We start from the raw sequence: 247,026 nt of genomic DNA, 5'->3' as shown, positions 1-247,026 counted from the left end.
TAGAGGTAAACATTTCCTATATGTTGCTATGAGAATTTGACTGTAAAGGCTTTAAATGGACTATGATTTAAGGCATACTCCTATTGCTTGTTCCTATCCAAAGAAGCCATTACATTATGTTACCTTTCAGTAATTAGTGTTGTTACTAAGCAATGCATAATGCTGTGATCTTATGCAGAGATTACAGATGACATGTTAGTGTTTCACTGATCTTTTACAACAAGGAAGCTTCCATGCTCATCCATGAGCTCTTTGGAGAGGGAGAAAGCTCCACAAACTTCCAAGACTCATGAATTGCTCTTGGACAAAACATCAACTGTTGCATTGAAAAGTGGGGTTCCTTGTGCTCAATTTTCTGGCAGATATAGTACTCTTGGATTCCAGCAGAACAGGCTGCAAGTCAAAGAATACTTGTCTGGACTTGTGCGGAGGGGTTGTAACTCCTGATTAATTCTACGTCGAGAGGGGATAAAATTAAAATTGATTTATAAGGATACGATGAGTGTATTACTATCAATTTCAGTTTAAATATTTTGGTTAGTGATTTAGACCAAATGAAGTTGATAGGCCAGTTAGCCCATCAGGCCTGATCGTGACACCCTCTCATGTATACCGTCATCCCTTGTTTTATCGAGAGATAAATATAATTATAAATTAGATTGAAGATTTTTTTTCAACAAACAACATCTAAAATTAGATTGACATAAAGCTTTTAATTGATATCTTCAATAAGATAATTAAATATTCTTGACATATTTTAAGTCTTTATATAGATATTTTAAATTATTTTATAATTTTTACTAAGATTATATATATATATAGTCAAAAGTATTAATTGTTTACTATCATCGTAGTTAGATGATCGTAAGACATCCCAACCCATCCTTCTTGATTTGATATGTTAAATTTGAATATGAAGTAATTACCTTTGAAAAGTTTGGATGACATAAATATTCATGAAAATATTAAGATTATTGCATATGAATATATATTCCTTAAATTTCTCTAAAAAATATATATTCATAAACGTTTATTCACTAGTTTAAATTAAAAACAATTATTAGACATATTTAAATTCTTTCCCTAGCCGTTAAAGTCTTCTCATCACCGTTGGTTCGCCAATTCCCCGCCAAGACCGACGGTCGAGATCGCGGTGATGGTTGGCCACCTTATTTTATATGACCAAAACGTCCCTCACGGACTTAACACATATCATATAATGGCCCATAATATTAAGGGTAATTTCATCAGAACTCCGAATCACCGTATAATCCTCGATCGAGTCGGTTTGAACGGCCATGATCGGCGCATGCGAACATGGGCTGGGCTCCTCGGAGCGCACGTGACTTCGGATCGGGCCGTGTAAGTCCCCCGGTCGTGGTCCCGCACAGGTGCCTTTACGGTCCGTCTAATCACGATGCGGGACCCACTGCGTAGGCATAACACAACCTCCACCGAAAAAGCAGGTATGTCACACGGGTGGCCCGCAGAAAAGTGGCCAAGCGTTGTTCTTCTTTTTTTATATAGAAAGAATACCACGTCCACTTCCTCTCGACTGTGTTTGACTGCTGGTCTCTGAGCACCTGCGCGAGTGCGGATAGCGTGACCGATGGCGGAAACCAAACCCTAGCGAGACCCTATCCGGCACCATGGCGGGTCGAGAACGCCGACGCTCCTCCTCCTCCGCCTTCTTTTTCTGCCTCGCGTGCCTTCTCTGCTTCCTAGGCATCGCCTTCGGGTCGGGCGACGCTGGCGATTTGGAGCTCCTGATGTCATTCAAGGCCGCGGTCGCCAACCCTCAGCTGCTCCCCAGCTGGGACCACCTCGGCGGTGGCCCCTGCTCCTTTTCCGGCGTCATCTGTAGTCCCGGCGGCCGCGTCTCAGGTGTCGTGCTGCAGGGCGTCTCACTCGGCGCCGACTTCCGCGCTGTGTCGTCCTCGATCCTCGCCCTCGGTGGCCTCGAAAGCCTCTCCCTACGTGCTGTGAACCTCACTGGGGCCCTTGACGGTGGCCGGTGCGGCGGCAGGCTCTCCGACATCGATCTCTCCGGCAACGGCCTCTGGGGTTCCCTCGCCGAGATCTCCTCTCTCGCCGCGGCTTGCCCCGGGCTGAGATCGCTCAATCTCTCTGGCAACTCCGTCGGGGTTCTGCCGACTGCTGCAGTGAAAGATGGTCATGCCGTCGTCGGGTTCGAGATCGAGACGCTCGACCTCTCCTTCAACAAGGTCTCCAGAGAGGACGAACTCCGGTGGCTCCTCTCCAACCTGGGCTCTGTCCGCCGCCTCGACCTGGCCGGGAACCGCTTTTCCGACGGGATTCCGGCCATTCCCAACTGCTCCTACCTTCAGCACCTGGACCTTTCGATGAGCGGCCTCTCCGGCGAGATCAGCGTCGGGGTCTTCAGTGGCTGTCGGAGCTTGACCTACTTGAATCTCTCCTCCAACCACTTCACCGGTACCCTCCCCTCCGACCTCTCCTCCTGCACTTCCTTGGTCTCTCTCAGTCTTTCCAACAACAACTTCTCCGGCGAGTTACCCCTTGAAACCCTCATCTCGATGCCGCATCTCAAGACCCTTGAGCTCGCCTTCAACAATCTCACCGGCAGCCTCGGCGACTTGATCACCAAGATGCCGATGCTCGAAGTGCTCGACCTCAGCTCCAACTCCTTGACGGGATCGATCCCCTCGGAGTTGTGCCCGAGCCCAATCTTCGGCTTGGAGACGCTCTACTTACAGAACAACCAGCTCACTGGCCGCATCCCAGAGTCGCTGAGCAATTGCACCAAGCTCGTCTCCCTGGATGTCAGCCTCAATTACATTGGCGGAGCCATTCCTTCCACGCTCGGCTTGCTCCCTTCGCTTTGTGATCTCATCATGTGGCAGAATTTGCTGGAGGGTGAGATCCCACCGGAACTTTCCAATATCCGAACCCTCAAGAACCTCATCCTTGACAACAATGACCTCACTGGGTCGATCCCTGCCAACCTTGTCAATTGCACTAGCTTGAATTGGCTCTCTCTGTCGAGCAACCGCCTGAGCGGATCGATCCCCTCATGGATTGGCCAGCTTCGCAATTTGGCCATTCTCAAGCTCGGCAACAACTCCTTCTCCGGTTCGATCCCTCCTGACCTCGGGGATTGCAGGAGCTTGATATGGCTGGACCTCAGCAACAACCAGCTCAATGGATCGATTCCCCCAGCCCTGGCCGACCAGTCTGGCAAGATTGCGGTGGGCTTAGTCACTGGTGAGCCTTATGTGTATCTGAAGAACGATGGCACCAGTGGATGCCGTGGAACAGGCAATCTACTCGAGTTTGGCGGGATCCGACCAGAGGACCTCGATCGATTGCCCAGCCGACAGTTTTGTAACTTCACGAGGGTCTACAAGGGGATTACCCAGTATACCTTCAATAATAATGGCTCGATGCTCTTTCTCGATCTCTCTTACAATCAGCTCAGTGGAGAGATCCCCAAAAAGTTCGGCAGCATGTACCACCTTCTGATCTTGAACTTGGGCCACAATATGCTCTCTGGTCCGATACCACCAGAATTGGGGAGCTTGCGGTATGCTGCAGGGTTGGATCTCTCTCATAATGCTCTTGAGGGGCCGATTCCACCGTCGTTCTCCGGCCTTGCAATGTTGTCCGAGATTGATCTCTCAAACAATAAGCTCAATGGGTCTATTCCTGAACTAGGTCAGCTGGCGACCTTCCCCCGGTACCGCTACGAGAACAATTCAGGCCTCTGTGGGTTTCCTCTCCCGTCTTGCAAGGACCTTGCTGGGCCTAAATCAAGCACTCAACACGGGAGGTCTCACCATGGTCAAGCCTCTCTTGCCGGGAGCATTGCAATGGGATTGCTTTTCTCCCTGTTCTGCATTTTTGGTCTAGCCATAATCATAATTGAGACAAAGAAGAGGCGAAAGGAGAAAGACAACAGTAACTGCTCAAGGGACATTTATTTTGATAGCCGATCTCCCTCAAACACCACCAGTTTGAACTGGAAGCTGACTGCCACCAAGGATGCATTGGCTATCAACCTTTCCACATTTGAGATGCCTCTCAAGAATCTCTCTTTTGTGGATCTGGTTGAGGCAACCAATGGCTTCCACAATGACTTCCTGATAGGTTCTGGTGGATTTGGTGATGTTTACAGAGCCCAGCTGAAGGATGGTACTGTTGTTGCCATCAAGAAATTGAAACATGTGAGTGGGCAAGGTGATCGAGAGTTCACAGCTGAGATGGAGACCATTGGGAAGATCAAGCACTGCAACCTGGTTTCCCTTCTGGGCTACTGCAAAGTTGCAGAAGAGCGGCTTTTGGTCTATGAGTACATGAAATATGGGAGCCTAGAAGATGTGTTGCATGAATGCAATAAGGTAAAAATCAAGCTGAATTGGGCAGCGAGGAGGATAATTGCTCTGGGGGCAGCCAGAGGTTTAGCATTCTTACACCATGACTGCATTCCTCACATAATTCACAGAGATATGAAGTCCAGCAATGTTCTTCTTGATGACAGCTTGGAAGCCCGGGTCTCAGATTTTGGCATGGCGAGACAGATGAGTGCAGTGGACACACACTTGAGTGTGTCTGCACTAGCAGGTACACCTGGCTATGTCCCACCCGAATACTATCAGAGCTTTCGATGCACCACCAATGGCGATGTTTACAGCTATGGTGTTGTCTTGCTCGAGCTGCTCACTGGAAGACGGTCGACAGGCTCCACAGACTTTGGAGACAACAATTTGGTGGGGTGGGTGAAGCAGCACTCAAAGCTCAGAATAAGTGATGTATTTGACCCAGAGCTACTGCAGGAGGACCCGCACCTGGAGCTGGAGTTATTAGAGCACCTTAAGATTGCTTGTGCCTGCCTCGATGATAGGCCGCTGAGGCGACCCACAATGCTAGAGGTGATGACAATTTTGAAGAGTATACAGGCAGGTTCAACTGTGAACACCATGTATTCAGCCCCTGCAGCCTCGAATGGGGGCTGCTGTGAGGGGGATATGACCCTGACGGACGGGAGAGAAGCAAAAGAGTAGAGAAGGGGACAAATTCAAGAGGACAGAATCTTTCTGCAGGAAGGAGCTGATTGCCTTCACAAAGGCTCCCCGGACAAATATGGTCTGTAGCAGTGGTATGAGAAAAACTTTCCCTTTAGCTTCAGTCTAGAGTACATTGTACGTATATAAAACATTGTTGTTTCTTGTTTTCTTACATTAAATGTTTTCATACATGATGGTCTCATCTTGTCACAATTCTGTACATACAAAGCAAATTTCTTCAGTTCCTGTTCCACTTTAGAAATGCTTTTGTCTTTCACCTAATTACTAAATTGTCTTGTTTGCTTTAGATGCTTCAAAGTATGACAGTGTAGTGAGTATTTTTATCTATATCTGTTTACGCCTTCCCATTCTCATTGGCTGTTTCTCAAAAGAGATACTGAGATAACTACTATGTTAGGATTGAAAAAAATAATCTGCAGACCTTAATTTATGTTATGCTTTGGAACTTATAGAATGATTCTATTCAAAAGTGTTATTTAACCCTAGAAACTTAAGTCCTCACTAATCAAAACGGCCATGTAGAAGTTTTGTAACTTTAGCCATTTCTTATCCAACCTTTATGTCGTCAAAGCTTGTTGAAAGATTTTGCCATTGTCCAAATATCTTATGGATATTAAACCATTACAAGCTACACTGAGTTATAAATAACACACGCCTGTTTGTTAAATATTATGCTATTTAAAACTGCTTGTGTCTCACCCAATACTGCAAATGGATATTGATCTACAACAGACCAAAACCCATAAAATAAGCTGATGTGAAGCAATAAAAGAAAAGGTAACGAAAACATTATTCAAAAGAGTGAAAAAAGAATCGGGAGATTTTAGTCAAGCAGAAGAAAGTTACACATGTGCATCTTGATGGAAGCAATTTGACCCTGGGCAACCTTGCTGGATCTCCTCCATGTAGTTTCTTTCCTTTGAGCTATACACCTCTTCGTCATTGGAGGCAACTTGTGTCTTCAATCCTTCTCATGGGTGCCATCAATTACCTAAGTGTCTCCCAATAATCAGTTGCGTATGTTTGGCTGATCCGAAAATATTAGTAGTTTTTTCTTTATAATATTTGCTCTAGAATGTTTTCTTTGTTACTCGGATATACTTTCACAAGTTCAGAGAGGAATAATTTCATGTATCTTCACATGTAAAGATTTGATAAACTTTGTTGCCTGCTTCTAACTCTATGCTGCATTCATGCATCCTTTCATATATCGGGTTAGAAGGCATCTGGACAAGGGTATGTTCTATAATATTTATAAAAAATGGGTTTACATGGAAAAGTGTATGTTCCCTTATTTTCTTTGGCATGTTTTTTTTATTATACAGTCACTGATTAAGATTCTGCACGGTATAGATTCAGATCTAATGCATCAGAACAAGGGGTATGAGTTTATCTCTTCTAGTCATGTGCACTGATCTGGCCAGAACACTGAATTATTTGAGTCCTGCTAATCTTCCACTTAGCATTAGACATAGATTATAGGCAGCAGACAACCAGTTCTCTAAGCTGTTAACTAGTTGCCATAGATTGAGGTTTGATATAATCGACTCCCCATAAATGCATACTAAAGAGCAAGGATTTGCAAACAGCAGCAACATAAACAATTATGAACTCAATTATCAACTGCTTTATTCCTCTGTATACAACATTGTGCATTGGCATGTATTATTGTTACTGGAATGGCATCTTAATGTTATCATCTTGGCTTTTACAGAGAGAAAAGCGGGGCGGCGGGTCGCTGGTGGCTGCTTGCTCTGCACACTTGCATGGAGGACATGGAGGAGCAGGAAGGCACAAGGACCAATGGGAGAAAGCATCAAAGCCACGCCCAAGTATGAATCATGCTTTCAAGGAGTAGATTGTGTCAGGTACCACACAAATCTCTGGCCTTCTCGCCGAGTGGGTATGCATCTCTTTCCATTTATGTTCCCTGGTGTTTGTCAAAGTTGATGTCGACTAGATATTAGATCCTATTACAGAACATTTGAACACGTATCATCCCAAGGTAATATTATCTCTTCCAAATGCATGGCTGAGGATTTTTTTTAGTTTCTCTCCGTCATTGGAGTTTAGTACTTCTATGTGTGCACACTAAGACCTGCATATGTTGGTGATGATGTGATATCGGACAACCTGTTGGATAGCTCTAAAAGAATCAAGTCTTGTCTCATGGGTTGTGCCATCGAATCTGTCCTCTCTCTTATCGATCTCTTATTGCTTATTTACGTGTCTTCCTCAGGCGCGAGGAACAGGTTCGAGCTGTGGAAGATCTTGGGTTGCTGAACATTGCAACAGGTCCAGCTTTGTAACACCACAATTTTTCTATGCATATTTCTGTGTATATTAACCATTGTTTTGATGAGCTAAATCTTCGTGTTACTACTAATGAATCAGATTCCTCGTACTCATATCGAAGTTTGAACGGTAAGTACATCGATTCAAATCAGAAATGACCCGAGCCAGACCAGCTGGTCTACGGTCAGAGTTGGAATTGTACGTTGACAGATAAGATGGGACCTCTATGACAGGCACCGTCATGGTGATGGACCCAATGATGGAGACCGGAGAATGGTTCACCGTGACGACCGAATTATTTGGTCGGAAGGTGGATACCAACCGGGCTGGTCAATTGTTTCTTTCCTAGTTTTGCCCATAAAAATAAAAAGAAAAACCCAAGGCATGAAACAGAAGAAAAAAAAACTCATCAAAGAGCCTTGATTTATTTGCAGAAGATGGCCGGAGCTAATTCCCATTTTATTCTTGGGACAAAAAACTTGCATATATTTTCCTTAAAAAACGGTGCATACTTATGTTTTTCTAATTAACCTTTGTCAGTTGAGTGTTGGCATTAATGTCTTTTTAAAATCCATCAAGAATAAGCATTTTAGATGTTTTATATTCTTTTCTTATCTCAGATTAGCTATTTTATCTGTGACTAGTATTGATTAATATAAGGATTTTTGGATGGATGTTAACAGGAGAATATATATATATATATATATATATATATATATATATATATATATATATATATATATATATATATACTTGTGTGTGTGTAAAATCTCTTTACCCAATGCTCATCATTTTGGTCAATTAAATAGCTCATTCTTACTGATAGTGACAGTCCAAGATTCCAATGAAGCATATCATGTGATGTGCCAACCAAGTAGAAAAGCTCACCACATCTCCAATGCCACTTGCTCCTCCACAAAAGAAGATACTCTCAATCCTGTCCATCACCAAGAAAGGGACAAGGCACACCAACCTGTGGACAAAGCAGTGCCCAATGGCCTCCACCTGAGCTGGTTAGTGGAAGGTTTCTTTTGTACCTCTCTTCTCAATAGTAGGTAACCATCGCCAGGTACTAGTCTTCAGTGCTGCTTCTTATATGCTATAATCTATTCAATGTTTTAATGATGAAGTCAATCAACATTAAGATTATGCTGCAGTTACATCTGGAATTTGAGTTGCATTATAATTGGATGATTTCAGTGTCTGGCAACTGATCACTGGAACCACAGAGTCATATGCCAAAGACAAGTGGGTCAGGGTAGAGAGATACTATCATATGGTGTACAGAAGAATTGATATAAAATTGTGGTGAAAAGGAGCCACCCAGTGGATCCACCAGTTGTGCAGCAGATGGCAGCCTGACAATACCAAGAGCTTCCCAAGACTTGCAACCATCACTAGCAGAAACAGAAAAATGGCAAGAAATCAAGAAAGCTTCTTGACTCACTAAGAGAGAGAGAGAGAGAGAGAGAGAGGAATGGATTGTTGAGATACTATAACTGTTCCATGTTGTGGTGAGTGATCCAGTTCTTTGAGGTAGAGTGCAACAGAAGACTTGCTTCGACTCGAAGGATTCAGAAATAGAGCAGTCTCAGCTTTATACTTGCAGGGCATTTGACATCAAACAGTGATGTCTACAGCTTCTCAGATATGCATATACATACACATGGGAAACAATGCATTGTTGGGCAAGCAAATAGAAGACCGGACATGTCTGCAAGCCGAGCCGCACAAGAACGTAGGAAAGCACAAAAAAAGGGCATCCATTTAGCCAAGGAAGAGCGAAGGATTCTTTACGTTTCCTTTCATGTAAGGGAAGATAAGGCATCCCAAGGAAAGGTTTGGAATGACCGCGACGCCATGCAAAGCCACCGCAACGAACCGAGAAAGAAGAGGTGTACTATAAATAGAGCAGCCGGCCTCCAAGCATGCTGCACACGACACCAGCAGTTCATCTTCTCTCTATCAATTTCCATGGATGGCTCGAGAGGACAGCCCAAGCAGCTGGTTTACCAGGATCTGCAGCCACCCACCGAGTGGAATGAGACCGCTCATAATCATATCCTCCGTATCCTTCTTCCAGGTAGAATGGCAATGACGAGAAGAGATTCATATGGGTTTTAGCCATCAAAAAAATTATTCATGCATTATCTCATACATCTTTCGTGCATGAAAACATAGGTTTTAAGGCGGAAGACATCAAGATCCGTGTTGACGACGACTCCAGGAAGCTGAAGGTGAAGGGCAGGAGGCGTGTGGGTCAGGCTACGGTGGAGCGTTTTGAGCGTGATTTCGACGTTCCTCAAGATGCCGACCTCGAAAGGGTCGGTGGGAGGTTCCAAGATGGCTGGCTTTCCGTCATCATGCCAAAGAAGAAGACACAAGAAACAGAATCAACTCAGGTGGGTATCTCACAGGAAGAAGATAAGAAGAAGAAAGAGGAAGAGCCCATCCTGCAAGAGAAGCCAGAGAGTGGTCAGCACAAGGCCGTCGAGAAGCCAATAGACGGTGTTGGGATCAAGGAAAGACATTTCCCCATGGGAATACCAGCAGGTGGTGACAGGAAACAGGAAGAAGAGAAGGCAAAGAGTAGAACGGAGAGTGGAGAGAAGCCCAAGAGTTGCTGCACTAACAAAGATGGCAGAAAGGAAGGTGTGAGTTGGATGAAGAGGATGAAGGGGATGGAGGAGTGGGTCGACTCTCAAGTGGTGGATAAGCTGGTGGAGAGCTTCAACAAGAACAGGAACGTCATTGCTGCTGCAGCTGTAGGCTTCTCCATTGGGTTCTACGTGTCCTTAAAGCTGAGGTCAAGCAGCAGATGAGGCCAGCAAGCATGCAGAAGCCATGCGCAGTCTCACGTACTCCACTTTAACTTCCAGTTATTGGTTTCTCATGTTCTATATAAACACTACCACACTGTTCCCATCTCCTGTATTCTTCACAATAACTAAAGAAATCAAAACAAATAGTAGATATTTGCTTTTAATTTCTCATTTCAAGCCTATGGAATCACCATCTAGTCTTAAATAACTCAATTAGGTCTCTCAAATCTTGTTTTAGTGAGGGGGGTTTTTGTTAAAATAAATTATAATGCAGAAAAATTTTTAATACGAATATTGAAAACTTTAAAGGATAGATGATATCTTGGATGTCATAGTTAGGATGTTGAAGTATCTCATCTTAGATTTGCAAATAAGAAGTTAAACTTTTTTTTTTCCTACTTTCCACAATGATCCAAATAGATAGAAAGTGGGCTGTTTTGGTTAAACTATCCACGATGATCCAAATTTTATCATGTTTTTTACTGGTTTTAGACCGACGACACAGGAGAAAATTCATATTGACCTCTTCCCATTTTCATTGGAGTATTCACAATCGATTTAAGGTATTTGCTAGTCTCTGATGTTTTTATTTTGATTTGTTAACATGTGAGACACCTTTAAATAAATTAGATGATATCTCTCTTCATTCCTAGTTACTAGTAGCGCTTTTTCAAATCCCTGTATATCTTGGTTATTCTAGGATGCATTAAGTATAAAAATGAGTGTATCTCTGTTAAAATTTCTTACTTTATATCAAATTATTTTGGTATATATAATCTACCTCAAAATTTAATTACTCCTTCGTCAACGTGAAAATCCTTTCTTTTTCTTATCTCAACCTTAGACTTCAATCGATTTTAATAATTTAATTTTTCCTAAAAGGGTTTACTATAGTGAGCAAATTTTCCAGTTAAACCTTTAAAGATAATCTCATATTTAAATTTTTACGCTTGCCCAATAGCCCTATATATATATATATATATATATATATATATATATATATATATATATATATATATATATATATATATATATATATATATATATATATATGGCAAATTTATCATAGTCAACTTATTACTATTTGACTTTTGACTTTGACTGTATGGTTAGTTGGGACCAGCAGACACATTTATGGACCTTCACTATCACATGTTGTCAAAATATAATCATTGATTGTGGAAAACAAGGTCTATGAAAATACTTACTAGGGAAGTCATCATCTCAGCATATAGTCTCATGCACTAAGCTACCCTTTTAATTTTCTTCTCATGAACTGAACTCTTAACTTTCATTTAGTCATCATATCTCTCTCTCTCTCTCTCTCTCTCTCTCTCTCTCACACACACACACACACACACATAAAAGAAAGAGAGAATCTAAGGCTCACAAATTAACTCCCTTTTTGACAGTTTAGCCATAATTATTAGCCTTTTTGCCACACACCATACATGAAATTATTGAAGATAAGATATAAAGACCAAGACAACTCTATAAAGACCAAGATTAATTCTATGGATGTAGGGAAAGATAAGGATAACCATTGCCAAGCATCAAGCATAAACTCTAAGACCCCTTAAAACAATTGCAATGTCAGATGGAATACTTTAATAGAGGCCAAGTTTAATTGTGGATATCGAATATAATTGCATAAAAGACAAGCATAGCACCAACATAAGAATCTCCACTGAAATTTTCATCATATTTCTTTTATATTTAATTGGTGGCAAGAAGTTGACCGTCTATTTTTGGTGGTATTCCAGTTGAGTTTTATCGTCTTTGTCTCCGCTGATATGTATAAGTTTTGTCTAAACTACAATGTGACAATAGTTTATACGTATCACTAGCAATAATTTTTATCTTAAGGTCAGAAAAATATCAAAGAGTTTGGTTTAGCAATGGCATGAGAAGTGTATGACATAGTTATTTTCTTGGTGGATTCATACACTGTAGCAACAAAAAAGGGATCAATTCTCCTATTTTTATCTAATATTTGGAATATCTTTGATTTTACAATTGATTACCTACTTTTTTTTATTATAATATTTTTATACTATGTATAATGTTTTCAATAACATACGAAAACATTATTTAATATTTTCATACCGTGTTACGATTTTTTTTTTATATTCTTAGAAACATTGTGACATGGTGTAAAAACATTATAATTGGACCGATTCAAATCTACGAAAAGGGGAAGAAAAGGAGCAAGTAAGTGGGAATATTTCGAGTGATTTCGTCTATAGGAAAAGAGGAAGAAAAGGAGCAAATAGGTGAGGATATTTTAAATATTAGAACAAAAAGACATTATTAGAGAATTCTAAAAATATGAGCACTTTCCCAAAAAAATATTTTTTTTTTTCTTCAAAAAAATCACAAAAAAAAAGAGTATTCTATCGCTTACAATCCAATCCAATCAGTGACTAATGTTGAGAAGAAACCATGCAGAGAACTCTGCGTTGACTTTTGAACCAAAGAGTTGCAAGAAGAACAAAGCAAGTGAGAAAAGAAGTAGTGAAGAGCTGAGATGATCCACGTTCAAACGCAGGAATTCAGAAAAAGAGGCTCAACTTAGTCAACGTTGAAATCACTTAGAATCTGTCTCCTGTTGTTGTCACAGAATGCACCATTGTCAACCTTCAACAATTCAACCTGACTGTACAATATGCAGTCTCCCAGCAAATTGGCCAACCACAGCTAATTAGTGTGTGATGTCTTCCTTCTCTTTTGACCACAATTATTCCTTCCATTCACGTTAGGGCAATCTTTTCCCTTCCGAGAGAAGTGTGGTTAGGGTTCAATCATCACAAACACAAGAACCAACAAAGAGTAGGAGGTATGTTCATGACAACATTAGGTGCAAAACACCTATCTAGAAAGTACTAGTAGTAGTAGTAATTTTCTTTACCACATTAATCGAAGTGGCTTAAAGTCAAAGTATCGCTTTAAACTCTACATATCAATTAGTAATCAGAGTCGTGCAGAAAGTCCAAAGGAGACGAAGGCTACTGCGGCTGTGAGCACTCAGCATGACGTTGAAATCCATTCTTCTTTTCCTTCTTGCAGTGCACTTCGGGCTGTTGACGTTTCTGAAGCTTGAAGAGATAAGGACCAGGGGGTAGATTTCCAAGTCCAAAACAGTAGGCTATTATTTGCCTTTATATGAGGAGGAATTGGCGAGGATATCCGGCAGCAAGGAGAGCTGCTGTGAAAGAGGAGGAAGGAGATGGAGTCTTTGCCTGTTCCGAGAGGAGTAACAACGATCAATAGGGGTGTGGCAATGGAGAAGGCGAAGGTCGAAGGTGCTGGTGACAGAAGAGATGTACAGCCTCTTCTTTCTCTGTTATTTTCTTGCACTACGTGTAAATTAGGGTTCTTTGTTTCGAGACTGAGTTCTCAATTGCAGAACTTACAGATTGATTGTTTCAAGTGAAAAGAAAAAACAGGAAAACATAGAGCTTAAAGATCTTATGTTCTTGCAGTTTGATGTCGAAGCAGAAATCTGGAACAGCAATCCATCAAAGCCAACCTCTCCCTGCAGCAGTCAGGTAATCAATCAGCTACCAAAAAATTAGATTTATCATGTCATAATATCTTTCTATTTTGTATGAACTCAACAAAAACAAAGATTTTGTGGACTTCTTCTCTGTGTGAAAGCAAGAAGAATTTAGATACATCTGCTCAAACTAGCATTGCTACAAACAAATAATAGCATGGGTTTACCTCACAACTACATATGCCCTTTGATGAACAGTTGTATGAAATGAATGAGGTTGGTGAACTTTAGATCTGCATTTAAAATGATACAATCACAATCCAAGTGAGCTTTTGTCTCTCTCTCTCTCTTCAAATGTTCTACAAGTCTCATATGACCAACAGGATGTTACAGTTGTGCTTTTTCTATTGAACATGTACAAGACAAAGTTATTAGCAATCTGGAATTTGTATTATCCATAGTTCAATGAACTAAGATCATTTCCATACTAATGATATTGTCAGAATCACTGCATAAGAGCCGATTTAGTGTTCACCTATCTAATTAAATTGATTCCAAATTAATTCAACAATATTGTCTGCCAATAATTATCTATAACTTTCATACAAATTCCATTGATTGTTGTGATTACAGGAGGATTATACTGAATTCAGTACCAAAGAGAAAATATTTCTGGAACCAAGTTCGACAAACTGCAATCGCAGCAACCAAATACATTTCTTTGGAGTAGCAAAGCAAGAACAAGTGAAGGAGACATTTGAGCTTTCTTCTCATCCTGATGCTGAGGATTCTGATCTTGTTTCTCTCAGCCTTGGAACAAGTGTAAGCTGTAGGCTCAGAGAAGAAGAGAAGGCAAAAGATTTACACAGCCACTGCTACAAGTTCTATGGTGAACTTGAAGAAGGTCTCTCTCTTGGATTGGACTGCAACTTGGAAGGAGTCAATGGCTGGCAAGCCAAACCTCCACCAGCTGTAGATCCATACAACAGCTTCGAAGAAGTGTCACCCCTACCCACCGCCAAGAGAGCTAGGGTTTCAGTGAGAGCAAGATGTGATGGCCCAACAGTAAGCAATCAAACTCCTAAAATCTCTCTCTCTCTCTCTCTCTCTCTCTCTCTCTCTCTCTCTCTCTCTCTATATATATATATATATATATATATATATATATATATATATGGGGTTCAGTGCAAGACTTAGCCTTCATCTCCAGATGATTGATGGATGCCAATGGAGGAAGTATGGGCAGAAGATAGCCAAAGGAAATCCATGTCCTCGTGCATACTATCGTTGCACTGTTTCACCAGGGTGCCCGGTGAGGAAGCAGGTCCTCTCTCACCCTTTAATCTCTTCAAAGATCTGTCCATGGATCCATATACATTTGGATTGTTGATAGTGTTTCTTCTTCTTCTTCTTTGTCAGGTGCAAAGATGCGCTGACGATATGGCCATACTGATCACCACCTACGAAGGAACCCACAACCACCCACTTCCGGCCTCCGCCACCGCCATGGCTTCGACGACGTCGGCAGCTGCAAGCATGCTCATCTCTGGTTCATCCTTCTCATCCTCTCCCACCATTAGCATGTCGCAGTTTTGCTCTCCGAATCTGCCGTTCTATTCCTCGACTTCCCGTCCTACGATCACTTTGGATCTCACTGCACCCGCGACTGCACCCCAAGTCGAGCTCTCTCCGAGCTGTTCCTTGAACTCAAGCTACTCACCATGGAGCAGTGGATGCACAAGCCATGGAACTCAGCCGAAGACGACGACTAACGCAGCTCCACCCCTCCCAAACCAACAACATCATTCACTGACACAAATGATTGCCGGGGCGATTACAACCCACCCGAGCTTCCAGTCTGCAGTAGCAGCTGCAATTGCATCATACCTAGGTGGAACTGGTGGCGACAGGGAAGGCTCAATCCACGATCTCCAACCACAAGAAAAATTAGCCGCCACAGCTGCCTCGATCATGTCAAACTCCTCGAATCCAGACCAGCAGCGACAATGAGACTCAGCTTAGGTGAAGTTTTGAGCTGATAATTCATGTACATAATCAGTTTGGCAGCTATGTTTAAAGGAACTCTTAGTAAGTGGGATTGATAAGTATTTTAAGATTTCTTGAATTACGATAATCATTATTATTAATAATATTTTAAGAAAAAAATTAAGAATTAAGATTTAATTCTTCTATAAAACGGGTGAGACTCTCCTAAATTAGAACTAAATGGATTTTCTATTAGGTAAAACTGATGAACTAGTCCGCTTAATTATATAAAGTTCTTGATGAGAAATATCTTAGATATGGAGACCACTGACCCACTAAAATAATTAAATGATGGTGAAAATTTGACCAAAGAATATTTTCCATAGGGCCCACAATTAGATGATGCAGGTAAGAAATAGGGTAACCGCGGATGAGTGGAGAAGTGATGCTCTTCTTCACTATTTGCGGTCCTCGTTATCAAGAGGCCTGACGAGAATGATGTCAACCGTCAATCTCACACTTGTGTTAAGATTGACGGTTGCGATCATTTTATTGCTTTCTCTTTGGCGCCCAGTAATTTTAGCCCTCCTCTCCCTCTCTCTCTCTCTCTCACTCTCCAAAAGAACGGAGAAAGAGAGGGATCAATCGTATTACACGGGACGGCGGAAGGCGAGGTGGGAATCGGTGGCGCGAGGCATCGAGTCGCGGATCAATCCGAGGCATGTGCGTTTCCTCTATATATATTCTTGTCGATCTGAGAGTGGCTCATGGGTCGGAGATTCCATGCCATCGTAGCAGCCGGTTCAGACGAAGGAGATGTTGTCGAAGAAATCAGTGAAGATTAAGGATACACTTGGATGTTTTCAGGTAACATTTGTTCGGAATTCTTTAGATTTGGTGCATTTTGATTTATTTTAGTGTTAACGAGTTATTCTCGAAGCCTTAAGAAACCGAGGATTGGTGTGAGCTTGCTTCAAGCTGTAGCATGACAAAGCCCTGGCTGTGACTCCTTATGTTGCTTTGCATCAGAAGTGAACCCTAGGAGGAGACTTCACACCAAAGTGACAACAAAATCAGTAGAAATTATGAGACCTTTATGTGAATGTCCATTTCAGAGGCTATAGTTATTGAAACAAGAAAAAGATAACACACAACCGATTCCATCTTCTATTGCTTGGTTTTGTGTTCTGTCCATATACCCTGTATGTGTATCTTTATTAGTTCTGTTCAAAGTTTATTGTTCTTGTTCACTGTGTCATGAGAATTTTGTGTTTGTTATTAAGATATACTTATCCCAGTCAAATTCATTAGTCAAAGGATCAAAGTAACACAAATGTTTCTGCTTGCTTCGGTTGTGCTCTTTTTTACTAGAGTCTGTGGGCGTCTGTCCATTTCAGAGGCTATAGTTATTGAAACAAGAAAAAGATAGCACATAACCGATTCCATCTTCTATTGATATCTGCTACCATGCCAATTACATTCTTCCTAGCAATCCTACTCTGCTTTCAAAAGATTGAAACCTTTTATTGGTTTGCTTTTCTTTTGCTAAAGGATAATTGTGTCTCCATTCCCCTCATTTCCTTGGAACATGTTGGAAAACATAAGTAGCTTATATCCAACTTCCTCCAGGGGCCACCTGCTTGGCATTGATTGTTTGGCAGAATAGCCTGGTGTTTATTTCAACTTTAGTGTTACTTGTACATCTATTACCCTGTGAGTCAGCTATCTACTTGATGGCATATAGCTGTTTCTTTTATTGCTTGTTAACATTAACAAAAATGAATAACAAAAACCATGATCTTTATTTGAAGCTGTAAAATTTCATGATATCTGACAAGATATCTGATATATAGTATGAAATGTTGAAAGCTGAAGCTGGAGGCATAGTTTACCTACTTTTACGACTTAGTATTATGGATAGATGGATAGTTTACCTACTGTTCATAACGCTTTTATGGTCAAATAATAGTAATGGGTTACACTTTTATTTAACTTCAGCAGATTTTATTTGGCTCAAACCAGTAGAACTTCAATTGGTGATCTGGGTTCCTTGCATACCTTAATAGCCCTTGAGAATTATCTTACCTTCGAATAACCAATTGCTTTTTCAACTTGAGGGAGATCACAGGCTCCTTGATGTTTGATACTTCAGCTTGCTCAATCGCACATTACACTATGCAATGCTGAAACAAAGAACCCCCATAGTAAAAAAAAGTATTTAACTTTTATGGATGGGTAATGTGGTCGACATCTATTGCTCAAGAAGTATCTGATGGATTTAAATGTAGCGAGTCGCTTGTAGAACGTAGAGCATAACTATCTTCCATGTGCAGTGTCAGTGCATTTGTTTTCGTAACTCCGGAGGATCATACTTTTAGTCTTATTGAAGAGTTCTTATGTGGATGATGCAGGGAACTCTCAAAGAAGGCTCAAGAGGCAAATACACTAGGTGATCAGAACCGATCCATCACTTATATTTTGATCCAAGCTGTGTTCGCGGTGGCAACCATGGCCCTTGCGGTTCCTTCATGTCCTATCAGATACATGCTATCCTCCGAATCTTCCAAGTATCCATGACCACATGGAACGATGCGAGCTTCATTCTGTTGTCATGCATTGCCAGTCTACCAGGTGGATTTTACATAACTATAGTAAAAAGGGGATGAACACATCAACCAAGAAGAAGAAATTTGAGATGAACACATCAACCAAGAACTAGATCAAGTGGTGGATCTAGTAAAAAGGGGAAGGTCCATTGCATGAGGCTCACTTGAATCTGGGGAGGGTCAATATCATCGTATTAAGTTTTACAGGCAAAAAGTGGTTTCCACAGTTTGTACTTTGTTCAGTCATGTTACTGTACTATAAGTAGTTTTGATTACCAGAACAATCTAGGAGTTGCTATCATCTATTGTCTTTTCCTCCTTTCATCTATTCCTTTCTTCAAGTGCTAGGAAACTTAAAAGAGTGTGTGATGTTTGCTTGATAACACTTCTTGCTACAAACTTTTGGTTATTAGAATATGTAATTTAACCTGTAACTAAAAGTACTACTTACATGTAGTTATTACAAAGATGTAAATGCCACAAATAGCAATTGCATGCCAGCTTAATTTATATTATAGTTGATGCTTGCAATTGAAACTAAGATAGAAGAGAGACTTAGTTGACACCAGCAACTATAAGATAAATGATGAAGACTTAATTAGTTGATATTATGAAATAGGTCAGAAAGAAGATGATGGTTATACATATTAGTATAATTCATATATGAAAGGATGAAATGGAGTTCCAAATCTAATTTTGATTAATTAATTTATTTGTAATATTTTAAATTATAAATCGATTCGTAACATGTACCGTATTAGATACATGTTTTATAAGTAATCGGACTCTTACAATTATTGAATTAATTGATACAAAATAATAATAAGTTCAATTGAATTAATTGAACTTATTAGTAGTAGCAAATAATAATAATAATAATAATAATAATAATAATAATAATAATAATAATAAACACGGCTGCTGCTGTTCCATCTGGAATTATTATTTCTCGCGAGGAACACGTGACATGGTCCAGTGCACAGGGGCGGCGCGCCCACAAGATGACAAACGGCCGGCGACACGTTGCGCTGCCACCCAACTGCGCATTCGAATTCAAACTCTTCGATTCCGTAATTCGATTCCCAGAGCGTTTCCCTCCTACCTTCCCCCAAATGTCTGCTCCCTTCACCCCCCAACTTAGCGTTATTATTGTTACTGTTAATTGCGATAACAACTCTCATCATCATCAACATTACCCGAGTTCGGACAAGAGGACGAATTAATGTGGGTTAATCCCTCATCAACTTCACCCACCCACCCCGTCTCATCGGAGACGCACGAATCTTGCAGCGGAAGAGATCCGTATCCAGCGGCTGAAGAGACCCGATCGCCTCATGATGGCACCCATGGCATTGCTTTTCCACTCATTGATTACGTACTCGTGATTCACCTGTCTTGTGATTGGTTCTTATGTGGGACGTCGTGTCCCATGTTGAGATGCTGGTTCAAAATTGGAAGCAAACCGACTTACGGAAAGTACAGTAAAGCATATACGCCTCCGCCTTAATATGGTCCGATTAACGCTGGTCCACGTTACCTTAACTTACAACCCAACCCCATCTCCCAACCATCAAACGACGAAGAAGAGGAAGGCAAAGGAAGAAGGAAACCCATCTGCGTCGCCCTAAAGGTCGTGGCAAGGAGATGGAAGAAGACAGAGATCTGTAAGCAATCTTCCATCGCCTGCCCTCCTCTTGTAGCTCCAGTTGCGGCGTAGAAGAAAGGGGGGCGATGATTGGGAAGCCCACCTTCGGCAAGGGCAAACCCGGCAGCAGCGGCGGGAGCGACCAACAGGGCAACGCTCGCTTCCTTCACGAGATCGAAGCCCTCAGCAAAGCCCTATCCGTCGACCCCAAGCAGCCCCGACACCCACGGTCTTCCTCCGACGACCGCCGGTCCATCTCCGCCGGCCGATCTCACCTCAAGGCCCCCTCCAATCCCAAGCCCTCCTCCTCCGACAAGCAGAAGGATAAGAAGAAGCCCGGGTCTTCGTCCCTTTGGGGCTGGAACCCTATCAAGAAGGCCCTCTCCCACATCGGCGGCCACCGCCGCTTCGACTGCTGCTTTTCCCTCCATGTCCATTCTATCGAGGGCCTCCCGGCGGCCCTCGCTGGTGCCTCGCTCGCTGTGTACTGGCGCCGCACCACCGACCCCGTCTCCTCCGCCGCCGCCACTCGCCCGGCCCGCGTCCTCCATGGCGCTGCTCTGTTTGGGGAAAGCCTCACCTACCGCTGCTCCGTGCACGGCGCCCGCAGCGGGCCGGGCGGCACGGCCAAGTATGAGGCGCGGCACTTCCTGATCTACCCCGCTCTCACGGTCGGCGCCCCTGGGCTGGACCTCGGGCGCCACCTGGTGGACCTCACCCGCGTGCTGCCAGCCACACTCGAGGAGCTCGAGGATGCGGAGAAGGCGTTCGGCAAGTGGAGCACGAGCTACCGGCTTTCGGGTAAGGCAAGGGGAGCATCCCTCAATGTCAGCTTTGGGTTCTCACTGGTGGGAAATAATTCTGTGGATGCACGAGAGAGGGAGGGGTCCAGAATGTTGAATTTGGAGGAAGGAGGGCTCGATAAGGTCAATTGGCAGGGCCCGATGGCTCCTGCGGGAAGCCGGCTTCAACATCATGGCCGGTGCCAGTCAGTGAAGGATGTTAAGGTACTTCATGAGGTCTTACCGAGCTCCAAGTCAGATGCCTTGGCCTTGGCTAATTTTGAGAGGCAAGCGAAGCCAGAGAAGTCCAATGACTCTAAGGAACTTCCAACTTTGGATGCTGATGCAAAGCGAGAGCTTCAGATCATTGTGGAACAGATTCAATCTACAGAGTTGAGGACTTGCTTAGTATCAGAGCTCTTGGAAGGAACTGAGGAAGAGCCTCAGCTCTTGGACGGAATTGAGGTGGAGTCGCATCTGCCGAAGCCATGTATATTGCCGGAGGCTGTCAAAGGAAGTGATGAACGGGAGTGCGATGAGCCCAAATTCATGGTGATCGAACACGGGGTAGAGATTGTATCAAAAGACCGGACTTGCAAAACCAGTGGTGACATTGAGATTGACGAGTCTGCTGGTGATGACGAAGTGGGTGAGGCCAGAAAGGAAGGACTGGATGCGAAACCAGAAGAACCAGTTGCGGAAATGGCTCAGCAGGAAAGCCATAATCTGCATGATGCTTCATTGTTGACTGGTGAGGCCAAAATGGAAGAAGGGTCAGATATGAAGATACATGAACCCGATGCGGAAGAAGCTGAGCATGACATCTATAGTCCACAAGAGGGCACATTGTTGGCTGTGGATCCACCGGTGCAAGACCTAGATTCTATCTTTGGTGAGCTCTCGGTTCTTGAATTAGGGGAATTTGAGTCTCCAGATATCCAAGGCAAACCAACCAAGCAACTGAGTCATGGGGACATTAAGTCTAACTACAAGATGGCAAATTTGCTGAGCAGGTCCCGTAGCTTAGATGCTGTCACGGAGTCTGTTGCCAGTGAATTCTTAAGCATGCTAGGTATAGAGCATAGTCCTTTCGGATTGAGTTCGGACAGTGATCCAGATTCACCAAGGGAGCGGTTGTGGAAGCAATTTGAGAAGGAATCACTAGCTTCAGGTGAAAATATCTTTGGTCTTGATGCTGGAATGGAGAAGCAGCCCTATTGGGATGAACTTTCAGATGGTCTTGATCTCTCAGTAATTATTCAAGAAGCTGAGACAGAGCTTCAGAACGCGGAACTGGCAATGAACAACATGAAATCCAGGGCTAAAATGCTGGAAGATGCAGAAACAGAAGCTTTGATGCATGCATGGGGCTTGAACGAAGAGGCCTTTCATTGCTCTCCGCCTGGGAGCGGCGGTGGATTTGGTAGTCCCATCGACCTCCCTCCGGAAGAGCCACTTGAGTTGCCACTGCTTGGTGAGGGCTTGGGTCCTATTGTTCAAACAAAAGATGGAGGTTTTTTGCGGTCCATGAACCCTTTGATGTTTAGGAACGCAAAGAACAAAGAGAACTTGATCATGCAGGTGTCCAGCCCCATTGTGGTTCCTGCAGAAATGGGTTCTGGGATCATGGAGATATTGCAGCGATTAGCTTCAGTGGGCATTGAAAAACTATCAAGGCAAGCAAGCAAGCTGATGCCGCTAGAAGATATCACTGGTAAGACAATGCAACAGATAGCCTGGGATTCTGCAACTGCTCTGGATTCTTGTGAAAGGTCTGAGAGTTTTATCATCTGTTTCTCTTCAGTTTAATTTCTTTTGTAACCCCCCCTTGTTTTAGAATCTTCTGATGCCTGTATTAAAATTTTCTCCTATGGTTTGTACAGGAATGACTTATTAGAAAATCATTATCCAGAAACAGGGTTGGCTGCTTCTCATAATGTCTCTGGGAGGAGGAAGAAAGGTAATGGCATGTCTCTAGCTTCCTCCAGCACTGGGGAAATGATATCTGAATATGTTTCACTGGAGGATCTAGCTCCAATGGCAATGGATAAGATTGAAGCCCTTTCAATTGAGGGGTTGAGAATACAGACAGGCATGTCTGATGAAGAAGCACCTTCAAATGTTAGCCCCCAGTCTATCGGAGAAATTTCAGCATTGGAAGGAAAAGGAGCCGACAATAGCTGGTCTCTAGGTCTGGAAGGCACAGCTGGATTACAGCTTTTGGACATTAAAGACAGCGGGCACGATGTAGATGGCTTAATGGGTTTGTCTATAACACTAGATGAGTGGATGAAGCTTGATTCAGGCATAATTGATGAGGAAGATCAGGACAGTGATCGAACATCGAAGATTCTGGCAGCCCATCATGCTAATTCAATGGACTTGATTTGTGGTGAGTGGAAGGAAGACAAGAGAGGTAGGAAAAAATCTGGTAGAAAGTGGGGATTGTTGGGGAATAACTTCACTGTTGCTCTGATGGTACAGCTCCGGAATCCCTTAAGGAACTATGAGCCAGTGGGCACGCCAATGCTTGCTTTAATTCAAGTTGAGCGAGTTTTTGTTCCCCCGAAACCTAAAATATACAGCACTGTTTCAGAAAAGGGAAACAGTGAACAAGAAGATGAGGTTGAGACTGAAAGCAAACCATTGACCAAGGAGGAGAAACATGAGGAAGAGGTCATTCCTCAGTACAAAATCACTGAGGTACATGTTGTGGGTCTAAAAACAGAACCTAACAAGAGAAGTCTTTGGGGTAATCCCAAGCAACAACAGTCTGGTTCTAGGTGGTTGCTTGCTACTGGAATGGGCAAGAGTAATAAGCATCCGTTTATGAAGTCGAAGACAGTTGCAAAACCTTCTCAAGACATGACGGCCAAAGTGCAGCCAGGAGATACTCTTTGGAGCATTTCTTCACGTGTTCATGGCAGTGGGGCCAAATGGAAAGAGCTAGCGGCTCTGAACCCTCACATAAGGAACCCTAATATCATCTTCCCGAATGAAACTATTAAGCTGCGTTGAGTACAGTAAGCACATGGTAAAACACTATCACATGAGCCTTTTGTACAGAGGGCAGATGGGTTGCATGGGGTGCATTGTCGTTCATCGTTTGGTTTCTGCAGCTTAATATTACGGGCACCTGTCATGCCTGGATTCCATATTGTAAGGACTAAATATGGTTGCAATTCATCGTTGAGTTTCTTGTTGCACATACTTTCGAAAACAAATCTTAATAGCCATGCAGGCAATTTATGTAACTAAGCATCTTTCTATAAATAGATCTGCATTGTTTGTGTCTATACTCTATACATCAGCATAGCACTAGGGATGAGGTCCTTCAGCACATGATTGTGTTTCCACCATGGATTTCTTTTGCTCCTTGTGAATTTCTCATTCAAGGTGTGAATCATTTTTATTTGTCGAAATAGAATAATGAAACTACTTTGCATCTTTATTAGCTTATTCAAATTGTTTAAACCTTCTTCCCTGGAAGGATGGTAAGATATCTGGATGGTACTTTCACCAAAGTAATGCTAGAGTTAGCTATCTTTTCCAAATCCATAAACTTTGCAGATATGTAAAATCCTAGTTTATATGTTAAAGGATTGGTGCCATTTCAAGTTTGCTTTTGTTGGTGCCTAAATCATGGCCATCTTTTGTTGCACTGCTGAGTAAATTTAGTGTGATCAATAAGGACAGTGTTGTCACAATGGCTTGTTGTTGTAACTGAGCCATGAATTGCTTGTGATTTCTAATATCTATTTAAATGTCATGAAAGGTTTGTAAATTTGTGAAAGCTGCTGAGTTGTTAGAGATCAAACCAATAATTAGTTAATTGCTTGACTTGGAAAGAATTGATAGCAGGTAAAAGAAGAACCTGAAGCCTGATGGGTGAAAGTTGTGCTGTTTCTTTCTGATTGCAGGCAGTGAAAGTTGCTTCAGGTTAGTGCAGAAATTTGCACACCTTTTAAGGTTATTTTCAACTATATTTCTTTTATTTTCAAGAATCAGGTTATTATTATAACTTTTGAGAAGTCATCATATTTGTGTCACACAGGATTTCATACTTAGCAAAAGCACTTATTATTCACATCATACCTTAATATCCTACGTGTCAATTGACTAAGGTACGAAGACTATATATATATATATATATATATACCTAAATTATTATTTCTGATATCGAATGGACTGCCATTTCGAATTAGAATCGTTGACATTTAAACTCACACTACTCCCAGCAGTGCTCGAGAATGAATCTAAATCCCCCGTTGTGTGGTGATTTGAACATTAAGAATACATCAGCATATGCTGGCCACCATCAGAACACAGAAAACAGAAGAAAAATAACCTACTGATGGCACTGTTTTGAGTTTAGTATCAGTCAAAGTACTTAAATATCTTATTGATCGGGAATTATAAGCACCAAATGGTATTTATCAACCTGATCAAATACCATATCATATAAAAAAATGTATAGTTTGCTAATGCTCAAAGAGGCCTCAGCCAATCCATTGGTTATTGGTATCAATGATATCAGAAACTATGCGTTTTTTTCATCAATAATATCCGAAGATATGCGTTGATACACATACAACTTGGAATTGATACCAACAACAATAGCCAATAATAAGTCATAATATCTTAGCATCGATTTGCATTCAAATCGATACTCATAAGAGTATTTATTTATTTTTTATTTATAATTTCTAATAAAATCATCCATCGAAAATAATACCCTCCGGAAAACAAAATTTTCTTGTAACCTCTCTATTACAATAGTAGTATTAAATACAGTGGGGGAAACCAAAATGTTTTGACCTATGCAAAAACTCTCGATTATAAAGGCAAAACTGCAAGTCTTTGCATCATCAGATCACTGAGAAAGAAATTTTAGGGGCAGTAAAGCAAAACCAAAAGCCCTACCCTCTGTCATAATTCAAAACCTTCGACAAAACATATACGATGGGTATCTCAAAGCACTTTAAATCAAACCAAAGCTGATTGACCATATCCTGCCCTTGCCGCCATAATTCCTTCTTTTTCTCTTTCTTCGTGATAGGATCATCACAAGCTATGCCGGTCGATGGAGCCGCAAATACATTATATCTGGCACTCAGAAAACACTGCAGCTCTTCACAAATCAAGGTATCTTGAAAATAGACTTCAGCCTCACGACGAGGCGCCACTCTTCCATTGACAGATCATCCTACAGCATAAATTGAAGTAAATTAGTAATTTTATATGGAAAAAAAAGCCACCCCATTTTTGGCATGGAAGCAGGTATTCATGAACCCAAGCACGAAACAATGCAATCAGAGTTGTAGGAACACAATAAACTCTTGTGCACCAAATGGCCACTACAAGAACAAATGGCACAACACCCTTCCAATCTAAAGGATGAAACAGGGTCATGAACTAAATGAATAATTTCATTCTTACCCTATAGTTTGTTTTCAATATGTCGATTGACCTCCTTGAGATATGACTGACAAGCTCATCATCAATATCGAAATGCCTACCGTACATCTTCTGTTGTTCTTCAGGACTGGAGGCAACTATCTGTATAAACGGGAGATGGTCGATGAGGCTCAGAAGATCTTTTCGAAGAAAGTAGGCAAAAGAAAATTCAAAATATGAAATATCATTGATACCTTTATAGCCACCTTTTGCCCCTTAGTGGCAACATCAACCTGCTTATGATTGATCTCGATCGATGCAATCTTCCCTATATCTATGAACTCTCTTGAAGGAATGCAAATAGGGGTACCAATCTGAAAATTAGGGTAAAGCTATAAGCAAACAGGATATGATACTCTTGTAGAAAAGCACTTGCAAATTATAAGGGCAAAGGTCAAATTTACTAAGTGCCCATTTGGAATAAGCTCTATTTCTTATTGGTTGTTCATGAAGATAAAACTCAAAATATCAATGATAAACACATGTTTATTAAACTTTTTTACCTCCCCAAAAGCAAAATATATTTCTTAACTTTATTTTTTTACCTCTCCAAAAGCAATACTAATTAAGCTATCCTTAAATTTTGGAAGCACAAACACTTGCAACATTTTAAAGAGAGATCGTTTGCTTTAACTGTGTGACCAGCCACTGGTCCCTGCAAGTTCCACGACAAACTGCTTCCTAGCATCCTATATGCAAAGTTATGAAAAGAAAACATGTTTTTGTCAATAAATAACAAATTGAAAATAACAGTTCTATTACTGTTTAGGAACAACCAAAAGCAAATATATTTCAAACAGAGGCCTCGGTTTCTGAGGCCAGTCAAAGACTAAGATGCAAGATTATTTCACACACAGCACTCAATTGCTCAGATAAGGACCCTTCAGAACTAAGATCCAAGCACTAGCTTTGGAAAACAAAAAAAATGCTCCCAAACAGTTCAACTTGCTATATGAGAACACCAAAACTAAATGCTATTTAGGAAAGATTTATTTCACTTTCAGCAACTAATTGCTTAGATTTGGGTCAAGGATGCTGCCCTTTGTAGAAAGGTAACAGTCTTAATGGGGAGATCCACAAACATGAACTTTCAATGGATGAAGAAAATGATTGCATATGAAATTACCTTAAGAATGCCTTCAAGAACATCCACACCCAATACAATTGGGTCCTTCTTGTTGAATATGCAGTTTGGCATAATCTTTAGAACGCAGGGGAAAACTGCCTCTTCAGCACTTTCCTTCTTCTTCTCCTCCCTTAGATTGTCAATGTAAGCTTTGAATTGATCAAAAAGATGATATATAATGTCTGCAACGAAGATTCTAACACCAGTTTCATCTGCAAGCTCTCTGGCATCAGGCATCACTTTGACATCAAATGCTAAGATGGTTGCAAACTCTTTTTTCCTCTCAAGCATGACACTAGCCTTCATGACATCCTTCTTGTGTACTGGACCTATACTGAAATCACAAAACGGAATGCTCACAGCTGGGCTCCTCAAGAACTCTGTAAGTGCTTCCAATGACCCAAGGGTTGAAGCCTGGACATATACACCTTCCCCACTCTTGTCAATCCGACTCATAACCTTTTCCACGTCCTGCATTACAGTTTTCTTCAAATCTTCCAAATCATCCTCAGGTTTTGCCACATATAGGGAAGTGCCAGCAATCGCATGCTCAAGGCCCTGTTACAGAAAGGATGTACTCAGATGAAGTTGCTGAAATAAAAAGTGCAGATCTGTGTTATAATCCAAATGTACCTGTGCAGAAATTTTTACACCTTGGGCGGCTTTAAGCTCTTTATGATGCAAGTATGAACCCTGAGAAAGACACGAGTGACATGCCAATCAATAGAAACATGAATCATCAGAGAGCAGCTAGTTTTGGGGTCAATGTAATGTAACGTAAATCATATAAAGATATAACAAACTATTGCTCTATATAACTTGTAAGTCATATAACAAATGCACGACATATTGACAATAACAATAACACTTAATAATTAGGAATAACTCATCAATTGTAACAAGAATTCCATTGATATGTATGGGTATGGAAATGGATGGTGAAGTTACAAATGAAGAACTTATGCACATTTCATTATCTCATTCCATTGCTTCTGTTTCATGTTCTTCTATCTTGGAAGAAATTACATAAGAAAGGATCGACAATCCTGCATATTAATTTTGTTTATCAGACGACAAAAGCATGATCTAAACTGGGATCACGGGCACCAATTGAAATCTTAGACCAACTTCTGCTTCTGTTTCATGTTCTATCTTAGAAGAGGGTACTGAAAGAAATATTACATCCAGGATATTGATTATATTAACAGTGAACAGATTAATACTACAAATCAGAATCACAAGTACCAATTGAAAACTTTTACCAACTTAAAACCCTAAGTCTAATTCATTTTTATACAGAAAAGGCCCTTTATATTACCTTGTATTATATTAATTATGAATCCTATGTGAATTTCATTGGTTGCAATCTTTGCTTGACTAGTCATTAAGCTAATACATAATACATACAAAACAGAGTAACACAATCCACAAGATTGACCATCATCAGATACATAAAATCATGACTAACGAATAAAACTATCTCAATCCTAGGGTAAAAACAGCTCATGCTTACTTCAAATTCTCGTACATATGGAATAATTTGATAACATCAGTAATCACCATAGATTTTCATGTTCCAGTTGACAAGCAAATAATACTTTATATTTCCTAGTGGAGAATAGACTGGAAGTAGCATCTCAAGATCAAAAAGGTAATTTGAACTCTATAGATAATTTTTACTTCAGAGAATTCCATGAGATAAAAAATTTAAAGGATATGTTGTATCTGAAAGTTTAGATATGAAAACTACACTCTGGTATTAACTTTTAATGACTGTATTTGGTTTGATATGCAAAAGTAAAATTTCCAAACAAATACATTATCGGTTAACATGTCACAGTTAACAATAAAGCAGTATAAAGCAAAGAAAGATAACATCAATTTAGCAAGTAAAACCTGCTTATCAACACTTTTTAAACACATTGTTTAACCATTAAAATAGTAAAACAAAATGTCATCAGGATGCTCAAAAGTTGTCTAAGGAGATTGAACAAGCACTTGTGAGATCCAGAATCCGTAACTACAATCTTCCAAGACCTTTTTACCAAATTAGTCAAACAAAAGCATAAGAACTACAGTCATTTAGTCATATTAACAAATATCATCATCCTAGCCTTTCCAACCAAGATTCCCTGGATCAGCTGATCCTGTTGTGGATTTTTATCCAATCTGAGTGGTCTGGAACAGGATCAGCTAGTTCCTAACCCAAGCCCTAATCATGGCTGGAAGTGGACAGAACCAAATGAAAATAGAACAAAAATCGCTAGAAATTGATTCAAATATGCTAATTCTGACCAACATGAAATGATATCTCACGTCACTACCATGACTCCAAGGCATAAAAATCTTGTGATACACTCATTCTCTATGGTTTTTCTCAGAATTACTTGTTTGACCAATCTAAATCCTGCTGAACAGATGCAACACAGCCCACCAATACTGACTCCAGATCCTTGAGTCAGACGAAAATTATGATCCAGATCCTGCAAATCTTGTTTCCAACAATATAGCTTCTATTAGGATAAAAAGCAAGAAAACCACTCAAAGATTTGACAGAACTCCACAAACAGTTAATAAACCTAGCAACCCTATAAATTTGGTGTGCAAAACCTGTCCAAGGCAAGGCAGAAGAAGATCCTTGCAACCTAAAGACTAGTCAACAAAGTTTTGCTTGAAGGAGCTGAAAGGGCATGAATGGCAAAAACATCATTCAAAACATAACCTCATAATTATTGGTAAAAACACCCAGGTTTATTTAAATGTTGAGTTTCTTTTCCGTGAAGGATGGTCACCCAATTTTCATCCCTACATAAACTAGGGATGCTTGGTATTTGATCAGAGTTTGGACCATATGAATACTAGAGCAAAATAGACCCGGTGATCATCGATCTAGCATGAATAACAAAGCATCCAACAGACCAACAATGAAAAAAGACATAAAAATCAAGGTTAATGACCAAGAACCTTTATCATGAAAATGATTGAATTGTTATTGATTCATTTATTTGATTCTATAAACAAAAGAGGCCTCTTAAATTGATTTCCTCATCTGCAACACACCATGTCTGTCTTACTTGATGATGAATTCAAACACATTAAACTAGTTAACAGTAATGAAGGAACACAAATATTTTAATTTGCATATCTTCAATAATCCATGGCAGTCGTACTCCATCATGACATTCAAGTACATCGGCCATATGACAGAAAACAAGATGCACCAGTCAAGGAGATATTAGTCCATCTCCCTTGCTACCTTGCAATCTTTTACCAAGCTGTATAAAAACACTCTCTTCTTGCCTTTACAAAAAAAAACACTTCCCTTTTCAATCCTTGACTAGATTACTAGCTAAATTTTGGTGACTTCATGTATTCTAAAAAATTTCATTTCATTCCACTTACCATGGACAAGATAAGAAGTGACATCAGATGCAGCATTACTTTAGTGATTTCTCTATTTTTTGCCTAATCATTCTTGACATCATAGTATCTATGTTGTTTCTCCTGGGGTTGCACATGATCCAATTCAATATTGGTTTTGAAGAAAATTTCAAATCAAACTGAATATGTTCAGTTTTGAGGAATATAAAGTATAAACCAGACCAAACCAACATTAATTCAGTGTGATTTCTTGTCTGGTTTTGAATGTACCTTGCATTTTTAGGGCATTACGTTATATGTAATCATAATTACAAGCCATAATCACCTAACTATTTGGAGTCGAGTGAATATAAAAATCCTTAATTAAGAAAAAGTATTTAGAACTTTATTTATAATTTCTAGTGGAATCTTCTTATGTCTCTCTTAGCACTACTTATTTTACCTCTTCTAACTCTTAACATTTGTACATTTGGATGTCTCATTCGCACATACACATACCATCTCGAATGTTTCTCTCCTCATTCTATTGGAGACTCGGAGCTACAACTAATTGTTGACAAATGAAATTTCCTAGTACCTCCGCACAAGCACCTAAAATTATCATCTAAGCGACACAAATGTTTTTGTATATATTACCTTTCAACAGCCCAACAGTCTTTAGGTTTAAATGCAAGTATCTTCTTCAAGCAAAACAAGCTCAGAAAATAATTTAAAGTTTTGCATTTTGAACTTTGCTTTAGGTTTAAGTGCAAGTATCTTCTTTAAGCAAAACAAATTGTTCAGAAGAAGTTTTGCTTGAAGGAACTCAGTACCTCACAAAAGGTTTAAGATCCTAGGTGTACCATATCAAATTTGTTGATGACAAAGATAGTTTAAAGTTTAAACTAGCTTCTAGGAATTCAATAAAAAAGGATTTCAGACATTTCCCTTACTTGTACGAGATAGTAGATTACTATAACTATTAGTTGAACTATCTGCCGTAAGATGGAGGCATCATCATATGTCAATCGCTAACGTTGTTGTGTAAAGTTTACTGAAAAAGACAAAATCCTGCTAAGAATATCACAAGTTGCAAAAAACATGGAAACATTTACACAAGGACACAAGTACCGAGGAAATATACGAAACTGAGGATATAAAGGAAAGATTGTCCTATCATATATGGAGACTGAAAAAGAAAGGAGAGAACCTACAAAGACAGGAGAGAGAGAGAGAGAGAGAGATTACACCTAGCCTTTGAAAGTATCTTGAAATTATTGATGTTATTTATAGAACCTCAACAAGACTTATAACCTACAATTTTACAAAATGATAATGGGATATCTCTCATACTTTCACATAAAATCCATTGTTCGTATAATCTTGACATCTTCCAAGATTAGATGAAATTTAACCAAGGAAAAAGGATGCAAGACACCCACAATAGAGAAACTTGCTCAGAGAATAATGCTATTCCAAGTTTCCAACCTAACTAATGGTCAATAACCATTTAAGAATAATAGATAGCGCCAGGAAACTAGTCCCAAAAAATTGAACTAAACTGTTACCTACAACAACTTACTAAATTTGGTGATAATTACTATGCATCAACAAGTAACTACCCTGTAAATAAGAGAACCCTAGTGGGTGCCTAGAAACATAGGATTTGAGACACTGACAATATAGTTTGGTCATCGTGAACCTTGATTTCCCTAACCTAGTTATAGAACATAGAGTGACTCTAAGCTAGACCTTTTAGCTACTTTAACATGTTTATAAAGCATATTTTGGTCAATCGCCCAGAATCCTACAGTCATACAACGAAAAAAAAAAAGGCCCAAATTTAAGATCCTGTTTGTATTTTTTTTTTTAACATTCATCAAGAGTTTAACAGAAAGGTGTTATATATAATGGCATATTTTCCTTGCAAATTGCAAAACCAGAGATGGCATGCTAACATTACCCCAGAAAAAGTAAATAATAAGTCCAAAGAAATTGAATTTTGTTGAACTCCTGTCATCAAATACACAGAGATATACCAAAACCAAGTGATGTACTCACCTTTACACGGAGCTCCTTCATTGGGTGGGGAGTCAGTAAAGCTCTGATATTGGTCATGATGGGCCCCTGCAATAGAAACTTAGATAAGAAATAAATATATAAAAAAAGCGGCCAAAGTGAAGACTCAACATCTATACCTGCATGCCGCAAACAACTATTTGGTCACCCTCATGAAGAGCACCATTGACCAGTACAACATCAATGGTTGTTCCTAAGCCTTCAATTACTTTAACTTCCAACACAGTACACTGAAATACATATTGAATACAAGAATAAGTTAATTAAACTTTTACTTATCTTACGTAGAGAGGTACTAAAACTATCCACCAGTAAAGACTTGTTTTTCTAGAAAATAAAGGCAAATGACTCGCATATTAAGATAAATGAAATGCACATCATATATTTATACAGCTAAAAATTATCATATTCATTACATTTTACCAGAATATAGTATTGGTTTACAGTGAAGTGAACCACTAACAAGGATATCCTAAGTCTGATCAACTTTGAGATAGTGGAGAATAAGCACTTGGAAACAAACCTGGACTTCATCGACATAGGTAAGCTTTTCTTCCATAGTTTTCTGTGCCCATTGCACCAACAATAAGAGAAGATCTGCTATTCCTTCGCCACTAATATGATATACACAAACATTAGGCAAATTTTAAGTATCATAAAATTTTGCTTTTAATAGTCCACCAAAGATGCATAAAAAACCTTTCTTCGTGCTATGTAGATATTACCTGATAGCACTTGTGGGAACAATATTAAATGTTTCTCCCATTTCTTTGTTTTTGTAGTACAGAGCTGTGTTCAAGCCCTGCTCTTTAAACTGTGTTATGATCTGTTGAAGGGAAGCAGAGAGAGATTGATTCCCAATTAGATTTTAAAACAAAGATACAAAGCAAAAGAGCTTATCAAAATTCCAAATGTATTGACCTGAGTAAGCCTCATATTAAATTCATTCTTCACATCATTAGATTGTTGTCTGAGTGCCTTCACTATTGGTGCATTCGGACAAGATTTCCAACCATAGAGTCTATCCACCTTAAAAAAATTTAATATCATATAATTAATCAATCACAAAAATATATATAGTAGTACAGAAAAAGAAATTCTAAATTGAAAAGTAATTATTACCTTATTTAAAGCAACAATGAACTCTGCATTCCGACTTTTTAACAGGTTGATAGATTCAATAGTTTGTGGCTCAAGTCCATGCATGATGTCCACAACTAGTATAGCAATATCACAAAGGCTTGAACCTCTAGACCGTAGATTAGTAAAAGACTCGTGCCCAGGGGTGTCAATGACAAGTAAACCTGGAACCTTCAGTGTTGCATCAGCTTTTAGCTCTCTTGTCCTCTCCCTTATGTTTTCAGTTGGAAAATAGGTAGCCCCAATCTGCTGAGTGATACCACCAGCTTCACCTTCCTGTACATTAGTGCGTCTAATACAATCTAGCAACTTGGTCTTTCCAGTATCTACATGACCAAGAATGCAACAAATGGGTGAGCGGAGATCAGGACCACTCTTTTTTGATTTATCCTCCACAGCAGTTGACTCTTGCTTAATAATAGCTTCTTTCCCCCTCTTAACATTTGTGGTACATTCACTTTCATGTTCATCCTCTTTGTTATTTGCATCATTCTTCTTCGAAGATGTACGAGGATCCGCCACCTTTTTGACAGCAGGCTTTGCAGGTGCTGTTGAATTTGCTTGAGACTCAACAGGAAAAGATACTACATGTTCAATAGTTCCTTTAGGTTTTGTCATGATGTCCTGATCCTCCTCAGCAAATGGATTTGTCGCGGGCAATGTCACATCAAGATCATCCCAGCTCTTAGCATCCCATTCTTCATCATCTTCATCCTCATCCACAGCTTTGACCTCTTCTGGTTCCTGATCTGCTTCAGTTTTGTCATCAGAATCTCCAACTTGAGATAGAGATTCCTCTTCAACCATAACATCTTGCATAGCTTGCTCTGTATGAGGTTCATCAACCACTTGCTCATTCTCCATGACCTTCTCTGTTTCCACAACCTTAGATTGAGTCAGTTTAGACTTCTTTGTCTCATATTTGGGCCTCTTCTTTATCACCACACCAGAATCACCTATTGGAACCTCACTCTGAGCAAGGAACTGTTTCCTCATTGCTTCCAACCTCCTCTGTTCATCCTTTTGTTTAGCCGTCAGAAGTTTGCCCTCCTGTTTCTTCTTAAGCAGCTTCTCCTTTTCTTTTTCCTTCTTTCTCCTCTTTGCCTCTTCCGCAAGCCTCTCCAGTTCCTCCAACCGCTTCCTCTCTTCCTCTTCCTTCCTTAGCCTCTCCTCCTCTTCCCTTTTCTTTCTCTCTTCAGCCTCCTTCCTTCTTGCCAGTGCCTCCTGCATCTCCCTAACATGCTTGGGCAACTTCTTGTCAGGAACCTTCCCCTTCACTTCCACTTTTTCTTCCTTAACCTCAACAACAGCTGCTGCTGCAGCAGCTGCAGCCTTCTTCTCTTTCTCCTTTTCCTTCTTCTTTTTTTTCTTCTTGGCTGCTGCTGACTCACCCTCTGCCTCTCCATCTCTATCCTCTGCCTCTGGCTGTTCTACCGGGGCTGAAGCTGATTCCTGCACAACCAGGGCAGACTGATGTGGAGGTGCAGCACTTGGCGGAGGAGGCAGCTGGCCCTCCCCAAGCTCAGCAAGAATCTTATCCAAAGCTTCCTCCTCCTGTGCAGTTCTTCCACTTTTCTTCTTCTTTTTCTTCTGCTGTTTCTTTGAGACTGCTTCCTCAGCGCCATTTACTTGCCTGTTTGATTCCAAGTCGGCATCTTTGACCTCATCTCCCTCGACTTCTTCTTCCGCCAATGTAGGAGGAGATGAAGTGGAAGCTGAAGCCAGTGGGGGGGCTTCCCCCAGCTCAGCGAGGAGTTTATCCAAGTCGTCCTCCTCCTGGGCAGTCCGCCCGCTCTTTTTCTTCTTCTTTTTATTTTGCTTCTTCAAATCAGGATCCGCTAAGCTTCCCTGGTGGCTTAATTCCACATCAAGATCCCCATTTCCATCCATCTCATCCAACACAGCAGACGGAGTCAGGGTTTGGGCCGTCGCCGGGGCTTCCCCAAGCTCGGCCAGGAGCTGATCGAAGTCTTCCTGCTGAGCGATTCGCCCGCCCTTCTTCTTCTTCTTTTTCTGTTGCTTCTTTGAATCCGTGTCCTCCAAGCTGCCCTGACGGCCCAATTCCACATCGAGACCCCTGCTTTCGTCCATCTCATCGTCCACACGATCGTCAACTTCAGATTTCACCTTCGATCTCGATTTTGAATCGGGCTCCTCGTCATCCGCGTCCTCCCCAAAGGCATTCAGAGAAGCGAACCCACTCGTAACGGCGCTACTCTTCTTAGATTTAGAGGATTTCTTCTTACCAGAGAAGACGAGGGTAACGGCATCGTCGTCATCCTCCCTCGAGGGTTCCGCGGCGCCAGCAGACGATGACTTCTCCCAATCCTCCGCCGGCTGATCATCGGCGGCTACGTCGCGCTGGTTCTTACCGCCCTTCTTGCCCTTTCTGGAGTTGGCAGCAGTGCGGATCTCAGTCCCGGTGTCCTGCGTCGGAAGCGGCTGCTGCTCCTGCTGCTGCAGGTCCTCCGGGAAGGAGTACTCGTCGTCGTCGATGGCGACCGTCTTCTTCCGACCCATCGCTCCCCGATCGACCCAAACAATTCTAGAGAAGAGGCAGAAGCAGGGATCGGTTCCAACCCTCGTGAATCATACAACAGCGGCGACGATCGAAGGCAGGAGGAGATCGACAGCGTGGAATCGGAAACCCTATAAAGCAGAGAAATCGTTATATTGGTGGGCTGAGGGGGGGGTGGAGGGGGCGGGTATTATTTACACATATATATATAAGACAAAATGAGGAACCCGCTCTGGACTTGGATCTTCGTTAATTGAGCATCGACAGTCGTGTACGTGCCTGATTGATGTCTTAAGATGCGTGCTAGGATGAATGATGGACGGTGAGATTTCCATGACAGGCAGGATGCACGAACCTTCCTTCCAAGAAAAGTAGATATTACTTTTTGGGGGTAATGTACACAATCCTCCCTTCGGAAAACAACAAAACAAATTAAGATTGCCAGGAAAATTCTCATACCGAAAGCAGTCAATCCCGTCAAATATGGTATCATTCGTTAGCCGATTCATAACCATTCTCATCCCAAAAATACCTGTGTGATGACAATATCATCAAACAACAGCTCCTAAGTAGGAATAATAATCATTGTTAGGAAGAAAAAATAAACCATCTCTCTCTCTCTCTCTCTCTCTCTCTCTCTCTCTCTCTCTCTCTCTCTCTCTCTCTGTGTGTGTAAAATCATGGTCAGAGGATCCGTCTGAATTCAATTTAATCGACTTCTCGAGAATTTTTGCTAAAAACTGAGGAAACTTTTGGCCATGGAGTCAAATGGTAGATTTAGAGTTTCTGAGGTATTTACACTTGGAGATGGGAATGACCCCAAATGCCAATTTGGAGAATGCATTTGGTTGTGCTTAGAATATCTTAAATTCTGAAATATGTTTAATTATTCACACATCTCGAGTCTTATATTTTTTTTATTAATTTAATTTAATTTTATATTTATTAAATAAGATTTTGATTGTTTGAATTAGGAAGGTGAGTTGGATCCAATCAAAATTAGTTTCAAAGATTATAGGATCGACACATGCGATTTATCGATGTGTCGATCCTATGAGATTAAGTCGTGGGTATTCTCGACAATGATGCCTCCAAGGATCAAATCAATTCCTTAAGTTAACATTCAAAGACTAGTCGAACCAATCCGACTAGTCAATGAGATCCAACACGTGAATCTCAAAAAATATGTAGATTGGGATCTTTTTTATAAGTAATTTAAGAATCATTACATCTAAAATCGTCAAGTATTAAAAGGAGACATACGATGTTTTAGCTGAGGGCATGGCATAACATTCATCACTTTTATAACCCATATCATCAAATCATACCTTTTGTGGGGTCAGATGGTCGGGCATTCGATCACGTGCTATCGGTTGAGTCTACATGTCTTCGAATCAGGTTATCACTTATCAACAATATGTGGCTAACAGATCGCTAGGATGACCAACCTATCAACCATGTTCAGGCTTACATGTTTGTCATGTCAACTTTTTCTTATCACTAGCCCCTTACTCTGGAGTTGTTAGGTCATAGAGTTGTCAATCTTTAGAGCGCATCGATCTTGGTTCTTTACTTGAATGTTGGGCTATTGGTTTTGGAGATATTTAGTTGGATAATGGTGCATAGTAGATTATGGGAGAAGCATGTTTGAGTCGGATGTCACGGTAGCATATGGCCACCGGGGATGGTGCATACTCAAAATACATATTTGGCTCATATGTCATGAGTCATCGAAATGCACACTTGACTTATAAGTTGTGTATCATTGAAATATACATTTGGCCCATAGGTAGCGTGTCGTCGAAATGCACACTTGGCCCATAAGTCATGCATGATCAAAATTCACACTTGGACTATAGTACTTGTGTTGTCAAAATACACACTTAACCATAGGTTATGCATTATCAAAACACAAGCTTGGCCCGTTGGCTATGCATCATCCAATGGTCAATCGACTAATAAATCATGGGATGCATAGTTGAGTAATTAGTCAGTCGAGTGTGCGATGCATAGTCGAACGATCAACAAGTTGTGCATAGGACACATGGTCAAGCGGTCAGCTAATTGTGTTGAGCAATGGTGCTCAAACAGTTGACCATCGGGTTGGGTGGCCCCTCCCTCAGTCATTTGGCTAGTTGGCTTAAGATTTAAAGTGGGTGTATGAAACATTGGTGAGCATGTTATCTCTCTCCTCACGGGATTACGAAATGTATGCCCATGTGCACTAATTATGCCTTGATTTCTGATGGGCACATCGTTTAGGCTACTTGACAAATCTAAATAGAGTCATTGTTTTAATTATTACATCATATACGTGGTGCTTATAGGAGAGTCCACATAAGGGTTACGTGCACTGTCAGAGATTTGAAAGATTATGATAATTTTGATCGCACCTAGCCAATGGCATAGTGCTATGTCCTTATAGCTAAAATGTTGGCTAGTTGGATAGTTAGACGAAGGGTCGCTGGAGCACTATAAATAGCCCCCCTAGCCTTGGCTTCTTTCATACCTTCAAGCTTTTTCCTAAACTTACAAACCCTCAAAGCCTTCAAACCTTTGGACAACCCACCCTTTTGAAAATCAATTGTCAAATGTCTTCTTCGTATAGCTTATCCCCAATGTTCGGTCGTGGTCGGATGGTTCTTCGATCCCATGACCACCATTAGCATCAATTTTCATTACCTCCCCCTCCAATGAAGGGGTCAAAGTCATCGTAGCAAAATAGGTTACTTCTTCGGAGATAAGTCCCTTGGGCAGTGGGGTCTCATAGGATATGATAAGGTCATATGAGTTGGACTCTTCGATCTCCAATGTTGACATGGTGCATATCAGGGAAGCATTCAATATCCATTCTGAGTTTGAGCTGACACTCGACCCTATGAGTCACATTATTTTTTATGTACCTCCTTTGATGCATGGGAAGCAGGGCTCAAACCCTCCCTCTTATCCCTTGTTTTGGTGTTATCTTGAATGTTCGAAAAATCTATCGTACCTATATGGCATCAAATTCCTAACACTACTTGGCTACCTTTATCGAGGAATGTCGAAGGCTCAATTTCTCCTCCTCGTTGTTCCTTATTGTTGGTTTACTTTATGATAAGTCTCAAAGACTTAGCTTATTTCTTTTCTAGTATGGTCCACAAAGAAGGTTCAAAATACAATTCCGAGCTTTGAAAGTATTTAGCAAAGTGGCTAGTTTGTCATGATCATGATGGTGTGAGCTTAGGAGGAGGATCCTAGCTTCCTTGTAACAATTATAAGGGCATAAATCAACTTTTCTATTTCTGAGAATAATTATTCAACATCGCTATTATAATAGATTGGCCTTCCTTATTTTGTCTCTTCATAATTAGCTTTTGACTTATTAGGTGATTTTAAAGAAGACCTAAGAAGAAACAATAACTTGAGTTAAATTTTTTATTCAAAAAGCATATTTGTGATCGCTTAGGACCATTATTACTAGTGTGAATCCAAGATTGATTTAGATGCTCGTATGGAGGGAAAGATATTACTTATCTAAGACTAATTATTATAATAAAAGTCAAGTTGGGTATGACCCCAATGGCAATTTGGAGAATGCACATACCTTGACGTTTTTATCTTGAGGTACTTTGAATATATTTAATCTTGGAAGATGTTTAATTATTCTTTTGTATTGGAACTATCTTGAGCCTTATATTTTTTATTAACTTAATTTATTATTTATTAAATTATATTTTGATTATCCAAGTTGGGGAGGTGAGTCAGATCCAACCATGACTTGTTTTAAGACTATCTGAGGTTTCATTTGAGATTTCCTGATATGTCGATCTTATAAGACTAAATCGAAGGCATTCTCGACAATGTTCCCTCCATCGATTAAGTCAATTCCTAAAGTTAACATTACAAGACTAGTCGAATTACTCAAACTAATCAGTGAGATTAAGAAAATGAATCTCTCATATGGATACCTTAGGATCTTTTTTTATAGGTAATCCAGGAACTATTACATCCGAGATCATTAAACATTAAGAGAAGATGTGATATGTTAAATGAGGGCATAGCATAATGTTCACCACTCTTATGACTCACGTCATCCAATTAGACCTTCGATAGGGTTGAATGGTTAAATGTTCAATCATGTGTGACTAGTTGAGTTTGCATATCCTTAGATCCGACTTTCACTTGCTGACAAGACATGACTGATAGGTCATCAAGATGATTGACCTATCAACCACATTTGTATTTGTCAATGTCAACTTCTTTTTATCATTTTCTATTAACTTAATTTATTACCAAATAACAGGAGAGGTGAAAACTCATGAGAAGAGCTTCATATTCAACTTCGTGTGATTTTAAATTCAAACTTGAAGAGCATATTCAAAGGTTCATTCATCAAAGCTTATAGGATAAGTAGTTGACCCATCAATATGTAAAATCCATAATACTTGAATAGAATGTGTGAACTCTAAGTCAAAGTCTACCAATATAATTAGTATCCTTATGCAATATCTCAAACGAATTATTTGAGAAGTTTTCTACCACATTACGCTTCGAAAGTACTTAGCAAGGTGGCTAATTTGTCATGACCATGATGGTGTGAGCTTAGGAGGAGGATCATTACTTCTTTGCAACAAGGGTATAAAACCAACTTTTCTATTTATGGGTAGCATTGAGACTATTATAATATATTGATCATTGAACCTTTGTCTTGAATTAACACCAAGCTAGCTACTCTATCACTACCATGTATAGGTAAAGCTCATCTAGTAGCTTTTGACTTGGGATATATATATATATCCCATATCCTTTGACCATTTCATTTTAAAGACAAAAATGCTCATCCCCCGCATTAAAGAATAAAGTTAATCGAACAAAAAATTTTATTAGACGTGATATATGAGACACAAGTATCTCTTACTTTCAAATTGAAGCGGCACAAGGGATACAAGATAACATGAATGATTCTTCTCTTTCGGACAACATTATTCATTCATTCGGCATATTCTATCTTGAAGAACTCCCAACATGTTTCAGATCGATAAATTGAATCAAATCAACTCCAATCATCCATCTATGTAGGAGGACCCAAAACGAAACGAGCACCTCACGTAATCTGGAGCGAACTCTGATCCGCTCTCCGGGCTGAATCCATAAAAGTCTTCACCTTTGTAACATATTTGCCTTTGGTAGCAATCTCACCTCCACTTTAGTACTGCTTCTCTCTGGCGAGCTCAGTCCATCTTCTATCACTGAACTCCTCTAACCAGTTCATCATATTTGTGGATATGTTCTTCGAATTGGCCCAGCAAATTTAGGCTCCCACTGGAATTGAAGTAGCTTCTCATTTCTTACCTATCTTAGCTCCTCCAACTAGATATGATCAATGCCCGAGTCCAAGCCCGTCACCGGAAAGCCCGCCAAGCAATAATTGAGAAGCAATCAGAAACAAATATATTTTCGGATGATCATGACAAACCTGAATAGCAGAACATCTGAATACTGGATGAAAGAAACATCACAATCTGTTAATTGCATGATGCAGGCAAAAATGAAAACTTCAACCGAGAAGATCTTGAGAAATTTTATCGTAGATATACCCATGAATCAAAAGATCTTGTGTTGAAACAAGAAGAACATGTGCTCTTAAGCACAATCGTCGGCGATGAAGCATCTAAATTTTACCCAAAAGATCATGGAGAACTTTCTACATGGGTTGCTAATTTATCAACAATCCTCATCGTGAAACATAGAATTTATGAGTAACTTTTGATTCTGGAGAGTCTCTTACGCTTTCGGCTCTTCCTCCTAGCGGCAGCTTTTTTTTGGACACCTCCTTTGTTAGTGCGACGAAGAGAAAGAGTACTACCACCAGTGGGTTTACCAACTGATGTCCTCTCTCTTCTACCAATCCATTTCAATGGCAATTTGTTGGTCACTTTGGCGATATCACCAGAAGTAATGAGTTCCACTAGTCTTTGAATATTGTCCTGCATTTGTGCAACCCATGCCATGGACAGATCAAGCGATAGAGAGTCGTCCATTGGTTTTCTCCAAAGATCGAGCAGGACCTCTTGAAATGATAAGTACGACAAGGAAGGCAGAAACTCCTTTTTATGTTGGCAGAGAAGATTAACCTTTATAATATGTTTGCAAAGGTTCCCCTGCATTGACCATGAACAATCACAGAGAGCAAACTCTGACCCTGGGTTCCACACCATCCGTTCTTGGCCACCATCCTTCTGGCTTAGAACCTTAGCAAAGAGATGCTCTTTATCGTCGAAAGTAACAGCATCGTCTGGAATCTGCAAAGCCCTGTGCCATGAAGTGGATAAAATGTATTCCTCTTTTACTGATGGGAAAGACCCGCTTTCATCTGCATATAGATCAAGCCAGTAACCGGAATGAAGTTCGGTTGTCAGCTTATGAACCAACCAATCCACTCGTTGGAGTGCACCAAGATGGGAGTCGTCATAAACTTTGAGCTTGAGCTTCACATGGTATCCTTCGATAGCACCACATGACTCCTGGCTTGCAAGTGGAAGACTCTTGATGGTTCCAAGCCACATCTCTAACATGAGCACAATAAGTTATGTAGACATAATATAAGCCTAAAAGAAGACATGTATATGAACACATACACAAAAAGACACGAAAAGTTGATGGCATAGATATCCCCTTACCAATTTTTGGAACCCAAAATGCCTTGAAATACTGAATGAAGGCAGTCTGGTCAATAAAATCCTGAAATAATTCTTCCATAGCATCCATAGGATCTTCTTTAGTCCATATACTGTACATTATCTTGCCCAATCGTTTGTATATTTCTCGCTGAACTTCAATGTGACCACACTTCTTGATCACATTTTTAAGCCATGATCTACGAATACGCCAGAGTGAGAAGAGGATAGGACAGCAAAATATCTCCCTGTAGAAAACTGACTGTTCTAGTGAGAACACTCTATTGAAGTAAAGCTGAAATTAAGAAATAATAAATAACCACCAACTTGCCTGATAGGGTCAATTTCTAGCGCTGGATCATCGATAATGAACCCATAGATATTCCAAACCGAGTCAACAGCACGAATCCTATCTACAAGAGCTTTCATCCATTTAGAAACATCCTGCTTAGTGATGGTTCGGGTTATAACCCAAGCAACAGGCAAAGCATGATGCCTAGAGTCAAAAGCAAGGAGCGTGTACAGTGGATACTGCAAGGAAAAAGAGTTTCACAGCATAAGTAACATGCTTAGCCAGCCAAAAAAAAAAAATACAAATGTGATTATATACACCATGTATAAGTGATGTCCAAATCTTAATGCAGTTGAACTAATCCAATCAATCTGGAATAAATTGACATGAGCTGCCAAAATATCAACAAATGCATTGAGTTGATTGGCAATTCAAGCAAATGTATGCATCATCGCACAAATATTCAACCAAGAATTATCATTTAAATACCTTCAGCTTGCTTATGCCGAAAGATGAGTCACATGCTAGAATGCTTTGATGACAGAACCGGATCATCTGCTGCAACTGCCACTCTGTTTGGATCCCTAAAATAAAAGGATCAGTCTCTGAAGAATCCTGGTAGAAGAACACGGATTTCTTATTTTTCTCAACCCACATGCGAATGCTGGCTTGGTCATCCAGATCCAGCTCATGTGTGGACCTTTTAATAATCATCCCAAGCTTCTGGACGTACTGAGAAGCAAGGCTATTCACGCTCGTGTTTGGATCACAATATCGTTGAACACCTTCAATATGTGTTTGCAAAACATTTTCTTCGGGAATGCCAAGATAAATCAGGGACATGGTCTGTTGCTGGATTTCACTGCAAATGTATGGGACTTTCTTGGCACCTGGGCCGATAGCATCACGATCAAGCGGACCATGGCATATAAAACCCGACTTGTTGACATGGCGCCTTTCGTGATATATGATAAGAGCAATCGACGGTCGTGCATATAAGCGCTTGATGGCAAAATGGCACGTGCAGCCACGCATGGATTGCGGCCGAGCAGCACGATTTCTTGTGTTGAGCCTATATCTTCGGCTAGGTAATATGCTTCCCCCCTCTCCATAATTCTCCGGACCAAATGAACACCAATATCTTCAGACAAATAGGTAGCAGAAAAAAAATAAAGAATTAGCAAACAAAAAATGAAGCAAGAAAGAACAGAACTTAAACGAAGCAGGGTAACAAAGAAAAGAAAATTTGAGAACTCACAGCCTATATAGGAGGTATTCATCACTTTTACATTCCTTCAGGCTACCCCTCTCTCTCTTCCTTCCCCTCTCGATGTGGAATCGAGTGGGATGCTCTGGGTTCGAGCATTCACCACCGATAAAGGCATCAACCCGGTCATAAGGAACAAGAGCTACATCATCGACGTGGTGCTCAGAGCTTCCGTACTTAGTCCACGTGAGGTCCGAAGCGGTGAACTCCTCTGTTGGAGGATCCTGAACCGGGAGGTCATCAATCGAGTACTTTATCTCCATTCGCCTCCCTCTACCATTCAAGAACAGAATGACCAAGAAAAAATCGGATTGACGGACAGAAAACAGGTACAGGAGATGGTTTCTTTCATCAGCTGAATGGGTTTCTAAACAATATTTCTGCAAACAATGGGGATAAACACTCAAAAATAAGTACAATAGAAATTTTTTGCCGCGAGCCGAAGAGCTAAAGAAAAGGCGACATTTTTCGTGTCTGAACTGAATTAGGACAGCAATACCTCAAAAGCAGAAAAGATAGCAAAAATAAAAACAAAGATGATTAATTTTCATTAACACGGACGAAATTTAAGCAATATGACAGCAAAACCCAGAGGAATTTTTCATTGGAGATGAATAGCTGAAGAAAAGGGCGACATTTTTAGTGTTTGGAACCGACCGAAGACTCACCAAAGAGCGGAAAGACGCAAAACCAAGCGCTAATTAGGGATGCATTCGTCGAGGAGTAGACGGCGGCAAGGAAGAGAGATCGATTCGGGCTTCAGAGAAGCGTAGTAGACCTTTCAATCGAGAGGATCCTTTGGGCGGAACGAAAAAGGGGCTTAGGGTTTTGCAGAGAGGAGCCACGAAAAAACGATAATTAATTCGCGTACCCACATTTCGACCTTTCCAGCTACCTGCCTCGTGTCTTGTGGTTCTCCATGGGCCCATCATCGTGTCGAATCAGGTATGGTTCGGGTAAATTTTGATTTTATTTTGGTCGGCCTTGTGGCTGCGATCCTAATTCGATGAGCTTGTCGAATCACACGTTATCGGGTCGGGTATAGATCCAAAATTTAAGTTTGATCCGATCAAAATTATATTGAGGAATTCTATCATAAGTATTTATATATATATATAGTGACTTTAAAAAAAAATATATATTTTATGTATTTCATATCTATCATTTTTAATAATATTTCTAATTAAAAAATTCAAACCGTCCCTCAAATTTTTTTTGCTCATTATAATGTTTTAATATGTTATAATGCTTTTGATCTGTTACAGTGCTTTAGTCATCATAATAAAAATATTGCAAAATTTATTTAAAAACACTAAAAAATAATCTGAATGGACTAAAAAACGCTAAAAATATATAATATTATAATAATATATGAGTAATGACATATGCACGATAAGATATTATTTATAATATTTTCAATAATATTTAATATATTAATAAAATATTATAAATGTTATTAAAAAATTTATAAACAAGTCAAATGAAAACAAATATTATACCATTTGAAAAATGATAAAAAAAACTAACGAAAAAATTTGATGAAAAAACTTTTAATGAATATTTTGGATATTTTAAAATTAAATATATTATTTAAAAAACATAAAAGAAGGGTATCTTTTAAAAATATCTAAAATATAAATATTTTCTAAAAAAATCGTGTGTGTGTGTGTGTGTGTATATATTGAAAGTGAGAAATAGTGCTCTTATAGAGCTCTTATTGCTCTAAAATATAAATATTTTCTGATATTATATTTTCCTTTCATATGATTTTGCAAGCTTATTTGGTTATCTTCACGTATCGTCGAAGGAGAGAGAAACGAATCTGCTGCAACCAATCACAAGCCAAAGCAATTAAGAACACCAAACCACTGGCTTGCGAGGATGATTGAGCAGCCAGATTATCGCTTACAGCGATGGTCATGACCAGCGATATCAGGCTGAGAGAAGATACTACAAACAGTTTCCGCTCTTATTCCAGCAAATCCATGCATCGGCAAGCAGCGGCGGCGAGGGCGGCGCAAGAGCCATATACTGCTACGGGTGGCAGCGGTCGCCGCAGTCCTCGTAGATGATGTCGCGGCAGTAGCATTTGGGCGGGAACGACCTGGTGCAGTGGCAGTTCTTGCAGTTGGGGTGGCAGCCTCCGATCAACTCGTCGGTGCACCGGCACTGCGGCGGGAACGACCTCGTACAGAGGCACATGTCGCAGCACGCCCATGGCTTCTCTCCCGCTAATCCCTCTCCGTTTCCTGCACACATATATATAGAGACGTAGATCAACCAGTACACTGAGAGATCGGCTCCAAGTACGTACCTTGGCTGGGGAGGAGGAGGAGGAGGTGAGGGTCTACACGGGCAGTGGAGAGGCTGACAAGAAACACCAAGGCCAGGAAGGTCACCACAAGGCCGCCGCTCCTCATCTTCTACACCGACCACTTCGCACTCAGCTGTAAGCTAGTAATGGAGGATCGGAGATGAGGGATTTGGCCAGGCATCAGGCCATTTTATAGAGAACCTCTCACAGCATTTGGAGAAAAGGGCATGCATGCGTCAAACGTGGTGGAGAAGGACGCCATCGGCTGGCCGCCACTAGACAAAATATACAGTGCACTTGGGAGTCCTAAAGACAAGAAAGCTTCTACTTTGATTTTTAGTGTGACAGACTTACAATATTCATGCTTGTCCGGGAAAATATTCTCCCCCAATTCTCTTTGCTATGAGAAAACAAGAATCTAAATAAGTTAATTTAGGTTATTTCGATCAGCTGATTAGCTTCTGTCTAACTCAAATTCAAAGATGAAATATGTGTGTCGTGCACTATTTAAGACATCTGAAGATTGTTAGTCTCATTGAAGTATCATTTACTTGTTTATCATAATGATAATTTTAGTTGAGAAAGATTTTAATAATTTAATTTATCGTAAAGTACAAATGATAATGATAAAAAACATATTTTATAAAATATTTTAAAATTAATCTATTATAAAAAAAATAATTAAGATTAATAATTATTTATTAAAATTATTTTATTTTTATTAACTATTAATTTAAGAGACAAGTGAATCACGTCGAGAACCTCATCTAACCTTAGTCTTTATATCAGTCGATCACGAGTAAATATTTAAATTTTTTTAATCATATTAAATTTTAAATTAAATTAATATAAATATTATAAATATTCATGTAATCAATTATAAAGATAAAATATTTAACAGTCTAAAGTTGTGGGGGATCAAAAATATGTGAAGAGAAATTATTTGACAGTAAGCCTTCTTGTTGTAGTGTCAGAATGAAAGAACAAACCCTAACTATATTTCTCTCTCTTCTCTCTTAATATTTCCGTGTGTTTGGTTTATCCTCTTGCATTATATTAAAAAAATATATTTACAAAATTGTTTAACCTCTGCATTGTTCAATCAATTCAGACATCAAGAAGTACTGCATAAAAAGGATTCAGATCAGTGTTGCCGTTTCCAAAGTCATGCGGTATTCCCGAGAACTATTTTCTTATGTTCAAACTCTCGAGTCTGCAGCGTCGTCCTTATCCAAATGCCAACTCCGACGAAGTAAGTCACGTTCTCAGATGGAACACTCTCGACAAACTCTTGTCGTCTTCGACCTGAGACCATTAAATCCAAGGAAGCTCCACGCGATCATGGCGGAGCAGCGTGAACAAATGTCGGATAAAAGCATCTTTTTCTGGTTTTGCAGGTTGGAGGATATGATCTTAATGACGGACAAGGAACGATCATGGTGGACCGGAGGTGCTCGTTTAGAACCAGCAATTCAAAGATAAAATATAAAGCGTATGGTTATTGTTAGTCAATCTTTACGTCATGATTGGAGAGTCAGCACGATTCAATCCGATCCCTATTATGTAAGGTTGCCCACGTGAAAACTTGGATAGTAAAAATATGCATCGCGTTGGATTGTGCTATGAGTCTTGTACCATGCTTCTTTATCGTTAACCCCTGTATACAAATCAAAATTGGGAGGAATATTTCCTACCTCAACCCTCTGAAGCTTAAGTTAGCTTCGAGTGAAATGAGAGTGAGTTGAATGTCTGAAAAGTCCTTCTCGATACTAGCCAAGTCATAGATTTTTATACCTACACCCGGAGATTGGTCATACCTAGTTTGTTAATGACCGCCGACCCCTTAAGCAATCAGCCCATATCTTCCGTGCGAATATCGGTTGGCTTGCACGGATCAACACTTTGTGACGTTGTCATAAGCTTTTCGAGGTAGCTTCGTACCCAACGGTATCGTCCCAAACTTTTCAGGAGCAACTCTGTATCGTGCGGTGCATCTTGTACGACTTTGTATAACGTGAGAGGATGGTCATTTGAGTTCAAGGCATCATGCTGACGTGGTTCGTTACATCAGCTTTAAAGCTCCACGTCGGTGTTGTCGTGGCTATGGACTATTGCCAAAGAGTATGCTATCAAATTATGTCATATCAGATATGTTATGGATGGATTGAATAAAAATACTAGAATTCTAGGGAGTCTTCGACACTATAATTTCTTATATTAGACATATTTCTAGTATTATATGATAATATCTGGATTAGTCCAATTCAATTCGAATACATAAAATATCTTATGTGATCATAAAAAAAAACTCCAATACTCGTTTGGAAGGTCGAGAGAGACTCAAATGCTTATTTTAAGCCCCACTTATATAAAAATTAAAATCAAACAGATTTTTCAATATGATTTTTTTAACACTCAAATTAGTGATAAAAATAAAAAAATAATTTTAATAAATAGTAATGGATCTCTATCATAAGTGGTTTCTTTTATAATAAATTAATTAAATAAATATTTTATAGTATAGATGGAATGGTAAAATATATATAGCCGAAGTGGCATTGATTGTTCTCTCTCCCCAAACGAAGAACGCCGCCGCCATCGAGCTCAGCACCGCGCATTCATGATCCATCCGACACCTCCATGTGATGTTGTGAAGGCTCCACGCATCCACCCCTCCTTCCATGTCTCCTCCTGCTCGCACCCCAAGTTTGCAGGACACTCATCCTCATCCTCATCCTCATCCTCATCGACTTTCAAATCCACAGTGACAGTAGAGTTTTTAAAGTCTAGCAGGAGGGACTCGACTCGTCCTGTTGTGGCCGTCTTGATGTTCAATGGTTACTGATAGCCTCCCTGGTGCCAAGGACACACTACATTCCCTCTCAGCGATGTGGTATTTTGAGTATCTGCTGTGAAGGAACAAGAGCCGCATGTAACACGTTAAAATCCAATCGATCGAGACGATCTAACCTCCTCTGTGACTCAAAGAGAATGGGCACAGCAGGCACCTTTGACTACATCTTCAAGACGCGGACATGTTGGTGCTCGTGACAAGTCTATGAGCAAAAAGATCTCACGAGTCACGACGCCGACAAGACTTGTGAGGCTGACAGTTAAGAAGAGATAATCTTGTGCACTGATATCTACAGCCACAAAAGCTGACTTTTTGTATTAGACCGCCCGATAAAGTAAGAAGAAACTTGTCCCGAGAGGAGGTCCGGGTGGGATATTAAAGAGTTCCTCCGACGAAGAGAAGGAGGATAAATAGATATTTAGATGCCAGAAAGAGATCACCCACCCGCGTCACTGTCACCACGTTTAACACGTTCATGCCCTTCTCCCGAAAGCTGTGGCAGGTTCTTCTCCATAAAGAGGCTTGATGGCTGAGCAAATCACTCATCCCAGGCTTCATCTCTAATCCTCCATTACTAGCCACCAAGTTCTTGGTGTGGAAGATGAGGAGCGCTGGCCTTGTTGTGGCCTTCCTGGCCTTGGTGTTTCTTGTCAGCCTCTCTGCTGCCCGAGAGGACCCTGATATCTTCCTGCCAAGCCAAGGTACTTGAAGCAGATCTCTCAATGTTTCTTGTGGTGTACCGGCTGATCTATATCTCTATATGTACGCGCGTGTGTGTGTGTGTGTGTGTGTGTGTGCAGGAATCGGAGAGGAAGTAGGGGGAGAGAAGCCATGGGCGTGCTGCGACAGTTGCTTGTGCACGAAGTCGATCCCGCCGCAGTGCCGGTGCACCGACCAGTTGATCGGAGGTTGCGACCCCAACTGCAAGACCTGCATCTGCACAAAGTCGTACCCGCCCAAATGCCGCTGCTACGACATCATCAACGACTACTGCGGTGAGCGATGCAACCCGGAGCAGTAGCGCCCCCGACGGCCGCTCCCCGCAGCTTTCGTGCCGCCGCTGCATGCGTGATGCATGGATTTGCTGGAATAACAGAGGAGATTGTTCGTAGTATCTTCTCTGCACCTGATGTCGCTGGTATAACCTTCCGAGTGAGTGTTATCCGGCTGCTAAATAATTCATGCAAGGCAGCGGTTTGGTGTTCATTGGTGCTTTGTTTCTCCAACACCGATGTGTATGAAGAAGATTACCGAGACCTAACGAATGCGTCACCTTTTCATTTTGATCAAACATACAGACAGATAAGCTTACACAATTATAAGAAAGGAAAATAACATACAAGATAGGGAGAACGTGGCTCGTCTCGTCTACATTAAATTTGATTTGACAGGGAAATATTTTATCTCTTGTCGTAGGTCAGAAACGTAAGAGACGGAGAGGACATGTTCATCTCATCTATATTAAATTTTATTTAATGGGAAAATATTTATCTCTTATCGTAGGTTAGATACGGGATTGCTCCCTCACGACACATTCGTTAGAGAGAACATGGGCTCAGGACAAAATTAAAAAAATTATTATTAAAAAATATTTTAGCAAAATAATCTTATAAAATGTAAAGAGGAAATTAACTTTTTATATTAGAGAATTTTTTTACAATACTTTTTTTTAATGATCTCATAAGCTTTTAGAGAATTTTTATTTATATTAAATTTTTTTTTTTTTGAAATTAATTAACTAACTATATAAGATAATTTAAAAATAAAAATAAAAGTAATAAGTAGGTAATTTTACAAATTTATTTAGTGTTTTTCTTAAAATTAACTTTATCAATTTTTTAAAAGTCTTATTTTTCTTGTTCTATATTAATCCACCCTATTTGAGAAAAACTCGTTCTCGAGTTGATGTCTGATATAATAAATTCTCATTTGAAAAGTAATAATACAATTATACAACAATAAAGATCTTTGAGATTTCCTAGTGATCTAATAAATCAATCGTATAAGCATTGTTATTGATTTTCTTTAAAATATTATAGGGATCATATTTCTTCAGCTTGAATTTGTTGTGACTATAGAAAATCTCTATTTTCTTTAAGACATTATAGGGATCATATTTCTCCGGTGCTTATCAATTGCTTCCTTGTACTTGTATTAATAGCTTCAAACTTCTTCTTCACTTTAGTTTAGATTGATTGTTTTTGTTTAGTTATATTGTTAGCATGCTACACTCATTCCAGAAATTTTTGGTAGGCAAACTAAATCTAGAGTATACTTTGACACTTTTGTATAAATAATAAAAAATGGTGACACTTCGATAAAATTACGAATTGTGTTGTTATAGGCAAATTCAGCTTTTGTGAGTATGAAATCTCATTATCTTGGTTTATCACCACAAATGTAACGAATCGAGTTTCCCAAAGTTATATTAGTTACCTCCATCTAATCATCAATTTGTACATGAGCTATGCTGCTAAACTCCAAACTTGTGTTAAATATTTTCCATAATGGCAACAAAAAATGAGATAGGAATTTAGAATCTCTATCAGAAATGATTGATTTTGGTATCTCATATAGGTGCACAAATTCTTGTAAGAATAGCTTACAACATGATATGAAATTAGCCATCTTGGATAATTGATCCACATCACAAACATAAAATTAATTCCTTTCTAAGTTCTTAGTAATTCCAATATAAAATCCATTGATAAATTCTCCTAAATGCCTTCTGAAATTAGTAATGGCATATATAAACTAGTGTTTTGCTATTAGCCTTTTGCAGTTTGAGAAGTCAAATATTTTCTTACAAAATTACCTACATCCTTTTTTAATCATGGCCAAAAGTATCTCTCCTCAACACTTGTTATTATTTTTTTGCACTCGAAATGTTTGTTGAATCATTCTCTATGTAAATCTCGAATAATCTTTTCTCGTAATGACATCATCGGAATACATAACTTATTATCGTTGAATAAGTAACCATCATGGATATGAAAATCATCTATAAGTTATCTTATCAAATTCTTCTCTCAAACGAAGTTCTTATTTTCAGCATACAAATCCTTCGAGCATTCAAACCTTATAACTTTATTACTTGGATAAACTAGTAAAGTTGTTATTCTACTCAAAGCATCAGCAACACGATTGGAAGTACTAAACTTGTGTTTGATTACTTAGATAAATTGCTTTATGTAGGAAGCCCATCTTACATGCATCTTATTATGGTTCTTGAAATGGAAGGCTTCATGGTCTAAATATATTACAAACTCACACGTAATCAAGTAACATTTTTAATTCCGTAAAACTTGTATCACATCTTACAACTCTTGTTCATAAGTAGACCACTTTTGGTGTGCTTCACTTAACTTATTACTGAAAAATACAATTGGTCTTTCTTCTTTTAAAAGTATTACTCCAATCTCAATTCCGCCGCCGCTGCTTCGTAGTGTCTTTTCTCGACCTGATATCGCTGATTGCAACTTTCTCTGCATGTGTGATCTGACTGCCGAATAATTCATGCAAGGCATTGTTTTGGCGTTCTGAGTTGCTTTGTCTCGTGCATGGTTACAGTGAGATCGTTCTTCTTTTGCTTCTCCTTCTGCGATATATAAGAATAATGATGCACGTTGATAGTTACCGGTAAGTTTACAGAATTATAGGAAATGAAAATAATGACTCATCACTCGAAAGATAAAGAGGCAAGAACAACATGAGCATGCTCCTCTCCTCGCCGAGGGATCTCCATCAAAGCACTTCTCCTAAACCAAGGTTTCTTACATGCATAAGATACTGATATGAAACACATAAGACCTCTGGGAAAAAAAATGCCCAAACAACTCGATGCCCACATGTCGTTGATAGACATTCAAAACATAGCTTGGGTCAATTATCGTGTTACCTCCCCTACGAAATATTCGTAGGAGTCCAAGAGGCAACTCGGGTCAGTTACGAATTGTCTCCCTTGTGAAATATTCGTAGAAATATTTTTTGGAAACCAAAGAGATAGCTTAAGTTGGTTACGAATTGTTTCCCCTATAGAACCTTTATGGGATATTCCTTCTCCTCGAGGTCAGCATAAAAACACACTCTTAGATCTAAATTAGGAAAAAAAAAAGAATGAGAAGTACATCTCGAAACTAATTTGAGTATCGGAGAGATAGGCTCAAAAAGCCTCTCTCAATTTCAATCTTTGCACGAGTGATATATCGAGAGAAGATGCTTTCTACTTTGGACAATCTCATTCATATAGAATAGGGCCACATTATGTTGATCAGAATGTTAATAATATTTTTCATATATATATATATATATATATATATATATAAGAGTCTACGCGAACTTAGAGTCAACTAAAACCCTATCTACAACAAAAAAAAATTATAGATGTTGCTTAGAACAAAAAAACATGTGCATGCCATTGAAAAAGTGAATGATCATATCATATAAAAGTATTATATCCATAGTGCAAACCCATGGAATTACAAGGCAACATATAAACCATGGTTATCCTTCCATGTGTAGGGGTAGTTAAATCATTCCAGGTTAAGGTTCAATGTGCTCATCGAGACTCAAAACTCATCTCATAACTCATAATCATGCTAATTCGATTCTAATATCATTTATCATAATATAATCTAATGAAATAATTGATCTATTATCTTGTTAAACATAATCTTATACACAATTATTATTGTCATCTGGATTAAAGGGACTTAATAACTGTTCACTCTTAACTAGTAAAGCGTACAATAACTTGTCATTTAGGTCCTTCACTCTTCGGGAAGGAAAAATTGTGAAACAATATTGTGATGTATCTTATCAGACATTTATTTCCTGCATGTTTCTAATCAAGATTATGGTGGACCCGATGACATTTTTGGTCATCACCTGATAATGATGTTTTTTTTTCTTTTTTACAAATGATAAGGGATGAAGATGAAATTTGATTATAATTGTGAATAAAGGCGATCTTTTATGTTTTTTTTTAGCACATGTATAAATTCAGGGGATTTGTTTAAAAAAATGAAGGTCGTATAGGAGAGATAATGATATGTGATGCCAGGAATCGATGAAAGAGGAGCGTACATGTTACAACTCGGGCCTCATGACTTTATCAAGTTCATTTAAACTAGATCGCTGATGAAAATAGATAAAATAAAATTGATAGTAAGATATTTATCAAATATTTATAAGTTAATCTTAATCTTATTCACTTTCGATATAGGATTAATTAGAATATTATAATTTGGTCAGTCATAAGTATGATGTCTTTGTCAAAGGCTTAGTATAGTTCAAATCAAATGTTAGTATAGTGCATGTGAGACATAACCCAATGGTTATTCAAAATCATGACGAGTCCTCTGACTCCATCGACAAGTAATCTTTTTGTACTCAGTCTCCTTATTATGCCCAAATACTATGTCAAATCTGATACTATAAAAAAATATAGTATCATGATTTTTTTTATAGGATCATAATAATCTTTCCACAAATACATCCAAAGCCAAATAAATAAACATCATTTTCTTACATAACTTATAAATATTTATTATATAGTGATGTTAATTCAAAAATAAATTTAATTGATTCTGTTTAGCGATAAAGGAATATTTGCTCTTCGGAATATAGTATAGTACTATTGGAGGCTACTTTGAAAATCAAAAACAAAAAAATTTCAGCAACATTAAGTATAAACCCCTATAAGTCAATTATAAAATGAATACATGACTAAAAATCAATCATCTTACTAACATATATTAAATATTCAAAAGAGTATTCTCTTAATAATGAAAATGCTTTATCATATGGGATGAGTTTGTGTTCTTTCAATAATAAATAGAGATAAACTTATATCGCACTCTCAATGGATGAAATAATTCCCCTCACCTGCTAAAGTGTGAACATATTCCTCTCAACAACGGATAAAAGAATCATCTAACTATCACGTGTAATGGACTGTTAATTCTAGAAGAGATTTGTCATTGATACTTTTGGTAGGAAAACAATATCATCTCATACTAGTCATGATATATCAGGATGAAATAGTATATTAAAAAATTTATTTCAAACATCATTATTGTCATATGATATTAATTAGTCCTTAATTGACTTAAACCATAATTTAACCAATCTAATTAAACTTAATTTAACCAAAACCTAACTGAATCGATTTCTAATCCTTATTTAACTAGTTTGAAATCACCATATACTAGTATAATTTTGATCTTTAATTTAGATTAAACAAACTTGAATAAGTTAAACGAATTCGGAATCACCCTGAATCGATTAATCAAATCTAGTATGGTTGAATCAATATTTAAGTCTAAATCAAATAAAATAAGAGCAATGGACTAGACTACATAACACTAAGCTAAGTCATGTATCACACATGATTGTACATGCACCACACGGGTTAGCCTATAACCCGTGGATTGGTCATGTGCACTACACATGATTGCCCATGTTGAGCTGGGTTGAGCTAATCTACGGGTTAAAGCTTGACCTGCTGGTTGAGCCTAGGCCATGGGTTGTAGCTTGACTTATGGTTGGGCCTAGCTTATGGGTTACGGTCTACTGATTTCAACCTAAATCCTAATCAATTCCCTCAATTTCGATTCACGATATTATAAAATTATAATCAAGCATATATTTATTAGTAATAAATCATTAAAATATAATAAATAGTAATATATAAAAAAAATAAACTAAATAAAGAGAAAATAATATTCTTGATTAAGTATTATATAAATCTAATAAAAATCACATATCATGTGTTCAAGATAAAATTTTGAAAAATCCATATGGTATCAATAATTTTAACATATTTTAATCCAAAAATAAATTTTCAATCATTTAAAGGAAAGGAATAAAAGAAAATTTTTTATTTTCAAGAAAGATGAGTGCATACCTCTTCTTAGTATGATACAACTTTTTATTTCTCTCGCTTAACTTGGTGAGGAATGAAAAAGAGGAATCCCCAAGTGAGCCATATATATATATATATAATAATAATTTATTTTTATTTAATTTACTAATAAAAATGATATCATCCTACTTGGAATATTGTATAGTTATTTCTTATATTTCATTAGCAAAAAAATACTATGACTAAATTGAAAATTTGATTACAATAGGAAGGGAAAAATAATTGGCTTATTAGTGAAGAAAGACAAATGAATAACATATTTATATTTTTTTGTCATACATGGTATGTATCGAGATGAGGGTTAGTATAAAAAATATGGTTGGCTAAAATATCATACAAAATACTTGGCAACCTAAGTGTATGTATACAAGTGCTCATCCATCATTCTTTTTATATAATATAAATGATAACTATGTATAATGAAAAACTGGAATATACTCATGTAATATGATATGTTAGTGGAGTTATGATCAATACTTCAACATCGTATGATCGACATCTTAATGTTATATACGTCGATGTTTTGATATTATATTATTAACATAAAATTATCAGCTAGACTACAATGATAAGATCGAACAAATAAGTGTTCTCATAACTTCGATCTAACGCACTACGAATATGATTGGGTTTGAGATAAATATATAATTCCTTCATAATTAATGTTGATCAAATGAATAATAAATCAGAAAATCTATTACAGAAGGGCTTTTGAAAATTAATGATTCAGAATATCCATTAAACAAAAGACTTTGTTAAGTACATTGAATCATGCACTTAAATATCATCTAAATCCTATGATCCCCAACTAGTATAGGTATATACATTTCTTAAAAATGCTCCTAATAATTTTATAGGATTCGACACCCTCGAACAAGAAAATCCAATCTATTATTATATATATATATATATATATATATATTCACTTTGTCGGATTAATGGATTAGGATAGATAAGAAAATCCGATCCATTATCATCCCCGCTAATAATACTCCGACAACCGACCTGCCCACCTTCTCTCCGCCACTTCGAGCGAGCCGTTGAACGCGGCAACAAAAATCCCGCTCGGGAGACGAATCCGTCGCCCTCGTTCCGTCCTCCCCTAGAAGTCGCGACGAAGAACTGCTCCACATCGAGATCCATCGGAGAATCGAGGCGAACGAGGAGGAGCCGGTGGATCAAGCGATCAGGAAACGCTCGGCGTTGAGATCCGGTCGTGGATCGAGGACGGCGGGTCCGGGAGGGTGAGAGGTTGGAGAGATCAGGGATCGATTCTTCTTCTTGCCCCTCCTCTCTCCTTTGCGGTTGGATCCGATGGCTTCGGCGTCGTCGAGGATCTTCGAGTACTTCGTGGTGTGCGGGATCGGGCCGGAGATCCGGACCCTGGAGGGGAACAAGGGGTTCCAGGGGATGGAGGTCATGTACATGCCCTCCCTCCTTGACCAGTACCCTCCTTCCAACCATTCCCTCTACCCTCCCCCGCCCCCGCAGCTCCCCACCGTATGTTTCATCTCCTTCTCTCTTTCCCCATCTCTCTGCTAGTCATTTTCTTTTGATTCAGGTTCTCTTCTTTTAATCTTTTAAACCTACCCAATTTGAGTTGTAAGTGGGCCTATTTTGTTGTCCTCATCTAAAATGGGAAAGGAACATATGTAAGTTCAAACAAGGCCTAGATCCGTAAATGTCAATCTTACCGAACACAACCTTTCTGCTTAATTCGAGTTATTCACTTGGTTGGTTGTTTTCGGATGCTTAGTTGGAATATACTTGTGTTCGACACATTTCTTGATAATTGAGAAAGCACATCAACATTTTCTGAACTCTGAACAAGGTATACTAGATAAAGACTTACTAGAAGACAATTATTTCCTTTATTCTGATGGTGAATGCTACTATTGCAGTGCGTTCTACCTGCAGGGGTGGAATTCTATTCTTCGGGGTTTAACTCGGATGATGTAACAACATACCCTCGTAGTTATCCGATTGTTCTAACAGGTATTGATGATCTTCTGCTTAATTTCAAATGGTTTACCAGGATTATTTTTTCAGCTTTTATTTTGTTGTCCGTAACATAAAAAACCATAGATGTTGAGCAACTCAGAAGCTACAACCCTGTTCTTGTGAAAACTTGATCTAACTGCATTACTTGAAAATTAGTGTCATTCAACATTGATGCTGCTCTTCTGAGTTGTCCTGACATTGAGCAACTCAGAAGCAACAATAAGATTTTGTCTGGAATATTTGTGGTTGGCTACTTGGTTCATTTCTTGCCATTTAGGTCACATATTCATTGTTCTTATTATTTCTAGCCAAGTTTTCTCTGGGTGTCTTTTTCTAGTTTGGTACCTCTAATCTAAATAGTCACCTGTCTTAAGTGCACTTATATGTTCATTTGGACATGTCAAAATTTTCTTAGACAATTTTGCCCTATTTTGTTCTAAGATGGTGTTATCTTTAACTTTTTTAAGCATTTGATAATTTCTCACGGTTTCATTTAATGTTACATCAGAAACACATCCATCCATTTTGTCATTCTCATCTATCTTATTCTTACTTTCTGATAGGCATTGTTATATCATATATGTAGATTTATCATTTAATTTGTTGTTGACCTTATAACACATGAACTCAAGGTATTATATGGCTTTTTTAGCCATTATGTATGGGCAATTAAGGGAGTAGAGAAATCACAATGAGTGCAATGATCCTTGTTTGTGTTTGGCAAAATGAACCTGGAGCTATTTGTGGTCGTCTTGAGCTTGATAGTCTAGTTTGCGTTATTCATGTACACCTAGCTATTTTTATACCCCTATCTAGAGTTGGCTGGAAGAGGACCTAAAGGAAGGTCGTTTGAGAAAACAATGACGATGAATACTGGCAAACGACGGGGGTTTATAATGGGATCTTAGAGAATAATGGAAGAGTATAACAATGCAAATGAGAATAAGAGTTTCTTACATAAGCTATGATGAATATTCAACGTTTACATCATAATCTATAAGCTTGTAGTAGAAAATTATATATTTATTATATTCACAAATTTGATTGAAGTGACAAAATATATAACGTTACAAATATTTTTTTGTATATTTTAACTTGAATTAATTATAGAAGCTATGATGAAATCTTGACCTTTATATCAAAGTCTGATAGCTAGTAGGAGAAAATTATATGTCTATTAGATCTGCATTTACAATTTGTGGTAAACAAATATAATTATCACATTATATTTTTTAAATTCAAGCCTTTATTGAGGGGAATACGATTGAACCAAGACCCATGGGTTAAACTTGTTATGGGAACAAAAAACAATTTTTTTTGAGTTTGGATCAATGTGATTGTGAAGAAGAGGCAAGCTCGAGTCAAGAGCTTGGGTTTCAATTATTCATGAACATGAATTAATTTGACAGCCTTAAGAACAATATTTTTTTGATCTCCACTATTTATGTACCTAGAAATAAGCATTAGTACCTTTTAAAATATATGTAATTTTAGAATTTTCAATCGGACTATTTCAAATATGGAATTATTTCAATGAAACTAACAAGAGAAAGTGGTCTTTTAGGCTAGGGTATCACGCTGATGTAGGTTAAATAGCTCTGATGTCAAATCTCATATACGACAGATTTGTGGCAAACAAAGAAAATATTTATTTATTTGTAAGAAAAGAAGAAAGGAACGAGAGAGGAAGAAAAATATAATGATAGGAAAAAATAATAAAAAAGATGATAACTATCAAACTCAGTCTATCTCAAGAGGAAACTCCTGTGGATAATTGTTTCACATCTCTGCACGTCCCACACATGGATGGATAAGATTCTCACCGTTGGGTATTAGAAATGTGGCTTTACACCACTTACATATGATGTGGGAAAATAACTCATTCTTCATTCATTGATTTATTCCATATATCAATTACAATCTTTCCCCTCTTTTTGTAGGCTCCAAGTACAATAAAAAAAAAAGGAAAATTGAGAACTGAGGAAAGATTACATCACATCAAAGTATTTATCATCTATTTCTTTCTTTCTCTGAAGAAGATAAATTTCATATTTGATTCTGGGAACAATATTCTTTTCGATGATGTGTCTGATTGATAGATTTTCATCTTTTTGTGGTATTAAATCAAGATCAATCTTATGTTAATGAAATTTTCAATTATATTCAAGGCTCATCTCCTTCCAATTTATTTAGAATTTTCATTGAAGCTATGATTGTCCCTTTCCTTTCGTTCAACTTTCTTTTTTAATTTTCTTCAGCACTCTTGGAAACTAATATAAGATTGTACTAGATGTTGCCAAACTACCTCAAATTATGCGGCAACTTATGAAACAGTTGTCAGTTTCTCAGTTGCAAATGATCTTGGTAGCTATGTGATCTGCTAGTTTCATCGAGTATTCTGAATCAGTTGCTCAATGATAAAAAATGACATAATTGTGGTTGTATAACATGTTTATTAACTAATAGCCTGTAGGATTTTTTGGCTGGGGTTGAACTTCCAATCCCACGAGACTCTAGGCAAAATCATTGATGATGTTGCCGAAATCTGAGTTTATATGTTAGGTTGGTAATACTTCATGATCAAGTGCATATATCCTGTAGGTCAAAGCAATATTTGAAAAGAAAATTGGGAGACAAAAGAAGAAATTGTTTGCTTTCTTCTTGTTAAACCTTATTTATCTTCGGTCCCAAGCCCAAAAGGAGGAGAATTGCTCTATGTAGTTGAATACTTTTCAAATCCTAATGAACCAGATAAATTTTTATTTTCTTTGATATCCTCTATATAGTAACTAATAGTTGCTATTATGACATTATTTGAAGTCCATAAAATTTGTGGTAAATTTAGCAATCATTCATCAGAAAGGCCATCTTTAGCAAATAATGTCACTATTTGGAATTTGACTTGTATCCTCAGAATTGTTTGTACAAGGTGTACAAGTTGTTTGAACTTGTTAGACGCATTGCTTAGGATCGTTTATTATGTGATTCTTGCTATTGCAGTTTTCCTCCATCTGCCTGGTGTTTTTTTTTCTAAAATTGTATGAGGACATTTTTATTATTCTTTTGGTATGTGTTGATATAAAATTTTATCTGCAGAGGGAGATGGGTCAAAAATTTATGTAGCGTGCATTGCATTTCGTGACCCAGTTTGTGAAGATATTATTGAAGCATATCAGATACCGGCAAATTCCTTTGCTGATAAATGCATTTGTGTTGTATCTCGTTCACCCAGTTTTCAAGTTCTCAAGGATGCACTGGAAGAGTTGTTCATTCTCTGCTTTTCTCCTGCTGGCAGCAGGTAATACATTTTATGTAAATCGTCTGTCTTCTTCTTGGAGTTACTATTGATCAATCAGCATTGTGCTTAAATTGTGCCTATGTTACATTACTTTTTATCATGTGGTGAACATGATTTTGCATATGCCAGTATATCAACGTGTACCATCCAATATTGCTGAGGAAAGAACAGTAAAAGATCGTACACCAAATGGCACTGAACTTATGATTCCATTACTGGTGTTTGATTGACTGATACTTATCAGTTGGAGCGTTATTTTAAATCATGATTTTACACTTTTACTCTTGTGACTCTTCATTATAAAGCTTATGAGACTGAACTTGCAGCACAAAAATAAACTCTCTTTTCTCATTCACTTATTGTCAAGTTCCAATTTGCGGTCCTCCCTTTATTATGAGGGGCAAGTATTTTTATTACAAACATCCTTAATTTTTTCATCCTTGTCCATCTTTTTACCAAGTCCTGGCACACCCTCTTGTTTGGATCTAGGTTTTTTTGGGTCATTAAGGTTAGATTAGATCTTAGTTGAGGCCTGGTTGACAAATCTCGGGTTCAGATTTGTTCCCTATCATAGTTTTTCATTTTTGAGTTAATTTTAGTTAGTTTCAGAATAATTCAGAATCAATAAGTTTGAGGCCTTTTTAAGTCTACGAAAGAGTATTAGTAAGATAGGAAAGAATAAATAATTGTTCATTTTCTTATTAGTTAGCTTAATAGTCACTTAACCAAGGTTCTGAAAATTTTTTTGTGGTCAAATATACATTTGATCTTTGGACCATATCACATACAGTGTTTGATAACAATAGCAGTATGTGAATATCTATATGGTGGTATAAACAGCCGTATTTGACCTCATAGGGTTGCATAGTGGCTGATGATTTAATATTTTAAATGTTGTTGGGATTTCATATTTCTACCAAATCTTTTCGGAAGTTTGTCTTTGATGTCATATTTGGGACTACTGATAGCTTGTGCAGTCATAGTGTTAAATAGTCTGTCACAATCTTATGGTTATCTGTAAGTCTTTCAATTCTATATGGAAGTCCCAAATCCGGTAAGGTAGTTATAATAAAGGTAGATATATTGAAGGCAGTGGAAGATGAGAGATGTAGAAAGGGAACACCATGGCAAGAAACTGTGTGAAACAAACTCAAAATAAAGAACCTGGATAACCACGGCCACATGCCTTTAGATCTAATTGGCCAATGGTTAATTTCATTGATCAAGTAATCCTAATACAGCATCAAAAAGACTAAACTTAATCTCCATAGTAGGTAAATAGCTTAAGAAATTAAATAGCTGGACTCTATATCAAGATGAAAGAGACTTGTCTTCACAGTTTATCCTATCACTTGCACTTTTCCTTGTCTCGTTATATCTTATCACAAATATGGAAAAGCTGGTATTTTTTAGATCGTTCTGTTTAAAATTGGTACCTAGCTGATGTGACAGGTTACCCCAGATTCCGGAAAACCAGTGAATGCAACATCTTTAAATACCAAGTATCATCTCTTGTATGCTGCTTCAATCTGATGAGGTTTGATTCCTGATATTGTTGCATGATCATATAGCCTTGACCAAACAGTAACTCTTGTAGTCGCCATTTATCTTGTCTGTTGCAGCCATAACACGATAAAAGTTTGGGTCCTCAGGACTCCAGTAGTTTGTGGCAGCTATCTTGTTCCTCAGCCCTTCAATACATAGGAATTATTAGCTGACAATCATTATGTGCATAGCAACTCTAGATATACTCAAATTTTACTTAAAGTTGATTTAATCAGAACCTAAACTTTGACTTTAGCAGGACTGATGAACTTAAGTATAACTCATTTCACTAGGACTCAGATCAACTAAACAAGTCTAGAATCTAGACTCTAGATTAAATGTATCTGGACTCCTACCAAAAGTTGAACTGACAATCACTTCAAAAATTGTAGAAATAGAAAATTTTGTTTTGACTCAAAATCTAGATTTAATGTGATATAATTAGTAATTCAAATGATAAAAGACAAGCAAAACCTTTGGCTTCATATCTCCTTCTTCAAGAACCTTTGTTTGACATACCATATTGTCCTCATGGATTTTTGGCTAGATCTTAAGTCCTGGAGTGGTAATTGTTGCCTCTATACACAAATAGATTATTGATGCAGCTAGATGACACTTTTAGGGCCAAGAATTAAACCAAGAAATATGATTTCGCCCAGACCGGTCCTTACTGTTTGGTATTTACCGGTTTGGGCATAAACCAGAATGCAATTAATTTTTGGGCAGTCCAGTTTGGTTTATCATATTTTTAGAAAACTCTAGGTTATCTCACGAAGTGGTCATTCGAGAACTTCGCGAGTCACCTTCATGTTGCTGTTGATCAAATGTTGTGCGCCCACTGCCTGCACGCTGTTGCTTGCCATCCACCACCAAACCAGCACTTCCTCTCCCCCTCCTCTATCTCCACCTTCACCTCCACCTCCCCTCCTAGCCTCCTCCTCCTCCTTTCTTCTTCTTCCTTTTCTTCTTCTTCTTCTTCTTCTCCTCCTCCTTCCTCTTGCAGCAAACTGGTATCATGGTACACTGCTAGCATAATGTGTATTGGTACACTGGCAAGGACTGGACCCAGACCAGTCTGGCCATGGACAAGTATGGGTCTGGTACCCAAAATTGAGTTCCTTGAATCAAACTAATAATATATTTTTAAAGTAAAGACTATGGCTCTCCATCCCTATGTTTGATCTGAAAAACCCTGCAAAATAGTTTTGACCTAATCTGATAAAGCCCTTCCACATCTCATTCTCTTGTTGGAACAAGTTGTTTCAAGCGAATTTACCATTGTTTCCGAAACTGAAATCTATACAACATGGAGTGAACCAGTTATGATCATAATATAAGTAACTTAAAGAGTAAAATAACACTTGCAAAGATAAAGCACACATACAAAATGCTGAGGTTATGATGTTGTGTTTTTACATTTACAAACATGTGTATATTTCTAGCATGGATTGCCATGGTATAGGGAAATTCTGATTTTTTTTTGGCACATCATGATTCTATGCCATGTCTTGACATCCATCTGTGCTAGTTGACATGCCTTTGTGCTATCCGGCATAAGATAAATAATAGCTTTAGTCATATGTTGGTATCCAAAATGGGTCAACATTGCTTTTGCCAATATCTTTTTGGGCATGATATGCTTCAACTTATGCCCACACATGTTCATCGGCATGATAATTCTTGATATTCAGTATTTGAATTGGTATCCCATAATGGGTTGACATAGCATGTGCCAGCAAGTTTTTGGTATTTTATAGTTCAACATATGCATACACATGCCAATGGGCATGACAATCCTAATTTTCATTATTTGATTTTCACATGTTTTGGAGCCTTAGTAAGTAACTGTGCCGTGTATATGGTTTTTGCTTCTAATAGAAATAATTGTGGATACTTTCAAGTTCTACATAACAATTTGAAGTGTCTATGATTGATAAATAAAGCCTTTTCGTGTTCTAACTTGAATGTTTTACAATTTCAGTAAGCCATTATGGGATGTAATAGCCTATATGGTGTCAAATGTTCCTTTACCTACACCTGGAAAAGATCGAGTACTATTTGCTATTGAAAATTGCCTTCTTTCTGTAGAGGCTCCACCAAAGGAAGGACTACCTCATGCAGATGTATGAGTTCATTTTGCTCTCTATAATTTAAAATTTTTCTTTTTGGTTGTTCTCTGAATTTATTATGTGTGGATATTGTTCAACATCTGGTTTGGAGTAAATGTTGACTTTACCTGTTTAACGGTGTGCAGATTTCGTTTCAACCCCTGGTGCAGTGCCTTGATGTTGATAACTTGATTCGGTTCTTTACTGCAGTGTTGCTTGAAAGAAGAATTTTACTCCGAGCAAATAAGTCATAATCTGACTTGTGTGTCCTTATATTATTTCAATTGTACATTTCTAGTTTTAAGTGGATTATACATTGTTTCAAAAATTGAGGCTTTAGTTTTCAGATAGTGCAACAATAAACCTGAATCTGTAAATTCTTTTCAAACATTCTCAGTAATACCTAAGATAGATTTCATTACCGGACTAGGAACTCTAGCATATGAGATTTGTTTGTGATACTGTGCAACTTATTTGGTCAACAAATGATATGCTTCTACTTTGACTGTGCATCTCTTATGAGTTTGGATGATCTGATGCTTCTGGTAGCCTGGTGACCTTGTGCATGAGGCTCGATTGCCTTTGGTTGGGTGCCTGAATTATTGGCATGACCCTATGGGGATATAGTGGCCCCACTGACTGGCTCAATGGAGCCTAGAACACAGTCACAAGATGGTCTGTGTCACAGGTCTTGACTCATTTTTTATGTGATTTTATGTGGTCAACTGTCTTTTTGACCAGTTTTGTGAACTTTGAAGAAACAAAACTAATATGAATAGTCTTTCATTCTCTCTATGTAGACATGAGTATCTTAGCACAGAAGAGTTACCTAATTTTTCATAAGTATGTTCAGCTTGAACATAATGTGATAAATAAAGCAAAGATATATCTGGATTAAGAGAGAAAGTTGAGAGTTAGAAGGCAATGGGGAAAAATATAGGCAAATACGAGAGATGAAAATTGATGCAATCAACCACTCAAGGAAGTCTTTTCATTATTATGTATTCCCTATGACCTGCCTTTCTTATTATGTAGCCCTCTTTTGTTAAGGATTGGATTGTGCATCTGTAATATTGAGGACTTGAAATTTGGAAACAGATCAATCAAATTTGATTTTCCAATATATTTACAATTATCCCCATATCTCCAAGATACTAACATAACCAACCTCTTACCATTGCAACAATGGTGACGTCTACATTATCCTTGCAAATGGTTTTTTCATAATATTCATCATTAGCATGATCAATATGCAGTCTGATCTCTTCTTTTCCTTCATGTTCTTTCAACCATTTTTGGTACAACCAAATTGAAATAAAAGCCATCAAGGGAGCACAATGTTGCTGATCTTGATATGTTAGTTCTTGGTTGTTAAAGGATTATATCAAGCTAGTAGATTCTTAAAAACCCTGATGTCATACATTTACCAGTTGCCTTTAGTACATAGTCATCATTGGTATGAAAGTGTGCTGAAAGCGTATCCCCGTTCTGTTTTGCAGGTATTCACTGTTAACTCTAGTGTCAGAGGCAATATGTCATTTAATATATCCTTTCAGATGGCAGGTGAGACATCACATGATCTTCTCGAATTTGTCTATTTTTAAGAACAAAACATTTTGCTTGTTTGTGACAAAAGTTAAGTGGAATATCCTTTTTCCAATTAAGCATAGAACAATGTCACGTATATTTTTCTTCTAATAATCTGACTGTTCTTTTTTGACAAGTTCTTCACTTCTAACTTTTCTCATGTTTTTTTTTCTTATGTAGCATGTCTACATTCCATTACTTTTCTTTAGTGGGGTAGATTACATTGATGCCCCTACACCATATATGATGGGACTTCATTCAGGTGTTGACACGTCTCTTCTGTCAATGGATGGTGTAAGTTTGATATAGTCCAATATTTTCCTTTCAGTCAGAAACTTGTGGTTTTGTAAACTTGTATTCTTTGTATTACTTCGATTCTCTATGTAAATGCTCATCATTATAGCATATTCTATTTGAGAATTCATGAGACTTCTGTGCGCCTAATCCTCACACTTTAGGTTTTCAGTACTGGATAATGTTGGGTCTTATAATTTGGTCAACATCTAGAGAAGATTTGTGAAATTTGAAGAATTTGTCAATCAAAGTTTTCTAAGCAAGCTAATGAAAGCATCTTATGCAACATTGTGAAGTCCAAGTAGAACTTATTAGATAATTGTGTATATGAGTTCACTGTTGGTAGTCCAAAATCAATAATATAGGAATTAGTAGGACTTAATAATTTATTTTTTGCAATCTGGAGATTTTAATGCAACAACTCAAGAATATGCATAATCCTAGGATCTTGGACAATAATTGGTATATCAGTTTTTCTGAAAGGAAAGAATTCATGGTTGCAAAACAATATATGAATGTCTTGATTCTGTATCTGATTCTCTATATAATATACTATAGCAGATCAAAACCACTTGGGACAAACATTAGTATAATGTGGGGAGATATTTAATTTTTGTTTCTTTCTTCAATTGTTCTTGTAATTGACATTTTTATTTGAAAATCAACCATCATGGCAACTATCCAGTATCCACCTCTCAGTGTCGCAGAAATCTATGATCCCTGTCCATCATTGTTGCCACTATACGCATCACTATCATCATTCCAGACCTTGTTCAGGATCAAAGGTAGAAGAATTCTTGTTGTCCCTGAACTCTTGCTCATCAATGATTGCTGGTAGGTCATTTGGTTGCAACGAGCTGATCTTGACCATCATTGTTGCCACTATATGCATCACTATCATCATTCCAGACCTTGTTCAGGATCAAAGGTAGAAGAATTCTTGTTGTCCCTGAACTCTTGCTCATCAATGATTGCTAGTAGGTCATTTGGTTGCAACGAGCTGACCATGACCTCACCCTTGGCCTTTAATGAAATGAACCTATCTCAGCCATATCCATGTAGATTTGACCTAGATTTGCACAGGTTTGGGGCTATGAGATAGTTTTTTCAGCCAAATCCATGTAGATTTGTAATTTCTTGTCCTATAACAGGTTTGGGGCTAGATCCACAAGGATCCATCCTTCATCCTCGCAAATCTAGGCTGGATCTTGCAGATGAAGGCTAGACGTCATAAATCCAACCTAGATATCCATGTGGATTTAGGCCTCGTACTCGTGGATTTAACCTAGATAGGCAAGGATATACTATGGAATCTAAATTCACATGAGTACATGCAACAAAGAACCTGGATGATCAACTTTTGGATGGGGTAGGAGATCTTCATATGTACTGCGTTTCATTTCCAATGAAGTAAAAAAAGAGGAATGATAGGGGTTGCAGTTTTTGATCTATGTGAGGAAGTGTAGGCCCAATATCAGGATGTGGTCAGGTTTCAGGTAGTCAGTCCTTCATGATTTGTGGCACAGCATATCAGAGTTAGTCATTTGGCTATCGTGATAAGGCAAAAGGTTGTTCATCAGCGTTAGTTGGTCCTTTGGAAGCAATCCATGAGCAACAATGACAGTTGGGTGACAAGATGTCTCCTCCTTTAGAATTTACACTTTGTGAGGTCTGTGGAGATGATAGTAATGTGGACAATGCATTTACCAAAGATGGTCAAAGCCAAGGAGCATGAATTGAGAAATAATATTTTATTTATATCACCTAAGATGAACATAACGGCACAAATGGATTCACGTGGTTTGTTTATGGCTGTAATGATAAAGGCCAAAGGGATGCAGTTGATGATACCTCGAATCTGATAGATGTTCATCATATCCATAGCCTTCCTACCAGCATGGATCTCATGGCCAACAATTTCATGGTGATGGTTATTTTTTTAGAGTCAAATGCATGGTACAGTTTGCAACATGAGTATATATTATTGACTATAATCATAGCTCCACTGAACAACATCCTGCTGAGCCATTCTCATCGCAGTGATTCTTGCCTCAGGTGCCTCCTACCAAAAGAATGATGATGAGGCCACAACTGCTATTGTGTTGTTGCATCACCGATCCTGTTCTAATATTAGGTACTTGGGAACAGTTGCACATATAATTCTTCACAATTACAATCTTGATCTATAATTGATCACATTGAGGATCACGGCCCACCTCCAGTGTACTCAAAGCGATCATTTTGGTGGTTGTAGGTTAATTGAATTTTAGATTCAATATATAATGTTTAGGATTCTTGAAGACATGTTTTCTCTAAATACAATTTGTAATCCAGATCTAAAACATGTTTTGATCATTATTCATTGATTTCTAGTCAAAATGTATCTATATTTACTGAATAGTAACTTAAATGGGTAAAATTTATTGAAAAAGAAATCCTAAACCTGGGCTGTCCGAACCTGTGTTGACAGTTTTGGTGTGCTATGTGTTGGTACACCAGTATGTATGAGAACTGCATCATTGTGAGAAGGGACCAGTAACGGATCCTAAATCTTGGTCTGGACATATTCAAAGGAGATTTAGAAATGCATGGGTTGGTTGAAGACAATTTGGATTGATGGTGCATGGTGAGGTCAAGGATGACCTAAAAAATCTTCATTAGAAATACCCAAAAGTTGACTTTGATGGGTGTTAAATTGACAAAAGATATTGCTGTTAATTGACCTCATTGATGGGAAAGAATCAATATGGCCAATCCCAAATTGTTGAGATTCATGGTTTATTTCCTTGGCCAATAGGTGGTCATCTAGATTCATGGCAGATTGCTCTTCTGAGCGTTGAGTTATAACTGCATCATACCAATCTATTTTGTTGAAGCTAACTGTATAATTTCAGAGTTCGTGGAGTATCAACAATAAAATTAACTGATGAGTAATTGGGGAAAGAACTGTTTGTTTTATTTGGTATTGATGTTTAATGACTCCATTACCAGCAATTTGTTATCATTTAACTAGTTGGGTAGGCCAGAGTCCTAATCTTTTTATAGTAGTAAGAAATCTGCAATCTCATTTGAGTCTTAACTAATAACTACTGTCTATTTTTCTGAAATTGACATTTATATTTTATCTATAAGTTTATTCATCACATTCACTTAAATGTCCTTATTTCTTTCATGCTTTAATAAGGATAAACAATTGCATTTCTATATAGTCTTTCTTACTCTAGCATTTTCTGTGATTCATAGCCACTATGCCTTTCCTCCCTAGGAGTTCATGCCTATCTTACTCTTTCTATGTTTTTCACCTTCAGGTAGTAGTTGTGGATCTTGAGTACAATCGCATTACCACATCAGAAGAAATACCTTCCATACCAGAGCCTGAGCTAAATTTCTTACGTGGTGAGATATTAAAGCTGCTTCACCCAAATGTTATATGGATAGATCACCTGAAGATCAATTTTGGCAGCATGTCTGAGCAATACGTTAGATGTGGCAACAAACCCTGGGGGGATGAGCATGATTTCCAACTTAGGTGATTGCATATTGCTTATAATAATGCATTTTCTGGACACACATGTTAGCACCATTTAATTCTATAATTCTCAAAATGTTGCCATCTTAAATTTGTAAGTCTGACATGTCTGCCTTTTGCCAATTACATTAGTCAGTTTACTTCTTGCCATGTACCCTGATAAGAACAATATGCTTATTTGCTTTTAGTCATTTGCATAAAATAACTTGGAGTAGCTTTATAGCTAAAGGAAGAAGATCAGTTGTTGAAAATGATTGATGCAATTTATTTAGAGGCAAGGGAAATTGTTTTGCATATTTAGCTATCTATCACTTGTCTGATTTCGTAGTTTCCAGATAATTTTAGCTTTCAGGTTGAAGTATCTACCTCCATTAATTGCTCTGATATATGGGATCTGAGAATTGATTGGACATATCACATAAGTTTATATGTGATAAATTGTGGGATCATATATATGGTTCTTTTACTGCTTTATAGGAAAAATGAACTTGTGGTTTGCTTAGTGACAACTGGTATTCAAGGAATATACGTTCTAAAATGCATAACAGAAATTACAACTTAAGCTGAACGGAAAAAATATGACTTTATTTATGTTTACAATCTTTTAATGATTCACAAAAATGATATCAGTGCTAATGGTTCATCATATATATCATTAGAAGGTCAACTTTCACATAGAGAAGAATCCTTTTGATATAGGTATGTGGGATTCATCCATAACATAGTGGCATGTTATAACGGTTAGATTTTAATCAGATATCTAAGGCATATTTAAGAAATATCTAATGGTCACTGAGAGATGCATGATGCCTATGGATATGATTGAAGCATTTTTGAGTATAACAGAAGGACCAGGTTATTGCTTTCAGGTGTTCATAATGTAGATTTGCACGTGCTCTGATGTAAAACATTTGAGATGATATGTCATATGAGAGAAATATTAGAAACAAGAAATTATCAAAAATTTAATAATGAACATAAATTAGGAGTGTCATTGTTTTAATAAAATAATAAAAAGCTGTATCAAGTGTAAAATTGACTAAGGCATGTGCCCAACTGCATGTCAATTATAAAGTTCTATAACTCTGTGTTTTTGGCTCTTTTTCTTGTGTCTAGAATAAGAAACTTTTTTCTAGTTTTTAGAGGACATATTTCCTTTACTGATGTTAAACTCTCTGTTTGGCTGGTTAATGATTCTCTCTAATAATAATTTTGCAGATTGATATTTTTAAGGTTTTTGGCATTGCTCCTGAGTGGTTACCGTAACTTTATTGTAAGTTCCTCTGTATATTTTTTTGTGGGTGCATCTTTACGGATATTCTCAGACCCTGGTGTCTTCTTTCTCTCTAAGGAACCAACGACAAATGTCTTCAATTCTCAAGCATTTCTGAAGAAACGTTCACGTGCAACTGGTGAACCTACCGAGTCTATGTTGATGGTATTATTCTAGTCATTTTGTACCATTATGGTTTTTGTAGTAGAAGACTGTAGTAACACTTCATTATTATCAGTTAGTTTCTAGTTTAAACAAATGTTGCATTTTTTTTGCCTTTATTGCCAGCATATTGTTTTGAGACCAGTTTTATGTGAAATTTGGTGATGCGGTAATCAAGAAGTACCCTTCATGTTATTACTGGATAATGATATTTTATTGTAGAGGCTTTGCTTTTCTGATCATTGAATATTGTGTGTTCAGCTAATGCGAAAAATGAGTTTCAGTTTCCGAAGCTGACTACTATGGGATGCGACATTGTCATAGAGTCACGAGTCTTACTCCTCACTGGGCAAACATGTATCATGGCACCTTCATCGAGATTCTCTGTCCTGCTATAGTGTTATTCTTTCTGCTATGTTTGCAACCATACTATTCTGTGATGTGTATGAGTAAATGACTATTTATGTATGAAAATGAACACACTTCAATTTTCTCTTAAAATAATCTAGTGACATTACCTTTGGATACTGAAGTTTTGTTAAATTTGATGCATTTGCTTCACTTGTCGCATGCATTACTCATGGATATTCAGGTAACTGAAAGTCTGAAGTATCTTCTTTTGTGTGGGAAATGGCCTAACTGCAAATGATTAAAAAATTTTGAGTGAGAAAGCTTATATATACACTTTAGTTAACATATCACCCCGTTCATGTAATCTTCCACCTTTGATCTCTTCTTTGATGTTGAGAAGTGATGCTGAAGCCATTAGGTACTTGGCGGAAGGCTAATGTAATCGTTTGCCTTTGCTTGGAGTGTAGTGTGTAATTTGGTGAGGATGACATATTTGGTTATCCAGTTGAAACGTTGAAGAAGTCAAGAGGATCAAAATAAGAAAGTGCTTATCAATGGGTTTTAGATAGAGATATGCTATCAAGCCAATAAATTTAACGACCAAGCTATCTCAGTTTGGAATTAATACTGATTGTTGGCAACTTGGCTGGATTGTTGTGGTATTAGTATCATACCATGTTTTGGTACAGTCTGCTACAGAGTGATTTTTAATCAGACTAGTTTTTATCCTTAAAACCCTTATTTTTTTATTTTTTATTTTGCCTTATCAATGATTTAATATATATTTCGAAGACCTATCATGAACCATAAGAAACACATGCATATGGTCTTCTAAAGATGCATGAAAGTAACACATGATATATGATGCATGCATACTCTTACGTCGAGTTGTATATGCTAGAAACTCGTAAATGCACGGAATGAATCAATATACAAGCCATACCTTCATTAATGGGGCAGATAGTACCTCCAAAACGAATTGTATTGCCTGGGGAAGCAAGTCTAGATATGCAATATCACATGTTTAAAGTCTTGAAGCTCAATATTATAATTTGAAGAACCCATGACTAGTATTACTCTCACAGCATTCGACTTTGATAACCTGCATGCCATTTATTAACTATATGTTTGAGAGCTTAGTAATATCCTGGAGGTAGTAAGTCTTGTAGTTTGTTTATCGATGTTTCTTGTTCCGCTATTTTTGGACCACCGTAAGATAGGTCATTATGTTTCAATCCTGAATTAAAATTTCTTTGTGATCATTAAGTTTCAATCCCACATTAGAATTTCATTATATTCTCTAGACCACTTTGAATGATGGGTCCATGCCATTTTCAAGGGATCCATCTTATGTGGAAGAGTCTGGAGACTAGGATCAACATCTGCTTTATGCTTCCCCTTTGTATTATGTTAAAGAAACTTTCTTTGCCTGCCAGCAACATGCTGGTAACTGAACATTACAAATTTTGTTCAGATGAATTGTATTGCTTTTTTGGATAATCAATAAGTACCATTTCTTTTCAGAGGAGAATATTATGCATGGTGTTACATACTCTTCTTTTACACATTGTGCGCATGACTAAGTTGTGACATATTTCATTATGAATTCTTCTTTTAAGTAATTTTAAAATTCCCTAATTAATTATTGTTGTTTGATTCTATTCATTTCTGAATGACTATCATATCTGTCTGATGTTCATTTTAACTTTTTTGTTCCTTATCAGATAACTCAATTTTTAGAATCTCAAGGTTTCATGGACTATTTGGAAAGATGTATCATGTCAGAAGAAAGCAGCAATAATCTACTTGACAAATTACAAGATGCAACTGGAAGGGGTCAAAATCCGACAACCATTTTTCCATCACAATCGGTAGAGCCTGAGATCATTACTGTAGCAGAACCTGATGTTGGAGATGCAGGTATTATTTTTGTTTCTTGTGAAAACTTTTAACAATATTGGGTACATCATTTTGTTGTTTGAAGACAGGTTAATTTCATATTAGCTCTTTGTTAATGTCTAATTGTTTTAGAAACTCCTGCTAGGGTGGTGAAAATTCAACTTTATACCTATTCACCATGAAATTCAGTCACTTATATGTCTGTCACTCAGAACCAGGATCTAGGCACTGTTATAAGCAGTTTCCTTCAACGGTTAGAACAGAAGAGCAGGAAGAAAAGCGTCGGTCAATTCTGGCACTAGCAAGTGGTGCCCATTCTGGAAGGCAAAATCCTAGGTATAAAGTAATTCTAATATTTTGTGTATATATAAAAATTAATTTTACAAAATAATGTTCTCCCAGTTACCATCCAGAATTTAGGAAGAGATGTTGTAAAAAGCTCTTGTTGGAAAGTGACACTATCTTCTTTTGGCACTCAACTTTCTCATTTTGTGTTGCCAGTTCTCCTATGTTAGCCAATGGTGATTCGAAAGCAGAAAGCCTAAGTTCGATGGAGAGAGCGGTAAGTTCTTTGGAACCGTCATTTGTCAGGGAGTATATGGAGATTTGGCATATTTGATTTTGGTTGTTACATGTAGGCTGAGAGGGAGCGGATGGTTTTGGATATCAAAGTGAAGTTGCAGGTGACTTCTTGGTCATATCACATATACTCCATCTGCTTTTCTAGATTTATTTGAGATATTCAATTATTCATTAATCAAAATTATATGTATGTCCAACTAAAGTTTATTTTAGCAAGGGCATAGCTTAATCTGAGCTCAATAGGTATGGTGGATTTGATAGGATTCATGTGGGATTGGAGCAAGCTTGGGGTTAAACAAGAAATTATAGGGTGGCTTGGATAGGATTTATGTTGGGTTGGACCAAGCTTGGGATTAAAAAGAAAAGTATCTGGGTTTAAGGTGTTGGACTACCTGACTGGTTTCTTATGATATGTCAGTCACTGATATACTTTGGAGTTTGAATCCCAGAATCTTTTCCTCAATATCTTTTCTTGTTCCAGGTGACTTCTTGGTCATATCACATATACTCCATCTGCTTTTCTAGATTTATTTGAGATATTCATTAATCAAAATTATATGTATGTCCAACTAAAGTTTATTTTAGCAAGGACACAGCTTAATCTGAGCTTAATAGGTATGGTGGATTTCATAGGATTCATGTGGGATTGGAGCAAGCTTGGGGTTAAACAAGAAAGTATAGGGTGGCTTGGATAGGATTTACGTTGGGTTGGACCAAGCTTGGGATTAAAAAGAAAAGTATCTGGGTTTAAGGTGTTGGACTACTCGACTGGGTTCTTATGATATGTCAGTCATTGATATACTTTGGAGTTTGAATCCCAGAATCTTTTCCTCAATATCTTTTCTTGTTCCATTTGTTTACTATCTCGCTTCTTAACCTTTCTTCTTTCTCTTGTTTCCATCTGGTTCTTGTAGAAATTTTTTTGTCATTTTAATTTAATATAGTCCTGTCTATGACTTTGTGTGTTTTAGTGCTCAATTTATAATCTATATTGCAACTTGCACAGCTAGAACAGTTCAGTCTTAAATTCGCCTTGGACATCTGAATTTTGGGTTAAAAAAACGAGGTTCAGAATCTTCATTTTCTGATCCAGGCAACTTATCCTAATTCTTTAAGCTGTACTTATATAATCACCTTGTCTATTTCTCTATTATCACATGCTGTAATTCTTCTTCTATTTTGTGTTCCTTTCTCTCATTCTGTCACAAAATTTCTTTCCCCCCTTCAAACACTGTCATGTATTTATTATATGCTTAACCCATGTACTAAATGTGTGTACTTCGTAATTAAGGAAAGAATCAAAGAACAACCAATAACATACTTTAACATACATCAATTGCATTATTGATGATAACATTTGTTGTTCTTTTATTTTAGGATTGTTGTGTACATTCTACAATCTATATTAATTTACTGATCAAGCATGCTGTCTTTGGGCTACTCTTATTGCACTTTTGAGTAGTTTCCTCTAATTTGAATTCACATGATATACTCTAGCTATAATACTTTCTTGATCAGAGATTATGGTCGCGTCTTCTAACGCTTGGGGCAACTGAGGATCCTCTTTCATCATTTGAATACGGCACCATTCTTGGTATTAAAATGCTGCTCTAGATGATATTTTTATTCTGATAAAGAGGTGTAGTTATCTAGTCTCCTCATCATGTTTCAAACTTGTTTTTGACTCTACAGCTCTAATTGAGTCTGATGCTGAGGGGATTGGAGGCAGTGGGTTTGTTGAATGCATAAGGGAACATATTATTTTGGTAAATTTTGCATGAGACCACAAACATTGACCTGCTTTACTACAGTAATCTTTCATTTTTGCATTGTCTACTAAATCAGTTCTCTTTCTTAGGGTTGGCAATGCCGTTTAACTGATGAACAGTTTATTGCGGTGAAGGAACTGGTGAGTTGATCATATTTTTTGACTGCAATTACTACTGCTTGTTTGCCTTCTTTTTCAAGGAGGAGGTGTCCTTGGTCACGAAAGAATGGCAGGAAGCTTCATTTGTCACTGGATCTAGTATTCTGCTGCTTGATCCTATTCTGGTTGTCTGCTTCAGTCTCAATGCATCTTTTATTGCTCTAAAGTCAAAGGATTATTTGTTTCTTGGATAAGGGCAGGGCAGAAGAATGTTGGGTACTTGGATGTCATGGTGTTATAGGCAACTCAGCTGATGGTTCTTAACCTAATAATTTAGCAGTTTTGTTTCGAAAGTTACTTCATAGATTAGGGGATTTAGCAGTCAAACAACCTTTCTGATGAAGATGATTGTTCATGTATTAAAATCTACACAAATATACTTTGTGGTAAACTACTTAATGGAAACAGGTTTGTGTTATTGTTGCAAAGTTTGAACTATAATGGTTCTTCAAATTAATGTGTCGAAATACATCTTGGTACGTTGCCTTTATTTTCTTTAAGCCAAACATTAGTGTGGCCTGATGCAATCTAATACATAAGAAACTTTAAAAGTAAAAATTTCATAATAGACTAGTGTGTGTCGTGTGTGTGTGCGTGTGCGTATGTTATGCTAGATTATCAGAACCTTCAATATTTAGTTCTGTTAAAGTGATCATTCTTTTATGTCCAGTCACTTCTGTTTAATGATTACAGGTTTGAATAGTATTCATAAGCTTGAGCTATAATGTTTCTCCAAATCAACATGTCAAAATATGTCTTGGTGCTTTGCCTTTTGTGTGGTTTGATGCAATCTAATATATAAGGCTATAAGCAACTCTAAAAGTAAAAAACTCATAACAGACTAGTGTGTGGTTGTGTGTGTGTATGTGTCTGCTAGGTCATCAGAACCTTTTGATATTTGGTTCTGTTAAAGTGATCATTCTTTTATGCCAAGTCAGGCAATTTAAGAGTTGATAATTTATGAGGAGGTTAGTTTAGATTGAGCTTCATTATATGCTTGTTAGATTTCAATTGCTTCACATCTATTTCATGGTCATTTGAAGAATTTTTTTACATGAAAAATGCTTTTGTTGAAATAATTGTGCAGCTCAAAACAGCAATAAACCGTGCTTCCTCTCGCAATGACATTGCTACCATCAGAGATGCTCTTGAAGTATCTGCTGAAATGTACAGAAAGGACTCCAACAATGTTCCAGATTATGTTCAACGCCATCTTCTATCTCTGTCCATTTGGGATGAGCTACGGTATGTGTTTTATGAAGCATTGCTTGAGATACTTGGATGAAGATTTGTTAACGAACAATTCTTATTGGTAGATAGAGAGGATGTGCTAGGGCAAATGAAACCTTATTTGGTCAGTGATTTAAAAATAAAATTTTTTGATTAGGTACTTTAAGGTAATTAGTAATATATATGATAGGGCCAAGGTTTGCAATACCACCCATTATGGTATGGTTCGGTAGATAGTGACGGTATATATTGGTCCAACAATCTATCGGTACACAGACTAAGGTGACGGGGTAGTGCACCCAGTGCAGGACATATACTGCTCAGAACCACCAGGTACAGGGCACGACAGTATACGTCCGGCAGTTTCTTTTTTTTTTTTTTTTTTTCAGTTTTCTTAGGTTCTTTTGAAACTCGATATGTATCAGCTTATCAAGACTTGGCATGTACTGCCAGACTGGGACTCAGTACATCAGTACAGACCGGTGTGGTACCAGTCCGAGCACTCACCGGTACACTACTATTACATGAAATTGTGAACCTTTGATAGATCATCTATTAGTTGGGCAAATTCTTATCATGATGAGGTTGCACCATGGATTACTCTGAAAGACATGGAGAATGAAATTTCATCATGCATGTTATTTTTTAAGCACATTGTCACCACAATGCAATGTAAACAAAAAAAGGGAGAATTTTATGTTATTTTATTGGAGATGAACTTTAATAGCAATAAATTTTAAAAAGTAAACTTACATTTCCTTGGCCTGATCATTGTGAAAGTGATGAAATAGTTCTAAGTGATGAAAAAAAAAAGAATAAGAATCTGATAGTTCAAGTAGAGGTGCAAATTGTGTTTTACAACCATGGAGATACCTTTTATGAAAAATTCTAACACTATAGGTTTCTGCTATGTGTTATTTGCTTGTACCACTGAGCATTTCATTCTCAACATATTGGTGCCATTGGGATGATGATTCTAAGATTAATGGGTATAAAAGAAACACAATCAGGATTCCATCGTGGTGTTAATGTGTTATAGTAGTTGTATTTTCTTAATTAATCATTCAGTTGATTGACAATTTTTGATGTCAAGAGTTAATGCTTGATCTTTGATGGTACTATTTTGGCAAGGGCATAAAATATGAATATGGAGGATTAAGGATTTATTTGTAAATAAGCTTGAAAAGTTTGTAAACACTGCAGATTTTTAGAATCATACTTCTGCTCCCCTTTGGATAATAATGCTTCACTCCTCCATGTAGGAGTAGAGCTGCAGCCAGTGGAGCCTTTCTAAACTGTGTATCTGTTAGCACCTCATTGTTAGGTGGACTCTTCTCAGATTTTGGCCAAAGTTAAAATAACTTTCTGGTCATTTTTACCCTATGATTATCCAATAATTGTTATTTTATAATTGTTGGATGGTACACCTGACTCCTCATCTTCCTTTCTCCTATGGAGTCTTCCAATCTTCAGTTTAAATTGTGATCATCACAAATATTTTCTTAATACATAAAAGAATATTCTTGGTTAATTAGTTACACCCAAAACAGAATTAAGGCCAAGAGCCCATGGGTATTTTCTAGTTCTATTGTTCCAAAAGTGCTGAAGTGCCACTGATTCATGAAGAGTACTGTGCAAGATCTATCAAAGACCTGAAAATGGAAGAAAAGGTAAAAATAGATATTTGCAATTTAGCACAGTCATAATACTTGAAGGATTGTCCTGTATTTGGTAAATCTTCGAGGTTTGGAATGTAGCCTCATGGTGTGTGTGTGTGTGTATAAACGAATCAAACTCTGTCCATTTATAATTTGGTTTTTCCACTTAAGAAATCTCAAACATTTTCCTTTTTGTCATGTTTTGATGCTACTGTTCCCTTTCCCTCAGCGTTATAGTTTCAGTTTTGGATAGCTTGCTCATAAAATTTTTGCTATCTGCATGACAAAATTAACTATTGCCTTCTATAAATTGTATTATTAGCTTTCTCGTAATGTTGTTGTAGTCTGCTTGTAATGAATGTTTATTAGTCATCTTCTTTTAAGAGTTATATTATTGTTAAAAGTTAAAACCAATATCATGTGATTACAACAATCACTAAATTATTGAGGGAGAATCATTTAAGATGATACAATATGTGCTAAGAAAGTTTATAGACGTAGTACTTAGGAGATGTGAGATAATTAGTATTAGTGGTACGAGGAGAGGTAGAGGGAGACTTAAAGGTTAAGAGGACTTTTGTTAGAATCCTTGCAGATTCTAAACTTGGGGTTGATCTCTTTAGGGGATCGGCCTCCTTGGAACTCTATAGGGGTTCCTTCCTCCAAGTTGCTGCTCAAAGGCTACAGAAAAGATTCATCTATTGCTTAAGAAAAGAGAAAGAATACATGGCTATTTATAGGGCTTCTAAACCCTAACTCCTAATAGGACTCCTACTCAAGACTCCTATTCCCTTACAACTCCTAATTCTTCTCTAAGAAAAAACCTCCTACATGAATGCCCCTCACAATTAGGACTCTCCTAGCTAGAGTCCTAACAGAATGTCCCTCTCAATTAGGACTTTCCTAGCTAGAGTCCTAACATTTTTACATGAATGTCCCTCTCAATTAGGACTCTCCAAGCTAGAGTCCTAACAGACCCGTCCTCTTCAAATCAGCCTTGTCCTCGAGGCTGATGATTCATGAATTCTGGGAATTTGATCTTCAAGTCGTCATAGTTCTCCCAAGTGGCATCTTCTTTTGGTAGGTTCGCCCACTGTATTAGCACTTCATTAGTGGGTCGTCGTCGTCGAGTCACGATCCGTTGATCAATAATGGCACTTGGCTGGGTCTGGAGTTCTCTTTGGGTAGTCATATTTGGTGGGTGGCTTTGGGCTGTCTCCAAGCACCTGTTTAAAACTTCCGGTTGGCTGTTGGTTTGTGGGTGATATGTCGTACTCCTTTTCAATTTAGTACCCTGCATATAGAATAACTTTGTCCAAAATCTGCTATTGAAGATGCAAGTAGAATTTGTCACAAGCACAATGCATCCCTTATAGTGTAATTCTTTTGAGTCCCAATTGTAATGTGCCATGGGGCTTAGTGCTTCCTCCAATTTTTTTATAATCTTACTAGTATCTGAATCTTCCTGCCATTCTATCTTAATATCCTCAAGGAAGTCGCTGGTCGGAAGTGAAACGGTCGAAACTTCAACTTGCTCGGGTAGCTGCGAAAGCGCATCTGCAAGAACATTCTCTTTCCCCTTTTTGTAAGTTATTTCAAAATCAAATCCAAGAAGTTTTGTTACACATTTTTGCTGCTCGGGGGAAGATATCTTCTGCTCCAAGAGATATTTTAGGCTTTTATGGTCGGTCTTGATTTGAAAGTATCGCTTGATCAAGTACAATCTCCACCTCGTTGCTGCGCGCACAATGGCGAGCATCTCCTTATCATATGTTGACATATTTTGATCGGAGGGAGATAATGCCTTGCTAGTGTATGTGAGTGGTCGACCATCTTGCATGAGAATGACTCCAATTCTGACTCCAGATGTGTCGGCCTCGATAATGAAGGGTCGGTTGAAATCTGGTAGTGTTAGCACCGGCGTCGTCGTCATGGCTACCTTAAGTTTGTCGAAGGCAGCGGAGGCTCTGTCCAACCATTGGAAGACATCTTTTTTCAGTAAGGAAGTAAGCTGTGCACTGATCTTTCCATAGTTTTTCACGAACTTGCGGTAGTAGCCTGTTAAACCCAGAAAGCCATATAGCAATTTTATTTTTCTCGGGGTCAGCCAGTTTTGCATTGCTCCAATTTTGAAGGGGTCCACCATCACACCTTCCTCTGATATGATATGCCCAAGATATCCCAACTTTTGTTGAAGAAAGTAAAAATTTCTAGTGGCCATTGTGTGTTCGAAAGGCGGTTTTCGGTATGACTTCTTCGTACACTCGTATTTGATAATACCCGGATCAAAGGTCCATCTTTGTGAAGATTTGTGCTCCCTTTCATATAGCAATTCATCTAGTACTAGAATAGGGTATTTATCCTTGATGGTTATGCCATTGAGAGCTCGGTAATCAACGCATATTCGCCATGTTCCGTCCTTCTTGTGTACAAGTAGCACCGGTGAAGAGTTGAGGTTGCAACTCGGCCGAATAACTCCTGTTTCGAGCATCTCTTTTATAATCCTTTCTATTTCATCCTTCTGGAGATGTAGATACTGATATGGCCACGTATTTACTGAAGATTTGCCTGGAAGAATCGTTATACAATGATCATGCCGACGGGTAAGAGGTAGGTTGCACGGTTCATCAAATATATTTGAAAATTCAGCAAGCAAAGGAAGTAGATTTGGATCTTCAAATTCTATTGGCTCTCCCTTAGTTTGCTGCTCAAGTTGTACCAAAAAGCCACTGCATGCTTTATGCAAAACATTCTCCATTTGTTGTGTACAAATCGTTGTTATATCGCCCCCACGTTTCCCGTGCAATGTCACCTGTTTCTCCTTACTGTAAAATTTCATAATTAGTTTCATAAAATTCCAGAAAATATCACCTAATGTCGTCAACCATTTAATTCTGAGCATGGCCTCATGATTGTTAAGAGGGAGAAGGAAGAAATCTGCAATTATCTCTTGGTCCTTCAGCAATAGTTTCTTCTGCGGGCGCCTACGATCACAATTCAAAATCCATCCGTTGATGAGCTTAACATCAAACCTGCAGCGATTCTCGATAGGTAATGCTATCCGAACAACAAGCTTACTATATAGGAAGTTAGTAGTACTGCCCGTGTCGATGAGAACAGTGATCGGTTGTTGTTTGAGAAGGCCTCCAACTTTCATCGTTTGCGGGTTTGAGTAGCTGGCTAGTGCGTGTACTATAACGTCAGTCGGTTGTGGCTCTTCTTCCGCATCTTCTTCTTCATGTTCAAGGCTCTCTTTTGGATGTTCAATGACCTCTTCTTCTATCGATTCAATCATAAGAAGTCCTCCTTTACTACAGCGATGCTCACGGCTCCACGGCTCGTCACAATGCCAACATAACCCCTTCGCATATCGCTCCTGAAGCTCTTCTCTTGTTAACCTCTTTGGTGCAGGGACTTGGTCGACAATAGGGGGGGCTGAGGGCTTCAATATTACTAGTTGAGGAGCGACCCTAGTCCTCCGAGCTTCATGGTTCAATTGCTCCTCTTGATGTCGTGCGAAAGAGATGGCTGCCATAAGCGTATACGGTTGTCGCGTTTTAACTTCTCCTCGGATCTCCGGCTTCAAGCCCTCAATGAAGGTCCTCAATAGCTGTTTTTGAGACCAATCATGAGTTTGATTAGATAACCTTTCAAACCTGGTTTGGTACTCCTGAATGGTGGAGGTTTGTTGGATCTTTGCTAGTTGTTCGTTAATATTCTCGTAATCGTTTGGTCTGAAGCGAATCAGCAGTCCTTCTTTGAATTGACGCCATGAAAGGACTCCATAAGTATGTTCAAACCAGTCAAACCACTGTATAGCATCCCCTTCAAGATGTATAGCTGCAATTTTCACCATAGATACATCCGCGGTTTTGTGGTACCGAAAATATCGCTCCGCGCGCGAGATCCAACCAATCGGGTCTCCTTCTTCCCATCTAGGGAAGTCCACTCTCATGCATGGATAGTTGGGGTTGGTCATAGAGCCTACCCTCCCTTGGAAGTCATCTCTTCGGGCTTGGTGTGATTGGGCAAAGCTCTCTCCTTGATATGATTTCTTCGGGCTTAGTGGTCGGCCCAATCTGAGTTCGGTAAAGAGCGCCCGAATCTTATCCTCCATTCGCGCCTCCAAGGCTTCGAATTTAGCATTTATTGCCTCCTTAGATGCCATAGTATATGGCCCCAAATCAATGATGTTAAGATCTCTCTTTTGCTGTTGGGTTAAAGGCATGTATAGGTTGAGAGAAGTGATGGTCGAAAGTGTTGGTGGATTGGTGGACGTAGGCTGCGGTTTAGGCTTGTTTTGTGGCTGTTTTGGGTGCAGTTTGAGGGTGTGGTTTGGTAGAGTTTTAGGGCTATGGATGAAAGTTTTGGATCTGTGGTAGATGGTAGCAAAGGTTTGACAGAAATCCGTGGAAGTTGCAGCAAGTATGTGCTGTCTTGTAAGAGTAGAATTGTCGTCGAAGAAACAACGGTTTCTCGACGTTATTTCCACCAAAAACTTGAGAGAATTGAGGAGGGAATTGATAGCAAAATCACAGTTTATATGACAGCAAGGATATCTAATTTAATCAAGAAAATTTTGGCAGTATAACAGCAAAGAAATTGGTGCAAGTTGCAATTGCAGAATTATCGTCGAAAAATTTCAGCGGGTTACGATGAAAATTTGCAGCAACATAAAATCGTTTTTAGAGATGAATTTCTTAATAGATCAATCTTAGATGGAAGCCAAGATGATATATGAAGTCTATAAGAAATTTCATTCAAAAAAGATTGCAAATAGATGGGTTAAGGCAACGATATGCAGCTGAAATTTTCTGCAGCATAGATTTTCAAGTGCAGCAGATTGGACATAAAAGATCAGTAGTTTATATTGAGAATTTTTCGATGAAACCAAAGGAAAATCTACTGTTAGGAAGTGTCAAAGATGTCATAAAAATTTCGTAGAAATTTAGATAGAAAAAGCACAGTAGCAAGATCAAACAGATGGTGCTATGCGGCTTGAATTCTGCAATTCAAGTGCAGCAGATTGGACATAAAAGATCAGTAGTTTATACTGAGAATTTTTTGATGAAACCAAAGGGAAATCCACTGTTAGGAAGTGTCAAAGATGTCATAAAAATTTCGTAGAAATTTGGATAGAAAAAGCACAGTAGCAAGATCAAACAGATGGTGCTATACGGCTGGAATTCTGCAATGTATCATTCGTCGTAGAGATGAAAACTTTGTGACGAAAAGTTTATGCAGCAATATAAGAACGATTTTTTTTTTTTCTTTTCAAATAAAGATAACTAAATTGCAGCAGCAGTAAGGTAGGAAACCAGAACCTGTTGCAATTCACGGGGAGATCAAAGGATGATCCGCGGTGGTGGAGATGATGGCGGAATTCGGTGACGATCTTTTAAGCAATTGTGAGAATTGCTTTGGATGGTTGTGGAGGGTTGATGGATGGCTGTGGAAGGGCAGCGAGACGCCAAGAACGCTGCTCTGATACCAGGTGTTAGAACCCTTGCAGATTCTAAACTTGGGGTTGATCTCTTTAGGGGATCGGCCTCCTTGGAACTCTATAGGGGTTCCTCCCTCCAAGTTGCTGCTCAAAGGCTACAGAAAAGATTCATCTATTGCTTAAAAAAAGAGAAAGAATACATGGCTATTTATAGGGCTTCTAAACCCTAACTCCTAATAGGACTCCTACTTAAGACTCTTACTTCTAACCAACTCCTAATAGGACTCCTACTCAAGACTCCTATTCCCTTACAACTCCTAATTCTTCTCTAAGAAAAAACCTCCTACATGAATGCCCCTCACAATTAGGACTCTCCTAGCTAGAGTCCTAACAGAATGTCCCTCTCAATTAGGACTCTCCTAGCTAGAGTCCTAACATTTTTACATGAATGTCCCTCTCAATTAGGACTCTCCAAGTTAGAGTCCTAACAACTTTACTAGAAAATGAAAACTATAAATAAAAATCTAAGTGCTCTTATTTAACTGATAATATTACTTTTCACAAGGCTCAATGGCAGCAAAAGATTTATGTAGCTGACCTTAAATAGATGGGACATTACGCCTTGTTATTTTTGTTGTTGCTTTCTTAAATTTGTGCAGATTTGGTTTTGCATCAGTGAGAGTCGTTGATAATATGGTCCAATATAGCAACAACTAAGGACTGCAACTTCGGCTACTAGAAGTTTGTCATGTCGTGTACGTGACGATTTGTGGTCTCATAGGATGGGAGATGACTTGTGTTCCATTAGCAAGTAGATCTTCAGTCATTTTATAGTTCTCAAAGAAAGAAAAGGAAGCATTGATGGTCCTTATTGGTGATGTTTGTTCATTTCCTCAAGATGTTAAGTTTTTCACATGGGGTCTGAAATTGTAAATACTGTTATGCTTTAAATTTAACTCTCGATACTGCCAGGGATCAGTATGGGTCCCATACATCGGCATACCAACACATGGTATGCTGACATCGGCACCTAGGAGGAGGAAGAGGAGGAAAGGAATGAAAGAGGAGAGGAGGAAGAGGAGAAGTATCAGAGGTGGATAGTGTGAGCAGCAGGTGGCATGAGACAATGGTGGATGGCAGCCAGCAGCGGGCGGCGCAAGCAGTGGATGACATGAGCAAGGAGTTATGCAAGTAGCATGTGTTGTGAGGTAGAGAAAATCGGGATCGAGAAGGGGGATGTTAAATATATAGTTGTCGCTTGCCAAACTCAAAGGAAACAAAAATCAAACTGGACCATGTGAAATTGCCAGACCGTTAGATGCCATGCAGTGCATTCCTGTCGGTGAAATTTAAAACCATGCATACATGTATCTATCTATGTATGTACATACACAATCTGTTTTCAGGTCTGGATATCTACACATTGGTCATGCCAAGTAATAGCCTTTTATGAGATAGATCCTTCTTTAGGTGTATCTAAATTGATTTTGCTATGACAGATTGCATCATAGTTTTGTTTTGGAAACAGAATTTCTTATAGAAATTCTTACTTTTGGATTTGCTTTCTTTGCAGTTTCTGGGATGCCTATTTTGAATATCTAATGGAGCAGTCTGCAAATAAGTAGGTTCTAGCTACTCTTCTTTACCATCTAGTGAAACTTTCTTCTGCTTCAGATACCTAGTTTTTGCATTTGCTCTGAAGTGTTGAACCTTGAAATATGGCTTAGGTACTTCTACATCAGGAATTAATACATCGTCGCATATGTATAAGCCTTCAGTATGTGGGGATTAATGCATCAGCATATAAGTTGTATCTTTCTTTAGGAAATGCATTAGCATGTATGAATTTCATATCAAGTGACTGAATGCAAACAAAAAATTACTGATACTAATCTGATTTAACCATGGTTTTTTTTTAATGCCAATCATAATCTGTTGTTTTATTCTTTTAGATACAGCAGAATATTGTTTGTCTTTTGTTGCTTATGGTATATGGTTTGTCTTAACTTTGTTATTTTTAACATTTGTTGACATTAAATCAGGTCAGCCAACTATGTAACTCTAGTGACTGCACAGCTCATTGTAATTGCAACCCATATGGTATCTATCATTCCCAACTATTGTCAGGCTTTCATGCTTAGAACTTTACTGTTTTAACTGTTCATTTTACTCCATCATGGAGGATGGACTAGGACTCCCTGACACTGATGCTTGGAACATGATTGAGAAAATTGCGGAGAAAAACAATCTAGGTTACAAGCAACTTGTGAGTAATCTTAATTTTTCATTATCTTTTGAGTTTATTTACCAAAATCATATTATCTTAATTGTAGGAACTAATTTTTTACTTGAACTGTTTCAGATAAAGCTGAGGGCACTATTGTCACATATCCAACAACTCCGGATAGGTTACTGGGGACTCCCATCTGGGAAAGTGCAATCTGCATCACCATATGGTTTGCCCTCTCCTCATTTACAAGATGGCTCAGATGGAAGCCATGAACCTACTGAAGCCTCCGTTGTTGGCCGGAGTTGGGTGCACAGCATGTTTAGTAGAGACAGAAGCATAAGAGCTAATTCTTTTAGCCGAGTTCGTAAGTAGACTACCAATAAGGATTCTCCATAACGTTTTCATCAGATGCACACCTTATATAAAATGTTGTATTTCCAAGTTATTATGTTTCAGAGTTGTACTTGATCTTCTGTATAAGATGCACACCCATTGGTCATGCCGAGTTATCTTATATAACACTTTCAACTAGTATAATGGATTTCACAATTTCTTTCTACTGGATATTTTCAGTTTCAAGTGACAGTACAAAAACTGGTGCTACTTCTGGCAAGGCAGATCTTCTGCCTTCTGGGCAGAAGAAACTCCACTCCAGCATGCGCATACTTAAGGGTCATTCAGGTGCTATAACTGCTCTTCACTGTGTAACAAGAAGAGAGGTCTGGGATCTTGTTGGTGACCGTGAAGATGCTGGTTTTTTCATCAGTGGAAGCACAGATTGCTTGGTTGGTTTTGAAACTAACTTGCATTTATTTTCTACACATATTTTATATTTTTCTGTTTTTTTATCCATGATATTACTTCATGATAAACTGGTGATCATATGTCTGATTTTAGGTGCTTAGAAAAGTGCTTTTTCTAGTATGAAAACTAAGGTATATCTGACTACAAGTGTTATGTGAAAAGGAGTGCCATTTAGTTTTAGATGATATCATATTTGTCCATAATCTCAAAAGGTTATGACTTTCCTTAGTCACTTTGATTGACCTATTGCTATCTTCACATAGATTAATGAAGTATTGACGGTTTTTCGTTTTGTTTTTTAGACATTAATCTATGTTTGTATAGAGTAACGAAGTATCAAATTCATCAAAATTTGCTTATAAATTGATGATTTTTCTTTTTGTTTTTTAAGACATTTGTTACATGCTTTAAGGCACATAGTAAATCCTCAAATTGGTGATGGACTAATTTTATGTAAAGAGTCACAATGTAAATGAATAGAGCACTGATTACCTTGGTCTAATTTCCCTCGTTAGAAAGAGTGGATCATAGGGCTGCTCTGGTCTTTTCATATTTCCACCAGATCCGTTTAGTGAGATTCAGATGCTGAGACACGTGGATCATGGCTTAGTTTACTAGGGTGACAGTATGCTTAATCATGCAGCCCAGGTCAGTTTTGGCATCAAAGGTAATTTGCTGAATGGTTTCTTTTGACCAAGGAAGTCCTCATGGCATATTATTCTGCATACAAAATGGGTTGCTGGTATGACACCTGTCCTTACCAGCATATGGTATGGGTCAATACCCATTGGACCAGGTGGTATCAGTACTGGATCAGTCCGATCACTTCTTTTACTGCATTTTTGCTTTGACTGTGTCTTTTATAGTTTTTATGTCATTATCAATGGTAGACCGGAAAACATAAAAAGACTTAAAAAACACAAACTATAAATAAACAACAGAGCGATAGCAGAGTGGAGCAATATTCTTATCTTCTGATTATTGATCATCAATGTCATCTAATGTCAGCCAGCTGCGATGAATGACCTTTGGTCTGGCTGCAACCTATGGATCTGTGAGACTGATTTCTTGTAGGAGCGAGGACTGACTTTCTGTGCTGACCACGTCTTAATATATGAGGTTAGAATGTAGCTTCATCCTCTTCCTCATATCGGGCTACTTCATCCTATTTGTCCTCCATTTGTTCATAAGTGATCTTCAATGGACACTATGCATGTCCTGCCTCATTGAGCAATTGACCATTTTGATTTTTGGAGCTGCATAAACTATCATAGGATCTTAATCATCTTGGACAAGATTAGGAGTCAAATGGATCTTCCTCAACCTCCTCCCTTTCTTTGTCCTCAATTATGCAGCCATAGTAGCAAGGAGCCAGTCTAGATCTATGTGGATTTAGGTCCAATTTGTGTAAATCTAGCTCAGAGTTGTATGAATATAGGTTGGATCCACAAGGATCTAACCAAGATAAGTTGGGAATCACATGATGCAAATCTAGATTGGAGCTGTTTGATCTAGGTTTGATTTGTGTGAATTTAGCCTAGTTCTACGTCAATCAAGGCTAAATTTACAAGTTTCAGGCTTAGATTTGATGAAATCCATGTAGATCTAGGCTAAATTAGCTTTTATACAGCCTAAATTCCAATAAATCTATGCTAGAAGCATGTAGATCTGGTCTCAATTGAACACGAAATGCAAACTTTCATCCAAACGTATGGATGCATGGAAACTGAGGATAAAAAACACTCACCTGCAGTCGAAAGCAAAATAATCACAAGAACTAGAGAAACAACTTCAGGTTTACGTTGATTTCTTGATTTCCATGCTTGATATGGATGAAATTACCAAGGAAAAGAAAGCTTTCCAAGGAGAATAAGAGATGTTTGAGAGAGCATGTGAGGAGTTTAAATGAAGAATAATGATAGAATGGGGCTGGTTTGGATGAAAATAGTGTGATGTGGGTAATGGATGATATGATTCTTGCCTGATATGATAGACTTACTGCTTTGGTTACCAGGGGGTATTTTGTTTGCCTGATTGAGGTTGGACTGGTAAGTACTGGTCAGATTTCAACCAGTGCAAGACTCCTTATTGGATCTATGGAAACATGTTTTCTCCAACCTCCCTCACTGTTAATTCTTTTTGTGCTATTTTGTCTTTGCAAAATTTTAGGGTTTCCTTGCATTTTATTTCCAGAAAATACATGTTATCCATGTTCTTAAATTTGTTCCTTTAATTTTTTGTCTAGTTGTGTTGCAAGATATCATCATGTAATGAATCTGAAAAATGCCTTTCCAATTCTTGCAGGTTAAAATTTGGGATCCTAGTTTGCGTGGTTCAGAACTTCGAGCAACACTCAAAGGGCATACTAGGTATTCAACTACATTTACTCAGTTTAAGAGCCCTCTACATAAATTTCTTGTGCTAGCAGATACGTAACACCAAAATGTTGCATCTTAACTTGTTACATAGTTTTGTGTGTCTGATACATGAGCAACATGAACTTTATGTTGCATGATGAGAAATTATGCATGGTCTGAAGAGACAATTGATTTGTTTAAGACTAGGGCCGGTATTATGAAAAGAGACAAGACTAGTTTATTTTCCGCTCTTCAAGACGAGCAAGCCAAAGAGAAGGTCACTCCATGCAGGGGGCTTCGCCTCCTATTATTGAATCACTTTTTATTGCCCTTGCTTGTTTTTGTTTACTGCTGTAGATAGTTTAATTGGCTCATTAAACTAAATCTCTTCCAACTTTTTCATTTCTTGCAGGCCTATTCGTGCAATTAACTCTGATCGAAGTAAAGTGGTATCAGGCTCTGATGATCATTCTATCATAGTTTGGGATAAGCAAACATCTCAACTTCTAGAAGAATTGAAGGGCCATGAGGCACCGGTATGTTAATGTTCTTGCCCATGATACCTCCTGCAAGTACAAGGACTTTGGGCATAGAAATTCTTTAGAAAATTACACATCAACTCTTCTTAATCTTTCCCTTATGTTTTTTTAGGGTTATAAGGCCTAATATTATCATGAATTTTGCAGATCTGAGAGCTCACTATTTTGGTATTTTAGCAAAAAATATATGGTCATATAATTAAAAAGAAAAAATAAGTTAAAATGTTAAGATACATGTGATGTGTTAACATTTCATCTTTAGATTGTATCTCACTGTTGATTATGTATTCACTGTACACAATGAATTAATTGTGTATTAACATATCATCTTATACCACATTTCTCTGCCTCAAGCATTTAAGTAGATTGTGATTCACTACAATGATATTCCATTTCTTCACATTCTAGTTTGGAAGCGGAGTAGCAGATAGATCCATAAATGATATTAAATAAATGCAGAGATACATGTCAAGAAAACACCTTAGGTTTAGAATATAACATGTCTTTTAATTTGGTTTGGACTTCACATGTTCGACAACAAAATAATATCAGATGCCTTGGTTCATGGTGCACAGGAAAACAAGAAAGAACTAATGCGGTTGATCTCAGTTTAATTAGATTGTGGTCCTATACAAGTACTAATACACATGTTTTTTACTTTTTCCATATAGCACAATTTGCAAAGATTTATGATTGACCTAATGGCTGTTGGATACAGTCTACCCAAGGTTTGTCGTACCACGTATGGGTGGTACATCGGTACGCTCCTATGTACCATGTGTTGATATGCTTGGTACGTACTATACCGACAGCTGATCGGTACACTGGTAAGGACTGGTAAGATGAACCATGGCACTACCTAACCAAGAGAATGAGCCTTGGTGCTACAGTAATGTGATCCTAATATGGATGACTAGATTTTGAGTCATAGAAATAGCCATTGTGCTTGTAGGAGTAAGAAAATGCACATTGACCCCACCTATACATCATATTTATAGAACCTTGTGTACTAGACCATCACCTTTTGCTTAATGCCAGATTAGAATTCCGTATTGGAGATCTAATTTCTATGTGCATTGGATATGGATAGTGGACTGAATTAGAATAATCTGGATGGAACTCCATTCTATTCATAACCCTAGTACTAGTGGAAATCAAAATCCTGATGTTCACTATCATTCGGTGGACTATGTTGTGCTTTAAGGGAAAAATGGAATCACAATAAATTATATGATAAGCCACATCAATCAACTATGTAAAGGTTATCAAGTTGTGATTACCCAAAAGAACACCATATTGGCCTGTTCTTTTGGTTTCTATAACATTATATTAGTCAATCTCATATGCCATGCAGCAGTGGCAGAGCCATTGTACAAGCAGCGATTAATTCAATGTTGTATCTTAGAAAAATATTTTACCTATAAATGTAAATTTGCTATTTGTAATTGCACTTCTTACAGATACAAGCATGTACATATACATTGTTTATATGCACATGTTACTAGAATAAAATCTAATTCTGCAGACAAAAAGGCCAATGTTCCACCTATTTTTAAAATACGGGACTACATTCATCAGTTTAGCCTAAATCACTAGTGCAGTGCAGAGTAGAATGCCACACATTTTTGAAATCTTTATGCACGTAGCTTTTATGCTGAGGTACCAGCATGAGAAACTATGCGATATGGAATAAACGTGGAACTTGGTCTTGCACTTCGCCGTACCTATGACTTTTGCTCAAACTACTTTACGCATGTGCTTCCTGTTCATCTCTTTTCATACACAAGGAAAATCAGGAGAATGATCCAATAACTTTACCAATACCAAATATTTTGGTGCATAATGCAACCACTATATGTAATTTTTCCAGTACAGTTAAATTGACTACATTGATTCAATGCTGATCCTTGAAGCCTTCAATCCTGTAACAAATTTCAAACCTTTTAAGGAAAATGTACGCATTTCAACTACTCTTGGTTGGTAAATCTGTTTAGCAATAACATATTTTGTTTAACAGTTTGATATTTTAATTTTGAACTAATCTTTGAAATTATATTACTTTCGTAGGTCAGCTGTGTCCGGATGCTTTCAGGAGAACGTGTTCTTACTGCTGCTCATGATGGTACTGTGAAGATGTGGGATGTCAGAACTGACACTTGTGTTGCAACTGTTGGTCGCTGTTCAAATGCTGTTCTTTGCATGGAATATGATGATTCAACTGGAATCTTGGCAGCAGCGGGAAGAGATGTGTATGTGATGCACTAAATATCATAATGATTTTATGAACATAAGTAGTGTAAGGAACTTCTAAGTTCTAATCACAATCTATTACTTTGTCAGGGTAGCAAATATTTGGGATATTCGTTCTGGTAGGCAAATGCAAAAGCTTCTCGGACACACAAAATGGATTCGGTAAGCTTGGATCAAGTGAACTATTTATTTATTTTTTTTCTTTTTTCAGTTGTCACTTGTTGAGGCACTATTTTCTATCAGGTCACTTAGGATGGTCAGTGACACCATACTTACTGGAAGTGATGATTGGACAGCTAGAATGTGGTCTGTTTCTCGAGGAACATGTGAAGCAGTTTTACCATGTCATGCTGGTCCAATACTGTGTGTGGAATACTCACCATCTGATAAAGGGGTTATCACTGGTAAGTCATTGTTGTTGTTCATGTTAAATTAGTTGGTTCATTGTGTTGTATAAGCAGTCATGTTGTGTCAACGTTTCTGCCATTTGCAGAACACTATGTCCTTGTAAATACTATGATAAATAGTGGTTGTGCAATCATTTCAGGTTCAAGTGATGGGCTTATAAAATTTTGGGAAAATGAAGAAGGTAAGGACAGTGATTCACTTCTTATCATCTTCTTATCCAATTCTTTATTCACTTCTGCCCTTCTATCACTATTTGATTAATGCATGTGAATTTCTCTTATAAAGTTAATTACCTGTTCAGAATCATATGTAACGTCAACATAGTGTATCCATCACAAACAAAGTTCTAGAACTATACCAAATGACCCTCTGTCATGAGGTATTGAGATGGAATAAGTATCCGCCATAACTTAGATCTGCAACTACTCATAACCTGTAACATCGCATGATGAACTGTAGTTTATGCATGACCCTATATGATCTTTTAAGAACCCTGAAGGCATGATAGGCTGTTTTGTTTGGTTAGGCTGCTATTGTAATTTTGTATTTCGATTTGTCAATCAGAATACTATCAGCTGTACATTACCTATTCTCTCTACCCATTTCAAACAATGATCTAAGACATGCCTGACATGCTAGGTTGATGCTTATTAGTATGTTTCTCCCTATCAATATCGAAGTCGTGTTCAATATCTTAAATAGCAAACCAATGAGGATAATGAACCTATAAAGTGTTAATGTTATGATATATAAAACATGTTAAATTGCTCAAAAGTCCACTTTAGACCTTTACATACTTGATGTATATTATCACTGTGATCTGACTTGGTCTAGATATTCTGAGATGACTTATGGTTTCTCTTATTGGAAAAGAATTCCTGATTGGGAATCTTTCAATAAATTAATTATCTGATATATGTTCTACGTATATATGCATTCTTTTGTTAGGATAATTGAGAAGTTTATTGTTCAAGTCATTTTTCAAGATTCATTTATGATAAGATGTATATCTAATTGAACCTAAATGAACAAGAGTACCACTGTTACTGTTAGAAAAGCAAGTATTGGATGTGCTATTGAGAAACATGAGTGAAATAGGGTTTCAGTGGTATTCATGTTGGTTCGATTGAAGACGATCAACTTTTTCAATTGTATACATAATATGCATAGATAACTAAGATGATTTCAACATCATGCTATATCTAGGACGCAAGATTTCCTTTTTCTGGTAGAGAATTGCTAGTCTAAAATTTGCCGGACAAAATGGACATACAGAATTCTTCAAACTCAGAACTTAGTGGCTTAATCACTCAAACTGCTTAAATAGCTAACTAACACATGTTTATGATTATCAGCCAATGCTTTTCATTATGATGCGAACTTGAGATCCTGCAGAAAATATTTCTGACCATGCAAACATGTCATATTTTTATTGTGGTTTATCTATGGGGATCAGTTGTGAAGATAATTGATTTACACCACTGAGTAAGATATACCTGAGTTTCCTAAACATGTTGATCTTCTTGGATGAACAGGCACAATACTAAGTAAATACTGGAATTGGCATGCTGATTGCAACAACGGTTGTCGATTAAAAATGTTTTGACAAAATTTGGCACCAGATATTCAGAATACTTTTATGTTCACTGTAATGATTAACTGATCAAGTGAAGAGTTCCTTGTTAGCAAATGATAATGACAATAATAATAATAATAATAATAATAATAATAATAATAATAATAATAATAATAAACGTCGGTGTCAAATTACAGCTATTAATTTTATCCTCCACAAAATAGTTTGAAAATATAAATACAGATTTATGCAGTCCTGAACTGCAGTAATTTGGTGTAGCACTTCAGAATAAAAATGACATTTGATCAAGGTATACACCTGATATGCTGTTTTCATCTCTACCTGCAGGGGGGATGAAATGTGTTAAGAATTTGACAATACATTCTGCTTCTGTTTTATCCATCAATGCTGGAGAACATTGGCTGGGGATTGGTGCAGCTGATAATTCCATGTCACTTTTCCATCGGCCTCAGGAAAGACTGGGTGGTTTTGCCAGCACAGGAGCGAAATCGGCTGGCTGGCAACTATACAGAACTCCTCAAAAAACCGTTGCTATGGTATGTCCCAGTCCCATCATGATTTTTAGATGTTGTTAATGAAGCGTGTTGATGCCATTATGTTAATTACTTGTTTAGTTTATCATAGTATGAGTTTATTTGACTAGAAATTTAATATGCAACTATGATTCTTCTTCAGATAAAGATCAAAGAATGCACAACTCACAGAATTTTGCAAATAAGCTTTGCCCGATTGTTTATAGGAGAACCAATCATTTTTGTTGACCTTGAAAATTCTTGGTTCATTTGAAGACGGCCTTGAAATGTTAAATCACACTTACATTGTTTCTTTGATGATTACTATAAATTATGAAATCTAAATTATTGTGAATGTACATAAAAGTATATTCATAGTGTAAAAGATAGGAGCCATGCCATAGAACAGATAACTAGACAACCAATTAATAAAACGAGTGTAATTACAAAGTAAGGTATACACAAGCATGTCCATTGGGTTCATCTAGCTATTTAGAGAATACATGGTATATCTGACATGTATATCAGATATAACACGTACCATAAGGACCATGATTAAGACCGATACGAAGCTACTTAAGACTTCATATTCCAAAGGACATAGGAGCCAAGGTTTAAAAACCTTGATCCGGTGCTAAGACTTCTCTCTCTCTCTTTTATTTTTTCTCGTGTCAACTGTTGTTTGCACCTCCCGCTGCTTGCCGCCACCATCATTCGTTCATCTGCATGATACTTATCCTCCTCTCCTCCTATGATTCTTCTTCCTTATCCTACTCTCCTCTTATCCTTTGCCTCTCTTTTTTTTCCTTTAATTCCACCTCACCCTATTCGGTGCCAATCAATATGCCAGCGTACTATGTATTGGTATGGTATGCTAGTGTGTACCCGATCCGTGTCGGTCCATGGCATCGAGATTTAAAATAATAGTCATAATTGTAAAAAAAAAGTGAAATTTATACTGATGTCGAATGTTTGGCTTATCACCCAATACATCCAGCTGCAACAGTTAAAGCTAGACAGTGTTATTGATAGGGTAACCGTACCTGCTTCAATGGTATGCCTAGTAAGGCACCAAAACCGGGTGGAAAGCTCGCTATGAACTGTCAGACGAAAACTGATGGTCCGCATATCAATCCATGGTCGGACCAGTATCCTGGCATGTATTAACTGATGCATCCGATTATCTAAACCTCGTTAGGAGCTGATTGCTTCCTTTGGATTAGATTTTCCCTAGACATGAATTTGTTATGATCTTACTCATGACCCATGCCCATGGCATGAACACGTTCTCCGAACCTGATGGATATGCTTAGGCATCATGCAACTATCATGACAGAATACAGTGAGAAAAAGTATATTTAACCTCAAAGATGTGCTTATGAACTGTTAAAGTAACTGTGAAGCATATGCTGACACAAACTATTCTGTTATAACAACTTGGCACCATAAGCAAACCATGGACTTTGTGATGCATTGGCACTGCAGAAGCATATTTTCTCTTTCATCATCTTGCAATGATATCAGTGTGTTTAGTTAGCTATGAAGCATATTCAGTTTGTAATATTCCATTGGGGTTTCATATTTCCTGTGTTTGTTCGATGTCAGGTACGGTGTGTATCTTCTGACCTTGACAGGAAAAGGTTATGCAGTGGTGGGCGCAATGGACTTCTTCGACTTTGGGAAGCCACCATAAATATCTAGTCTTTGCCAACCATGAGATTTCACTCAGATGAAAAATAGAACATTTTGTGTGCTTGTAGATCAATGGAATGCGAGTGTGATATTTTGGTCACATCTCCTATTATTTGTCACTTTGACAGTATTTCTTTGAGACTGATATCCAAGCTTGCGAGAAGGTATCAATGCTTTGTTCTTTAATCCAATACAGGTATAATCGTGATCTTCTGTTTAAATGTGTGTTTGCCATTCTCACATTGCAAAGGGAGTCCATGTATGTGCACACTTTAGTTTAAATAAATAGGTTGTTTTTAATCTATTTCAGCTCTTTTTATTATAAAAACTGCAGATTCAAGGTTATGGTATGGTAATAGGTTGCAAGAAACTCTTTTCTTCTGTAAGACCTAATTTTGTAGGATCACTTGACATGTGAAGTGACATTTACTGCCAATAGTTATTTTTAGGCGTTATCTGGCTTCTTCGGGGGACAAAAAGAAAGAGAGAATTTATTTATTCTCCAAGTCACGTTAAGTAGCTGATTTCTTCCTAAACCTTAAAAGTTCTATTCCTTTTTTTACTCTTCTTCTTGAGAAAAGAATGCTATGCAGTAAGTGTTGATTAATCTAAAGATGACATCTCAAATGTGCTGTGTTCGACATTAATACTTTTGAACTTTTTATATCTTGTTCTTGACTTGTTTATATAGTTCATCAGATAAATGATCAGGTGTAATCATGAATACGTTCCATCTTCTTTTCTGCAACAGGAAAATGTTGCCTTTGTAGCCACCTAAACATTTTGGATTTAAATGTGGTGAATGCTAATAAGTCATTTTCTCTAATTGATTTTATGACTCCATATATGTTAATCTTGTAAGCATCAGTTGAAATTTTGTTTGCAATGTCTTTGAAGCTCAAGCTGTTCGACTCTGAACAGGTCTACTTTCTTTCCGGTGAAATGGTTTTGTTGAAGAACAAGCAAGAAAGAAGGAATCAAAGTCAAGAAGGTATTGGTTTAGTTAGTAAAGATTTGGATAGTTTATTGCAAGATCCGAATCTTATTTACATCATTTACCCTTTTGCATAACAATTCAATCAAATACAACATCTTGAAATTTTTATTATCAATTTTCACATAACTAATTCCCTTAAAAGTACTTATGGATATTGTTATCTATAGGGTTCAACAGTGAGAATAAATACTTAGACCTGACACACAACCTGGTGAAGTAATATTTTTAATGGTTATTTGGAGCCATACTGTCCTTTGATAACACGACACGTGACTTTTAAATCAAGGAAGGTCATATTTGGAGTTATAGAAGAAGATAAACAATATCGATGATAAGAGAAGCACTAAGCACTATATGTTAAGATGTGGTGATTGTATATAGGGGATTCAATAGAGTAATGCTAGTGGCAATTCACAAGCATAGATGTTCATCCAGCATGGTGAAAGTGAGGGGAAAGGCGATATGATCAACTGATTCATTGGAAAGGATTGACGAGACACCACCCAAGATTCAATTTTAAGATCTATTCATATTTTTATGATTCAAAGAAAATAGAAAAATGAGCCACGATGTTAATATTGATAAAAGCTCATTGTATTTATATTCTTCATGTTACAAAGGATCTTATGATCAAACCATGCACGGTGATAGTCGGTCTTTTATTCCAAGTTTGATCGTTCTCACATTACATAGCAACAAATCAATGATGATATCCAAAATTACGATGCATTCCAACCTCTGCAGCCTACAGCCTACAGCCTACAGCCTACAGCCTTATGGTCATACTTATCCAAAGAGGCTCCTTGAACCTGAACACATGTTGTTAATGATGATGAGGCAACGATTGTTACTATCATTGAGGCAATGATTGTTTCCAAGTTGATGTGTCAACAAAACACAGGTTCCAACAAAGCTTCCATATCAACATAGGATCGAGGATCTCAATACATACACTCTTATAGTTACTTTGGTGGTAAAAGTAACTATAACATTATCATTTATTTGATCGTAACCATAACATTATCATTTATTTGATCGTAAAAGTAGCTACAAATGTTATCTCGGTAACTCATCTTGCTCAAATCTTAAAAAGTTTCGACACCTAATCCAACCTTTTATTTATGGCTGGTGATTCGAGATACAGCGGGACAAAGTTGTTCCTTCCACAAATCTCGGTCAGAATTAAAGAAGTCCATGCAGCACAATTAGAAAAGCTGAACTTTTATCTCACGTATAGATTATTCACCACAATACTGAATAGAATGTTGGCCAGAAGGCTGAAATCACAGATCTGGACGTTCATCTTTGTTGAACCGCCAAAACTCAGGTTCTGAAAAGTACAGGCATCATTATTAGCACTATAGTGATTGATGTCAATTCAAAACCCCAATTCATCCTGCTAAAAACCCACATTAGTTCAACAAAATTTCCAACATTGTCTTCCTTTGCAATTCATGGAAAATTAAATAGATGCTCACATACATATTGCTGTGTCACAATGGAAGTTGATTTTGAACTTTTTGTCTTTTCCTGCAACCAGCATTTGTGATTTTAGATGCCAGAAGCTGCAGCTTATGCTATACATCACCGAATCTAAAAGCAGCTTTTCGCCATCTTAAGTTCCGACTGCAGGCTGAGCAACTCCCTTGGCCTTAGCTGCTGCCTGGGCTGCAGCGGCTGCTGCAGCAGCAGCAGCGGTTGCAGCTGCTGAGGGAGGCGTCGGTGGCACTGCTGGGGTATTCACCTGTGGAGCTACCACCACTTGAGGTTGCTGCTGCTGACTGTTCACCTGAGCAAGCAAGTTCTTGATCTGCGCACCAGATAGGGTTTCATGCTCAAGAAGCGCATTGGCAAGGGCGTGTAGCTCTTTATTGTGAGTTGTCAAAATAGTTTTTGCATTGTTGTAAGCCCTTTCCAGAAAATCCTTCATCTCCTTCTCTATAAGTAGCCTTGTTTCGGTGCTCATGCTCTTACCATTATCATCGTAGTTGTGTGAAACAAGACCAACCTGTTTGCTCATACCATACTTTGTGACCATTGCTCTTGCAACGGAAGTTGCCTGCTGCAGGTCGGATGAAGCACCAGAAGTCACTTCGCTCTCCCCAAATATTAGCTCTTCAGCTACCCGGCCACCCATGCAGACATCAAGCCTTGCTAGCATTTGCTTCTTAGAGATGCTTGTCTCATCCTTATCAGGCAACTGTGCAACCATGCCGAGGGACATCCCCCGCGGCACAATAGTCGCCTTGTGGACTGGAAGGGCACCATCAGTGTGGATGGCAACAAGAGCATGGCCACCTTCGTGGTAAGCTGTCAACCTCCTGGATTCATCAGAAATCACCGCCGATTTCCGCTCACTGCCCATCATGATCTTGTCCTTTGCATACTCCAGATCAGCCATTGTCACAGCTTTTGCCCCATCCATGGCAGCCTTGAGGGCAGCAACATTAACCAAATTTGCAAGGTCTGCACCTGAGAACCCTGGCGTGCCCCGGGCAATGATCATTAAATCCACATCATCCGCCTTCAAGACCTGTACCAGAATGAAACTGAAGAATCAGACAATATTGCCCTTTTGCCTCTAAAATATACTCTTCAATCCTTTCTTGTTGCCATTTTGATATGTATTCAAAAAACCTAACTATCATAACCAACTGAACCATGGGTTCGCCTGGTTAAGATAAGCAAATCTTACCATGAACAAGAATGCTAATTTGCAGTATTAACAAGAAGTTAACTATAGAGAGCTATGTAAATACCTTTGACATGTGGGATTCCAAAATCTGCCTTCGACCCTCAACATCTGGATTAGGAACAACAATATGACGATCAAAACGTCCAGGCCTCACAAGTGCTTTGTCCAATGATTCCGGAAAGTTGGTTGCTGCAATGACAATAATCCCCTCATTCTGCTTAAAACCATCCAGTTCAACAAGCAACTGATTCAATGTCATTTTCATGTACTGTTGATCCTTTGGATTACGGCTCCCACCTATTGCATCAATCTCATCAATGAATATAATACAAGGGGACCTTTTCTTTGCTGCAGTAAAAAGGTCCCTGACCCTCCTAGCTCCGACACCAACAAACATCTCTTCAAACTCACTGCCACTGCATGAGAAGAAGGGGACACTAGCTTCTCCTGCAATAGCCCTTGCTAACATTGTCTTCCCTGTGCCAGGGGGACCAACAAGCAACACACCTTTTGGAAGCTTCCCACCAAGGCGGGTGAAACGCTAAAATGAGCACCAAACATGAGACAAAGGACATGACTTAAAGTGAGTTTAAATTTCTTTATGAGAACAAAGAGAACTTATTTTTCATGCCTTATAAAAAAAAATTGAAGCACATAAAAAGTCAGTTGTAGAAAAATTCAACAATATTCTTCATTGCTAGCAAGAGCACAATGCTCACAGCAAAGCAGTGAACTAGGTAAAAGATTAGATCTGTAATTCTTGAGAAAAGAAAATTGCCAGCACTGTTACACATGATGTAGCTAAAGCGTTCGAAGGAAACTCCTACTACTTTAAAAGTCAAGGATGAAGGATGCATTTTGGGGCCTATCATTATTCATGATGTTTCCTAATAAATTCATGACACCGAAACTTTATCTTTCCAAGTTGCACTTCAAAAACAACTATTTAATCCAGTCAAGAAGAGGCATATTAGGTAGGGGTTCCATATTGTATCTCAAATTAATGGCCCTTTTCCTTTGTCTCTTTCTTCTTTGGCCTTTTCTTCTTTTTCCCTTCTTTTAATTTTCCTCTTTTCTTTTACCTACTATTATCATCTCTAGCCCAACTGTTTTCGGTACTTTTGTTGCAACATTGTGGTCACCCAACAGGTGCTGCTTGTCTTATTTTTTGTTCCATAATTTACTGTTGTATGAGCTACCTATCCATAAATTATTATTACATTTTAAGTGAATTTCGTTTTTTATAAGATTCTTTCATAATTTTAGCAATAAAACCACTTGGGCTAATCAGACATCTTCAAATCCACATCATGTACACTGAGAATACCCAATAACTACAGAAAAGGAAATGAATAATTTTCTAAGAATTATAAATATTAAACTCAAACTCATTCCCTTAGATAAAATTACTATAGTATACCTTGGGATCACGAAGGTAATGGACAATTTCCTCTAACTCAGCTTTGGCCTCATCAACGCCTTTTACATCACTAAATTTTGTACTAGAATCCATGCTTGGCTGCACCTCCTCATGTAGACCAAGGCCTGCTGAGATTTATGACAAAAAAAAAGCTTTATCCACTTAACTGAAAAATAACAGTTTTCAGAATATAAATAGTTCAATTTTATCTTAGAAGTAGCCAAACCTTTACTAAGTCCCCTATCCTCAATAAGTGCACCAACACCAGATATTACAAGAAACGAAACTGCAATAGTACGAAATGTACGCCATAATTGCTCTTTAAAATTACTGGTCTCTGCTGTCACCATGTGGATGGGAGCACTTGCAGTCCCAAGAATCCCATCTTTTGTTGATTGGCCAACATTCTTTAATGCTGGAACACTGCTAATGCTGTTAATGCTCTCCTCCATTGCCGAGTTAGAAACACCTATGTGTAACATTAACACATAAAATCCAAGTCCCTCAATAGAAAGTGAAGATATAAGATACAAAATGCAAATAAAAAAGATATAATCTTCCATTATGTTTTTTTTTTCTTCTATGCTAAAGATGACAACAAAGATGATAGCCTGAAGTTTCAGTTGCAGTTTAAGTTTCATCAGTAACCAAAAGAGAACACCTTGGTAATTTTGGATTAAGATTTGACAATTTCAACATATATTTAGAACAATAAAATGGAAGAATAAGAAGAACTTATATTCCATGCATTTCTCGTTGTATCACAAATCTTGCAAGTACAAATGTCATATGTCATTATCTAGGCATCAGTGTCCTTACCTCTTTGTAAAGTTTTAAACAATGTACTTTGGTCCAGTCTATCAACTTTCACTAAAGCTTTGACATACTCAGCAAGTGCTGAAGGGTTTGAGTGCAGTGAAGGCTGACTTTCAAAGAGTCTAATAACTCTTTCTGGATCACTTCTGTAGAGCTCTTTAAGAAGCATAACATCATTTGGCCCATCTGTATCCCGTGCTCTGCGAGCAAAACTACCAACATAGCTTGACTGAAATCTTTCGTGGAAGTTTCCAAGTCTGTTACCTGCAAGAAGTGAGAACATGCAAAAAGTTACAAAAAAAGAAAAGACAACTAGTCATCCAGTACATTAAAACAAAAAAGGCTCAGTAAGCAAGTAGATAACTTCTTTCAAGATTTCCTTAATTATAAAACATAGTGGAACTAAAGCTGTACAAGCAATAAAATTGAATATTTCTACCTAATTGTTTAGCATAAAGATGAATTAAACTCTAAATAAATAATCCTAAAAATGAAATGAGCACCACATGAACTAATTATAGATTTATGATACATCATCATTCAGTAGTCTTTAGTGCTTCTAGTTGGCCTGGACAAAACATATGAGTTGTCAAAGTATGGGTCAAAGTGACTAAATCGTTCCAGAATATGCATATGAAATTGTAAAAATAAGTTATAATGTGACTTATTGTCTACATTACTGCTCAAATCAGGCGGGGCTCTCTGACCAGATATAAATCCTTCCTCTTTCCAAGACCTGAATCATAAATGAGAATGTCCCCAAAATTTTTGGAACTATACAAAAGAACACTGATCTAATATTCACTGAGAATCTTCAAAAAATAGTTGGCTTTCCAATAACTGTGAGGATACCAACTATCAATTAAATTCCTGCTACCATTTCATGGTTTTAAGACTTTTAGAACTTTGTGATCAACTAATGATATGCTTTCTTTCCGAGAATTACCAAAAAGAAACACACATCATCCCACCACAGGGAATAGCATTCTCATTTTATTACTTACTAAAGGCAATAATATATTCATTAGAATGAACACTCTATATTCCATAATCTCTCCATACTAATTCATTTATTTTCGAGGTTATAATCTTTCTTTCCAGTTCATGATTACTTAACTAGGTGGTTATAACTCATCCCTGCGCGGTAACCAAAACAGGCCCTTATCAGCTGCAAAAGCTCGCTCCAAGTCATTGTTGTTCCACTTGGAATTGATCCAGTTAAATAAATTCAGTCAATTTAGTTAAAATAGAACAGTGGGATCAACCAAAGATGCATATATCCTATCATGCAATTTTATGAGAAAAATATATTCTGAAAACCTGATCATTTGGGATGGATTGCTTGTGCTTTTAAGATTGGATTATGATCCAGGAACTTTAGTGCTTGATTTGGTTAATGTTGACCATCAACATGACCCAATCCGCTGAGCTGCAGCACTAATGTACGCACATTCTTATTCAAGTTTCATGGGATCAACCCATCTAGATCAGAAATAGTTGAATCAAATACTGAAGGTACCTTTTTTTCAGGATTGATGCCATAAACAACGAAATGTTCCAACTAAAAACTACTGTACCGCCCAAAATGGTACACAATGGGCAGTACATACCTGTCCGGGTGTGGGCTGGTACGCAGACCACCCCCGTTTCCGATGGCTCGGTTAAAATAATTTAAAATAAAAAATGGTGGGGCCCATCCAACTTGGCATTAGAAAAGGAAAAAAACAAATTAGGGCTCGCGAACTTGAGCCCTCTTCTTGTGTATGATGCTGCTGCCATCGCCGCTACCACTGGCCTTATTGTTGCTTTGTGCCACCGCCGCTGCTTTGCAAATCCTTGGTCACGCTGTTGCCGCCACTCCCACCTCTTCCCTTCCTCTTCTTCCTTCTTTCTTCTCCTCCTCTACTGCTTCTTCTTCTTCCTTCTTCCTCCTCCATCGCTTAATCTTCTTCTTTCTTCATTCCTCATTTCTCTGTTCCTCCACCACTCTTTTCTCTTCTCCCTCTTTTTCTTCCTCTGTGAAACACCGGTACATACTGGTGTACTATGTGTCAGTATACCAATACTTATCAGATCGCCGATATGGGTCCGGTACCCAAAACGACAATCCTTAGTTCCAACCAAACTAATCCGAAATGTCAAATCAATTTTAGCCAAGTCTCACCAGTCTGACCATTTCCTGACTGGTGAAACCAAATCCAATCAATATTCAGCAGTTTCCAACTAATCCCATTTAAATCTTCTGGTCATCAGAAGAACAAACCCATGATCCAACTTAACCAATGCAGATAATACCAATAAAAAATTTCTAAAACTGAATAGATTATCATTCGTTTTTCTCACTTTTTTCAATCAATTTACAACAAGGATTTGGAGGCATAAACTGGCAAGCCTCCTCAGAAGTGCTTGCTAATGTGTAAGTCTGATACTTTCAACATTTACAGGAAAATATAAAATAAGAAAAAACACTGTGCACTTGCCATGGAAGGCCAAAGATGGTGGCGTCAAAGATGTAAATGAGGGGTACACATGGAAAGAGGGAGAAACATCACAAAGTAGAAAATTGGATACTAGTGTCAAACCTAGAGGTGACAAATCTACGGTTTCCAGTTATCCAGATCATGATTAAGCCTTGACCTAGATCAACTCCATGTAGAAGGGTCTGGTGATCTAAGGGAAGGTGTTGAAGAGGGTTGCCTCTCATGGAAGGGCAATTTATAGGGAAAAGGCAAAAAAGTGGCATCTTTTTCATTGGAGGAAAAAAAAAGTTGACAGGGACAGCATTGGACTGTAAATATAAAATGTTTTCATTGGGCTAACTATTATTTCAAAAAATTTCAATCATGGTCCATCTGTATTTGGAACAACTATGCCAGCCAAACATGAAGATTTCTTGTAATAGGGGATTACAAAATCCTCACTCATCCTCAAGGGCCAAACTTGCTGACTGGACAGTAACAGAGTTTGCAGGATTCATCAATAAATTTAGGGAGCTGATGAAGTCTTCCCTCAACTAGCTTAAACAAAAGAAAACATTCCAAAGATGTGATCCAAGAACACACCGTGAGGAGACAAGCATAATTCAAGGCATGTTTAGATGTTCTTCCTGGTTTCCAGATAACACATTAACAAGTCAACATATAAAGAAATCAAAATGCAATACCATCACATTACACTGAACAAATAGAAAAAAAGTTGCCACCAAACTGCATGAACCAGTAAGAAGAGCATAAGTTTTCTCCAGGCAAGAGACCAAATAGCCCTAAACCTAAAGATGGATACAAGATCCACATACCAACATGGATTTCGACCTTGCGTAAAGCATGATGAGATTGACCACTACCAAAATGTGGATGCCCCAACAACGATTGTTTCCCTAACTGTTGCAATCAAAACAAACTAAGTTTAGCGAGAAAAAGCAACAAAGAGCATACGCATATATATAACACTCATTCGAGAGAGGAATCAAAGCAAGCATAATAACCAGCATGTTAAAACAATGATGAAGAACCCAAAAAAGAGGGGGGAAACGATACAAGATAGTCCTCCGAGAAGATCTAAACCTTTTCAAGCGCAAAATCCCCAAGAAAGCACAGGCTGATCTAGTACGTCAAAAACCCTAATCTCTACCCAAGGTCTGGAACCTAGGGCACTGAATTCAAAGGGATGATGAATTGCAGAAGCTCTTTAACATCCACGGTACCAGGGAAGGGGGAAAGCCCAACGAAATAACCAAACCAACCAGGATCGTTCCAAGAACCAACGAATTGAAGCCTAAGAATCGGGAAAACAAACAAAACGAATCTGGGCAACCGAAATGGAACAGATCGTACCCTCGTGAGGACGCGCCTCCAAGCCATGTCCGATTAGGGCGAGATGGAGTCAGCCGAGAAACCGGGACGCGGGTCGGAAAGACGTGCCGGGCCGCCGGCGGTGGAGGAGGAGGAGGAAGCAGCGACGACGCGGGTCAGCCCCAAATCAAGTACACGAGGTCTCGACCAGAGTTTGTGGTTTTTCCTTTATTTACGTGTCTGCCATTTAAAGCTTTAAATTTCTATTTTTTTAAGCTTTTATTAAGATTTGACCGAATTCTAAAAAACATTAATTTCGAAAATTTTAAGTAGAACACCTTTTTTTTCAAGTGAAAAAGTCATTTTATCCCTTTTTTTTTTTTTCTCACCTCAACCTTATACAATGAAGAAGAGGGTACGACAGTCATGACAATCGATGCGCACAAGTGAGGAAGGACGAAGGGTCATCGTCCTCAGCATCGCTAGATCCAATAGGATCCGACAAAAATAGAGACCTCACCCTCAACGAGAAAAAATGAACACAAATATTGCAACGACGATAATCCCTTTCGCGATAGGTCTGACGAAGCGAAGGAAGGGAAAGGCGGTGCAAGACAATAACAGGGAGTAGAGGTAAAATGATTATTTAGGGGAAAAAATTATGAGAATTTTTTTAAATTTAAGATGTTTTACTATAATTTCTGAAAATAAATTTTTTTAATTCGCATGTACTATTTGGCACTAATGCCTTTTCTTTTGATTCAAAAAATAGATATATTTGACGCATATAGAGTAAAGATAACTACGATTATTGCTACGATGGAAATTTAGGCTGTACAATGTTGGAGTATCGATTTAGGATACTGTATGTACAGATATTGTTCTTTTACATAATTATGTTTGCAAATGGCAAGTAATGTGTCTGCCCCTATGAGTTCCAATGCATGTCCCTATAAATATTAAGATGCACAACATATATGTTTATACATCAAATATATATTTGTTACCAATAACTAGTTTAACTTACATAATATTAGAAATTTTAAATAACAAAAGGAATTTTATTATTTTCATGACAATAATCATTTTAAGGGGATATTGATGTGTACTTCAACGTCAATTAAGATATATATATCCTTAATTTTTTATAAAGAGAAAATCATCTTTGCCCTATATTTTGGTTAAAATAAGAAAATTATATTTATAAAAAATTCTTTGAATCATCAACTAAGCATTTGGAGTATGTCCACCTACAAAGTTAAGCATATGAAGGGATCAAGCTAAGAATACTTGATATCAATCTTTTTCTATAAGAATTCCAGGGTTTCAATTCTAATTAGACTTCCTAAAATCTTAATGTCGCACACCCACAATACCTTCGTTAACAAAATATTTATCATTTTTGTTTACTTGTACGTATGTGTATGTATGGGTGGAGTATTTTATCTTATTTTTATATGATTTACTTAAAAACTATAAGTAGGAATAATTTATAATGTTACAGAAGGATCACTGACCAGATTAAACAAAACTATCTCAAAATGACTTAATTTTCATGTGTCATATCTTATTTTCTGTAAGCTATGGTGTAAAAAAAAAATCAACCATCTTAACACCCTAGAATCCTTCAAGTAGCACCTAGTTGGATGGCAGTTTGAGTTATTATTGAGTGTTAATTAGATTCACAACTTCATACGTTAAGCTTATGAAAACTTGCCAATGAGTTCAATATTTAATGAGCAGTCGTTTATGAACTTACGACTATTCGTTTACCTTTTAAAGTTTTTATTTTTTCTTTTCTCTATTTTCTTTATTACACACTAAGTATTTGCTGAATTACTTGTGAAGTTATCATATTCACGAGACGTCAGGACTTATTCGTCACTCAATTTTAAACTAATCAATTTAATTTTTTATAAGTCCTTCGGGACTTAGAGCTAAATTATAATTAGACTAATTTTTATGGATCGTAAGTGTATCTTGTGACTTAGGTAATTCTAATTAAACTAGTGATATTAGGTCGGATTAATCTACTTCTACTAGTCTGATTTCAAACTTAGTCCAATCGTTTTCAACACTCCAATAGATTGATCTAGAGAGTATTTATGTAGTAATGTATACGTACATAAATAATTAATTTTTAAAGGAAGATCACAATGTATATTTATATCTATCCAAAACACCTTGGATCACACTTCGAGAATCGTGCCATCACATAACATTATAACGGATATCTATAACATTTCACGTCTGCTTCCGACATCGGTAGTCAATTATAACGCTCACACGGACGTCACAATGTCCATTACAACGGTGGCGGTATCCGACGTGGTGGGACCCTTTCCTTGCGAGTTACAAGCCGCCACAAGTAGAAGAGGGAACGAATCAGACACGTGTCTCGTTCTCGGTCGGTGTGCCCTTTGCGCCTTGCGGTGCGAGAAAGAGGGAGAGAGAGGGGCGAAGAGCAGGGAGAGGCGCACACCATGGACGACTTCAGATCGAGGTCCTTCAACGACGGGATGATGCAGCTGGAGGTGTACGGCGCCCGGTCCTCGGCGGCGGCGGCGCCCCCTCCAGGCCTGCACGACTTTAGGAGCTACAGCGCCTCCTACGCCTACATGTACAACGGCGGCAGCCACGGCCCTGATGGCTTCAAGGCGAAGACTGACTACGGCTCCTCTTCTTCCAACAAGGGGGGTTGGGTCTTCAGCGACCCCGAGTTCCAGCGGAAGCGGCGGGTCGCCGGCTACAAGGCCTACGCCGTCGAGGGCAAGGTGAAGGGTTCTTTCCGGAGGGGCTTCCGGTGGCTCAAGGACAAGTACGCCCGGGTGGTCTACGGCTGGTAATTAGACCGCTTCGATTTCAGGTATGATTGATTCCTCTCAGTTCTCTTCTCGTTAGGTTTGCAGATCGTCGCATGCGAAAAGATTGATGTTGTTGGCTGGTCTGATCTATTATTTTGACTTCTTCCTATGGGCTGTTCAACGCTTCTACTAAGTATTATCTTCAAATTTCTTAGCTTTGCCCCAATTTTAGAATCTGCTGCTTGCATTGGATTCTATAAGTAATCATGATTTATTATGCTGTTTGGGAAGGTGGTCAAATAGTACATTTGGTTGGTCTAAACATGAATTGCATAGAATATATCCCCTTTTCATGGTCACAATTTAGCTTTCATTGTTCCAATGTATAGGGTCTCTATGCCGTCAATTATGTTCATTATATTCTTCATTTGATCACAGATGTCAACTGTGGTATGTTACTCAAAATATTGGGTACAAGATTTTGGTACAATTACACAACTCATTGACGCTTCATATTGACTTCGAGTTTTCGATGGTATGGGTAGGTGTATGCTGTTTCTCTAATGATAGTACATGGGACTAATTATATATTAGCTTGAATCTTACTCATTTAATTTTGTTTCTCTTCACATTGTTTACTCTAGCGAGGAAAATACTTGGTAAACCAAAATAAAGTAAAGAAGTAGTTCAGTAATAAATTCTACGATATTTTCATTAACAAAATCGATAACAGAAGAAAAAAAATAAATATTTTATTTTTATAAATATAAGGATCGTAATATAATTTTTTTAAAGTATAAAGATCGAGATGTTAAAAATAACTAATTTCAGAGAATAATTTATAATTAACCCTGGTATAAGAATGCATCCAATTGATCATTCATATCGGTTTCTTGTTATTATCATGTGTCATATGCATCATTGTAAGATTGTAATGCTTATACCATTTAACAGTAGATAGGTGCAAATATGCAAAATAATTTCCAACTTGTTCCTGTCAATATGGAGAATTAGTGTTGTCTACACAAAACTCTCATACAAACTCAATTGATGGCCTTTATCCTAATCTTTACCATTCTTCTGACAATTTTGACAGATAGCTACTATCTGCGTTAACTGATTGCAGGTAAGGAGCATAAACATGTCTAAGTATCTATCATATGGTCAAGCTGATGACTGGGGGAATCAATTAAAACCCCTGGGACAACATGGTTTTCATAATGTTAGCATCTGTTCCAAGCAGACTCATATATACATTTTTATCATGTAAGAAGACCAGGTCACCTGCTCTAGGGTCTTAACTACTACCATTGAAACCTGTTGAGGAATAATATTTTACTGTTTACATTAGTTAACATGGTTTATGAAATTGACCTAAGATTCACACTTTTGAAACCTGGCTTGGATATTCTTGCTCTTGAAATGGACTAAGCAATGATTTTGAAGTTTAGAAGTTCTTTTCACAGCATACAACTAGGCACTAGAATAATGCTATCAGGTTTATTGGTTACACTAACCTGTCTTTTTCCTTCTCCTATTCACTGTTAATTTTAGTATAGGTGATTGGCCAGGAAATATTTGATATTGTTTGGTATGGTTGTTTGCAGGCACATCAGTCCCTCATGCACCTGCATCAAGAAGAAGAGAGTCAAACAAGATTAAGACAAAGCAGATATTAAAACAGGATTATGATCTTGTCTACGGGATCGTTAGACATATATACCATTTAACTGAGTTGCCAATCTATTTCCAATGCTGCGAAATTGGTGATGACACTAAAACTTCTCTGCATCTGTTCCTGGATCTGGATATTCGATCTGCAAATGCATTATAACTTCTTGTGCGGTTGATGATAATGTATATATTCTTTCTCCTGCCTGTGGTTTGATCTGTGATTTTTCAGTTTGAACCAAAGTTCCAATTGTTGTTCTTGATGACCCACCCACCAGTGTTATCATATGCCAATTAGCAGAGGTTCAACTACATCTCAAGTTGCAGAGAGCAGATCACCCTTGGAAGTAAACAGTGATCGAGGTTGCTCCTTCAACATAAATTTGTTTCCAGAAGAGTAATTAACGAAGCTAATTACAACAGTTCATCGAACTATACCACTGAATTGGCAACTAAACAATGTCCAAGCTCGAGTTCTTAACATGGAAAATTGAGAACAAAGGAACCAGAAATCACCAATTAACCATAACTGAAACAAATGTGTAAGGTACAGGCATCATATAAAAGTTTCAGAAGCAAGAATGAAATGAGTAGAGAAAATTCACATGCTCACCAATTCAACAACAAAAAAATAACAGAGCAACAATATATATATATATGTATATATATATACATATATATATTTGCAGAGTAGAGCATCGCATGCCAGATCTCGATGATTAGTAGAAAGCTGAAGAACAGCATATAGCATGCCTCAACCACAAATCTAAAACTGCAAATGTGCAATGTAAAACCCAAAAGGCAGTAAGCAAAAATTGGTGTTTTAAAATAGGGGACAATGTTTAAGAGAAACTGATAAAGATTATGAATCCACTATTCAGAAAATAGTCTGAGTTCAAAAGGTTTGTAATTTTTAATGAAATCACAATCACAGAATGCACAGATAGAAGCAAAGTTTCATATATTTTTTTGCCCCGTATGCTAGATTTACATGTACATGAAGGCTACCATCTTATTTTAGACTATGGTGTTGTGGATATGGAGAAGGAACCTCCAATATCACTGGTGTATTTCATGTCACAGAATCTATCTATTCCACACAAAATATTTTACATCTTATTTAGAACTCGATCTCACGATATGGTATTTTATCACATACAAAGTCTCAAAACAAACCAAATGTCATAGCTATACCGTAATGCCATATTTACACTTGTCCAGCACAGCAAATAATATCATCTTTGGCAATTGTTGCATATAAAGAAAACATATCCAATAAAAGAAATCAAAGCTAAAAGAGAGAGATTTCAAGTGGATGATCATTTTCCTATCAAAGAATGACATCCTATATACACAAATTGTACATCTACAAAGAGAATTACATTTACCTACTAATTCAGAGAAATATGGGAAAAAAACACATCTCTATACTTTCATTGGCTAGATGAATTTTCATCTGCCTTTTCTTTTATTTGCATGCTTTTCCAAACCTTTTTTTATAAATTTTTCTAGTCAATATTTACCACTTAACATTTTCTATATTTTAACTACAATGATGTCCCGTTGAACTTATTTTATTCATCACTTTCGCAATATCCTTCGGAGGGACATGCTCATGAGAATCGTGACAGCTTTGTGCCTTCTTCATATTCACAAATATGTTCATAGAAGATGAATCTAGGATGTCAATCAAATGACAAAGACACCACCTGTGAATAAAGTTTCTTGGTCTACAGTTTTCTCGGAAAATATTTACATGCATAAAGCATGATTACCACTGCATTATCAATTCAAACAATGGCAGCAGTCCGGATGCTTCACATACTAGAAACTTGAGTTAATCAGAGCAGGAATTCCCCACAAGAGAAAAAAACTTCTAGACCGACAACTTAAAGCATTTTGATCAGAAAGCAAAAAGAAGTTGCAATTCCCAAAACAATGGGAAATTCAATAGAAGTCACAGACTGCTGCTCTTATACATTAGTCTTAATTCGGTATCACTCACAAGATCTTAAGCTTTCCAGCTTAAATTACATCCAATCAAGGTCATCCGAGTTCCCAGCTACAAATTTCAGAATTGCCTAGGGAAATTAGAACCCGCAACCATGACAACTGATTGTAGGCAAACAGAAGCAAGAAAAAAAAAGAAACTGATATTTCAATTGCATACCCAACATTAATCGGAATTAAAAGTCAAGTCTTCATGCAAGATACCACAATTAAAATCTATCACAAGTAGCACAATAAATAGATGATGCAGCAAATCACAAATAAGCAAGCATGTGCTGAGTTGAAAGAGCAATTACCCACCAGAAATCCAAGATCATTATTACCAGACTATAGAAGAACAAGCCCTAGCTCTGATGGTCTTAAAGCATTCCTAACTCGGTAGTTGTATAGATAGTAATGGAGTTGTCCATCGCCAGGCCCAAACTTCAGCTCCTTCAGGAAGGTCTCATTGTGCATGGCATCAAGTGCATTGAAGACATCATAGTCCTTTTGCTTTGCCACAATAAGTGCATCATTCATCAGCTGGAGCAAAGGAGTTTTCTTAGCCACATTGTAATAAGAGTATGCAGCCTTCAACACCGAGTAGTTCTGGTTGTTAAGAATCGAAGAAGGAAGAGAGTAGAAACTGAAGAAGTCCGTGACTTCATGAGTCTCAGGGCTCTCAACCACGAAACTCTCAACCACATTCTCCAAAGGGAGAAGCCAATGTTCCACATCATTCTCATCGAGGTCGGGCGCAACAACATACTGGCTCAAGTACTCCCTCAGCAGCCGGGTGACTGCTGGAACATCACGAAGCTCCATCTTCCTTAACCCGAGAGTCGCAGTTGATCCCGGAAGCTTGTACAGCCTGATCGTTCGGCTCATCGTCATCCGAGCTCCGAGCCGGGAGAATCCCACATCAATCAGCTTCTTCGGGTTCAGAGAACGGTGCCAGTACCGGCAGGTCGTGAAGGGGGTCGGCAGGACGACCCCAGCGGTGTAGGCCGCCTGCCAGATATTCTCCAAATGGACCCGCCTCGTGACCTCCTTGATCATCACGGGCGCGAGCCGCTTCGACCGCAGCCTCTTGTGGACGCACAGAAAGTTGACTTCCGCCATCCGGACGACCTCGTCCCGGACCCGGATCCGGGCCGGCACGCCGGTGATGAAGGCGACGAGCTTCTTAGTGGCCTTCACCCGGACGCCGATATGCCAGGCTTTGAAGTAGCCTGGTGGGCGGAGTGCCCACTGAAGGAACTCCTTGGAGTAGTTAAACCGGAACATGTTCTCGTCGTCCTCGACGTAGTTGTTGGTGAGTAAGTTGTACACCTCAGCGCAGGTCTGCTCGTCGTCCATGTCGCAGGTGGTCCACTCGTAGAGGGCGGGGAGATTGTAGGGCTCAGACTTGACGGCGGAAAGGGGCGCCGGCGGCTCAATGGGGCCCTCGGAGAGGCTTGTGTCGCCGGCGTCCTTGAATTGCCCCACCGGCTGGGTCTCCCAGAACCGGTGCCGCATACCGACGGCGACAGCCTCCTGGATCCTGTGAGCAAGAGACTCAACCTCCCTGTCGCCCTCCGCGGCCGCGACCGGCGCCGCCGCCGTATCGATTCCATGCTGCGGATCTGGGCATGGAATTTGCTCCCCCCCCGGAGAGGAGGAGCCGTTGTCACCGTCCACCATGGCGGAAACTTGAGACGAACCCAATCAAAAGAAATAGAAGCAGGAATCGATCGCGAAGGAACCAAAACGGGGACTCAAAGAGAAGGGATCGAATACCTTTGTCGATCAACAGATCTAAGTGAATCAAAGCTCATCGACAAATATAAGTGAATCGAAGCTTTATCGACAAATTACAGTTTCGAGAGAGACAGAGAGAGAGAGAAGAGGCGAGGAAAGCCAGGAGAGCTGCCTTGTCGCCTGCAACAGTCGGCAGCGGCGTACTCTTGTTATAATCGAGATCGGATCGAGTGATATATCAAAGATTATAACGGTTTTCGGATATTATATCGTAGAATACGTTATACATATAATATGACGAAATCTAATTAATACTAATTGACCCCAAAAAATCGATATATCATGTCAAATATCTCCTCCTTCGCCTTAATCAATGCATGCCTAAAAGAATCAATCAATCAAATTATTGATCCCGTGTTAAGTAGCACGGTTTGCCGGCCATGCTAAATGACACCACGATTCCTTGTTGGCATCAGCGTGGGCTTGAGGATCCCAAAGTGAGCCACGATTGCCCTTTCCCGAATCTTTATCTTCCCAACCCTACGGCCTCTTCCTTCGGTCCGCGTCCCGTTCCCCTTCGTCGCCTCTCGATTGGTGAATTCTCGTCCTCGTATTGGATCACACAGAAGAATCTGTGTCGTCAGGGGAATCCGGTTCGAGACTGCTGCGTGCTGCATTAGCTTTCTTGGCCTTTTCCGGGAGAAAAATCGGACTTTTGCCGCTGGGTTCGGTGGGGTTTTCTTCGCAGAGACTTGCAGCTTGTTGTCGGCGGGAAGATTTAATCTTGAGCTAGGATTGGATGGTCGATACGGTTTCGCAGCTGGTGGGTTAGGGATGTGACTGTTCGAGCTGCGTGTCTTGATGAGATTGCGGAGTTGAGAGACATGAAAGGGGCAGAGGAGGAGGAGGTCATGGGGCCTCTGTTTCCGAGGCTCCATGTGAATGATGCAGAGAAAGGGGGGCCGAGGGCGCCGCCGAGAAACAAGATGTCGTTGTATGAGCAGCTTAGTATCCCGTCTCAGAGGCTCAACTTGGCATCCTCCACCCTATCACTGCCTCCTCACAGCTCCAGCGACTTATCCCCTTCCTTTTCGCCAAGCAAGGTCAGTGCGGTTGTCACATAGCTTTCCCTTACCGCCAACTTCTAGCATATGGAACTGCTGCTTATGTTGCTGCTATATTGCATCTGATTATTACTTCTTCTTCTTTGAGAAGTTAACAGGGCTGGACAATTGACTTTGCTTGAACGGACTTCATTACTCATGTCAATCATTTTCCTCTATTGCTACTGTTTTGTTCTCTTGTAGTTGTTTTCCTCTGCTTCTTCACCTTTGTTTTTGGCATTTTACATAGAAACGATGCTCTATCATATGAGATAATGACCAACAATCAATTTTGAGATAATTTGGATGATACTGAAGCCACAGAATATCCCATTTACTGCTACATTTCATGTTTAAAAGTGTCGATGAATTTTCACATTGAATCCTGGCTTGCTTCAATAGCATATATGCTTGACCTCACGAACTGGCTCCAATCGACCATTGTGTCTTCCTGCTTTGAACCTTTAACATGTCAGAGGTATTATTGCATGGTTGCTATGGGTATGGGTATCGGCTGTCGTTAGTGGCAAGAAGGGTATTGGGGAGCAACCCAATGCACTGATCTCCCTCCAGTATGAGTCTGTAAAGGGTTACCTTCGCATGCAGAGAAGTTGTTTCCCTGATCTGAACCTTGGTCACCGAGGCCAACATTGCTCTTGTACTAAGGCCAACCCTCACTTGGTGTCGAAAGAAATTAAATTTATGTCTAGAATTGTCTTCATATTGTGGGAGATATTTTGACCAAAAGGAAAATGATCATCTCAACTTCTGAGTATATCTCTCTAAGAACCTTAAACATCAACATTTGATTTTTTTAACCATGGTTATATTGTGACGGTCATTACATTTGTTATTTCTCTGTCAAGTTAATCACTGCTAACAAGCTTTTGTTGTTCTGTTTTAGGGATGTGACCATCAAAGGATTATGCTTTCTCCATTGTACATTTCTCCTCAAGTGTCTTTTCATTCAGCAGAGATAGTTAAATCTCGTACACCTGACGAAACAAATGATATTGCAACGAGGATGGAATTCAAGAGAAAATTTATGAAGCGAGTAAGTTCTGGAAATTTGTTCGGTACAAGATCAGTTGCTGAATGTAGCCCACTGAGACCACACAGCCCTAGTGTGAACATTTCTGGTGGGAAGATAATGGTTGATGTGGATGACATGGATGATAATATAGATCATTCGGGAATTCTTGCATCCTCGAAAAGAGATACACACATGACTGATCCAGGTAAGTCAACTACCTTAAATTCCCAGCAACTACAGAAGATTCCTTCTGCTAGGATCAATTCTTCGGTTCAGTTCCCAAAGTCAAACAAGACGCCCTCACAACAAACCGTTATTGCTTGCATTAAATCAAAAAATTCTAATAGAATTCATAGTGGAAAATTTCCTAAAGAAACTTCAACAATTGAAGAACCCAAAGAAACTTCAACAATCGGAGAACCCAAAGAAGCCAAAGAAAAGTTTTCATCCCATACAACTGGTGAGAGATCAAACAGTTTGAAAGATTCTTTAGCTAGAGATGATACAATCGGTTTGCATTTAACTGAGAAATCAATGAATGGCGATACAGTATTGTGTCATGGAAAAGGTGATCAGAGTGGAACTCAACGCTTGAATGATATTGCTGTTATTAATGATGGTGAGGCTATGAAGACCAGAAGTCAATTATGCTCTAAAGCTTTACCCGGAAAAGGTCATAGAGCTACAGATATTTCTGGGAATTGCCACAAAGAGGACAGTGCAAAGAAAAATGGGTTATTGGAATTTAGAGATTTAGAAAGAAAAGATGATGCATCTGAGCCCTTAATGGTGGACACAGTGTCCGGTTTGGTGATATCCCCAGATGATATTGTTGGAGTGATTGGTTCAAAGCATTTTTGGAAAGCCCGAAGAGCTATTATCAAGTACGTAGTATTTTACTATCAATGTATGCGTATTCTTTAAAATGTATATTCTTTTAATGCACATGAAATGTGATCATCCATATTTTGCATGCATGCATTCTTGATTGTAATTTGCTTGAGCATGGAGTTTATTATTCATTTCAAACTATTACTGAAATCTTTCTAGATTTCACTAATAAATAAGGGTGAGTCTGGGTACAACGGTAAGGTTGCTCCTTGGCGACTAGGGAGACCAGAGTTTGAGTCATAAAAATAGTCTCTTTAAATATTTAAAGGCAAGGCTGCATACATTAAACCTCTCCAAACCCCGCATTGGCGGGAACTTGGCTAATGCCCTTTTTTTAGTGAAATCTAAAAAATATGTTTGTTATTTGGCAGACTTTTTTTGTTTGAAAATCCTAAAAAATTGTCCCTTATCTTCCCTATGATTGTTGTCTTCTTTTAACTACCAAGTGGCCCAGGTTGTGGCTACAATCATGGCTCGATTGATATCATGTTGACAATTTAAAGTAGAACAAGCTTATGACAAGCACAGAAAGTATTTTATTTTATTCGAGAATAAAGGAAGGGAAAGAGAGAGCTTGAGAAAATAATAATTCTAAAAGATAATAGAAAATAAATAATGACTGGCCTCTCATCACACCTTTACACTTGGACAATGAAATTATACCATCGGAAGAAAAAAACTGTGGCCTGTCATCAGTCTCTGACATAATGTGTAACAAATAATTTTGTTCATTCATAGGTTCATTGATTAATTGATTTCTCAATTACTACCCCCTTCCCCATTTTAAAATCTCTCAAAGTACAAGAAAACTAGGGATATACAAAAATGAGAAAAGAATAAAAATAAGAAAAATGCACTAAAGTAAATTTATCATTTATTCTTTTCTTTTTTAGAGAGAATAAATTTTCTACTGGCTTGTTTCTTGTTGTCTGTAGTAATGGCAGTAATGCAACTTTTTGCCAAACCAGAACAGCCTGATTAGTTCCCTCCTGCTTATCAGAATTGGATTGATATTTCTGCAAGTTTGTCTCATGAGCACACTTGGGCCTGGTGAATTTCAACTGATCAGTTTTAAACTCATCTAAATTGGACCCTAGAAGTCCCATATTATATATTAGTGGTACATCATAAACCAAACATAGTTTTCCCAATGTTGAATAGAACCTATGTGAAATTTTGTTGTCGAGGTGAAACGGATATCATTTTCTAGGCTTCTTAATACAATTAATTCTTACATGTAAAAAAACTAAGATTTCCATTTGAGCTGCGTAAATGACTCTTTGACTTAAATCACCTGATAGTAGCAAAAAGAAAAGGGAGGGCTCCCAGTGCACTAAGCTTCTACCAACGAGAGATCATTTTTGCAACTTGAACCTGATCAGCAAGGTTGCAAAGCAGTGGCTTTACGGTGATTCTAAGATTTACCCTCTTCCCAATAAAGGAACTCCTGTGGTATATAAGAATGTCAAAGTATGCGTGCCTTAGTCTTACATACCGTAACTGTCATATGTACTCCATCTATAAATATTAGATTGGATATTGCACAGAAATATATGAATAAACTTTTCTTTTATTCAGCAATTCTAGAACTATTTTTAATTTGTTAGATCAAATTTTGTAATTTTTTCATGATTTTGTGTGCTTCTCTGTGATGATGCATGTTCTTAATTTTTGTACAGTCAGCAAAGGGATTTTGCAATACAAGTATTTGAGCTTCATAGGGTAATAAAGGTTAGTTTTGGACAGTTACAATATTCATAGATCGTCAGATTAGCTAGAATTACATAGATTCTGAAGTAAATATTCTAAATGAAACAGGTTCAGAAGTTGATATCTGCATCACCACATGTGCTTCTTGAAGGCAATCCTTATTTAAGCAAATGTTCAGTAAAACCACCCAATAAGACCCTGCCTCAATGTAATACAAATCCTCAGCCTGAGGAATTTAGACCAAAAGATGGTCTTCAGAACCCAAAACAGAACAAGGAGCAGCCAGCTGATAACATTGCTGGAGTTTCAGCTCTCCCCGCATGTGAGGATGGGTCTAAAGGAGGTCCACATGGTCAAGTTCCAAAAGCAGGGTCCAACTCTGGTATTCCATCACCGGTGCCAATGGCTCCAGATGACAAGTCAAGACCGTTGTGTTTTCCTCCCCTGGGAAACCAATGGTTAGTTCCTGTAATGTCGCCTTCGGAAGGTCTTGTTTACAAACCCTATACGGGACCTTGCCCACCAACTGGTGGCTTCATGGCTCCTCTTTATGGAAGAGGCACACCTCTTGGTGCATCTCAAGTGGCAGGAGACTTCATCAACTCCGCATTTGGTTTTTCGGCGTCTCATCGGCCACCAAACGTGGGTATTTTACCAGGTCCTTCGGCAATTGCACCCCTGTATTATCCCACACCTTATGGCCTTCAAGCTTGGAACCCAATCATATCTACCTCTGCAGTCAAACAGGTCAGCAATTTAGCTGGTTCACAGCCCAGTGGACAAACCGGTCAGCATTCCAGGCGCTCATGTAACATGTCCCCCATTCCTAGGAAGGAAGCATTTCCTGGCCATGCTGGGAAGTTTCAGGTGTCAAAGAAGAGTGAGTTTCAAGGAAGCACAGTGAACATCCCCTCTGAGAAGGCACAACTAGAAGAAAGAGATCAATTTCTTCTATTTCCTACAGCTCCTGGAGCGAGCAGTCTTAATTGCCCATTACAATCCAATGGTACAGATAGCCAGACTCGTGTGATTAAGGTTGTGCCTCATAATTCTAGGTCTGCTACGGAGTCAGCTGCAAGGATTTTCCAGTCAATACAAGAAGGGAGGCAACAACATGACTCATGACTTGTGTCCTTTCAAAAGTGAGTTTCAACTTATTCACTGATGGGGCTGTGAACTCACTTTGGATCTTTTACTCAATGATAGAGAGTGAACTTTGGTGCCAAGGTAAGATTACTTTCAACGACTATAGTTCAAGCCATGGAAACAGCATCTTAGCCGATTCTCACTAAATTCCATATTCTCGAAAGCGTCATACACTAGGCTATTCTTTTATTTGGTGATACAATACACAATTGTCTGGTCTTATATATGGATATGATAATATGAAAGAAATCTTTTATGGCTCTTTTGGTATAAATATCAGCTTTAGCAGTAGTTACTGTAAATGTCTCAGAACTACATTTGGATGGATATAAGATTTTGTTGGAGTGTGCAAATGAGCCACAGTTTTTCAGCTAATGTTTGGTCAAAAATCATTCTAGAACAATGTCCAGTGTGTGCAGGACACTGTAATGAGAATTTCTTGTGCTTCAGATCCATGGTTAAGTTGAAGGTATGTTCCTTTTGGATTTAGTTGCTTTGAGTTGACAAATTCAATTCCTCAGGGTTTCAAATATCCATTTTTATTCAGGTTTCATATAAATCTCTGTTACACTCCACAAGTCGAGGAGTACGGAATTTACCATTTGATGCTGCCTTGTGCTATCAGGAATACTTACTAGTCAGTAGTCAGCTGAAAGCACTGATTCAAGAGGCAACCTTCAAGCTGCATGAGTTTACAGTAGAACTCGAATTCCTAATGGACTATGCATCGGCATCAGGTGCCTTTTAACTCAACCTCATCCTATCATCGGCAGTTGAGATCTGCCAGCCTCGCTAAGCCATTGCTGCCAACCAAGAAAGCATTCTGACTCTGCATAACTCTATGGTTCTCCAGAAGAGAGAGGTGTCGACACCTGTTCACTTCCAGAGAATGGAATTAACCAAGACCAGAGAGCTGTTTCTTCTACAAATTGGCCTTCTTAAATTAATCGAGGAAGATGCTACTCCCAGAGAGTTGTTTAGGTTAAAACCTGATGTATCTTAATCAAAAAGAAGATGCTTAGTGCTATTATCTACTATGAAGTGGAGACTTGTCCTGTTTAAGCTTCTATATAAATGCAACTTTATAATTTCAGTTCTCCAAATGTCAGCAACCATTTTTGTGGCAAGTCTCGACTCAAAAGATATGAAGTTTGTCATCATTCAGAAAATATTCTGAAATATGTCCATTGGATCAGCTGGAAGAAGGAAGACTATATGTTGATTACAATATAATCTAAACTGAGTCAAATCTGAAAAAGGAATAAAGCACAGGGATGGAATCTTTTCAGAGATCTTGGTTAAGATTTGTTCTGTGACATGTGCCAACTTGCTAAAAAAAACTTAAATTTATGCACATAAACTCAGGTTGTATTCAGCTCATTCAACTCAAAAAGTGTAAACTATCCAGTGAAAGACATAGCTCAGCTTTTAGGCATAGAACTGTAGATTTAAAAGTTTGGAACTTTATGTTTAATTATACCCACTTATGCTTTTGAATCCTGATGGAAGGATAGATGTGCTGGATTCCAATTCCACCTTCATCACATTCTATATATAGATAGACAGATATCATCCTCTCCATTTTACTTCTCATAGAGGAAGTGGATCACTTGCTGCTTGATATCCTTGGGAGTCATCATGGTAAGGGAAGGCTCACTTGCTGCTTTTGTAGTAAAGTTTATGAATTTTGATCAAACATTGGCATTTGCATATTGGTCACCGATCACTGTCACAAATCTCCTCAAGCAGTAGCTAATTTTTCAGCGTGAATGCTGAATTGTCTTTGATGTGGCAAACGCAGAAGGTGTTTGGATCAAGCAAGACTGTGAAGGTCGGCCCCTGGGGAGGCCATGGTGGAAGCGGCTGGGATGACGGAATCTACACCGGCATCAGAGAGATAACTCTCGTATACGATCGATGCATCGACTCGATTCGGATCGAGTATGACAAGAATGGGAAGCCTTTTCTGGCAGAAAAGCATGGAGGAAATGGTGGCAGCATGACAGCAAAAGTATGCATCTTCTTTTCTAGAATCTGATCCTTATTAGAACAATAGCTATAAGATAACTTATAATTAGTGTCGTGATCCATCCTGATCGGCTTCTTATCTTAGTTAAAATATCTCATGGATTACATGTCCTTAACACAAAAATCTAACCATATCCAGTACTAAATCAGATCCAACAGCATTTATTATAGCTGTAATATACCATTAAGCTTGCGAGTGCTCAACTCATGCAGATTAAATTGGAGTATCCAGAAGAATACCTGATGACCGTAAGTGGGCACTACTGCCCTGTAGTGTATGGTGGTTCTCCTGTCATCAGGTCGCTTGCATTCAAGAGCAACAAGAGGACTTTTGGGCCTTTTGGTGTGGAGGAAGGAACCCAGTTCACAGTGCCCATGGATGGAGGAATGGTAGTGGGTTTCACCGGAGGATGTGGGTGGTACCTCGATGCAATCGGCTGGTGCCTCTCACCGATCCGTAGTGTGAAGCTCTGCAACACGGTGCATCAGAAACTCCAGAAGATAGGGACTATGGCATCCAAAACTTTGGGCAATAAACATGGGAAACATGCCACTGCCAAATCCTCGAAGACGTATGCATGAAGTTTCTTTTCTTTTCTTCTCTTCTGATGAGGTTTCCTAATTCAGTACTGCTAGTTGTAAGATAATGCATGTCTGAATCCATATCTGTATCTGACTTAAAACCAGAGAGAACTACATATGAATTTACATACGAGTGCATTCATATCCTTATTTTGTTCTTCTTTCTCTAAATTCATATCTCACTAACATTATATTAGCATGAACATGGTTGACAAATAGCCTCAACTTATGCAATCAATCTTCAGTTTTGGAAGTCATATTATGATATTGTAGCCCTTCCTGCATATGATAATTATAACTGTAGCGCCCTAAGTTTAGTTCCATGAAAAAAAAATTGGACTGACTTAAAGGAATTTGATGAGATATTATCATGAATTTGAACTTAAGCTGTTTGGATTAATGGTTCAAATTCATTAACATAGCAACTCATAGGCTTATAATGAAAGGAATTCAAATAATAATGTGAAGAATTGAGATGTTGTCAAAGAGGGATCGTTGTCGTCAAGCAAAATCAGGACACAATGATAAGAGGAGAAGAGAGATTGTTATCGTCGAGAAAAGAGAAGTTTTGTTCAAAGTATAAGGAGCTATGATACCATAAAAAATTGAGATGTTGTGAAAAAGAAGTTTTATTTATTGAGGTGATGTGTATTTATATAGGTTTTATATGTGAGATTTTTTTCCATTAATCACTCAAATCACGCAATCAGATCAGTTATTTAAATATGTGATTGATCCTTAAATCATAGATCGATTAAGAATATGAAGAAATGAGGATATTATTCAATGTGTGTTTCTATCGTGATGTTCTATCACATAGAACATGAAAAATAATTCAAAAAATCCTCTTAAACTCAAGTTTCATGTATTTAAAAGCCAATATATTGGATTATATATCGTAAAAAATCCAAATGACACCTTATACAAACAAAGTGATAGAAAAATACTAAAAAAATTATGTCAATTAAGAGAGGAACTCAAAGACCGAATAGAATTGAATTGGCAATTACCAGATCCCATGGACAACAAGCTTGCTGAAAGATAGAGAGTAGAGAAATCTAGCGACAACACTCACCCATCGAACATACAAATGATCAACCTGAAAAAGAACAGGAAACGAGACGATATAGAAAAACAGTAATAAAAGAATAAAGATCTTAATGAATGAAGAGAGAAATTTGCACAAATTGGAACAACGAGAACAAGAGATCTGCTACGGGCTGGGAGTCATCGACAACTCCAACATCGCCTCCTCCTTCTCATCAGCATTACCACCATCATCATCATTATCAATGTTGATTCAGCCCATTTCGTGGCAGGCTTCATCGATTGATTAATCGATCGATCGTGGCAGTCTCCAAGGTAGCAAGAAGAGCACATAAGAGTTTAGGGTCGAAATGACAATTGTCTAACTCAATCATATAAATAAATCGTTTCAATAAGGCGTAAAGACAGAAATTATTTAGCCCTATTTGATATATGTATATATATATATATATATATATATATATATATATAACCTCGGAAATTAATTATTTTAGCATATGCCCCTCTATATTTAGATTTAATCTATGTCCTTATAGAGATAAAAATAATAGTGACATTGTAATTATGTTGTGTGATTTTCTAAAAAAGTTTCTTTTTTTTATACTTAGATAGTGTCCGCTATCTCATGTTTTCATTTTTCCTAAATAATTATGTTTTTATAATGATAAAAATATGCGTCTCTTATCATCATCTTCACCCCGTTGGCATCACTACACTTACCTATTTATCATCTCTGTCCTTTCCCTACCCGTCGCCTTCACTCTTTCTCAACTCCGTGGAGCAATGACGATTCCACAACTACGAAGCCTCCCATCACATTTGTCACTTCTACCCCATGTCTATCATTCTGAGGCCCTACTCTTCCTTGTTGATCATGCTTATTTCCTCCGTCGTCACTCTTCCTTGTTGATCATGCCTATTTCCTCCGTCCTTCTTTTACTCAGTGAGGTAGTTGCTTTCATCCTACGAAATAAAAGAATGATGAAGGAAGCGAGCGATAACAACATTAACAAGATGAAGGCAGGAAAAGGAAAGGGAAGGATATATTCAAGGTTTGGTATTGTCCAAGGTTTCCATAAACACACGGCTCTTCATCATGGCTTAAGAAGCAAAAACAATTCTTTGCTCTTAAGAACAAAGATCATAATGTGCCAAGACTTACTATCCAAATATTGTTTGTATCAAGATCATGTGCCAAATATTAAAGGTCATCTCAAATAAAAATAGATTATGAAAACTCTTGCAATGAAATCAACAATAGAAAACCAGTCATCAAAATTCCGGGTGACAGCAATTCTTCCACTAAAACTTAGTGAACCAAAAACCAAATAAAGGACAACTAAATAAGACCGTCCATGGACACAAGCATTGATTTAGTTTCTCACTTTAAGAGCCTGCCTGTTCCTCTTCTTTGCGCCAGACTTGGCAACCTTAAGGCTTCGATGTACCGCACTCAGCCGCGCTAGAGCTGAGTTGGTCAGATCTGGCCTGTAGTGGTTGTCAGTGACCTGCAACAGGAGATGGAACATTTCATATTACATAAGTTTGTTGGGTTGAGTAATTATATTCATTAAGATGCAAAATCAGCAGTGGGAGTATAGCAGAAGAGAGGTGGAATAGTTCATATAACATAAATACAAAACTAGTCACAGGATCTCGGAATGGTTCAAAGAAAAATAAATAAAATGCAATCAAGATAACAGATTAGTATAGGGCGATAATGTTTTGATGCCACAAGACAAAAATCAACTCATGCTTTAAACATTGATCCCCAACTCCCCAATGATTAATATTCGCCATCAGTGAAAAGTTTTGATTTAAGTTATAAACAAAGAATGTGGGGGGTAAACAAGGAACTGACCTCAGAAGCCAAGCATAACTAGCATATCTCATTGAAGAACCAATCGAGTGAGATGCTCTTCTTACTTGTCACAGCTCATCATAGCAACTCTTTTGTACAGTGTGAGTGTAATGTAGAGTGCCAAAATAAAAAAGAAAACAGAAAGAAAAGTATGGGAAACATTATATACTCAAAATGAGATATTTGAACAATTGATCTATCTACAAACAGAAGAAATTAATGAAAATAAAAAAAAGTCACATAAAGGAAAATTGTTTTCTAAAGGAGAATTTAGGGGGAAAAAGGAACAGAGAGGCTTCTTATATGTTACAGATCATCATAGCAGTACTTCTGTTGTGTACAGAGTGTAGAGCGCCAAAAAAGCAAAAAGAAAAAAGGAAAAAAGAAGTGTAGGAAGCGTTCTGCACTCGAAATGAAATATTAGGAAAAAATTATAACTGCCGAAACAGAGGAAATTAAAGAATATTATTCATAGCAAAACAGAGAATGACTTTTTCTAAAGGAGAATTTAGAAAAAAAAAATGGAACATAGCTCAGAAGCCAAGCGTAACTAGAATATTTCATTGAACAACCAATCCCGTGAGAGGCTCTTCTTACATGTTACTGATCACCATTGCAGCACTTTCGTGGAGTGTAGAGTGTAGGGTGTAGAGTGCCAAAAATAAAAAATAAAACAGAAAAGGGAAAGCATAGGAAATATTCTATACTCAAAATGAGATAATAGAACGGTTGTGCATGTAGAACAAAGGAACTTACAGAATAATATAAAAAAACAAGTTACATAAAGGACAAAGAGCACCCGACGCCACAATCTACTATTGGCTTGACCTACAAACTGAAAATGTCAGATTGAATCAATCAAACGTAGAAGTGGAAGATAACTGTCCATCTAGGATCAATAACAAACCGTAATATCCCAACTATTTAGGTCAAGTATGTGCATCTATTCCATCTTGTTAAATTAAGAACACCCAAATCTCTTTGTACATTCCTACAAAAATCCTTACTTCTCGCTCTACCTCTCCTCATCCCACTAATTCTAATCAACTAATCTCATATAATCACAACAACAACTACAGAGTCTATCTATATAACATATTTTTATAAATGCTTAAGATTAAAATAGTTAGAAATAAAAAAACTCTTTTAAAAATCATCAAATATGACCAAAAGAAACTTCTTCATGAGAACAATTTAACCAATTTAGCATAGTGGCCATAAGGATTAATGCACCCTTCATTTACTAGGAAATTTAAGTTCCACAACTTACAAGAAAAATGCAGCTTCGTTTGCATTATAACAGGAACACAAAATTAAGTACTCTTCCATCCTACAAGCTAATTGACAAGCTATACCATCATCTTTAGTTATCATGGATTATATATGTGTAGAATGGGGGATAGCTTTTCTTATTTAGCTAGGAGTAGGTCATCGAGCAAGTATTATGGTTTGTCTTTAATGTTACGCAGGGTTTCCAAAATTTATTGACCTTACTGTGATCTTTAGTGGTTTCATTTTGCCAATTTACTTCATATCTTCCTTTTTCTCTTTCTAATTTTCCTGATTTTCCATCATTTATTTTTAAATTATTTTCAGAAAGGACCTGATTTCATCAATCTAATATATCTAATTTATGGGTCTTGATATGACTAGTATAACTCAGAATATTCAATATATGAAAACATAGGAATACAAACAAAATTTGAAATGGATAAGAAAAGCAATCATATGTCACCACAAACAAGCCCCAAATAATATGAATAGCCATATAAGGTGACTTAAAGTAACCAAAAACATGGTCAATATGCACAGATCATGCAATAAAAAGAAACTCAATTAGTGTCATTCATGTATTGATACACTAAACTGAATGGCCTATATGGCAGTCCAAGGTTCAAAGAGAGCATGATTGCTCAATCTTCACAGTCTATGATCAGTAGATTGGGAACAGATGAATAAAATACAAATAAACATTTAGCTGAGGAATTTGGATATAAAGTTGAGCTAAAAAAAAAGAACCATCATCTAGTTACCGAGTAGTAAAGACAGAAGAGACAGGCATTAAACAACTGTAAGAATACAACAGAAACATGGTAGGTCTTCAGGAAATAGAACTACAATTTAAAACTAGACATTTGCATTAATTTGATCTAAATTGTCCTACCTCAGTAAGCTTATTAGACATGCTTAGTCCTATAGAACTATCAATACATATTTAAGTCAGAAACCAAAATATGCATGTATCATAAAGTACAATTTACACTACCAGCTACAATTGAAATTTGTCAATATAAGTCACTGTCTTATTGGTAAGACAGACAAAGGAATACCATACTAAGAACCGGCAGACAGGATGTGCCATAATACTAGCAATCTAATAACACATTCAGATCTTAAGAAACAGAGGGAGCTGATACCTGGTTCATAACAACTTTTGCCAACTTACGGAACTCCTTCTTCATGACTGATCTGTGATATAAGCTACCAGGCTTGTTCTGCTTCTTTGTCTTAGTTGTCGCAATTGCTACAGACAGGTCCTTCCCTCCAGCCTGAATGGTCACTGTCTTCTTGTTTGCCAACCCTGTGATTTTTCATTAGGCATATGAACACATCAAAATGTAAATGCAGCTCAGATACTTAAAAAGAATGGAACAAAAATAAAACCAAGGACTAATTTCCCACCGGAGTGCTTGTAGGAATTGACATTATAGAGATTGTTTGGCTCCTTGCTAAATTGCACCATGGCAGTATCGTTACCGAATTGCTTCACAAGGAACGCATTGTTCTTCTTCACAATCTCCCAAATGAGTGGGCCAGGGACGGTGGCCATCAGAGCTGCAAGGCATAAAAAGTCAAAAAAATTAAAGGAAATAAAAGGAACTATGACATCAACAATCGAAACTAAGAGGCCAATCCACTCAAGTAGAACAAAGCCTTTAATCAAACAAACAATGATGTCAGAAACCAATAACAATTAGATAGAAGTTCTTAAGAAAGAAAGAAATAACATCACAGACCAGCAAATCACATATACTAAGAAAGCATAGTTTATCTCATGCCATTGTCAACGGATAAAGTGCGGGGAAAACGACTAAAGATGTTAACTTGTACCATCAACCGATCAAAAGGAAACGAATACCAAAACGTAGATAACAAATGAAGATCAGATATCCTAATATATACCTAAAAATCACCTAAAAGGATCACCAGATACACCAAATAAATGAAGATATAAAGAGAATCTTTCAGTGGAAATGAGCAAAATGATAGAAACAATCGCTCGAGAACAAATGCAAGTTCAAACCGCTAAAAAATACACACAAAAATAGCTAAGTAAAGAGAGTTTCAGATGCGAGAATTAGAACAGCGGTTATAGGGGCAAAAGAAGATCGAGGGTTCGAATCGGAATCGGAATCGTACGAACCAGACTGGATTCGGTGGCGGCGAAAGGAGTTCCGCTCGGTCGTTGCTATTCGCCTCGATCGCCGCCCTTGTTCGGAAACCCTAGTAGAACGTTTTCTAGATGTCAGCCGCGATCACCAAGCGGAATGACATAAATGGCCCGTAACGGTAGCACATGGGGTAGGTCACAGATACTTAACAGAACGCTAAAATTGTAACTATGCGTTAAAAATGTCTGCGTTCACGGACCAGTCCCGCTTCGGTAAGCCTCCTCTCCCTTCTCTGGTGGGCCTCACTCCGATCTTATTTGAGATCGGAGACAGCATCAAGGTGGATCCTTCACAGGAGCGTAAGCATTAGAATGGTGATTGATGACTTCTCAGCCCTTGACTTTGTTAATGACAGCCCATCGTTAGCCACCTTGAACCGCCGCAGAACAAAGCTGAACTCTTCACAAGCAAGGTATTGGCAAGCAAGTCTCAGCTGCGCTTCTAGACCGCAGGATGAGTTCCATCTCTTGTTTCTCTCGGGCGTCAATAAAGCGAGCCGTTGCCTGCATGTACCACTCTACTCTCTACTCTTCGCGCAACGGAGTTTGGTCCTGCAGCAGCTAACGCGAAAGAGCAACGCGGCGACGTTTCACGAGGCAACGCGTTCGGCCACCTGGAGGTTACGATACGATATAATACGCTCAGTTACAACCGCTAAACAACGATGACACGCTAAATTAATCACCGAATTCAAATCATAAAACCATCCCCAAATGTATCGAGTTATTAATTAACACTCGTTCCATGTGACCACTGCAAAATGCTACGAAGAGAAAAAAAATAAAGCTTCTCCTTTATTTCGGAAACACTAGAATCCCAATATCCTGCCTTCTCCGAGTCCAAGTTACAGCAACCTACAATCGGAACCAAAGCACAAAGAAACTGACATCAGCAGTGGCATATTACCAGACGATGACATAATGGGAACTGAAAAACTCTATTAAGATCCTCAAAGGAGCCTGCTTACTGGTAGTTTAGGCAGACAGCCTGGCTCTCAACTCAGATGCCACAGCGTCAATGAACTCTTCAGTGTTCAGATACTGAGCTCGGGTAACACTGCAAATGTTTTGAAGTCATTAACGAGGGTTCTTCTTGAGTTTACAAGGTGGAATTGAAAGGCACCGAGAGGGTCTGACAATACCTGGATCCATGGATGAGAAGGGCCAGATCTTTGGTCATTTTGCCAGATTCCACAGTTCCAACGCAAGCCTCTTCCAATTTCTGGGTGAAATCAACCAACCTAGTGTTGTCATCAAGCTTTCCCCTATCAAATCACCAAGGGTATTCAAGGCTTCAGCATGAACGTTTAAGATACCAACTAAAAGAGCTTCGTTCTCAGTAATCCATTTCAGTATGCAGAATACATTTATAAGCATCAGAAGTCATAATCATGCTTTAGAACTACAGAAGTTTTATGTCAAAGCTGAAATTTCCGACCATAGCTGCCAATTGGAAAGATGGCAGGAAGTCCCATACCTGTGAGCAAGCCCTCTGGACCAGGCAAAAATAGAGGCTATACTGTTTGTACTAGTTTCACCACCCTTTTGGTGAACACGATAATGACGAGTTACCGTTCCATGTGCAGCTTCTGCTTCAATGGTTTTCCCATCAGGGCACACCTAAAACACATGCCATTTTTTCACAAGCAAGTTAGCATCACTATATGGAATTAACACAATAGGAAATAAAATAGTACTTGCAACACTATTCTTTTACTGGTACACTGCAAAAGCACATTCTAATATAGCATTTGTTCGAGGAAATGTGCATCACTTTGTAGTAGCTGATCAAGATAGTTTATGATGAAGCATGGCCTTTCTCTTAACAAAACAAGCTATCATTAACAAAAGAAACAAGTCGCTGTATGACAAAAATGGCTGGTGATTTCTTGTCCTCTCAACATTATGACATACAACCATAGACATAAAAGAATAAACATGTTCCACCAGATAAGTAGACTATTCCAATTACCAAAATATTCTTAAGGTGAATTCTCGATAACTATTGACTCAACCATTCGTAAGCAAGGGGGCTCAATCTCCAGTTCACAAGTTAAAACAATGGGGTTTTACTAGATGGAACTATGATATTCATAAGTTATGTTAATCTGAGATGAAAGATATAAATGAATTCATTTTCCAATCTGAAGTACACTATTTTGTACAACTATACATACCAGCACTGATGTCATCAAACCAAGGGATCCAAAACCTGCAGAATACATAAAAGTTTATTTAATGGGAGAAGTTTGCCCTAACTTAGCATTCTGCAAGCATCAGCAACAACTGGACAAAAAAGCTTAAACTACTTCCCTTATAAATGGACTGAGAAAAAGTTCCATCACAAATAAAATTAGTAAAACAGAGTTTACACCTTGAGCTAAGAAGTCACTCTGCACATCTCCATCATAGTTTTTGCAAGCCCATACATAACCACCTTCACTCTTTAGTGCATATGCAACCATATCGTCAATGAGACGATGTTCATACCTGTCAAATGAAAACGCCATGAGATACACACAAAAGTTCAGAATAGGCAAACAATACTAAGTAGTTAAAAAAAAGCTAACCAGATTCCTGCAGCCTCAAACTTGGATTTCCATTCAGCTTCATAAACCTCTTGGAAAATATCCTTGAACCTGTGGGATGAGTGATATGCAAGAAGTTTTTGACAAGTTGGTAAATACTCTGAACACATCGGGGTACTGTTACATTCAATTATATTGCTAAAATGACGTGAAGCATGTAACATATTATTTATACCTTCCGTCATATTTCTTCAAAATGGTATTCTTGGTGCTCAGATAAAGGGGCCATTTTTTTTGGTAAGCAGTAGCCATAGAAGCATCCGCAAAGGGACGAATTGACTGTACACAATCACAAAATAAAAAAGGCATAACTATCACAGGTACAAGTGAGAATACTCCATGGATGAAAGAATTGAGTGGAAGTTCTAAACCTCATCGGTGTTGTACATTGATAAGGCAACTCCGCCTGCACCAGTGAAGTTGAACACCTCTAGTGCAACCTCCTCATCTTTTCCTTCTGAAAGTGATAAATAAGTAAGAAATCTTAGTAAACAATTGATAAATGAGGACTGAAGTACGTGGATTCGTGGAAGAAAGTTGTATATTTGACCATGCATGAAGTACCATCTCTCTTACCAAACACTAATTTGAGCTTTCCAGGCCCTTTGATAACTGTATCAGTTGCACGGTACTGATCACCAAAAGCGTGCCTTCCAATGCATATTGGTTTTGTCCATCCTGAGAAAGTAACTTATCAGACTGGTAGGAAAATTATGTTACTAGCACAAATCTAAAATATGTTGATATTTTTATGCACCTGGAACAAGCCTTGGGACGTTTTTACAAATAATTGGCTCCCTAAATACTGTGCCTGCAAAGACAAAAGCATAATCTCATCGGTAATCATCAAGGCTTTGATAAATGACTCTGACGGACATGTGAGCTAACCATTCACGATATTCCTGATTGTTCCATTAGGACTCTTCCACATGGATTTCAAGTTGAATTCCTTAACCCGAGCTTCATCTGCCATCATTCACATATATTAACATATGAACACGATATGTAAATTTATTGTTCAATAGTTTGATGTGTAGGATTCCTAGTGCTTCTTTACCTGGAGTGATTGTTGCACATTTGATTGCCACATTATATCTGCAAACATAAAACAAATCAGAAGAGTATTGATTATTGAAGACATCAATCAGCAATCAAGAAACCAGCCAATATCTACAGGCCAAGCATACACCCAACTGAACTTTAGAAATAAAAAGGTGTGGTTTTAGTTTGCTTCAATCATTTATTCCTCAAATATCAGATCAGCTTTCAACTTAATAATTATAAAATGGAACAGTTTGTTAAATTTGAGTTGACTGAAAGAAGTCACTGATAGAGGCACATTGAATACAGTTTCTTTATGCTTTTGGGTGGGATAATTCAGCTACCCAAAAATCTGAAAAGTGATGAATCAAAGTTGATCCAAGGTAAACACAGCCCTGACAGATGCATATACATTAAATGAGAGTTCAGCCTATGATGTCAGCGGAATAATAAGGGTTCAAGCTCCGTAGAAAAGCCAAAGTACAAATATATCAAATTCACATCATTTTTCAGTCATTTATGTACAGACATCAGTAGAAAATCATTAGAAGTATAACAGGATATAATAGAGAAGGGGATGCCTACTTAAGGGTAGCTTCTGCACTTTCTATTGTGACTTTATCATCTGTAGCATCACGATTAGGTAGGCCCAAGTCAAAGTATTTGATATCCAGGTCCACAAATGGAAAAATGAGCTGCATTATTGATCAAATCATTAGTACTGCATAAAATCATCACAAGAACTCTTTAATGGTGCAACTTAAAAGGATATTGATAGAGAAAAGATACAGCAAGCAAAATAGGCAAGAAAACAATCAGCACCTTTTCTTTAATTGATTTCCAAAAGACTCGAGTCATCTCATCCCCTGACAGAAAGGAATGGAACATATAGACAAATAAGTGATCTAGAGTTATATAAAAATATCTCAATCAACTGCAGTGTTGCCATCTTAGACAGGCATAAGATCCTTGTGACAGAGTTGCCAAAGGATAGTCTAAGAATATTGAGTACTAATCTATTTGGAAAAGACTGCTTTTATTGCATAATGGATGTTCATCCATATCATCTGGGAGTGAGATACAAGCATGCATATAAAAAAAAAATCTAAAATCAACTACATTGATGCTATCTTATGGGGTACAATATCCATGTGACAAAAAGTTGCCAAATGATATAGTCTAAAAATATTGCAAATAAATTAATTAACAATATCTAATATAAGACTGCTACCCTATGGCATAATTAACATTCATGGAAGAACATATAATTAAAATGATAAACCAGCCAGAGATGCCAAAGAGACATAATTTTGTTGTGATAAATGTACAAGCAGATTTTACAGTATAAACCATAAAATGGTGTGGGTCTGTACTTCAGCACATTTATTCATAGTTAAGCACATCTGTCGCTAACAGCTAAGCTCATGGTCCAAGTTTCATATACCAGCCTTTCCTTGATGAACAAAAGCTAGGAAGATTTAAGCAACAAAACTGTGGTTGACTTGTATTTGCTTGTTCCAGGTGAGAGAAATACAATCTTATTCCTATTTTAATTTGATTTGACTCCGATAGGGGATCATTATCCATACTAAGTTACATCATCTATAGAAGTCACACCAACACTATTGAACTTTATCTAAAGAAGCAGACATTTCCAAGCAAAACCCTTGCTTTTACAATTGATCTCCTATCTGTTACCGTCATGGTACCGGAAGCATTGAATTCCAATGGTTCCTGGGAATTACATTTCACAGAAAATGATATGGTCCAGAAAGGATACCATGAATTTTCAACCTATGCAGCACCCATCTTTCACCAAACTATTGCTCTAGATGGTTTGTACTTGATTTTATCAATTTGTAATGCTTTTTTACTGAATTTGTTCCATTACAATAAAATGTGTAAAAAGACACTCTCGTACGGACTCTAACCTGAGACCTATTAACTGCCGAACACTGCGCTAACAACCATAACGTCTCAACATAGACTGTCCATCGGAAGGGCACACTTCTTCACTTTATTTAGTCGGGCATTACCTTTTTATCTCCCTTCTGTTTCTTGGATGATCCAATTTACTGGATGGTTCTAGTAAACCTTTATCACTAGATTTGTTGTCCTTATCCTGAATTCCCAAGCAAATAATGAACAATTGAAAACGGTGCTGTAAAATAGTACGAGTATCATCACAACAGTTCAAAAGCCACTAATCAATACACAAGTGCTAATCGCTTTTCCTTGACGCAAAGCAAGACGACAACAAACTCTGAGTCTCGAAAAAGACGAATTCCAGACTTTTAGTTAAGGCTAATCCACGAGCAACATCGAATCACCAAAAATCTCACGGATCGTGAGAGGCAACAGACACCCCAAGTGAACAACTGAACGATCTACAAGATCAAACGTTCAAGTGGGATCGATCATCGCATGATGCGCAAGCGAATCCACGACTACTAGGGAAAAAATCGCGGTAGGTGAGAACAACCATCGCGATCGCGCCACGAAGTCGCGGATCGAGGCACGACGATGGAAACAACTCTACAGAGAAGCATCGATAAGTCCGGAATGGGCCGGATCTAGGGATGCGGAAACCAACAAACATGGGAGAAGGAAGTCGATCGAGGGAGGTGGAATGGATCAGATACGAGGAGGAACAAAAGGAGGGCCTCACCGTCCATCTCGACGACGGGGTTCGCGACCTTGATCTTCTCGAACGCCATTTCGTGGATGGGTAGGCGACGTTCGACCAATAAGATAAGCGACTAGAGAAGGCTGTGAAGAGGATCACACAGGAGAAGGAAGAAGACCGGGGAAGGTGCCCTTATAAAGACGAAGAAACAGAAGGGAATCGCTTATCATACCCATTCGACGCCTACCCACGTTGGGACCACAGAATAACCCAATAACTACCCAGTTGCAAGGAAGGAAGCGGATCGGGTGAAGTTAGAGTGGGTAGGAAGAGTAGATCAAGTAAGCGCAAGAAGCGAAGTAGTTTTCGCCAATCTTTTCGAATAGGACAATACTGTGATTTTGTTGAATTCTCATGGTCCAATTGGAAATTAGACACGAATCAAGCTGATCATGGTCCGAGTCGTCAATCCCAAAGCATATCAAACGGCTGAGATTTAGTATAACAAGCTTGGGAGTGTATATAAATGGATTTATGATTCGAATAATTAAGTCACTGAGATATAATTAGAAATCATGCATGCAAGGAAGCCATAATTTAGTATGGTGTAAAGAAACAATGACGTTAAATCAAATGATGTTTATTCAAACTCAAATTTTGAAGAAATAAAATAGACTAAAATTAAGTCTTTGAGGTTTCTGATTATCCAATCAAAATTTTCTCTTTTATGTAAGAGGGGACATTAAGACATGAATATATTCGATCATTATTAATAATATTGATTTTTCTTATATATATATATTTATCCAAGCAAGATTTTTCTCACTGTGAACTGCGACAGAGACCTTCACCGATTGGAAGAACAGCTTCCTCACCTAACGCTGCCAACTCCATGACCACCACCACCGGCTGCCGCAGAAGACAAACGCGAAGGTGTGTATTTTAGTAAGATCACATGATCCTTCGTTGACCGCCACCCATCTTGACTTGATTGCCCGCAGATCACCGCCGTCACCACCGCCGGTTCAATGCAGCATTTGGCTTCCCTACTTCTACTCCTTCGAGTCGCAATCACCAATGAAATGCGAGGAAGTGAGTAAAGCAAACTTTCCTCGGAGACGTTTCCCACTAACACATCCTTTTTGGATAGGTTTCGCGGATCACATCATCGATGGCGTAACCCAATAAAATGCTTGAGTTTGGATATGCAACTGTCTCTGTCAATCATTTTAGAAGCCAAATAAGCAGTCACCACAAAAAGAAAAAAAAATATAAATATTATTATATATAACCTCTGGAAATATGAAAGGACGATTTAAAAAAAGCTTTTTTATTTTTATTTTTCTGAAGAAGCAATTTTCATATATTTAATTGGATGCCCCATTAAATATCTTATCTATAATTTTTATTTAATTCTCCATTTATTGGTGTGGGCGATTTATTGTAATATTTTTGAATAGTTTTGTACTATTTTTATCACCTCAACAAAACAAAACATTACAAGTGTGTTTCCAAATATTATAATAGTAATGTTTTATCTTTATTTGGATCTTTTTAATCATAATCTTAGTTTAATATATCAATATATATATATATATATATATGTTATATATATGTATATATATATATATATGTGTGTGTGTATAAATATACATGTATACAAATATATATATATATATACATATATTATATATATGTATGTATATATACATATATATATGTATACATATATATATTTATATATATATATGTATGTATACATATATATGTATACATATATATATATACATATATATATATACATATATATGTATAAATATATACATATATATATATATAAGGTTAAAGGGAATCAAATAAAAAATATAAAAAAATATCTAAAAAAATAAAAGGTTTTTTAAATAATGTAATATGAAATGGAGATTAGTATTTGTAATTAGAGCTTATTATTTAAAGCCCCTTTATACTATTCATAATCTCTTAAAAAATAATAAAAATAATATTTTTTTTATTCACAACCCCTTTAATTCTATTTTTATCATTTTTTTTTTTTCTTTCCCCTCAATCTTTTCTGTGCACCCTTCACCTGTGGACAATTTACAAATATTTAAAATGTAATTCTTTTGAGTTAATATAATTTTAATAAAGATAATATCTCTTGGGCTACTATGGAATATACATAACTCTAAAAATGTTAAATCATCACAACAAATATTAAAAACTATTTCTCACCTCCTTTTTTTTCTTTAAGATATTCGGTTCATCTCATTTTATCATTTTTTTATTATTTTACGTCGTTTCCAACTATTAATATATGGAGAAGAAGAAGAAAAATAAAAAAAGGGTTTGCAGTTGAGAAGTGAAAACAAATTATTAAAATTAAATTATGAATCCAGGACATATATGTTTGTTCACAAATGGATATTCAAAGTTATTGACATGAGATTGTAAATAACAAAAAGGGTCGTAAATTTGTAAATTTCAATCTATTATACACTCTTTATTAATTACAAACCCTTTTTTAATTTTTTTATAAAATATACATAAATATATTATTTATTTTCCTCATCCTCCTTTTCTTCCTCTACTTTATCTTTTTTTTTTATTCTTCACCTCCTATTTTTCACAATAAACAGATAAAAAGACATCAAATGATATCATAATATAAACCGAGGGACGATAATCAATGATATGGAGCACAAGCTGAGTGTCAACGATGGTAGGGTATGTAAGCAAAAAAAAAAAAGAAGGTATAAAATCAAAATTAGTAGGGTTGTAAGTAATAAAATATTATTTTATTATTTTTAAATCATAAAAATAAGAAGATTGTTAATAACAAAAAGTGACTCTAAATAATAAACTCTGAAAACAATAATTGCCTCTCCAAATTTTTATACAATAGCTACATATATTAGAATTAAATATTTAATTTTTTTAATGTATCAGTCCCATTATAATCCATGCAATAAATTATATATATATATCATTTTTAATTACGCCCACCGACAAGTTTATAACATTTATCAATTATTTGATTTTTATTTTTAAATTTAGGTTTAAAATTAATAAAAACACAAATATAAAAATTAACAATATAAGAGAGATAGTTATGCAATATTTTTTTAAGGCTGTTATGATGTTGTTTCAATCATCCACTAGTGGAGACTAACTACAATGACATATATATATATATATATATATATATATATACAAAATGGGAAATGTACTGCTTACCCAAATGGGCCATAAGGAGGCCGTCAAAGAGGGAGAAGCACAGGTCCATCAGGGAATCCCGCATCGCTCAGAGATGCGATCGTGACCGTCCCATTAACTGATCCTACTTCCGTAGCTCGTCTATTTAAATCACTCCCCTCCCTGTGGAACGACTAGGGTTTCTCGCTGTTTCGTTGGGCCGCTGTCTCTCTCTCGCACCGTCTCTTGTCGAACCACTCTCGTCGGCGGAAATGGTGAAGGGGCGACAGGGCGAGCGCGTCAGGTCCTATTTGAACCCCTATCCCATACCCTTGCCCTCAATTCATGACCATCCTGTTCTCTCTATCTTTCCTCAACTTCTTATCATCATTACAATGTATTTGTTCGTTTGATTTCTATTTTAGGTTGTACGTTCGTGGGACAATCCTCGGATACAAGAGGTAGGTTAAGAGCGTCTTAGGATTTTGTTTAATTTTTCGATTTCTGTAGGCTCTTGTATTTTTTGACGAGGGGTGGATGCATCAGGTCGAAGTCGAACCAGTACGAGAACACCTCGTTGGTTCAGATCGAGGGTGTGAACACGAAGGAAGAGGTCGCCTGGTACTGCGGCAAGAGGATGGCGTACATATACAAGGCGAAGACGAAGACCAAGGGGACGCGGTACCGGTGCATATGGGGCAAGGTCTGCCGCCCCCACGGGAACAGTGGAGTGATTCGCGCCAAGTTCAAGTCCAACCTCCCGCCTAAATCCATGGTCAGGCTGACTTCTCGTATCGATTGTAGCTTTAATGGTCCGAATTTTGCTTACCGTTTGCATTGCTTTTATATTTGTAGGGTGGAAAGGTCAGGGTTTTCATGTACCCCAGCAACATATGAGGTGAGCTTCTATTGCCATTTGTATTCGAAAATGTAAATTGTACTTGTTTTTGTTGAGCATCTTTTCATCTGCAACTATCTCTGGAAGTCATCTTTTTTACTTATGAGCACAAAACATTAGAAACAGCTTAGTGTTTTAAACAAGTCCTCATGTTATACTGCAGCAACTCCCGTAGTGGTTTAGAGATATTTGTTTGTTGACGTAGTATCTTTTACTGTTGGTTTCTTCATGATTAGAATGAGTTATACATTCTTAAAAATGTTTATACTACTAGCATACAACAACAATAATAATAAAGCTGTAAGTCCCAATTATTTGGAGTCGGCTATATGGATTTTTTGTTGTCATTGAGATCTATATAAAGTTATATGTTCAGTTAAAGTTCATAGTACTTTAATATTTATTTATAGTTTTTTAAAAAATATTTTTATTTTTTTTATATCTTCTTGTACCGCTAATAATTAATTGTTTCATCTCTTTCGGTTATCGCATTCGGAGATCTCCTCAGCACATGTCCATACCATCTTAAATAATTTTTTTAATTTTATCTTTTATCGAAGTGATATTTAGTTATTTATGAATAAAAGTATTTCTTTTCATATCTTTCCTAGTAACTCTATATATTCATCTTAACATTCTCATCTCGACAATACAAATTTTTTATGTATATTATTTCTTAACTAGTTCGATACTCAGATCTATAAAGCATTGTTGGTCTTACAACTGTAATATAAAATTTTTCTTTTAATTTCAAAGGTATTCGATGAACACACAAGGTTCTTGGCGCTCTTCGTTATTTTAGCCATCCTAGTTTTACTCTATGAATAATGTCTTCGTCGATCTTTCCATCTTTTTAAATAATTGATCCAAAATACCTAAAACTTTTATTCAAATAGACTTCTTGTTCATCCAATTTAATTATATTCTTTTGTTTATTTTTATATACATTAAAATTATATTTTACAAATTCAATTTTAGGCCTACTTAGTATCTCATTAACTAAGACAAAATCATCAACAAATTACATATATCAAGGAGGCCTATCATGTAAGTGGCTAGTAAGTTCATTCATTATCAATGTGAAAAGGTAAGGACTTAATGTGGATCATTGTCCTAATCTTATGCTAATAGGAAACTCATTAGACATACACCTTATGGTTCTAACACTAGTAGCTACATTATTATATATATATATTTAATAATATCAATGTAATTAATTGATATTTTTTTTTTTAAACCATCATAATAAATTTCTAAGAATTCTATCATAGGCTTTCTCTAAGTCAATAGAAACTATATGGAAATATTTTTTTCTCCCTATACTTTTTCATTAATTATCTTAATAAATTAAATTGTGTGGAATATTATTTATCATTAAATCTATCAAATTATTTATCATTAAATCTAAGTTTTGTGTGGAATATTCATTAAATAATTTATAAAAATAATATTTTATTTTTTCTTAATCTTGTTATCATTAACAAGTATTTGTTGATCTTTGTTTTTAATGCATCTAATATTATATAAATCATTACTCTTTATTTTTCTAGTTTTAACAATTTGATATATATTTTTTCATAATCTTTAATTCCTAATTTATTATAAAAATTATCATAAGCTTTATATCTTGCCATACTAATAGATTTTTTAGCCACTTTTTTAGATTCATTATATATTTTAATTTTTTTTCTTATTTTTATAATTTTACCTATTCTTAAAACATGATTATTAGTAAAAATTATTTTTTGAACTTTCTTGCACCACCATCAACTCTCTCTTGAGGTTACACCTCTACTTTTAGTTTTATCGAGAATCTCCTTTGTTAAGTTCCTAATTTTATTAACTATTGTAGTCTAAATAATATTAATATTATCCTCATTTAAGTTCCAAGGTGCCTCACTTTCCATTTTTTAGAAGTGTTTACATTATCATCTTTAATATTCCACCGTCTAGTCTTAATAATTCTTTTACTATTTTTTTCTTCTTTTATTTCTATAGTAAATATCTAACACCATCAACTTATGTTGATTTGTCAAACTTTCGCTAGGTATAACTTTACAATTCTTACAAATTATTTTATCTATCTTTCTAGTCAGAAAAAAATCTATTTGATTACGGTCATTTTTATGATTATAAGTAATTAAATCTTTATCTCTCTTCTTAAAGTGAATATTTATAATTATAAGATCATATGAAGTTGCAAAATCCAAAATCATACAATCATTTTCATTTTTCTCCCTATAACCAAAGCTCTTATGCACTCCTTTATATTCATAATATGTTTTCCCTACATGACCATTCAAATCTCTTCTAATTATAAGTTTTTCGATTATAGACATTCCTTGAATGATATCATCTAAGGCTTTTCAAAATTCTCTTTTGGTTTGATCATCTTATCTGACTTTTCTAGTATACTAAGTTTTAAATCCAGTCTATCATTCTCTTTATATTTTTTCCTTATCCATTTAGTCTCTTGTAAGCAAATAATATTTATTTTTCTTCTGATCATAGTATCTACTAATTTTAGTACTTTCTCTGAAAGTGTTTCTATATTCCAAGTTGTTGACCTAACCCTTTGTTTTTGGACTAATATCCTTACCTCCATTTGTCCAAAATAATGAGAGAACCCTTGCCTATTTGTTACCATATCCGGGCATTGATGTGATGGGCTGCATATGGACGACCTCCTAGCCCATTGTTTGCAATTTGGGACACCTAGGTGATGAATGTGTTTTGCATCACTTTTGGATGATGACTTAGATTTATACTGAAATCATTTGCGGTCCATATTCATGAGATCTGACATGAAAATTATTGGCAATGTTTAAAATAATAAACTGATTAGTGGATTTTCTGTCACTAGCATGTTTGCCACAATCTTTTATATGTGATTGAATGCTTTATCTGAAATCAAAAATCAAAATGTGTTTTATAATTGGAGGTTAACCAAAGAACATGTTTGCTTTCCTTATGTGACATGTATTATTTAAGTGGAAAGATGATAAGTTGGCCAGACTGGTGATTGATTGAAATTTGGACAAACTGCCGGTGTTGGTACCTAAATGTTGTTGACACATACCTTCAGCTGGTGGTTTTTTTGGTTCAAGTTGGAAAATGACAATGATTTCTTCTTCATTCCGCTTCTTACATCATATATTGCACGCATGAGGAGGATACATGGGCTATGAACATAGTTACCACATCACTCCCCTCTTGGAATGTTCCAAGTATAATTTATGATTAAAAAATGTTCCTCAGTTACCTAGAGTTATATGAATTAACTGAAATCGATACTTTGAATGTCCATTCAAGAATCCATCCAAAAAGCTCAAAGTACTAAGAGCATTAAGCAAATTGATGATGTCGTGTCATGATTTCACTTCCATGTCTTCTTCTACTATTGAATTTGGTCTAGTGAAATGCATATCTATTTGACATATTAGGACCAGCTTGTATGATTTAATTGTATATTTTGATGATTTAATGTATGTCATGGCATGACTTAAAAATGGACCAGCTAACCTATCTGTGAGTAATTTGATGCAAGCCATGACCTTTTTTTCCCCGAGATGCAAGCCATGACTTACAAAGTAATACTACTCTTATGAGCCAGTAACCAGGCTATATGGCATACCTCATGTTCAAACTTATGATGACCTAGAATGTTCCATGTTTCAGTATTATGGTTGTTAATATTGGTGCTGATCAGGAATATATTTCTTCAAATTTGTCAGAAAATCATTAAAATTAAGTGCTCAACAATATCGCTCTGTAATTATCGAATATTAATCTTGAACTGAAGGTAGATAGTTACCACAAAATAAAATTATTACAGTGGATTTTCTTGTGAAGTTCTGAAGTTTTCACCAAAAGCTAGCATATATTATTCCTTGATGAACTATCATATATATTTTTTCAATGGAACTTTCTTTTGCATGTCATGCATGTGTGCTCCTAATCATGCATAAAACAAAAATATCAAAATAAAAGATACCTGTGAAAAACCTAAGTTCAGGATACAAGATTTGCTGAAAGTTATTATTCATGCACAAGGTAACATGGGTTCAGGAATGTACAGATGTCTGTTATGGAAATGTTGAAAGTATCATTGTAGAGTTTTATCATTTATGCTCATTTTGAACTTTTGTTAAAAATGATGACACCTGCTTTTGTCTTGATTAGGTGAATTGGTGCAATAGAGCAGATGTTTTCTGGCAGCTGTAGCTCGGATTTTTTAGTGGGACCGGAGGAAAAAGCGAATTCCAAGTTGGTGTTGCAGTTATTTAAGTTTTGATTATTTTCTATTTATGTGTTCTTTCTTGTCGGGGAACTTGAACATTATTTACTATTTGAAAATTCTATTTTCCAAATATGGATGATGACTTTTTATAAATCTCTTGAATGCCTTAATGAATGTCGTTGTCAAGAATAGCTAGCATTAGCTAATTGCAAATGAAGTTATTTATTCCTTTTTCTTATTGTTTACATTAACTAAAGTCATCAGCTTATTTTGTCAATTTAGAAAACTTCAATGATTTTAAAAAGTTTGATTTGATGAAACCCGTATCGGAATTAATATCGAAAGTTTGTTTTGATTTTAAAAAGGGTTCAGGAGATAACTTTATAAGCTTCACATCGAATTATTACAAAACTAGAAAGGGAGAATCTCTTTTTGAATTATTACAAAACTAGAAAGGGAGAAGGAGGACAATAACAATTTTATAATCCAAATTCTTAAGATTTTTGTTTACATTTTCGTGTTTTTTCATATTGGAAAGAGCGGGATATTTATAAGCTCCAATGGTTTAAAAAATAGAGTGAAAAATGTTTCATCTCGGGTTTTTTTTGGATATTGGCGGTATCATTGTCATTATTAGGTGGTACCATCACTTGTAGATTAATACTGGACGGTACCATCACTCAATTTGGGTGATGCTATCACCTGACATAGTCTTGGAGATCGGGCTCTAACGGTACCACTGCTTGATAGGGTGGTATCATTGCTGATAGGGTGGTATCATTGCTTGACAACAATAACTATCGACGGTACTATCGCCTAGACCACCTGGAAGGCTGAACTTCAAGCGGTGCCACAGCCAGCCCTAATAGTGCCATTGCCTAACGTGGCTCCACGTGGTTGAATGGGCCATCCAATCGGTCCAATTCAACCTTGTTAAGGCTAAAACAATTACTCTACTTGTAATCTAAGTTGTCTTATACGTCAATAGTTTAACCAAACTCCCAGTGAACTTTCGGTAATCTCTCGGCGATCTCTCGACGAACTCTCGGTGAATCTCCAACAAGCTTTCGACGAACTCCGACGAGCTTTCAGCGAACTCCTGACGAACCTCCGGCGAGCTTTTACTGCATCGATTGATCCTTTGGTGTATCTCCCAATTCATTCAACCCGATGCTTGATCATCGACTCCGACCCAACTTTAATATTTTTTTTATCTTTCTCACGATGTCTGATCATTGACACCGGCCCAACTTTGATTCTTCTTTTATCATTTTATCTTTTTCATGATCATAGTTAGTCATATATTATTTATCTCAACATATAGATTAGATTATTAATTTATCAATTGATGTTATCATCAAAATTTGATATTCAAAAATTATATATAGAAGGCCGGTAAGAGCTAATCAAACATCAGAACCAATGGGTGGCTCGAGTTACACACGTCAGAACAGGAGTGGGCAAGCCTGGCGTGGCACTATTTCTGGTGCTTCCAAAGTCATCCTTTTTCTGTGGTGCTCTTATCCTCTCTCTCTCTCTCTCTCTCTCTCTCTCTCTCTCTCTCTGATGAATGAGTGGAGGAGAAGAAGGGATGGCAGCAAGATCGGGTCGGTGTGGATGATACGCTCAATTCGACTCCGTTTTGGGCATTTGGTTTTGAGGGCAACTCCCTCTGTGACAGGAAGCGAAAGGACGGGCGCTGTACTTTTCTTGTCGCCGGGGAGATCGCTTGAATGCGAGAGAGCAACGTCACATGGTGCTGACACGACAATGACACGGTGCCAACTAAATTTTTGGTGATCCTCGTCGACCGACCTGAGGAAGGCATCGGTGATAGTTTCTTGTTATATCGACAGACACAGCGTCTCGTTAAATTTGACATGGACAGGAAGAAAAATATGAGCCGATGCATGATAACTATTTATTGGCATTACAAAATCGAGAGAATCGATTCTGGGTTTGACAATTAAGTACTTGGTTCTAATAAAATGGATTAGTTTTGAATTTTCTCTTTTCTTGACTTAACAATTAAGTATTTTACGACTCATTTTTTATTGGAAAGTCACGACTACATGTAGAACTCTTGTTCTCTAGGACTACTTCACTTTGGATCTTACTAAATTATATATCGAAAAGACTGAATCAGGAATATGATCTTCTATTGCCATCTCAGTAATTACCACAATTATTGCTTTGACATTATTACACACTGCATTTGTTTCGATGAAACCTTCCTTTCCATCTCATTAAAGTCCTTGGAATGCAAGCATCTTGATGTGATTTCAACAGCACACGACTTGGCCATAGAAAATAATAATAATAATAATAAAGTGTTAATTTTTCATTCATGATGTTTTCTTCATGCATAATAACAATAACATTTTCTCTTGAAAAACAAGAGATTCAGTTGTGTACACGACCGTCCTTCATCAAATATTTTAGATTTTATGCATCATAAATTTTGAAAAAGAAAAAAAAAAAAGAAGATTTAAAACAAAAAAAATGGAACAAATGATCCACAAGTAGTAAATTCGAAGAAATTAAAGAGTCACTTCTGAATTGACATATTTATCTCATGGTTGGTAAATAGATATAACATAATTCAACGAAGTAAAATACACAAACAAAAAACTAATTCGCATGCCTAACAAAATTAGTTTGCTACTTCATAGGGAAATGTTCCCTACCCCAATTTCATGCTATGTCCCTATTAATGTTATTGTATTCAAATTACTATTATTCTCTATCCTTTTTTTCTTTCTTTTTGTCTATTCATCCCGTTTTATATCCTTATTTCAAAGGAATAAAACAATCGATTACAACTTATGTGCTAATAATCGATCACCCATCGCATCCACCATATATCAACTGACTACTACAATTTTCCGGTCCTCTTTATTTTCCTTTTATATTTTTGTAAATTATATGTGCTAACACATGGATTAACTTGCAAATAAATATTTTTATCTATTGTTTATTGTTATTGTCGTTCGTTTTATGATCTTCTTCACGTTATATATATTTTTTTTATTTTTATAAATTACATATGCAAATCTTATTATTATTATTATTATTATTATTATTATTATTATTATTAAGACTAAGTTTGATGATGGTGATACACACAGGGTCAGAGTCAAAATGGCTATTTTGTGGACCCCACACTTAAGAAAAAGTCAGCGATCGGCTCCCTGGGAAATCAAAGTCAGACTCAAGAGTCATGGCTGTTTTGTAGCCCCCGCTGATAAAAAAAAAAAAAAAAAAAAAGTCAGCGGTCGGCTTCGATTTCTCATGTGACATCATATCATAGTCAAAGAGTCAAAATGGCTATTTTGTGGACCCCGCAGATTAAAAAAAGTCAGCGATCGGCTTCGATTTCTCATGAGACATCAGAGTCAAAGAGTCAAAATGATTTGTGGACCCTACAGATACAAGAAAAAGTCAGAGGTCGGCGCCCACATCTCACGGGACACGGAGGGGAAGTCACAAAGGTGATGGGCCCCATCGACCGGATCCATGTACGACTTTGGAGTAGAAGCTTCATGACGGCCATCCTATTTCTCCAAACCATCCTTAGGAAACGAGTCAGAGTCTGAAAGCAAGGCAAAAAAGAAGGAAAAAGAAAGAGAAGATGAACAAATGTCAATCTCGGTCAACATCCAATTGCATTCAAAATGTCAACGGAAGCGAGCCCAAAGCCGGGCTTCCTTCACATTAGTTCTTAGAGCTACACTTGATCGAGGAATAAAACCGAAGACAGAAAAACATGTTAATTTGTCTCGGACTCTCAAATGCTTGACATATCATTATTATGTCATAGAACAACAACTCGACTACGACTAGTTTAATTAATTAGAATCACAAGAGGCAAAGGATAAGCACCTGTGGATCCTTTTTCCATTCAGATTGAGATGGAAGAAGAGAGGAAAATCCATGCTTTTATTGCCAGAGAAGTCTCGTGGCTGTGGTTCTTCCTTCATATCACTTGCATCTTGTCAACCTTTTTGTCTCTGCACTGCAAAAGCCACCAAGAATCTTCCTCGTGTCCATCAATTCTCTTACTTCATACCTGAAATGGCACACTGATGCTTATCAAGGACACGGCATAAGCTGCAAATTTTGATGCTTTTGACTGATGAACTACTGATCTTGCAAGCTTGTTGGTCTATGGAAGAAGAATGTGTTTCAGCATTGCTAGAATGATGAGCTGCAGATGACCCATTCCTTTTCATAACAATGGAGATGGGCATCACCTGTTGAGGTTAACAATCTTAGCATCCTAGAGTGTGGTAGTACTCGATGAGAATGTTCTTTCGAGCAGTGCTTCCTTTGGACAAATCATTCGTGGTATTCTAATGGAGTGCTATGTATAAAGATCAAATCTTTATACATAGCACTTTAACAGTGATTCATGAGGTCCTATATTCGACCATTTAATCCTACAATTTCCTCAACAAGAAATGACTCGAGACAGATCACAGCATTGTCATGAAGATGAGGGATGATAACTGGTTGAACAGAGACTCTACTCAGCTTAGCAGATGAACCATGAAGTCTAAGATGATAAATGAGGAGTTGGGTAGCAGATGGAGAGTTAATAGAAGGATGCTGCAAATATTCTATGGAACAATATAGCCAAACAAATGTGTTGTTTCTTTCCTTGTAAATGCAGCACAATCTACAACCTATTTAGTGATTTTGGTTTGTGATGTTAGCAGACTACCAAGTCAAAAGTCACAAGAAGTAGCAACGTGTTCATAAAGCCATACCATGCTTGACCATTTCTTTGAAAACCTTACCACACACTTGTTGCCAGTTGGCAATATTCTTGACCAAACCTATTAAATGACCAAATGTACTGCCAAGGACTAGTCTTCTATCAATAATATTTTCTTGATGAAACCTAATACCCATGACTACCATTGACATTCTTATTTCTGGAAGAAATGCTTAAACAGTTTGGTGTACTCACTTATTCTTGAAGAAAGAAAGAAAGCAGAGTAAATTATGTTGAGAGTATCAAAGCAGAGGCAGCAAAGTTCAATAGAATGTACACCCTAACAAAGTCAGTAACTGATAATTTCCTAACAATGTAACTTGTAGTCATCAAGAAATTATTTTGCTGTGTAAATGATTAAGAACAGGTCTTCGATGCCAAGCAAAGAGAAATAAATCATTGAGAATTATATGGAGTGCAAGTGTTATTTGGAAAGTAATATATATATTATATATGGAGATGCTATATCAGAGAAGATAAGATTGGGGTCTTATCTAATTATGGTGGCACCCTCATACATGTGTCATCTTTCTGTTCAGTAGTACTTATGGCTTCAGACTCTCAAACCAGGTCCCTGTCAAAGACCCACAACTCAATACCCTTCAAAAGGTGCCAAGTGTCTGTCATGTACTTGTAATTTAGTTTGCTACTTCAATAACTATAAGAACTGACTTGATGTGGGAATGGCTTGACCTCTCTCCTCTCTATCTGTAGAGATAATAAGATGTACTCTAATCATCTTTGTCCACAGATCCTGGACTCTTTGCAAAACTAGCACAATGACATCTCCCATCCCACCACTACTTCTGTTGCTTCTTTAAAGTGACTCACAAGCAAATGTAGACCAACACTGCATATAACCAAAGCTTTGTCTTTGCACACCTTATATTTTGCAAAACCCCAATAATGCAGCTCTCTTCATTCTCAAACACATGCTTTCTCTCTCTTTCTCTCTGTATTTCTCTATATGGGTAACATTTACAAGCTTAAGAGCCAGCTAAATCTAATATTAGATTCATGATTTAGAGAAATCAAGAGTGGTATCTTGATAGAATAATGCTTCAGAGATGCTTCTGCCCTTCTCTCATCCATCAAAGTTCATTCTAATGGGATCATCCAGTGGAGCCTAAGCTAAGCCCAAGCTACACAATTTAAAGCATGGCAACATGAACAGCTGGGCTTATAAATGCCAAAAGTTGGCTTTTGGCCTCCAGTGCTCCTCCTGTGGCACACAAAGGGTAAAGCTTTGAGTGGGTCTTGTTCTCACATAAGATTGTCCCACTGTGGGACCCAGGTGAGCCTCCAATCCAATCATCCTCTGTTCCCAAAGGGAAGCAGACCTTCTTCTCCATTATCTCCCCAGAAGCAGAAGAGAATTAGGAGCAACAATTGAGAGCTCTCTGCCTATAAATACCCACCTCCTGTTCTTCCCACACCAGCATCCACAGCAACATAAATCTCCTCTCTTCTTTTGTTCCCTTCTCCTCTCTTTCCCTCTCTCTCTCTTCCTCATCTGCTACAGAATCCAACAGTAGTCTAATCCCCCTGTTTCATCACCATTCCAACTCCACAAGTCCACAGTGCTCCAATTCCCCTGTTTCTTCCGTATTGCAACTCCACTTGCATTCTCTTAGGTCTAATTTCATATAATTTCCCACAATTCTTGGAAGAAGAAGAAGAAAAGCCACTTACTTGGAGACTGGGGAGACGAAGAAACCCTGGAATCATGGACGGAACGCTGGAAAACATACAGCTGACGTCATTTCCCGACGAGATCAGCGCCGCCTTATCGGAGATCCTCCTCTCTGGCACGAACGCGCTCGACTCCATCTTCTCCCACCTCCCGCCGCCGCTCCCTGCTGCCCGGTACCCGGTCGCCGCGCCCCTTGGCTCCGCCGTCTACCTCCGCCAGACGGAGCTGCTGCGGCGGCTCAGCACCCGGCGTTACGGCAGGGCTGCCTCGTCGCCGTACCACAACTCGGCCGCGGCGGAGAACGGGAAGAAGAAGCTCTACCGGGGGGTGCGGCAGCGGCAGTGGGGTAAGTGGGTGGCGGAGATCCGGCTGCCCCAGAACCGGATGCGGATCTGGCTCGGCACCTACGCCTCCCCGGAGTCGGCGGCGTACGCGTACGACCGGGCGGCGTACAAGCTCCGCGGCGAGTACGCGCGCCTCAACTTCCCGGCCCTGCGGGACGCCGGGGACTGCCCCGAGCGGCTCAGGTCACTGCGGTCCGCCGTCGACTCCAAAATCCAGGCCATCTGCCAGCGCCTCGGGCGGCGCCGGGCGGCGAAGCGATCGGCGAAGGCGGCCGGCGATAAGGCGACGTCAGCCAAGGCGGCTGCGAAGGCCGTGAAGGACGCCGAGGCGGGCGCGTCGCAAACGTCATCGTTAACGTCGTCGTCGGCTTTCGAAATGGACGGTGTGTGTTCGCTGGCTCGGATGCCATCCTACGATCCAGAATTAATTTGGGAAGTGCTCACTAATTAATACGTAAAAGAATTATTATTATTATTATTATTATTATTATCAATAACTTAATAATTAATGAGATCATCATAAAAGATTTGGATCGAATTAGCAATGAGCTCAATTTATATTAAGCTCTAACAGTTAGTTGAAGGTTTTTTTTTTTTTTGGCCAACATCAATTTAATCATCATTAATTAATTTGAATCGATTAACGACTAAATTTGATTAGATTAATATTTTTTAAATTAAAATTGGCTCGATTCGATTCGAATTGGTTAATCGAATTAAAGAATAGTATTTCCGAAACTAATATCCTTTAAAATCAAACTATTGATGAATCGATCGCGATAGTTGTGCTCCTCTGCTACCAACATTGTTATGCTGCAAATGGTATGTGGAGAACAGTGTGTTCTTCATTAGCATCACAACAGGAGAATGAAAGCTACCAAAATGTTTATGCTGCCAAAATGTGTTCCTTGAACCACTTTGGATGCTGTCTTTAGCTCTTCTTCATTTAGCATGAAGACTTCACACACTAACATCAACCATTCAACCCACCACCTTTCACTTGCTCAATCCTTCTTTTACAGTCATTTCATGGTCAGAAACTCTGCTGTTGTGATGCTTTGTTAGCTCACCACCTCTTTCACTTGTTCTACTCCATCATATATCAATCACCACACTGAGCATCAAGTTTCAGGTCATGCTGTGCTACTTATCCCTCTTAGATTATTGTGCTTTTTGCTCTTCCTTCAGCTTCTTATCTTCACACACAAAGATCAAACCATCACCTTTTTCTACTTTCTCAAACATTTTTTTGCATCATCTCAGGACTTCATTAACCACCACCACCACCTTAAGCTCTGTTGTTTTTTCTTCTCTTCCTTCAGCACAAAAACTTCACATTCAAAGATCAAACCATTACCTTTTTCTACTTTCTCAGTCATTAACTGCTCTGATTTGGTGTCACACCACCATATGTTCTACTGTTTTCCCTGACCTGAGTGGAAGAGCATCAGATTTCAGGTTATGTTTGTGTTACTTATATCCTCTTATATTTCTTGGTTTTTTTATCTTTATATGAAACTTGACACACAAAGATCAAACCACCTACCTGTTTTTCTTTGTCTTTCTTGATCATTTTCAGTCATAAAATCTTGCTAATTTATCCCTGACTTGGTAACAGATCAGATTTCAACTTGAAATGCTTTTGACATGGCTAATTTGTGGAACTTGGAATATCTCCAAAATTAGATAAAAAAGTTTATTCATGAACCTATTTGCCCAGAAAAATATTATTTTGAAGATGAATAAATATCATTAAATCATACTATTAACAATAAATAAATAATAGCCTTGGAAATTAACTAACTCTATTGTGATATAATAAATCTGTCGAAATACAATGGATGGATTTGTTAATCAGAGGTTTATTAGAGACATCAAGAGATTAAGCTTCATGTGGACTAATATTATCGACTAAAGAAATGTATGAATCACTTAGTTTTGTATCTTTATCTTATATTTACAGAGTAAAAGAGACTATTGATTATCCATATGACCATTATATCGAAAGCATCCATTTTTAATGAGCTTATTTTTCGGATGAAAAAGCTCCTTAAATTGATGAAGAACGGATGAGTATTGTATTTCAACACAGATTTCATTAGAAGACTATAAGATTTCGGTCAATACCTACCATTTTGTATGCCCATTATCAGAATCAAGAAAGCTATCAATAATTGCATCTTCAACAATTGTGATGAATCTCTAAAGTTCTTCTACTTGTAGTCTTCTCAGTTCTTCACATTGTCAGCAGTAGTAACCTCACTGGTGTGACAGAACTTGAAACAAAATGGCAGGATCTGTCTTTAATTAATCATCGTTGCCTCAAATCTTGCTGGCTTTTTCTTGTCATGATTTGAATTTGGAGCTCACAGTAATCACTTCTGGTTCTGTACTTGAGCAACAGTTCCTTGTACAGCTCTCTTTCTCTTCAGCCCCTTCTCAGCAAAACATGGATCGTTCTTCACCTTCCAAAACCGTTTGATCTCCTCCGGAGTGCGGCCGGGAATTCTACCAGCTATCAGCTCCCATCTGCAGAAGGACATGTCTCATTTATCAGAGCTTGAAGAAGAATCAGAAGATGTTGAATCTGAACATGTCTTGCCTGCATGCTTAATGCAGCTCATAGTTGCTGACAAATATATGAGAGAGACTGTAGTTGGGATCTTTACCTGTCACCAACAAGCCTATGCATCCTGTAAATGAGATCTACTTCTTCCTCTGACATGTCAGTGAGCTTCCTCTCAGTGCTACTGACTTCCTCAGCACAAATCAATGGTCCATCGAACAAGTTTGGAGACAGACTAGGAAGCAACATGAAACCTTCAGTTTTTTCCTGATTGAGCTGGCGCTTCTCCATGGTTTCAGCCAAGGAAGAAGAAGAAGAAGCAGAAGAGAGAGAGAGAGAGGCTGTTCTGTGGTGCTGTTCCATATGGTGGAGAGATGTGTGTCTGAAACAAAACCTGGTCATATTTTATACATCCCTTTGGTGCTTTCTTGCTGTATCCTGAAGCTGACATTGGACCTATCATTGACCATTTCTATCTCAAATTTTATAGCTTGACATCAACATTTTCTTGTAAAGTTGTTGACACTCGATTCAGATTCATTAGCTTCTCCTTTCGGTATATGAATACAGAGATACGTATCAGAAGCAAACATTTTTTGAGCAAATCAGATTCTTCTGAAACAGCATGATGCAAACATCTAACTGCAGAGCTTCCATTAAATGGGGAACATAACAGCAGAATTGAGTTAGATGCTGTGAACTGAGACCACCAGGACAGGTAACAAGATGCGGACATTTCATTGCACTAATAGTCACCTAATCCACTGTGGCAAGTTCATTAATGCACAAGAGATAACAAAGTTAGGTGCCCCTTCAAGTCTTTATTGGTGATGGATGAACTTATCATTTAGATGAGATATAAATTAAACTAATTCTAAACTTCAGTTATAAAGATAAACATTGACATCTAAATATTTTAAATTGGAATATATATGTAAAATGTGATTTTAGTAATATTGGGAGTACACTTTATTTATTATATGGTTTAGTTTGATAGATAATAAGTTCTATTGAATAAAAGTTTTAGATATTTTGGGTCAATTATTCAGTAAGATAGAAAGATAAATGAATTTTATTTATAGAGTAAAAAACTATATAGTTAAAATAAATTTTTTTTTATTACCAATGAGTTTTTTTATATTAAAAAAGAAATTTTATAAGATCGTTATTATCTTATTGATGCCGGTGTTGGATAACTAAAAAAATTATATATATAAAATTCATATTACTAAGATGAGCATATTGAGGTACATGTATAAATTTATAAAGATAGAAAAAAGTAAATATATTTATGAAAAATTAGAAGTAGCTTGGATAATAGATAAGGTAAGAGAGAACCATATAACTAGCCCTGACCATGGTTTCGAAACTATGGGTTCTAGTTCGACGGAACCTAGAATCATAACTAAATTAGTAAGGGTCGATTTTGGAATCGGAACTAGAACAAACTATTCTGATTTCATTTTGAATTGATAATTTTTAATATTTTTTTAAAAAAATATAATATAAAAATAAGAATTTTATTTTAAATTTAAAAAATGATGTACAACCAATTTAATTTAATAAGTCTAAATGTATAATGACATAACCAAAACATGGCAAGCATGTCTTATTCAAAAAAAAAAAAAAAAAAAAGATGTCACCAAAAGCAAGTTAACAAACTGTTTGTAATTTTGGAATAGAAGTGGTATTTGTCGATGCATTATCAAAACCAATAAATTTTTTTTTAAAATTAAATAATATTATTTTAAAATTATTTTTATCTTTTTACAAATATGATCGGTTGTATGTCATTTATCTAAAACTCTAAAATCAATAATACGTTTTTGTATGGTCCATTCACTGCCTATCCAATGATAATTAAATCTCATATAGAAATGCATTTGTTAGTGATCACTCCAAGTATAAAAAAAAATAGAAATGTGGTCATTTAAAGATTAAAAGTATTTTTATAAATTATTTTTTAAAAAATTATATCAAGTGTAAGTAAGAGTGGTTGTTATGACTCTAGCTAGGAGAGTCCTAATTGACAGGGACATTTATGTAAAACCTACATAAGTCGATCCCTATTAAGGAGGTGAAGAGACCGACTAGGATTAGGAAGTTGTTTCTTAGAGAAGAATTAGGAGTTGTAAAGGAATATGAGTCTTGAGTATGAGTCCTAGTAGAAGTTGATTAGAAGTAGGAGTCTTGAATAGGAGTCCTATCAGGAGTTAGGGTTTAGAAGCCCTATAAATAGCCATGTATTTCTCCTCTTTTCATAAGCAATAGATGAATCTTTTCTGCAGCATTTGAGCAGCAACTTGGAGGGAAGAATCTCTATAGAGTTCCAAGGAGGTCGATCCCCTAAAGAGATCAACCCTAAGTTTAGAATTTGCAAAGTTCGAATAATGGTGCAAAAAACTAATTGTATTTAAAGCTCCTTGATAATAATAAATAAATTTGACTTAACAATAATAAATAATAATAATAAACAAACTAAGAGATAAACATTCGATGATAACTAATTTAGCAAATGCTTTATGATTTTCTTTAATAAAAAAAGTAAGAGAAGTAAGTTACCTAAAAATTATATTTGACTTCATGCTGGTTTGCATTAGACATTTCTTCTCGATATGCTATCGAAATATTTCATAGCTTCCTTCTTTGAACTTGAAAACTTGGGTACTGTAATTACATATGACATGGTAGAAGCCATCGAGGTTTCAAATCTTCTTCAAGTGTACTTTTTTGAGTTGCCATGATCAAATTTTTGAAAGGCTCCTTGTTGGTAGTGAAGTGGTGGCTTTCACTTGCCACCGAATCAAGAAAATAGTAAAAAGAGTATAAGAGAGAGCTTGAGAGCGAGCTTAAGAGCATTCAAACTTGAATGAGTACTTAATAGAGAAAGAATATGGGGTTTATATATTTTAAATATTTATTAATTTTTAATTTTTTAAAAAATATTTATTAATTTTTAATAAATATATTATTTATTCAAGCTTGAGAGGGATATTTATTAATTTTTAAATATTTTTTTTCCTAAAATGCTTTCAAAAGATCCTTATGTGATTGTTAGAAGGGCAAAAAAAATTTTGAATTTTTTTATATTTTTAATTATAAATTAATAAAAAAAATCCCTTAATATAATCATTTATATGATTATTGGGAGGGGCAAACTAGTTATTTGCCTGATCATTGGGCTAGGCATAAATCGTTCTTTGAGTCCAATGATCGATTGATATGAATTTTTTTTGAATCATTGAATCGACGATTCAAATCGAAATAAGATTCACTAGAATCGCTAGTTTTTAGACTCTAGTTTCAAAAAAAATATGAATCAAAAATAAATTTTTTAGTTTCAATCGAACTATATTCAAATTTGCATGTAACATAATATGAACATATAGTAAGGAGTAAAAAGATGCAAAATAATCAAGAAGAATAGAGAAATACCAAAATAATATTTTATTAAAGACTAAAATTAAAAATATCATGCTTAGCTAAACAAGATGTGCAAGAGAGAGAACATTGTCTATCATTCAATAATGTCATCTACTCTCAATCTATGAGCTATCGATCTCATATTTCTATTAATACGATTAAATTCAACTTAACGACGTTGATCTCTTCAACCAACCTCTCAAAATGTCCCTTTTAAAATCATAACAAGCCACCTAACCAAACTATGAGTCCGATCAAATCCAAATATTTATCCAACCTTTTTCGTTTTGCCACGAGAAAGCCCGCCATATATCATCTTTTCTTTACCTAATTTTTTGATTTGAACTATGCATTTCATCCATACCTTTAATATTATTTGAGAATTAAGATAATAGATATTAGTGCTATTTATCTTTAATCCTTTATAATTATTTTATTATTATTATTAATCCTCTTCAAATTTTGCATTAGTCAAAAGCTATGTACTTATAGTTAGTAGTTTATACCCGTCAATTATCCCATCAAATTAGATCATGGAGGCTTTACTTGTGCCATTTAGTGCATGAAAACATAGGCTTTCCATGCAAAAGGCAAGATTGGGGTGTTGAAAGATAGATGAAAGGAAGGACGAGCTGTTGGCAACCACAAGTCTCATTTGCGATGGAACGATGGCATTTTAGTGAGCATGTTTTTCTTCATCTATTGTCATTTTCTTTCTTTATCATTGTTTGAGAAGGCAAGGAAAATATGAAGAACAAAAAAAAAATAATAAAGTTCCTAAAAAAGTTAAAAGCATAATAATAATACGTCGATATCGGAGCATCACCTTACTAACAACTCAACATCTATATAGTTGTTATGTCAATTTATTACATCGATTAAGCATTTTACGCAATCAGCAAAATATAAACTAGTGTTGATCAGAATACAATACCCAATAGTTCATTTACTCTCATTTACTCTCGACTTTTATTAAACTCGTCCTAAATCCAATTGATAAGCATCCTAATTCAATTTAAATGAGTCGAATAGTCATCAACAAAAAACTAATCAAATCAAATACTGCGTTGTTGTCGTACGTAAACAACCATATCGCATGCATCCATCGCGCAGCACTTGCGCATAATAAACACAGTCTCAACACAGACCAACTACAGCGTCTACATCAACGTCAACTTCACTCTTACACATCACCCGTGGCTGCGTTGTCCTTCCAATACTGCGCCACCTCCGCCAGCGCCTTGCAAGAAGACCCGTCTCTGCCTGCCACCGCCTGCGCTGCCGCTTGCTTCAGCTCCCCCGCCTTCTCCCTCGCCTTTCTCCCCGCCTCCCTCTCCATCAGCTCCCTCGCCACCTCCGCCACCTCCTCCCTACGCACTAGCCCGCTGCCGTCCGCTGCCGTCTTGGGCCGCAGCGCCACGCCCAGGCCGTCCGCAATCATCACGGCGTTCGTCCGCTGCTCCGCGTACAGCGGCCACGCGATCATGGGCACGCCGTGGACGAAGCTCTCCAGCAACGAGTTCCAGCCGCAGTGGGTGAGGAAGCCGCCGGTTGCGGCGTGGGCGAGCACCTCCACCTGCGGCGCCCACAGCGGGACCAATAGCCCCGCCCCCCGCGTCCGCTCCAGGAAACCCTCCGGCAGATAGCGCAGCGGGTCGTCCGGCCCCTGCAGGTGGAAGAAGGCCCCGCTAGCCACCCGGTCGCTGGGGCACCGCACCACCCAGAGAAACTGCCGCCCGCTCGCCTCCAGCCCCCACGCCAGCTCCTGTATCTGCTCCGTCGAGAGGGTTCCCCTGCTCCCGAAGGAGACAAACAGTACCGACCCCGGCGGCTGCTCGTCCAGCCACCGCAGGCACTCCTTCCCCTTCGCGCCACCGTGGCTGCCGCGGTGTATCACCGGCCCGATTGCGTGGACTTTCGGCCGCCCCACCTCTGGCTCCGCCTCCTTGAGGGCCGCGTACGCTGCCGGCTCCAAGTCGACGAAGCTGTTCACGAGGATGCCGTCCACTTCCCTGATACGCCTGGCGATGTTCAGCATGCATCGGTAGGCGTCGTCGGTCCGGTCCTGCATCGGGTGCACGAGGTCCTCTCCTCGGAGAGGGACGCAGCCCGGGAGCACCACCGGCTCCGGCAGGTCCCTGTACTCGCACGACGTGGCCTGGTCCAGCGCAGGGAGGTGCAGCAGGAGGGACAGCACCATGAAGCTGGTGGTGAAGAGAAGGTAGTGCGGCACCCCGAGCTCCTTTGCCACGGGGAGGGTCTCGACGCAGAAGAGGTCGATGACGTAAGCGGCGAGGCGGGTGGTCCGCCGCAAGGATCGGAGGACGTCGCGGACGTGGGGAACGGAGCGCTCCACCATGATGCTGAGGCGCGTCTCGACATGGGCGTCAGGGGGGACGTCGTCGAGGGGGAGGGGGGGAAGGACGACGTAAGAGAAGCCGGAAGGGAGGGAGTCGAGGAAGGCGGTCTGGGCGTTGTCGGAGAAGTCGGAGAAGACGATGAAGGTGGCGGTGAAGCCGTGGCGGAGGACAAGGAGCTTGGCGAGCTCCGAGAGGGGGATGAGGTGGCCCATGCCGGGGCTGGGCATGACGGCTACGTGAGGCGGAGCTCTGCTGCCTCTCTCCATGGCTTCGATGCGACCATTTGTTCTCTGCGGTGGCTTTTTTATAGCAACTTGAGCTTAAAATTTTTATAGATATTTTAAATTACCCCGAAAAGCTTCGACTTAGTTTTGAATAATAATAATAATAATAATTATAATTATTATTATTATTAAAACTTAAGATTTTTTTTTGAATTGATAGTGTGATCGAGTGGAAACTTAGTTCAATTTCGAACGTATGCTAATCAATTTTTTACCCAAAATTTAACAGAATCACTAGATGATTTTTAATTTTTTGAATATTTTTAAATTAATTATCAAAATAGAAAAGATTTTGAGTATGTTTGGTGTAACTTAGTTAGCTTTTGAATACGATTTAGTCAAATTTTCACTAAATCAACTCAAATTTTTATTAAACTATTTGGTCATAATTAGTTTTGTTTTTATTTTTAGTTTTACAGGATTCATGATAATTAATTATTAAAATTAAAGATTTTTTGAATAGGTATTGTGATCAAGTGTAACTTTGTCAGCTTCTATTAAACCAATCGAAACTTTCACAGAACCAATAGGACATGGATCTTAATATGATTAGCATTATTATTTTTTAAGATTTTATAATAATTAATCATCATGAATCGAACCTTTGTCTATAACATAATATGAATATATATATATATATATATATATATATATATATATATTTACGAGACATATATATATGTTATGGTTAAAAGATATAAAATAAGATTGAGAAATACCTAAAACTATTTTATTAGAGACTAAAAATAAAATATCATGCCGAGCTTAACAGTATATGCAAAAAAAAAAAAAAGAGAGATAAAATTGACTGTCATCCTAATAATAATCTCATCGGCCGCCAATCTATGAGCTATCGTTGTCATGTTTCTATTAACACGTTGATCTCCTCAACTAACCTTTCAAAATGTCCTTTTAAAATGATAACAAGCCACCTAACCAAAATATTAGTCCGATCAAATCCAAATATTTATCCATCCTTTTTCTTTTTGCTACGAGAAAGCCGCCATATATCATCTTTTCCTTACCTTTTTTTTTTATATATACGAACTATGCATGAAATTTCATCGATACCCATCACATTCAATTATAATAGTAGAATTAAGATCATAGGTATTAGTGCTATTCGTTTTTAATCCTTCATAGTTATTTCTTTTATCATTACTCCTCTTCAAATCTTGTATTAGTCAAAGCAAAGCATTACTAGTAGTTTATACTAAACAAAATGATAAGTTAATTATCCCATCGAATTAGATTGGGATTGATCTTCCTCCAAAGGGTATTGGCATGAAAACATAGGCAAGAGAAGATATACTCAATTCTCCAAACTATCAAAACCTTTTGAATCTCTCATGTATTGTTCTATGATGCTTAAGTTTATCTCTCACTTCTAATATGAGATTAAATCGAAATGCTATTAAAAGTAACTATAATCTATATGATTGTTTCCTTTGCTAAAGATCTATCGACTTTAAACACTATCTCATTTCCACACTACAAAACAAGTGGATGATTTAGAGGAAGATTATCTTAAAATTATGACCAACTTCATCAACGTTCCGAGAATACACATAATATATAATAGAATTATAGATTCGATCATCTTACTATGTTGGATCAAAATAAATAAATAAATAAATAATAAATTGAGAATTTGGGAGTCCAATAATTCAAATTCATGTCTTGGCTTTTTTTAACTTTTACTTAAGGATCATTGAGGCCATCAGTATCAAATACTGATATTAAAAAATGTGTGATGATAATGATTGATCTACCTTTTATTAGTCTATAATCATGTAGCTATGCACAAAAATTAAAATAGAAGTAATGGAATCTTTGTGGCGATTGGAGATCTTGTTGTCTCCACATTTTAATGTGTTAAGTTTGTCGTATGATCTTATCCATGCACGTAACATCAATATAGATAATGTGGCCAACAACAACTCATAGATAATATAGAACTTAAATTATCATTAATCAGATGAAGAAATTTATTGTAGTAAAAGATTTAGGATGAAACAATGCAAATGGGTTATATTAATGTGGAATAGGAGACACTATCTGTAACACCCCTAATTAATTTCATATCAAAAGTAAATAAGATTAAAATTAATTTATACGGATCTAATCAATATATTATTATTAACTTTAGTCTAAATATGTTAACTAATGGTTTGGGTTCAAGGAAGTTGACCAGTAGATTAGACCAATGATATATAATATAAAATTTAAATTATCACCTTCTTGAACATGTGCCCTTCAAAAGATGAATTAAAGAATATATGTTGATCTTCAAGAATTATTATTTTACATTAACTGCATTAAGAAGAAGATGATGATCATAAGCTACGTAGTTGGGATTATATCACTTTGTCTAAAGATAGAGATGTTCATGAGAAAAAGTATAGAACTAAGAGGATTGTTCCTCTCTTAAATAAAGAATCTTTTTTATGACTTTGAGGTGTGGAAGTGTAAGCTGATCAGATATCTTAAGAAGGGTTTAGGCTTATTATTGTTAACGAAATGGACATCGGAGTGTGTGATATCTATGGGTTACTAAATATCTTTTAATATATGACCAACATATATCAATGTAGATCTTATAATGTTTTTTACTATGTCTCTCGTCGTCTTGAAACTATTCACTAATTTTCTCATTTTTCTATTGTTATTTAGTTCTTCGAATTAGTGATCTCTATCAAAAGTTAATAAGATATATGTTTATGACACTTTAGGTTTTCGATTGAAGAAGGTGATGAGCTAAGCAAAGAAGTGTGTAATAATGGAAAATCATTATATGGTTGTTTATTCTCCTAATCGATATCCTTGTTGTATGGAGGATTTGCTCTCATCATTTTTTTTTTATCGAAATAGGTTTGGGTTGAGGGTAATCAGGTGGAAAGTGACCTATCTATAGATGATGAGAATGCTCTTGATTTGGTACCAATTTTGGAAACTAATGGTCCTTTTACTGTATCAGGGTGTATTTTAAAGAGATCTGATGAATCATTTTTTAGAGTAGGGTGTCAAATTTTGATTCTAGATTAATGGAAGGAATCAATTATTTCTAAAGGTACTAACTAAAGAGTTTAATATGAAAGGGGATGATTTCATTTATTAAGGTAATGCATATTTATATATATTTGAGGGAGAAATTTTTCTTAATCATGCATATATATTATTTTGATTGATCCTCAAATCACATATTAATTGAGGATTAGAGCATCTAAGGAATGCAAAATTATCATCCAATATTTGTCTCTATTATAATCTTCTACCATGCTTCTATAAGATAAGCTTATGATAAAGATACAAATTTTGGATCGATGTAATTGAAAAATCCTATAAACGAGAGGCTTTGCAAGAGCATCAACTAGTTGGTCAGAAAAATAGACATAAGAAATATGCACTTAATGCTTGATAACTTAATTTTTAATAAAGTGAAAGTCGAGAACATATGTTTTATGCAAGAGTAGGATATCGGTTTAGAGTATAGATATAAAACAAACATTATCACAGTATGTTATAGGAGTGGATTGTAAGGTGATATCAAGCTCATATAGTAAATTGGTGACCAAATTAAGTTCTATAACAGTAGTGGTGATAGCTCGATATTCAGTTTTAAAGGTGAATCTTACTATTATATTCTATTTCTTGGAACCGATCAAATTAGCTTAAAAAAAGATAATGTAGGCTGATATAGATTTTCTATTATAAGTATTACTTGCCCAATCAACATTAACAAGAGTACGAAGGTAAAGTAACGAGTGTTTATGAAATCTATGATTGAGTCTCTTTAAGATATCGCATGATACATTTTAGTACAGACTATTACACAATTGAGGGTCGATGCATAAATTATGATAATTTATTGAATACAAATAAAATATATGAATATGTAAGAGATAAATACTAACAGGAACTAACTACTTATCATTATTGTATGAAATTCATAGTAGAGCTATTATTATATATTTTGAGTGACTCGATAAAAAAGGATAGGGTAATAATTTTTTTAGTATTTTATATATTTATGTTTGATAATAGATCTCAAATGTACTTCTTTTGAGATAAGGAAAAGTTCAAAAGATATAAATGTTATTTTTACTCTCAAAAAATATCTTAAGATTTCTAGATTTTTGATGGAGAATTGATGTATCAATTCCTTAATGAATTATTTGATCTCTATAAAATTATTTTCTGTGATAATAATATCATCCATATAGACTAATAAATATATTGTATATCCTTTTTGTTGTCCTAGGAATAAAGATGTGTTGTATTTGAAGTTGACGAAGCTAACTGGGATTAAAAAATGAGTTAAGTTTTTAAAACACAGGAGTGTAGCTAAAGATAACATAAACAACTAAATATTTTAATATTTTAAAATTTTAAAGATTTAAGATTTTATAAAATATTTTTTAAAATAACGACTGATATTATACGTAAGGAGTGAGTATACGATTAATGAAGTAGACAACAGTTCGAAAGGTTGTTGACCAAAAGGTTAGTGATATAAAGGCTTAGTAAAGGAAGTTTCAATTATGTATTGGTACTTTTATTCAATAGTGTTAACTAGTTGAAGTGTCTATAGTAGTGACTTAAGATATTATATACCACATGATAAGAAATAAGTTATTAGAGTTTAATATTTACATTCTCAATTATAATAAGTTATTTTAATAGTAAACCTGAAGAAATTCTCAATCACATTTCTAAAACGAGTAAAGATGGTGTCAATTTCAGATTTATATTTGAGAGAATAAAATCATATATAGTATGGGATCTCGATAGAATTGACTTTGTAATATACATGTCACGTATGCATGAGTGGACTTCACAAACACCAAAGAAGAAGTTGTATTTGTCAACTCCTTGACCGATAGTGTGGAGCAGGGTGTCAATCGTGAAGTGCTATCAAGATGACTTCCTCATATAGTTGGAGTACGTAGTAGACTGGGGGGAAGTATGTACAAAGTAGCACAAAGGAAGAGACACCAAGGAGATTAGCAGCGGTGACTAGTATTCATCTTTGGTAGTCTAGCATGTGAGAAGATCACTAAGAAAATTATCGAGCAGAATGCATCTAGGAGAACTAGTAGAATATTGCCAATATGATAGTCATTGTGACATATCAGTGGAGAGAGATTATTGTTATTACATAGTAAGGAAGGATAAGTTTTTTTAATCAAGAATTTACTGTGAAGCTTTGATATAACGAAGATTTTACTGTGAAATAAAATGATTTCATTCATGGAAGTAATTCATATTTATATAGATTTGAGATAGAATTTTTTTTAATCATGCACTCCAATTATATATATATATATATATATGATTACAAGATTATCATTTTATATTCATCTCTATCATGATTTTCATTCACTAACTAAATTAACTGGTGAAGACTTTGACATATTACGCTAAAGTCTTCATATCAAATCTTATCTTTGTCATTTATTTTTTATATCATAAAAAAAATCTTATTTAAAAAAATAAGTTATTAGAATATAAATTTTGAATCAACTTATATGCCTACTTGATTTAATTTTTTTTAAATATTTAAAGGTTTTTCCTTTAAACCTTTAGAAATAGCATATTTGATACTATCAACCATATATATTGCTCCAAATATTTTGATTTTTCATGTATCAACGCCTGTCTATTAAACGTCGATTAGTAAGTACTAATCATAAATCTTAATATCTAAAAGACTTTTATAATTCTAATTGATCATCCATCAAATCAAAAAATAAATATTCTAAATATCACATAAAACGTACCCATGTATTGGTATTCATGCAAACAGGATTAAGAGATTATGAGAGTTTGCGAACTCGTCCTAAATCCAATTGACAAGCATCCTAATTCAATTTAAATGAGTCGAATAGTCATCTAAATCCAATTGATAAGCATCCTAATTCAATTTAAATGAGTCGAATCGTCATCAAAAGAAAACGAATCAGATCAAATACTGCGTTATTGTACATAAACAACCATATCGCATGCAACCATCGCGCATGGAAAGTACAGTCTCGGCTGACGCATGCAGACTTATTTATCATCACATAGTACAACAGCATCTACATCGACGCCAACATCAGTATACACCTCACTCGTCACTGCGTTGTCCTTCCAATACTGCACCACCTCCGCCAGCGCCTTGCAAGAAGACCCGTCTCTGCCTGCCACCGCCTGCGCTGCCGCTTGCTTCAGCTCCCCCGCCTTCTCCCTCGCCTTCTTCCCCGCCTCCCCCTCCATCAGCTCCCTCGCCACCTCCGCCACCTCCTCCCTACGCACCGGCCCGCTGCCGTCCGCTGCTGTCTTGGGCCGCAGCGCCACGCCCAGGCCGTCCGCCATCATCACGGCGTTCGTCCGCTGCTCCGCGTACAGCGGCCACGCGATCATGGGCACGCCGTGGACGAAGCTCTCCAGCAACGAGTTCCAGCCGCAGTGGGTGAGGAAGCCGCCGGTTGCGGCGTGGGCGAGCACCTCCACCTGGGGCACCCACAGCGGGACCACCAGCCCCGCCCCCCGCGTCCGCCCCAGGAAACCCTCCGGCAGGTAGCGCAGCGGGTCGTCCGGCCCCTGCAGGTGGAAGAAGGCCCCGCTAGCCACCCGGTCGCTGGGGCACCGCACCACCCAGAGAAACCGCCGCCCGCTCGCCTCCAGCCCCCACGCCAGCTCCTGTATCTGCTCCGTCGAGAGGGTCCCCCCGCTCCCGAACGAGACAAACAGCACCGACCCCGGCGGCTGCTCGTCCAGCCACCGCAGGCACTCCTTCCCCTTCGCGCCACCGTGGCTGCCGCGGTGTATCACCGGCCCGATTGCGTGGACGTTCGGCCGCCCCACCTCTGGCTCCGCCTCCTTGAGGGCCGCGTACGCTGCCGGCTCCAAGTCGACGAAGCTGTTCACGAGGATGCCGTCCACTTCCCTGATACGCCTGGCGATGTTCAGCACGCATCGGTAGGCGTCGTCGGTCCGGTCCTGCATCGGGTGCAGGAGGTCCTCCCCTCGCAGTGGGACGCAGCCCGGGAGCACCACCGGTTCCGGCAGGTCCCTGTACTCGCACGACGTGGCCTGGTCCAGCGCAGGGAGGTGCAGCAGGAGGGACAGCACCATGAAGCTGGTGGTGAAGAGAAGGTAGTGCGGCACCCCGAGCTCCTTTGCCACGGGGAGGGTCTCGCCGCAGAAGAGGTCGATGACGTAAGCGGCGAGGCGGGTGGTCCGCCGCAAGGAGCGGAGGACGTCGCGGACGTGGGGAACGGAGCGCTCCACCATGATGCTGAGGCGCGTCTCGATATGGGCATCAGGGGGGACGTCGTCGAGGGGGAGGGGGGGAAGGACGACGTAAGAGAAGCCGGAAGGGAGGGAGTCGAGGAAGGCGGTCTGGGCGTGGTCGGAGAAGTCGGAGAAGACGATGAAGGTGGCGGTGAAGCCGTGGCGGAGGACAAAGAGCTTGGCGAGCTCCGAGAGGGGGATGAGGTGGCCCATGCCGGGGCTGGGCATGACGGCTACGTGAGGCGGAGCTCTGCTGCCTCTCTCCATGGCTTCGATACCACCATTTGTTCTCTGCGGTGGCCTTTTTATAGCAACTTGAGCTTAAAATTTTTATAGATATTTTAAATAACCCGAAAAATCTTCGACTTTTATTCTTAATAATAATAATAATATTTTTTAAAAATATAATAATTAATTATTAAAAATAATAACTTTTTAATATGATTTAGTTAATTTTTATTATAATATAAGTTCCATGAAACCTAATCATGCTAAGTACTATTTTTATTTTTATAAGATTTATGATAATTAATTATTAAAATTAAAGATATTTTGAATAGGTATTGTGATCATAACTTTGTCACCTTCTATTAAACCAATCAAAACTTTTACAGAACAAACAGGACATGATCCTAAGATGATTAGTATTATTTTTTAGATCTTTTCAAGATTTTATAATAATTAACTATCTATCAAAATTTAGATTTTTTTGAATCTAAGTTCATCTTGTACAAATAAATTAAAAACATGACAAACACATTTAATAGATTGATTTACTGAGAAGACTTAAAAATCTGTATAGATATTTTAGCCTCCACTATTTGTTTTGAATATTGATATTATTTTAAAAAAAATATAATTATTAATTATTTAAATTTAAGACTTTTTGAATTGATACGATGACTAAGTTCCATGAAACCTAATCAATTTTTACCCAAATTTTCACGGAACCATTAGACGATTTGTGATTTTTTTTATTATCGAAATTAAGAAGTTTTTGAATATATATATATATATATATATATATATATATATATATATATATATATATATATATATATATATATAGATATATATGTGATCGAGTGTAATTTAGTTGACTTTTAAATATGATTTAGTTAATTTTTATTAAATCAACTCAAATTTTTATTAAATCATTTGGTGTGATTAATATTTATATTTTTACAAGATTTTATGATAATTAATCATTTTAATTAAGGATTTTTTGAATTAGATATTGTCAGCTTCTATTAAATCAACCCTAATTTTCACATGATTTTAAGTAGATTAGTATCATTTTTTCCATCTTTTGAATATTTTTATAGATAATTAGTTATCAAAATTTAGATCGTTTTGAATTGGTCGTATAACCAAGTTTAATTTAGTTCAACTTTAAAATTAACTTAGTCAATTTCGATAATTAATTTTAATTATGATAATTAATGAGATCGAGTATAAGGTAGTTCAATTTTAAACATATCTTAATAACTTAATTAAGTTGGATTTTGTTCAGTTCATCATGTATTTTGATTCGGGAGGCATATCAAAATAATTACTTATCCTTTTGCCAAAAGGCATGATTTGATTTGAGTCATGAGACATTCCCTAGTTTTCTTTAATCAAATCAAATCATTCAACGAATGCCTCACTCAATCAAGAAAGTAAAGTGTAACAACATCTAGACATTATCATTCTTTAGACATTAGTGGCAATTGCAATGTGGAATCTTAATGGTCACGTCCATGATTTAAATAATCATTTTGATTATTTAGCACTTTGAAAGGAGAGTTGTTTATGGTGTTACCTATCAACCAATGGCCTTAGTTGTCGATCTAAGCATCCATGAGATGGCTTGTTTATTCCGATGCCAAGAACAGAATAACCTTTTGATAAAGGCAAGGAAAAGAATATGCTAATCTAGTCTTTTATTTTTATTATTCTTATGTCACCAGAAATTTATAAGAATAATAATAATAATGAGTCACATCGATCGTATCTTAACTTTCATTATTTTGGACTTACAAGATTTTGAACCAGTGATTTAAGCTTAAAGAAATTAAAGTATTCCGTAGTAATAATTATAATAACTAGTTTAGATACATATATTATTATTAACTTCAACTTAAGTATGGATCAATTGTCTGACAGTGTTGATGCAATGATACACAAATTATTAGAGTTGATTTTAGAATAAAAGGAATATGATTTGACATGACATGTGGTATACAAGAATCCAAATAGAACCCAATTCAAATGTTCTAATGACAATGGTTAGATTTGTATGCTGTCGAGGTAGGAATATTTAAATAGGTCTACGTGTTTGATTGAAAAGATAAAAGGATTATTTATATTCATCAAAAATAATGATATGAATATGTGTTTGAAAATCTTATGAATATTGTGATAAGATGATGGAAGATAATTAATATTGATAACAGAAATAAAAACTACGAATAAAGATTAAATATGTTTAATTATACATATATATATATATATATATATATATATTCCAATGATTAAAAGAATATATGTAATTGAATTAGGATAATATAAAGTTATCGAATAAGACAATGGAAGCGATTCGAGTTGATCGAATACAAAGGAGTTTGGAGTCGAATAGAATGAAATTGATGGATACTACGACATGTCGTCGTCGTCGTCGAATCAGCATCCGCTACCACCTCCACTTGGGGGGTGAAGCTAAGTGAACGGAACCCTAAAGCTGCTTGCATATTCCGTCTCTTATCACGCGGCCACGGTGGGGTGGTAGAATTCGTGTTCATGATGTGTGGAGAAAATAATGTCGAACCCACCGTCGTGGCTTAAGTCCCGCCTCAATTTGTGTGGAACTTAACTCGATAGTTGACTTGTCTTACGTTGACTCAACGCCGTCGAGCGCTCACAATCGATCTCTCGTCACCATGACCAGCTTCATGACTTCATTCGTGCAGCATTGCATGGTTACCTTCGAGCTTGCAATCCACTCAACAGATGGTTGGTAGGTTGGGTGGTCGGTCACTGGCAGCGTGGAGACACGCAAACGAAGAGCCTTCTTTACGAGAACTGTTGCTCCACGCAACCAAGTCCTTACTGGACGCACTTCTGATCCCATGGAGGAGAGGGTGAGAGTGCAGGCAGCGATGGAAGTAGGAGGAGGAGGAGGAGAAGGGCGTGTATGGGATTGTGGAAGCCCTCTGTACGACTCCTTTGAGTTGGCTTCCTTTTCCCACGTCCTCGATCGACATACCATGGTTCTGCCGACCGAACTCCAGGGGAAGAGGATGACGATGGTGGCGTGGAGAGAGAACAACGAGAGGAGGAAGAAGAAGAAGAAGAAGAAGAAGAAGGCTAAGAAGATCATCCAGAGGGGTTTGAGAGCCATCTACAGCCGCATTGCTTTCTGGAGAAAACCATGAACTTTGTGTGTGTAATCGTTAAACCAAAATTAAATCCTATGTAGTTCATAAAAAGAGAGCTAATTTATTTATTAATGTGACGAATGATGATTCTTTATCGATCGTAAATTATTTATTTATTTTAACATATATGATTCATCATACGTTATCGATGTCTATGTAAGTGTATAATCATGTAACACAAAAGATCAGAGTGTTATAGTTTTCATAGACTTGTAGTAATTTTCATGTTCTTCGTGAGATTGTATATTTTTGGTTGATCGTGTACCCAATGCAGATGCTATATATATATATATATATATAGTCTTCTTAAACGATTCAGAGGTGGAAGATATATATGCTGATTCATTTGATTTGTGCACAAAGATTGTCCTCTTAGAGTCAATATCCATATCTCCTTCTTGTCTGTTTCTTTTTGGCCTTCTACTGGGGGAACTGTTATTGGTACTCTTTTTGATGTGTTTCCTACATGCATATGGCCATAGAATGATAGAAACATTGCCTCAGAAAAGAGAGAGACTTGGAACTCAAAAAGGATTATGATGCATTTGTTCTGATATGCTAACACAGGAAGAAATATGCTCCAATGCATAGAGTTGGATACCAAACTCAGGTCAGACACCATTTTACTTCCTTTTGTTACTTTGTTGTTCAGCGGATTTTTAGGTGGATTAGTTCTACTCTTCATTCGTTTCCAGTGAATGAAGTCAGGACCAAAAGAGAACAAAGGAGCTAAGAACAATAAGATTAGTCATAGATTAAGTTAGACAGAGATTCAGGCATCAATTATGTAATAAAAACTGGCATCTCTCCAATCTTGCCCTACTCATCTTATCATATATGATGAATAGGTTTGTTCAAATTCATGATAGAAGTATCTGCAAGAAGTAAAGCAGGGGAAAACTGACATCAGAAAACTTCAACTTGCAACATTAAGATAAAAAGAGCAAATTGATGTTGATTTTTCAACAGTGTCAGGTACATGATCAGCCCAACCATTGCTTATATTCAGATTCAATGAACTCATCATGGGCAAGGAAATATCAAATCAATTCCAAGTCTGTTTCCAAGCCTACTGTGGCAAAAAGTATCATTTGAAAGCAGCTCAGGTCTTTCATTTTGTTTGTAGTACAACTATCAGAAAATACTAGTAGAATCAATCACAGGCCACACAGTCACTTACTGCTCATAAGACAATGTCCAGAGAAGGAAAAAAAATAATATACTGAAGTTAGGCCACAAGCTTCCACAGTGATGTCAGGTCTCCAGGTATAGTAATGCAGCAAAAGAATAGAAGGCTGATGACAAAGCTAGATTTGTTTAATACACAACAGTTTTTTCATCCATCAGCAGTTGAGGTTTGTAAAAGCCTCTAACAGCATAATGATATGGATCATACAAGTCACAATAAGTAAAAAAGAATAGAAAATATAAAGCTCGTGATAAGACTAAAACTCTTCCTTAAATATACAGCAGTTTTCTTCATTACTAGCAGTTGAGTATTCTAAAAGCTTCCAACAGCATAATTACATGGATCATACTAGTCGAAAGAAATAAAAATTCAAAATTAGGATGGTCATAGGAATCGCCACCCAAAAGTTCGTGGGTCTCAGGCATCATCCCCCAAGTCGTAAGCTGCCTAATTCAATTAATTTGTAAGGTTAGCAGTAGCTTTGGGCTGATAATAATAAAAATATGCCAAAACTACATACTAATGGAATAATAATCAGCTTGCTGCCACTGCATCTGTTTTTGGACTGGTGTCCATAAGCTGGCGAAGTTGCCCATTGGACTTGTCACTTTTCTCATCATCTTGCTTTTCACTTAGACTGCTCGAGCTTTGTTTGTCTATCATTGACAAGAAATTCTCAACGACAACAGATGGGGCACTATCAGTTTCCATTTTATCAGGAGATGATTCTTCTGCATGGACCGATCGCGCATTCAGTTTCTCCTGTACATAAAGATACATAAAACCAATTGGTTGATTCACTCCAGAAGGATATATCCATAGTTTATATTATTTCTAAATTTCACATTGCATATATCCTCAAGCACAGTGGTCAAGTCATTATGCACCATTTTACTGCTTTAAGTGTGCAATTATCTTCATTGTAGTGATTACTGGCAGAACCAATCATATAGGTCTGCAATCCATCAATAAAAGCCTGGCAACAATAGAATAAACTACTAGCTGAATATAGATGTACCAATAAAGCAGCATTCTCGAGTCTCAGTGTCTCCGAGCTCTCAGTTACTTGACTAATTTTAGATATGAGAGTCCTGTTCTCAGCACTCAAAGCCTCAACCTTTTTAGCAAGTTCTTCATTTTCTGCCTGAAATGCAAATTACTGAAATTTCAGTGACAAAAGAGGAAGATTACAGAAAAATAAGAAGACAAGACACATCAAATATGGGTAAAAAATTCCATCCTAGAATACCTGTTTTCTCAACCTTGACCTTCTAGCAGATTCTCTGTTGGACTGTTTCCTCCTCTCCCGTTTCAGTGACCGCTCATCCTGAAGAAAATCAAATTTAGTTAAGAAAGAAGATATATCAGGAAAAATCAGCCAGATACTCAAAGAAGCAAGGCATCAACCTAATGACATATAGCAGTGAATTGTTTGACAATAGATGCTGCTACATCCCAAAGCATACTTTATCCAGCTCATAAATCTATGATATTAACTTGGAGAAGTGACATGCTCTGCAATTTATATTTGTAAAGTCAAAGAAGGTATCATATCCATGACATTCTAGACCCATGATATGGTGATACTATACTTTTAGAGACCCACAAACCAACCACAAAGGCATCCAAGTCAGCTTTAATGTGGAGACAATCAGTTGGGAAACATCACCACGGCTATGGGGTTGAGGCAGGGGGTTATTTCGGTGATGATCTATACCATTACTATATGAAAGGGACAATGGGCTGCCAGCCAAATTTGGATCACAAATGCGAGAAACAGAAACCTACTGCTGCCTGTTACAGGTAAAAAGGACATACCCAGTGCACGAGGCTTCCGCCAACGCGGGATATGGGGAGGGTCAATGTATACAGCCTTACATTTAAATATTTAAAGAAACTGTCACCTTTAAATATTTAAAGATGGTCAATGAGGCTGCCTATTATAGGTCTAAGATATAAAAGCAGATGTTAAACAGAATAGTCAAGAAAAGAAGAACAATATCTTTGCATCAGTAATTGTCATGGTTAAATAATTTGTATCTGCAACTGGTTATTAGCAACTTTTTCAATGAAAAGCAAAAGACAGGAGATAGGAGACAAAACATCTTCAGAGTTCACATGCCTGAGTCCAGAGTTCAGAAGGCACACTATTACAACCAGGCACTAAAGCAATTGTTGGCGGGCGGCCAGGGGTGTCAATAGTTTTCACTGACATCATCTGTGCTTGACAAGGTGAAGGTACATTAATGACTGGATTTCCTGCAATTTTTGCATGTGCCACAGTAACCCCTGAAGACAATTTTGAGGATGAACTTCTTTCCCCACCCTGAGCAGGATCAGAATTTGACTCGACCTTTCTATCATCTGCAAAGATTCACAAAGACCACTTCATAATGTCTGCTATGTGATTTCACGATAAAGAATAGTGATTTGTATCATATAATAGGCCTTAACAGTGAAAAAGAACTACAAAGTTTTCAATTTGTCTGATCATTGACAATCCAACCACAATTCACAGACTTGGTACTCTAACCAATTAATCATAAATTTATTGAATATGATCCAAAGAAATATTATTTGTAGGAATAGGAAATCAAATGGGTTCAGGCAGACTGGATGGAGTTGTTTAATTTTATTCTAGAGATAGATTATGCTATATGGTAAACTTGTATAGCAATACCTGAGGATTGTATATCTTCAGAACTGCGCTTTCTTTGATCCTTGGATCCCTAATGCAGGACAGGTATTCCAATTAAAAGTGGTTCGGTGTAAACCAAAGAAATTGATGAAGAATTACTTTTGAAAGCAACAATAAAGGGGAAAAAATTATTCAAGGGCATTACTCCTGCTGAATTACTTCCATCGCTTCCATTACTTGAGCCAGCTGCACTATTATACCCACTGTACATATAACAATAGATATAAACAGACCTTTGTAACAATAAATATAATAATAGAAATTTATTGAATGAAATGAGACTTGGACTGAATTTAACAAGGCATGTGTAATATTTGCAATTATTTATAAACAGACCTTTGTGACAGCTCATTCCCATAAGCACCTGCTGCATTGTTTGTACTTCTACTGTCCACTGATACAGTAAGCCCATCAAATCGTTTAAGCTTAGTCATCACCCCCTTATCTCGGCTCCCTGATGCTTTGTCAGGCATTTCTATGCTCAAAGGGGTGGCCATCTGCAGAACAGTGTTAAATGTGTGAACAGAAGCTGATCCAGAAGAGCAGGCCAAGAATTTAAGCTACCACATGAGCTCTCGCGTGACCATGAGAAGCAAAAAAAATACAAGCAAACAGTGTTTACCACTACTGCTTTGGTTGCTGCAGAAGATGGTGCAAGCCCTGGATAATGTCCATGAGTACCCTGCACACAATATCCGTAGTCGAGAACAATCATCAACTAAAAGAGAACTATCCATCATCTGCCTTATTAACACATTAAATTTAATATAACCTGACAAAATTGGAAACAAATAAGACATACAGCACCACTATCAACTTACAGGAGGCAAAGAGGAGTGAGGATAAACTGCATGTGGATACATTCCGGCATACGGTGACCCAAAATGAGGAATGAAGGGCTGAATCCAAAGGAAAAAGTAGAATAAATGAACAAACTCGATAATAAAACAATTATTTATCATAATCCAACAATCAAGTTACAATATAATTGTATCCTACAACATATTTGCAAATTTGTACTCTATATTACAAACTCCAATACATTTCTGATTCTTATTCTGCACATGTTTAATATTAGCAAATTTTAGATTCACAGAACAACAATTGAGATTATGAAAAGTACACAGATGTAGAATATATTTTTCATTTATCTATGTTCACATTATAAATTTTAGACCACAAGTATGCATCAGAATCTGAAGTGCTTGGCATGTTGCACCTTAAAGTATGGAACATCGGTGTACAACACAGCAAACCTCGCAAAACTTTTTGGAATACTTGTTTCAGAGCAAGCAATTCACAAGTAGGACTGAATGGCAATTATTTGTAGTTATGATCCTTAAATCGCTTCATTTGCACTCAGATGCCAAACCCAATGAACAACATGAGAAATCAACAAAAAATTTCCAATGATGTCTGAATTACTGAGACCTATATACTTGTTGATGAAATATTCAAGCTAACGAGCGATGACTACTCCCTCTTCTTGTGCCCATTGCCGCCCTTTGTTCCAACTCAAGATCAAACCTGCATCGATTTCTGTTTTTATTTCCGCAGCATTAGTTGACACCTTAAGAACAAAGAAAACAAAAAAATGATTATCTCATCAGTTTACATCATCCTACAGTATTTTATACATGTACTGATCAACCACACACTACCCAGTCTTTGACTATATTATATTATTTGTTCCGTCACAAGACTACTCTAAGACTATAAAGCCACATGAAATCCCATGTTCGAAGCTTTCTGCAACAACATGTTCCACATACAAAACTATTAAATTCAAACAAGCAAATGATTTCCATAAACAAAAACAGAATTTCAAGTACCTGAGGGGCCCACATGTATGGATGAGGTGCATGACCAGGCACCACAGAAGTACCAAAATAAGGAGGGGGCATCACTCCAGGACCATAATATGCCTGAAAAGGGAAGAGTTGGGCTTTTCATATATTGGCTGTATACACTGCCCAGAGTCATACAAATAAAAATTAGAAGTGATCGACCTGCATAGCTGCCCAGTCAGGGTACGGATGAACTGCAGGCTGCTCCTGCAACTGGAAAGAATGGATGCAGTGAGAAATGTAAAGATCGAAAATGACTAAGAAGTACAACTGGTAACAAAAGCAAAGATATTAATGCTTAATAAGATGATACCTAAACAAGACATGATATAACACATGCAAAATGGGCACTCATACATTTGATTGTTATTAGTAGATTAGCTACATCAAAACTGTAACATTGATGCGTATGTGAATCAACCAACTAAAGATATACAATCCAGTATACAGAAATTGATGTCATACAAAGTTGATTTACAATGTCGGCTCACCTGGACAGGTGAATACGGTTTCTCAGACTTTGAAGGTGTTGTAGCTTCATTATTTCCCATTAATCACTCTCTACAGCACCTGAACAAATTATATTCAACAGTTACTTGCCAAGGAAGTATTTTTTCAGATGACTTTGCTCGATGAAACAAAGTACCTGTAAAACAATTATTCTGTTTTCACTGAGTGCCCATCTTAAAATAATAGTTGACTTTACACAGACATGATTAATCATTTAGAACTCACTTAGAACTCACTTAAATGAATAACAACAGAAATTTTCCAAGAAAGATCATCAAATACACCAGACCTTTAGCAGTAGCAAAAAACTAAACAAGTGCATCTTAGTAGCTTTTTGTTAGCTCCATCAATTGAAATTGATGATATTACAACACTAGAATGAAAATTTAAAGAATGTTGGGAAAAGGGAAATTATACAGCAATACAAGATTTATGTGTTCTAGCAAACAGTCCAGGTGAAAAGGTGAAGATGATTGAGATAGCTCAAAAAACATGGATGCCTAAAAAAACGAAAAAGCCAGAAAACCAAACAAAACAAATGTCTACTTCACAGCAATCTCTCTTTAAAAGCCCCAATATACCCGAAATGGCAATGAAATGAACTAATAATAATTTATCAAAAACATGCACGTGGACACCCAAACTATGCTTTTGCATGGAATTGTAGTATTGTACAGAAATATATTCCGCTCCATCAGGTTAAGGCCGATAGACAAACCCCTTTTTTTGGTTTCTTGATATATAGTCTTTCTCCATTCAACACCTTCCTTTCTTTTCTTTTTCTTTATTATTTTTTCCCGATAACACACCTTTGTTGACATGGCCCTGTAGCCAACAGATGGCATGGGGTCTCCCACAACAGTATGATAATAGCATCTAACCATGGTTATATTTGAAGCTTTATGATTTCAAGCATATAGCACATATATGGTGATGTGCCAAAGATACCGCAGTCACATATAAAGTAGCCAAACTACCATGTGTCCAATGAATAAGCACTTTAATGATTTAATAAAACAAAACATACTTGCAATTTAATTATTATCTTGTGTATCTCCACGTGTATAAAATGCAGTACAAAGTTGTAGTTCCTAGAAACGTCTAAAGATTGATGTGCATCTTTATACACATTTAACATATTTATTCTCACAGCTTATTGCATCAACCCAGACAAGGGGGGAGCTTGGTTAGTAGGGAACTGTTCCCGCTGCAGTTTAACAACAATGACATCAATGAACTATAAAACTGCAGCATTACTGACGGCCATCACGACCCTTATATCTCAAAAGTCAATTTTTTTTCTTTCAAAACTATTAATTTGATAATCAGGTAAGCCATTTTGCAGGTTATAGAAACCAGCCAGTATTCTATTGCCAAAGAAGACAAAAAACTAATAACACAAAACCCTTGGTAGAAGAAGTAACAAAGGGCCTTACCAATCACCAGCCAAAGAAAAAACAAACCTGGATATGTTTCAAGCACTTTCTATATCCAATTCTATTAATGAGAACAAGTGAGATCAAAATCAGATCCACGTTTATGTTCACCGCCTGAGATGTTGCTTCAAAAAATTAACCGAAAAAGAAGTTTTTTCTTTTTTATTTTAATGATTGGTGAACAGCCCGCACGATTCTAGAGTGCAAATCTTGGAAGGCACTTCAATTGTTTGCAATGCCCAAACAAATTTCCTGAAAGGTCAGAGGAAAGTATGATATCCGATTGAGAAAGTGTCATCCTGCTGCCACCCGCTACTCGGAGCCGATCCATTGCAGCGGCAGAAACACAAATATCCAGAGGGGACACATGATTTGCTAAACCTCAACACATTTTCCCCCTCTTGCCAGATCATTCATCCACCTACTATCAAACCAGTCTTCCCTTGGCTTACCCCATCTTCAGATCTAATCTGCTGGTTTCTTCAATTTACATCCCTGATCTCCCTCTCAGGCACACGAACACCCACACAACAAACCGTAGCTGCAACAAATCTCAAATCAAACACGAAAATCCAAATCCGTCCAAGGTGAAGCGAAAAAGCGACCAAGATTCAATTTTTATGCCAGGAGAAGAGAAAAAACATCGAACCCTAGCGAAAATAAAAAGAATCAAGAAGTGAACCTTCCACAACAGAGGACTAATGTCGGGATGAAATAAAATCGTATAAGAATTCCCAGAATTACCACACCGAATCGGTCCACGATATCACATACCTGCAATCTCCGAACGAAATCCTCCGCAAAGCCACTAATTGCGTAAAACGCGACTCTTTTTGGCTTGGGAAAACCAAGAGTCTACTCAAGAAAGAGATGGAACGGCTCCACGGGAACTGGAGAGACTGGCAGAACTGAAAGGAGGAGGACCGTCCTCTCGAAGAGGAAGCCAACTACTGTTCTTCCTTCGTTAATCCACCGATGAGGAGGATGAGCGCATCCCACAGCCGAGGGAAGTGGAAAGAGGGGGCGAGAGAGGGAGGACGAGAAGGAGTCCACGTCATCGTAAACGTGTCCGTATGAGCTATATGAGATACGCTGTATTCGTCCACCCTATCGGAACAGACAAGGTAGACATGAACTTTCATCTAGTCCTGTGGGTCCCGCAGAAACGGCGCTTCTTGATTGGTTAGTTCAAGACGAGGGTTTCTTTCGGGGTATGATTAGGGAGAGGAAAGGAGGTACTGGTGGTAGTTGTGTTGGCCGTCGGTGCTGGCGCGCCAGGGTATGATCCTGCGTTGAACTCCGCCGTACACGTGTCTTTCTGTTGGAGCGGTCGACCATGTGACATCTCACCAGCTCCGCACTCACGCTCGCGTCACGTGGACACGAACGTGGCACTCGTGACGTCTTGTCGAAAATACCTTACTACCCGTTTTCCCCACCTAAAATCTTACCTGCTTTCCAATTGGACACGGTGATAATATAAATGAATATTTTAATTTAATAATATTTAAAACCGAAGGTTTACGTGTTCCTTTCTTCCCCACCGCAAGCTGAGAGAGCGTTGGATCCGTGTGTTTCGACCGAGCAAAGAAACACAGAAACAGCCTCTCCCATTGGTAGATAATAGTGGCCCCACTGAATCAGTTACTTGTGGGGCTACGGGTAACGGAAAGAGACGTTTGTGAGCACATCTTATCAACCAACCGGACTACTAACGCCAAACTCATCAGAGACGAGGTCGTCAAGATACGTCGCCCTCTTCCCCTTCGCCATTGCTGCTCCTCTCTTCGTCAGAGACATCAAAGGCCGGTCCCTGTGACGCATGCGCCTTACCTTCGCCATTGCTGCTCCTCTCTTCATCAGAGACATCCATGGTGGCTCGGGTTTCCTGGGGTGGACGAGATTGGACTCCAGAAAGACAAGCGAACAGCCAATTCCTCTGCTCTTCTTCTGAGTTGCCTCCTCCATCATATGGTCTCGGCAACTCATGGACCAGTACTTTGATACGGAGAAGCACACCGCCTCGCTCTGCGCCTTCATCACGCCTCCTCTCTCAGTCGAGTACCGTCGCACGGTCGGCGCCACCTCGGCCGCAAGCCCGGCGCTCAACGGGCACTGCTAGCGGCGGCCAGCCGATTAGCTTTAACAAATACCTTCAAGACTCAAACTGATATCAAAATTACTTTCACTCATTTTTCAATTCATTTGATACAATTTCTCTATGATGATTATTAGTTTTAATTCTTTTAATGTCAAAAGTGCCTATCATCTATTGAAAAGGGAGGATCAGTATAACAAAGCCGATTAGCTTAGATGGAAGGAAGGCTCTCAATGCCTATCCTAAAACAAAAATATTCCTTTCTAAACTATTATAAAATATATTTTCTACCTCTATTTATCTCTCAAAAATCTATGCCAACATTTTTATGACTCACCTAAACACATATATTCTTCGAACATATACGACGTTCCTAAAACTCAATTTTAAATAGATTTATCATTCCTTTGACACTTGGTATTAAGGCTTTTGGTTGCAAGAAAAATTCAGAGGAATTATTTCCCCTATCTTCCAACATCTGCTTTAATCCTTCACTAGATTTCGATTTTATCGACTATGATAGTGCCTTTCTACCTGATTCGGGTTTTGAAGTCACCCATCTTCACCGATCCGAACTCAACTATTTCTACCTTCACATCCAATCGAACGTAGTCAAACCATTTCTTTTCTTCTTCTCACCTACTTTGGTCAAATTCTCAATTAACATCGCACATGTCGCGACGACAACTCAAATCATATCCTTCCACCGTGACATATTATTTATATATATATATATATTGTGTATATTGCGTTGCTATGTTAGTGATGATTGATTTGTTATAAACGTTGCAACGCTGCAAGAACAGAATGAGTCAACGATATGCAGAGAGGAGAGAAGCCGTTATAAACAACTGATGACGTAACAAAGAGTTACAAACATTGTAGCGAAGAATGATATATACTCCGTTATGTGCCTAACTTGAACCATCAACGTGGCAGCGTTGCCGTCTCCGAACGACCATTACCGGTCGTCAAGTCCGGCTTTCTCGCGATGGCTTCGTTGACCACTTCGCTCTGTTATTAGAAACCGAAAGAGAGAGAGAGAGAGCGAACCAAAGTGAACCGAGGCAATGGGGAACCACACCTCCCGCCGCGGCCACGCCGACGACAGCCAGGAGGCCGGCTCGCGGAGGCACCGGTTCCGCTCGCACTTCCGCGGAGGCAGCAGCGGTGGCGGCGGTGGCGTCGGCCGGGTCCTCCGTCGCCCCATGGAGGACGTTCACGCCACGTACTCCTTCGGTCGCGAGCTCGGCCGCGGCCAGTTCGGCGTCACCCACCTCATCACGAACAGGGCCAGCGGTGAGGTCCTCGCCTGCAAGTCCATCGCCACCCGCAAGCTGACGAACCGGGACGACCTCGAGGACGTCCGCCGCGAGGTGCAGATCATGCACCACCTCACCGGCCACCGCAACATCGTCGAGCTCAGGGGTGCGTTCGAGGACCGACGGTCGGTGAACCTGGTGATGGAGCTGTGCGAGGGCGGCGAGCTCTTCGACCGCATCATCTCCCGGGGGCACTACTCCGAGCGGGCAGCCGCCGCCCTGTGCCGGGAGATCGTGAACGTTGTCCACTGCTGCCACTCCATGGGGGTGATGCATCGCGATCTCAAGCCCGAGAACTTCCTCTTCTTGAACAAGAGGGAGGATTCGCCGCTCAAAGCCACCGATTTTGGCCTCTCCACCTTCTTCAAGCACGGTAATACAGAAAAGCCCTCAGTCTCTTCATGTTCCTGAAGTGATCTTGTTTTATTGATAGGATTAATCATCATCAAAATAAGAAACATGATTACTGCATCTATTAAATATTATATGGAAGCAAAAATATCTGATTTTGATCTTGGTAATTTTCTTATGTATAAATTTGTTCTTGTTCTTCTTGGTTTGAAGTGTTCCACAAAAAGGCCATTTTTTTCCATATAACTCAATAGACACAAATATTACAATGTGGAGTCAGGGAGAAAGCCACATGACACGATGTATCCCCGACCATATAATCTGCGTTCACCATGGCCATTGGGGAAGGTTTGTAGCAATTTGAGACATGATAAGATCTCCAACTAGATGTTGCATGAAGAGGAAGGGATACTCGGAGATCCTATTTGATTCATTCTCTCTAAGATGTGCTAACAGCAAAAGAATGAAATGCCTCCGCAGGAGATGTATTCAGGGATGTTCTTGGTAGTGCATATTATATTGCTCCTGAAGTGCTGCGACGGAATTATGGGCCAGAGGCTGACATTTGGAGTGCTGGAGTAATCGTGTACATCCTTCTTGCTGGTGTTCCTCCTTTTTGGGCAGGTGAGGAGTTATCAAACTTGAATTGAATTCAAAATCATTGTCTAGATTATGGAGAATTCAGCTGAAGTTGCTACTTTCATCTCTCCAGAGAACGACGAGGGCATCTTTGCTGCCATATTACATGGACATATTGATTTCTCAGCTGATCCCTGGCCAACTATATCATCTGGTGCTAAAGATCTGGTGAAGAAGATGCTAAGAACCAATCCGAAAGAACGACTCACGGCAGCTGAAATCCTCAGTAAGATTTATAAATTTCAGCTGTTTTACGTGATGAGATTCAAGGCACAAAATCTTATCTGAATCCAAATCTTATCTTATATTGTACATATTAATATTTTTTCGGATGATCTTGAAAAGCTTCAGTGCCATTCTGTTCTGCTCTCTGCATGCATTTACATGAATTTCTCTGATGCCAAATGTCTCTTTCATGAGATGCTCTGCAACTGCTTACTTACGAGAATTTAACAATTTTAACACTTCTCCTGCTCCAAAAAATACAATTCTGGAAAACTTTTAGATCACTCATGAATAACATCAATCCTCTCAGTTTGACCATGAATGACATTACTGCAGAACATCCATGGATAAGAGAAGATGGGGAGGCTCCTGATAAGCCACTTGATCTTGCGGTTTTGACTAGAATGAAGCAGTTTAGGGCCATGAACAAGCTAAAAAAAGTAGCCTTGAAGGTAGTCATAGTTCATTTGATTCAATTTACCCATCTTTCATCTGTTCAGTGTCCATTCTAAATTTTTACCTCATACATTTTGTGTTCAGGTGATAGCAGAAAGCTTGTCAGAGGAAGAAATTATGGGCTTGAAAGAAATGTTCAAATCAATGGACACTGATAATAGCGGTACACTGACTGTTGAAGAACTAAAGGCTGGTCTTCCCAAATTGGGCAATCTGGGTATCAAGATTTCTGAATCTGAAGTTAAGCAGCTGATTGAGGCGGTATGGTTCTTTTCCTCATCTTTCAGCATCCTTTAGCCATTCTTCTTTCATCAGCTTTCCAAAATACTTTCTCGGACCTAAATACTCATTCTGATACGCATGGTTTGTAAACATAAACAAGAAATTTCAAACAACTTAGTTCATTCAATGGAAGCTATGTGAATTAGTAGAGTGACAAGAAGCTTGGTAGACCGAATGGAATTATATGTCAACCATAGCACTGATTATTTTCCAACAAAAAAAGGTGTTTACACACATGAGGTTCCCATGTGCGATTCTAGGATCAAAATATGCATCCTCATTATTACACAGACTGATTGTTTCTATATCTCGAGTTTTAATTACTCATGTCATAGCGGGGGCAATCTTAGAAAGTAACCATATTTTTGAGAAATAGGATTCCATAAATCTTGTAAACTTGGAGTTCTTTCTTTAAAGGAAACAAGAGCTATTATCACATTTAAAGAGATAAAAAAGTTAATGGTTTTCTGAATCAACTCCCACATAGTAATGTTGAAGGCTAATCCACTAATTCTTTCTTTTTCTAATCCACTAACCTTTATTTTTCGTTCATCATTTTGATCTAATGTCCACTGCATTAAAAAAATCATGCCCACTAACTCTCTTACTTCAATCAGTTCAACATAAATACAAAAATCTTTCTGCTTAATTTTAAGTCCATCCTCACTTCTTTAAGGGCCCTGACTGCTTATTCATTGCTATATCATAACTAAAAAAGTAATTGTAATTTCTTTAATGTACTACTTAATCTTACCTTGTTTTCCTACTTTCATCATTCATTCTCGAACGTACATTTCTTGTTTCAAGCTTATTTACTATGACTGTGTACTCTGTCTCAAGTATGTGCAATATTGCTGAGACAACTACCTGCCTTCATTTGCTGTGAGTTTTTAAGCTTTAAGGAATGAATTCCACACACCGATCTCCAACAGGGATTGTCTATGTTCTATCAAGTGCCGTAGACAAATATATATGTATAAATATTAGTTTCAGCTTTCACCTTCAGGTATCTTTAAGTTTAAGAGACTTGTTTTTGCACCAAGGATGTGACCAACTGAACATACATTTCAGCTATTTCTCAAATTGTCTCCCATCATCCTTTTTCCACTATTGGCTCTGTCAAGGGACAATCATCCCTTTATCTAGGAGTCGTGATGTCCTTTGATCACCCACATCTTCTTGGTTACCTGCAAGTCAATCCTTCCAGCGTCCACTGAAATTTCATTTCCTAATCTATCATATTTGTTTTGGTTTAGACCTTTATTTTCTATAGCATATAGTATTGATTTAGCTAAATATTTGTTTAAGTATATTAATCATTTATAATATACTAATTACACATCCTAGACATGTCTTAAATGAAATTGAACCTATATGAAAATGTAAAAAAATATAAACAGTAACACTTTTGCTGAAAAGTTTGTCATTCTCTGAGGCATTGCCGCTGAGAAGGTAAGGTTCACAAGGATCTAACTTGTGTGAGCTGTATTTGATGAAAATGAAAACAAAGTGACAATGTCAAGGAAATGTATAGCTATGCTGAAATCTGGATATTGCTCCTATTCTACTTGCAGTAATTAATTTCCACCAATGTGCTTAACAGGCTGATGTGGATGGAAATGGGAGCATTGACTATCTGGAATTTATAACAGCTACTATGCATATGAACAAAATGGAAAAAGAAGATCACCTGTTCAAGGCGTTCGAGTATTTTGATAAGGACAAGAGCGGGTAACTTCTTGTTTTCATGTTTTAAAGTCACATTTTGCTAAAACTATAAACTTGATAGCTAAATATTTTCTATTTTTTAACTTTATCTAGATACATCACAATTGAGGAATTGGAGCAAGCTCTCACGAAATACAACATGGGTGATCAACAAACAATCAAAGAGATAATTGCTGAAGTTGATATCAATAATGTAAGTCTCTATGCTCTCATTAAAAACTAGTAAAGTTCAAATTTACATATGACATGTTATAGGGTATCTTTATGCATTTGATGTAGTCCAGTTTGTTTCAAGGATTTGTTATTATCGTTCTTTTAGTTGAGAGCTATGATAATGGAATGCGCTGATACTTACGGGCTGGAAACAAGTACTTTACTTCTAGTGGAAGTAGTGTCTATTTAGAATCTTAGGACATGATCATATATATTCGTCAGGGACTAGAATGAACAATTATGATTGTTGATGTTTGATAGACACTGGAAGCCTGTTACACTTCATTTGTTAGTTTCACCTATTGCACATACAAAATTATGAATTATAAGTGGGATACACAAGGAAATATTGGAAAACTCTCGTTTTGTGAGGGCAATTTGGCAAAATATTCACATGTTGGTTGGTTCAACATAGATAGTAAGATGACTATTAAATTTAAATTGTTATCGGATATGCATATACAATAGAGTTACAGGAATCCACCTTCCCCACTTTGGGATTTGATATATAAAGTACATGGATTCAATGATGAAAAAATATTTTGTGTACCAATATCAGACAAAATTAATTTGAATTTCTTATATTGATGAAAACACATACTAATCTAGTTTCCATATTGCAATTAAACTTCTCATTCCAACCAGCTCAAATATTTTTTTTTGGTTCACAAACCAAAAGTGCAAAGTGGGTCAATCCACTTTTGGTTTTAGTCAGTTCCTTTGTATGTGATTTTGATCCTAAACCAAATGCCACCTTGCCAGAATCACAGTGCCATCGATGCTTTTATTAGGATTGCAACCAAAGAAGAGTCGGATGCTGCTGAAGATGTGCCAAATGGCTACTCCTGTACTTGTCACCTAAAACTAATTGATTCATGACAAGTGATCTCATAGAGCCCCTAAAGCTAAATGCATGTAAATCTAAACTCTAAAGTAACCTTTGAAGCCACAAGAAAAAAATATTTCTGCTAACATATATCTTAAGCTACTCAGAACCTGTAGTAGGACTAGTAGGACCAAAAACATTCATACTTCTGAGGGTTTCTAATTTCCTTGAACAGCAGAGTCCAGATATTGCAAGATATTAGGAAATATATAACGTAATAAACAAATAAAATACAAAAAAGTAGACCAAACAGATCTAAAAGCAAAATAACCGAAACTATGTGATAAATATTAGAAAGGGACCTTTTTCTTGTCATGTCAGATCTCTGACTATTTGGATCAAAATCTAATGATTTTGACAAAACATATTTTACAAAATACACATCCTATTTTGACACTTATCCCAATCTCTTTGTGGTCTAGTAACAGTTGTCACAATTGAAAAATACTGCCAGATCAAATCCCTGATGCATTTAGTTGGATAGTGCTTGCATGGAACAACTTAGGGTGCTTTAGGACCCAAAACTTAGCTTCTTAATACATTTGACCAAAAATAATTTGTGGAACATCCACAAATGTGGAGAGTACATATTCTGACATGCAAAATTGGATTAGCAGGTATCTCATCACCGATCTCTTATTTTAATTTTGTGGAAATACTAGTTTAGAATGTGAATTTGGTTTCTTGTATAGTGCATAATTTGCATTTCTACTGTTATAAATTTCAATCTGTGAACTGGTGGCGTAGTATGAGCTAAGTATCATGCAATGTCCAAAAAAACAAGGAAGCAGTTTAAAATTTATGTGTAGCTGGAGCTTCGACCTTCTAATTCTGTAACATGCTCTGTTGCGGTAAGAGTAGAACTCTTCAAAAGTTTGTGAGGTGAGATACATAGTCACATGCTACAATTTATCACTGACCACAACAAATTTAATTGTTTGCTGATTGCCTCCTATACATAGTTGACTGAAGGGCCAGATACTGAGATTGGTCATGGAAAAATGAGAAAAAATATTTAGAAAAGGAGACACGTCAAGCATAGTTTAATGATGAATATTTTGGTTTCAGCAAAATCATTTGTATCAGACACCCTACACCCATGTAATCACTTTGCATAAATGTTTCAGGATGGTAGAATCAATTATGAGGAGTTCGTTGCAATGATGAGAAATGACAGCTCGGAGGCCATGCACAAGCGTAAATAGAAGTTATCCTCCATTGGGGTTAATTAAACCACTACTGTCATGATAAGGAAAGATGGTTTCAGAGGCAATGTCTTCCATTTTGTATGACCAGAAAACAAAATGATGTCCTGTATATCTAATACTGATGTGTTGTAGATCTAAATTCTATACTGCAACTCAAGCTCTTTTATCTCTTTCCTTCATTTTTTACTTGGCTCTGTTTGAGTCAGTTTTTTGTTCTTTGAGAGTAAGATTATATTTGTCTAAAATCACCCTCAAATTCTTTGGATTGAAATGCCATTTTGGTTTCTGCAATGTCATAAGAACCAAGAACTGAAGATCTTGAGATCATTAGATACAAATGTTTTAAATCTTATTCCTCTCATTATGTAGTGGTTTTTGACTTGGACAAAGCACTCTGTTCCTTGAGTTTTGACTTTGGTTTCAGGTCTCACTGTGAGTTTCATGTCCTTAGGTCAAGTAAGATGAGATTTGGATCCAAAACTTAAAATGACTTATTTCTTACCTATGTTTCATGTCACTAGATGCTTTTCTGATGCATGTATTTCTAAACCGACAAATATACTAAAAACCAATTGATTTCTGTGCATTTATTTGGTTTTTGTTGGCATATTTTTTTTCATAGTCTCAGGATTATTATTTGTTTTTCCCATTTCATGTTTTTCTTTTTTTTTTCTGTTTTATCCAACAGTGAACAAAGATAATACAAAATTACCTTTTAAAATTATGAGTGATTGAGATTAATATCCCTTCAAATCTGAATTTTTTAAAAAATAGCACCTACAATTATAGGAAAATAAAAAAGCTCCAATACCATGCCAAACAAAAACCCCTGAATGCTTTCTAAAAAACATTTAATATCTAAAAATTGATTTATGATATAATGGCATTAAGATTTCAATTCACATTAGTACCTTATTGCAATTGGATGGCTACTCTTAATGCTCTAGTTGTCTCCTTATTGTATGGTCCTTTTTTTAGCTCCAACTCTTTGATTCTTTCCCAATATTTGTTACAATCCTTAGAAATAAGAAAAGAGAAAAGCTAGAGTGTTATAAAGGATAAGTGTGACTAAGAGAAACCCAAAAGAAAATAAAAACATAATAATTGATATGAATAATAAGGATAGTTCAAACATTTAAATTATCTTTTTTATATGAAATAGCTTAAATTAATTATTGATAACCACTATGAGTAGTAGATAATGAAAAACCTGAAACGATCTATATGCCTATAGATCCATGAAATTCGATTCGGTTTGAATTAGTTCATATCGATTGGTATTTATAGCTTTAGATATAAAACGATATGCCAACCGTCATTTTTTTAATTTATTTTTAATTATTATTATTATTTAAAAATATCGATGCATAGGGATTTCATATGATCTTTTTTATTTTATTCTTTTAATTATTATTAGTTAAAAATATCGATGATTTGTTTTCACACCATATGATGATGTTACTTTTAATTATTTCATATGACCTTGTGATGCTCATTCTTTTCCTCTTCTTGACACTCTTTTCTTCTTCTTCTTCTTCGTCCTCTTCTAGGATTATAATTCTTTGTATATTAAATTTTAAAAGGATTTTTTTTTAAACAATAAATATATAAAACTAAAAAAATAATTTGGAGGGCATTAATGTAAATAGGCACTATTTTTTTAAAAGAGTCACATTTTATAATTTTCATTTAACTGAGTTTAAATAAATCGATAGTTCTAATTCCTTAAAATTAGGAACCGAAACCAAATCGACAAACGTCATCCCAATATTTTTATTATTATTATTTTAATTAAAAAATTTATAATACAAAAATTTTAAATTTATTTTTTATTAATAAAAATAAATTTAAAATTACGGAACTGATTATTCAATTTGGAACTAGAAATTATCGATTTTGATTTTCTAAACCTAAAAACCTAAGAACCGGAATCGAACCGGGTTCAATTCGATTTGGAAGTAGTAAACCGTGCGGGACAGTTCGGGTCCGATTTTGACCCCGTTTCGATTCGAACCTAATTGTGGTTAGGTGTATACAAAACACACCATTCTTTTTTATGATTCGTTGCCTTTTGTTTCCCGTTCGAAATCGGGTGGCGAGTCGGTCGGTGGTGGACGGACGGAGGGATGGGGAGAGCAACGGTGAGAGAGCGATACGAGAAATTAGGGCTGGCCGAGGCCCTCTCGCGTGCCCACGATTACCCGTCGGCGTGCCACGAGCTGGGCCTCATCCTGCGCCTCGCCTACGCGGATCTCCCCAAGAACCTCCAATCCGTCGTCTTCCAGGATACCCTCTCCGCCTTCCGCCTCCTTCCCGAGTGAGAATCTGTGATCTAGGTCTCGCGCATGCAGTACAAAATTCGTTGATCTTAAAGTTCAATATGTGCCGTCAAAGATGTTCATTTTAGGTTTTCGAGAAACCTCGGAAAGGAAGCATTAATTTTGAGTGGGTTATTGGTAACTTGTAGATGTAATTACAGAAATTGTATTCGACAAGATTGATACACAAAATTTTTGCTTTGGGAGAGTTACCATTGATGGTGACCGTAAAACTAAGAGATGGAATAGTTAAGAAATTGGTTGCTAATTTTCAAGTCAAAATTGGGTGCGGGAAAAATCTGTAGGGTTCTGGATTATTCTTTGTGCATGTAGCTTCAGCAATTAGATGTTTACGTTTGTGAATGATTACAATTTCTCGAAAATTTATGTCTCCATTTGATGATTTTAGACATTCTTGTTTAGTAAGCAGTTCTTTTGATAAAAAAAACTGGAGTTTATCTAGAATTACGGACATGGATCATTATTTAATTTGAATATTCATCAGAGAAGTGAGTCTGTTGCTCAAATTTGAAATTAATTTTAATAGCTGATTTTCCATTGTGATAGAGAAGATTATAAGCAATGAGTGATTATGCTTGTTGACTTTTATGAGGCTTCTCAGCTGGAGGTTTTAGTGATATTGATCAAAGAGAATTGAGATTCACAAAGGGCATAGTCACCTAAGTGATTCTCAAAAAGATACTGAATTGAGTTGGTGTGGAAAAGATGCTTGCTAACCAAAAATTGTTATCTAGAATATCATCCAGTTTGCTATTCTTGGCCAAAATCAACCTTTACATGCTTGGCTAATGTCATTGAACAAATTGAACTTAAAAGAAATCATTTGGGAACACAAAGGATTTGCTTTTTATTCCATGAGACCAATTCCACAGCCAATAACTTATATATTGCAGTCAGTGTCATAGGACAGAGTTGATATGTGTCTGTGATACCTTAGAGACATAGGCCACTCAGTTCAAAAAATTTCTTTATTTACTATGTTATTCTATAGAGATTATTTCTATGATATTGACATTGTGGGAACTGCTCCTTAAGACATCTTCATCTCAGGATATTTTGGCTGTTTTGGTGCTTTATTAAGGGGCATTATGATAAAACTTGATTTATGATTTTGATTATAAGATGAAAAGTCTGCAAAGTTATATATTTCATGTTTATGTCGGCATGGAAAAATGCATAGTAGTTTTATTCCTACAATCAGTTGTTCTGGAAATATGGAACTTTCAACTGGTTTGTTATCAGTCTGAAGAACTTAATTATAGAAGGTGTTTAGGTAAAAAACCTGTGCTAAACATTTTGATGTTTGTATTAATTTTATGAAGAGACTAGCATGTGACATAATGGCTCCAGAGGCCCTATTATCGTATATACTGTTCATTCTAATCCATCTTTGTCTAAGCATTTTCATCTTGCTTTGTTGGTAAACACTTATAGGTTTTGTCCATTCAAGAAACAAAAAAGGTATTTCATCTGTACTAATTAACAAAAATTGCTGTCCCAAAAGAAAAGGAGAAGTCTTTTCTCAGAAGGAAAATAATAATTTCATGGTTCTAAACTTTTGTTTTTTGATAACTAGATTTGCAAAGCTATTTTTTATATGTCATCCATATCTTAGCAGAGATCATATTTGCTCAGAAATTTTTGTGTGATTTTATTTATGCACTTGAACATTTATGTGTGATTGGCCAAATTGAACAGAGTGCAAACAGGGCATGGGTTATCTTCAGCCAACGTTCTTCTCCAAGCAGCAGAAGTTGCATTGCCCAAGCAAAAAAAGGCACTAGCTGTTTCAGAGTTCAAGCATGCTGCTGTTGCACATAAAAGGCGCTCCAGAGCTCACCATGATGGAGGTAATAGTGACTTAATGGATGGTTAAAAATTTCATGAACGCCAATTGGTTAAATTATTTTTAGCTTGTCATGTATAGAATACTTACATATGATCATTGATCTGTATGTTGCATGAGAAATGTAGTGAAAATTTTAAAATATTGCAAATTACATTTTATCATTGCTATAGGTAATATTTGACTATCATGTTTAAGGAAACTTATTAGACATGCTTTGTGGAAGAGCTCTTGATGTCACGAAATTGGCATCGTTCGTTGGAATTGAAGTGCAGAATCATTCTGGACATCCTACTTAAATTGTTGGCATTCGAGTCCTAAGACTGGATACTGCAAGATTTATGAACAACAAAGTTTAGCAATTAGTTTGGTCTTGTACTTGTCTGATTAGATAAAATATGTGTTTAAATTAGGCATATCTAGATTTCTTTGCATCTAATGAATTTTTTTATCATCTTCACTGTATGTTAGTTTTAGGTCTTCTGGCAATGTGGAGAGATTGATCTTGAAGCATCTTATTGGTACTAGGCTATTAGTTGTACCCTTTTGTCACATTATGGATTAAGATCAAATGGACATGGGAAGTCAGAACTGTCTGGTCCATGAGCATTAGCTTTCTTACATGTAGATGGTTCAAAATCGAAGTCAACAGTTTAATATCATTTATTTTAGAATCTAAATCATTTTGTGTGGTTAAGCTTAACACACACACATATATGTTCACTTGTAAAGATGCATTGAAGTGTGATTTTTGAAGGATGTGTCTTGTCTAGTGCCAGTATACCTATATTTAGTTTATTGAGGAATTACTGGGGTGATTAGGACACAGTATTGAGTCCAAGAAAGAGAAATCAAATGTGTCTGGTTTTGTTCTAGCTGTTGAAGGAAAGTTGCAAATGTTATGACAAAGTACTGACTATTAGCCTTATTGAAAACTATTTATTCATGTCAGTCATGGGTACTTTAAAATGCTTGTTGTGTTTGTATCAGACTGTTTCTGGAAATATCTTAGGATGTGCATTATTTACACTCATTTATTCATGTCAACTATTCTGTGGCCCTGATGCATACCATGTGCTAAAGTATATGTGCTAGTAGATCAATAGCACATATGCAGCATGGGGCCCATAAATTGTTAATTATATTTTAAGGAAGGAAACTGATAGGTGGCAATTCTCTTTTTCCTTGTGAAAATTTAAGCTAAGGTGGTGGCAGTTTTTTTAATAGACGCTCAGGCGAGGCGAGGTGAGGCTTAAGTGCCTCACACAATGTCTGAGCGACTCGCTTCACTAAAGCGTCACCTGGGCGCTCGCTTGAGCCTAGGCGTCGGGTGCCTCCAGCGAGCGCCTGAATGAATGTGAGCTCTAGTTCGATTGAACATGTAACTTCGTTCAATCAAACCAACGAAACCCATCACTAAACCCCAACCACAAACCCTATGTCGTCGCCTGACCCACCTCTAGTTCGCCATCGCTACCTTCGTTCACAGCTCCCTCCATCGTTGATGGACAGGTCTGAAGCTTCCTTCGTCACCGTTGCGCAGCTCCCTCCACTATAGCTGCTTTTGTGTGCAGCTCCCTCCACCGATGATGGATAGGTTCGAAGCTTCCTCCGCCCCCATCGTCGTCGTCTGCAACTTTTGTCATTGCCACTGCAGTCCGAAGCTTTCTTCTCCGCCATTTCCTTCGTACGCAGCTCCCTTCGCCTCCGAGGGACATGTGTGAAGCTTCCTCCATCATCGACGGACACATCCTAGGCGTCCTTCGCCACCGATGCCGTCTGTAGGAAGCTGCAAACTTGCCCCCGATGGGCAAGCTGATTCTATCTAACATTATGATTTTTATAACTTCACTAGTTAAAAAAAACCAACAACATACCAATTTGATAAAATTTAAATTAGTTGACCTTGCAGCAATAGGTCCCTCTAATATATAATAGATTTAAATTAACTTCCATAAGAAATATTGGATGAGATTTTATTTTGTAATTATATTTATCAATTGTAATATATTTTTTATATTTTAATATTCTAAAGTGCTTCGCTTCGCTCAGGCGGATGCTTAATGCTTTGGGCGTTTTGGGACTTTGGTGCCTTTTGGCACCTAGCGCTTTTAAAAATACTGGGTGATGCGTAAGCTACGAGGAGCTATGGATAGACCTTCTCTGGAACTACTTATTGTCAATAATAATGTTCTCTTAGTGGGATCCTAACCTATGTGCTTGATTTATGTCATTTGTATTCATGCATCTTGTCTGCTGCTTATTTTACTACTGGATCATTTACTGTCAATTAATAACATCTTTGACATTTTATTCAAACTTGAGGAATTTGCCTTTGGTCAGGGAAATGACCCATATTCTGCAGTTCCTTATGTAAACCTGTGTGGGATATAAAATTTGGTGGCATATGTTGAAAATATGTTCCGCTTATTTACTATTTTTATACATTTGGAAGCTGGGTCTTTTATCCTTCCAACCCCCATAATGAAAAAGAAAGGATTTTACTAGTGTGCTTCATGTGATCAACTGACCTTTTGGACTATACTTTCCTTCTTAACAGGTTCTGTCATCTTACCTTATGATCTTCTTGTTCACATCTTCAGTTTTCTGGATTTGCGGTCTCTAGCATCTGTTGGTTTAGTATGCTGGTATTCTTTTTCCTTGCCACTTATCTACCCAAACAAATTGCCATAATCAGAGAGTTAATATTAGGTTTTATTTCTCTTAGAAGGGCATGGAACACAGCTGCAATTGATAACGGGTTATGGCAGATGCTGTACAGCAACCTATTTGGTAATTATAGCACCTGCACAAGTAAAGAGCAGGACCGCAAACTAGTACCTGATGGGAAAGATGTGGTTTTTCATGGAGGCATGGGAGTGGATCCAACAATCAATATTAACTGGAAAGAGGCAGTTAGAAGAAAATGTGAAGGTAATGGATCTCACGTATTTATAATTTTCTTATAATGTGACTTAATTGCTAGCTTATTCTTGAATACTTGAACAATCACTTTTTACACGTTTCGAGGGAATCATGATATAAATGTGATCTGAATTTCTAAGCTTGTGCAGGCATCAGTCACAGGGTCTTGTGGTGCTTCATGTTAAAGTAAATTATCATTGTTTGTACTCAGGTGGTTCTGTTCTCATGTCTATGAATCATGCAAATTGGTTTTCCTTCTATTTCATGTGGCTTTTAGTTTTGGGCGGTATACTGACGTCTGATGCTTGGTTAAGGGCAATCCGATCTCAGTTACTGTTCCTAATTGAATCCAAAAGGTGAAACCTTGCGAGACACATTTCTGTGATGGGAGGATCATGGTTTCCTAAGCCCTATGTATCAAACCATATCCAATTGACTAGAAGTTTTCTAAATGATTGGAATACTGCCCTTCTAGATTTTGATTCCGTTGCTTGAATAATGTGCCAAATGCATGAAAGAAACTAATTCTGATTCCATTTACAATCTGGTTCTACTTTGATCACTTATAACTGATGGGATACCAAAGGCATTAACTTCTATATTAGCCCTCTGTTCAAACTTAAAGTTGAAACAGAAAATATATTTTTTCAAGATTTTAGTTGTTGATCAATTAAATCCATGTAACTGTTCATGTCTTTTTATTTAATGGTTGTAGCCGCAATGCATATGAACAAAATTCTAGTAGACAAAAGTTATACTTAACAACTTGTCAGAGAAAAAGAATTTTAAGTAATGATCGATCAACCTTTCTGGCTCCATCGAAGAACAGCAGCACCACTATAATCGTTGACTTTTGCTATTACATTATTGGCAGTCACAGCTCATGAGTGTCACCAGCAACTTACAATGTGACTTGATACAAGGCTTTTCGTCACTAGAAACATTCGAAACTTGGTTGTGATTTTTGTTGTTCCTTGCTTTCGTTCATTTTTGCCATCCCTCGTGGTATTCTCCTGATAGTTTTGTCTTATATTATCGTCTTAATATATCTTACAGTTGCTTAAACTTTCTTTACTTTGCTCTGTATGATTTTAATGTAGGAATGTGAAACCTGCAATAAGATCCACACTTTTGATTTTATCAAGTGCTTTTTAGAAATATCAGCTCCCAATTTTAGTTATTTACTCCAAGTTAAATTCTGTACAGTGGATTCTCTTGTATTATGACTCAGATTATTGAAACATTTATCTGAACAAGCTTTTAGCAGTATAATATGATAGCTGTGGCCATACCTTTTTTTTCATTAACTTCTATGTGAGCTTTCTTTTTCAGCTTCTATGTTATTGTGGATTGTCAATAAAATAGATTGTAATACAATAGAATGCGGCAGAGTTATTGACTAGCTGTGCTCATGAATGCTAATATATTATGTTATGTTGGTAATCAAATTTTTGTTGGAAAAGTTAGACATATCACATGTAATAAATTTTCACTATACAGTTTGAATATTACTATTTATACTTTCTTTATATTTACTAAACTCTTACTACAGGTGTCTCGTCTTGGAAGTTTTTACCAAATCGTGTAGTATGTGGACATTGTCAATCAATAATTTGGTCCAGTGGGATCACATGTCGTACTTCGCATGAGTGTTCAAAGATAGGGAATCAGAAGCTAAACATAAGGCCTATATCACCTTGTAAGGTAAGTGTCTGCTTTTTACCATCTCAACTCTGAAGTCCTTTGCAATGTTTTGGTGAAGTGTATCTTCTTTTTCTCATTTTATGTACTTCATTGTCTTTTGGGCAGTCATGTTTCTAATGTAATAATATAGCCAAATACATTCAAAAAGCTTAATTTTGTTTGATAAGTGTACTTAGTGAAGGAAAAGAAACTTCCTGTCATGCTTTTTTTAGCACATCTTGATTGTTCCTTAATTTCATAGTATAAAAAAAATCTGTTTTGAGTACCATTCTTTAGGCTGTTTGACTATGTCAAGGTTGTATGATGTCAGATGTTTCTGTAGGTGTAGTACAGATTTCAGGATAAACACGACTCATAGCTTTATATGTGGGAGCATCATTAGTTCTCCTAACTAGCTGGATGCCAAAACTCGGACCGGAGTATGCTGCCACACAGAATGATAGCTGTTTCGGTTTAGTAACTTAATCAGGTTTAGCTTTTCCCTGTAGTAGGAAACGAAGGATAATATTAATGTCTTTCCGAGATAGTATGTTATCGTATCAATTTCATGGCATACTTTTTCTCCGTCACCTACCTACCAACGCATACAATGGTGCACCCACACCCCCGCCCCCCCCCCCCTCCCCCCCCCCCCCCCCTCCAATCAAACACTATACACATGGAACCAACTGGATATAAACTTTAAAGTCTTGATTTCATGTATGAACTTTTGCATCATAATCTTGTAAATGCAAAGTTGCTTGCAGATCAATTGTGTAGCTTCAATCTGCTCGACCTCTTTATGTCAGGTTGTGGAGTACCTGCTGGGTGAGATCGAGTTAGCAGTGATGTCTTCCGATACGGATGACAGCGACTCCGATGGACCCTCGCCGAGCACACAGCATCTTCCCAGATTATGGGCGTACCCAAAGCTTTCTAGTACCAACTAACACCACCTTTCCATTACTTGCTCCAAGTAATTTATGAAATTGCGAGGATTAGAAATTTATGAAAATAATTTTCATGGTGTTTGCTGAGTAAATATCGATGTAATTGCCAGGATGATATGTTGCTTATTCCATCAGAATCCTCCTCTCATGTACAGTAAGCCACTGGACATTGTGCGATACATATTAGCATCTCCCAACGGAGCCATATGTTATATATAGATATCTGGCAAATGCTAGATCCTTCCTTTCTTATTCTTTTCTTCATTGTATACTCTTATATTTTGATCTTAAGATCTTGTACTGATATGGAAATGAGTTAGGAACAGCATCATCACCCTGGCCGGAGGGTGGTGGTGAGGCTGGAGGTCTCTATCGTTGGTGACTTCGCCATCTTGTATTACCTCCATCCTCTTCCTCTTGCTTGTTGTTTGCAGGATTAAATGGGTCAATGCTGTGTGTATGTGATTCTGTTCTTTGATTCGTGGTGTGTGATATGTGAACTCAAAGCCAAGACACCGAGAAGAATGAATGGGTATGAATTTTTCTATCAGAAGTATCTCATCAATTGACGTTCGATTCAAATCCATTATCGTGTATTTTTCCTGTGCATACCACAGACAATAGGTTGGATCGATAACGTTGTATTTCTAGATCACTATATTTAAGAGTGGAAAGATTTTTATTTAGAGGTAAAGGAGATTTTGATTGAACTATAAATACTTTATATATCGCAATGTTTCTATATGACGTGATGTTGAAGAAATATACTTTGTTTATAAAGAGACTAAGTAGAAAATAATATATTATTCATATTATTAAAATTAGGAAGATACATAATGTTTTCACAAAGTGAAATGTTTAGATTTCTTTCCTTAAATGGTAAGCAAAAAATATCGAATCATTTAAATCTTATGTACATTATTTGTTTATTTCTATTTATTGTTGATTATCTTAACTATTTTTTATATTATTCCATACATAATTCCACCTTATTCTTTTAATAGGGAATGCCAATAAATTAATAGAAATGATAGGATTTTCAAAGTGGCATGATTTTTTTTAATTACATAAGTCACTCGTATAAGTACGACACATCGTTATCATTTCACTCTTATCATTTAAAAAAAATAAAATTTATTTATTTTTAAACCCTAAAAGTGTACAATTATTCAATCCTCCAACCCTTTTTTACTATTTATAATCATATTTTAAGAACTTCAATATTTCTAAAATACCCCACTATAATTAGATATAAATACCTCTAACTTACCATTTAATTTCAACATTTTTCCAACTCTTTTCATACAATTTTTTCCTTCCTCTTCCTTCCTCTTCTTCTCTTTAAATGCCTTCTCCCAGGCGATACAATTACGATTTTGACGTCGACCCATAAGAGGATAATTGACCGACAAATGAAATCGTTATATGAATTAAAGGTAATTGAGGGGTTACGGAAAATAAGGATACGATTGATAATTGAGGGATCGTATTTAGTAAAATTATATTTTATTAGTTTTTTAAGGGTTATATGAACTAAGAGGTTGCCAATAACAAAATTAAGAAAAAAGAATCAAATGTTGCAGTAAATATGTTTGTTCATTACACGTACTGCAGTAGTACACTATTGTTGGATGTTTACGATATATTCTTTTACATAATAAAGGGAGTAATTAGGTATGCATTATTACAAAGCAGATGCTTTTCTTCTTCCTTCTTTCCTTCCTTTCTTTTGTCTTCCTACATCAGCTAATTAAAGTTAAAGCAACCTCAGAATCCAGTGAGGAACTGAATCTGCTTAAGGAGGGGGCTCAGAGCCTCCATTAGCTTCTCGCATGGATGGTTGTGGATCCCTTCGTATGTGGTCACAACGATGCTCGTATCCTTGGACAGACGTTGGACTTGCTTCTTCACGTTGCATGTGTGGTGAGTGCACCGGTAGTAGCTTCTTCCAATCCATGCAATGATTGATTCATGAGGAGAGAAGAAGGGTTAGATGAGAGTGCAAAAACCTAAATATCGATACATGTAATAAGCAAAAGAATTGATTGGTATGAGGTAAAGCCATTCGTTAATATGCAAAGATATGCATGCAGTGATCTCAGAGGCCAAGTTTCTGAGTTTTATGCTAATAATTCCAATATGATGGATCATCTTGAAGCTGGAAAATTGCTGTCATGTCTCCTCATGTCAGTCTTCTGCAATCATACTTAGTATTAGGCCTACTTTTACATCTCTATAGATGTAGAGAGGTAATTACATTGTTATTGATTCTTATTTTTCCATAGTTTCACTCTCTATGTTCTCTTAGTTTCACTGTCTTTACTCGTTCTAAGATAATTAGAACTTGTATTGCTTCTCCTTTGATTGCCTCTCCCTTCTTTTAGGTTTGTTTTGCTGTGGTATTACTCTATGATATAATTAGAATTCAAGTGTTTTCTTGTTGTCTTGCTCCTTCTCCTTCTCTTTCTACATTTCGAGAACAAGGATATAGAAGACATCAACTCACCTGGGATGGACGCTGTTCTTGACCGCTTTCTGGCCGTACTTCCGCCAACGATAGCCGTCGTCGAGGATGTCGTTGGGACTCCTCGTTTGGAAAGCAAACCTCGGCCTGATGACCTTCTTGTTCCTCCCGGCGGCACCCCTCCCCTTCTCCTTGTCCTCGCTCGCCGCCGGCGCTGGCTGCAGCAGCTGCTGCAGTCCCATCGTGCTCGGTAGAAGCGGCAGATTCCAGTCGACGATACCTGACATCACCCACGGATGAGGGAGCGAAGCAGACTGGTCTTGCTGTTGGCACTGAGACCAGCTTGAAGGCGCGAGATGAGGGAAGAAAGGAGAGTAGGGTGGCGCTGCTCCTTCCGAGGATTCCATCGGAGAAACTTCGAAGGTGCAGGGATTGCCGCAGGTGGATTATATATAGGAGAGAAGAAGAGCGTGGGGAGTTGGGAAGAGGTTGGGAAGTGTCAACCACAAGATAGGAGTGGACAAACATGAGATCTATGGACGCAAGATCCAACGAAGGACAACCAACGACACCCCACCTAACCTCATGTCAGTTCAACTGCCATTACTGCTCCCAATATGGACGGAGCTTCACGGCCACTATACCTCGTCGTTCTCATGTAAACTATAGATATGAGTGTCACGTAGTCCAGGCTTGAGTTTGAAGCCTTGACCACGCATGCACGATAAAGCATGGAGAGAGATTAGTTTAGGGCGACAAATAACTTGGTGACCCAACTGGCGAAGGAAGAAGAGAGCAGAGACGGAAGGATGCCAGAATGAGATAGATTACGTGTCGTTCACCTAAAGCTATCACCTTCATCACGACGACGCAATCAGAACACGAAATGCGTGTTAAACACTCGATATGATCTGCTAAACAATGTTGCCGATGATGTATTCCAAGAAGCTGCTTCTGCCGGTGAATGTATTCCAAGAAGACGATGAAGGGTCCTTTCAGACCATCAATCCTCACTTCCTCTCTTAATCTCCCTTCATCTGCTTTTGTTCATTCAGAATGAGAGAGAAAGAATTTAGCAGCATCATAATGATTAACTTTAGTATTAAATCTCAATCTAATTACTTTGGTAAATTATTGAACTGAAATTACAAACTCCATGTCAAAAAAGTACATACGAATTAGAACTATTTTATAGTTTTAAAATTAAATTATTGATGAACTGAATTAGATCGATTTAATCTCAGTTTGATTGAGTTTTTTGATTCACCCTAGCTTTGATAAGGTAGTAGTCAATTACCATGTCAAAAAAGTAATGGAAATTTTTAAGCTTTGATAGTTCTAATGAACCCAATCTACATAACAATTTCTCCTAGTTACTTGTAGTCCATTCTCCCCCTTTTGAATGTGTTGTGATGAGATACAGAGGACTGCCAAAACCAAGTTCTTCCCAACTTTACTCTAACTTTCTACAATCACATTATACATTTAGTTGGCTTGGAAAAATGATGTGGGCGTTTGAGGCTCTGTTTTTAGTGGTTAGTGAAAGAATTTATTTGATCTTATTCATGATACTTGTTTTTAGTTTACACGTAAATATATTGTCTTGTGTTTATGATCATTATCTCATTTTCTTGTTGCTTGTTTGAATGACCTGAACATTGTAGCTAAAAATCTCACTTGGGCAGTGGTGTGAGAAGAAACGGAGATTACAGAGCCAGCAGAAGTATGCTTGTCCTCTCGGTCAGATGAGAAACGAGGAAGACGAAACACAGACACAGACAGCGGAGCAGAATCAAAATTTCGTGATAGGTGTTCCACCATTAGATCGCCATGTCTGCCGCCGCTGCGTTGAAGCTGGCCGGCCATGGCGAACGCCAGAACTGGTCCTCGAAGCCGCTTTTCTCGCCTAAGTATCCGGAGCTGACGGCCACCGTATCCATGCCCAAGAACAGAGTATCCTCCTCCTCTTCTTCCTCGGCTTCCTCACCTTGCCTTGGCGGCCGCCTAAGGAGAAGCTCGTCCTCCACGGAGTCGGCGAGGGGAGACGACAGTGGGCTCGGCGGCAGCAGCTGGTCACGGTTATCGCCGTCGGCGGAGGTAGGCGGGGGGAGCTTCGGTCGGGTGCTCCCTGCGAGCGAGTTTCGGATGGTGGGCATGGGGTGGTTGTGCTCCGCCGTGTAGGTGATGAGCAGCATCCCCGGGTCGGCTCTGCTCTGCTCCACCTGCTTCCGTGCTTGGCAGCCTTTGGAGGTGCTGCACCTGTAATATGAACTGCTTCCCGCTCAAAATGTCAACACCGTCATCCTAAGATCACAACCTGGAAGCAGAAATCGAAGGAAAAGAACGGCCTTTGCAGCTTTACCGTGGATAAGGGGAGCCTTTGATGGGTTTCTGCCTGTACTTCCGCCACGCCCACAGGTCGGATCGGACGCCATGAGCAGCCACTTGGCATACTACCTTCTTCTGCTGATTCTTCCTGCAGGTCCAACGTTTCCACGTATCAGCAATCCTTCTCCTCTAGTGTTCGAATCAGAAGGAACGAGGCAAGAAAAGGAGAGCAGAGGATGTACCTTCTCGCAGAACGGAGAGCTTGGGAGACCGGACGCTGGGGCTGCCTGCTCTGCCGCTGAGATTGCCGGGGATCACCGACTGCAGGAATCAGAGGCGGTTCTTGATGGAGTTCCATGGCATAGAAAGGCTTGCAGAGCTCGTGGAGTCCGTACGGATAACTCGACGTCCCCACGAGCTCGGGGAAGCCAAAAGCCCTCCCCTTCTCGCCGCCGACGTCCCTCTCCTGCAACAGGGAAGGAGGAAAGGGAGAAAACAAGGGATCGTCCACGTCCACCGCAGTGCCGGCGGAGCATCCTCTCACCACCGCGTAAAGATCCCAGTTATCGTCGCCCATGGAAAAGAAGGAGAGAGAGCGAGAGAGAGAGAGAGAGAGGCGGGCGGCGTTGACTTGGCTGCCGAGTGATGTGGGTTTCGGATATAAAGAGAGGCCAAGATCTGGCGGAATTTATACTAGATTTGGTGGTGGTGGAGGTCACAGACGCGTGGTGGTGATAAGAATAGGGGGAAGTGGCGACGGATCTCCAGAATCCGGTGATGCCAAGCCCACCACCGGTTGTGGGCTCTGCCAACTTGACTTTACTAACACAAGTCAAAGGAGAGAGAGAGAGAGAGAGAGGCCAAAAATCTTAACGTGTGTGTGTGGAATCCGTTCACAATGACAAGTTGACATCACCCTCAGAAAAATCTTACGAACAATCCAATCCATCCGCAATCCCTTCCTCTTTTCTTATTCCTAAGCTTATCTACTTGTATCCGTGGTCAACTGTTTTGATCCACTCACAGTATTTTTCCGGTCCACATACACCTATTCGCTTTCACAGTAAGCCAGAACTGATCTCTCTCTCTCTCTCTCCGGCCGCCGTTTGGTAGCTCTTCCTACGCAGCAGATGGAGATGGATACATGCGTGAGACGGCGGCCATGGAGGTCTCAACGTGGATGTCACAACAAGCTGCTGTTCCCATCACTCCCTGTCGTCGATGTGATCTCTGACAGAGGGACGAAAGCTCGGCTAATTCCCAACGTGAGTCACCATTGATCCAAAATAACAAGAACGTAGGAGAAGCAAAAGGCCAGTTGCAACTCATTCATCCGTCCATGCCGTTCCCTCTCGTCCTTCCACACCTTGATGTGATACTGCCTTTATCCCATCCATAGGTTTATCCATCAAAAGTGCCCCGCCCACTTCTCGTCTTTAGATGGAAAGGTCGAGAAGTCCCACACTACACATGTAGTAACAGTAAGGTACCCATGGCTTTCGCTGTCCTTATGTCAACTAGCTATTACTATCAAAGATCCATTTGGAGATCAGATATCTTTCTTTCCTTCTTGACCTCTTGCAATTGTATTGAGAGAGCAAAATATGTAATCTTTCCTACAAACGTAGAGCTCCAAATGCTGCTATTATTATTGTTGTTGTTACATAACGAAGATGCATTTACGTGTGCAACACGAGAAGCAAATAGCTGCCTCTCTCTCTCTCTCTCTCTCTCTCAAACACACAGATAGAGACTATGATTTTCTCCATTATTGAACACAGCAGGGTGTGGATGAGCTACTTCAAGTGCTGCGGCTCCACACGACGTGGTTCTCCGGCAGGAAGTGGCACACCGGCACCTAGCCGAGCTTCACCTCGAGCACCTTCAAGCCGACGTGGTTGGGGTTCCACGCCTTGGTGTCGGTGTGGCACACCGCCACAGCCTCCGCCAACTGCGCTGTCTGCCCCCACTAGGCCCACCCTGTACGCCTTGCTCGTCGCCGTCGTGTGGCAGTAGAATACCGCGTACTTGTATGCTACCTGGTGGCACGCCACCGGTCTGTAGCCGGGCCTTGGCTTCCTTCCGTGATCGTGTACAGCCGCAGCGTCGAGCCCGCCTTGCCGACGGCGGTCGACACCGCCGTGACGTCGCGTGTCCCCAGGCTCGACATGCTGAACTCCACCATGGACTCGAGCGAGGTGGCGCAGAACTGCGCCTCCCCCCCTCGCTGCCAGGTTCTCGCACTCTTGAACCGTCTTCTCCATCACCAGTGCTTCTGCTGAACCAGGATTGACGCCGTAGTAGTTAAGAATCTCCGGGAGCTTCGCCGACGAGAAGGGTATGGACTCTGCTTCTTTTCGCGGATGAAAAGCTGCGCCGGTGGTGGTCTTCTTGAATTGTACGCTCGACTTGGAGCCAGACTTAAAGCCCTTCTCCAGGTAGAAGAGGGCGACGCTGGGGTCATCATGGATATGTCTCTCGGCGGCAGCATATGAGAAGGACAAGCCACTGCTGAAAGGCACCCTGACAACAACGGGCCGCCCTCCCCCCTTGTGGCTGGTGTTCACGTTCACACCTTCTTCCCCGACATCAAAGGTGGTTCCGCCACCGGGCTTCCAGGTGCCCACATGGACGCCGCCCTCACCGACTTTGACGGTGGCGCCGCCACTATCCCCCTTGGAGCTCACGTTCACGCCTCCCATGCCGACGCTCACATTGGTACCTGACTTCTGCTCATCAGTGACATCTGCAAACATAAGACCAAGCATTTCATTGCTTGTTAGCATCCAAGAAGAGAGAGGAACGACAACAGAGAAGAAACAAAGAGAGACCAGGGTTTATAAGATCACTGATGGCGCTCGGCATGGGAGTGTTGGGGACGACCGAGTTCCAGTCGACCAGCCGAGGAGGCAACGCTGCATGACCGACTACAGCAAGCTGAAACGGAACAGAACACAGAAGAAGATCTAGAGAAAGAAACTTATAAGGCAAAATAAATCGAGAACAGAGGACGTCTAAAGCTCGCTCCACTCACTAAGAACAATGTAAGAAGAGAACGGAAGCGATCCATGGAGTCAACCAGCACGAACACCAAGAACTAACACACTCGGTGGACGATGACAAGAAGAAGATTAGCCAGGGTTTTTATAGAAGAGACAGCGTGGTGGAAGAACCAAAGGAGAGTGGAGAGTGATGGGGATATAAACAGGAATAACCTTTGTATAGGAACAAATACTAGAAGACCAAAATACGCAGCGGAATAAAATAGAAACACAATCAAACAGAACATCAAGATATACGTGGAAAACCCCTTCAATGTGAAGGGTAAAAACCACGGGGCAAACTAGAGATAATCCACTATGAGAATAATGAATTTATAAATCTCAATCTCTTGCCCAAAACCCAAGCAACAACCACAAGAGAATAACTGGGATACAAGGATCACGTTACTGCCCACAATATCTAAAACCTCCCAAGTAATCACAGCAAGAGCCTACTGTAGATTTGATCTAACCTGAGATGAGAACACTGCTAGATGATTGTGAACAGTCTCTCTGCGTTGTCCTTGTCTTCTTCCCTTTCTTTCTCTTCCTCTTCTGCCTTGTTCTCCTTCTTCTCTTTGGAATCTCGTCGCTCCAAAGATCTGCCTCGTTGCTGCCTTTTTATAGCTTTAATCTGCCTCTAAAACGCAGCCACCACACCCCCTAATCTTAATTAGGGTTAGGTTAAGAGGGGGTGTGAGCTGTGGGCTGATAAAGCCCACATGGGCTGAATATGGGCCATCAGCCCAACAACCTCCCCCTTCAGCCCATAAGGGAGGCTGTCCCATGACTCCTCAATGTGAAGCCATACCGACCAACTGTCGGCATATCTCCTGTCTTTCTTTTGTTAAGGTCTTCGTCAACATGTCTACTCCGTTGTCATCTGTATGAATTTTCTGAAGCTGCAACTGCTTCTCTTCAAATACATTTCGAATCCAGTGGTATCTGACATCTATATGCTTTGACTTGGAATGAAACATTGGGTTCTTACACAAATGGATGGCACTCTGGCTGTCACAATGCACCACATAATTTTCCTGTTTCAGCCCCAATTCTTGTAAGAATTCTTTCATCCATAACATTTCTTTGCATACCTCTGTAGCAGCAATATATTCTGCTTCTGTGGTGGAGAGAGCAATACACCTTTGTAACCTGGATTGCCATGACACAGCTCCCCCTGCAAAAGTAAGTACATAACCTGAAGTAGACTTCCTCGTATCTATATCTCTTACCATATCTGCATCTGTGTAACCTGTTAACGCAGGTGGTCCACCTCCAAAGCTTAAACAAATCTTAGAGCTCCCTCTGAGATATCTAAAAATCCACTTCACTGCTGCCCAGTGCTCTTTGCCTGGATTTGCAAGAAATCTGCTAGTAACACCCACTGCATATGCGATGTCCGGCCTCGTACATACCATTGCATACATTAAACTTCCAACTGCTGAAGCATAAGGAACCTTTTGCATTTTCTCCTTCTCCTCATCACTTGACGGACTCTGTTCTGAGCACAACTTGAAGTGACCTGCAAGAGGAGAACCAACTGGCTTAGCATTGCTCATACTAAATCTTTCCAATACCTTCTCGATGTATTTCTCCTGTGACAACCAAATCTTCTTGTTTTTCCTGTCACGAGAAATCTGCATGCCTAGTATTTGCTTTGTTGGCCCCATGTCCTTCATTGCAAAAGACTCACTCATTTCCTTCTTCAACCTGTCAATTTTAGACATATCTTTCCGAAGAATAAGCATGTCATCAACATAAAGTAAGAGAATAATAAAATCCTCACCAAACCATTTGATGTACACACAATGATCTGAAGCCGTTCTTTTGTATCCATTTTCTGTCATAAATGAATCAAACTTTCTGTACCACTGTCTTGGAGCTTGCTTTAGCCCATACAAGCTCTTCTTCAACTTGCAGACAAAATTATCTTTACCTTTGACTTTGAAGCCTTCTGGTTGCTCCATATAAATTTCCTCCTCCAAATCACCATGAAGGAAAGCTGTCTTCATATCTAACTGCTCAACCTCCAAGTCCTGGCTAGCAGCAATACCAAGAGCAACACGAATAGAAGACATTTTAACAACAGGAGAAAATATCTCTTCAAAGTCAATACCTTTCTTTTGACCAAAGCCTTTCACAACCAATCTAGCTTTGTACTTTGGTTGAGAACAATATTCTTGAGTCTTCAACCTAAAAACCCACTTGTTCTTCAAGGCCTTCATTCCATTTGGTAGCAGCACCAAATCATAAGTGTGGTTCTTCTGAAGAGCATCCATCTCTTCCTGCATAGCAACTAACCACTTCTCTTTCTGCTCACTCTCAACTGCTTCCTGGTAACTCTCTGGTTCACCTGCATCAGTAAGCATCACATACTCATCTGTAGAGTATCTTCTGGAAGGTTGACGTTGTCTAGAAGATCTTCTCAATTGAGGTTCTGCGGGAACTTGCTCTCCTACTTCTTCTTGCTCAACATGTCCTACAGGTAGATCAATATCAGGTTCTACACCATCTTCCTGCATATCTCCCCCATCACCCTGATATACTGGAGGAGTAACTGGGTCACAATCTGCTAATCCTTCTGCAGAAGTCTTGGCTGGTGCCTTCTTCTTCAAATCCTCAAAGGTTTGATCCTCAAAGAAGATCACATCTCTGCTCCTGAACACCTTCTGCTTTTCTGGATCCCAAAGCCTGTAACCAAACTGATCATGTGAGTAACCAAGAAAAATACATTCTTTAGACTTACCATCCAGCTTGGACCTCTCATTATCTGGAACATGTGCAAATGCACGACAACCAAACACTTTCAAATGCCTGTAGGAAACATCTTTCCCTGACCATACATGCTCTGCAACATCACCATCTAGGGCTGTATATGGTGATAAGTTGATCACATCAACTGCAGTCCTCAAAGCCTCATCCCAAAACCTTTTGGGTAGCTTGGCCTGTGAAAGCATACATCTAATCTTTTCCATGATGGTGCGGTTCATCCTCTCTGCAATTGCATTATGCTGAGGTGTACCAGGAACTGTCATCTCATGTTGGATTCCATGTGACCTGCAATAGTCATTAAACAATCCTGTATACTCACCACCATTATCTGATCTTATGCATTTCAATTTCCTTTCTGTCTCCCTTTCAACCCTGGCATGAAACTCTTTAAAGACATTAATAACCTGATCTTTGGTCTTCAAAGCATAAGCCCAAACTTTCCTGGAAAAATCATCTATAAAAGTGACAAAATAAAGTGCACCACTTATACCAAGAACATCAACAGATCCACCAGGAGTTTTTGTCCTCAAAGGACCACATACATCTGTATAAACACGGTCTAAGGCATGCATTTTTCTAGACAAAGCAGCACTAGCAAATGAAACTCTATGTTGTTTACCAGCCAAACAATCAATACAAGGGTTCAGATGTATACCTCTGAGATCTGGTAATACCTCTCTCTTGGAAAGAGCTTGCAGCCCCTTCTCGCTCATGTGTCCCAATCGCCTATGCCACAACTCCATACTGAAGTCTTTCTCTGTAGCATTTAACTGCTCACCATAAGCTTTAGCCTGCAACCTGTACAAAGTATGACATTTCTTTCCATTAGCTATAACAAGAGAACCCTTACTGAGTTTCCATTGCCCTCTGTGAAATATGCTTTCATAGTCTTCATCATCTAGTCTTCCAACTGAAATTAAATTCAGCCTCAAGTCAACCACATGTCTCACATCCTTAAGTACCAACTTGCAGCCAAGGTTGGTCTTTAAATGGATATCACCCATGCCAATGATGTCTGCTGTGCCATAGTTGCCCATCTTGACAACACCAAAGTTTCCAGACCTGTATGTAGCAAAAAACTCCCTCCGTGGTGTAGCATGATAAGAAGCACCTGTGTCAATCACCCACTCAAGATCCTGACACACACAAGAAAAAATATCATCAGAAGGAGATAAAATCAAATAATCACCACCCTGCACTGTAGCTGTAGTATTATCCTTTGACTCTGTAGACTCCACTTCTTTTCCCTTTTTCTTGTTCTTCTTATGTTGCTTACATTGGTTCTTGTAATGTCCTTTCTCACCACAGTTATAGCAAACAATATCTTTTCTTGATCTTGACTTGCTCCTACCCATACGTGAACTGCTTCTAGACTTTGACCTTCCTCTGTTCTCTGAGATAAGTGCTTATGAATCATTCTGAGATGTTGCCGAACTCTTTCTTCTCAACTCCTCATTCAACAAACTGCTTGTTACTTGACTCATAGTGACAATACCATCTGGCGCAGAATTACTAAGGGAAACCACCAGTGTCTCCCAACTTTCTGGTAATGAACTGAGAAGTAACAATGCCTGCAACTCATCATCAAGAGACATTCTCATAGAGGATAACTGGTTAGTAATACTCTGCATTTCATTTAAATGCTCAGCAATAGAAGCACCCTCTCTATATTTTAGGTTCACAAGTTTTCTGATCAAAAAAGCTTTGTTGCCAGCTGTTTTTCTTTCATAGAGACTTTCCAATTTTTTCCAAAGAGAATATGCAGAAATTTCAGTAGAAACATGGTGAAATACACTATCATCAAGCCACTGTCTAATAAATCCAATTGTTTTTCGATCTAACCTCTTCCACTCATCATCTATCATAGTTGTAGGTTTTGCACTATCCCCTTGCAAAGGTCCATACAAATCTTTGCAATACAAGAGATCTTCCATTCTTGGTTTCCATATCATCTAATTATTTCCATTCAAACTAATCATGCGAGAAATATTACTGGCCTCCATGTTCAAATACAAAAATTAAATCACCAAAACCCCGCTCTGATACCAGTTGATGGGGATATAAACAGGAATAACCTTTGTATAGGAACAAATACTAGAAGACCAAAATACGCAGCGGAATAAAATGGAAACACAATCAAACAGAACACCAAGATATACGTGGAAAACCCCTTCAATGTGAAGGGTAAAAACCACGGGGCAAACTAGAGATAATCCACTATGAGAATAATGAATTTACAAATCTCAATCTCTTGCCCAAAACCCAAGCAACAACCACAAGAGAATAACTGGGATACAAGGATCACGTTACTGCCCACAATATCTAAAACCTCCCAAGTAATCACAGCAAGAGCCTACTGTAGATTTGATCTAACCTGAGATGAGAATACTGCTAGATGATTGTGAACAGTCTCTCTGCGTTGTCCTTGTCTTCTTCCCTTTCTTTCTCTTCCTCTTCTGCCTTGTTCTCCTTCTTCTCTTTGGAATCTCGTCGCTCCAAAAATCTGCCTCGTTGCTGCCTTTTTATAGCTTTAATCTGCCTCTAAAACGCAGCCACCACACCCCCCTAATCTTAATTAGGGTTAGGTTAAGAGGGGGTGTGAGCTGTGGGCTGATAAAGCCCACATGGGCTGAATATGGGCCATCAGCCCAACAGAGAGAGCTCGCTCCACTTAATGGGGGACTGTATCAACCGTCCCCGGACCGATTCAGTGACTGCTGTCTTTGGAAGACGACATCTTTCTCCATGATTGACGTAAAATGGCGTGCTTCCATGACGAGGAAGAAGAGAAGGATCCAAGGCCTCGATTTCGAGAAGAACCCTAACAGTGCAGCTCATGTGTTCGATCCCAAACAGCTTGGACGACCAAGATCAGCTCAATCTTGTGCTCGAGAAAACCCTGAACCCTATGGGGCTGCCGACAAGAGAATCCACACCCACGAGGTGTAGTCAATGAGGTGCGATACCGGAAGGACAATTGAATCCAGATTTGGCTTCCATTTGGTCACATTTTAGACCTTGATTCCAATGTGGTTGGGGTCACGTATAGCAGCAGCATGGAATCTAAGCTTCGTTCATCTCAACATAAATGTCACAGTGTGGTTACAATGGCCAACACAGTAGCTTGATATCATGTAAACACAATGACAGAAATAAAAGGAGGTCATGAAGGTGATAATTGCCTCATGTAATTTGAGTTCTCCCGTGGAACATGGATGTGTGATTACGGTTCCTTGTTAGTTTGGCAAGTCTCATAGTCTCACATCGGGAAAATCAGACTTATTGTCTCATCTTGGAACTATAAATAAGGGCCTGAGCTTTGAAGTCAGATGCACCACAGGAGGTACCATAAGTGGCACCACAAGAAAAACCTAAGTGTTTGCTTTGGTTTAAGTCCATACTCATTTAAATAGTTTGGACTTATAGTTTGGTTTTTCTTGTTTAGTATCTAAGGGTGTTTTATGGCCTAGGAACATCTTCCTAAGGCATTTGTAATTGTCCCTCTTTTACAGTAGTAATTTGCTCCTCTTTCTTCCGTGGATGTAGGTCAAAGTCAATTGACCGAACCACGTATATCTGGTGTTCTGGTGTTCTGGTGTTTTGTTTGTTCTTGTCTCGCTTTTATTCTTTCCGTTTTATTGTCTTGTTGGGTTGCCAAAATTACCTTGTGGTAAATTTCCTGGGGCTAGCTCTAACAAACTGGTATCAGAGACTAGTTCTAGGATCTTTTGGCAACGATGACAATAACAAAAATTGTTGTCGAGAAATTCGACAGAAATGTCAATTTCGGCTTGTGGCAACTCAAGATGGAGGCCATTCTAGTTCAAGACGGAGTTGATTTGGTATTACAGGGAGCCGAGAGCATTCCAGATGATATGTCAAAAGAAGATCTTGCGGGTATGGATAAGAAGGCCCGATCCAGCATCATTCTAAACCTCTCTGACGAGATTTTACGGGAGGTAGCTACGGAGACTACGACTAAGAGCATGTGGGACAAGCTTAAAGCCTTGTACATGAAGAGGATAGTGGAGAATCGTCTCTACTTGAAGCAGAGTTTGTATATGCTTCGAATGACTGAAGGTACATCTATACTCTCGTATCTTGATAAGTTTGATTCTTTGGTTATGGATTTGGAGAATATAGATGCAAAAATTGATGATGAGGATAAGGCTTTGTTGCTCGTGTTCTTTTCCCCAATCTTTTAAGCATTTCCGTGATACTTTGATTTATGGAAAAGAAACAGTTTCTTATCAAGAAATTAAATCTGCACTGAAATCTAAGGAGCAGATAGACAGGAATATCACTGGGGAAAGTAGAGAGAATCAGGCTGAGGGTCTGGTTGTTAGGGGGAGAATGGATAAAAGAGAATTTGACTGTAGTAGATCTAAATCTAGATCTAAATCCAGACATAGAAATTTGGAATGCAGATATTGTCATAAAATGGGGCACATTAAATCTGATTGCTTTAAATTGAAAAATAAATTAAAGAAAAAGGAAAAATTTGTTGAAAAAACTACTGAATCCGTTGAAGTTAGTGTTGCAACTGATGAGATTGTTGGAAATATTTTTTCTGCTATTGATGACAGGACGAGGTCTAAAAATGAATGGATTTTAGATTCAGGTTGTTCTTATCACATGTGTCCCAATAGGGATTTGTTTTCCACATATGAATCTTGTAATGGTGAAATTGTTTTGATGGGCAATAATGCCGCATGTGATGTTGTTGGTAGAGGCACAATCCGAATTAAAATGCATGATGGTATTGTGAGGACGCTCACTAATGTTAGACATGTTCCTGATTTGAAAAAGAATCTCATCTCTTTAGGCACCCTAGAGGCCCTTGGGTGTAAATACACAGTTGAAGGTGGAGTTATGAAAGTTTCTAGAAGTGCCCTTATTGTTATGAAAGCTTGTAGGTCTGGTAGCTTGTATATTCTGCAGGGAACTACTGTCACAGGTTCAGTTGCAGTTTCGTCATCATCATTGTCTGATTCTGACATCACCAAATTATGGCATATGCGTTTGGGTCATATGAGCGAAAAAAGTTTGAGCATATTGAGCAAAAGAGGTCTACTTTGCGGACAGAGTATTGGGCCACTGGACTTTTGTGAACACTGCATTTTTGGAAAGCAGAAAAGAGTTAGCTTCACTTCTCCGGCAGTTCACAAAACGAAAAGTACTCTTGACTATATTCATTCAGACCTTTGGGGTCCAGCTCATGTTCAATCTAAGGGTGGTGCCAGGTATATGTTGACTTTCATTGATGATTATTCCAGGAAAGTTTGGGTTTATTTTCTGAAGCATAAAAATGATGTTTTTCTAACCTTTAAACAATGGAAGGCTTTGATTGAGAAGCAAACATATAAATAGATTAAGCGACTTCGAACAGATAATGGCATGGAATTTTGTGAAGGTGATTTTGAAGAATTCTGCAAAAATGAAGGAATCGTTCGGCATCGCACTGTTAGGATGACGCCTCAGCAAAATGGTGTGGCCGAACGTATGAACAAAACACTCTTAGAGAGAGCGAGGTGTATGATCTCAAATGCAGGGTTGACAAAAGACTTTTGGGCAGAGGCGATTAATATGGCATGTTACGTTGTCAACCGCGCTCCTTCTGCAGCACTTAACTTTAAAACTCCGGAGGAAGTTTGGTCAGGTACTCCTGCTGATTATTCTGATTTAAAAATTTTTGGGTGTCCAGCATACATGCATGTAAATGAAGGAAAATTAGAGCCTCGGGCTAAAAAGTGCATTTTCCTTGGGTATGCTTCTAGGGGTGAAAGGATACAGATTATGGTGTTCTGATCCCAAATCCCCAAAATTTATAATCAGTAGAGATGTTACTTTTGATGAATTATTTATGTTATCTTCCAAAGAGGATTCTACTAGTTGTACAAATGATAGTGCGCAGAAGCAGGTGGAGCTTGAGATTGGTAGTTCAGATTCTTTTAAGTTGAACTCTTCTACTCAAAGAATGCCAGTAGGTGGTCCCGAGTCTACTGACGCAGATGATCCAGAGGAAGCAATATTCCATAGCCAAGGATAGACCACGGAGATAAATTCGACCACCACAAAGATATGCAAATTTGGTTGCATATGCTTTGTCTGTTGCAGAAGAGACAAGTGAAGTTGGTGAGCCTACTTCCTACTCAGATGCAGTTTCTTGTGATAATTCCGCTAAGTGGTTGATTGCGATGAATGAAGAAATTGAGTCTCTCCATCGGAATAGAACTTGGGATCTTGTGAAGCCGCATTCGAGTAAGAAAATTGTTGGATGCAAATGGGATACCATTGCTGAGGGGAAAGTCCTTGTTCAGAAAATTCATACGAAGGACAATCCAGTTGATATGCTTACGAAGTCTCTTCCGGTTTACAAGTTCAAGCAGTGTTTGGACTTGGTTGGTGTTCATTGTTGGTGATTGCCCGTTGGGGCTGTTATGAAGAAGGTGGAGCAAGTTTTGTTGGGACATGCCAAGGTGGAGATTTGTTAGTTTGGCAAGTCCCATAGTCCCACATCGGGAAAATCAGACTTATTGTCTCACCTTGGAACTATAAATAAGGGCCTGAGCTTTGAAGTCAGATGCACCACAAGAGGTACCATAAGTGGCACCACAAGAAAGTCTATACTCATTTAAATAGTTTGGACTTATAGTTTGGTTTTTCTTGTTTAGTATCTAAGGGTGTTTTATGACCTAGGAACATCTTCCTAAGGCATTTGTAATTGTCCTTCTTTTGCAGTAGTAATTTGCTCCTCTTTCTTCCGTGGATGTAGGTCAAAGTCAATTGACCGAACCACGTATATCTGGTGTTCTGGTGTTTTGTTTGTTCTTTGTCTCGCTTTTATTCTTTCCGTTTTATTGTCTTGTTGGGTTGCCAAAATTAACTTGTGGTAAATTTCCTGGAGTTAGCTCTAACATTCCTAAATTACAGTAGATAGTGAGCTGACATCTACAAATCTAGAGAGAACAGAGCAGGATCGAGCTTCAATTAGAGTGCAGGTAGCAATAAGGGCGTTAGACTGTTGATGTGGAACAACGATATGAACACTGTAATCTACACTGTCGATCCAAGTGCTCAGCTATTTGCCAAAGATAGCTTCGCATACATCGGAAAACGCCTCGAGGATGGCCTGATAGTGACGAGGGGAGTTGAGGTGGAGGTAAGCGTGGAGGAGCCGCTCCAAGTCGCGAGCTCTGCTCATGCCGCGCTCCACGATCATCTCCGCCATTGAGCTCCTGAAATCGCCGTAAGGGTCGGTGGATCGCTTCACCACCGGGAACCCAGCAATGTACGCCGCTGCCTCCGGCTTCGTTTCCTTCTCGGACGATGAGATGGAGACCAGCGGCTGCGGTTCTTGGGAATGCTTCACATGTCTCCTTGGCGGGCGCCGGGTGGATTTCATGCTCTTTCTCCTCGTGTTCTTCTTCTTCTTCTTCCTGCTGCTGTGGTAGAATTCAGAGGATTCGGTGGAGAAGCTCTTGGATGAGAACAGAGCCCCTGATTCGTCCTCGTCTTTCTCCTCTTCATAACTGCTGAAGAGATCGTGATCGTTCTCGCTGTCCAAGGAAGAAGAGCTGGTGAATCCATAAGCATCGAACAACACCTTCTTCTGCTTCTTCTTCTTCCTCTCAGAGGCTTCCTTGGTCCGCTGCTTACCTTCAGACGGACTCACAGACTCGATCAGTGCCCTCTTTTCCTTATCATTCTCCTTCTTGTTCATCAAGAAAAAGAATGGCTTGACACGCTCGACTGGGTCGACGCGGCGGGGGCGGTGGTCGTCGGTCGCACGACTGGGGCGGCTGCTGCGGTAGCGGAAATCTGTACAGGGTTCAGGGGCGGCCTCTGCAATGGTAGTGGTGGTGGTGCAAGAGGAGCCGAGCAGCATCCAAGTGAGGCGATGCTTCAGCTTGGCGCTGCTGCCTTTATTGTTGGACTTCTCCATTGTTGACTCTTGCTTCGTCTGTAAGCTAAAAACTCTGTTATCACATGTACTGTCTTCCTCCTCCCCCAAGTAGAACACGAAAAAGAAGGAAGACGAGAATACATTTATAGGAGAACAAAAGCAGTTGAATGTTGTATCGCTCTTAATTCATTTGTTTAGTGCCACTACTAATTGTTAAGGTTGGATTCTTATCAGTTCTTCTTGTAGTGTGTTGCAGAAGATAAAGGTACGGAGATGCTCTTATGTTGCCATGCTTTTGTCTTGCTCGATCGCTCGTAGCTGCTTGAGGACAAAAGCAATTATAACTCTGATTCTCTCTCTCTCTGGAATGCAGCAAAAGAGAGGGTGGAGAAGAACACTTGACCTTCTTCCTCTGGGAAATAGAACAGTGCATTCACCTCAACAGCCTCAAAAGAATCACAAGAACACCCAATGGAAGAAGAAGAAGAGTGATCACGGTAGCACCCGAGTGCTAGGGAGAAGCATACGGCCACCCACTTGCCCACCATTCACGGCTGGTGTCGGCGAAAGGATTGCTTCACCATGTTCCTGACACAGCCGTTCTTGGTTAAAGTGAACTAGTGATTGAGTCTTGGGTGGTGGCGGGAGCGTTGGTCTCTTGCGACTTGGCTCCTTCCGTCACAGGCGCAGCTCATCGAGCAGAGATCGTCTTACCCGTGCATGTGACCTGGTTACTTCTCCTTATCACCATGACCATTCTTGTTTGGAGCCACATGACGAGCTAGTAATGCTCAACAATGGCGTTTAGCCAATGTAGGCATCTCATTTAACCTTTAATTCCGCGGTTAGGCTACTGCAAGACTTGAAAGGATGTTTCTGAGAGAAGAATCACATTTGGCAGCATTCAACTCTTCAACTTTCTAATCCGTATAGGATTCAAAACCACTCTATTTAGGAAGCCTTTTTTATCGTTTTGTAATATACCTCCAAAAAGTGCCTCAGATTCTTTTCTAATAAAATAAACGAAATAATATATTGGATATTAATTTTACTGTGAAAATTATCCCTTAAACAAAACTCAATCTAATTATCAATAATATAAACAAATATTTATAAAGGAATTAACATATTATGGACATGATAAGTGCCAAACGTAGGTCATATGGTTTGGGCTTGGCCCAATAACTTTTCGGGCCGGATCAGTTAGTTGGATCTGGCTATAAGAGATGCATCCAATATCGTAGGGCGCGCCGGTGCGTCTTTCGAAACATCTACTGGGGATGGGGGGTGACGGAGGAGAGGGGCATGGTGCTCCACGAGGCCGCGGCCGAGGCTGCCTCCTTCGTTCCGCCGAGGCTGGAGGACGCTGGGCTCAAGGACTGCGCGCCCTTGGGGGGGATTCCGTAATGGAGGCCTTCGCCCGAGCCGCCGTCTCCCCATTTCCCACCCGCATCGGGGAGGACGGCATCGACGAGGGCCACGCAGAGGCCCTCCGACGAAGACGACGGTGCATTAGTCCTTGGCTGGGAGGCTTACGATTTGGAAGGGTAGAAGAACGAGGAGGCTTCCGATTTCTTCCGATCTGGAAGAAATAGATACCGCCTGATCTGGCTTCTAATTCTGTTCGTCGAAAGGTCAGATCCAATGCCTCAAAGCTTACTCACGGATGCCTCATCAACAAATTTGAGCAAAATTTGACATTATTTTTTCTAGGGTTTGTTCTTTCTCTCGATTGATTGATTATGTTTATAATTCTTTACGGTGCAATGTCCTTCCAATTGTCACAAATATAGGAAGAAGAAAAAGAAGAAGAAGAAGAAGATAATGAACGAACAAGATTGGGATATTATGGTATTGTTGGGAAACTGAGTCCTACAAAGTTATTTAGGTAATACCAACTCGATTTTTGTTGATACTTTGTTCTAAGTTATGAGAGTAGGGTTCAAAAGATTACGTAAGCAATGAAGAAAATCTTGATTGCTTGTCAAGAACCTGCACAGATCTTTTGGCGACCATGACTGGTGTGCGGTTACAATCTCTATACTTGTAGGGGTAAGGCTGTATAGACCTTGCATCAATTATCCATGTATACATGGCACCCTCTTTTTGGCTGGGTGCGGAAGCCCCATCAAGTCCCTATTTCTTTTCTTCTCAAAGTTAGACTTAGATCGACAATTCAATCCTGATTTCATTGCGGTGACTCAGTCCACTGGTCACCAAATACTTGTTTAGTCCAAAAATAGTGTTGCCTTTTTTTATTCTTTTCTGGAAGCTTGTTAAAGAAAAAAAGATAATTTCTTCTTGTGATGAAGTATCTCATTTCTTCATCTCCTTGACTTGATAGAGTTGCTAGAAAAGTTTGGTTATTCGTGGTAAATATGCTATTGACTTTTTAACTAAGAATCAACCAACCAATTAATTTACCTCCTTTCCATTAACCTTACAAATCTATCTCATTCTAGCATTTTAGCAAAATTAAACTTGTCAACAAAAGTACTGGGGAAAAGCCTGAATACTTAATGGAAGGGTCGATGGTTATGTTAATGATAATGATAAATTGATAATGATTTGTATAGTGTGACTGATGTACCCCCTTTGCAAGAACGCTAAGACAATGACTGCATCTTGCCAGACTAGCCTCAAAGTGGACAAGCAAATGCTATTGGCACCCACAACCAGGGTTTAAAATTTGGTCCAGTTTTGATGCCGCTTGCAGCCTAAACCAGTACAGGATTGGTACAGATCTGACATACTGGCACTATAACATGGTACCATCTAGACCAGAAGAGACTGGGGCGGGGGAGTTTTTTTTTTTTGTAGCATATTATTAGGAGGAGGCGACAGTGACTAGTGTCGTCAAAGGCGCTGGGCGCTAAATGACACCAAGGTATTAAAACACCCTAGATGCAAGGCACTCGCTCGAGTAAAGTAGCATACTCTCGAATATTAAAATTAAAAAAATATTGATAAAAAATAACATAGAAGAAGGAGGAGGATGGAGAGGGGGTCGCCATCAGCTGAGAGGGGAGCATGGAGCTATCCGAGGAGAAGGGTAGGGGGCTGTTGGGTATGGGAGGTGGGTTGCTCTCGGTTGGGTGGTTGTCGATTGGGAGGGAAAGAAGGAGGAAGGAGAGGGGCCTGTTAGGGTTCAAGAGTTGGGAGGGGAGGTATCAGGGAGGAGGAGGAGGTTGTCGAGGAAGCTTGGGAGGAGGGGGGAGAGGTAAGGGAAGATGTTGGCTGTGTGAGGAGGACAATAGGGGGAGAGTTGCAGCGAAAGGGGGGAAGATGTTGGTGACAGAGGGGGAGAGGTAGTGGAAGAATCCTAATCAAAGGGGGGCAGCGGTAGAAGACGAGGCAGTCGAGCTTTGGGAAAGCTCTCGGGTTTCGAGAAAGCTCGGGTGACAAGGGGATGTAGGCGACTGTGATGAAGGAGGAGGGAAAGAGGTTCTGTTGGGGTCCAGGAGGAAGAGCTCGTCGGAGGTAGATGTTGTCATCTTTTATTGATGTAGAGGAAGATGCCGTCACCACTGTTTGCTGACAGAGAGGAAGACAATGATCACACTCTTCTATTCCTCAATTGGGATTCTGAAGGGGGTAGGGGCTCATACGTTTGCATGGGGAGAGGGGGGTTGGGTTGAAGAGGTGTTGATCTAGTTTGACCGAACTAGAATTAATGAATAGGCTCGGCCCAAACTTGATTTCACTCAGTTGGGCACTTGGCCATATGTTCGCACAGAGGGAGGGGGGTTAAGTTGAAGAGGTGTTGATTTAGTTTAACCGAACTAGAATTAATGAATAGGCTCGACCCAAACTTGATTTCACTCAGGTGGGCACTTGGCTTGCCCAGTGGTGCTTCGGCCTAGGCATGCTTCCGGACCGCACCCAATTGAAGGCGCCTACTTGGACCAGTTAACAAGTGCGAGGGGACCTAAGAGGAAGGGGGAGAGAGCGCGTTAGAGAAAGTAGCGATTCCACGCTTCTTATGCATGGAGAAGAGGGTGTGGGCTTGCGTTCGTGAGCCCTAATTGATGGGAAAACTATTTTTTACTGCCTGAAACATGCTTGGATTGGTATGTACCATTTGTTTTATACCAGTTTGCATGAAACGTCATTCAATGTTTTAAATCATTACAACAAGATTGATTACAATATCATGACTTTCCCATTCATTGTTGAACACAAAAAAATGTTAGGATATGTAGTTTGGTTTCCACTTTGATAAGATTTATGGCCTAGAGGTGGCATAATGCACCATGATTAGTCCCAAATAGACAAATTTAATGAATATAGTTATGGCTGACATGTCAGGAGAATTACAAAACTGGACTGACATAATTCATCTTCTATTAATAAAGATTATATAATAAGCACAGTCAGTAATTTGTTGTCTGCATCTCAAGAAAATAGTGGACCTCATCTTCAAATTTCAATTGATTCTTGAGTCTCATTGGTGACCAGTGCTATGTAAGGTGGACCTGAGGAGAGGATACTGATTCAACTCCTCGTTCATATGCAGTTCATAATATCCCTTGCATTGGAACCTTGATTAGGTAGAGCCTATTACTTTTTTATTGCTTATTGTTGGGAACAATAGATTGCATATAAGATTAATTCCTGAATTAGCTTCACCTCTTTCTGCATAGTTTTATGTTAATTTGACATGAATTTCTGTAATATACGATATGCTAGAATAATTGTGATGTTCATTTGACTTTTTTACATCATCTGTAACACAGGATACCTCTCTAATTCTTTGATGTTTCCAGACAGGGGACTTCAGGATAAGCTATTGACATTTGCAACTGACTTCATGTTCGCCTTAGATAAAACATAATGATTAAGATGTCAATACATGCTGCATTGATAGCAATTCGTTGATATAAGTTAATCTAAGATGTCAAAACATAATGATTAGAATACATTTCACATTGAAAGCTGATCATGACCTGTGAAACAGGAACCCTAAGTTTGTAGGTTGGAGCCATGGAGGTGACGATAGAATTCAGATATGAGCGCTATGTACACAGATAGAACAGATTGCTTGATATCTGATATATAAGTGATTTTTCTCTTAGCTTTTGTTGAGATGTAAAGAACTCACTTCATATTATATATATATATATATATGTATATATATATATATATATATATTTATTAATACATATATATATATATATATACATTTATTAATACACTGTTGATTACCTTATTTTTCTGATCGAACAGTTTGTTGCCCAGGTGATGTGATGTATTGATCATTCCTTTCTCATAAGAAACAAACAGGAAGTTCTGATTACTTGATAGGGCCATGCTTGAATATCTGATAGATGTTTTAGAGAGTTTCTTTTTTTTTTTCTGCAAGTGGTCATAGTAAGGAGGCAATGATTCCAAGATTCATAATCATAGTCACATAAAACAACATATAATATGGAAAATTTAATAACTCCTAATGGATATATATATGTGTGTATGTATACATATATACACACATATGTGTGTGTGTGTATATATATACACACATGTATATGTATATGTACACACACACACACACACACACACACACACATATATATATATATAGTGATTTCTTGGCTTCCTTGCATTGAGTTTTCCTTGCACCACTCTCTTATGGGCAAAAGTGAATCACTCTTTGATTCTGCTAGCAATATTCATAAAAAGCTGGTACTGCAGAACCTTAGATTGAGTTACTCAGTCTTCAGTCTTTCCTCAAGTATGTATTTTTCTGGTACAGGTGGAGTTGGTTTTTTAAAACATGGTCAGGAGGGTGGAACAGCATAACCAAATGAGTTCTGAAAGCCTCTGCAAGTATGAAGCACAGCGGCAAAAACAGCAGTTCAGATTATGAATAGTTCTTGTTTGTCGGTGCGCCGTTACAGATCTGTTCAAAGAAGTGTCTCACAAGGCTGCAGCTGTTTCTGGTTGTCAGGATAAGAGGAGTATGTACCTTTTCGCATTGTGGATATGCCTTGTTACCCGAGCTACAGCCTCCATCTTGGTCATGTTCATGATACCAGATATCTGTCTACTTGTTTATATGAGCAGCCACAAGAATTCAGGGGATTGGACAACCCAAAATATGTGCTCAAGAACTTGGGACTTAATGTAGAAACGATGTTGCATCAAAATGGTATATGTTAAAGAAGGAATTAACATGCAGTGTTCATCCCAACCTTCTGATTTAGTATTATAATTGAGAAATACTTTATTTATGTGATGTCTTTTGTTTTTCTTTTTAATTTGCAGTGCCACTTGATGCATTATACCTCACCTGAGAAGACCGTCACATGAAATGAAAGAGCAACAGGCACATAAAGCATCGTGATGATGATTCGAAGCCTTGACCTGAAGCAAGGAACTGGCATTCGAGGCCATCTGATTACCTGGTTGGGTGTGTGTGATTAAGGTGTGCGGTTAGAGGGACTGAAGCATGACAAACAAACCATGCTGCCTTAGCTGAGATCAGAAACAGTGACTCCTAGGCATAATGTGATAGGCAATCGTGGGAGAATTTCATGGTGTGCTATGGTCTTTGACTCTCTCTCTCTTTCTTTTTTTTTTTTGTGTGGTTTTTTGATGTTTTCAAGTTTTTCTCATATGTAATATTCACAGGGTGTGCATTGTCGACACTAATTTTGCTTTTGACATTGTTTTTATATTCTGTTTCTATTTCGTAAAACTAAAACTCAGAAATATGGTAAGTTAAATCAATGTTGCTCCAAAGATAGTTAAAACAATTATGTTTTGGTGTGTTATAGGTTGGTTGTGGCATTTGGCTGTCTTAGTAACTTGGACAATCAGATTCGTTTGGCTCTTGGATATGTTTGAGAGGTGTATAATTTTTTTATTCTGTTCGACAAAGTTATCATGGATTTAGTTGATTTTATCTAATTCGTATAGTATTCTTGTATGTTCGTCTACAAAGGGTTAGTCTTCTCGACAAATTTCATTTCTGTTGATTTAGTTGATTCTGTTTGATATGTTAGTCGCTTGTAAAACAGAATATTAGCTTAAATGAACGCGTGACATGGGGTTTAAGTTGGTTTGTTGTGATACATATATATACCACCTACTCTTTTGAGTAGAAAATGTATAGCATCACGTATAATCTATTTCGTTGGTTTGTTCTTGGTCTTTGTCCTTCAGTCATTTTTACAACCAAGCGCTCTTCTTCCATAAAAGTAATGGATCAATGACTATACGAAAGTCTCGCCTCTAAGATACCATGGCGTTAATGTGCCCATCGCCCTACTATTTGTCGTCTTACATCTGCATCCTTTTTTTTGTGATCGGTATGTCTGTATCGTGGCATTATAGTACTCCTTTGAGTTTACCTCCATTCTAACTGACGCTTGGTTTTGGATAGTTGAGAATCTTTTTAGACTTGTTGTCGTTTCCATGCCCTTTTCAACCACTTACTTCAACACCTCTATGTTCTTTGAGCAGTTCCTCTTGGTTGATAGAAAAATAGATTGCAACTCCCATGCATAGCTTTTGCCATCATGTTGTAGGGCTCATGTTGATTTTATTTTCCTTTGTATTGTTGGGAGTAATATTTTTTTATTTGGACTTATCCTTTGACTTGTCGGGCTCCTTTAAGCGAATATGAGCTCTAGAGCAATCTAATTCTCCAATCGCTCTGATCGTACCTCTATATGATCAAGTCCCTCTTATGGAACTCACTGGTACTTACATTCAGAATTCCCCCTCGGTGGTATACAATCCTTATATGCTGACAACCAAGGCTTTCATCCGAGATAAAATTTGATGCACGAACAGAATATCAATCTTTGCGGTACCATAACATTCACTATTTGAATCTATAGTTTTTCTTGTCGTCATGTTGTTCACTGAAGTGGAGTTCCTAATAGCTCCCAATCATACCTCTGTATGATCAAGTCTCTCGTATGACATCTCTCACATGTATCGTATTGTCTCAAACTATTCTACCATAATCTGCTGCACCATATTGCCTCAGTGACATCTCCACTGTGTTATGATCTTTGTGAGATGAACTCGGACTGCGATCTCTCCATGAGTGGCCTCTGCCAACATATCATAGGGCCTCCGTCATATCTAATTGTGTTTGCTCATTTGGAAATTGACTTTTGTCCACTCGCTCTCGAAGCACACTCGGATGAAGTATAACTCTAGGACAGTCTATTGCTTAATAGCTCTTGAAGTCCGTTGACTTCATTGAAATTGGTGCGTTGTTGTCTAGATCTTGGGCCTCTACCTCCTAACATAATCTCCATTGTGCACTACTTCCTTTATGGCAACTCGAATGGTAGCACTACAACATATTCTTCAAGAGTACCCGCCTCTACGTCCTCTTGCCTCGTGTCAATGCCTTCTGACTCTAATTTCGCCTCCGTAATTTGAGTCGCTTTAGTTCATTTGTCAAATGCTTCGTCAAGATAATGTGCATATGCCTTAAAGTTCCATTTGACTTTAGCACCATACAGATTGAGTCTGCTCTATTAGAATGAGGGACCTATAGAATGACATGATCCTGCTCTTACCTTTGCATGAGTTCATGTCAGTATCATTGTCTAATGAAAGCTTCATGCCTCCGCTCCATGTTCCATCTTCTATGTCAACTCTTTTCATGTGGCTTGGGCATTTCAATAAGTTTCACCCAAGTTGTTTCACTCCACGATTTGCATTAAGTTAATGGTGGCCCTTGTACCCACCATTCCACAAGTTAGCCCTCCGTTGAGTTCGATATTTATATTGACTCTAAGTGTGCCTTAGTTTGGTATTGCTTTGGGTCGCTCCTCAACTTAATCTTGCAATACATCCACCAATGCATTACCTCATGTGAGATCATTCAATGACTCCTCGTCGCTCACTTGGTTTGTTGAGCTTTATGGTGTTGTCTTAAGATACCCCTCCTTAATATATCCCTCTTAGATATCTGTCTTGTTGGGTAATTTTTCTCTTCACATTCTTCCCTCTGAAAGTTTTGGAAATAATCATCCCCTTGGACTACTCCACCTTGTTGAATAAACTATACATTATTTCGCCTCATGAATGCACTTGTTAGATTGTAACTCTTCGCCAACGCTTACTGTGCCTCTTAAGGCCTAGTAATATGTTGAACTTAGTACACACTTTAGCCTCATATGGACATATATTTCCGATGTCAAAGAGAAAGTTTCAATTCTCCATGTCATCGAGTTTTAATCGCATTGGGATGGTCACAGACAATCAATCGTTTACATACAAGCCCTTGTATGAGCATTGAATTTTTTGAGTTAGCAATTCCCCTTACCTTTTTGTGAGCTTTGCACAACTCTTTCATTTGCTGAGCAACCCATTTCACCCTCTATAGTCTCATCGTTTTCCAAACGCCTTGTTTGCCTTGAGCATTATCAAGTTTGGTTGCCAACATCGAGTCATATCTTAAACTCAATCATCCCAACCTTTATGTACGACCCATTCTTTCTAGCTCGGTTGTCCTTGTGGTGCCTCTTACACGAAAGATTGGCCATTCCTCTAAATGAAAAATTTAGAATGCTCACTCTTCTAAGAAACTCCTTCCCCTGCGTCTATATGCTTGTTTCCCACGAACGGTCGCATGTGTTGGCTACTCTCAATGCAACTCTGCTATGTCTCTCACGTTTGCATGCTAAGTGCTTTTAAGTGTACTTATCCCGCTCTAATACTATCTATTATGAACTTAGTTGATTTTGCCTAAGTCGTGTAGTATCTTTATGTGTTCATTCGCAAAATGTCAACCTCCCCGAAACCTCTTATTGTTCCTCGATGACTTTCAAAAGAGAAGACATGTTAGACGAATAGTTTAACTCAGGATCTATAAGCAATTATTTCAGTAAGCATTTGATTAGATAATACAAATTACAAATACAAACTTCGCAAGCTCTGAACAATTGCATGAGAAAAGGTTCAAGATGGTCCGTCACGATTAAAAGTCTCCATAAGTATCCATCTGACACTACTATAGAATAAGGCAACGAACTAGTCATAAACACTACCCTAAAGGCTCATCCAATCATATGTCATTTGGGTAGCTCCTGGGTATTATGTTAGCTGAAACTCAGCACCACTCTACGAAGCTAAAAAACCTCCAAAATAACTGTTTAGATGGTTTGTTTCTAGATAGTTTTACCTACAACTACATATAGCATGTGCGAAACATGAACAAAATCGAAAGACACAAATATACGTACATGAGGATTACATCAAATATCATGTTTATAAATTTATCTTGATAGATGAATATCGAAGACCTTTTCTTTTTAGTTCGTTTATGATAAACTTTCGTATAGCCTATGATTTAAAAAAAAAAATCTTTTTGTACATGGTGGTGATAAATTATTCATATGTTTGTCCTCCTAATTTATTTTTTTCTCTATAAATATCTGTAGTGGGCTATGTTGATCTTTGTGAGTAGGTGTAGCTTGGGTGTTAGCATTCCTCGAGCAAAACAGTATCTACGCTTTAACCTCGTGCAGCCTACCAAGAAAACATGGATACTAAGCAAAATCAGGACCTGGATTTTTAACCTTGTGCAGTAGTCTACTTAGGAAACCGGGATAGAGAAACCGTTAGAAAGGTGAACACGCTGTTTTCTCTATATCATCTACAAGGAAGCTTGTGGAAGAACAGTTCAGATGTTGAAAATATCATCCAGAAGCACAGTTTGAGTGTCTACTGTTAACATCCCATCATACAACAACAACATAGCATTTGCGAATGATAGTGACCCAAGACAATGAAATGGTCCATGGCAAGTCTGATCCATGAAACAATTGCTCCTGCTTGGAGTCTGACTTATGTGGTAACACGAGGCATGGTTACCGATGAGAGCAAACTGCTCTCTTCTTTAGAAATCTCTTCGGCCATCAAGATTTCCATCGATGATTGTCCATCGGAAGGGATGTTCTCTGGCACCCGCAATCTCAGATCCAGGCTACTGGAGGCTGACTGTTCCATGGCTGGGAAATCCATCGCTGTTCTGCCGTCAAGTATGCTCACCACATTGGACATCATGGGTCTTCGAGTTGGCGATGGATTGGTGCATGCAAGAGCCAAGTTCAAAATCCGCAATGCCTCTTCCTTGGAGTACTCTGATCCCAGGACTGGGTCAACAAGCTCAAGCAGGTTTCCTTGCTCCTGGAGAACATAAGCCTGCAGCCCTCCCATGTAAAGATGTAATAAATAAGCTTACTGCATTCACATCTGATACAGCAAAGGAAAATGCCTAAATAATACTAGAAATATGAAAAGAGCACATTAAGATAAGCTAAAGAGTGTATTTTGATGTGATCGCAAGAAATTATTTGATGAGCTTTCAGAAAGAAAGTTATGAGGACGAGCAATTTGGTTCACTCGGTTTGGCACAGGCCGAGCCAGAAAAATTATTGGGACATGTCATACCAGTACATCTCAATTACAAAGGTGAAGGAACATGACATTTTCTTCTGTGTTTCACCTTTGCCTGATATAGACCCTCCAATGCAGTATCAAACAAAAACAGCATAGTCTCGACTGTATAAGTTGAATTTGATTTCTGATCGTATTCAGCAAAAATCTCTCTCTAAGAGATGTTCTAATCATCTCTAAAATTGTTGTTCGGCAACCAAATGCCGGTGATCATGGGAATATTTTCGATGGCATTTCAACTTGTATGTGACATTATAATTAAAACGGAGGCTTACAGGAGATGCTGATGGAAAAGAGGGATGTATGTGGATGGTGAACAGCGAGATGGTTGAGAAGTGTTTGATTTTCATGGTGCTAGTTGACTGACATGAATTATCTGCAACAGGGACTCATGGCAGTTCAACAAAAGCGGTACAAGGAAATTGCACAGGTTCAATCCCCACAAAAATGAAGGAAAAAAAATCGTGAAACAAATCTTCTTTTCTAATGTTTGGTATGTCAAACAAAAACACAAAAGAGAGAAAGGAGAAAATTTTGTGCCTAAATTTGGCCTAAATTCTTTTGTCCACATAAAGAGAGTAATTATGAAAATAATATACTGTGGCCATGTGAGAATATATTTTCTCCCTCAACCAACCAACTAATAATCTTTATTTTTTTCTTTTACATTAATTTTTTTCTGCAATAGATTATTACTTTTTATTTCTTTTACATCCAGAGGAGCCAATCATGTTAGGAAGATGCTTATGGAAAAGAGAAATACATGTAGCTGAACAGTGAGATGATGAGAAAATCTCCGTGAGGCCAAAATACTCAATTATCTGACAAATATTTTCATTTTCATGGTGCTAGTTTAACAATAAGAATGATTAGTCAAAAGAAATTTTATGGTAGTTTAAACAGGGGTTTAAGGATCAACATGAAATTTTGTAACATCAATTGGTTGAATGACATAAACCAAGGAAAAAGTACCTCCAAGTAAGATCATTACCTGAAGGATGGTTTAGTGGTTAATAACTTTGCTACTGGATACGTCAACAAAAGTTCCACAATTAGTAGCCAAATTTACTTACCCAGTCAAGAAGAAACATGAGGTCTTTCTTTTGACAATAATGTGTGTTGCAGATTCCACTAACAATTTCTAACGAGACCACACCAAAACTATACACATCCGCTTTGTCCGTCAAATAACCCCTCAATGCATATTCAGGAGCCATGTATCCCCTGTATGAAACAAAGTGCCATACACTGCTTATCACAATAAACATGTACTGAAACTAGAGAAAATTTTTTTGCTGGTTGTGGGAGAGAATGATAGAATATGTAATCAACTGGATTTACTTGCAAAAACTGAAAAAATATAGCTTTCAAGTTGCATCAATATTTGATATCTTAAGAATATATATTGTCAGAAATTGTAAATTGTAGTTTAAGAGAAACAGAACTCTCAGAAGATGGTCAAAATCTAAACAAACATAAGTATAAACCTGATCAAGTTTTTATACAATTTACTAACTATTTGGGTATGATATCTTATGAGAAACATTTCTCGGTAATTATCTTCTTGTGGGGAACAAATGATAAGTCTAAAAGATGTCTTATGGAAAAAGATGAATTAGTAATAAAATAATAATTAGAATATCTTTTCTACTACATTTCTATTTAATATAATGCATTCCTTTATTTTCTAAAACTTTCTAGTCTTTAATGCTAGTAATGAGAGTTAGTACATGCATAATGTCCACATAACTTATCTTTTTTATGGTGGTCAGATTGTACTTTATCACGTAGAAGGGTGTGTGACCGACTCATGCTCAAAATTATGCATCTGCATGCTTCCTCTTCTAAGAGAGAAAAAGGTGGAGATTAGTCAACAAAAAAGATAACCGCATGTGGAAAATAAATGTGTTCCACGGAGAAGGGAGGTCAAAATGGATCTCTTAGAAACGCAAAATACCATCATCATGTATCAATCTCACTCGAACAAGCTATGCATGTAAACACTTTTTCCTCACTGATAAAAAGATAGAAAGACAGCAAGAATGAACAGCACCAAAAATCACCCAGAAACATTGACAGCAACTACGTCCAGGAAGATTTTTTTCTTCCAGATAGTCACAGACTCACAGTATTGTAAAAATCCTTAAAGTGCCCTGGCAATCTTGTGATAGTCCTAGTTAGTGCTGTTGGTAACAATGGTACAATAAAGCCTATAGATTTTAATAATGCATTAATTAAGCAAGTGATTCTTCTATGTCCTAAGCACCACTTAGCGCTTGCTCAAAATATAAACACATCCTACCTTATAGAGGTCATAAGTTATTTCATGATGTTACCCTCCAGATTTAGTAGTCTAGAGAGTTGATCCTATGTCTAATTGAACAGCCAGTAACTTCCAGAGATTGTGCATATGAAGTATAGTTCCTTAACACAATGAACTCACCTTGTTCCTGCTATTCTGGTACTGATATGTGTATTCTCTTCTTCGTCAAGTTTAGCCAAGCCAAAGTCTGATATTTTTGCATTAAAATTTTTATCAAGCAGAATATTGGTTGCTTTGATGTCTCTGTGAACGATCTTTAACCTTGATTCCTCATGGAGATATGCCAAGCCTCTTGCTACACCCAGGCAAATGTTGCACCTTGTCTTCCAATCAAGTCTCAGCTGATTTTGTTTAGGACCTGTTAGTACCCAATTGCTTCTTATATTTTATAACAGAAATAAAAACAAGCAAGTCACATAGCAGTGTTTCTAAAACCTTACCAAACAGAGCACTGGCAAGACTGTTGTTTTCCATGTACTCATATATTAGCAATAGTTGATTTCCTTCAATACAACATCCATAGAGTTTTACAAGATTTGGGTGCTGTAATGCAGATATCATGCCTATCTCATTGACAAATTCACGATTCCCTTGCTTTGACTTAGAAGAGAGCTGTTTAACAGCAATTAGTGTACCATCTGGCAGCACACCCTAGACATTGAGTTGCATTACATATCAAAGTTCTATTATGAGAGAAAGTTATACAGTTGCTGTTGATAATACATTAACCATCAAGAAGAAAAGTCAAGTAGCATTTAACAATATGTATCTGTACCTTGTAAACAGGACCAAACCCTCCTTCGCCTATCTTGTTTGCAATGTCGAAGTTTTTGGTGGCAGCTTTGATTTGCTTATGACTGAAGTATCCAGTAACTAACTCTAGGCCTCTAAGCTCTGCATTCACAGGCAATTTAACACCAGAATTATGCCAATGCTATAGCAAGAAGGAACAGATAAATGGCCTTGTTTCCACTTTGACTGCAACCGTTGCAGCCCATTCATATCCCTTTTCAGATCTGTTGCTGAAAAGCCAAACTAATCTACAAGTATCCAATTAGATCATGATTTTCAACAAATTAACTTGATAAACAGACAGGTCTCATCTCATTTAATGGCTAACAGATTGACCACTCAGATGGCTAAATTGTTTACAATTTCGATAGCCTGTCAGCTTGAATTGTTGGTTAGAGCTAACAGATTGACCAACCACTTAGATGCTTTTGATAGCCTGACAGCTTGATTGTTGGTTAGCAGGCATTTTTATGTGTGCAAGATGTTACCATGTTAATGAAAACATGACTAAATGCATAATAGTGAAATTAGTCTTTGAGATGAATTATCATACTTTGATGAAGCACCATCAGGGCTGCATGTGAGCATAGGGCCACGATATTTCAAGGGTAGACAAGGCTGCCTCGAATAAGACACAGAATAATGGAAAACAAAGGGCAAAGCTAGAGGTCGGGTTATATCAGGAAACCACTGTCAATGTTCTGAAGAAAGAGGAAGGCTTATGAGCTGGTTGGTGTATGTCTCAGTTTTGTCATCACCAACGTACTACTACACTCAAACAATTACACAAGGAAATTAATGTCTTGTAAAATTTATGTGATTCATTAAGTTTAGGCTAACTCCATGGTTAATAAACTTCCAGGGAGAATCCATTATGTGAGTAAACATTTTATATTCTTTATCTTTGTGGAGCAACATCTAGTCTACTGGGAGATACCACTTTTCCCCAACAAAGATTATAACAAAACACAAGAGTTAACCTCTGAACTAGCAATCCAAATATAACCTTGAGAAGACAGCATCCACTTCATTTGGTTAAAATCATTGCATGCTTTCTAAGATCGTCAAATTTTTTACTAGCAAAATTTCTGGTACTCACTTGCCATACCTAAGCAAAATGATATAATTTATAGAAAAAGAAGTCATTCAAAAAACTCATTTTGGATGACTAACACTAAAAACTAAAAATAAGCATTGCTGAGAACCAAGGCAAATCATATTCCGGAGAAAAATTGTGGCAGCTACAATTCAATCATGATGCATGTGGGGCTTCCTACATTCGAGTTCAAAATAACATATTTAGAACTATCATTTTGTTAGAACCCTTACAGATTTTAAGCTTGGGGTTGATCTCTTTAGGGAATTGACCTCCTTGGAACTCTATAGGGGTTCCTTCCTCCAAATTGCTACTCAAAGGCGGCAGAAAAGATTCATCTATTGTTTATAAAAAGAGGATGAATACATGGCTATTTATAGGGTTTCTAAACCCTAACTCATAATATGACTCCTATTCAAGACTCCTACTTCTAACCAACTCCTAATAGGACTCATACTCAAGACTCATATTCCTTTACAACTCCTAATTCTTCTCTAAGAAACAACCTCCTAACCCTAGCCGGCCTCTTCACCTCTTTAATAGGGGTCGGCTTAGGTAGGTTTTATATGAATGTCCCTCTTAATTAGAACTCTCCTAACTAGAGTCCTAACAGACCCACCATCTTTAAATCAGCCTTGTCATCGAGGCTGACGGTCCATGAATTCTGGGAATTTGATCTTCAAGTCATCATAGTTCTCCCATGTAGCGCCTTCTGCTGGTAAGTTCGCCCACTGTATTAGCACTTCAGTAGTGGGTCATCGTCGTCGAGTCACAATCCGTCGATCAATAATGGCACTTGACTGGGTCTGGAGTTCTCCTTGGGTAGTCATATTTGGTGGATGGCTTTGGGCTATCTCCAAGCACCCGTTCACCACTTCCGTCTGGCTGTCGGTTTATGGGTGATACGTCGTACTCCTTTTCAATTTAGTGTCATGCATTTGGAATAACTCTTTGGAAGGCGACAACCCTTCGATGAAGTCCATGGAGATGTCAGTCCACATCGAGTCAGGTATGGGTAGTGGTTATAGCTTCCATGGACTTGCCACTGTTTCACCCTTGTGCTGTTGGCATACATCATATTGTGCCACATATTCAGAAATATTTTTTTTCATCCATTTCCAATAAAAATTTTGCTTCACTCTTTTGTAGGTTCTCAGGAATTCGGAGTGCCCTACTGAAGGTGTAGAGTGCATTTCATACAGGATGATTTTGATGCAAGGGGAGTCAGGTACAAGCACAATGCGACCTTTTTAGCGTAGATCCATTGAATCCTAAGTGTAGTGGGCTATTGCACTTGGATCCTCCTCTAATTTTTTATGATGTTGCTGATCTTTGGATCCTTCTTTCATTCTTCCCTAATGTCCTCGAGGAAGTTGGTGGTAGGAAGGGAGATGGCTGAAACCTTAGCTTGCTCAGGTAGCCGTGAGAGTGCATCTGCAACAGCGTTTTCTTTTTCCTTTTTGTAAATAATTTTATAATCAAATCCAAGAAGTTTGGTTACCCATTTTTGCTACTCAGGGGATGATATCTTTTGCTCTAAAAAGTACTTGAGGCTTCTATGGTCGGTTTTAATTTGAAATCGCCGACTGATCAAGTAGGGTCTCCACCTCGTTACTGCATGCACAATGGCGAGCATCTCCTTATCGTATATTGACATATTTTGATAGGAGGGAGATAATGCCTTGCTGGTGTATGCGAGTGGTTGACCATCTTGCATGAGAACGACTCCAATTCCGACTCCAAATGCGTCAGCCTCAATGATGAAGGGTCGGCTGAAATCTGATAGCGCTAGCACTAGCGTCGTTGTCATGGCTGCCTTAAGTTTGTCGAAGGCAGCGGAGGCTTTGTCCGACCATTGGAAGACATCTTTTTGCAGTAGAGAAGTGAGGGGTGCGTTGATCTTCCCATTATCCTTAACAAATTTTCGATAGTAGCCCGTTAGTCCAAAGAACTTGTACAGTAATTTCACGTTTGTAGGTTTCGGCCAGCCTTGCATTGCTTCAATTTTTGTTGGGTCTACCGCCACTCCTTCTGATATTATGTGCCTAAGGTACTCTACTTTTTGTTGGAGAAAACTGCACTTTGGCTGCTTAACAAAAAAAGTATTCACCAGAAGGAACGTCAAAACAACCCGTAAATGTTGAAAGTGAGTCTCAAGATAAGGGTTATAAATGAGAATATCATCGAAAAATACCAACACAAATTTACGAAGAAAGCTCCGAAAAATATCATTCATGAGACTTTGGAAGGTTGAATGAGCATTAATGAGTCCAAAAGACATTACCAAGAATTCATAATGGTCGTTATGTGTGCGGAATGCAGTTTTTGGAATGTCGTCTTCACATACCCGAATTTGGTGTTAACCGGATTGGAGGTCCAACTTCGTAAAGACTCGAGCTCCTTTTAACTCATCAAGAAGTTCATCCACCACTAGTATTAGGTACTTGTCCTTAACGGTGATGTCATTTAAAGCTCGATAGTCGATGCACATCCACAAAGTTCCGTCCTTCTTGCGTACAAGTAGCACCGGTGAGGAATACGAGCTGAAACTTGGCTGAATCACCCCTGTTTCAAGCATCTCCTTTACGATCTTTTCAATTTCATCCTTTTGGAGGTGAGGATATCAGTATGGCCGAGTGTTCGCTGGTGGCTTGCCCGGAAGGATTGGAATCTGATGGTCATGTTGCCGAGTAGGAGGAAGACCATGCGGCTCAGCAAAAATGTCAGCAAATTCAGCAAGCAATTGGGCAAGATTTTGATCTTCAATTTCTATTTTCTTCCCCTCTGGTTGCTGCTGGAGATGCATCAAAAAGCCACCATTTACCTTGTGCAAAACTTTCTCCATTCGTTGGGTCGAAATGTTGGTTGCGTTGCTTCCGCGCTTCCCGCGTAGGATGATCTGTTTGCCTTTGCAGTAGAATTTCATAATTAATTTGGAGAAATTTCAAGAGACCACCTAGCGTCGTCAGCCATTCTATGCCAAGTACGACCTCATAGTCATCAATTGGTAGGAGGAAGAAGTCGGTGATAATTTCTTGGGTCTTGTAGTAATAGTTTCACCAGCGGACATCTTTGGTCGCACTTTAGGATTCTTCCGTCGGCGACCTTTACGTCAAACTTGCTGCAACCTTCGATATGGAGCGTCATCCGAGCCGCAACCTTACTGTTTATGAAGTTATTAGTGCTGCCCGTGTCGATGAGAACAGTGATCGATTGTTGTTTGAGAAGGCCTCCAACTTTCATCGTTTACGGGTTTGAGTAGCGGGCTAGTGCGTGTACCGTAACGTCGATCGGTTGTGGCTCTTCTTCCGCATCTTCTTCTTAATGTTCAAGGCTCTCTTCTGGATGTTCAATGACCTCTTCTTCTACTGGTTCAATCATAAGAAGTCTCCCTTTTCTATAGCGATGCTCACAGCTCCATGGCTCGTCGTAGTGCCAACATAACCCCTTCGCAGATCGCTCCTGAAGATTTTCTCTTGTCAACCTTTTTGGTGCAGGGACTCGGTTGATAGTAGGGGGGGCTAAGGGCTTCAATATTGTTGGTCGAGGAGCGACCCTAGTCCTCCGAGCTTCATGGTTCAATCGCTCCTCTTGAAGTCGTGCGAAAGAGATGGCTGCCATAAGCGTGTACGGTTGTCGCACTTTAACTTCTCCCCGGATCTCCGGTTTCAAACCCTAAATGAAGGTCCCCAATAGTTATTTTTCAGACCAATCACGAGTTTGATTAGATAACCTTTCAAACCTGGTTTGGTACTCCTGAATGGTGGAGGTTTATCGGATCTTTGCTAGTTGTCCGTCAATGTTCTCATAATCGGTTGGTCCGAAGCGGATCAGCAGTCCTTCTTTGAATTGTTGCTATGAGAGGACTCCATTAGTATGTTCAAACTAGTCAAACCACTGTATGACATCCCCTTCTAGATGTATAGCCGCAATTTCCACCATAGATGCGTTCGCGGTTTTGTGGTACCGAAAATATCGCTCTGCGCACGAGATCCAACCAATCGGGTCTCCTTCTTCCCATCTAGGGAAGTCCACCCTCATGCGTGGATAGTTGGGGTCGATCATAGAGCCTCCCCTCTCTTGGAAGTTATCTCTTCGGGCTTGGTGCGATTGGTCAAAGCTCTCTCCTTAATATGATTTCTTCGGGCTTGGTGGTCAGCCCAAACTGAGTTCGGTAAAGAGAGTCCGAATCTTATCCTCCATTTACATCTCGAAGGCTTTGAATTTAGCATTGATTGCCTCCTCAGATGTCATAGTATATGCCTCCAAATCTGTGATGTTAAGATCTCTCTTTTGTTGTCGGGTTAAAGGCATGTATAGGTTGAGAGAAGTGATGGTCGAAAGGGTTGGTGGATCGGTGGATGTAGACTGCGGTTTAGGCTTATTTTGTGGCTGTTTTGAGCTGTGATGGTAGTGGATGAAGGTTAGGGAAAAAAGTTTTAGATTTGTGGTAGATGGCAGTAAAGATTTGATAGAAATCAGTGAAAGTTACTGCAGGTATGTGTTGTCTTGTAAGAGCAGAATTGTCGTCGAAGAAACAACGATTTCTCGAAGAAATTTTCAGCAAAAATCGAAAGATTTGAGGAGGGAATTGACAGCAAAATCTCGGTTTATATGATAGCAAATATGACCAATTTAATCAAGAAAATTTCGACAATATAACAGCAAGGAAATTGGTGCAAGTTGCGATAGTAGAATTTTCGTCGAAAAATTTCAGCGGTTTGCGACGAAAATTTGCAGCAACACAAGAACGTTTTTAGAGATGAATTCCTCAATAAATCAATCTTAAATGGAAGCTGGGATGATCTATGAAGTGTATAAGAAATTTCGTTCAAAAAGGATTGCAAATAGATCAATTAAGGCAACAACATGTGGTTGAAATTTTCTGCAACACAGATTTTCAAGTGTATCAGATTGGACGTAAAAGATTAATGGTTGAAATTCTACAATGTATCTTTCGTCGTAGAGATGAAAACTTTGCGACGAAAAATTTATGCAGCAATATAGGAACAATTTTTTTTGGATTTTCGAATAAGGATAACTAAATTGCAGCAGCAGTAAGGTAGGAAACCAGAACCTGTTGCAATTCATGGGGAGATCAAAAGATGATCCGTGGTAGTGGAGATGACGACGGAATTTGGCGACGATCTTTTAAGCAATTGTGGGAATTGCTTTGAGCGGCTGTGGAGGGTTGATGGATGGCTGTGGAAGGGCAACGAGACGCCAAGAACGCTGCTCTGATACCAGGTGTTAGAACCCTTGCAGATTCTAAGCTTGGGGTTGATCTCTTTAGATGATCGACCTCCTTGGAACTCTATAGTGGTTCCTTCCTCCAAATTGCTGCTCAAAAGCTGCAAAAAATATTCATCTATTGCTTATCAAAAGAGGATGAATACATGGCTATTTATTGGATTTCTAAACCCTAACTCCTAATAGGACTCCTACTTCTAACCAACTCCTAATACGACTCATACTCAAGGCTCATATTCCTTTACAACTCCTAATTCTTCTTTAAGAAACAACCTTCTAACCCAAGCCGACCTCTTCATCTCTTTAATAGGGGTCGGCTTAGGTAGGTTTTACTTGAATGCCCCTCTCGATTAAGACTCTCTTAGCTAGAGTCCTAACACATTTATATTAGCCGTGAAACTACTTGAATCTTAAGATATTTGCAGTTTGATCCTAATATTAGTCCCATGACAGGCAGGCTTCACTCACCATTCAGGGTCTCATCATAAAGCAAACCTATAGCAATTACGTTTTAATTTTTTAATCATCATTATACCATCCGACCAAAACAAGATAAACCTTGTTGTCAAACAAATTATCTTGTTGAGTGGACATTTTGGTTACTTGATGTACTTCCACTGAGTGCATGAGTTATTTTCTCTCATATGACAGGATGATATACAACTAGTTCACTTAACTAATACAACATAAAAGCTTCTAAGATCCAGAGACATATGCTCTCAAATAAGAACATAAAAAGAAAAGGCCTTCATAATGAGCACACAGATAGCTGTATTACCATTATGATCCGGGTTCTTTCTTCTTGAGCGAGACAAAATTAGGAATATGATCAACACTATTACAACACAAGCAGCAGAAACAATTCCCAAAATAGCCCCAGTAGATAATTTTTGTAGAGAAGCTTCAGTACACTGATCGAGTGAGAAGTCTACAAAAATAATGATAAGATGTAACCATAAGCAACCGGCTTCAAAAGAAAACAGAGGAAACGAGTCAAGAGACATACTTGGGGTGACAGAAATGGCTGATATAAGAGGTCCATAAACACTTTTATATGGTATGGAATGTGTCCCTTTCCCAGCCCACTGGAAGTGAATTTCCAAAGTGCCATCTGCATCTACATAGGTATCACTGAAGACCTCAATTTTTTCCTTTCCAGTTCCATTAGCTTCTTTTGCAATATTATAGTCTCTCAAAACCTTCTTTCCCTGCATATATTTAAGAAGATATCATAAAAGAATAATTATGTATCTCAGATAAAAAAAAGAAAAAATAATATAGAGGGATGATGAGAAGACAACAATCCATCACCTGTATTGATACATCAAATATACGTTGTCCTAAGCTTGAATAATTTTGGTCATCAGTAAACATTATTTCAGCAAAGTGGAGCTTCACTTCATAGTTTCCCTCTTGTAAGCAGAGGCCATAGTATTTAAGGGAGAGAGGACTGAGCCGAGCTGTCATGTACAACTCTGAATTGGTCATGTTCAATAATGATGCATTTTTAGCAATATATTTTTGATCACGAGTGTCCGCAAAGTCACCCGTGGAGCTGTATGCCCATTTCTCAGTATAGTCATATTGTGCAGGTCCTAACGGATTTGTATCTGCTTCAAATTCATTGCCATCAACAATTGCCTTCTCACCTCCACAATTTATAAACAAGTTGCAATCTGCAAAATTCATGAAAATCAATTTCTTAAATATTGATTTCTTATATAACCGTTGGTGAAATATATTCTTTTAACAATCCAGGCAATCCAAAGAATCCTTTCAGCACCAAAGGGTACTAACTTCTCGCCTTCTCAGAACATGGGAGATTTCGCCTTAAACATGACTTGACCCTATAAAAGGAAGAGCAGCAAGAAAGTATGATCTTTTTAGTCACTTGAGGAATATGTAGCAATTCAGTAAGATAATGAAAGAAGGAAGCAGCTCACGAGTTATTATGTGTGGATGAATAACTGGAAACCAGATTCCTGCAAGCAAAATAATTAACTTTTGAAGAAATTAAGTACAAGTTACTTTTGTTGGTATCAGGATATTGACTACTTACACTTTGCCTCGTTGACAATTGGATGATATCGGTGATCCTGTGAAAGTGTTATAAGAAAGGTCCCTGCTAGTAATCTTGTTAGTTTATAGACATTGACTGTAAAAGTGACGTGAAGTAAGAGAGGGACATATTAAGAACCCCTAGAAAGCATCTCATACAGATTCTTATCGCTTCCAAAGATCCACTCTGGTATTGTTCCATTCAGCATATTACTTGTAAGGTACCTGTATGGTGAAACACGGACATAAAGGCACATAGTTTAGCTGCAACTACATAAAAAAGCTACTGCTATGGCTCACAATAATATAAAGAAATGATTAGGTAAAATGGTCACAATCACATGTAATTTATTGATCTCAGCAGTATATTGTAGCTGCTTGGAATTGGACCGCTCAAGTTGTTAAAACTCACATCTCTGTAAGAAAATTACAATATTAAGTCTTTGAATAGGTTCTCAACCAAAAAAAAAATAGGAAACAACAAAAACAGTAAATGTATCTGTTTTATTTGTCTGCATGATTAATAAGGTTGACAAAGTAAAGCTAAAGGTCCACAACTCGACAAACCTAAAAGCTTACAAGGTTTTAATAGCAGGCATCTCTGCGATAAAATCAGGAAGTTCACCAGATATAGATAAGTTCCGGAGAACCCTGCACCATTCCAACACTTGCCAATAAATATGCACAAGGAGCAAGAGAAAAAGAAAAGATTCATGCCTCTCTGGTGCCAGGTGCAATCTGTGTGACCAAGATACTTACAGTCTTTCCATTTTGTTCATATTTTGTAGTGCTGGAAAAGTCCCAAGACCACCTCTCAGATCAGATACTCTCCTAAATAACCAAACTAGATAGATAAATTACAAATGAAAAACAGAATGTTTAAACTGACAGGAATTTTAAGCATTGAAATGGCTCTTACAATTGTTGAATAGAAGTCAAATTTGAGATGGTGGGAGGAAAAGGCCCCTCCATCAATGTTCCTTGCATGTCTCTGAAGGCAAAAAATTTACAAATTCAAGAGATTAATTAGGGCCTGAGATTGATAGAAATTATGCCTAAAGAAAATAAGAAAAAAAAGGACTACTGATCCTCACAGTCTTTGAAGCTTTGTCCAGTTACCAATGAAGCTTGGAATCTTGCCAGATATTGAATTCCCATCTATTGTGCTGTAATCAGGCTGAACATCTTAAGCATATATCAACTGAATTTCCATTTATCATAAAAGGCAGTCATGTAGCTTTGTGCAAATGGACGTTCTAAGTCATTTAGATAGCTTCATAGTGACCATAGATGATTAACTAAATGATTGGTCGAAAAGATATACCACCCACAATTCTGTTAGGTTTGTTAGTTTGCCAAGTGAATCTGGCAACTCCCCAGTCAGGTTGTTTGCAGAAAGATGACTGTACAGAGAAGGTAAAAGGAAAGTTAATAAAGAAATAATATATCCATTCAAAAATGAAGTCAGAAACAATTTTAACTGAAAAAAAGAAAGAACAAACCATATTACCTTTTATTAATTGATTAGTTTTAGAATTCGTGAAGCATAAATTATCCAAGATTTTGTTAAGAACTATGCCCTTGTTACCTGAGATATCAGATTTTTGTAAGAGGTTCAGATGATGATTAACATTCAACTTCCCAACATTTCTTATAACACCTTAAAAGGCTTAAAAAATGTTGCAGTATCTCCATGACTCCAAGTGTTCCAGCTGTTTTTTTTTTGGCAATGGAGAAACATTAACCATCCTTCAAATCCAAAACATAGTTTTCAAAATCAGACATACCAATTGGTACAGACTGACAACTATTAGATGGGCTACCTAGACCATCTTGTCTGCACTACCAACAGAGGGAATAGGACCACAGTCCTTGAGCAGCAATCTCGGGCTCTTAGGCTCTCAGCCATCCCTTTGGTGCGGCAAGAGGAAATGTCGCTCATTGCATTCAATTAATCCATCGATTACTATCGATAAGCAAGAATTCAAGGAGGATGACAAGGTTTCTCCATCTAATTCTGATCTCCATGAGATTCACAATGATGGCAATGAGCTAAATATTGGACATGCCACAAGTCTTACATCTTAATACCAGATACACAGAGAGGTAGAACATGAACTGAAGAGTGATAATTTATTCATACCATCAAGAGGATGACCATCAGACCAAATCATCTGCCAAATTAGTCTCTAAGAACAAAGACAATTGATGTCCTAGAGGAGACAAAGAGAGCTCAGCCAAAATTGAGTTAGGTGGTACCTTATGATCTTAGCCTTTTTTCCAGCATAGATTTCATGAGCCAAAATATGATGTCAATTTCTGATCTTAGTTTGTGGAATTTGAGGCTTCATATAATTTACAGTAGTACTATGGTGATGCCAATTATGCTCAACAGCCATCATGGTAGCACTATTTTACACTACTTTCACGTCAACAACCACATCAAAGGACTCAATTTCAGGTACTGGACTCATGTCAGTATGCTGGCACTTACTTTAGTACCAAGAAGGGAGCAGGGTGTGGGTGGAGGAGGAGAGGGGGAGAAGAAGAGGACTGAAAACTTGAAGACTTTGGAAGACTTAAAACTTTGCTTTTCGGTTAAGTATTACCCTACAAGGATTTGCCATGTCACAATAAAAACTCAAAAATGATACTACAGAAAAATTGAATTATGTATAGCCCCTTATCGTGTGTTATACAAAGCCTGTATGTAGAGGTTGTTTGCGGCTGCATCATTAACTGCACTGGAAAGATGATACATGTGTGATGCAATTTCTTGAATTCCATAGTAGCATCCATAAATACAGCATCTGAAAATATTTTAAAGGTTACTTGCATCTAGAAGCAAAAATAAACATTAGGCTCGAACCAGTTAATTCCTGCATTTATCTTTTTTTGATTCAATCAGAGTATTTATACTCTGGATTGCTGAAAGATAAAATAATGCAGATGAGATGCAATTACAAGATATTTACACCCTTTTTTCGTGGAACAAAAGAACTAATTTCTCCTCAACAATTCTGAACAATATTAGTTTTAATACCCATTTGCAAAGACTCAACTGGCTGAAATCCTTAGATATTTGCACTTAAGATCACAGTCAATGATGCTAAGAACATTTATTCTTAGTTTGATAAAAGTAATAGAGTTTGAGAGGAAGGATCTTACAAGCGACTTAAGTTGATGAGGTTACCAAGGGATGCAGGTATCAGACCTTCTAGCTGATTGCAATCGAATGTACTACATGACAAAATATTCCAGGAAGACTAAGACTGTGAGATAAAGAGAGAGATAGGGAGAGAGTGTGAGTGTGTGTGTGTGTGTGTAAGACATAGCAAGAGAGAGAGAGAGAGATTGTGTACAGTTCTTCAAGGGTAATGATGTTCCCTATCTCGTCTGGAATCTTCCCTGATATGCGATTTCCTAAAAGTGACCTGCAAAAAATAGTTATTCATGCTCTGTTTTCTGCATTGTTTAAGGTTTTTTATTTGTCAAACATTATGTCCTATGGGGAAATACAATAGAAACAAAGAAAAGAACAAACTCACAAGGTAGTCAAGGGAAGAGAAGCCCATGCAACTGGAATGGATCCGTTTAGATAGTTGCGTGTCAGATCTCTATTAACAAGCAATCAACGATTGATCAAGACATGTCGTTCTATAGCAAATATAAGGACTCTGGTGTTCAATCACTTCATTCAATAATCCAATCTAATACTTACAAGACTTGTAAGGAGGTAAGATTGGCAAATTCGTCTGGTAGGACTCCAGTTAAGTTCTGACCCTTTAGCATTCTGTAAATCTCAAATTGCATGTGTAAACATGAGTTTTGATTACAACGGAGGCAATCAAAACTCAAAAGAATATATAAGTAGTGCTAATGAGGTCTACATGCTTGTGACATGACAAACATTGATGGTGGGGCTGCAGGTGCACGTGAGATTGCTGACAACATAAATGAAGGAAGAGGGTTCAATCCATCCTTCAGTTCCACTACATGGATCCACTGAAAAGTTCCAGTCCTTCTTCAACTTGGAGGCAATCACTTTCAGCGCATTAACTGGTTCATCACATCACTTCATGTATTATTTCTGTGCACATAAATGTGCATAGCATATAAAATACATATCTAAACAGAAGCAAGTACTGGCAGAAGCACATAGAATTGGTTGTAATTAGGTGGATCAGCGGAGCATTATGAACGCATGGTCAGAAGGGGTGCATGCAGTTTGATATTTGGGGTTCCAATATCATCAAAACTCAGCTACTTGAGGTGTGAGGTGTTAGCTAAAAGTTAATAAAAACCAAACTTTAAGGAAGACAAAAATTCATCAAATAAATCCTCATTGGACTCCAAGTTTTCTGGAGCAACATGTTCTTAGGTGTAAGAGAGACCGAAACTGTTAAGATAAAATTTCTGCACGGAGGATTGAGTATGACAAAGAACAATAATGTTGCAACACAGAAGCAGGTCTTCAGGCCCTCACAAGAAGGTAGCAAAAGAACACTGGGAGTCAGAATATGGTAACTCGGTGGATATAAACTATGCAAATTAAAGACAGATATATCTGAGGTACCTAAACACCATAAGCATGCAGCTATCCTTGAAAAAATATCATAATATTAAACGAATTGGCCAGATCAATATTTGGATATGAACTTAGTGATAACGTAAAGATTGAATGCCAGAGTTCTGCTAATTAAAAGGATCAATATAAAAAAAAAGGAAAGCTCAGATATAAAAGACCAAACAAAATTTGCAGATACAATTGTGAGTTGTAAATGTCTACCACCTCCTATTATAAACATTGATAACATTGTTATATATAAAGAAATCAAATCAAGAACAGTTCTAAAGCAGGATGCTAAACAGTTTTGTATATTCAATTGATAGAATACTCTGTTGTTAAGGATGCTTTTATATATTGGAGATGATATGAAACAGTGTGGTTCCCTCAAACAGATATGTTCATCCAGTAATTTACCATGCAAATAAGGCTAGTAACACAAGATAAGCAGATTAGAAGGTGGATTCCAGGTAGTAAATGGAAAGACCGCTTGTTTTTCTTAGTAATCGGCTGGGAACTCAAACATATTAGCTTCATATGGATTCAATCAGGTCGAACAAAAGCGCTCGATCATAGCCCTGTTGACATATATCTCCACAACTAGTTATTTAATCAAGAACAAGAAAAAAGGCTTTCTCTTAGGAGGGAGGAGGAGAAAAATCATACTAATTGACTATTATAATCATCGTCCTTTTCTCGCCACCTCTGTTCAGAGATCAATCGACCGTAGAAAGCAACACAGAAGAGACTTAAAAGAAAGAGAGAAGAAGAAAAGAACAAAAAGAGAGCTTCTTGAATAACGAAAAATCGACGAGGGCCAGTCGACGTGCATCAAGAAGGTGGATCTGTGATCCCAGTAACCGGAGCTCACCTCAACTGACTGCGACAATGATCCGCCAAGAGAAGCGTTCCTTCCCCTCCTCTTGCCCTCTCTGACGCACATCGAAGTGATCCAAGAAGATCCTAACAAAGCCCTGCGGCGAATCCCCGCCAAAGAGTATCGGCCGGTGAAAATAATAGGTCAAAGAAAAAAAAAAACCAAAATAGGAATATATATATATATATATATATATATATGAGGTTTTTTTTAAGAGGAAAAAAACCTCTAATTCTCCATGTTTATTACATTATGAGCTTTTCTTTGTACATGGCTATGTCAAAAATTTGAAATTAATACAACGAAAAAATAAAATAAAATAAAATCGAAGCCTTCATCGAAAAAATAAAAGATATTTTTTTGAAAAAGAAAAAGATAAATGAGATCTTATAACAAACTATCGAGAAATAAGCTAATAAAAGTATTATATGTTTGTTACTGCATGGACTTTATTTGCTACAGAGGTATTGGGAGCAACACAACAGTACGTAGTAGCAGTTCTGTGAGACCACTTCAACTATTCTAATTCCTTCAGATGATTCAGACAAAGATCGAAAACGATGACTGAAATATATAGCTAAAGCAGTTCTAGTTCTTCCTCCTGGAACTGAGGAGAAGCCATTCCTCGCGCTGCAAGAACAGAAACGACGAAGACGAAGTGAAACAACAGTATCGGAAGTCCTCTCAACTACCTTCTTTCGGATCCAGCTGCTGCGCCTCGCATCCGAGTTCTCGAAGCGAGCTCAGGGCGATCAGCAGCGAGAGGATGATGACGAGGCCGAAAGCGTTGGAGCAGCGTGAAGACGATGATGCTCCTTTCATCAGCTCTTTCTTTCGTGTCTTCCGACCGCACAAGGATCAAATCACAAGGAACTCTTCGCGGTGGGGCTTCTGCTTACTTATTGGAAGCTAAGGAAGAAGATTCATTGCTATAGCATAGTCACTGCTCTCTTCGAGAAAAGATTGACGTCATCGAGCAGCAAATCGACATCTAGCTGGAAGTTTGACCATGGCTTCTTCGTCAAAGCTTGAGAGAAGAAGATTATCTCATGCTGTCTGTGAGCAGTCGTATCCTCTGCTTCATATAATATTATAGTCCTTTTCGAGGGCATATAACTTCTTTGGAACGATTTACTATGAAACGAAAACAAATATTCTAAAGATAAACAATAAAAAATACTATAAAACCGACAAAAAAAGATTAACACAAGTTGATTATATTCTAAAATCAATGCCTTGCAACCCTCGCAAAGCCGACAGCTCAAAGTTTGAAAGACAACAGTATTTAATGTTGTCATGTCAATCCGCTGCCAAAGTTTGACGATAACATGTCAACTGCTCTTATCGTAGAGAGTGCTACTTCATTTATGTTTCCTGTGAAGAAGAAGGTGATCCATCAACCACAACCTCCACCGGTATTCAAATCCAATGAAAATAAAACATACTACTGAATGAGCCACTTGTTTGCCTTATTTCAAGTAGTTTTCTTTCAACAAAGGATTAATGGACTTCTAAACTTATAATCTCTCAGCTAAAACAATAGCAATAATAACTTTGATAATAGAAATATTCACCACCTTTCGAGTCAGATAAACATGCCGGTTCGGGTCATTTTAGGTCTAGTATATGACAAGATGCGATAAGGATATTTAATAATAGAGCAAGAAAGTTAATATGATTGACTTTTCCATGTTAGATAGTCGACACGTCTGTGTCATGTGATCAACATATCATCATCGTACAATTTGTAACATCATACAATTATAATGTCTTGGATTAGATATAACCTTAGATATAAAAAGTTTCTATCAATCAATCGAATTCTTTG

General features: G+C 38.2%; 26 protein-coding genes, 2 long non-coding RNA genes, 2 other non-coding genes and 1 pseudogene across 63 annotated transcripts; 13 read left to right on the top strand and 18 right to left on the bottom strand.

Annotated features, from left to right (window-relative positions):
• Positions 1-1,561: 1,561 nt before the first annotated feature.
• Positions 1,562-9,676, top strand: LOC103970544 (brassinosteroid LRR receptor kinase BRI1). Of its 7 annotated transcripts, none has more exons than XM_018830020.2 (6): positions 1,562-5,134; positions 6,778-6,931; positions 7,303-7,358; positions 8,185-8,371; positions 8,559-9,441; positions 9,540-9,676. In XM_018830020.2, exon 1 carries the CDS (start codon positions 1,650-1,652, stop codon positions 5,037-5,039), a length of 3,390 nt encoding a protein of 1,129 aa, XP_018685565.2. In that variant the 5' UTR covers positions 1,562-1,649; the 3' UTR covers positions 5,040-5,134; positions 6,778-6,931; positions 7,303-7,358; positions 8,185-8,371; positions 8,559-9,441; positions 9,540-9,676. The 7 variants fall into 7 exon arrangements, with proteins under 7 accessions (XP_018685565.2, XP_018685561.2, XP_065004477.1 ...); XM_018830016.2 differs by having other exon boundaries at positions 8,185-8,427; XM_065148405.1 differs by having other exon boundaries at positions 8,191-9,441.
• Positions 9,333-10,180, top strand: LOC103970627 (uncharacterized). The gene is made up of 2 exons (XM_009384515.3): positions 9,333-9,441; positions 9,540-10,180. Exons 1-2 carry the CDS (start codon positions 9,333-9,335, stop codon positions 10,178-10,180), a joined length of 750 nt encoding a protein of 249 aa, XP_009382790.2.
• Positions 10,181-13,332: 3,152 nt separating this feature from the next.
• On the top strand, positions 13,333-15,801 carry LOC135635267 (probable WRKY transcription factor 72). Its single transcript, XM_065146234.1, has 5 exons — positions 13,333-13,502; positions 13,663-13,728; positions 14,310-14,741; positions 14,887-15,000; positions 15,096-15,801. Exons 1-5 carry the CDS (start codon positions 13,407-13,409, stop codon positions 15,684-15,686), a joined length of 1,299 nt encoding a protein of 432 aa, XP_065002306.1. The 5' UTR covers positions 13,333-13,406; the 3' UTR covers positions 15,687-15,801.
• A 4,022-nt stretch (positions 15,802-19,823) lies between these two features.
• LOC135636136 (protein PLASTID MOVEMENT IMPAIRED 1-RELATED 1-like) lies at positions 19,824-23,991 on the top strand. Its single transcript, XM_065147726.1, has 2 exons — positions 19,824-22,467; positions 22,579-23,991. Exons 1-2 carry the CDS (start codon positions 20,000-20,002, stop codon positions 23,711-23,713), a joined length of 3,603 nt encoding a protein of 1,200 aa, XP_065003798.1. The 5' UTR covers positions 19,824-19,999; the 3' UTR covers positions 23,714-23,991.
• A 1,445-nt stretch (positions 23,992-25,436) lies between these two features.
• On the bottom strand, positions 25,437-36,548 carry LOC135634940 (eukaryotic translation initiation factor 5B-like). Its single transcript, XM_065145698.1, has 11 exons — positions 33,840-36,548; positions 33,639-33,746; positions 33,443-33,543; positions 33,241-33,331; positions 32,837-32,947; positions 32,700-32,765; positions 27,912-27,971; positions 27,279-27,836; positions 26,347-26,466; positions 26,135-26,254; positions 25,437-25,901 (listed from the first exon to the last, which is right to left on the bottom strand). Exons 1-11 carry the CDS (start codon positions 36,375-36,377, stop codon positions 25,836-25,838), a joined length of 3,939 nt encoding a protein of 1,312 aa, XP_065001770.1. The 5' UTR covers positions 36,378-36,548; the 3' UTR covers positions 25,437-25,835.
• A 5,381-nt stretch (positions 36,549-41,929) lies between these two features.
• On the bottom strand, positions 41,930-45,416 carry LOC135585598 (uncharacterized). Of its 2 annotated transcripts, none has more exons than XM_065149614.1 (6): positions 45,262-45,416; positions 44,585-44,973; positions 43,816-44,467; positions 43,362-43,565; positions 43,038-43,278; positions 41,930-42,925 (listed from the first exon to the last, which is right to left on the bottom strand). In XM_065149614.1, exons 2-6 carry the CDS (start codon positions 44,854-44,856, stop codon positions 42,111-42,113), a joined length of 2,184 nt encoding a protein of 727 aa, XP_065005686.1. In that variant the 5' UTR covers positions 44,857-44,973; positions 45,262-45,416; the 3' UTR covers positions 41,930-42,110. The 2 variants fall into 2 exon arrangements, with proteins under 2 accessions (XP_065005686.1, XP_065005687.1); XM_065149615.1 differs by having other exon boundaries at positions 45,251-45,395.
• Positions 45,417-46,627: 1,211 nt separating this feature from the next.
• Positions 46,628-47,013, bottom strand: LOC135636426 (Bowman-Birk type proteinase inhibitor-like). The gene is made up of 2 exons (XM_065148114.1): positions 46,908-47,013; positions 46,628-46,842 (listed from the first exon to the last, which is right to left on the bottom strand). The coding sequence occupies exons 1-2, from the start codon at positions 47,011-47,013 to the stop codon at positions 46,628-46,630; spliced, it is 321 nt and encodes a 106-aa protein (XP_065004186.1).
• A 3,349-nt stretch (positions 47,014-50,362) lies between these two features.
• Positions 50,363-50,782, top strand: LOC135581960 (Bowman-Birk type proteinase inhibitor-like). Its single transcript, XM_065148113.1, has 2 exons — positions 50,363-50,462; positions 50,562-50,782. The coding sequence occupies exons 1-2, from the start codon at positions 50,363-50,365 to the stop codon at positions 50,780-50,782; spliced, it is 321 nt and encodes a 106-aa protein (XP_065004185.1).
• Positions 50,783-57,692: 6,910 nt separating this feature from the next.
• Positions 57,693-98,264, top strand: LOC135636123 (DENN domain and WD repeat-containing protein SCD1-like). Of its 3 annotated transcripts, none has more exons than XM_065147706.1 (31): positions 57,693-58,186; positions 58,588-58,681; positions 61,784-61,985; positions 65,512-65,653; positions 65,785-65,885; positions 67,138-67,201; positions 67,406-67,519; positions 70,828-71,048; positions 72,267-72,321; positions 72,400-72,486; positions 74,559-74,754; positions 74,952-75,069; positions 75,235-75,295; positions 75,372-75,416; positions 76,834-76,909; positions 77,008-77,081; positions 77,174-77,224; positions 78,330-78,487; positions 87,147-87,194; positions 87,616-87,673; positions 87,756-87,839; positions 87,936-88,167; positions 88,377-88,588; positions 90,912-90,976; positions 91,377-91,500; positions 93,571-93,752; positions 93,844-93,915; positions 93,997-94,157; positions 94,301-94,342; positions 96,086-96,294; positions 97,876-98,264. In XM_065147706.1, the coding sequence occupies exons 1-31, from the start codon at positions 58,001-58,003 to the stop codon at positions 97,969-97,971; spliced, it is 3,630 nt and encodes a 1,209-aa protein (XP_065003778.1). In that variant the 5' UTR covers positions 57,693-58,000; the 3' UTR covers positions 97,972-98,264. The 3 variants fall into 3 exon arrangements, with proteins under 3 accessions (XP_065003778.1, XP_065003777.1, XP_065003779.1); XM_065147705.1 differs by having other exon boundaries at positions 74,946-75,069; XM_065147707.1 differs by lacking the exons at positions 94,301-94,342; positions 96,086-96,294; positions 97,876-98,264 and having other exon boundaries at positions 74,946-75,069; positions 93,849-93,915; positions 93,997-94,136.
• A 1,973-nt stretch (positions 98,265-100,237) lies between these two features.
• On the bottom strand, positions 100,238-107,895 carry LOC103971377 (ATP-dependent zinc metalloprotease FTSH 5, mitochondrial). 2 transcript variants are annotated; one of them, XM_009385421.3, is made up of 7 exons: positions 107,724-107,895; positions 107,186-107,270; positions 103,894-104,154; positions 103,301-103,543; positions 103,075-103,202; positions 101,719-102,195; positions 100,238-101,492 (listed from the first exon to the last, which is right to left on the bottom strand). In XM_009385421.3, exons 1-7 carry the CDS (start codon positions 107,748-107,750, stop codon positions 100,575-100,577), a joined length of 2,139 nt encoding a protein of 712 aa, XP_009383696.2. In that variant the 5' UTR covers positions 107,751-107,895; the 3' UTR covers positions 100,238-100,574. The 2 variants fall into 2 exon arrangements, with proteins under 2 accessions (XP_009383696.2, XP_009383772.2); XM_009385497.3 differs by having other exon boundaries at positions 103,075-103,199.
• A 2,171-nt stretch (positions 107,896-110,066) lies between these two features.
• LOC135635887 (uncharacterized) lies at positions 110,067-112,359 on the top strand. Its single transcript, XM_065147322.1, has 2 exons — positions 110,067-110,547; positions 112,093-112,359. The coding sequence occupies exon 1, from the start codon at positions 110,165-110,167 to the stop codon at positions 110,525-110,527; it is 363 nt and encodes a 120-aa protein (XP_065003394.1). The 5' UTR covers positions 110,067-110,164; the 3' UTR covers positions 110,528-110,547; positions 112,093-112,359.
• Positions 112,360-114,293: 1,934 nt separating this feature from the next.
• LOC135581949 (glycylpeptide N-tetradecanoyltransferase 1-like) lies at positions 114,294-116,093 on the bottom strand. Its single transcript, XM_065147316.1, has one exon. The coding sequence runs from the start codon at positions 115,826-115,828 to the stop codon at positions 114,494-114,496; it is 1,335 nt and encodes a 444-aa protein (XP_065003388.1). The 5' UTR covers positions 115,829-116,093; the 3' UTR covers positions 114,294-114,493.
• Positions 116,094-116,317: 224 nt separating this feature from the next.
• Positions 116,318-124,528, top strand: LOC103971786 (jacalin-related lectin 19). Of its 8 annotated transcripts, none has more exons than XM_065147312.1 (6): positions 116,318-116,988; positions 117,893-117,957; positions 118,180-118,905; positions 120,592-120,643; positions 120,731-122,237; positions 122,316-122,871. In XM_065147312.1, exons 1-5 carry the CDS (start codon positions 116,770-116,772, stop codon positions 121,745-121,747), a joined length of 2,079 nt encoding a protein of 692 aa, XP_065003384.1. In that variant the 5' UTR covers positions 116,318-116,769; the 3' UTR covers positions 121,748-122,237; positions 122,316-122,871. The 8 variants fall into 8 exon arrangements, with proteins under 8 accessions (XP_065003384.1, XP_065003383.1, XP_065003382.1 ...); XM_065147310.1 differs by having other exon boundaries at positions 116,319-116,988; positions 117,893-118,905; positions 122,394-122,505; positions 122,622-122,871; XM_065147309.1 differs by having other exon boundaries at positions 116,319-116,988; positions 117,893-118,905; positions 122,316-122,505; positions 122,622-122,871.
• A 2,098-nt stretch (positions 124,529-126,626) lies between these two features.
• LOC135635886 (large ribosomal subunit protein eL28y-like) lies at positions 126,627-131,268 on the bottom strand. Of its 2 annotated transcripts, XM_065147320.1 has the most exons (6): positions 131,109-131,268; positions 130,938-131,025; positions 130,711-130,790; positions 129,969-130,121; positions 129,704-129,867; positions 126,627-126,933 (listed from the first exon to the last, which is right to left on the bottom strand). In XM_065147320.1, the coding sequence occupies exons 2-6, from the start codon at positions 131,012-131,014 to the stop codon at positions 126,799-126,801; spliced, it is 609 nt and encodes a 202-aa protein (XP_065003392.1). In that variant the 5' UTR covers positions 131,015-131,025; positions 131,109-131,268; the 3' UTR covers positions 126,627-126,798. The 2 variants fall into 2 exon arrangements, with proteins under 2 accessions (XP_065003392.1, XP_065003393.1); XM_065147321.1 differs by having other exon boundaries at positions 130,889-131,268.
• LOC135637372 (small nucleolar RNA R24) lies at positions 127,283-127,374 on the bottom strand. The gene has a single exon (XR_010496235.1). It is a non-coding gene; the product is annotated as a small nucleolar RNA R24 (small nucleolar RNA).
• Positions 127,815-127,906, bottom strand: LOC135637371 (small nucleolar RNA R24). Its single transcript, XR_010496234.1, has one exon. It is a non-coding gene; the product is annotated as a small nucleolar RNA R24 (small nucleolar RNA).
• Positions 131,269-131,411: 143 nt separating the features above from the next.
• On the bottom strand, positions 131,412-137,186 carry LOC135635885 (cytosolic isocitrate dehydrogenase [NADP]-like). 2 transcript variants are annotated; one of them, XM_065147319.1, is made up of 16 exons: positions 137,035-137,186; positions 135,189-135,232; positions 134,952-135,061; positions 134,383-134,420; positions 134,214-134,291; positions 134,083-134,136; positions 133,902-134,003; positions 133,697-133,782; positions 133,501-133,604; positions 133,308-133,376; positions 133,112-133,227; positions 132,915-132,949; positions 132,215-132,357; positions 131,880-132,002; positions 131,706-131,794; positions 131,412-131,620 (listed from the first exon to the last, which is right to left on the bottom strand). In XM_065147319.1, exons 1-15 carry the CDS (start codon positions 137,081-137,083, stop codon positions 131,713-131,715), a joined length of 1,233 nt encoding a protein of 410 aa, XP_065003391.1. In that variant the 5' UTR covers positions 137,084-137,186; the 3' UTR covers positions 131,412-131,620; positions 131,706-131,712. The 2 variants fall into 2 exon arrangements, with proteins under 2 accessions (XP_065003391.1, XP_065003389.1); XM_065147317.1 differs by having other exon boundaries at positions 131,412-131,592; positions 137,035-137,185.
• Positions 137,187-140,367: 3,181 nt separating this feature from the next.
• On the top strand, positions 140,368-145,454 carry LOC135635533 (large ribosomal subunit protein eL33w-like). The gene is made up of 5 exons (XM_065146652.1): positions 140,368-140,488; positions 140,610-140,645; positions 140,731-140,959; positions 141,040-141,082; positions 145,265-145,454. The coding sequence occupies exons 1-4, from the start codon at positions 140,457-140,459 to the stop codon at positions 141,079-141,081; spliced, it is 339 nt and encodes a 112-aa protein (XP_065002724.1). The 5' UTR covers positions 140,368-140,456; the 3' UTR covers position 141,082; positions 145,265-145,454.
• Positions 145,455-151,488: 6,034 nt separating this feature from the next.
• LOC103977546 (ethylene-responsive transcription factor ERF061-like) lies at positions 151,489-152,674 on the top strand. The gene has a single exon (XM_018824760.2). The coding sequence runs from the start codon at positions 151,826-151,828 to the stop codon at positions 152,585-152,587; it is 762 nt and encodes a 253-aa protein (XP_018680305.2). The 5' UTR covers positions 151,489-151,825; the 3' UTR covers positions 152,588-152,674.
• A 1,434-nt stretch (positions 152,675-154,108) lies between these two features.
• LOC135634660 (uncharacterized) lies at positions 154,109-155,085 on the bottom strand. The gene is made up of 2 exons (XR_010495419.1): positions 154,806-155,085; positions 154,109-154,665 (listed from the first exon to the last, which is right to left on the bottom strand). It is a non-coding gene; the product is annotated as an uncharacterized LOC135634660 (long non-coding RNA).
• A 4,072-nt stretch (positions 155,086-159,157) lies between these two features.
• LOC135634658 (hydroquinone glucosyltransferase-like) lies at positions 159,158-160,751 on the bottom strand. Its single transcript, XM_065145123.1, has one exon. It carries the CDS (start codon positions 160,749-160,751, stop codon positions 159,309-159,311), a length of 1,443 nt encoding a protein of 480 aa, XP_065001195.1. The 3' UTR covers positions 159,158-159,308.
• Positions 160,752-166,710: 5,959 nt separating this feature from the next.
• Positions 166,711-168,320, bottom strand: LOC135635749 (hydroquinone glucosyltransferase-like). Its single transcript, XM_065147046.1, has one exon. It carries the CDS (start codon positions 168,312-168,314, stop codon positions 166,821-166,823), a length of 1,494 nt encoding a protein of 497 aa, XP_065003118.1. The 5' UTR covers positions 168,315-168,320; the 3' UTR covers positions 166,711-166,820.
• Positions 168,321-172,751: 4,431 nt separating this feature from the next.
• LOC135637265 (G-box-binding factor 3-like) lies at positions 172,752-180,201 on the bottom strand. 4 transcript variants are annotated; one of them, XM_065149878.1, is made up of 14 exons: positions 179,921-180,190; positions 177,692-177,770; positions 177,363-177,413; positions 177,186-177,278; positions 176,175-176,252; positions 175,976-176,035; positions 175,690-175,850; positions 175,499-175,556; positions 175,336-175,384; positions 174,778-175,019; positions 173,905-173,982; positions 173,674-173,799; positions 173,176-173,417; positions 172,752-173,102 (listed from the first exon to the last, which is right to left on the bottom strand). In XM_065149878.1, the coding sequence occupies exons 2-13, from the start codon at positions 177,749-177,751 to the stop codon at positions 173,190-173,192; spliced, it is 1,284 nt and encodes a 427-aa protein (XP_065005950.1). In that variant the 5' UTR covers positions 177,752-177,770; positions 179,921-180,190; the 3' UTR covers positions 172,752-173,102; positions 173,176-173,189. The 4 variants fall into 4 exon arrangements, with proteins under 4 accessions (XP_065005950.1, XP_065005951.1, XP_065005952.1 ...); XM_065149879.1 differs by having other exon boundaries at positions 172,752-173,417; positions 177,692-177,846; positions 179,921-180,201; XM_065149880.1 differs by having other exon boundaries at positions 172,752-173,417; positions 177,363-177,407; positions 179,921-180,191.
• Positions 180,202-182,259: 2,058 nt separating this feature from the next.
• On the top strand, positions 182,260-188,740 carry LOC135637232 (calcium-dependent protein kinase 15-like). The gene is made up of 8 exons (XM_065149793.1): positions 182,260-182,939; positions 183,398-183,541; positions 183,630-183,782; positions 184,118-184,233; positions 184,322-184,498; positions 186,123-186,250; positions 186,341-186,440; positions 188,474-188,740. The coding sequence occupies exons 1-8, from the start codon at positions 182,315-182,317 to the stop codon at positions 188,549-188,551; spliced, it is 1,521 nt and encodes a 506-aa protein (XP_065005865.1). The 5' UTR covers positions 182,260-182,314; the 3' UTR covers positions 188,552-188,740.
• Positions 188,741-190,626: 1,886 nt separating this feature from the next.
• On the top strand, positions 190,627-198,549 carry LOC135581926 (F-box protein At5g52880-like). Of its 2 annotated transcripts, none has more exons than XM_065149794.1 (6): positions 190,627-190,871; positions 192,592-192,743; positions 195,300-195,387; positions 195,471-195,673; positions 197,217-197,368; positions 198,157-198,549. In XM_065149794.1, exons 1-6 carry the CDS (start codon positions 190,681-190,683, stop codon positions 198,295-198,297), a joined length of 927 nt encoding a protein of 308 aa, XP_065005866.1. In that variant the 5' UTR covers positions 190,627-190,680; the 3' UTR covers positions 198,298-198,549. The 2 variants fall into 2 exon arrangements, with proteins under 2 accessions (XP_065005866.1, XP_065005867.1); XM_065149795.1 differs by lacking the exon at positions 198,157-198,549 and adding an exon at positions 197,691-197,955.
• Positions 198,550-200,064: 1,515 nt separating this feature from the next.
• Positions 200,065-201,048, bottom strand: LOC135636425 (probable WRKY transcription factor 43). Its single transcript, XM_065148112.1, has 2 exons — positions 200,804-201,048; positions 200,065-200,242 (listed from the first exon to the last, which is right to left on the bottom strand). The coding sequence occupies exons 1-2, from the start codon at positions 201,046-201,048 to the stop codon at positions 200,065-200,067; spliced, it is 423 nt and encodes a 140-aa protein (XP_065004184.1).
• Positions 201,049-202,419: 1,371 nt separating this feature from the next.
• Positions 202,420-203,865, bottom strand: LOC135635331 (WRKY transcription factor 22-like). Of its 2 annotated transcripts, none has more exons than XM_065146339.1 (3): positions 203,332-203,865; positions 203,124-203,237; positions 202,420-203,020 (listed from the first exon to the last, which is right to left on the bottom strand). In XM_065146339.1, exons 1-3 carry the CDS (start codon positions 203,664-203,666, stop codon positions 202,582-202,584), a joined length of 888 nt encoding a protein of 295 aa, XP_065002411.1. In that variant the 5' UTR covers positions 203,667-203,865; the 3' UTR covers positions 202,420-202,581. The 2 variants fall into 2 exon arrangements, with proteins under 2 accessions (XP_065002411.1, XP_065002410.1); XM_065146338.1 differs by having other exon boundaries at positions 202,420-203,032; positions 203,332-203,860.
• A 1,025-nt stretch (positions 203,866-204,890) lies between these two features.
• On the bottom strand, positions 204,891-206,282 carry LOC135635330 (BURP domain-containing protein 3-like; annotated as a pseudogene).
• Positions 206,283-215,983: 9,701 nt separating this feature from the next.
• LOC103977557 (transcription repressor OFP8-like) lies at positions 215,984-216,847 on the bottom strand. The gene has a single exon (XM_018824234.2). The coding sequence runs from the start codon at positions 216,845-216,847 to the stop codon at positions 215,984-215,986; it is 864 nt and encodes a 287-aa protein (XP_018679779.2).
• A 1,224-nt stretch (positions 216,848-218,071) lies between these two features.
• Positions 218,072-223,699, top strand: LOC135634890 (uncharacterized). Of its 2 annotated transcripts, XR_010495474.1 has the most exons (4): positions 218,072-218,442; positions 222,561-222,765; positions 222,872-222,956; positions 223,073-223,698. It is a non-coding gene; the product is annotated as an uncharacterized LOC135634890 (long non-coding RNA). The 2 variants fall into 2 exon arrangements; XR_010495473.1 differs by having other exon boundaries at positions 222,561-222,956; positions 223,073-223,699.
• Positions 223,700-227,444: 3,745 nt separating this feature from the next.
• LOC135635316 (probable LRR receptor-like serine/threonine-protein kinase At1g53430) lies at positions 227,445-246,242 on the bottom strand. 9 transcript variants are annotated; one of them, XM_065146313.1, is made up of 25 exons: positions 245,891-246,240; positions 243,645-243,813; positions 243,476-243,547; positions 243,303-243,371; positions 243,117-243,188; positions 242,923-242,994; positions 241,086-241,157; positions 240,849-240,920; positions 240,674-240,745; positions 240,514-240,585; positions 240,334-240,405; positions 240,096-240,170; positions 239,914-239,979; positions 239,756-239,818; positions 239,640-239,678; positions 239,494-239,543; positions 239,244-239,372; positions 239,008-239,156; positions 238,703-238,904; positions 238,475-238,624; positions 231,334-231,452; positions 230,999-231,209; positions 230,679-230,916; positions 229,309-229,459; positions 227,445-227,980 (listed from the first exon to the last, which is right to left on the bottom strand). In XM_065146313.1, the coding sequence occupies exons 1-25, from the start codon at positions 246,018-246,020 to the stop codon at positions 227,624-227,626; spliced, it is 2,943 nt and encodes a 980-aa protein (XP_065002385.1). In that variant the 5' UTR covers positions 246,021-246,240; the 3' UTR covers positions 227,445-227,623. The 9 variants fall into 9 exon arrangements, 7 of the variants coding, with proteins under 7 accessions (XP_065002385.1, XP_065002384.1, XP_065002387.1 ...); XM_065146312.1 differs by having other exon boundaries at positions 239,008-239,372; positions 245,891-246,238; XM_065146315.1 differs by having other exon boundaries at positions 239,008-239,372; positions 243,665-243,813; positions 245,891-246,031.
• Positions 246,243-247,026: the final 784 nt, after the last annotated feature.

The sequence above is a fragment of the Musa acuminata genome, chromosome BXJ3-4, assembly GCF_036884655.1.
Source record: "Musa acuminata AAA Group cultivar baxijiao chromosome BXJ3-4, Cavendish_Baxijiao_AAA, whole genome shotgun sequence".
NCBI classification, from domain to species: Eukaryota; Viridiplantae; Streptophyta; class Magnoliopsida; order Zingiberales; family Musaceae; genus Musa; species Musa acuminata.
The sequence above is the reverse complement of the archived record's forward strand: the minus strand, read 5'-3'. Positions and strand labels throughout refer to the sequence as shown.

What these genes read in the sequence shown, in the direction of transcription:
- LOC103970544 (XM_065148405.1), top strand. Translation starts at nt 1,650, where the DNA reads ATGGCGGGTCGAGAACGCCGACGCTCCTCCTCCTCCGCCTTCTTTTTC.
- LOC103970627 (XM_009384515.3), top strand. Translation starts at nt 9,333, where the DNA reads ATGGATGGCTCGAGAGGACAGCCCAAGCAGCTGGTTTACCAGGATCTG. An exon ending in CCTCCGTATCCTTCTTCCAG is followed by an intron (nt 9,442 to 9,539) that starts GTAGAATGGCAA and finishes ATGAAAACATAG; the next exon opens with GTTTTAAGGCGGAAGACATC.
- LOC135635267 (XM_065146234.1), top strand. Translation starts at nt 13,407, where the DNA reads ATGGAGTCTTTGCCTGTTCCGAGAGGAGTAACAACGATCAATAGGGGT. An exon ending in GTGCTGGTGACAGAAGAGAT is followed by an intron (nt 13,503 to 13,662) that starts GTACAGCCTCTT and finishes ATGTTCTTGCAG; the next exon opens with TTTGATGTCGAAGCAGAAAT. An exon ending in GGTGCCCGGTGAGGAAGCAG is followed by an intron (nt 15,001 to 15,095) that starts GTCCTCTCTCAC and finishes CTTCTTTGTCAG; the next exon opens with GTGCAAAGATGCGCTGACGA.
- LOC135636136 (XM_065147726.1), top strand. Translation starts at nt 20,000, where the DNA reads ATGATTGGGAAGCCCACCTTCGGCAAGGGCAAACCCGGCAGCAGCGGC. An exon ending in GCTCTGGATTCTTGTGAAAG is followed by an intron (nt 22,468 to 22,578) that starts GTCTGAGAGTTT and finishes TGGTTTGTACAG; the next exon opens with GAATGACTTATTAGAAAATC.
- LOC135634940 (XM_065145698.1), bottom strand. Translation starts at nt 36,377, where the DNA reads ATGGGTCGGAAGAAGACGGTCGCCATCGACGACGACGAGTACTCCTTC. An exon ending in TTAATATGAGGCTTACTCAG is followed by an intron (nt 33,544 to 33,638) that starts GTCAATACATTT and finishes TCCCTTCAACAG; the next exon opens with ATCATAACACAGTTTAAAGA. An exon ending in TTCTTGAAGGCATTCTTAAG is followed by an intron (nt 26,467 to 27,278) that starts GTAATTTCATAT and finishes CCTAATTTTCAG; the next exon opens with ATTGGTACCCCTATTTGCAT.
- LOC135585598 (XM_065149614.1), bottom strand. Translation starts at nt 44,856, where the DNA reads ATGGAGATAAAGTACTCGATTGATGACCTCCCGGTTCAGGATCCTCCA. An exon ending in TCGGCATAAGCAAGCTGAAG is followed by an intron (nt 43,566 to 43,815) that starts GTATTTAAATGA and finishes TTTTCCTTGCAG; the next exon opens with TATCCACTGTACACGCTCCT. An exon ending in ATTTTGGGTTCCAAAAATTG is followed by an intron (nt 42,926 to 43,037) that starts GTAAGGGGATAT and finishes TGCTCATGTTAG; the next exon opens with AGATGTGGCTTGGAACCATC.
- LOC135636426 (XM_065148114.1), bottom strand. Translation starts at nt 47,013, where the DNA reads ATGAGGAGCGGCGGCCTTGTGGTGACCTTCCTGGCCTTGGTGTTTCTT. An exon ending in CCTCCTCCTCCCCAGCCAAG is followed by an intron (nt 46,843 to 46,907) that starts GTACGTACTTGG and finishes ATATGTGTGCAG; the next exon opens with GAAACGGAGAGGGATTAGCG.
- LOC135581960 (XM_065148113.1), top strand. Translation starts at nt 50,363, where the DNA reads ATGAGGAGCGCTGGCCTTGTTGTGGCCTTCCTGGCCTTGGTGTTTCTT. An exon ending in TATCTTCCTGCCAAGCCAAG is followed by an intron (nt 50,463 to 50,561) that starts GTACTTGAAGCA and finishes GTGTGTGTGCAG; the next exon opens with GAATCGGAGAGGAAGTAGGG.
- LOC135636123 (XM_065147705.1), top strand. Translation starts at nt 58,001, where the DNA reads ATGGCTTCGGCGTCGTCGAGGATCTTCGAGTACTTCGTGGTGTGCGGG. An exon ending in GTGGAAGCACAGATTGCTTG is followed by an intron (nt 88,589 to 90,911) that starts GTTGGTTTTGAA and finishes CAATTCTTGCAG; the next exon opens with GTTAAAATTTGGGATCCTAG. An exon ending in GCAGCAGCGGGAAGAGATGT is followed by an intron (nt 93,753 to 93,843) that starts GTATGTGATGCA and finishes TTACTTTGTCAG; the next exon opens with GGTAGCAAATATTTGGGATA.
- LOC103971377 (XM_009385421.3), bottom strand. Translation starts at nt 107,750, where the DNA reads ATGGCTTGGAGGCGCGTCCTCACGAGG. An exon ending in GGAGGCGCGTCCTCACGAGG is followed by an intron (nt 107,271 to 107,723) that starts GTACGATCTGTT and finishes TGATTGCAACAG; the next exon opens with TTAGGGAAACAATCGTTGTT. An exon ending in TGGAATCCCACATGTCAAAG is followed by an intron (nt 101,493 to 101,718) that starts GTATTTACATAG and finishes ATTCTGGTACAG; the next exon opens with GTCTTGAAGGCGGATGATGT.
- LOC135635887 (XM_065147322.1), top strand. Translation starts at nt 110,165, where the DNA reads ATGGACGACTTCAGATCGAGGTCCTTCAACGACGGGATGATGCAGCTG.
- LOC135581949 (XM_065147316.1), bottom strand. Translation starts at nt 115,828, where the DNA reads ATGGTGGACGGTGACAACGGCTCCTCCTCTCCGGGGGGGGAGCAAATT.
- LOC103971786 (XM_065147311.1), top strand. Translation starts at nt 116,770, where the DNA reads ATGAAAGGGGCAGAGGAGGAGGAGGTCATGGGGCCTCTGTTTCCGAGG. An exon ending in CTTCCTTTTCGCCAAGCAAG is followed by an intron (nt 116,989 to 117,892) that starts GTCAGTGCGGTT and finishes GTTCTGTTTTAG; the next exon opens with GGATGTGACCATCAAAGGAT. An exon ending in AGCTTCATAGGGTAATAAAG is followed by an intron (nt 120,644 to 120,730) that starts GTTAGTTTTGGA and finishes TAAATGAAACAG; the next exon opens with GTTCAGAAGTTGATATCTGC.
- LOC135635886 (XM_065147320.1), bottom strand. Translation starts at nt 131,014, where the DNA reads ATGCTGTCTCCGATCTCAAATAAGATCGGAGTGAGGCCCACCAGAGAA. An exon ending in CCGCCACCGAATCCAGTCTG is followed by an intron (nt 130,122 to 130,710) that starts GTTCGTACGATT and finishes TATGCCTTGCAG; the next exon opens with CTCTGATGGCCACCGTCCCT. An exon ending in CAAAAGTTGTTATGAACCAG is followed by an intron (nt 126,934 to 129,703) that starts GTATCAGCTCCC and finishes CTCCTGTTGCAG; the next exon opens with GTCACTGACAACCACTACAG.
- LOC135635885 (XM_065147319.1), bottom strand. Translation starts at nt 137,083, where the DNA reads ATGGCGTTCGAGAAGATCAAGGTCGCGAACCCCGTCGTCGAGATGGAC. An exon ending in CCCCGTCGTCGAGATGGACG is followed by an intron (nt 135,233 to 137,034) that starts GTGAGGCCCTCC and finishes CCTTTCTGTCAG; the next exon opens with GGGATGAGATGACTCGAGTC. An exon ending in TCCAGAGGGCTTGCTCACAG is followed by an intron (nt 132,003 to 132,214) that starts GTATGGGACTTC and finishes GTGATTTGATAG; the next exon opens with GGGAAAGCTTGATGACAACA.
- LOC135635533 (XM_065146652.1), top strand. Translation starts at nt 140,457, where the DNA reads ATGGTGAAGGGGCGACAGGGCGAGCGCGTCAG. An exon ending in CGACAGGGCGAGCGCGTCAG is followed by an intron (nt 140,489 to 140,609) that starts GTCCTATTTGAA and finishes TTTCTATTTTAG; the next exon opens with GTTGTACGTTCGTGGGACAA. An exon ending in ACAATCCTCGGATACAAGAG is followed by an intron (nt 140,646 to 140,730) that starts GTAGGTTAAGAG and finishes TGGATGCATCAG; the next exon opens with GTCGAAGTCGAACCAGTACG.
- LOC103977546 (XM_018824760.2), top strand. Translation starts at nt 151,826, where the DNA reads ATGGACGGAACGCTGGAAAACATACAGCTGACGTCATTTCCCGACGAG.
- LOC135634658 (XM_065145123.1), bottom strand. Translation starts at nt 160,751, where the DNA reads ATGGAGAGAGGCAGCAGAGCTCCGCCTCACGTAGCCGTCATGCCCAGC.
- LOC135635749 (XM_065147046.1), bottom strand. Translation starts at nt 168,314, where the DNA reads ATGGAGAGAGGCAGCAGAGCTCCGCCTCACGTAGCCGTCATGCCCAGC.
- LOC135637265 (XM_065149879.1), bottom strand. Translation starts at nt 177,751, where the DNA reads ATGGGAAATAATGAAGCTACAACACCTTCAAAGTCTGAGAAACCGTAT. An exon ending in ATGGAAGTAATTCAGCAGGA is followed by an intron (nt 175,385 to 175,498) that starts GTAATGCCCTTG and finishes GTCCTGCATTAG; the next exon opens with GGATCCAAGGATCAAAGAAA. An exon ending in GGTCAAGGTTGAGAAAACAG is followed by an intron (nt 173,800 to 173,904) that starts GTATTCTAGGAT and finishes TTTGCATTTCAG; the next exon opens with GCAGAAAATGAAGAACTTGC.
- LOC135637232 (XM_065149793.1), top strand. Translation starts at nt 182,315, where the DNA reads ATGGGGAACCACACCTCCCGCCGCGGCCACGCCGACGACAGCCAGGAG. An exon ending in CACGGCAGCTGAAATCCTCA is followed by an intron (nt 183,783 to 184,117) that starts GTAAGATTTATA and finishes ACATTACTGCAG; the next exon opens with AACATCCATGGATAAGAGAA. An exon ending in TTAAGCAGCTGATTGAGGCG is followed by an intron (nt 184,499 to 186,122) that starts GTATGGTTCTTT and finishes TGTGCTTAACAG; the next exon opens with GCTGATGTGGATGGAAATGG.
- LOC135581926 (XM_065149794.1), top strand. Translation starts at nt 190,681, where the DNA reads ATGGGGAGAGCAACGGTGAGAGAGCGATACGAGAAATTAGGGCTGGCC. An exon ending in TCTGTTGGTTTAGTATGCTG is followed by an intron (nt 195,388 to 195,470) that starts GTATTCTTTTTC and finishes TTCTCTTAGAAG; the next exon opens with GGCATGGAACACAGCTGCAA. An exon ending in AGTTAGAAGAAAATGTGAAG is followed by an intron (nt 195,674 to 197,216) that starts GTAATGGATCTC and finishes CTCTTACTACAG; the next exon opens with GTGTCTCGTCTTGGAAGTTT.
- LOC135636425 (XM_065148112.1), bottom strand. Translation starts at nt 201,048, where the DNA reads ATGTCAGGTATCGTCGACTGGAATCTGCCGCTTCTACCGAGCACGATG. An exon ending in AAGAACAGCGTCCATCCCAG is followed by an intron (nt 200,243 to 200,803) that starts GTGAGTTGATGT and finishes ATGGATTGGAAG; the next exon opens with AAGCTACTACCGGTGCACTC.
- LOC135635331 (XM_065146338.1), bottom strand. Translation starts at nt 203,666, where the DNA reads ATGGGCGACGATAACTGGGATCTTTACGCGGTGGTGAGAGGATGCTCC. An exon ending in GCTCTCCGTTCTGCGAGAAG is followed by an intron (nt 203,238 to 203,331) that starts GTACATCCTCTG and finishes TTGGACCTGCAG; the next exon opens with GAAGAATCAGCAGAAGAAGG. An exon ending in AAAGGCTCCCCTTATCCACG is followed by an intron (nt 203,033 to 203,123) that starts GTAAAGCTGCAA and finishes AGCGGGAAGCAG; the next exon opens with TTCATATTACAGGTGCAGCA.
- LOC103977557 (XM_018824234.2), bottom strand. Translation starts at nt 216,847, where the DNA reads ATGGAGAAGTCCAACAATAAAGGCAGCAGCGCCAAGCTGAAGCATCGC.
- LOC135635316 (XM_065146312.1), bottom strand. Translation starts at nt 246,020, where the DNA reads ATGAAAGGAGCATCATCGTCTTCACGCTGCTCCAACGCTTTCGGCCTC. An exon ending in CTTACCTCCTTACAAGTCTT is followed by an intron (nt 243,372 to 243,475) that starts GTAAGTATTAGA and finishes GCTTGTTAATAG; the next exon opens with AGATCTGACACGCAACTATC. An exon ending in ATGCCTGCTATTAAAACCTT is followed by an intron (nt 240,171 to 240,333) that starts GTAAGCTTTTAG and finishes ATTTTCTTACAG; the next exon opens with AGATGTGAGTTTTAACAACT.